We start from the raw sequence: 254,013 nt of genomic DNA on the forward strand, positions 1-254,013 counted from the left end.
TAAGGTTTGTCTAAGAATACGGGGGCTGTTTGTGTTTTTTTGGGGGGCTGTTTGTGTGTTTTGTTGTTTTGTTTTTTGTCCTCCTTTCCATGCAGGCTGACAAAGCCTGACTTAGTTTCACGGATGCAGAGCATGGCTGCTATATAAAAGGCACTCGTATATCCCTCAGTTTCCCTGGTGTTTTAACAACTAGGCACAGTTTGAGTCGCTTCTACGCTCATGACAGCGTTGACACAGAGATTGCAGTTTGTCGTTTGCCCTACTAGATGGCGCCCTTTGCTCAAATGTAAATGTTTAAACGCGTATCCAAAGTATAGGAGGCTTTTACAACGCACTTGCATATCAGTTTTGTCCCACAACTTTTTCACTTACACTTGCAACCAACACTCCCACATAGTTGCATAACACTGGAATTACGTTTACGTAACCCGTCTGTGCTACAGTCATATTGCCTAAATATTGCAAAGCACTGCTGTCTCAGATAATCATGGCTCAAAAGTGCAGATGTGTGTCATTTTCTGGTTTTAATTACTGCAGTTTGTCAGTTAACACTAACATGAGGTGGGGGGGCGTGGGCTGTCCAGTCAGTTAATCCACTCGATAAATCCAAGTCACGCCAACAGACTAATGTACAGACAAATGAAAGCTAACATGGTAAACCTTAGTAAGGCGATGCACCACCGCTTGCTGCAGTAAGAGTTTCATAGAACTGTTTAACACGTTAGTGCAAAATGTCTCACAGAGGTTCAATTGGGCTGAACTCTCGTGGCTGCGAGGGAGAGGAATCCCATCCATCTTGTACATACCAAGCTATCCGTGTGCCACATGGGTGCTGATAACAAGCACTCTTATCACTGCTGAATTTTTAACAATTGACAAGCTTTGTGTGGACTTGCGGTAATGGTGCAATAAGGACACAAGTGGAACCACAATGCACTGGGACACAGCCGCCAGATTGCTCACTGCAGACATTCAGTGCAGTCACCTGTCTGTATGTGCTTTGGCAGCCTGCCTAGGTGTATATAGGAAAGTGATGAGTAAGTTTATAGAGCTTTAACTTCACACATTTTCTGTCCGTAGCCAGACTATAAATAGACGGTGAACGGTGCTTACTTTGTGCTCTTTTTTCTGGGATTGGTGTCTTGAGTAAAAAAAACACAAAAACAATTCTTGTTATAATTGATGATAATGATAAATAATAAAATACAGTGAATGCCGCACATGGGTAAATGCTGTCCTAGGTGGACAAATGTGGCAAAGTCGGATGTTACTGTAAGTTTGTCATGGTAATGAACAACTTGTCTCTAACACACTTCTGAGTCTTTTCTCCCAGACATTACTCAGCTCACCTGTCGCCATGACAACCACCCCACCAGTGACAGTGACCCGCATAAGCAAAGCCTGGGTGTGGCCCTGACAACTAAGATCATCTAGCAAAACACAGTCTTGGTTAACAAGGGGTCATTTTATATTTCCAGTGAAGACACTTAATTGCTCGTTTATGGACAAGCAGTGGGGGAGCTTTGGTTTCACGCAGAACTCCCCAGCACTTTAAAAAAAAATCCCGTGTCAATTTTTTTCAAATGGTAGTTTGACCTTATCAGGTTATCAAATAAAACTTCAACTAATGTCCCTCCCACTTTCTTTTTTTGGCTCAAATACTTTGGAAGCTTATTTTAGTGGGTTACCGTTTTCCTCATAAACACATTCACATTCATTCAATACAAGCACATGACACACACTGCAAGAATGTACTGCAATTGCACTGTACAACTGAAGGGCGTGGTGGGAAAATGTTACCTGCAGAAACTTCGCCATAACAATCCGGTTATGCAGTGAGCATGTGCTCATATTATTACTCCCCCACCCCCCACTTCCTTTCCGTCCCTGTAGTTTTTCCATTATCTTAGAAGTCTGCTTCTGGGTATCTCTTTATTGACTCTTCCTTCTTATCCTTTCCCAATTATTTTTGCAGTGTTTTTTTTAAATGGTGCAATTAAATAAAACATTATTATTGAAAAAAATCCAAATTTAGCCCCACAACACCACCCTGTTTATTTATTTATTCATATGCTCCTCATTATCGCTGACCAACACTTCTTCTTCTTATTATTATTATTATTATTATTATTAACATCTGCAGTGGTTAATATTACTAACATCTGCACTACCACATGAAAAGCTATTAAAGAAGAAAAAGCCCTGCATGTGGCTACACAAAGCAAGGCCCTTTTCAGATAATGGATCATTTATTGCATAAATTGCACAAAATGTGTTAAAATTTACAATTACATGTGTGGACTCAAAAAGGTTTGTTTGTTACGATTCTATCATGTTTTGTGTGCAGAAAAGCCTGTTAATCAGAGAATAGCTATAACTATCAGATATAGTCCAGTAAAGAGGGTTTTCATCTGAAATGCAGTGCATCCAAATGTATGACAGCTGTAATATTTGCAGTCAGTTAGATTTGAACTTCGAAACAGGAATATTTCATTTTTGCCTCCACCGAAGAGGTTATGTTTTCAGTACTGTTTGCATGCATGCACGTCAATCTCAAGTTTTAGTATGCTGATTCTGATTATTACTTTCTGATAAAACTTCATGGGGATGTCGTGTTAACCATCTGCTGAAATTTGGCTTACATCCTGGTCAGCTTGATTTATTGATCGAAAACTTACAAAAAGCCTTATAACGTAGAAACTGTGACTCTGTGTGGTTTGGATTTTTAGCATACAAAGTACCATTTAAAGATATAAAATAATGGCACATCTGACCTCTGACCTTTCCTTCAAGGTAAATTTGTGTGTGTGTGAGAGAGAGAAAACTACTTAATAAAAACTGTTTAAACCTGATAGTTGTTACTAAACATTTAAACGAATTATACTACACAATGAAATTAAATAATACTCAAAATGATGTCAAGTGTATTTAAATAGCCTTTAACAGGGCAACACAATTCTGCACTTTACTAAAAACATGTTGAAGTACGTTTAAAAGCGACGTTGCTGTCTTGGAGGAGGTTTGCTTCTTGTTTGCTGTCATCAGACATGGAGAAAAATGAAAAACGTTTCAGGATGAAACACTAATGTTTTCGTGCTGGTGGAGACCGGCCAGACTCTCACGTCTCAGCCTGGTTATAAGCATTTCTTTTTCCAACAGGGTTTATCATAGTTCCTTGGCACGATGCAAGACTCGAGTGGCAGTTGCAACGCTAAACAGGCTGAACATGCTCCTGTGTGGTTGTTTGTTTGGTTTTTAATTCTCTATTTTCAATTTTAAGAAGAGCAACATTAGCGCTTCCCCCCCTCGCACGTATATCGAGTACTGCGCAGAGGAACTTCTGCCTTTCTCGGCTCCTCCTTGCACGCCACACCTTTCTGTGAACTCTCCCGGCCGGGCGCGGTTCCCAGGGTGGAGTTATACCGCCACTGCTCCGAGAACAACTACAACCAATCTGCATACTTAGTGCGGCCGTTACAGCTGTCGGTGCACTTTTTATTTTCCCTCCGGGCCTGCGCTTCTCTGGAAGCCCGTTCTGTCGATCCGTTCACAAGTTGGCGCCGAGTTGGGAAGATGATGGCTCCGGAGCCGCTGCGATCAGCGACAACCATCGGGGTCGCGGAGGATACTTCGCTCGCGCTGCCCTCCGACAACAAGTTGCGGTCTGGACAGCAGCGCGTGCTGGACCAGGTTCACAGCATTAAGAGGAGCAGGTCCAAACACAGCAAGAGTGTCAGAGCTCCTTCTCCTACAAGTATGGAAATAAGTTTCTACAACTATAATACCGCAAAAACAAAAACCCAATGTGTCTGTGGGGCACGTAAACTGAACGTTGTGTTACCTGGGAAAGATGCGTCACACAACTTCCATTGAAGTAGCACCGCTTAACGGGCTCGACGTGCTTTTTTTTCTTTCCTTTTCTTATTTCTGTATAACTTCACAGGCGCATCTAATTTGTAGGTTGAAAAGTAGGTGGTTCAAATATGTTTCGAGGCTTTTTGGTATCAAAGTGACAGTTTTGTTTAAAAAAAAAAAAGAAAAAAGAAAAAAAAGACCCGCGGGTGACACTAGCAAGTTCCAGCAGGCGTGAGAATGGCGGAACGACGATTGCTGACGTAAGAATTTCTTCTGAAAATGGGTTGAAACTGGGCTGTAGGAAGAAGGGCTTTAACAAACACTCGATTGTAAATGGGGAGAAATCAAAGCCGGAGTTGCGGACGCACCTCCGGTTATCAGGTTGCCTTCTTCAGTGTGCAGCTCCTTTGTAATTGAGTTACTTCTAGGTATCTAAATTACCTTCAGTTGTTGTTTGCTGTTATCTAAAAGGACGTGTTCAGTTGTAGCCTCCGTGTGACACTCAGTGATTGTGTGTGTGTGTGTGTGTGTGTGTGTGGGGGGGGGGGGGTGTTTCAAGTTTCTGCTTTTTGTCATTACATATGTATATATATATACAAATTATTATTATTTTGTAAAACTGTGTGTCTCTCATATCTTTCTTTTTTTTAAACAGGTCCACCTCTGCAGTCTTTCACAAAACAAACAGATTTCCCCTCATTCAGATATCCTCCATCCAAAGCAAATGGCACCTTCCACCGCAGCAAATGCTCTACGTCTGCTGGCACCATGAAGGAGGTAATTCCAGCAGCGCGTTTTGTTGTTCAGAGCACAAACCTTTCCCAGCAACAGACGAGGCACTTCACTGCTTATGCTCAACATGTTTATTTTGCTCATTATGTTCACACAGAAAGCTTAATTTGGCTGCTTCCCTGTTAGCAAGGTGGCTGCCACAACAGATGGATCTGCATATTTGATTGAGAGCTGATTTTATTTTATTTTTTAAACCAGATGCTCTTCCTGCAAAATGTGTGTCTCTTTCACTAGAGATCTTTGCTCATGCTTATCAGAGCCAATAATATGACTAAATCTGCATCATGTTAAAGATACACTGCTGAATTCTTGCTGAACTAAATGTCTTTTGGTTTCCAGCTTCTTTAAACAGATATATGCAAGATTGTTTTTGGTTATCTTGTAATTCTCGACAAGAAAAGCAAAAAACAAAATAGATGCTTCCCCAAATGTCTGGCCATTTCCAATGTGTGCGTTTACAAGTCAGGGTGTATTTGTGTGTGTGGCATTTCTGTGCCCCACCCTTCAAAATGAGGGGGTTTGTGTTTTGAAACTCAACTGTGAGAAATTTAGGGTTGATGGAGCAATTGGATGCAATCTTAAATTCAAGGAGGATGCCTATTAGTCCATATGTTAGTGTTGACACCAAACGGGAGGGCACGCTCAGTCACTGGTGATTTACGACATTGTTTTAGGAAATGATGATACTGGCTGACGACTCTGTAGCTACACGGGTCTCCTGGTGTTGCCTGAGGTCATCTCAATCCATACAATGTTCTCTTGTACCGAAAACCCTGAAAAAAATATGCACGTTTTCTGCACAGGCATCGTTTTTCTTCTCACAAACCGGAGTGTATTTTTGCGCAGCACAGCGCTGGTGTGAATTTGTTGTTTTTGAATGTCGTTCTGTGAGTCTTGCCAGGAGCAGTCGGGGTGAAACAACTCATTTACAATACCGAACTATTTGAAATTCCATAGCTAAGTGTAATGCTCATCGTTCTTGGTTTGTCGCTGTTTGTGTTGTGTGTGTGTGTGTGTGTGTGTGTTAATATTTGTTTGCTGCGTGTTGTCCTGATTTGACCTGACAGTGAGTTGAGGAATGCGGGGAGAGTGTGGTGATGTGCTCTTGCTGATGAAGACTCATAATCATCACATCATGAAACACTTATGTTGCAAGGTCGTTTCCAAATAATCCACAGAACAAAAGTAACACAAAGTTACGTAGTGAAGAAATTGTATCCAGCAGTTTGACTACAACGTGTTATCTAGTACAGCATTTACAAGCACTGCTTGAATGAGACGGTTTACGAATACAATTATTTATGTCTTTATAAAAAGAAAACCCAGAAGAAAGTATAACAAACGGAATTACTCACAGTTTTTGTGTTTGTGCAGTTCTCACATTTTTATTAGCTGAGTTTGTCATCTATGGATTACCATATTATCACGAAACAGTCCTGCCCATTAAGTTGCAACATTGCACGCAGTGGACGGACAGGCCCACAAAGATATACGCGTTAATGTCTTTGATGCAGATAACAACTTTTTTTATGTATCTCGGGAGCCACCTCGGTCTCAGTTTGATGGGACTTGGAACTGAGCTTTTACAGTTCTGTTGGTGGTTGTAGCCGCGTAGGAGCAAAATCTGCTCATTTTAAGGGTGCAGGTTCGATGCCTGACTGCTCCAGTTTTTAGTCTGCGTGGGGTTCAGTGTCTTGTTTGGCAGTATGGTGAACCCAAAGTTGCTCTCTGATGTGTTCATCAGAGTATGAATGTGTGTAAGTTTTAGATAGGTGTAGAATAAAGTCCTTGTATGAATGGGTGAAGGAGGTGTGTTATATAAAGCGCTTTGCGTGCTCCAGTAGAAAAGTCCTACATAAGAAGCAGCCATTTACCCTTTTTTTTCCAATTTCTTTTGCTGTTTTTTTCCAGGCGAGTTGGCTAACCTGTTATAACTCTGCACCACTCGACTATAATAATAATACCTGTGCTGTTTGATACGGCTTCTTTCTGGCAACACCACATACAGTAAATCTGTGTTAATCCCAGGTATAATCTCTCCTCGTAACAGAAAACAATAAAGCCATTTTTTTATTAGTCTAATGCCAGAATAGAAGCATTGTATTGTTTGTCTCTGTATTCTGGACGTGCTGAATTTGCATTTGTCCACATTGACCTGTGTATGAAAGGTTCTCGTGGCTCACTCAGGCGGTGCATGAAGGGAGCACTGTGAGAATAAACACACTATCTTCTCTTATCAAGTGTACTGTTGACATATCTTTCTTTCACCATGTTTTTTACTGCCTGCTATCATGGCTGACGTATGGATGGTAACTCAGCAACCAGTCCAGTTAGGAACAGGAACGAGCTAAAGACCAATAAGAAACTCATGTGTGTGTATCCGGAGCACCTGCTTCACCTGTAGCAGGTCCTCCTTCATAATAAACTCTGCGATTCAAAAGAGTGAGCTGAGACTGTTTGGTTTTGTGGTCGTGTAAAGGCGAGGTTTTCCATTCCCTCCTTTCTGTATTTTTTTTTCTTCAGTTTTTGAAACAAGCCAATAGGAGACGAGCATTTAATTTGGTGGATGACTAATCAGTAAAGCATTAGTGAGACATGTTGGGTCCTTACTTATGGGAAAGCTCGTCAAGTGTGTTTTATATGTGAACAAACGCACACACTGTCGTGCCCATGCACACACTTCATAGATTGCAAAATTAAAAGGATAATAAATGAACTCTTAAATGATGCACAATTATGAGATTAAGCTGGCAATTACATCAAGATCGTGAATACAGGTTTAGCAGGTGCTCAGTGTCACTTGTGCACACAAAGCTCCTCTGTTTGCTCCAATGTATCATCAGTCTTAGAACAGAAATGGCTTGGGTTAGTCTCAAATGACGGATATTTTGTTACATTGGCACGTATGGTCGTTTGCTTTATTCTACAGGTTTCCTCAGTGTAAACCGAGAAAAAGGAGGATAGGAAGTGGCATGCGGGCTTTGTGTCAGTTGAAATTTTCCTGTTTTGGGTTTCCGGGGATCTTTGAAAACTGTTCTTGTGGGAAACCAGGTTACTTACCTTACAGAGAAGCCTTGAAGTTAAGATGTCGTGGAGTTTTGCAATGTGTCATTTGTATCTCTGTACCTCTGGAAAACCAACGATGCAAATGTTGCTTGGACAGTAACTAATCTCTCTCTTTTGACAATGCAGACGAGTCATACTCTATCCACTAGAAATTCTGGAGGAAGATATATGAGTACCTCCGGTGTTTGGGAAGAGAAAATCAGTGCCTCCACCTGGCCAAAGGCTTACAATGGGATAAAACCCAGTAAGAGTGACCCTGCCTTGGCTCCACCACCTTTTTCTCCTGCCACTGGACCTGGCATGGTGATCATTTTGTGTTTTACATTTTTTCTGTTCTGCGTAGTTCACATAGAAGTACCAACAAAATGTTCTAAACTATTTTTTGTTGCTTTCTAGAGAATAAAAGGACAGATGGCACAGGGCCAAAGCACCTTTCAAACTCGAACAAACAGACACAGTGTTTCATCAGTGACTAACGGTAACGGCAGCCAGTCACGCATAATCCTGATTCCCTCCACCCAGTCTCAACATGAGGGCAAGATGGGTACCATCAAAATGAAGAGTAAATCAATGTAAGGTCACCTTTATTCTGGCATTAAAATGTAGCTTATTATATATTTTAAAACTTGAAATTAAATCCAGACTGTTTACTAAACTCAGAAGAGCGTATTTCTTTTCTAATTTCCTACCCTTGCCTACATTCCTGGGTGTGTTTCTCCAGGATGAACAATCCAGACCTGACCCTAAAGGAGGCTGTAGAGTTTTTGGGTAGCAGTAAGGAAAAGTACCAGCAGTGGGGAGCAACTTTCATCCAACACACCACCTACACCGACGAGTCTGCCAAATCAGAGGTCCGAGCAAGCACACAGAAGATTACTGTACATGCTTATTGTGAAGAGAAACACGCACATGCTCACCAAGCACAGTGCTTTTCTGCAGGGATTACCTTGTATAGTACAGAGTTATTATAGTTTTGTATTTTTTAATTAGCTATTATTTTTATTATATCTTGACTTTCTGTTTTTAATTCAGTTTAGTTTTAGTTAGTTTTGAGAGTAATGAGGCTTTTTAAGGAAAAAAATTCACATCAGTTTTTATTGGTTTCCATCATCAGGCCAGAAGTTATTAGAGAGAACATCCTGGTACTTTATTTACTTAAAACAAATATGATCCTCTCATGTTCCCATACGCAAAGCTTATGCACACGTGTGATGCACTTTAAATAAAAATGCATGAGCATCTATTAGTTTCTGAAAATAGGTGAATATAAGCAATGCTAATACATGATTTACATACTACTAATTAATAAGTAATGAGCTTGTAACTAATTTTGCTCTCATATCACATCAAAAAATTCTCTCCACCTGTCCGCTTTGTTTTTCTGTGTTGCAGGTTTTCCAACTCGGGGGTATTCCTACTCTGGTGGCCCTGCTGAGAAGCGCTAATCCTCAGGTGTGCCAGGTTGCTGCTGGAGCTCTGAGGAACCTGGTGTTCAAGAACCAAAATAACAAACTGGAGGTTCAGCACTGTGGTGGTATAGCGAAGGCCCTTCAGCTGCTAAAGGAAACAGATTCTACTGAGACCCAGAAACAAATTACCGGTAGGAACTTTTACTGAGATAGAAGACACTGACATATCTAACAAATCCCCCCCCGGATTTTATTTTATCTGAACTTTATTTTGAGAGTTTTTATTAAAATATATAGACAGGGTGACTAAAGGTAACATGTAGTTGTTAGTTTATTTCACATGGAATCAACTACACCTGAAGAGAACAGTGGGTATTCTCACTTAGTATTTTCTCTTGTCTTCAGGGATTTTTCTTCCTTGTTGTATTTTATTTGCTGTCATTCACTACATTTTAGGTCTTATGGACATAACTTCACCGCAGTTTCCTTAAGAAATTTGAGAAAATTTTCCTTTCAGAAGGTCCTTGTCATCGGCGGTGTATTAGACATACAGCTTGTGCATTTAGTAGAGAAACAGAAATGTAGTGATTCCAGTAATAATACAGACAAATGCAAAAAAAAATTGATGATGGATGAAATGCCCATAAAAACAAATGGACTGTCTGGCTTTAAACAAAACTAAACACCGGTTGCATGTATTCTCCCTTGGTTGCCATATTATAGGCCTGCTGTGGAACCTGTCCTCTGCCAACGAGCTGAAGGAAGAGCTTGCAGCTACAGCACTGCCCGCCCTAACTCAACATGTGGTGGTGCCTTACACAAGCTTGTCAGACACCGGTCCGAGTAGCTACATTGACCCCTCTGTCTTCAACTGTGCCACAGGGTGCCTGCGGTAAGAATAGGTCTTTGTCAAGGATTTGTAATGACAGTGATCAGTCAGTTAATATCTTTTATACAGTGGCTATAAAAGGGATTTATATATGTTATACCATCTGTTTTCACTTAATTTAAGGGATCACGTGCTTGCTCTTTTTATATGTATGTACACGCTGCAATGATGATTTCATGGTGGTTGCAGGAACTTGAGCTCTGGTCGGGGTGGACAGAGGCAGGCAATGAGAAGCTGTCCTGGCCTTATCGACTCCCTCATGAGTTACATGAAGTCCTGTGTGGCAGAGCAAAACCCTGATGACTCGGTAACCACTTAAACACACAGTTAACTCTTTTATCACCAACAATTCAACCTTTTCCCATCAGTTACAAGTATTCGTAACTTTTTCACTGGTAGTCTAATGATTCCCATATAACAGTACACAATCGGGCCGTGTGGCCAAAATGGAGAGTTTGTTTTGTCTGCTGTCGTCATCGCATCAGTAAAATCAGTAGAGCTGAAACAGTTAATTGATTTTTCAGAGACGTCAGTGACAGAAAGTTAACCACTAACCGATTAATGATAATTTAGCAAATTGGTTATTAGTCTTTGTTGATATATTGATTATATTGTTTTTGTCATTGTAAACTGTCTTTCAGTTCTGCTTGTAGAGCTAATCAGTATTGAAGATAAGAGATAAGATGAGATGAGATAAGATAAGACTTTATTGATCCCACAACAGGGAAATTTTTGCGTCACCTCAGCTCAGGTACAGATATCAGAAGAAAATACAAATAAGTACAATCAATGAAAAAAAAGTAAGATAATACACTATATACAGCACACACAGTATGTGATTATGGATATGGTTGGAAATATGCAAGACATAAACTATATAGCTTGACATAAGTATTGTACCACTACTATTCCTATTTATAGACACACACACACATGTACACACTAAATATACATATGTATACATATACATACATATATACCTGCACATGTCCATACACATGGAAGGTCCATTATGCATGAAGCGGTGACCGTGGATGTTCACAGTGTCCAGTGACTTATGACATCGTGATTGAGGAGTTATAGAGTCTAACTGCTGTTGGGATGAATGATCTGCCAAAGCGCTCCTTCCTGCAGCGAGGGTGTTTCAGTCTCTGACTAAAGGAGCTGCTCAGCCCACTCACATACTCATGCAGTGGGTGATGTGGGTTGTTCATGATGGATGTCAGCTTTACTAACATCCTCCCCTCACCAACCACCTCCACAGACTCCAGGGGACATCCCAGCACGGAGCTAGACCTCCAAACCAGTTTGTCAATCCTGCTCCTGTCCCTGTCCGTGCATCCACTCCCCCAGCAGGCCACTGCATAGAAAAGGGCAGATGCTACCACAGTGTCATAGAATGTCCTTAACAGAGTCCTGCAGACTCCGAAGGACCTCAGTCTCCTCAGCAGGTGGAGTCCACACTGGCCCCTCTTATACAGGACGTCTGTATATGTAGTAGAGCTGCCACAAACGATTATTTTGATAGTCGACTAGTCACCGATTATTTTTGCGATTAGTCGACTAATCAGATCATCATCCATTGAACGTATAACGTACAGCTTATTGCACCAGCAGCATCTGCTCTTATATAACTATTATTAGCTTACAGCTTTAAGTGTGTAAGGTATGTACTAACTAAAAATAAAGACAAGATGATAGTTTATTAAATTTTAATTAAATTTGCAGATTGTTTCGGTTAAGTTTAATAAACTCCTTGCTATCTAAAATATAACAGGACACCGGAGTATATTCTCGAGCATCTCACACTTCTGATAATCAGCTGTCTGCTTGATGTTTATTCAGCTGTGTAAAAACTATAACTTTAATCTCAGCCAAACCGATTTACTCAGGAACAAATAAAATACTGAAAAAAGCCAAACAATAACATTTTGAAGTTATCTAAGTGAGTTATATATCATGTTTAACCTGAGTAGTGAAAGACGGCGGTGGGTTTGAAAACGATTTGCCGGGAGTCCGGTGTTCTCACGGCTCTAGTGAGCCTTGAACCCCGGCTAGCTATCGAGCTAGTGGGTAACAGACGTCTCCGAAAACGTCGGAGCGCTTTTGAAAATATTTGGTGTCTTGATAAACTGAGCAGATATTTGAGGTTTACACAGCTACATTCTCGCCTGAAAATATGTTAAACGTTTATTTTGTGACCCAGAAAGAATAATAAGAGTAATATTAAAACTAACTAGCTGTCGCCATTGTTGATAACTGCGCCAGGCCGCGCTATGAATTATGGGACACAGCTTCTTCTTCGGGGTTTAACGGCAGCTGGCATCCTTGTACATGCAGTGCTGCCATCTTCTGTTTCAGTCCGTTATTACACTCTTAAATCCTACTACTTATTCCTGCGTCTTTTGGGATCTTACAAAGCTTCAAACAACGCGTCGACTATTAAATCAGTCGTCGACGATTTTAATAGTCGACGTAATCGTGATTAGTCGACTAATCGTGGCAGCCCTAATTTGTAGTCCAGTCCAGTTTATTGTTGAGGTGAACACCCAGGTACTTATAAGAGTCCACTATCTCAGTGTCTTTCAGACATCAGAAACAGATGCATCACCAGCCTCATAATCATTGGGGCCTTCTTTGTCTTTGTGGCTTTATTGTTTTTCTGGTTTACACCAGTGAGTGAGCAGTTTTCTGTTTTTGGAATCATATCTTGTGACGAATCCTTGTGTAGTCAAAGTCGTACAACATTTATCTTGCGTCTCCTACGGAATGTAGTCAGTCCAGATTCCAAATTTGTCTTTATGTTTGTTTTTTAAAAGCATACCCGTGTGAATGTACATATGCTCACTAAATTACACGCTTATTATGAATCTGTGCGTACCTGTAATTTGTGGACGTTTCAGGTGTGGGTGTGTCCTTAATTCTATGTTTATGTTAATGCAGAGTTTACACAGACTTCATTTCATGAACTAAAGCATAATTGGTGAAAGTGCAGGCAGAGATTATCTCATCGCACAAAGAACAGAGAAACATAGCGTTACCTTGAATAGAGCTTCCCATTTGATCCAGTTGTAAAACAGTGATCTCATAATAGTATATAAACACAGGTATGTAGTGTTTTTTATGAAACATGCAAACAAAAAGCACCTTTATATTTACTGTTAATTATGAATTGATGACTGTTATTAGCTATTTTTTTCTACTGCAGTCTAAATATGTTGTCAGCAGCCTGACTGTCTTTTAAGCCTTTCACTTTTCAAGCAAGTTGCTCCATGTGTTTTACTAGTTGTGTGTTGGCCTGTTGTCATTCTTTCATGGCTATACTGAAAAAGAGAACATTACATGAACCAAATGTTTGTCAGTTTACTATTTTTGCGCTCGATACAGAAAAGGTTGTAGCTGCTCAGACAAATGTAACCCTCGGTGCTAGTGTCAGTCTAGTGTCTGACACTAAAACTGTTGTCCAGTTCATCATCAGATAGGTCTGCTATGCTGTTTATGAGTCATAACAGACAAAAGTATGAAAATAAAACCTTCAATGTACTTTTTGTGAACTCTCTCCTGTTCTTTAGTCCTTGGAGAACTGTGCATGCATCCTCCATAACTTGTCCTACAAACTGGAGCAAGAGTCCCCCGTGAGTTTCATCAACTACAACCCAAGTAGAGATGCCCAACACGAGAAAAGCCCCACAATTGGATGCTTCAGCCCTAAGAGCAGCAAGGCCCAAAAGACGGTGGGCATTAAGCACAATGCCTGTAGACTATTTTGTTTGTTGGAGTCTTTCATTTAAACTTGCCTTCTCTGCTTCTCTCAGTTCTCCTTTGATACTGTGGATGCTAGCCCCCCATCAGGTGTTAAGTGGTTGTCCCATCCCAAAGCTATAGACACCTACCTGTCCCTCCTGGAATCGTCCGAGAACAAAGCCACTCTAGAGGCCTGCTGTGGTGCTCTGCAGAACCTCACTGCCAGCAAGGGAAACGTGAGTACGAAGAAGTTAATCATTAGGATTATGGTGTTACTCTGTAACTGGATTAGCTCAGGTTGATTTATGAAAGAGGAAAGAAAACAAGAAAACCTCTTGACTAAGTTTTGTGAGAAAGGGTGGAGTTGAATGAATTTCACTTGTTTTACAACACAAAACATCTACACGTTAGTTAACCGTGTAAGTCACAACATAATGTAATGAGCTATTGAGCATATTTATACATATATACATGCATGTTTTTCTGATCCTTTTAAAAGAAACTGTACATGCAACAAATGGCAAGTTGCCCTGTGTGACATTCATACCACAATCGATATAATTCTTTAACTCTTTTGAAAAGTGTTTTCAAGCCTCTTCAGGCACCAGGTGTAAGGATCTGTTTTCCCCTTTGTCCTGTGCAGAGCTCTTAAACCGTCTTATCATTTTCTTTGCTGCCTCACAGTTTAAAGGTGAATCTTGTTCAACCTCTTGCAGTTATTCTCCCATATACAGCGATGTGTGGTTTTGTTGTGTTAAAAGTGAAGAAAGCTATATTCCAGTTATTAGTCAAGATTAACTGGTGACAGCAGTGTTTAAGAACAGCTTCAGCTGGCTTAAACTTTCCTCTGCCAGCTCCTTAGTGCAGATTCTGTATAACGTATCAGTGTGGGAATATGTCTGGAGAATTCACAGTGAGTGGCGATCCAGCCTCCTCCACACTGGCCTTAACCAAACAGGATGTTTCCTCCAGAGGCAAAGAGCAGCTGAGGCCAGTGTCCCAAGCTGATTCTCCCAACACTGTCTAGAGTTCATGTGTGAAAATGGCACATGGTTACAGACACTACTAAACGTTTTGAAGTGGTGCTTTACAACAAAGAAAAGAGCCTGTTCTTTGACATAAATCTCATATTTCTAACCTCCTAAGACCTGAACTCTTCCACGGCTGCATTTTTAATTTCCCTTTGATATTTGGGCTGATTGGGACCTGATGAATGTAAAAACAAAGAATTACCAGATTTTTTTTTTTACCTAATTTTTGTTTCTAAGAAAAATGAGAGCCACATATGAGGATATTCGTTTAAAATTTCAATAGAACAGTAGCAGGATAATGTCCTCGTAAGTGGATATCAGGCCCATGTAGAGCAAAATTGAGTATTTTGGCCTAAATAACCCAAAATGTGATGTCCACATATGTGGACGCAGGTCCTAGGAGGTTAAGAAAGTTTTCAGCAAATTGCCTTTTCCTTAATTCCATTGTGGGTGTTGTTGATGTTTTTTCCCCTGTGTTAAATAAACACAAAAATTAAATAAATTCCTCTTTGTAACCATTTCAGGGGTCAGATGCTGTGAGCCAAATTTTGGTTAGTAAGTCCAGAGATCTGAGTCAATTTGGACCTCTGCTGAAGCCATCTAACCCGAAGCTTCAGAACACTGCCTTGTCCTTGTTGGGTAACATGTCTCGGACCGGCAGTTTGCAAGGCACCATGGGTAAGCAGTAGGATAATGATAGCGCACGAAAGACTTTGACTATCCAGTTTTCAGATATGCAAGTTTAGTCCACATAAAATTGATTTGCTGTTTTCTTTTAGCAAAGCAGATTTTGCCTCAGCTCGGAGAACTCCTGCAGGGTGGGCCCAGTCAGTTGGGAAATTCTGACGAGTCTATAGCAGCAGCTTGCAACACAGTGCTAAGACTGATGTCAGCAAACAGTGACACCAGCAAGAAGGTCATCAATAATGCCGTTATTCGGTCGCTAATTGACCTCAGTGAAGACAAGTGAGTGTTGTTGTTTTTTTAAATATCATTTGCAGAGGTGGCAAGCTTCAGCGTGTTTCTATGACCGATGATGACTTCTTTTCTTTTTAGGAAACTTACCAAGGGAAGCAGCGCAGCCTCGCTGCTGCTGTACAGCATATGGCAAGACAAGAATTTGCAAAGCGCTGTGAAAAAGGTAAATTAGAAAAGGGAGAAATGGGCTAAAGGTGCAGCTGAGGTGACATTTCAGTGATGTGCTTATTGTCGTTACATTTCATGCTAGTTCATGCTCAAACTTCCTTGCTGGGAGGGCCCAGCTTTGTTGGTGGACAAATGGATGGGTGTTTATCATGACTCCTCAGGCTCTTCACTTTCCCTTCCCTTCTGCCACACCCAAAACATCAGTGAATAAAGAAACATTAGACTGGAATCCTGGTAGACTTGTTTTCAGTGCTCACGGTTTCATACGGGTGGAGTAATCCGTGGAAAATTGGGGCTGTCGCCCCCACAATAAAAGCCTGAGGTGGAGGATCGAAGGAATATGAGACATTTTCTTTAGATTCATGCACGAGTAAAAAGCAAAGCAGCTATGTTCACCTTATTAACACTATCAGCACTATTTCTGTCAAAGATTAATGCGTCACTAGTAAAGAAAAAAATGTGACAGATGAGTAGAAAACATTTTTCACCTCGCCACTCTAAGTTCAGAGGGCTTCACAATTATTGCAGGGGTGTGTTGCAAACACCACGCGTGTTTGTGGACTATTGCATCTCTGCAACATCTTTAACTGATGGAATCTATTTAACCCACAGATGGGGTTGACCAAATCAGCCTTCATCAACGACAACATAACCCATGTGGTCTCGCAGCTGGAAGGACAGTGATCGGGCGGGATCGGCAGCAGTAACCGTAAAAGGTTTGAGTGGCTGTATTTGTTCACATTTTCAGACCAGTTGGGATCAAAGCAATCTGAAATCTGAAGATGTCTTTTCTTCTCTTTGCCACTCGCTTTTCTTTCTTTTCATTTCCCCTGTGTGCTTGTGCCCGTGCTTGCAGATAGAAACCGACGTGTTCAGACACTGCTGTTGCCACACCCTTTCAACGAAGACAACAAAAAAAGAGAGAAAAATGATGCTTTTTATTAATACCATCTGGATAGAGCCTGACAATTGCTGTTCATTGATTGATGCTTTGTACATATTATAAAGGAATGAGTGCTTTTAATTTTACAATTAATCCTGTGGTCTGTGTGTTTGGAAATGTTTGCCTGTATCTACGTAGGTAGGCTGAGAGTGCTTTTAAGACGTGTGTGTAGTGTGTGCTGAAACTGGCTTGTTTTAGGTTGCAAGTCCCCGTACACCAGACAGCGTGGATTGACAGTGTTACCTGCAGCAGAATGTTACTTGATTCACATCACTGTCAAACGTGTCTACACAACTACGACTACATAACTAAAAGTTATCTGCAGAGAGAGATCTGAGCAGCCAAATATGAAAGCTTTCTGACAAAAATCAAAGACAAAAATATGACTATTTGTGGTATAATTGCAGTATGTTGAGAAATATGATTCAAAGAAGGTTCTTTTTTTAAAGAATAATAATATATCCCCACCTCAGCCCCATTTCTTGATTTTCTTTAGTGAAGGTAATAGATTTTCATGTTGAATGTACTAAGAATACATAAAAAGGACCAAGCAAAGATTCACTTGAGCAGTACTTTGATTTTCAAGGTTAGCAAAGAAGCGCTATTTTTAATGTACATTTCTAAATGCACTTTTATTTTTTATCAACATTCTGTCACCCTAAAGAGTCAAGCACTAGTTCAACATTTAAATGTGTTGTCTTGCTTTCTTTGACATTAATATCATGCTTTTGTTTGTACATGAAATAGAAGCTACAACTGGCAGCTCGTTAGCCTAGCATGTAGACTGAAAACAAGCTCAGAGAATAACTCAGTAGTGTCTTCATTATTCACTAAACCACATAAAACAGAATTGTTGACAGTGGAGGTACATTACCTTCTCTTGTTTCCAGGGTTTGTGCTAAACTAAGCTAACTGACTGCTGGCAGTAGCTTCATTATATACAGGACAAAGGTTATCTAACTTTTTCAAGCAGCTATTAGCCGTGTATTCAGTTTTGGACTCTATCTTAGTACTGAGTGCTTGTCAATATTCACTTTTTTTAATGCTATATATATTTCTTTTTTAAGTATTGCTTTGTTTTCTTGTGGGGAACAGGGACATGGAAAGACTGGGATGTAGCACACAACATCTAGCACTCATGAACTATGTGTAGAAATTTGAACCAGCAGTAAATTATCAGTCAGCACTGTCAGCAGTTAGTTAGCTGGCTGACTCTGAGTGTTCTTTGACCAAATTCAGATAAATGTTGTGGAGACAATGAAGGGGTCGCGCCTTCTAACCAGCATTTTAATGATTATGAACTGTGCGCACCAGTTGAGGGAAGAGGAGCTGCTTTTACAAGTGTGTCATGTTTAATAGTTGTTTTTATTTAAAAAACAGCTTACAAAGAGGTTATTTACAGGATATCTGCCGTCATAACCGAACTGCCTGTTTATTGAACACAGATGTAAAATTTTTGTAAAACTGAAATGCTTTTGGAAAAACCACCATTACACATCATAAAACATGCCTGCCATGAAACACGGTGGTAGGCAGCTATGGGGCTTTCCCAGGGCCACAGGGTACAAGGCAGGGGGCTGTCTTTCTGCTTGGGAAATGGCTGTATTGGGGTTCATTTGATCAATGTCAGTATTTGCTTAGAATGTATATTTTTGAGAAATGTGTGTGTGTTTGTGAGGCGCATAAGTAGGAGGCTTGTCTTTCACTCAGAATAAATAAAACATGCCAAAAATATTGCGAGTTTTGTTTTTTGTTAATTTTCCAGCAACCTTTAAAATATGTGCTAAATCTATGCATGATTTTCAAAACCGTGAATAACTCTGAAGCGAATGCAATATTCAGAATTTACTGTTGTGAATGAGTAATAATATTTTTCTTTCTTACTGTGCCTTTGTTTTCTGCTGATCCTGGATCAGGCAGGTTTCAACAAGGCTCTTTTGGTCACTGAGTAAATCAGGCGTTTATTTTCTTTTCACCCTTTGAATCCCCAGAGGTTTGTGGGAAAACTGAGACACCAGACTGTTTGGTGGGGGGAGAGCTTGTTTTTTGTTATCAGTAACAACATGACAAACCATTGTTGCTTCGCTGAGGAGAAGCAGTTAAAAACATGACATGCATTTTCTGTGCTCCTGTGACCAGTTATAAACCACATGGCCATCACAAAGAAATCCTCAGTGTCTCATTTCAGCGTTTTTGTGTTCTTTCTTGTGCATATTTTGAGTATTTTCAGACTAAATAACTGGGCTTGTATCTGCCTATTTGCTGCAAAACAGCAGTTTTTCTCATATGAAACTTGGTGACACACTTGAGAAGTTACAGGACAATCTATTTCACAAGAAGGATTTTCCCACCTGCAATATGCATAATGGAAATTATTCATTCTTTTTCAATTTAGTGTGGGTGTGTTCATTGGTGAACTTTGGGTGGATGTCTGGGCGTCAGCTCAAAAAGCATCATGTCAGCTCCAGTCATGTTAGAGCCTGTCTTTCAGTAAGAGGATGTCTTTGCTTCAAGCTTTCTGTCATTGGGTCTTACATGTGTTTTTTTTCATTGCCAACAAAGCAACTCATGCACACTATGGAAGAGCAAAAAGCAAGTCATTAAAGTGAGACTGTTTATTTACACTTTTAAATCCCCATTATCCTGAAAAAGTAGAGCGAGAGATAAGGCTGGAAAACTGGCCCCAAGTTGTGCTTAAGGCAACAGTAAGAAGATAAGTGTGACTTGGGTGTGGCAGTAAAGCCAGGGCTTGGTTTGAGGCAGTGGCTGCATGACAGGGCGGATGATAATACTTGTCACTCAGCACATCAGCATCTATTTCCTCAGTCCTCTCTTGGTCCTCTTTGACCTGTTGAAAAACAGAAGCGTTCGTGATTCAGACACAACTGATGTGGCACAAATCGTAGCGAGGTTGCACGGTTACATTTTGAAATCTTCCTGCACCCTGTTCAAAAATAACAGTGACATCATGTTCTTTCACTTTATCCCTGACAGGTATGACAGATGGCCAAACCCAGCCAGCTCGCCGAGTTAGGACAAGGCGGCTGTGAGATTGTGAATACACAATATTTGGTGACACTACAGGGAACTGAAAAAAGAAGCTTTTCCACTTGGGCCTCAGAGACGGTCGTTTCTTAACAAAAAGCTTCCCCCACAAACACTGGCATGAATCACAGAAGACGGGATTCATGCAAAACTCTGTCAAGTCGCTGTAAGGGAGATGCACGACATATGCACTCATAGCTGCAACTAAAAGTCAGCCTCTCCTCACTCATCTCATTGGCCTCTCCTGTGGTGACCTGCTGCTTTGTCCACACTTGCTCTTTTCTTTTCTTGATCACTCATTTAATTATTATATATGATTTTTTTGATTTCTCACTCCCTCTCTCTTTCTTTTAACCCCTTCTCACTATAACTTTTAAATTCCCATGACTCTAATGCTCTCACACACACATAGCTTGACACTCTCCGATCAAGTTATTGTCCCAAACCTCACCTGTCTGTTGCATTTTGTTACACCTGTGTTACATTATATGTGCGCTCTATGGTAACTACATGTTTTTAAACTTTTAATTAAAATGACATTTTGAGTTTGTGCTCACGTTTTCTGATGGTCGCTCACACGGTTCCTCAGCACATTAATCTGGAACGAAGACAACATTTTGTTACACTCTGACCAGGTCTCACTGATGCTGTGTCTTTGTTTCTTCAATTTGTTGAGCGCACCTCATATTTCTGTCTGGTGAACTGGTACTGCAGATCAAACTTCTCTGCCTCCAACTGCTGGATCCACTCCCACAGCTCCTTAGCTTTCTCTCTGGAAAACAAATTATTATAACGAGAATTATTTTCATTGTTTTATTATTTTAATTTTGTGTGTCGTAAAGAAAAAATGCAATAGCTATTGTGTGATATAATGAAACATGCAGGGGGAGAAATAATTATTTGATGCCCTGCTGAATTTGTTTGCTTACTTACAAAGAAATGAAGAGTCTCTAATTTTACGGTAGTATTTCTTTTAATGGAGGGAGACAGAATATTAACTAAAAATCCAGAAATAAAACCTCCACATGACCAAAATGTTATCAGATGATTTGCATGTAATGGACACGTGTTCTTGATACACACAGGGAGTTGAGGCAGTGCATTGATTAATTTTTGGTTCATATTCGTCTCTCTCCATTAAAATGAAACTACATTTCTTTGTAAGTGAACAAACCTACAAATCAAAATCATGCTCTCTGCGTCTGAACCTACTTGAGTCTTTCCTGACTCATGTTCTCGATGTCCAGAGATTTGCGCCTTTCATTCAGGATCTTCTTCTTCTTTTCTCTCTCTGTCTGCCTCTTGCCACTCCGTTTGTCTGTCTTTAAAAATAAAATGATTTCTGTTATAAAAGTTACTAGTGGAGCTTTTTGGAAACCCCCACTGTTAAAACTCCACTGACTCACCAGCTTTTGCATGTAACCTCCAAAGTGGAGGCTGGTGAGGGTTTTCTTTTTCTTTGCATCATCCTCTGCCCTCTTCTTGGCCTCCTCCTCCTCCTTGCGAATCCTCTCATCCTAGAGGACCCCGAGAGAAAGACGATCCGAGGTGAAATGTGCACCACTTTATAGACTGTGTTAAAGCGCGTAGAACAGGACTCTACCTCAAGACGCTTCTGTCGCTCTTTATCTCGCTCGCTGCGAATTCTGTGCTGCTCTGCTCGCTCAGAGCGACGCTTCTCCTGAGCAACAGATCATCACATCTCATCAAAACAGATCCTAAAGCAGATCTGTCATGTCTGAAGTGGGAAGTGGTTTACATTTGCCTGGCTGTAGTGTGGTGCACTCACAATCCTTTCTTTGAGCTGAATGAGCTCTTCTTCTTCCTTCTTTCTGCTTTCGAAGTGAACCTCGATTAAAGTTTGAAGCTCCATCAGGTCCTTCTCCATTCTCTTACGATGTATATCCTGTTGGATTCAGTGGCCCAGTGCTATGTTATACTGATGCACATATTTGCTTTTGGTCCTAAATTAAAAGCAGGCTTAGAGAAAGCTAGAAAAATACAGAGTGAAAGCTGTGAAGACATGTCTACTCCACCCTGAGACCTGTACATATTTAACTCTACATAATACACCAGGATACAAACTGCCATGCACAGTAAGTACTGTATTGTGTCACTTACATCAAAATCCACCCTCTCGCCGTCTGGGATCTTAGGGGGAATAAGGTTTGGCATGATGAATGGCCTGAAAAAGCAGGAAAAGATATTAAGTTAACAAGCGTGGGTTAAATAAGAACAATTCAGTTAAAAAAAAAAAAAGATCAATAACAGGGAAATTGAGTCGTGATGACAGTTGGTGTCAAATGAGGATCAAAAACAATAAGCATGTGCCAAAAAAAATGTCCCCTCTGTGTTTCCACGTGTTGCTGCCTGTTGCTGCTCAGAAGTAGCTGCATATCTGTATTTTTCTACTATTGCTTCAGTATTTTCTACAAACTGCACTATATGTAGACAGAAATTGGGATTTTCTTTTCTTAGTGCCAGAGCAGAGAGGCACAGCCTAGAGATCTCTGGAAATGTACTTTTCTGCACACTGTTTTTATTAAATCAAAGTAATTAAATCTGAACAATCAAAACGGCCACTTATGGTCAAATCAACTCTCAACACAAATGTATTTGTAAAGCACATTTAAAAAACAACTTGTGCTGAGAAAAGGTGGAATGGACATTTCTAAAAAGCCACAGGATACACAATGAGGAATCACACAGACTCAAATGGCAGTGAGTTTTAATAGATTTAATGAAGGGAGCAAATTTGGCAGCGAGGGGAACGATGTTCCACAGTTTGAGTTTAAATCGAGGGGGGGCACTTCCTGGATTTAAAAACAAAGTAAAAACGAAATTACTTTGTGACTTTTGAGCTTAAGATGTTGATGTAGAAGGATCGTATCAAGCAACCTCATTGAGTTGTGAAAATTTAACTGGCTTGTTGCTGGTATGATACGTAACAAATGGATTACAGTGGTGTCAGTCCTCTCTTTGTTTGTTTATGCGTCGTATGTTTGTTATTCATAACCATGCGATCGTAAAACGTGTTTATCCGTGGGTTTTACTTACTTGAATTTTGGCTTGGCTTCCTCCTCTGTTAAACGAAAGAAAGTCAAGCAGAAAGTATGAATGAGTTAGTGCAGACCACACATTAATAATGAGACCGCACAAAATCACAAATTCTGCCAGTCTCCCCCCGCAAGTTATGGCACTGAAGTCTGTTTACACTATTTGTGCTGATATTAATAATAAAAGTAATGATGTGTGATTCATGTCAGAGCGGAGAACATCCAAGAACAACAGAGCCACAAAATGAGATTCCCATTCATTTACCTTCTCCCTCCTCTGCTTCGCCTTCTCCATCTGAAACCAAAATAATATGCTTGAGAGAGGGTTTGTGATAGCAAATCTCAAATGACTGAGCATTACGCCACAGTAAACGGCAGTCGTTTAGTGAGTGATGATGGCCACATGACAGAAGAGTGTAAGTGAGAAGACGGGAAAGACTGAAAGAGAGCACCGAGGAAGTCAGGCGCTCATCTGTGAAGTGTTGCTTCATGTGTCACATTGCATGAATGCACTCGGGACAAGCGAGACATTATCTAGAGACGCAAGCACTGATAGCAAATAGTTCCTTTCTCAAGAAGGTCTGGGATCAGTGACCTTTGAATGACCCAAATAATTATGAGTGAATGCCATAAAAAATTTAGTTTTAGTTTAGCTTTCTGCAAAAGAAGCAGCTGAGTTCTTTTTTTGTTTTCGTAATAAGACTAGAGGACAGCTAAAAGACCGTGCTTGAAACCTAAAACGTCGTCCAGTCAGCTGATAGACCCAGACTAGTTTCCTATGCTGCCAACTTGGTTAATTAAAACCTGAACTGCTAAAGGGAAGGGTGTAGTCGTGGGTTTTTTTGTTTGTTTTTTTGGCACATCAACAAGTCGCCTGCCTTTTGTCTTTGTGGAAAGTGACAGCTCACACGGTGTTTATCAGTATAAAGGAGCCAAAAGGTAAGAATAAGTCTAACATCCCTCCCATTTCAAATGATCTCAGTGGGAGCAGGTGTGACACCGAAACAGTGAAAAACACCTGGTTCTGACTAAGAAACAAAAGCCTTGGGGCTGGGAGGGGCTGGAGGACTACTCTCAGCCCAGCTGGCCCTTCTGGTGTGACTAAGAAAAACTGCATGCTTGATCCTCAAGTGCAGACTGTCACATACCAAAATGAAATGTGTCTGAGATAGCATGTTATCTCCCTGCCTGACTGTGAGTGATGGTTACTGGTAAACTGCATTACTCATCTTCACTGTGTTGTCAACACAGGCCCAAAGCTATCATTTCTCCCATTAATCAGTGGTTCCCAAACTTTTTTTGCTGGGCCCCCCTTTGTTTTACAAGAAAAATGTTCGCCCCCCCCCCCTCCCCCCATGCGCGCGCACACGCACACACTAACACGTCCTCCAACCACACGCACCCATATTTTGCTCCATTGCGGTTTATTTCACATCTCAAACATTTAGTAAACAATTAAGCAAATACAAGTAATCTGCAATAAATTACAGGTAGTAATAAACTACTAACTCTGTTACGCTACGTCCGCACCTACACGGGTGTTTTTGAACACGCAGCTGTTTCGTCCACGTAAACGGCGTTTCGAATCACCGAAAACGGAGATTTTTTAAAACTCCTTTTTTTTGCGTTTATTTGCATTTACAAAGGCAGAGGCGTCACGGTGTGATTATTTTACGTGTTGTTGTTTTGTTCCTGTGTAATAATATTCAACATTGCTGTCAATACATTTTTCAAAAAATGCCTCTCTGTGCAAAATGGGTTTAAAAACATAAACAGCTGTGGGATCCTGTTTGTCCATGACGTAAACAGCCCAGCGCTGCTCCCCACGCAGGGAAAACCAATCCTGCAGGGAGACCTACCTCAGCACTTGTGCAGGTGAAGCCAAAGGGAAGATTTGCTTCACCATATTTTCTAGTCTTTGGCTTAGAATGAAGTTGGTTTGGAAACATATTCAGTGATGCGTCATCTCCTGCTTTGCGTTTCTGTAGGCGCCCGTGCTAGCAGTGTCCAAGCGTTGCGTGCCCCCCCTGCAATGGCTCTGCGCCTCCCCCTCCCCCCCCTAGGGGGCGGGCCCCACACTTGGGGAAAGTCTGCATTAAGTAATCGCTGACATATTCCCTGACCCAGACTTTATTTTTAATAACGTCTACCTTGTTCTTCGTTGGCCTCCTCTTCTGCAGCAGGTTTGTCTTCCTCCTGTGGAGCCTCTGGTGGAGAAGGAAGCAAATAATGACTTATCACAGAAAGAATGTTAACTTTCACTAGGCCTGAATAATCACTCTCCCTGATCAATAACCTCTTTAGTACAGTCACAGGGAAAGAGACGAGATGAGTCATCCTGTAAACAGAACTGATATCTTCTGTCTTGTCTGATTCTGTTGAATGTTTTGCGTCCACATCGTTTTGTTTTGTTTTTCTTAAACTGAAACTGCTCTATAAACAAACAGGCAACGAGCAAACATAGTATATGGTTTCCACATCAACAAATTCACCCTCAGGTTGCTATCAATGCACTGTGCCGGGAAAAAAACATTACATCTGCCCAGTTATACCTTCCTCTTCCTCCTCCTCTTCCTCCTCCTCATCTACCCCTTGCTCCTCTGATGAGCAAAGCAGAAAAGTAGTTAGCAAAGCGATGAGAAGTAGGTGAAGTAAGTAAACAGAGTAAGTCAAGTAATTAATGTAAGGAGGTTAAATAAATAAGAAAATAGCTGAGCAAGCAAAGTAAGTAAGCAAATGCATCAAAGAATCTCTTTCAAAGTGAGATTAATCACAATCACTTTAAATGCGTTTATAAACGAAGCTCAGTCACAGCTCTGTTATTTATCCCAGAGACTCTCAGGATAACTGCTGTCGACCACTCCTGCACATCACCCTTGATGTGTGCTATTGAAACGTGACAAAAGCATTCATCGATGACCTTGACACTCATTTATAAATATCGGCGCCTAAGCCGTCAGTACCTTCAGTGGCCTCCTCTTCTGTGTCGTGCAGCCGGAGAAACCGCAGAGAGAAACATGTGAACAATCTTTTCACATAATCACAAGTTCAAACTCTACAAACTGTTGTTTCTAGCACACAAAGTCAAACCAATTAATGATACAAACTAATGAAACACTGACTTACGAGTAATCATAATATAAGCATTTGATTCGCTCATTTTTAATCCAAATTGTGATCTTTACCTAAACCACACCGAGCTGCAACAAAAAAGAATAGAAAAGAAAACTTTCTGGCAGGAAGTCCTTAAGGCAAACCTTTCCCACTAGCAATTCCTGACTTCACATGTAATTTGTGCTTTTGTGTTGCATTATAATTAAACTTACCATGAAAAACGTTTTACACGGTAATTCTGTAACTCTCACACATACATATAATAACCTCCTCCTACACCTGATTAGGAGTCGACAAACAGGCAGAACATTTACGTTTGATTTATGGACGATCTTGACATTTCATTCAAACTAGACACAATTAGCAACATGTCTTTACATTCCTCTTAAATCCTTATAAGAGCGCACTGAGTTTACAGTAAAGCAGTTTTACGTTTTTATATCACGCTCGTCGGATTAGCCAAGAGAAAGCATTTGCCTGCACAACAGGGTTTCAACCACAGAGTGACTGCGCTGTGTATGAGTCATGATGAGAGGTCTTACCTTCCACCTCCCTGTGAAAATGAATCACATAGGCGCGTTACTATTATGATCAAAAAGACAAATGCATGACAGTGTAAAATTATCATACAGTTGCTGCAAAGAAACCACGTGTCAGTGACAAACGGTGGATGTACTCTCGGGATACATTTAGAAGTATTTTAAGTAGAAAAAAAAATCCAACCTACTCCTCATACTCCTCCACCACTTCCTCGTTGTCTGACATGATAGGGCGCGTTCAGGTGCGCGGCAGCAAATCTGATTACTTAGGAAAAAAATGCCAATCATGAATTTTTCACTTTCTCTTCAAATCAATAAAAGCTACAATATTTTCCAGTTAAAACACTTTCTTTCGTGTGCACACGTTACGTTACAGTTAGTCAATCGTACCTGAGGATCAGATGAAGGGATGGAGACCCGGAGAGAGTGGATTTGCAGCACAAGACAGGTCCCACTTTCACTAACGGGAGCGTGGGGTGAGTGTCAGAGGGTGAAGGACGGACTGTGTTGTGCGGATGACGCTTTAGGACCCCTTGTTGTGTTATTAATAACTTTCTAGATAGCATGTACTCTCCATTATCACCATTTCCCAAAAAGGCCGCCGTGAGCATGACTGTGGGCTGCAGAGCCAAAAAGATCACAGACAGCTGATTCGCACACACACACACACACATTCTGGTTTCCTTGTATGGCACCTTGTTGTAGACGAAACACAGGCATGGAGCGCTTATCTATATGCATCCTGGTCTGAGATAAGGTAAAGTGCGTTTATTCATCCAGGACTATTTAAAAAGAAATAGTGACAGACAGTTATGGTGGTAAAACATTTTATTACTTAGAAAGACAGAATCTCGTCCACAAGTCCAGATGAAACCAAAAAAAAGAAAAAAAATTACATTGGCAAATTAAACAAGACACACACATATTACAACTCCAGCAATCCCAGCAGTGTAATTCAGTAAAAGATATAATCCTTAAAGCCTTCACCTGTTTAAAGTGCTTAAAGAAATTACACAACGTTAAGGTGAACAAATAAAACATCACTGACACGTCTTTTTGGGGGTATTTTAATGTTAAAAGTAGGCATACTTATTTTTTAAAGAAGCAAAGCAAAAGTGTAAGATAGAAGCTTTTTAACTTTAAAAGCAGTTTCCTCCTTTTCAGTCCTCTAAAGATACAACCCAACAGGCCATTTCTCTCTCTTCCTCCTGCCTGTTTTACATTTGTGCTTTGACGGCAAAGGGGGAAAAAAATCACTCAGTCATCAAATCCGTTAATCTTCCAAATCTCTGCCTCTCCCTTCGCCATCTTAAAATCCTGCAATCCTGCAAATACAGGCACAATAAGAGCAATTTATAATTGAAGGAGCGCCTTTAAAGTTCAGTGAAACATGTACGGCTTCCTCGTTTGCTTCATTTGTGGAGTTGGTAAATCTGCCTCCACAGCAGTGGCCAGACATGTAAGACTTACTCAGTAGCACTTTGTACAATATGGAGCTGTATCCTTACCTTTTGGACATTATAAATAAACTTCCTTCACTTCAGATTTTTCCAGGGCTGGTTTTTGAGACACTGTCTTCTCTGCTATTCTCAAACAGGCTCCTCTTACTAGAAATGTCCACATGTCTCAAATCCTACGAATCAGAAACAGAATCATTATCACAGTTCTTTTTACAGTGAAGAGAAAGAAAAAAAACACTCTTTAAATCTGGAGTTTTGAAATATTTCTGAAGCAGGGACCTCTTACGGGGCAAATAGTTTTGTAAACACACCCTAAAATGGTCTTTATGTCGTTTGACAATTTGGACTGACTTAAGCATTTCTTCATGCTCAATAGATAACTGCTAAAAAGCCAATGGCACCAAGCAGGAGGAACGGGTCACTCTACTCTGACAAAAGTGAGTGATGTTAGGACAGATTAGCACGAAGTCAGTCATGCCAGTATTTCTGTAGGCGCCACAGATAACAATTCAAGACATACTGAGAGAGACCCTCTGCTTTAAAGTGTGCTTATGAATTTCCCCAGATAGATATTGTTTTTGCTCAGATATAACAAAGATAAGATTTCTGCAGCCAAAAACATCTACTGCTAAATCTAACAGCAAGTTGGGTATGTCGTATGAAGCTTTTTGAACAGCTTAATTAAGTTAAACATCCAACTCTAAATTCTTAAGATCAAATTCTTTGAGCTACTTTTGAAATTAAATGAAACGTTCCCATTCATTTAATGCCTAAATGACTTTACTGAGTTTACCAGAGTAGAAAAAAAATCTATGTTTAAAAATAATTAATTGATCAGAACTTTCTTCATGATTAACGACAGTCATACGTTTTACATAGTTACCTACATAATAGCAAACTCTTTAATTTAATGTAGGCAACACAAACAACAAACTACGTCCTGCTCAACCAGGACTTACAGCTCAAAGAGTAATACTGCCCCCTGGCTTCCATATACTGCACTTACAGCAGGACTGTGCGAAGACCCAGCTTTGTTGCTCTTGTGGAGCCAGCGGTTGATCCGCTCTGACATTCCTGATGTCAAGCCTCTAATTTCCTGAAATCAACAACAGTTACAAAATCATTTGTTAATTAACGCACACATCTAATACTGAAAAGAGCTTTTCGGCAAATGATGACTGTACCTGTTTGGAAACTCCGGGGCTGGTGGGGCTCTGCACCTGCTGCTCCTTCTCAAAGATCCCTCTCTTCCTGGACACTTCTTCCAGCAGGACCAGAGTCCTCTGGGTGACATCTGGGAATCGCGTCAGCTCGGACTTCTGTGGATGAAGAGCCAAGAGAAGACCATTGGCGACTGACAGTTGATGTTTGCTACAGAACACAGGAACATAATTTCCCCTTTAGTACATGGAGGGCTGAGAGTCTGACCTGCGCTGCCTGAGCCAGTCTCTCCATCTTTTCCTGGATGGATCTAGATGAAATCCTCTGCCTAGAGCTTGGAAGACAGAATACATTAATGTACTCGTACATGTGTAATCAGTTACACTCAATAAAATGTAAGCAAATAAATAAAGATTAAAAAATTGTCAAACTCACTTTCTCTGGAAAGATGGCGCTTTGTTTTCATCCTCATTTTGGTCCTGCTTCAAAACAAAGACAATCAACACTGTAAATTATCCATAACATTGTGTGTAGTACTAGCAGGTCTACAGATCTCATAATCCTATAACTGTAAATATAATTGTGTTTTTGTAAAGTGCCAAACAAGAAAATAATGGATAACCGGTGAATGATTACTGATTATCAATCATATTAGGTGAAAGTAAATTAAAGTTATCTCACGGTGTTGGATTCAAACTTCTTGGAGGCCATCCTCACACTGGAGCTACAACAGAAGAAGCAAGTCAGCAAACAAACTAAGCGAGGCTGATACAAAATGAACACAAGGCTGTTTCCTTACCTCCTCTGGAGCGGCGAAGGATCCTCTTCTTTCTTTCTCATCATCTGTGGAAGACCAAGCCTGTGTGAGTGCGTGTTAGCGGCACTTACAGCAAGTGACCTGCTCAATAATCCTCTGCACTGGGATGTGTTTGGGTGTTAACAAAGCAACCAGTCAGCAGTAAAAGCTGGTCAATATTCATGTAGCTATTAACATGAACTGGAAGCTTGACTGGCACAAGCAAATTATCCTGAACTGATATTCTGAAAGCTGATGGCAGATAAAATCGTGTTTTAACAGTCAAATTGGCAAAAGTTCATGCTGACATTTGCCAGGAAGAATGCCTGAATGGTTTTGTGTCCTCGTGCATGTATTTGTGTGTCCGTGTGTGTCAGTGTTTACCCTGAAAGATACAGTCCTGGAGCTCTGTCTGATGAAGGCAGGTTTGTTTGCCTGTTCAAAGTTTCCACTGGTGGAGCGATTCACGCCGGTCTGAGAGAAATTAAAATAACTTAGGTTTGCTGTTTAGCTGAGCTGCAGGTACCTCTCTGGAGCCAAGATTGTTTTTACCGCCATAAAGAACCTTTACTCTTTATAACACCAGAGGGCGCTGGTGCCCAGACTGGATTGATAAGATGCAGCGTCAGTGCTTAGCGGGCCTTATACAGCATTTGACAAGCAAAACTTGAAGCTGAGACGAATATGTCAGTTTATTTGTGTTTGTGTTTATTTGTGCGTGTGTGTGTGGTGAACTACCTCCTCCGTGTGCCCATTTTGAACAGGGCTTTGAGCTCCCCGAGGAGAGGGACTCTGGCAGGGTGAAGTCCAGTGTTCGCGAGGTGACCAGGGGGCTGACGGAGAACCGGGGCTCATGGGAGTTGTGCGCCCGCTGACAGATGGACTCTTGTCAAGTGAGATGGAGACAGAACTGAAAGGCAAGAAAGAGAGGTGAGTTCAAGGAGAAGTTGAAGAGAAAGGAACTAGTGACCACTGAAAGTATAGTTTTCTCTGATCTGTTGCTTAAATTAAATCTTAGAGTACGTCTAACGTGAAAACTGAAGGCAGATTTTTTTACTCTTCCATCCAACACATATCTTATTCTCTGGATATCTTTATGTGGTTCACGATCTATACAAAACAATTTTATACATCCTGTTTTCTCTTTTATATTTCTACATTGTTCCGGTGCTTTCATTTCCATTTGTGGAATCAGTAACTTTTATCTTATCTAAATAAAATGCATTTGATCCTTTTAGGCGATCAGCCAACAAAGAACAAAAGAGCAACAAAAAAGAAATGTCATTGTTAACCTGACAAACTTGCGAGCTGGGCTGGAGGAGGGTTTTGGATCAGGGTCTTTGCCTGATGACTCTTCATTTTCATGCTGACAAAGGAAGAAACAGGCAGACAATCAGCATGAGCACATAGCACACAAGCTTTTGTACAGACGACACACCTTGCATTACATAACACGGCGCGGTTATGGCCTCATTTGCAGATACACAGAGCTAAAGCAGCCTGCGAAGGTAATAAAAGATAAAGTTCAAATTATGGCCTTAAGCACGTCTTATCAAAGCTTTAGAGATGATTTGCATGGTCACTTGACTCGCAGGGAGAGTTCAAGTCCGGAAACAAGACGGGGAGTAAAGGGTTGTCTTCTTTTCCTGAAACTGTAAGTTAAAAGTAGATTCTAACTTCTTGTGACCACAGGAGGAAAATGCCAACACCTGCGTTGGTCTTTAATAGCAAAAATGACATCATATGCTGCACTACAAAAAACGGTGTTAAGTTTGTTGTTGTAAAATCTAGAGAATAATTAACTCCCCCTCTGTGTGGGATAACAGTTAACTGTACAGGGTGCTGCTACTGGTGTCATGACTTAGTTGTGTGAGGGAAGATTGGTGCTTTCTTGTCAAAGGATTTGTCAGTTCATATTTTATCATTTGTAACGTTTCTCAGAGAATCAACAAAATCTCTCTGTTGATCATTTAATCAAAACTTTAGTTATGACCTTGTTTCTTCCACTCCAGGTGGACAAAAGTTCTAAATAATCATGTGAAAAATCTCGATTTACATCATTATTTGGCAGCTGAGTTACAGACTTTCACTGTTGCTGTCTTGTGATAACTCAAGCACATTTAAAAGATCTGTGAGATGTTTTTTTCTTTAGATTTTCTTCCAGAAAATTAAGGAGCAACTTCCTTCTTACTTTTTTGCTTGAGATGCTGGTTCTACTTTTGCTGCTGCTGGTGCTGGTGGGACTGTGAGAAGATGTTTTTACTGGTGGCTGTGGTTTGACAACACTTTCCTTCTCTTCATCCATGTCTCCCAGCAGCTCTACCCTGGCACCTCCTTCTTTGCTGACCTCAGCTTCATCCTCCCCTCCATCCTTCTGTTGTCTCAACGTTTCCACGTGCCGCATCCTTCGCCTTTCGTCACGCACTCGCAGCATCTCCACAAAGTCAAGCTGTACCTGCTCCATGCTGGCAATAAACAGTACATATGTGCACATTAATGACCAACACATGTGATGAATGGTCTCTAGAGAGACCTAAAAAGATTTGCCGGTCCTGCATCTGATCAGGTTTCTATTATAAAAGGCTCTTTGAAGACAGGTACTCAGCTGTCGGGGTTTCTGACAGCATTTCATACTTTCCCTGCGTGAGTATCAGGTGTTTTCATGGGTTTGAAATGTATACAGAAACACTCCCATGGGGCAAAGCTGTGAGAATCATCCTTTGCTAGTTTGAAACCACTAAAAAGGCCTTCAGAAACCAAAAGAACAAAACAGGCACACAGACAAAGTCCACAGTAGTAAAAAGAGGATTGTGTTTAGACAGCGTATGAGTCCAATGTGACATATTTGTTTTACTAAACTATGAGAACAACCTGTTGGAGCTTTGGGACATTTCACTTGAGGAGTCTGTCCCAAAGGCGCTCTCGCTGGCAGATGTGTTTTTAGGAGTGGGAGTGGGGCTGGAGTCATCATCTTGGTCAGCACTGGTGCTTGAGCTCTTCACCCTCCTCCTCTTCTCCCGCTCCACCTCCTCCTCGTCCTCCATTGTCCACTGTCGTGCAAGGCTGAATCAAAACAATCAGCGAATATGGAAAAACAAACAAACAAAAACAACAGAGAAGAGGCTGAGGCTCAGTGAGGATACGGGTGGTGGACATGTGTAAAACAGGGTGCTGTACATGAGAACTTGAAGAGTGGATCCTCCACACTATTTGTTTTTGGTTTGTACTTTAAAAGAAAAGATTAATAAGCGTTACAGGGAACCTGCTTTACTTGTTCATCAACCGCTTTTTGTGGCTGTATTTTGCATCCTGTTTAAAAAAAAAAATTATCAGTGGATTCAATCAACCAGCTGCAGAGCGAAAGGCTGGTGTTTCCTTTTTAACTGAGCTCAACAAGGGCCAAACAGAACAAAACTCTCCGTTATCTCTAGACTGTAACGGGCAAAAAAAGACAGAAGTGACTGTAGTAATAACAGTGACACCAACCGACACAGTTTGACTGCATGTTACACAGTTACTGTATGAATGTAATAAATCATTTCTTTCAAATTAGGATGCTTTGTTGCCAGAGTGAAAACCCTGCAATATGTTAATTATGCGCGTTCCTACACATCCAGCATCTATTAAAAAGCATAGGCGCGGGCATCGCTCTGAAACGCAGGTAACACAGGTAATTAGTCGCTTTAGAAACCCAGAAGTCCTTGAATCTTACCTGGACAAAGCCGACCAGTTTCTCCGACTTACAGACATATTGAAAAAATAAAATAGTTTCCAGCTACGATCACAGACGAAGTCGACTGGCACTCAGACGACGGCAGTCGAATTACAGTCACCGCGGCACAAAGCAGTCCACCTTTACCCCGGTGCAGCGCACAGACGCGTCACGTGACCACAAAGGTAAGCTCCCCACCTGACAGCCTGAGTGAGGGGTGGGGAGAGCGCGCGCCAGAGAGCACCTTGTATGGTGGAAGTGTGGAAAACGTAATACCTGTACCTGGCACTCCTTTCCCGCCCCTGGACACTTAGCTTATTCGGGCAATGGCAATAAAATATCCCAGAATAATTCATCTTACACTTATATTCATTTTGTTTGTGGGGATCTTACAGGCTGTAGCTAAAAGGAAAACCTGTACAAGTACAACAAGTAGTTAATAGCAATCAAACTCTTATTAAATGATAATAATAAAGCATACAAATATATATTATCCTTTCTTGTACTGGACTCTCACTACAGTCTGAGTCAGAGTGTTTGCTGTGTGAGTCCACACCTTTCTCTGGAGCCCATGTGTGTTGGACTCTGACCTACACTCTTTATATCACATCTGTGTCTGTTATACTCTGTGCAGTTCCTCAGTAAACAAAGTTAGATATTATCGTAACTGATAACTGAGGCATAGCATAAGATGCATATCAAGACTCTTTCAAGTTTCACCTGTGAAAACCAGAGTCTGCTTCGCTTTTATTTAAAGAAGAGGCCGTCTTATAGCATGCGTTGTTGGTCTATCATGCATCTGCTATCTTATGGAAATAGTTTGCATGCCCCTGCCTGCACCGGTGCTGTATCGTTTTAGGTCCTGTAATGAACTCTGTGTTTTTATGCATCAGTGTCCATTCAGTCTGTTCTAATGTTCCTGTGTCTAAAGTTAGCCTTACATTTTCAGGAAAGACCTGATCAAACAAACGGAAATAAAACAGAAAGACATTCCCAACAAAAGTTATATTTACAGACACAAGACGACTGCGGCTGCTTTGCATCCATTTGGATAAGGCGATTTTTAAAAGTACTGAAGCAGAGTGTGCTTTATGGACATGCAAAGCAGACAGAAGTGCTTTACATCTGGACAGCATGCACACAAAGCATATCAGTTAAAATGTACAAGTTGCTGCTTTGTTGCAGCAAACAGTAATCCTTCAAACTAACAAGTAACTGTAACCGATATTGAAAAGCTATTAGCAGTAGTGATGCTTGCCGTTTTTAAGTATATATTAGGTTGCAGAGCGGATTCATCGGATCAAAGTATGAACTTTCTTTTAGTGAGGTTGAGCACAGCAAGGTATTGTTCCCATTAATCCCCAGGTGTCCTGGGAGTCAATCCCAGTCCCGTATGATCTAGCAGTTAAATGTCTTAACCATATGGGAGTTGTTGGCAAGGTTGGCATCACAGACTGAACAAATTGTGTTCAGACTGGAGTAGAAATAAGCATTTTTTAGTAGTGGATAATATTTTAGCCATAAGAACACACACAAACCATTTAAACTGCATGTGTTCATCTGTGCATTTGCTCTATCTGCTGTCTGCAACCTGCAATAAAAAGCTAGTCCTACTGCAACAGGATCACAGAAACTAAAATTCTCAGAGTTTATAAAAGCATTTTATATATCTGAATACAGCAGTTGATCAAAGAACACACATGAAGGAGTATCACACAGAAAAATGTTTCGTGTAAAGTATACTTTTAATATTTTATTTGTTCTTTTTTCCTTTCAGTCCAGCCAATGAAGTGCACCTTTTTTACCACTATTATTTGATAATCTACATTACAAGGTTAAAGTTTATCCCCAAGCAAAACAATCACGCGTACAGTTTAATTTGGCACATTTGTCCACCATACAAATATCAGGCCGATTGTCTGAGGCTTTGGTGCAACATGGTGTGAAAAGTACAAATAATCTTACATAACAGACAGAGTCATTTTAACACCTTATCAAAAACAAAGCTGACAGAATAGTTGAAAGCCTTTCAGGGGTGTGGGGGCATACTGTCACCTCCATGGCAGGAGCATGCGCAGGGACATCAGCGTGAAACAACAACACAGACGCCACAATAGACCCAGGAAGACCAGGACAGATTCAGATGTAGGGGAGTGATGTCACTGATGTGACCCCAGCCCACCTCCTGGCTTCACTGCGCAGGACCTTTAGCAGCATCAAACATCTTCTTCCTTCCCTCCATCCCTGACATGGCTTCCACATTCTTCCTCCAGTCACTGTCCTCCACTGGCCTCTTCTGCAGATAAGGGACACAGTTGGATTGTGCAACAGAATATAAAAGACTAAAAACAGAGGCTGCAAAGTAGAGCAGGTTCAGAAAATGTTATTGTTGTATCTAAGCCTTTGAGACCTGTTCATTTCAATGGGAAGCCCTTTGGAGAATTGTTTATTACCATACTAGTATAACTGGTTTACCTCACACTTGGAGAGACACACATTCATTCACAGGTATACACACACCGGAACAAGCTAATCTGCACATGTGCATGCACTCAGGAGTTGGGAGACGTGGCCACAAAGGCTAATATTCTGTGTACAATGGGATCATTGTCTTGTGTTCGGTGCCTTCGCTCACAAACACACGGTCCCCGCCCTGCAGTGGCTTCCTACTCGGTGTCTTAAACACACTTTTCACACACACTGAAAACAGCGTTTTCAGGTGTTCCATGACATCTCAAGCGCTGACATCATGTCTGTATCTTACAGTACCTGAATGCATATCTGTGCTCTAAGGATGGCACAGACATTGCTCAGGCTGGTTTCATTGTATTTTGTGTGCATATGCATGATTGCATCTTCTCTTTTTTCCATTTTTCATGCACCTTTTCAGTGTCCTCTTTCTTGACAGACTTGAGATTGGCTCGCAGGTCCATGGAGACTTTGTGCTTGGATCCCAGCAGCGAGCGAAGGATGGCGTCAGCTGACACACGGACACGTCGAAGATTAGGCCTCTTGAATTTCCCCCTGAGGTCCAGTACCTTGATATTCAGGTCTTTAATCTGGTCGAGTGACACAGAGTGGAGGGAGCAGGATGTAGGAGTTTCTCATGGTGCTCATAGTGTTGCATAATATACGTAAAGTATAACTGATATGAAACATTTCAAATTCTACTTATTGAATCAGGAAATGCGCTGGGATAATAAAGTGTACCAACCTCGCGTGTGTTGAGCATGACCTTAGCTTCAATGTCATATCGCTCCTCGTCAACTACATCTATCTTAGCATGTAGCTCCCTGCAGAGATCCTACACATGCACAAAGGAAAACTTAGTATGAAATCATGTGCAGTCCTTTCTTTACTTGGTTTCTTGTCCTGATTTTCTTTATTGACATAATTTGGGAATGATCTAAGTTGTCGTTGCAAAGGATGGAAAGAGAAATGAGAGATTTGGGGGAATCTGTAGGGAACATACCTGAAGCTGGCCAAGGCTCAGGCCACTCATATTTAAAGGAGGCGCTCTCTCAGCCAGGTACCTATGTTTCTCCTCCTCTTTGTCTAAAATCTCCTGCTCCAATTCCTCCTTGGCCTTTGCCACCATCAGACTCTGTCAAATCAACATAAAATAATGTTTTCCATATGCGTTCGGATTCTTTCAAAACACCTCATCACATCATTTTTTCTCAAATGACAGGTGAAACATTCAGATGCTGGCTTTCTTTCAGTTGTCTGTATCTGCTGCCCTCCTGTGGGCTGAACACCTGTATTACACTAATAAATCAAATAAGTCTGCCGATGATTTCTCGTACCTTGAGCATCAGCTTCCTTGAGGCTGAGATCTTGGGTTTCCGCTGCATGGTTCAGATGATTCACAAGATTATCAGTAAATATGATGTATATGTAGTTTAGTAGCTTAACTTAGTTATAAAGATTGTTGAATATTGTATCAACAAGTTAGCGGCCAGATGGTCTTACCTCTTGGCTGTAAAAGAAGAGAAAAAGACATAATTTAAAATACTTGTTTTTGTGTTTTTTAATGTCTGTGTATCTATAATAAGAAAACACTCACACATGTTCAGGCATCCTGCTGTTGAGATCTCACTGGAAAAGAGACGGGAGAGATTAGAAACACACACAGAAACACACCCTGAACCATTGGCAGTATTTGTTTGTCAGCGGATCAGATAAAAAAAATATACAAATCCACGTGCTGATGGATTATAAAAGTCTAAAACCGAACGATATAGAAATGGAGCCAAACAATAGGTGGGGAAATTGTTAATAATGAATTGACAGAGGATAAGAGGTGTTAAGCGGTCTTCACCTGTTTGGACAAAAGGAATTTGCTGGTCTAGGCAACCTTAAATCCATTTTTAAGTCTGAGGTTGCTGAAGCTTTATTGTCTTTTTTTAAATGCATGTTTAAGAAAATGTGTTTGTTGTGCATGAAAATATCATACAGGCACAAAATGTTTGGGGAATCAGTGTCCTAGTTTTTCACAGAACTTACCGAGTGCAGTTTTGCTTAAGGAACCTTTTCTACCACATAAACATGCCATAAAACACAGTGACGCATCAACACCAATAAGATGTGTTTAAGATACTTAATTTATCTTCACATCTCATTGTTAGTGTTGTTTTCACTTTTGTTATTACCTGGTCTTACCTTTCCTCCCCTCAGTCTCGTGCCCTTTGTCCTTCATCAAATTTGCAAGTGATTTGCAGCACTCACCCTTTCACTCTTTCAATTTAGGCCAGCCTTTCTCCTCATACCTCCCCTCTCATTTCACTATGTGGTTCCATTTGAGAATGGCACCACATAAGACCACCTAGCACGATGGGGTTACAATCTGCTCCAGCGGATTAGGAAAATTCCAGACAGATAGCCGTCCCTCATCCATCTCTTCTGTCCCTTATCCCTGTCTTTCTCCTCAGGATTATCTTGCCAAGAGGAATTTAGAGTGGCCTGTCTCCCCAAATAGACCAGGGGACAACTGATAGACAGCTGTGGTGGGTGACTGTGCTCTGGGGTGCCCAGCCTGGATCAGGGATTTATTGCTAGTAACTCATGGATGCTTATGACCCTCTGTGGTGCGGCCAACTTGGCAATGAAAAAAAAACCCACCCAAAGTGCTTTGGAAAGTTTACGTCAACCTCAGATTTGAACATAGTTGCTTTGGCTGCAGATTTAAACTCCCCAGTTTGTATTATTTCAGCTGATCATCCCGCTGCTTTGGCTTTATGGTAGCACAGCTTTATAGTGTACACACAGTCTGTGCCCAAAGATGAGACTGGGCTGCTAGCAAAATAGCACTGAAACACTTATTATTGTCTATGTCTCTGCTATGCTATGTCCCCACTGTTCACCAGGTTGACTTATTGAATAAACTAACACTACTAGATCAATCTGTATTCTCACTGTACAGAGATGTCTCAATTTGAAATCTGCATGACACATTTTTGACAAATGCAAAGGTTAAAATATCAACACTACAGTCTAAATATCAGGAGAGCAAATCAAGAAAGCACAGATATAAAACTTGTGTCTAACTCTACACACAGAGCGTATTATGAAGGGAACTTACCAGAGTCAGAGGCAGGAGAAATGTGACCATGGATGGAGCTCGATGGACAGATCAGAGATGAGCCCTCTATTTAACTGCACCGCCCATTGTCCAGATCTCTCTTTCTTTTGTGTGTGGACGCTATTATTAGTCAGCCACGTCCTTCTTGGTACATAATCCTGCTCTGCTCATTTTTCATCTCACATGTTCATGTAAACAATGGCAATATAGTTGGAGCCTGAAGGCTGATGAGAGTAACTCAAATGACAAATTGTAGGTAAATATGTATATGAACTATAAGCTGGCCATAGACTGCTTGGAAAAGGAAATTATGTAAAAAATAAATAAATAAAGGGGAAAAAAAAACACTTGTAAGTACATTAAGTAGAAGTGGTGATGCTAGCTGTGCCGTACAGTGACAGGGGTCCTTTATGTGGTTACGCTGAAGGCTTCGTGACTTTGAAGCCATGCCAGTGGCAGCTGTATAAAGGGCAGCTATGGTTTGTCATTCCAGCACTTTAATCCACAGAGAATCACCTCAACTAATATTGGGTGGAATGTCATAATATTTTATGAGGAGATTTATGGTCAACAGGGAATTAATCCTTTTGATTGTATTGATCCCGTGCCGTGTCTTTGATCCATGATGACTTTGTCTCTTCTGTCTTTGAGTCAACTTAACAGGTGTGGTACAAAGTTTGGGGCAGATATTTAAGTTCCCTTTAGGGAATATGAACTTTTCCTCTTGCACCACGATTGGGTCGAAATGTAAACAAGCTTAATACTTTTATTCATGACTAGTTAGTCTCTTGATCTAAGGTGGAGTTTGGGCAGTGCTCTGGTTTGCTGTTCTGTCCGTGGGTGGGTCTACCTCGGCTCCTGAATGCTGCCTGCACGCCTGCTTTCCATTCGCTGATCACCTCTCAGGGATAAAAGGCCAGTGTACGTTCCTGCACTCTGGCTGGTTGTTGTTGCCCTTGTGGTGGTAATAAGACTCTCAAACTATGACTCATCTTATGTGTGCTCTGGTTATCTGACCTTTCTCTCTCAGTTGGAGTTATGTTACCTACAACCTGAATAAATTGTTCACTGTTTCCCTGTTCACCTGGAAAACTCATGTCCTCTAAAACCACTGCATGCTTCCCCTCAATTCCAGTAAATCCTCAATAAAAAATTGACTCTCAAGACTCACCTAAAAACACCACGAACCTGTTTTATCTTCTCCTGCAGTCTTCTGGTGCTCCACTGCTTAGTCCCTGCACCGCGCTCCATTACTAAATACTTCCCTGTATCTTGGCTTTGCACTTTATTCGTTGCTTGTGAAAATAAAGAGTTAAACTTCCATCTGGTTTTTGTGATTATGACACTAATATGACACTAGCAGACCAATGCACAAATGCAAACTGGTCAATCACCTCTTAGGAGTGTCAAAGAGGCATTATTAACAGACTGCAGATAGCTGTATAGTGCATACTGTAGAGGACCCTGCAAGCAATCAGTGCAATAAAATGCATGATGTCACACTGACAAATGGAAAAATATAAACTGGCATCAGTGTGCCAAGACGTCTGTCATCATATCGAATCTACCCCATATCAGATAAACGGTTCTGATTGTCCCAGCATGGACAAGGGGTAATCTGAACATGGCAGGGGTGAAGAGACCCTCTTCCAAGACAAAAGAAATATTCAATTCAATTTTCAATTCAATTTTATTTATATAGCGCCAAATCACAACAACAGTTGCCTCAAGGCGCTTTATTTGGGGAGATATTGGCTCTATTTATCTGGTTTCCAGGATCATCTATAACTGAATTCCTGCAAAACTGTAGACCAGCAAGTTAAACCATTAAATACACCAAAAAAAAAAAAGAGTTCTCACAATGCATATTAAGTGGAGATTTAATAAAGGACATTGCAGTCTGTCCCTTTCCTTCTGGATCGAGGCATGCATGTTGAGGAGGGATTAGTCCCAGACTTCTCTATGCAATCATTCTGGTGATAATAATAGGGCTTAGGCAGCAATGATAAACATTATGTTAACATTCTCATATTAACATCTTAGCACGCTCACGACATGCTTAAAATATTTAACTCATGATATTGCCATATTGAGTACAGCTACATGAACCTGGGGCATGGTTTTGTTTACTAACACCTGAACCTCGAAGGAGAGATTAAAATGCCAGACATGCATGTGAGGGCGTCTCTCAGACAAATCTTGATGGACAAAGTGAAACCTCGCCACACCGTCTGTAATCCAAATGAAGACAAAAGGGTGGCTGCACCCACACAGTCCCACCACAGAAATTCTAAACACATGTCTGCTATTACTTGTAAATAGGTTGCTTAAGTTTCCTACAGATATATACAAAGATATTCATATTGTCTAATAATTTGAGGTGCTGTCTGATGAGATGATTTTATGTGTAAAATGTGTAAACTGAGAGATAAATCTTAACTCAAGAGTCGGAATGAGCAATGCTCAGTGAAATTGCAAAAAACTTAAGAGCTGTGACTCAGACTCTACAAGCCTCAGTGAGAATGTTAAAGGTTAAAGTTCACGACAGTACAATTAGAAAAAGGCTAAGCAAATATGGCTTGTCTGAAAGGAGACGGCTTCTGCTCAGGTGTTGCGATGGCCCAGTTAAAGTCTAGACTTAAGTCTGATTAAAATGCTGAGGCAGGACCTTAAGAGAGCTGTGTACAAATAAATGCCTGGAAGCTGAAATGAAATGAACTGAAACAACATTTAAAGAAAGAGAGGGCCAAAACTTTCCAACAACAACTTCCAGAAACTGATAAAAGTCAACCACACACACACACACACACACACACACACACACACACACACACACACACACACACACACACACACACACACACACACACACACAGAGGCATTCTGTTTGCAGTCTTGCACAGTGTGTGTCAACAGATAATGGAGAATGTAAACCAATGGTAGAGGGAAAAAAACAGAAAAAAACTTTTTAAACACAGATTATCTGAGAACTTGGATAAGCCCGACACAGATTCATGCACAGACTGGTGTACACACACACACACACACACAGACATTTTCCTCACTTAAAAGTGGCGAGACAGACCTCTAGTGGTTTAATATTTACACAGCAGCTCCATCTCTTAGGAGCTGAGAAGCTGGAGGCTTGCCAACGATTTTTGAAGTGAGCTCTGGTCAGTGAAGAATGCACTCCAACATAAACTAATCAACAGACTGTCCCATTGGTGTCAACATCAGGAGAACATTGTGAGTCCACATCTGACACCACTCTAGTTCTTAATTAATTGTAGCTCAATTTTCCACGTTTGTCAGATTCCCTGGAAAGAAGTCATGATGTTTAAACAGAGAATTCCACTAAAAACTGTGATTTTACAGGCACTGGATTTAATGATATATATATATATATATATATATGACAGCAACATCAAGAAGAAGGAACACGAGAAGCTGGAGAAATACCAAGGGCTCAGAGAAGAGCTCGAGAGGATGTGGAGGGTGGAGGTGACAGTGGTCCCAGTGGTAATCGGAGCACTAGGTGCGGTGACCCCCAAACTAGGCGAGTGGCTCCAGCAGATCCCAGGAACAACAGCGTAGATCTCTGTCCAGAAGAGCGCAGTACTAGGAACAGCTAAGATACTGCGCAGGACCCTCAAGCTCCCATATAGAAATGAATAATTGCACTGAGACACGCTTAAAAGAAGTAGATGACACTTTGGTGTTGTGAGGGAGAAAAAGATGCAAGTTAATGTATGTCTTCATATAATACTGTAGATACATGTTTGCTATTAGCTGTTATGTTGTCACTTTCATAACTGTTCCATCACATTCTAGTCTACCCCCTCAAAACATCACTTTAAAATACTTATTTATTCTAGATATTGGCCCAATTACTTATTGTCAGAGGGTTATAAATGTAATCTTACCATCACCAACCAGCTGACAACTAGCTAGCTAAAAAAAACAATAACAGCTGGTTAAAAGCTACCTTTATGCAAGCTAATGTTAGTCTCAAGTGTCCTAAAAAACAAAGTTTCCCTCTGATAAACAGTTTAGTTACATTCTCACATCATATAAGCAGCTACAAGCAGCTAATGTCCAGAATATCCTTTAAAACTCACCTCAGTGCCTTCATCAGACAGAAGTTAGCTTCACTGACTCATCAACTTTACACTTTAAATTTTACAGCCTCCTCCACAGTAAACAGAGGTGGACACAGGTATATTGGCAGTTGAGGTAAACAGCAGACTAAAAGCCTAAACAGGGCTATCAAACTCATTTTACATCAGGGGACACATACACCTAGTTACTTTGGTGTAGTATTAATGACTGTGGGGAGGTCTTTTTCAGCAGTAAATGCTGTAAAACTAATAAAAATGCAGAAAATACACTCCACAATTTAAGTCTTCCCTTACATTTTTACAAAGCTATCCAGTAAACCAGATTAGAGTTCTTGCTGGGCCGATTCTGGCCCCCGGACCTCATTGTTTGACACCCCTGGATTACACTCACTACAGATGAACAGCCACTAAATTCTGTTGACTGCAATCTGCTGACCTCTAGTGGTGAGATTTTACACACTGTACCTTTAAAGGTGTAACCTCTCCACGGCTCTACTTCACATATTTTCTCTGTAAAACCTGCTCTCCATACAAATCCACACACGCAAACATACTGCTTAATACAATGATCCATCTCTACTTCTTGCAGCACTCCTTGTCCTTTGCTGACTCATGCGGTGTGGCAATGGGGGTTTTCCACAGGAACACGAGAAGTTGCTATACAACTAGCCCTTTATTCTAAAAGTGCACCGAGCCACACAGCTAAACATATCACACACAGACTGCTATATTCTTGATATACACACAAAAACATGCACAAGATGATTAAATGAACAATAAATTCTATGTCTCCTTGACAAGAATCTGCTGATGCTTAGGTCCGGATGAACTTCATGCTGGGTGTGCACACACGTTCCTGTAGGTGAATCTGTGTGGGTGGATGTTTGTGTGCACATGCCTCAGGCTCACTGTGCTTCTCATTAGTCCTCCAAACCGCTCAGAACAAAAGGTGCCCTGACTTCAGCACACACGCAATAGCAGGAAAACCATGCCACTGTGTGTGTGTGTGTGTCTATGTGTCTTGGGTGTGTGTGTTTTCCAGAGGCTATAACAGCAAGGTTAACGCACAACCGGAAACAGATGAGCTTAGCAATTAATGGTCTGAATCTAAAATAAACTGCGGCTGACAGTTCAGTGCTAAAAGACTTTAGACTTCCCAGTGAAATGAAGTGAAACACCATTTAAAAATAGAAGACCAATTAAAATATGTCAGAAAAATCTGGATTACAAAAATTTATTATTATTATTTTACAGTTCTAATACTGTACATGGTTTAAGCAAATATGTAGTATACAGAGTGCAATATATCAGAAACAAAATACTTCAATTCATCTTTAGAAAACCTCAAAGATCTGCTCATTCTGTAAGTTAAAGTTTTCAAAGTAAGTCATACCAATCCTTCAAAAACAAGCCTGCAGAACAAATCGACTCCTGTTTCAGCAGCGTCAAAAACTGTCGCAAAATGATGTTCAAAAATGAAGATGCTACTGAAACATCAAGGCACAAAAGGTAAACTGTTCCCAGAAAACAGCTTTTTTATGCAGGAGCCTCCAAATTGTCCTTAAGCAATGAGATCAGGACAGAAACAAAGTCTTTATCCACACTTTATCAGATTCCTATACTTTGAATGACTGCAAGTGAAGATGAGTTTCTGTGACACTTGTTCTCAGTCGTTTGTTCCATAGTCACTGATGACCTTTTTGTGCATCCTCTGGATCTGGTGAGTTGTACTACTTTCCCCTTCTTATTGATTCCCTCCGAGGAAGTAGGAAGGCTGAAGGAAGAAAAAAAGATTTTTATTTATTTTATTTTTTACCATTGAAAAAAGAAAAAAATCATTTAAAACACACACACACACACACACACACACACACACACACACACACACACACACACACACACACACACACACACACATGTCTACGTTCAGCAGCAGGGTCGCTCAAAAGTGCATTTGTAATGAGTTAAATTGCACTGTTACCACGGCTCCTAAGTTAATTTAGGCACTTGACTAGAGCAGCTCTCTTAAAGAACCATCGCTGCAGATTCCTAAACTGTGAGCTCATAGTTCAGACTCACACATTTGGGTCACGAGTTCATTTGAGATGACCGGTTTCATTAAATAACTCTGTTTCCATTAGATGGTGATGACTGTACCCTTGATCTCAAAAGTCACAACGACAGATTAACACCCTTAGTGTCCCACTGCTTCATGTCAACTAAACCCATAAGGAAAGTCAGTGTGTGTGTTTGTGCGTGTGTTTAAAAATACTCGACTGCTTGGTGAGGGAGGGGCAGGCAGATGTTATTTTGAAGGCTCACGTTGCATCTTAATTATGTCCTCAAGTGAAGCTGGTTTGTGTCTACTGAGGTGTAGTACAGGCAGATGACCATAGTAAGGAAAGACTCGGAGAGGACTCTAACTCGGTGGAACATGTAAACACTGAAGTGGTACTTGTAAATAACCTTCAGCACGAGCTTAACGTGAGTGCTTCTCAGCTCTGTGTCACCTCATTCCCAAGAGTCTCGATCTTTTCATTCCTTTCCATCCAGCTATTGCAACAACTTGTTTGGTGATTAGCACAAAAAGGAAATAACATGTTAAGTCAGGTGTTTTACTGCCGACACACATCTGTGCCTTTAGTTGCCAATTGCTTGAAAAACCAATAATAATAATAATAATAATTATGTTTGTTTAGCTGAGGTATTTGCTTGGGATTCACTGCCAGTCTCAGTTACTGGGAGTGAACGTGAGGATATTTGAGCAATGAGAGGGTGTGGTGCCACTCTCTCCAGAACCCAGACAAAATGATTTATACATAAATGAAATAAAAGCTTTCCCACGCCAATAAGTCACACTTTGACTTCTAGCTATTTCAGTCCAACCAGACAACAACTTAGGATACCTTCGAAAATCAGAGCTCCTCGTCCTCCCCAGTGCTGCCCAGGTGTCCCGTAGACAGGTGCCGGTTCCTCCCGGTCTGCACGGCTTGTAGGTTCTTATAGCGCACCAAAGCCAGAGCAATCTCTGCGTTCCACGCTGTGCCGTCCTGCGGACACCGAAAGTCAATTTCCTTGCCCGTAACCATGACCACAGTGAAGTACACCAGCCCTCGCTTATACTCCACGCAGTCCACCGTGACCATGCGCTCAAAGTGAAGCTCCTTGACTTTGGAGCTCGACGCCAAACCCGGAGCATCACCGCCGCCTCCTTTGCAGTTGTGCAGGCGCAGCCCGTCCTCAGTGAGGACGCAGCGCTTCTTCTTCCACAGCTGGAGAAGTCCGCTGCTGCGCTTCTCTAGCAGTCCGTCTCTCATCGCCTTGGCCGCGAACGACATTTCCACGCTGAAGGAACCTCTTCAGTACCAGACACTAGGCAACTTAATCCTCAGCAGCGACGTGTTTCAAGATGAATCTATTAAATACGCATCGCGTGTCTTGCCGTATCAACGTCCCTCGGGGAAACAGATTAGCTACAGTAAAGATGATGTTAAACACATTTGTCTATTACAACAAGGTTTGTGAATAAGTTCCGTCTGTGCGCAATGACAGGACACCGTGCGGGTTGGTAGGCTGCTCTGCCTGGATATGTTTGAACATGCCCGGCTCCTGTCTGGACCTTCTCCCCCTTTCAACGAGCACCCCGCCTCCTTCTCAGTGACGGCAGGAGAAGATCCGGGCTGTTTATGAAATTCCCATCTTGAGTGTGTGCGTCAGCGTGCAGTGCGCGCGAAAGGAAGACAGGCACAGAGTCAGTTAGTGCACGCTGACAGTTGTGTTTTACAGCGCTCTGCATAGCAGCCTTTTTATGTGTTGCAGTGGTGGAGAGAGTGCTCAGAACTTTAACATAGCAACACCAGGGTAAATATACTTCTTAGTCTTTACGAGTTAGCTCACTCAAGTAAAAAGAAAAAAGTATTAAATAAACAAAAGTAGTGCAGAATGGCCAATATCAGAATAATGGATTATAATTACGAGTACACCAGTATGTTCATCTTCATGTTTAATGCTGCCAGTGGTAATTATGGGCCTAACTTGATTATTGGTTACCATTTTCTTCTGTTTATGCTATTCATCTTCAAAGTAACTCGTCACGTAAGTTATCAACGTGAAAGCTGTGGAGGAAAGTGCAACATTTATTAAAAACTGAATTCCACAACAAAGGTAAACAAAAATACAGAATAGATGGGTTCAGGCTGCCACCTCCCTTTGAGGTCGCAGTGCACCTGTAGAAAAACCTGCTAACACACCTTTCTGTATAAATGAGTAAACTAAAATGCTAATATGCTTAAAGTGCAATAAGCGCTCATTTATAAGCCTTGAAACTCCTTATTAGAAACTATGTAATCTCGCCTCTCTGAGAGCTGGAATGTGAGTGGGTGGCATGGCGGATAAAGTTGGACAAAGAGTTCAAACTGCTGAATGACTAATCAGCCGGTTAGTGATCATCACCTTCTGGAAACAATGTCGTTACAAGGTAGGGCTACACGCAAAGATGTCCAATTTGCCTCATCTACAGATTTCACATTAAGGATGAAATATTTACAACTAGTGAAATAAAAATGTATATTTCATTTGATTAACAGATTATATTTTCAGAGCTTTAGAGCTCCGCTTTCACTTCTCTGTCGAACTTCTGTGGGAAACATCAGTGATGGAATTTGTTGGTAAATTCTTTCTGACATTCTTACGTGGGTGGAGCGTATCTGTGATTCCCCTAATTTTACAAGATACTGGACTTACCTGGTCCCAGTGTGTCGCGTGGTGTGAGAGGAATGGATACGATGTATCCTGCACGTGTCATTTCTTAAAACCAAAACAGAAACCACCACCTATGATACTCGCCTCAGACACAAACCGAGACAAGGAGGCCGAGGAGGCAGTTTCACTTCACTTTGTGCCAATAAAAACAATGACACCAAATACATTCTCTCTGTAGTTTATTTATCATCATGCTATTCAGAAAGCATACCGCAATTGTGGAAATGGCTGTATAGGTTATCTTGTGATGTTAAAAGGTGATCGTCTGACAAAAAGTGATTTCCGTTGATTGTATGTCTTTTTGTGTGTGTTTGTGTGCTGTTTTTTTAAATATCTCTGTTTGTATTGATAAATAGTCTGCAGTCAGCACCATTTACGAAGGTGTTATATATAAAATAAAAAAGTCATCTGTTTAGCAGGTTTCTTTTTGACATTATTGTACACACTCTATATTCTATAATATAATCAATCCACCTAAAACATCTTTGTATAACTGTTGTGTTATTTGGTGCAACCTCTGCTGCAGTGAGAGTTTTACATTCGTTATTAAAGGATGTATAAAAGTCTCTGATTGCAGCTTCTACCTCATGACAGAAATATATCTTCTGACTTCAAGTGGCTCGAGATCAACCAAGACAGATGTTTGACACACGTTTCACAGACCAACAAGTGATTTACAACCATTTAAGTACGAACAATAATTTCGGGCCAAATACCGGAAATCGTTTTTGGCAGGCGATCATTTTTTATCACAACACCAGGGGTTGCAAGTGTTGAGAGAAAAATTAATTCTTAATGAGAGGACGATAGTTATTTTTGAGTGCAAATCACCCATGCAGTTTTACATAGATATTCATGTTCATTAAATGTGCATATGTGGCAACAATAGTATTCACCTGTTTCTATGGGATTATGAAGGTGTCATCCTTTCGACTGTACAGTTTATAAAAGCAGCTTTCTATCAAGCGCGTCTGTGGATATAGGTCGTCTGCCCCCTGCAGGAAGAGCCAGGCAGTGCAGTAATCTGGAGCTGTGCTGCTGAAGATACGCGGTTCCTACTGAGTGTGCGCCAGCGCCCCGGCTCCCAGTCCATAGCCAAATCCTTTGGGACCAAAGTTTTTGCCGTAACAAGCTGTTGAGAACAAAGGTAATGCCATAAGACTCCACACTTTGCCTTCCTCCCATATTAGACAAAGCTCACTGTGGCCTGCTTGGATCAGCTTTGATTTGAGTGTTTGATTTCCATCTGGCAAACATGATATTCCTCGATTGAATTCCTCACAGGGACCAAAGTTTCTTCAGGGTTGTTGGCAGAAGGAGTTTTGACTTCCCCCTCAAATGCGTTTTTTAGGCCATGCTGTCTTCTGGATCTACAGACTCACAGATTGAGTTAGCATTAGCCCAAGCTGGTGTGCACCACTTAGCAATGGCCTTACCAAATAAATTTTACATATGAGCAAACTAAAAAATATATTGCACCACAGCTCCCATGGTGGTTCTTCTATATACAGACTATTTCATTTGTGCGCCCTCTAAATGCCCAGTGTTACTCTTGTGTACCGCTCAAGTGCAGATTCTGTGGCGTGTTTCGGCCCTGAAACATGATACCAGCGTTAGATTTACACCTTTGCAGCTGTTAGATTGCAGGAATGAGTAAACACTTTAATTCAGCAGTTTAATTCTGAACTTTGTTTGCTGGGTCTCATATTCCTCAGCTACATAGCCCATACTGAGTACCTGAAAAACGTGTTTCTCTGCTCTGTATCTGCCTATACATGGGGCTGGGTTGACCCAGACACAATAAAGGGGTTAATGTGCCCATATAACAGAATATTGAACTGAAAGGTGTTGGACCCTGGGAGCATTGATAAGCTCCGCTATTCATTACCAGTGGGTTCAATTTACAGTACACACCTACAAGGTATTGTGACAAAATAATAAAAATGAATATGAGCCTGTGATGTTGTGTTAACAACATTGTTGGATTATACACTTGCCGGCCACTTTATTAGGTACACATGTTTAACTGGTCGTTAATGCAAATGTCTAATAAGCCAATCACATGGCAGCAAGTCAGTGCATTTAAGCATGCAGATGTGATCAAGATGACCTGTTGAATTACTATGGGGAATTTCAGAAACTGCTGATCTACTGGGATTTTCACACAGCTATCTCTGCAGTTTACAGAGGATGCTCTGAAAAAGAGAAAATATCTAGTGGGTGGCATTTATCTGGAAGAAAATGCCTTCTTGATGCCAGACGTCAGAGGAGAATGGCCACACTGTTTCAAGCGGATAGCAAGGCAATAATAACTCAAATAACTACTTGTTACAACCAAGGACATCTTTCTCTGACTGACCTCTGTCTCCTCTGTCAGCTAATAACAGGCACTGAGTGTCGCGATCCTGGGTCTTTTGACCCAACATTTTGAGTTTTAGTTTATTTTGATGTTTATGGTTTATGTTTAAGTTCATTGGGTTTTCTAAGTTCACTTGTTTATTTTATTCCCCTTGTGTTTTCAACCCCTGTGTTAAGTCTCTCTTGTCCTTTATATGTTTCATGTCTTTTGTTGTCAAGTTCATGTTGTCACGTCTGCGTTTCATTATGTTTCCTGTTTTATTTTGAAGAGGTCCCGTGTTCCTGTGTTCAATGTATTCAGCTTCATGTTTCCCCTGTGATGTCGTTATGTTCATGTGTGTCAGCTGTTTCCCCCTGTGTTCCCACTTCCCTCATTAGCCTCCTGTGTGTATTTAGTCTGTGTTTTCTCACTCAGTCTTTGTCAGGTCATCTGTTGTTTCACCATGTTTACAGGTCTGTTACTATCAGGGTTTTTCATGTTGTAGTTTAGTTCACCTGTTTAGGTTAATGTTTAGTTTGTCTTTGCCCATTGTTGTCTTTTTATCAGCCTTGTTAAGCGGCTCGCCTTTTGTTAATATTCAAGTTTTGTTCCAAGTTCGTTCATGTCTGCATTTTGGGTCCACTCTTCACAACACATACAGTCTGCCTCAGCAAGACTGTGACACTGAGGCTACTATGTGCAAACATTCAAAATTGGATGATAGAAAATTGAAAACATGTTGTCTATTCTTAATTTCTGCTACAACGTTTGGATGGCAAGGTCAGAATTCGGTGTACATCCTGCCTTTTATCAACAGTTTAGACTGCTGATGGTGTAGTTGTGTACGAGGTAGTTTCTTGAAACACTTTGGGCCCCTTAGTACGGCTTGAGCACTGATTAAACACAAACAGCCTACCCAAGTACTACTGCCTGTCTTCAGATGGCTTCTTTCAGCAGAGTAATTCACCAGAGCATCTCAAAGTGGTTTCCTGGACATGACAGTGAATTCACTCAAAGGGTCTTTACATTCACCACATCCCAATCTAATAATTAAGTTCAGTTCAGTTTTGTTTATGTAGCACGTTATCACAAAAACAGTTACCTCAAGGCCCTTCTTACTATAAGTTAAAGACCCTACAAAATAGAGCACTTTTGGGATGTGGTAAAACAGGAGATCTGTGTCATGGATGTGCAGCGGACAAACCTGCAGCGACTGCGTGATGCTGTCATGTCAGCGTGGACCAAAATCTCTTTCCAGCACCTCGTCTAATCGGTGATGTGAAGAATTCAGGCAGTTTTCAAGGCAAAATTGGTTCAAGCCATTACTAGCAACGTGTACCCAATAAAGTGGCTGGTGAGTGTTTGCTAGTATTTATTGAAATGAGTCAGAGTAATAGATAAAGTTATTTTTTTCATTTAGCACATAACTTGATAGCTATACAGTGCATAGTTTGTGTAATTAATTTATAATAGGGTTACAGATTTTGATGAAGAGAACCTTCCTGAGTCATTGTTTAACTTGTTGCAGGCATGAACTTTGAATCCCAGGTTTGGAGTTCAACTGAAATCATAAAACTTCAATTTTTCTGGGTAACTGCACCCTCTGTTGTATTCTAGGGTTTATTACGACTCATTTGGCCATTCTTACAAAAAAGGAGTTCGTTTTTAACCACAAGCCTCATTTATAAAGACTTTTTTTTTCTTTCAGCCCAAGTTATATATATTTAGTGTTCCTATCACCTATATTATATCTCTTTCAGATCCTTCCTGGGCCTGAACGGGTTAGCTTTCCTAGCTTTGCGCCCATGGAAACACATCTTAATTGTGACAGTAAGTCATTGACCCATGGGAAATGTTTGAAGTTTGGACCCAATGTGGAGGTATGTTATACCTGCATTCTTTTTAAAGGCCAGCAGGTGGCAGTAAGTGCTGTTGTCTGGTTCTATAGAAGTCTTTGAAAGAGAGAGTTTTACCTTTGCAGTAGATTTCCCCATCCTTATCAGCTAGTGTGGTTGATTCAAGGCTCTTCCCACAAGTGGCGCATGTAAAACATCCAGACTTATGCCATGCCTGTAAATATATACCAGCCTCGTTTTAAAGTAGTTGTGTTTTTTCTTGCATGCACTCATATATGCTTGTGTTTTGCTTACACTCCCAGCTCCCATCACTTTCTCAGCAGCGTAGACAGACTTGCCACAGCGAGGGCATTTGTCTGATCCTCCAAACTTCTGAGCTAGCTTGGAGGGGTTTGGGTTGGTGGTAGGACGATGGGGACCAGGTCTGATGGGTAAAGAAGGCAACAAAATGTGGATAAGGAGCCTTAAAAACCATCGAAAGGTATGCTTGCCTGTGTGTTACTCACTCTTCAGGTTTAATTCCCAGGGACTCTCCTTTGTCCATGCTGAGGGTTCCTGCTCCTTGGCCATAACCATAGCCTTTTGGCCCATATTTCTTACCATAGCATGCCTTGCAGTAGACTTCATCCATATGAACAGCAACAGTTGTGCTGTCCAAATTCTTCCCACACACCACTGTACAAAGAGACACGTTATTATTGTTTTGCATACCTTTGTACTATAAAGGCTCCCAACTGTTTGCCTTATAAGGAACATTTTGTTTGAAGGAACATGTTCTCATCTAAATTCCATCACAGGAATGTTTGATTATGATGCAAGAACACAAATAACTCCTCCAAACCCCATGAACCCACATTTCTTTCAAGCTTCAAGATATCTAATTTATCATTATGAAGGATTTACAGTTCACAAGAGATGAATACTTGTATGTGGAGTGGTCAAAATGTTTTGTCTGATGTCTCCTTTTTGAATTGCTGTGAGCATTTTAGCAATCCTGCTAGATTGTATCACTTCCAGGAAATCCTGTTTCCATTACTCGCAGATGCATATTTGCAGTTTTACCAGACAGCTCAACAAACATCAACTTGTTGACCCAAGCTGACCTAAACTACATGTTGGGGATCATAACTGGTGAAGACAAACCCAGCCACAAGTCAGTGTACTCTTAGTTCTGGTCCCAAGCTCGGACAGATGGGGATGCATGCGTCAGGATGGGTATTTGGTATAAAGTCGTTGGCAGATGAAATATGCAGATTGTCAAGAATGATATTTTCTGGGTTAACAACTGCTATCGGTGCAGGGCCAGTAACTATAGTACTTTTAGCGAGGATAGGGTTTGCAAGGGAGAGGTGGAGGCAGATGATTGGCTATGGCAACACCTAAAGGGAAAAGCCAAAAGAAGAAGAACAACTAATGAAGAAAGCTCAAATAGACACTAAACAGTGGTCTTCAGTGTGAGAGCCATCAGTGTCCAAGCCAGAAAAAGCCAAAAACAGGAGCACCACTAGGAGCGCAACCTGAACCAAGATGGCGCCCGGGGTTTACTGGGTTCTCCACCTTAAATTCATCGCCGGTAGTTCTACCATCCTGATGCATATTAAGGAGAACATTCAGCATAAACAACCTGAAATGTGCTGCTATTTCTTCCTAGTTTTTGAAGTGGACTTCCAGGGAGTGACGCAGCGATAACAGGAATGGTCCCAGAGGTTTACAAAAAGCAGGAAACCAATCTAGAAGTCGATAGAGGCCAGAAATACACCAGCATCCTTTTGTTTTTCATCGGCCTAGTTGCAGACTGTTTTAATCACATTTTATAAAGACACAGGACTCCTCTAGGTTAGTAGACTTTTTGCTAGTGTGACTCCTTGGAAGATAAAAAGTTTTTGTAGTGCTAACACTTAGTCATAATAACTGGATTTTATAAAGACACAAGACTTTTATATGAAACTGGCTAATCCTGAAATGTGTTGATATTTTTTCTCTCTGCAGCTCATCTGAATAGACTCTGACAGGAAGTTAGAGCGAAAGGGGGAACTGATCAGCTTAAGGCTCAGTTTCTAGGAGACACACACACAAAAAATTAATAGACCAAGATGTAGTTCAAATATAGCTTAGCCACCCTTATACAGCATTTTCTCTTTGTCTGCACATACAGACGACTCATACACATTAGGTTAATGTTACATGTGCCTGTAATATGTGTCAAAAGTTCACTGGGCTCCACAATCACAGGAAACGGCAACCGGTTAACTCACTGCACAGGAAGCAGGATCTATGGAAGCTCCGCCCGTCACAGAGAACCTCTTCTGCAAAGTAAACCGTCTTTGAACAGCGGCCACACTTGTTTCCTCCTCCCAAAGGCATCCTTTAGTAATCCATGTTACACAGACAGAAAAACACACACATATTTTGATATGAAATGAAGCTTTTGGTAAAACAGACGGTAGAAACAGCTGGAAATACACCAAAAGGACCTTAAAGGTGCTTTAATTAATGAGTGGAAAGGGCCCTGAATAGAAAAACAGATGAATCAGTGGACTGTTAAATTCCTTTATAGAACCATCATGGAAACGCAAACAGTTATTGTTTTAGGAAACCCATTTAAACAGCCATATTTGGTTGCCTGTACATCTGGCTTTGTAAGGCTAGGCCCAAAGACTGTAATTTTGTTCCTGCCAGTTCTTTGTGGTTTCTGTAACGGACAATCAAGCCAGAACTGCAGTGGAAAATTCTAGAAGAGTTCTTTTCTGTAAAAGGGCCAAAAAACGAAAGGTCTCTTTCTTAAATAAAATAGAAGCAGTCATTGTGGAAGTTATGCGTAAGCATGATTTTCTGAGGAATGTTAAAGTCGATGGCATGTGAAAACCCTGCCATCCAGTCTGTTTCTATCCAATGTGCTATTAGCACAACCCTCCCTGTCCATTCTTGCATATCTACTTCCACATTCCTGACCGTGTAAACCCTCCTCCTCCTTTTTCATGGTCATGTCTCACATTCATCATCTACAGCCTTCTCTTCAGCCCGTCACCACACAGCACCTAATACCTGCAGGTGTGTTTTATACGGCACAAAATATGTCAAAAAAATTGACAACTTCATCAAGGTTAGCTTGTTTTTTCTAACTTAGATTACCTAAGACTTCTGGGCACAATATACAGTATGACTCACTCAGAAATAACGGGCGGTACCACATGGCCTCTGACTCTATTTAAAAATGTTAAAAACCCCAGTTAAAAATAACTCAGTACTTATACTTACTGTGAATATGAGCTCATTTCACTATGATACAGAATCATACAGGCGTGTCAGGCTGCTGGTGCACGCTGCCTTTTTTGTCATTGTAAACGCAGTTTCAGTTAAGGGAACTAATGCAGTTTTCTTGGGTGTAGCTGAGCCTTTAGAAAACTCTTATTCCAGTTTATAAATTATACGAGTTATTTATACATATCGTGTACAGTCACATGGGTTCTTCTGTGTTAAATTATTCTGCACCCTACATCTTTCATGTAGAAAAAAAATTAAAAAAAATAATTATAAAAACAGGGCTGTGTTGCTTTATAATCACTGATATTTGGCTTTGCTTTGCAGCTTTAAGTTGAAGCTCAGTCATATTGTCTTGTATTGAAATTGAAAAAGTTACAGCTACAACTCACAAAGAGACCACTGGCACAGCAACAGAATGAGAGTTTTGGATGCATAGCTCAGAAGAAAGTGAAAGGTCTGCATCGTAAATGTTTATATGAGGAAGATGGAGACTAGCTGGCATTTTCAGTATCCTCTCATAAAGGATGGCAGTTTGCGTAGTTTTACCGTCTTGGAACATTCCTCAGTTCCACTTAAAGCAGAAATGCCGGGAATGTTTTTGGACCAAGCAGTGACGGAAACATTTTAGAGTTTTCCAGCTGCCGACTTTGGAAACTATGACTTGAAATCTCAAATAAATGTCCAACTCTTCCATGTCATTTTGGAAGGGTGACAAGCAGCAGCAGCATCAGTGGTTAAAAGCTTTTGTTGTTAGCAATGAGCCCAGCTCCCAGCTTCAGGACCAAGTATGTAGAGGAGAAGGTGAGGAAAATGCTCGTGGATAATCAAGGCTATCAGTAATTGCTTAACTTTATGTGGTGCTGTTGTTGATGCTTGTTCACTGATAGAATGGGACTGATTTGACAGTCAGTTTCACCACAGGAAGGGAAATTCATAGAGAAGTGGGAGAATTCTCACTTGATGGATGAAAAGGTTACTGGAGACATTAGTTTTCCTTACATATATGTTACGTAAATATTGTATCTGCTAAATTATTTCCATCAGGATGAATTCCAGCTCATGCTGATTGTGGTGGCTTTGCATGTTTAGACCTGCAAGGACACGTAGCTCTGTATGAGAATGCTTTAGGGAAGGAGCAGTAAGGACTGGAAACTCCTACAAATCAGGAAGTCCACTAACAAATTTAATGTGACAGCATGTGATATCTGTGTGATTCAGGCAGAGCGTAATGTTGGTGAAAGTTAGTAGGAACTTGCTGTGCTGTATTTTCTTTATTGTGCATTACTATTCCTCTCTTGCGTTAATGTTTAGCTGCTCACTCTGAAACACTTTGCTGTAACGGAAACATAAAGGCACCCTGTGGTATTGTGGTATCATAAGTGTTGCAAGTGTCTTTCCCATCATGCATCAGCAAAATAAGAAATTAGACAGAAGCAAACAGAATCCATAAGAACTGAAAATAAAAAATCATTACTTACTTGCAGCAAGTAGGGGCTGTCAGTCAGGGATGATGGGCAGGAAGATCTTTCACAGGTCAGAGTAGCGTAAATGGAGCTGTGTGGTATGTTCAGGAAACCAGCTGTCCACAGTTAACTTTAAGTATGCAAGAAAAATAAAAAAGTCAGTCCTCTTAAAAACCTGATTTGAATAACTTTTACTGTGTTGCTATCCTTAAGGAGAGTGTTGGTACGCTCCTCTCCGCTTTAACACTGTTCCAGATGTGTCGAAAGGGAGGAGCTTCTGTTGTTGCTGCTTCAGCCTGTAAACTTAGTCTGTGTGGAGGATCAGGGGAGCTTACTCTCCAAGTGAGAGGCAGACGCAGTGAGAGCGAGAGGTGGGGTTGAACGGGGAGTGAGCCGGGATTCAAAAGCTGTGTACTGGCTCGCACAGCCGAGAGATTTTCTTGTTGATTGCACTCCGTGTTTTGCAACTCTCTTGCACAAGGGCTGCCCTTCAATTTGTCAGACAGCCGCCAACAAACACTGAACCGTGATACTAAACTATGTGAACTTCACATTGCTGAAAGACTTTTATCATGTATAAACATTAGTGGCCTTCTGTGTTCCAAACTGTGATCAGGGAGGATATTTTTTCTTGAAATGCAGACAGAACACAGGGCTTTTCCTAGATTTCCTTAAGTTGTAATAAGAATGTGTAAAAGTGACCTTCGAAATAAATGCACAGAGAATTCGCTTAAGCAACTGTGCCAGATTATTGTTAACGTTTTAATACGGTGCTTAGCATTTTTATTAGACCAGCACCCAATGTCAGGTTTACCCCACAGCTGCCCTAAATTAACAGTATTATTATTGGGATGTTAAGTTACAGTTATTTACGTGCATTTCTGAACAGAAAAGATTTAGTTTTATTGGTTGAATGTTATGCTTGTCAAATTTCTGACTTTGCTGAGAAATCCAGAGAGCTGGTTCAGATTTATGCTCAGATTTGAGCATAAAACCATGAATTCGTTTTGTCATTTGCCTCATAAATAACAATGTACGTTTTAGCTTCGTTTTTGACAGATTTCTAAAATATTTGTGTCTTCGTGTTTTTGTGACATCTCATCTTAACAAGCTTCACATCTTAACAATCAGTAGATTTCTTACTCTATTCTACTACCTGCTCACAGGTTAACCTTTAATAGCTAATCAGTTTGAATTCAGCTCTCAGCGTGATGTAATTTCAGAGTGATTCTATTTTATTACCAGAGCATTTAATGACCTTTAGGCACGAGCAGCAAAAGGTCACCCTGATATGCTTAATGGATGAGAAACAACAGAAACAGATGTGAAAATGTGTATATGAAGCATCCAGCTTTAACATGACTTCACGCTACTGCCATCATGTGGTTAAGATGGGTGATATCAGTAGGATGCATTCCTGGTTTTAATGTTAGATGCTTTTTGGAAATTTACTGGGTAACTTGTGCTGTCATTTTCTGGGAATAAGAAGAAAAGGAGAAAGTTTTCAAGGCTTTTTCAAAACTAATCGACTTGTTTATATGATACCCTTCAATGCCCGGGGTGGCACGGTGCCTGTGATGTTGTCATTGTTGCAATAAGTGTTTGAGTTAATTTAATAAAAGTTAAGTAGTACAACCAAGTGTTTTAGAGTACCACGGCTGACAAACCTAATGGTATTTTTCTTATTCATATGTGTAGAGGGATTTCTGATGGCTGCAGGTGTGAAAAGCTGCCTTTTAAGACAGTCACAGCATCGCTTGGAGTTTAGAAGTAACTGATGTAGATCTTCATGCTATTTTAATGGCTTCTTTTTTGCCTGTTTTTCACAGAGAGACAAACAAACTGCTCCAATTACATTACCTCTTCCTCAGCTTTCACCTGAGCACATTATTATTATTAATAATAATAATAATAATGTGGGCATTCCCTCTTAATTATGTGCTGAGATTATACATGGCCTAAAGCGAGAGTGTACTAATTTGCAGAAAGAAGCACAGCTCAAGTGGAAGCCACTTGACATTAAAGCGTGCAAGAGGAGCTCTTTAATGAGCCATTTTCTGTTGGTGGCATTTGGTGCTGGCAGATTCCATGTCAGGCAGTGTTGATGAATGCAGTCAGATTCTTTCAGTTCCCCTTTTCCATCAAGCTGAAGTGAAATGGGATTAGCTCATGCAGCATGCATAGAATAAATTAGACTAATTGCAGTTCAGGACATCAAGTGACAGATTCATTATTGTCTTGTTGTGTGCCGAGTCAGTGCTCACGTTTTCATAGTGCCACTGACTTCAGGGCAGCCTCGCATCACCACATGAGCAGCATTCTGCAGTTTTCTATATGTTATTTATTATTTGCTTCATCGTTTGGTCATTAACATGTAATACAAATAAGGGCAACTGCTGTCTGTATTGTCCCTTATGCTAAGTTTACCCTGACACAAGTAATTGATAAACAGCTAACGCCCTCAAGATGAACCCAACAGTATTCAGCGATCTGCAGAGCTGTGACTTCTGGAAAGTGTGTGCATGATGTTGTTGTATCTAACCTAAGACTTTGAAGGTTGCAGTAATGTTGCAACATCCACTGATCGTTGTCTGTCATGTAGTGAAAGAACAGCCTTCTTGTTTGTGTTGTGCAGCCTCCACACTTAGACTTTTTGACTTCTCGTTTCTGGCATTTAAATTTTTTTTAGTTTCACCAAGAATACAACAACACGTTGTTGACACTGTAAAAAGAATATAGAGAAAAGATTTTCATTTAACATGCACACCAACTGTGTTACTTTCTTCTGATTCCTCTTCTATGTACCGACGTGATCATAACATCCTGTTAGAAATTTCCCCTGATACATTAAACGAGCAGTGAGGAACATGCAAGATATGGAGAAAAGTCATGATCAGGTGACAGGTTTATGTCACAACAGCAGTCACTTCAAGGTTCCTTATATTGTAAGGGGAAGAATAACATAGAGACAAAAGCTATAACGCGCCGAATTTGTTCAGTGAGATCACAGATCGAGTGATCAGTAGAAACTTTCTCGTACAGATTTTGTGTAAAACCAAAAAAGTGGTTGGATATTAGAAAGGTTTTAGACACTTCTTGGTTTCATTTTGTAGACCCAGAGGGAAAGCCCAGTTTTTATATGCAGACTGTGTAACTGCAGTGATCCTCAAAGCTTATGTAATGATTTAGCTTTCATTTTTACAGCACCTCTTTTTTTATTTAAGTATTTCAGAGCTTCTTATTTTTTCTTGAGACATTAAATAAATAATAATAAAATATAGGTAATGCATGTCATATTTATTACCATATTTAACAATAAAACATAATATTAGCAGGTCTGCTTTGATTCAGTACCTTTACTAAACCTTCTGGCGTTGTGATTTACAGCTTTTCCACCGGTTAGACTTTGCTTGAACTTGCTGGTCTGAAACTAACATACTGTAATATGAAGATGATACTCTGCCACCATCTAGTGGCAATCATGCATTCAGACAAAGCAGAGTCATAAATACAGTAGGAACAAGCTCAGATGCTGAAACACTGTTCTAATTAGATGCTGTGTACACTTTCACAGAGAACTTTGAACTTCCCCTCAGCTGCAATAGCTCTGTTTTTCTGTTTGCGCTTCCTTCCTTCTTTTGTTTTTCTTAATTTCATTTGTCTCGGTCAAGCTGCCCATCTGAGGCTCCGTGTTCCAGACAGCACGGGGTCAACATGTTAGAGCGGGGCCCCCCTCCCACCCCACCATATGCCCCTCAGGGTGACAGTGACACAAGTGTCCCATTGTCATAACAGCGTCTGTCAGGGTCTGTCTCTCGGGGGGGAATACATGCCTTGGGGAACGTCAGAAGATTAGCCGTGACATTAACCCCCACCCAAACACCCATCACACACACATATGCACGCACACATGCATCAATGCAGATGGCTGCACACTCCTACCCATAATCCTCAGTCACAAGTCACTTCCCGTTTCATGATGAGACAAAGCAACAGATCATGTGTTTGTTTTTTTCTGCTTTTGACTGAATCTGTTGGAGAAGTTTCGCACACTTTAATCTTTTCTCTCTGTAGCTGGAAAGCAAAGGAGCAGCCGTGGCATTAAAGTGAGTATTTGGAGGTCAGCAGTAAAGTGATTGTGGTGATTGTGGTCTAAAGCATGAAGGGAATGCTGTAGTATGTGCCTGTAGTAGGAGGGAGGGGGGATGTGTGCAGTATGCATGTGTTCTAATAGCAAACATCCAGTTATTGTGCTTGGTTTTCATTATTTATGCATCTCTCTAGCATACAGAGCCAATTCTTGATCAATATGTGATCAGCCATAGAAGGCTCAGGTTGTATTTTCCTGCCAAAACAAGACTATAAACAACCTAACAGACCCCAAAGTCTCACCCATAGTTAGAAACTCTTAAGACGTAACCAATAACTGAAGCTGATCCATAAGCTATTTTGTAAAAGGGAAGGATGGGATTCTGAATTTGTTGCATGTCACAGTCTTCATTAAATATGCAGCACTGGCTCTTATAATAGTGGGTCGAACTCTTGGCCAGCACAGCAGAAATATGAGCAGAGATGCAGAGAAAGGCACAAATGTGGCCGATGATTACAAAAGGTAACAAACGTAGAATTATCACAATAAGAAGTGCCTTTTTTGATAAATTCATAAGAGTTTGTGAATAAATTGTAAAGATGACCAGAGAGATGTTGCCCAGCAGTAAAATGACGTAAACCAGCAGTGATTTAACCGCATTTGTCTCTCTGTTGATGTGATTGTTTAATTCAAGTAGACCTCCTACTGTCTGAGATTTTTATAGTCCTCATAGTTTGAGTATTGAAAAGTGTGGAAGACAAGCTCAAGGTCAGGTATCTGGGATGTTTTTGTAATGTTACTCCGAGTTTGTCACCTGGGAAAAGATACGAGGAAAGGGTTTTCTCTGCACATGCTTCTTTCTCCATCACACCTCCTCCTGCCCTTCTTTCCTCGCCTTCGTTCTCATCACTTATTTCTCGTTCTGTCTCGCCTCCCCTCTTTTCATTAGAAGCGTGGGACAAATTAGAGGAGTGATGGATGAGCTGCCCTCCTTCATGATGCCGGTTCATTCAGGCATGCACACTGATATATAAACAGATATAGAGGGCGGATGTGTGTCTATGTGTGTGCCCGTTTGTGTGATTATGTGTGTTTATGCTAGTGATGTGCACATTCTCATTTGTCGTCAGAAAATCTATCATTAAGGTGGCACTTTTTTTTTCTGTCATCCTGATTTCCATGACCACCAATTAGGTCTAGAAAGCGAGATGATGGGTTTAGGCTTCTCACATTTGTGGCTACATCTGCTTAATTACCATGTATTACTCACACTATAGAGGCAGCCGTGATTGCGCTCGCACAGACACACAAACCGCACTCATCCGGCTAATGGACCAGCCGGGTCTTTGCTAGCTGGGCTTATATTTCACCCAGGGAGAGGGAGGGAGGGAACGAAGCCAACAGGTCCATTATTGAGAGAGAGCATCATAGACAGACAGGGGGAGAGAGAGACTGGGATGAGGGGAGGAAAAAAAAAGGAGGTGGGGATACGGCTGCAGGCGTACTGCGGCAGCAGCAGAGCGGCATGACGTGATAGGGGAGTAGAATGACGGACACACAAACACACACACACATGCTTGCAGCTCAGAGGCCAGCCAGAAAAAGTAGAAAGAAGCTAAGGCAGGGATTGAGCCAGCCACGCTCTGCAGCATACAGATCGGACTCCAACTGGAGACTGAAGCAGGTGAGTGAAGGCTAGTGTTTACTTTAGCTAGTTAATATTTCAGATCCTTCTCTAATTCAAAGTATATTTTTGTCTTGTTTCCTGATGAATCTGTGTCTCTTGCTGAACATATTTCCTGTTGATTCTAAAAGCGCAGAGTTACTAAACTCTAATACGAGGACTATGTTCACGGTGCTGTGACAGTTAGAAAAATAAGAGAGAAAAGATGGGCCAGTGAAGACGAAAAGAAAGAGCGCAGGAGTATCTAAAGGATGAAATGATTGGCAGTTGACCTGAGTCAGCAGTTTGGATGTATGACTCAGTAAAGCATGTGTAGTATACATATTGTAGCGTGTGGTACATTTGGTTGATATTGAGAAGAATGGAGGCAAACTGCTTCTCCCATGGTGATATTTATATTGTCAGTAGTCGGGTTATATTTTGTCCTGTTTACTTTGTGGGTGCGTGTGTTTGTACCCTGGCTTCTATAATAAGAGCATGTGCAGAGGACGTGTGTTAGACAAAGATCTTTTTTTATTTAAAGGAGTACAGCAGCTATCCTCAGTACATTAAATACTCACAGCACCCATTTTATCACACCTGGTCCCAGCGAGGCTCATTTACTTTACTATGTCCCAGAGCAATTTGGCGATTTGAGGTTCAGAGATGACTTTGTGCTGCGTTGTGGGATTTCTGATGGTGACACATTATGTGTCATTTTGGGTAACTTCATGCCAAATACATTTCCATTTTGGTCAAATGAGTCATGATAACATAAACACTCTTCAGTTCTTGTGTGTATGTGCGTGTGGTCCAGGTAGTACTCACAGTGTGTGAGCTTAACTCTGTTTACGCCGTCACATAATGATCGTGTGTTTCTTTTGTTTTATAATGGGGACGAAAGCTGTTCCCCAGAGTGTAAAACACGATACTTTACAACGAGAGCGTGCTGTTTAGAGTAAGCCTCCAGAAAATGAATCTAGGTTAGTGTAATGTCCTCTGAGGTCGTAGATACATGACTGTGTTCGTTGAATCTATGTGCCAAATGACATTTTTTTTCCTTTTGGCGAAAGGTTAGAATCAAAGAAAGTCACTTTGAAAATGAGTCACCTCGAAAGAGAGGCCCCTGATTGGCTGAATGTGTCATTCCTGTTTGTTCAAGCTTCCTGTCTTGGTGAATGGTGAGGAGCTGTGAACCAATGGGAGAGCAGTGGTGAGGATGCAACTGTGATCCAGGAAAAAACAGCCCATTGTTCCTGGGACGTCAGAGAAGTGTGACCTGCTTCTGGCCGGCTCCGTCTGCTTAGCCCAACGGCGCACTGACAGGTAAGACTTTCGTGTGACACAGCAGAGCCTTGAAATTGAATCATATGTTCTTTTTGAGCTAAAAATATTGCCACGTTTATCTTATGATGACTTTCTTTTAAGAAAACTGCCTTCTCAGGAATTTGTTGTACCACTGGGTGTCACTAGCTTACTCTGCTCCACGGCAGGACTTTACTGCTGTTGTTCTGGCTGCTGTCATAGTGGAGGTGATTAATTCAATGTACTGTAGTTTCCAGGCTGTGTGACACACAGGCACTGCTGATGCCCTTCACAGACAGAGAGGCCTGTGTTACCAACTCATGTATTGATTTTGTGATGAGTCAGAGGGTGTTCATCACAAGGGTGAGTGTGCATGTCTGTGAGAGAGGATATACACGATTTTCTCATAAGATATAGAGTAACTCAGGTCAGCCACAGGCCGCCATGGGAAAGCTGAGCTAAATCAGTGTAATGTTATTAAATTACACTGTTAACATGCAGCATAATGCTGGCTGCAACGCTATCCTTGTTCTTCTGTCCTTCAGGAGAGCACAAACCTGATATGGCTGATGTTTCTGATAGGTGTAAAAGATGCTATTAATAAGCCTGCATAATACACCTCGCAGCTATAATTAATGATAATACGGGACTGTAATGAATGAGACGCTGTGCTCCTGCAGTTGCAGACAGTACCCAGTAGATGTCAGCACCACCCTAGCAGAGTGGAGGAGAGACCGTAGTCGGCCCATGCAGTAACCCACACAGTAACTACACTGATCTGTAGCAAAACCCCCAGTTTCTCTGTAGGCTTCTGTACTGTGTTTGCGTCAGTGTACAAACACGATGATATCCTTCAAAACCTTTTATTTATTTCAGCTGATTTAAGTATGAAAGCTAAATCATGATGTCAGCCCCGAGGCCGGGTCTGTAGAACTAAAGACACAGTGACTGATAGTGATGGCAGATTTTGTCACACAATAAGATATGTAATTATTGTTTTTAGCTATTAAAGTGCTGTTTCCAAATGCTGTGAATCTGGAAAAATATTAAACTAAGGTGAAGCTTTACAAATATGTACAATGAAGCTGATTGATGCTAATGAAACGCTAACTGTCAAACTAATCAGCAGCAATATAAACATCCTTAAAAGCTGGCTTCATGTTTTTGCGTTTGCACGTGCCTCAAACTGTAAAAATAAAAACGCTTCTTAAACCAAACTCAAAACTAATTCCTTTAGACACAGACATCACATGGAGTTAGACGTACAGTGAAAGGAGCCAACAGACGGTGTATTGTAAAGTTTTTTATGTGACAGGATGATACAGAACAATCTTTGAAGCCTGTAAGTCTGAACACATGACAAATACAATGTACCCAACACATGTAAGACGTTTGTGCTACAAAATATCCTATAATAACATAACTGAAAGAAATCAAACTAAACTAGATTATTTCCCCCTAACTTACAGCTGTTGGTTTCAGTCACCTTTTTTGTATTTCCTTCTTTTACGCGCACGCACACACACACACACACACACACACACACACACACACACACACACACACACACACACACACACACACACACACACACCTCAAGTATTCATATCCCCTTTATTGTAGCCCCTTACAATAAACCTAACACTGAAAAATGAATGCCTAACCCTTACTCTAAACCTAACCATAACCTTATTGTAACCCTGACACTAAAACCACATTTTGAGTGTAGAAAAATGCCTTCAAACTTGTTTGGTCCCTGTAAGGGCTGTTGGTCCCCACAAGTATAGTAAACTTCCCCTTTTTAAGTCCCCACAAAGATATTAATACACACACACACACACACACATCACCATCAGCAGCTGAGCCCCTGTATGTTCTTATACAGCCTGCAGAAGTGTTGGTGTGACCCCGGCATATCCCCAAGGGAAAATCTAATTTTCATACAGACAGACATCGAGTCAGCCCACACCTGTGCTCCTGGAAATCCTAGCAGGACCTATAGTAGACAGAAAGAAATTCTGATGCTCATTTTCTGTCTGGACCTCCCAAGAGATGGAGTGTGTGAGGAAGACATACAGAAACAGACAATGAGGAGGGGGAGGAATTTGTAGGGAGTATTAGGGGAAAAGGAGGATGGATGATCACATCTGTCTCTGTTTACCTACTGCTGCATCACTGCAGCTGTACGCTGCTGTGCAGGCCTACATTAGCATCAATCAAAATACCGCACAGCTCTTAGTTGCTTGTCTTAGTATGTCTGATTCTATAAGTAGGTGGAAGGAAGGCCTCCTGCAGAGAATCCGTCCTTTTTTTTCATCGGAGTTTCAAGCTGAAGCAGTCGCTCTTTCTCCTGCTTTTCTCAGACTGCTGGAAATGTGTGTCTGAGTGATCCACATGACACTGTGTGCAATGCTGTGATTAGATGCACTGTCAAATAATCCAGCACTTTATCCTTGTGACTTTGACGGCTTAATTTGATACATCAGTGCTTCAAAGACAGCTTCCCACAAAGTCTTCTGGCAGCAAAAGTTTTGCTGTTTAAGACGGGGCAAGTAGGGCTAAGCATTAAATCTCTAGTATATTTCTAAGTATGTCTGCGTTTGTGTGTGTGTGTAATTATAATACACACACTCAGACCTTTTTTTTTTTTTTTGTGTCCCGTTTGGATCTTTAGCCATCAGAATTGTTGTCTTAAGGCCAAGAAAGATGCCAAGCGGATTTATTTTACCAAGTGGATCATCATGGCCTTGCCATATTGGTCCATTTGATTGACCTTTATTATAATTATGAATTTATTTTATTTTCGGTTGCTACAAACGGGACAGACGTGACTGGGGGATAGGACAGGGAGAAAGAATGAAAGAAAGAGAGGGAGAGAAAGAAAACCAGAGGGGAGAAGAGACGGTGAGAAGGGGGGAAGAAAGAAAAACAAACAAACAAACAAACAAAACACCTGGATCACCTGTATGGAGAAAAAAAACAGAAGAGAAAGCAAACAACAAAGAGCAACATAATAAAAAAAAAACAGCACCATCACAATAAACTAGCTAGCAGTAGATAACAGTAGATACTAAATAATAAACGATATTGTGCAGCACGCAAGATAGACAGCGCACAATGTGCTTTGAGGCAGCAGCCAAGAAAGGTGTAGTCCGCGTCTGTGAACACCCGTGTGTACACCTGTGTGCACACCTGTGTGGATCAGCATGCTTGTATTCCAAAGGTTTCTCCATGTAACGATCTGCTAGGGAGTGTGGGGAGCCATAGCCCCGTCCACCAGGGTATGAAGCAGGTATGGAGGAGATCCAGGCCCCAGATATCCAGAGGCCCCAGAGTACAAGGACCCGAGGAGGACCACCAAAGGGGGGGGGAACCGTGCCACCCTCCTGGGAAGAGCTGAGTAGAGCCCCAAACAAGAGGTCACCCCGCAGCTACGGAGCAGAGGCCAGAGGGGGTTGCAGTGGCGTGCCCGCGGGCTCTGCCGGCAGCCAGCTGTGCCAGAGAGGACCGAGCTTCAGGCCCAGAGGCCTGAGGGCATCCCACCCCCCGGAAGGAGCCCAGCCGGGCCGCAGGCGCCCGGCCCCGCCAATCGGCCACCAGGAGTGAGCCGGTACATACATGAGCGCCCAGCCCCAGACGACAAGGACCACCAACACACCAACGTCTGAGGGCATCAGCCACCGGCAGGGAGTGTGGTGAGGGGAGATAGGCCTCCGTACTTTAGAGGGCCTCAGACCATTTTTTAAGTGCAACTAGGAAGAGAATCTAGAGTGAATTTGAACATTTCAATATATGCACTCACTGGACATTTTATTAGGTAAACCGTGCTAGTATTGAGTTGCTCCCCTTTGGCCTTAAGAACAATCTTCAGTCTTCCTCTTATAGATTCAACAATGTGCTGGAAACATTCGTCAGATATTTTGGTCCTTGTTGACATGATAGCATCAGGAAGTGGCTACACTGTGGTCCTAAAGCGTGGTCAGTAACAATACTCAGGTAGGCCATGGTTTTCAAAAGACGCTTAATTGGTATTAAGAGGCTCAAAGTATAACAAGAAATTTCCCCCACACCATTACACCACCGGCAGCCTGAACAGTTCAGACTAGGCAGAAGGATTCATGCTCTCATGTTGAGTATGCCAAATTCGGACTCTACCATCTGAATCTTGGAGACTTATCAGACTAGGCATCATATATTTAATCTTCTATACTCCAATCTTGGAATGTATGTGCAAATTGTTGCCTCACTTTCCTGTATGTAGCTGATGGGAGTGGCCACCAGTGTGGTCTTCTGCTGCGGCAGCCCACCTGCTTCAGGGTTTCACTAGCATCTCACATTCAAAGATGCTCTTCTGCTTACCTTAGTTGTAACGAGTGGTTGTTTCAGCTACTGTTGCCTTCCTACCAACTCAAAGCACTCTCTATGACCTCTGCTATTAACAAAGCTTTTTCCCCCTAAAACTGCTGCTCACTGTATATTTTTCTTTTTTTGGACAATTCTCTTGTAAACCGTAGAGATGATTGTGTGTCCTAGTTGAGCAGCAGTTTTGAAATGCTCAGACCGGCCCGGCTGGCACCAAGAATCACGCCACATTCACTTACAGCCGCTTAAATCACCTATCTAACTTCAGCAGGCCGTCTTGAGAATGTCTACATACTTAGAGGAATTGAGCTCCTGCCATGTTGTTGGCCGACACTTACGTTAAAAAGCAGCTGTACGTGCACTTGACGTTTTTTCCGCCTTTTTTGCCCTCCCTCCCTGCCTTTCTCCCAAACTCACTGCCTCCCTTTCCCCTCCCAGCAGAGCAGCACGAAGCAGTAAAATTATATGAAACGTTTCACTTGATCAGAATTAGCATAGGCGGGCTCACAAAGCTCAAGCAGGATTTCGTAGTTCTTGGAGGGTTTCTGTCATTCTGACACAGAAGAGAGTAAGAAAACCAAGGACTATCTGCAGTCAAAGCAAATAAGGTGAGCAATATCCTGTGCCTCCTCTGAAACTGTTATATGTATGCATTGTGCCGGGGTAAGTGTGATGTTGTATTGGAGTTCATTTTCAGTATTTGTTTTTCAAGAACATAATGCTCTACAAGCGTATAAAAAGCTGGCGTGTGTGTGTGTGCGCGCGCATGTGTAAAAAGCTGGTTTTGTGTTTTTAACTCCTAGCAGGCAAATCTGATTTCTTAGAAACTCCATGCTCCGCTGAAAATAAGTTCACCTCGTGGTTTACCATGACTCATTTTGTCATATGTACTTGGCTCACATTGCACAGCTCTGTGAAAGGAAAAGCAAATTCTCAGCCTGATTAGATTAGTAGAACTTTAACATTGACTCTTAATGTATAACCAAACCCTTTGGGAAGGCTTTATGGTTAATGATCTCATGCTATTGTGAACATGCACTCACCTAACTTTTTAACTGTTTGTTGTCTTCCCCCCTTTATGTCTTTTGATTTAGGTCACGATGAGTGGGGGGGTCAACGTGAAGTCAGTTCCCCGTGGGCCTCCCTCATCAGGAATACCCCTCCCTCGCAGTCTTCTGCCTTCCTCTCCTAAAACAGAACCACGCCGCCGGGCGAGTGACCTGCCCAGGCCCTCAAAACAGACCCCTAAGCACACGCCTGCGAACACACCTGCACACTCCCCGTCACTTTGTCCAAGAAACTCCAGTATCCCTGGGCCTTCCTCCACAGATGCCCTGAGAGATGCCTGCCTTAAAAGTCAGCTCTTCCAGCGAACCGGAGCTCTTCCAATTCCCCAGGTGTCAAGATCTGCCTACAGCAGCCCGCTGACCCAGCGACGAGTACATCCGCCACACTCAAAAGACACGCTAGACCTGGGAAAATCGCAAATCCTCTCCCAATTACCCCAGGATGGCAATCGCAACAGAAGCACCTTTGCAAATAAGAATCAAGCGTATGGAGCCGGCAACCTACGTCCACCGCTCAGTTTTAGCAGAGGAGACAATTCAAACATTGTAACCCAAGCAATGGCTGATGCGATACCAGGAAGGAAGGAAGAGCCTCCAAAAAACCATCCACCCAAATCCGTCATACTCAGCAACTGTAACATTCGGCCCACTCTTCTTTACTCAAACCATCACACCATCAGAGATCATAGTGACTCTGGCAGCCAATCAGATGAGGAAATGGGAACTCCTGAGGATAGCAGTCCAGCTTCCTCTCCTCTTCCCTTACCGTTGCCAGCTATCACATTTACCATGCCAGTAACATCCAAGGAGGTTGTTGATACACAGGATCAGGAGGCAACATCTGAAGAGACACACATACCCAGAGTCAACATGGCTGCTGTGGCTCCCTTCAGTCACAGGTAAGGGGTCCTTCATCACACAAGCACAACTGAAGCAAGAGTTATAAAGCCTTCCATTATGAGTCCTTTACCACTGACCCCCCTTGTAATTATCATGTGATCATTTTCTTTACACATAGAAGTCATCCTCAGGACACTAAAGACCTGCCACAGAGGCCTCAGTATCTTTTCCTGCAACACGCACACACACACAGAGCAGAGCTGATTGTTAAAGTGTCTTCTTGTAGCCCCTGGGCTGACACCGTATACTCCCATGCACACAGTTTTTTATGTTACTAAAAGCACACTGTACAAAATCTACATTTAATAAAACATTTTAAGTTTATTTTTTCTTTATTAATGACAGGATTATACACAGTTCTTTGCACATAACTGTTTCAGCATTTTTCTGTTTATATGATTTGCTTTTGTGGAAATAATTGAGATAGTCATCGCCTCTCTTCTTCTACTGTCATACACAGCAGGTTATGCATTTGATTGTAAAGGATATGATTTGCATGTTCAGTAACAGATGTGTGATGGCTGTGTTTGTGATGTGTTGACAGGCTGCAGGCACAAGTGAGTGAATTTTCTGTGGATGAACTGAGTGACTGCTCATCTGGATCCATAGAAGTCTGCTGTGATGACCTGACACCAGGTTAGACTCACACAGCAGTAACACACATCTCCTCTCCTTTCTCCCTTTCCTTAGCTAAACAAAACATGGTCCAGTTTTTTCTGCCCAGTTAATATTAGGGCACCAAGATGCCAAGAGCACTTCTGGCAGGTAGGAATGATGTGTACTTTCTGGCAGCCAGACGTTTACTGCGACAGAGTCATAAGTGGCGTCAGACACAACAAGCCAGTGGCTGACCTTTGGCTCTCATTGTAGAACCTGAATAGACTCAGTGAAAGGGACAACCAGTCTTTGTCCAAATGTATGTCTGTCACGCTGCAATTCATCAGTCGTCAGGAGCCATGTCTGAAGTTAGGTGGTGTAATTTTCTGTGTGCCTGGGGTTCTGCTGAGTACCGTAGTCCCTGGATGAAGAGATGGAAAAGAGAGATGTGCTCAGGATGTTAGGATGAAGGATGTTGACACTGGTGATGTGGGTCAGTAATGGGATGAAATGGGGCACTTCTTAACTTGCTGCCAGGCAGCATTATACGCACATTGATTTCATTTTCATCCAAGAGCTGTTGTAGAGTTCGAACCCATTCTTCCCTCTCACAGTTCCTCTTTTCAGATTTCACTGACCTAAAAAGCCACAGTCCCAGCATGACCCCATCCCTGTCCTGATCCTGTGGCTTTTGAGTAATGGTTTGCTCTGTACGCACGGCTATAGTTACGCATTGTAGTGGTCAGTCTGAGCCCAAGAATGTGAACGTGCTTCTGAGAAATGACTTTTTCAGTGGCTTAGTGAATCCTTTTGATGTGGTGTCAGTTAAACGGAAAGAAGATCAACTGCTTTTTAGTTATTATATGTATGTTAAAATATGTACAGTGTAGTCCGAAATAACTTTAAGTTATACTGGGTTTACATATGCATCACACTGTGCCATATATTAGGTGAATTACAGCCGTTTCTATATGTAATGTCTAAGTTCAGGGACAATATAGCACAGTGTCATTTAATTAATAACCTTTAAACAGGACTCTAGACTAACTTTTTGCCATGGGCGTACAGGTACGCCTAACTTTAAAAAGTTAGGCGTACCGGCACAAAAGTTAGGTGCACACAAATTTTATAATAATTTATATAATATAATGTGTTTTTCTGGATACACTGTGCTTTTTCAGCATTCAAAGATTGATGACAGCGTGTCAGAGCACTGGCTATGAATTTCAGAAGGATCAGGCCTTAACTTAACAGAAAAGTTAGCAATAGTTCTTTTCCTATTACAGCTACATCCACTTCTGTCGTGCCTAGGCTGCTCACTAGGGCTGGGTATCATCACTGATTTCTATAATCCATTCGATTCCGGTTTTCAAAGTCCCGTTCAAAGTTGATTCTGATGCGTCGGTTCCGCTCCGTGTTTACGTCTTTGTGTGGAATCCGTGTGCCTGCTCTCATTTGCTGTTTGGTTGTTGTTGAAATGGTTTTGTGAGCTTTAATCTGAGAATCTGGCATTTCTGGCAAAACACAGTTATATTTAAAAGTCGATTCAGGATTTAATGAATTGATATCGCTTTATTCAAGCTACTCACCTCCCTCTTCCACCTGCACTTTCAACTGGACCACAGCCAATCAGAGAGGTCCCGCCCCTGACTATCTCTGATTGGTTTAGTCCACGATAGGGGCATAATGTGTGTCTGTGTGTCTGTGTCTGTTGTTGACCACAGGGAAGGTTGCAGATTTTTTTTTTTTTTTTGCTACCCGAACAGTTGGTCGCACAGGTGCAACCAAATATTGTTTTTTAATCGCACCACTGAAAAATTTGGTCGCATTTGCGACCAAATTGGTCGCACTCTAGAGCCCTGTTTAAAGGTACAGTCAGTCATTTTTTGAGGTTAATTAGTGGAAAAAAGAATATTGAATTCATAAATCTGTGGCTTCTAACTACCTGATGCATTCTTATAAACTTAGAATTAATCCATAAAAAATGGACAGGAGTGGGTACTGGTTTGTGCAAACCGCCATGCTGACCCGCCATCTTGAACACAGTGGCTGACATGGAGATCGCTGTTCTCCTTAATCATGTTTTATTTATGCAGCTTGAGACTGGCCACATAGATAGTACAGCAAAGGCAGAGGAGAAGATAACTTGTAGGCGTTTGCGTGCTGTGGAGGCAAAATCTAATCAGTGTCTACACCTTCAGGCTCAAGATATGAAGGAAATGAAAATGCAAAGCAAAGATGCGACTGGTATCTCTCATCCTCTTCCTCCTTACCCCAAGCCTCATTAACTGAACTGAAGTTAGAGCTCTAATGCACAAAAAGTGCACAAACATGCTTATTTATTCCCAATATTTTTGCCTTGTCTGGACAGCTGACTAAATATTGGCTAAACAACAATAACAGCTGGTTGTAAGCTAACAATATGTCAATTAGCCTTAAGTGTCCTAAAAATCACAGTTTCCCTGTGAAAACAGTTTGATTACATTCTAAGTGTCGCAGTGATCCACCAAGAATATTTCACTAAGAGTGGCTAACAGCAGCTAACAGAGTCTAACGGTGGCTATCAGAGGCTAATAGCAACACTTAACAACAGAAAAGTCAACAAGTCACCTCAGTATTGCTGCCATCGAACAGAAGCGAGCTTCACTGACTCATCAACTTGGATTGGAGTCCTTTCACAAATATTTACGGCGTCCTCTAGACTCACCCAGAGTAAATACACATGGATACCTGGCAAGCAACAGACAGACAGCCTACACTAGCTAAATGCTGGATGCCTTCATTTCTTGCAGCGTATGCATCTCTACAGATAGCTGTAAAGTACAACTTGGCTGCTTGGCAGAGAACTACAAGCTCAAGGCAGTAGTTTGAGTTTGAACATACATTGTGTCACAAGAATAGAGTTATTTGCAAATGAAACCTTTATAAAACCTTTAACCATCTGGTTGTGGAAAAGGGGGATGGGAACTGGTGGTGGACCAGCCCTAGTCTTTAAGGGCCTCTGGCTGTCTTGGGGCTAGTTTTGGCCTTTTAATTGGTGCCTAGCAGGCGTTAGAAACAGAACCAAAGCATCTTTGACTCCTCTGAAGCTGCATTTACATGGATGGTGGGCTGGCACTGTAATAACTGTAATTTAGCAAGTGGAGGAAGGGAGGGAAACGGGGTGGAAACCAAAGTTTGTAGGGAAGGAAGGAGGGAGAGGAGTGAGAGATGAAAGGAGAAGACCAATGAGGTCAGTGGGTTGATGAATTTCATTTTGTGTAAGGAGGACAGAGAATAAACAAGTGTGTGCACTGAGATGAAAAGACAGATTATTAAATGTTGGTTAAATTTTTACAAACTCCTGGTGGTGAGCAAACACGATAAAGCCCAGTTATTTGATGTGGAACTGGCTGCTCTTTGTGGCGAGAGTCGATCTCCTTAAATGTAATATTCTCTATATGTGTTAGATTGAATCAGGGTAACGCGATCCGCTCTTACATCTTTTAACTGAGAACCTAATGAAGATCTGAACGTTTAATGTGATTGTAGGACCATGTGCTCTTTCAATTAGACCCCAGAACTCCTGACCCTATTACTCTCTAGAGAGGTGTAGCTGAGAATGGGTTTTTCTCCGAGACTGTGTGTGTATGTGTGCTGATGTATGCACAAGTGACAGTGCACAGATGGCTTTTGAAAGATAAATGTGATGTGGGTTGTGTATCATTTTTCATCCCTGCAATATTTTGTCCTAAAATTCCCAATGGACAAAATGTCGCAGTCTCAAGTGCGCACACACACACACACACACACACACACACACACACACACACTGTACAGACACCTACAAACACCATTCATATAGTGAAGGATATAAAACATCACACATCATCCCACACAGACATCAGTACAAAAAAAGAAATCGAGGTATGACTGGCTAATTTTAAAATACATGGCTAGAATTTAAGAATTATCAACATATAAGCTTGCATAAACAAATATGGTATATTAGGGCTGTTCGATATAACGATATATATCGGATGACGATATAAAAACGTCTATCGTTTCATTTTACGCTGTCGTTTGTTTCGTGGTGTCGCAAAATAAACTGTTTACGGCGATATTTTTTCATGGTTTTGATGTCACTGTAGTGGCTATATTCATTTATTAAAGTTCTCTCTTTCTCTTATATTTAATATAACCACACTACAGACGGACAAGCGCCTGTTTTTATGCGTTGTCGTTAGCAACAATGACGGTAACACCATCACGTGTCCGCTTGTTTATGTTCCACATAAACCTTTCACAATAAAGCTCAAGATCCTGTTGAGACTTTTCAAAATAAACTGAATCATATGAAAGAGCAGATTATTTACGGATGAGAAGTAAAAAAAGAGCCGCCAGGTGCTAAAAAATAAACCTTCGACTCAAACGTTAGAACAGGCTTTTCCCCGCAGCACGCCGTGTAATAAATACTCACAAAGGAAACAGCGGCCGTTACAACTTATGTCTAAAAATGTATCGTTTCATGCATCGGTTAAAACACTCGACTCCAGCTACACGATGCCCAGCTGGAAACACTTCACGCAAGTCGAGCTGCCCGAGATTCACAGAATTTACAGAAAATGTTACATTTTTATGATTTATATCGTTATCCGGACGATAGAATTCTTATATCGGGATATGAGATTCTGGTCATATCGCACAGCCCTATGGCATATCTTTATTTACCCTCCTGCAGGTCAGCGTTTTTCTTTTTTACCTCAGTTTGGGATTATCTCATTTAGCAAAGTAGATGTTAAAAACCCCTCAGTGCCTTTCATTTTAAGCTAGAAACAGGGAAATCTTTAGTAATGAAGGTTTGAAATCAACTTACTGTTTATAGATGTCATGCTTGCCATGCCTTTAATGCCCCTGGACAGTCAAGCGAATAGCATTTTGGTAAACCTGACTGCATCTACTAGACAGCGCGTAATCCTCTTTGGCCAATCTAATCGGGGAGACATATGCCGAGTTGGCGTTGGATAGTGATGAGTGGTTTAGTAGCTTTAGGAAGATGATCAGACATAAGAATGGACTAGATTATCTCCGTGCTCATCGCCTGGAGTGAGGCAGCAATCACTATTTATGGTTTAATGTCATGCCTTACTTTATATTTGACCCAAACCTTGAACTTTCAAGATGTCTGCTGTTCACTGTTGGGGTATAATGATAAAAGCCTTCAGTTTCAAAATATCTCTTGGAGTAGTTGTTGTGCAACATTTTTGACCAATAGGCAGTTGGTTTATCCCTCTCAGGCTCAAATTAAACTTTTTGTTGCTAGTGCACAACCAAGTCCTGCAGTGGTACTTCTGAGTAAAAAAAACCTCATAAAATATTTATGTGGGGTAATCAGGTTGTTAGTTTTTAACTGTTGCAAATCAGCAACGCCTGCCTGGAGAGGGTTAAGACGCTACGCTGAAGACTAAATGCCACTTCTCCTTGTTTTGACTTCGCACTAAGCACCACTACCATACAGTTCCCATTGATCTAAGAGGTCTTAAAGTGTTAAATTTCTTTAGCATAGCATTAACCTCCTAAGACCCGAACTCTTCCACAGCAGCATTTTTAATTTCTCTTTGATATTTGGGCACATTGGGGCCCGATGAATGTAAAAACAAAGAATTACCAGATTTTTTTTACCTTATTTTTGTTTTTAAGAAAAATAAGAGCCATGTATGAGGATATTCATTTAAAATTTTGATAGAAAAGTAGCAGCATAATGTCCTCGTAAGTGGATATCAGGCCCTTATAGAGCAAAATTGAGTATTTTGGTCTGAATAACCCAAAATGTGATGTCCACATATTTGGACGCCAGGTCCTAGGAGGTTAATATAATTAGGGAAAGCTCCATGTATGGTTTTGTAAGTAAGTCATAAAAATCTTAAAATGAATTTAGTGGCTTAGGGCAACAAATGTAGAGACATAAGAACTACAGTAATATGGTCCCTTTGGTTTTCAGCTCACGCTTTTTAAGGAGAAGTGCGAACTGTCTTTTAAGGGTGCCATCTATTACAATATTCAGTTTTACCAGAGATAAACCATTTTGTCAAAGAGGACTTAAGTCTGGTTGTGATTTTAAGATGATAAAATAATAAAATGTTGTTGTTTTTTTCTTGTAATAGTCAGTTAATACATGATGCAATGCTACATCTTCAAAAAATCAAAATGAACATCATCTGTCTTACATGAACAGGGTATGAAAATAATTTCCTTTAAAAATAGGAATCGAGCAAAGACCTGGCATAGGACCTTCAATAGACCCGTCTACTGTTCACTAAAACCTCACCAGAAATGGTCTCAGTGAAATGTGCCCAAGAGTTTGACTCAGAATCAGTAGCAACGGGTTATATGGAGTTAGGGTTTTTAAAAGATATGGCCAAGTGGAAGCATGTAGAGGTCAGCAGATAAGAAGCCAAGGACTGATCCCTGAGGGCCACTGCAGGTCAAAGGCATGTGTTTTGAGTTATCGTTGCCAATAGCAACAAAATAACTGGTCGCATTCAGTCAAGTTATATTTACAATATTTTTAAAATCCAGAAAAACAACCCAGTCTTCAGTTTATGTCAGAGTAGCCACCTCCTGTTGTCTGCTCCTGTTTTTGCTCCATTTCTCTCCTCCCAGGGTCATTTCCTCACAATGAAGAGGGAACACAATAATCACAGCTGCATTGCAGAGCTGGAGATGAAGGAGGAGAGAATGGAGGGAGAAGAGTGAATTGAGGAACGGGTGAATGAGTGCATACGCAAGATGCTTCTTGACCTGTGGGGTGACTCCTAGCCCAGGGAGTCAAGTTAAGTCATTCATGCGTGTAACCTCTCTATGTTGGAGCACACGCCCACGGACACAGGAATGAAGTCACAAGTACATCTAATTAATAACCCACGGGGAATCAAAAAGACACGCACATACCAGCATATAAACACATACTGTAGCTTTAGGAGGTTTCAAATGAATTTTATTTATTTATTTTTGGCAAATACTACTGTTCGTCTTCCTTCAGCTACATTTACACGCATGATGATCCACTATTGCTTGCACACCACGCTGTAGCTAGGCAACCACACTCAGGAGCAGAGCATTATGGGATACTCCTGGGAAATGGGCTGATAATGTCAACATTGGGGCATCTATGAGGGAGCGTCTACAAAGAGTTATACCTTTTAAAACACACAAATTCTCCCTTTTCACATTCTGCAAATATTCCCTGCATTTTAGTTGGTTTAGCAGGAGATATGACCAACGTCTGGCATTCACTCTGGTGGTGTTTTCGCTGGATTAGCTGACTGATGCACTCACATTATTGTCACTGATAGCTGAATTTCCCAAATGCTCAGGCCAGTGACTCATGCTGTGCATCATCAGCGCTCGATAAGACCACTAAAGAGTCATTGTGAAAAACTCGCTCCCTCATTCATGCAATTCCGCTAGGAAGCCACACACTGTATGTATCAGTCAATTGCCGTTTCAGTGTTTTGTGTGTAAACAGGACATTAATAGCCATGTCATTGTGTTTGCGCTGTACCAGCATGTGTATGAGTATGAGCTGTCCCTTGTGGAGAAGTGTGTCATGGTCTGGTATTCTTCTGTGTGTCCTGTGGACCCCACGCGTTGGTGTGTTAGCGGACATAAGCAAATGTAGCAGGAGTGGCGAGGCAGCGAAGCAGGATATCCCCTCTCTGTCTTACAGACTTCCTTTGCTTCTCTGGCAAACACACAGAGATCCTTCCTCACCCGTCCTCTTCCTCCTCTTCTCACTTTCTTCATTGACTTGCTTTCTGGGCTATAACTTGACTGTTTGTTTTTTTTTACTTTCCCCCCACTAATATCATCTGCTAGGCTTCTTTGATGCTATCGGGTCTCCCCTTGTTTTGACTTGCTCCGTTTTTCTGCATCTTCTATTCTCAATCACACTTCGTCATTTTCTTCTCACGTCCTCACTCCGTTGTTGTATGCCTCATCTTCATAGCAACTTTTATTTTTACTCGTGAAAACAAACTCAAAACAAGAGGAACCAAGAGGGAGTGGGTGAGAAGTGAGAACACATGCCATCTGCTTAGCCTGAATGGGAACTGTTCCTCTAAAAGTTTAGGGGCCCGTGTTACATGCAGTTGCACCTAGAACTGCAGATCTTTCCTCTTTGCAGTATTTTTCCTTTAAAGGTGGAAATTTTGTGCAAGTTTGTAAACATGAATATAATGTGGTACACGGTGTCTGTGAGTAAGCGTGTCCTACTGGCTGCTTCACATGACTCCTCCATCAGAGTATAGTGGCGGATCTGTTTAGAGATGCTAGGCCAAATATATTCATGCAAAGCACTGAGCCAGTTTCCTTCTGTCTGTGTCTATCTGCCTCTCTCCCTGCTTCTGTTTCACCCTGCTTTCAAACCATCCTTTCACTCTTCACACGTTATTCGTACTTGTCTCTCTTGCCTTTGCTTAACTTTGCTTAAAAGTCTCTTTATATTGGAATTAAACTGTTTGCCTGATGTCATAAGAAGTTTCCCAAGGGTTCAGACACTGTGGTCAGCCTCCGTCTGCCTGCCTCCACACACGCGACCACACACACACAAACACACACACACGTACACACACTTATGTATCATACTACGAGTCTGCTCCGTGCTGAATGTGTAGCCTACTGCTGAACACTGGCACTCATCACACTCTGAAACTGCCAGTGTCTTTGATGTCAGGCCAGATTGCTCAGGTCAGTTAGTCAGGGTGCACAGACAGTGTGCTGTGTGTGTGTGTGTGTGTGTGGATATAGAGGGAGAGAATATACAGCATGTTTACATCAGCCATATAAAGGTGATTAGACTGTGGAGCCAGAGAGACCAGCACTGGAACAAACAAGTGGCTGTGTGCTGCCAACACTTTACCTGTGCATATATATGCTTTCAAGAGCAATGACGCGTATCTGCACCACACGCATCTGTACACCACAGACCTGCCTTGTATGTGGTCACTCACTAACCTTAATCCCTCATCAGGGAGGTATAAGAGCTGACGTACAGCACCTATTAGCCTTAAATTACACTCCTCGTTCGCACTGCTGGCCTGCTACCTGCCCCCAGAGCCCCCATAACTGTCTCCAGGCACCTCTGGCTTCAGTGTGGCATAACCACCTCAACATTGGCCCTTTATTAAAGTTTGCTGCCTCTAATTGATGGCTATAGCTTTTTCACAATAAAACATCCATAGAGTGTCTGTATTTTTGTATGTACTCAGCTACTGTATTACACACACACACATTCAAGGCCAAATAGTTTTTAGGCTAAGGGCGAGCACGCACACTAAGAGCCTGTCATCGTCACTTTTAGGTTCGGCTGGCGCCAGTTTGGTTACTGATAAAAAACGAGCCGTTATTTAAAGCGCCTCTCTAATACTGAGTTTGGAAAGTGCGCAAACAGGACGTTGCTTGTTTCCATTCGGGTTTAGTGTCAACTGATTTATGCAAATGTAACAGAAAACGGCCTGCTTGTTTGAATACTGCTCCCAACAGTTTGAGGCCTGATAACGTCATAGCTGCAGGCACTACTGCCTGCATATTACAGAAAATCGACATACAGTAATGGTAATACGCCCAGACCCTAAACGCTCCACTCTGAGAACCAGTTTTCAGACAGGATGCATTACAACGCAAAAATAAATGATGGCGCAAACAGCTATATTGATTGTTAATGGGTTATGATGGACTTGAAGTTCATTTTATAACCTGCTGTCATTATTACCTGTAATGGGGAATTAAAACGAATGACATCACTGTGCTGTATTATCAGATCTCCAGCAAGTCCTGTGTGTTACGAGAAATCACGAGAATAGATTCTGCAGGTGTTTGAAGTGAACAGTGACAGGCATGGCGATGATAACTGCTAAACAATAAAATGATAAGGTGGATGAGGAAGAAGAAGCTCTTCTCGGTCCTTCTTTGATTGAAATGCCATGTCTACCGCAATCAAGTGACATAGCTAAACGTGCAAGAGCAACCCAAGGCCCAGGACCGGAGCTTCGGCTTCTCTGGGCCTGTCTCATCGATGTGACACACTCATAGAGAAAAGCCCACGCACACACTCACACACGCACGGGAAGACGGACAAAAACAAAGACGTCAACATCCATTCACTTTAGCCACGCAGGCTCATGTGCGCTCGCTTTAAACCACTGAGGTATCGTCGGATGGATTTCGAATGTGATGAATCTGTACCCTGAAAACTTAATTGCGTGTGCATCTGATTTAACGCAGGGAGGGGGTGATGCTGGAAACAAGGAAAGGAATAAAGGGAAATGAGGAAAGAGCGATGGAGTGGTGTGGTAATATGTGGGGAGGGGGCGTTTAGCTATATGATGACCATTTGGGGTCTTTTAGCTACTAATTGAAGCGTGTTTAGTGGCCTGTGCTGTTGTGTATTAAGCACTGACAAATGCATATCCTCTTCTCCTTGGCTGATCCTGCAGTCATGGCTTTTTTTCCCCAGATAATTTAAATCAGCTTAATCACGGGTGGGCCTCTGGTGATCAGGGCACGTGAGGAAATCTAAATATGAATGGATGAATAGAGCAGTTAATGTGATTATGAATAATTGCTGAGGGGTTGGAACAGTGTGTGTGTTTCTTTGGGGTGGTGGGGCATATTTTGATTCAAAATTATTTAATAACTTCAAAAACATTGAAGTTATTAAATAAATGGGCCTAAATATAAATGGATGGGGACATTCAGCGTTCTTTTTCAGAGCATCCCTCCCTCATGAAAAGAAATCTTTTATTACAAAACAGGAACAGCAAAAAGCTGAGTTTATGGGAAATGCTGGTAATTTGTCGTCAAGCCCTTGTGTTTGCACTCACTGGTGTGCAGCATAACACGGCGTATGCGGCGTGTGCTTGAGAGAGAGAGAGAGGCAGTGAATCAGCGAGTGGGAGGAGAGAGACAAGAAGGAAAGAAGGATGGAAAGGGGAGGAAGAAGGAGAGGGAGGGTGAATGAGGCAGCGGGGGTAGAGTGAGCAAGGCAGAGAGTGAAGGCGAGTTAGAGGGAGGAGAGAAAAAAGGAGGTGGGGGACGTCGCTGCTGCGACCGTTTCTCTTGTCAGTCGGCTGCTGCGTGCCTGGCGAACAGGAGGGAGCGCAGAGCAAGGGAGAGAGCAGCAGAGGGGGACACGGAGAGAGACGCTGGTCAGTGCTGTGCTTTATTCTGGCAGCACTATTGTCATCTGTGCGGCTCCGGGAGCTGCAGACATGCTGTGAGGGAGTGGATTTAGGCGCTGGACGCAGATCTGCAGATCCATGGATTACCAGCAGTGAGTAAGGCTGTCACTCTACTAACCCACTCATCATTTGCAATAGAGGGGTGAAGCCACAGTCTCTCACTACGGGGAGTCTGGCTGTCTTGACCCTGGAGTGAAGAGGGAGTGCAGACCAGACCGTCTTTGTCTTTTTTTTTGGCTTCCCCTTCCTTCCTCCATGTCTTTCAGTGTTTTTCGCTTGTGTCTGTGTCAGAGTGTATCATTGATGCTGTTGCTTGGGTCTCTGCAGGAGGGATGCTGGAGGCTAATGTGGCTAACATTAGCATGACGGCTAAGCCCAGAGAGCTGGACCTCAGGTCTGCTGCTGTCCCCTGCCAGGATACTTCATCCCAGGCCATGGCATCAAGGAAACCACCCGCCAAGCCCTCTGCTCTGCCCCAGGGGCCTGTGCGTCCCTCTGGGTCAGAGCTCAAGGTCTACCGGCCCACCTCCGGATCTATCCCCATTCCAATCCCCAGTCAGTCCGGGCTTCGCAAACAGCGTTCACTCAGCAACTTGTCTGTGCTCACCGATGCGGAGAAGAAGCTGCACTTGTACCAGTCTACCAGGTGGAATGATGACACAAGCCGTCCTGGCACTGCGACCAACAAAGCGGGGCAGAGTAAGGCAGGTCAAGCTGGTGGTGGGAGACCACCACTGTCCCGGACACTTTCAAAGTCAGAACAGTCTCTCTTTCAGGGGAAGCCAAAGTCTTTCTGCTCCCCTTCTGTGACTTCTAATATAGGCAAGCCAAGTCGAATCCCTGCACCTGGCAAACCACGGGGACCTTATGCTGAGGTCAAGCCAATTAGCAAGGCCTCTGAGACAGTCCAGAATGCAGATACAGACCCAGCTGATCACCCAACCAAAGCAAACTCCAATGGAGCTGGGACTACTGGAAGTAATGGCAAGAAACTAGGGGAGAAATCCAAACCTGCGGCTCTGTCAGCGGAGGAAAAGAAAGAGAGGAAGGGGATAGAGGGTGAGGACGATAAGAGCTTTTTAAAGGTGGATCCAGAGTTAGTGGTTACAGTCTTGGGAGACCTGGAACAACTGCTGTTCAGCCAAATGCTGGGTGAGTCTGTGATTTCTGTCCCAGTTTTTTGGTTACTTTGGGTTATTTGTTCTCACTTACAATTGGCTGCAAAGATGTGAGGTTAATTACTGTTTTAGTGGAAACTGAAATACAGAAACAAACAGTGAAGCATTGTGACTCTACACACTAAATATCTCTGCTCTTCTCTCCTTTCCACACCCAAACCTTTTCCTCCAGCTCTGGCTCTAGCACCAGCATCAACAGTGCATTTTAAATGAGTCCAGTCTCTATTGCAGCACACTACACTGTGTATGTGTATTTGTGTGTGTCTGTGGTGTTTTATTTTAGTGCTTTTCACTATATAATAGTGACAGCCCTTGGTCTGAAAGTGGTGAATTTCCCCCTGTTGACAACACTGTAAACAGTTACACATGCTTGGTTCGAATGTGCCAAATCAATTTTGTGCCGTATGCATTTGTGTCTGTACGTGTGTGCATATGTGCATGTGTACAAGCAGTGTGTGCTCCTACAAAGAAGCTGGAGTAAGCATTCCCAGGGCTGACGTTGTTGTGTTGTTGATAAATTAGTCAACATACGCTGCAGTGTCTCCTCCTCTCATTTGACCCACTGCCACAGTGTGCTAGATTTACGTTAATGTACCATTATTCCTTGATCTCTGTGTATGTTTACATCTCTATTGCAGCAACCTCGATAGCATGGGAGCGTATTCTAAAATTAGCAGCACGTTTTAACACCAGCAAGCGTATGTATTGGCTACTGCATCGCTGTATGTAAACGGCATCTTTCTGTCGGCCTGCCAAAATCGGTCAGTCGTTAATAAAGGCCGTGCGAGTGGGACTGGTGGGGAGTGTTGTCCTTCAGTCTGTAAATAAAACGGCCGCATATTGAGCCAGGCTCCGGTCACAGTGGGCCACCTATTTAGCCTCGCACCACTCCTTTGCTCCCTCGACCCCCTCACCCCCTCTAGTTTCATTGATCTCTGGGCCACTGACAGATGGTCACTATCCACCCACACCCCATCCCCCTGTTACCGGGGGCAACGTGCATGAGGAGTAAGGGGAAAGTGAGTGGGTGGCGGCATGGGCAGGTAGCGTTCAAGCATCCGCGCGGTCACACGTGTGCTCAGATTGTCCATGGGAGCGCTGGGACTCATTGTATATTCCAAGTTCTTGCTGCTGTGGGTGTGCCGTGACGATGGTGACTGAGTTTGTGATTAATAGGTCAAAACAGAGTTTGAATCTGCACCTTTCATCCATTATTCATTCACACACACACAAACACGAAAGTATTTCTCTATTGCTCCTTCTCTTTCCATCCCTCTAGGAGTACCAGATAGCATCAGAGAACGGGTGAGATGAGGAAAGAGGAGTGCAGTAGCTCGCTCGATGCAAGGAAGTCATTTTCTGCTCATCATCAAACCTTTATCTTTGCTCCACTCTCTTTCACTCTACACAAGCCTGCATCCTGCAGCACGGCCCCAAATCGCAGCATGTTTGACCTTGCCCCAGCGGCCCTGTGTGTGTATGTACTGTACATGGTGTGTGTGTAGTTTGTATCATCTGTGTGTGACCTTGTTCCTTGTTGTGATGTTGCTGGCCACACCTACACTGAGGCAGCCAGGTAGGGAGGAGGGAGATAAAAAGAGAAAAGGAAGACGACAGGAAAACCTGGTAATGATGGAGATTAGCGACAAAAAAAATGGAAAGGGTATAATTTGATTCATGGAGTGAGACAAATGAAAGAAAGAGACACCCTGAAGGAAAATAATAGTAATAGGCGATGACCTATATTTCTGTCTGAGATTGAAATGACTGAATGCAGTGTAGCTTTGGGTCATTACGGTCTCTTCTTACCTGCCAGAGGTTTATTACTGAAATGGGCAAGTATGTAGGGTAGCTTTGTGTGCATACTCATGGAAATGTCTGTGTGTGTGTGTGTGTGTGTGTGTGTGTGTGTGTGTGTGTGTGTGTGTGTGTGTGTGTGTGTGTGTGTGTGTGTGTTAGGGAGAGGTTAATTGTAACTTGCCCTGTAGCTTGCAGCTGTGGGCTCATCCTTTATCGTATCTGCTTCTCCATTTCCGATGGGACGCTTGGCTAATTGGTTTCTGCTCCGTGTGCTCTGTCATGGAAGATAGATTATGGATGTTCAGTGGATCATTCCCCGATATCCACTCTTCTTCCTATATACAGTCTCACCTTCTGCTTTTCCACGTCCTGAAGACACGAGCCTGATGGATCCCTGTAGTGTACCATATTACGAATTGATAAATGAACCTTAATGTGGTCAAGGCCTTGTCGTTATGGAAGCTATGTGCTAGCTTTGAGCTACTGGCAGTAAAATATGTGCTTGTGTCTTGTGCATGTCATTTTACATGACATCAGACCACATGCACTGAGACGCTGTCCTTTTGAGATGAGCCTACAGTAACAGATAAAGATAATGGAGATGCCATTGAACTATAATGAGGATGTGTAACCCAAGACCATCAGCTGTGTGCTTGAAAGGAGTAAACCCCTCCCACACACCAAAAGAAAGAGGGAAAAAACAATCCGGATATTTCAAGGTTTGGCTTTTATGTTTATCTTGTGAGGTGATTTAGGATTACTGTTTGCATCATCTGTTTTTCTGTAATCGGACATACATGTTTAACCACTGAGTGATGAAGCGCTTTACACTAATTGGATTTAGAGAATTACTTGACATGCGTGTCCACGGACAGCAGCTCTGGACTTGTAGAGTTAATTCCCCCCAAATGCAGCTTGTTAATAGCATTAAAATGAAAGTTTGACATGCAAGTTGAGAATTATAAACATTACTTTCAGTGAAATATATCGATCTGAGCGGCACTGAGCAGCATAGGTCGGCAGAGTAATCCAACGCACTGAACCTCAGATGTCTGCCACTAATGACACCTCCCGGTCCCATCCAGCACCCATAATGAGGTGTGTGTGAGAGGGTAAGCCCCCTAAAGCAGTGGTCCTTCCCAGCATGGGGTAGGCACAGCCACAGAGAACCCAGCCTAAGACAAGAACCAAGCATCCGGATTAAACCTCGCATAAAGATAATGAGAAGATTCAACCCCGTTCCACTAATCGCAGATCTATCACCCTAGAAAAGACCAGCTATAAAGACTAAAATGAATTAAAGATTAAAGCCCTCAGGGCATCTGTTTGGTTAGACATTTGGGGGAGTTTTACTTTTCGGATGGGATAGGGAATATAAATGTAGGTTAGAAGATGCTGTGTGGTCTTGATTTTGGCCGAGCACGAAGACTCAGCAGAAGAGAACTTAACGTGACTCGGTGACACATGGATGCTCATTAATGCGGCCTTAACTACTAGTGTGATTGTAATTTTAGTTTGGCATTCTCTTGTGTATGTGTGTGTGGGCAAGTTTGTGTGGTTGATGGTTCCTCTTTGTGTGCTCATCAGCTGTCTGAGGAACAATAAACCCTACAGAGAAGTCGACAAAGCCTGAAATGGAAGACACACAAACCAAACGAGCACACAAGCCTTCAAGAGAACTTAAAAGCGCTGCAGGAAAAAGTGTCAGAGCAAAGCTTGCACATGCTCACACATGCATATTCTCTGATACGCTCTCCTGTCTCCAAATAATTTCCCCCAGGGATTAATAAAGTATTCTGATTCTGATTCTGTCTATACTCTGCCGTATTCATCCGTTCGGCTGCGGCAGGGTATTTTTCATAATCAGTTCCTCCATTGTGATGGCAATGCTGAGTCTTTAATGTCATGCGGGTGCGGTTGGATCGCTGGTTACACCCCGGGCTTTGCTGACTGAAGGATTCAGGGCAGTAGTCCTCCCGTTGAGGAGGTGGCAACGAAGCAAACAAACACAAATGCCCAAGGAAAGTGAGGAATAAAGCATCTCTCCAAATGTCTCGCTTTCTCCTCCTCTTTTTCAACTCTGATGCGAGTTGACGGGCAGCAGTGTTCTGTCACAAGTCAGACAGCAGAGAGGATATTTCTGGTACCAGTGTTTGAGCAGGAGGACAGAGGACATCTTTTTAATGTGACAGGGAGTATTCACAGAGGAAAGGGATGTTTCTGCATATAGGTTCTTATATGATTATGCCTTTATTCTCATTTGGTGTGTGCGTGTGTTTACAGTGCTCTGTGGTTAGTGTCTAAAGACCTAATGCAGGAGCCATTGCATTAGTGCTGTCTGCTTCCTGCCGTCCTCCTCTAAATCATATTAGTACTCACTTTGTTTTTGTCTCATTTGCTGTAGCACAACAACACACAGACACACTGCCTATCACTTAAAAACAAGTAAGTTATTGCAGTGATGCCATTATATCATTTGTAATGTACCATGCTGACAGTGGCAGGGTTGTATTTTGTTTGACTTGTGTTGGTGTTTTAAAGATTTAAGTGCTCATTGATCAAATTGGAGCACTTGTGCTAAAACTTAATTTACCTCATACGAGTTTCTGTTCGAACAAGAACATCCAAATGTTTTAGTTTGTTTTTAACTGATCTTATGAGGTGTTTTAAAATATAGAATTATTTCATTTGTGTGTGTGTGTGTGTGTGTGTGTGTGTGTGTGTGTGTGTGTGAGGGAAAGACAGAGAGCAGAAGATAAAGACAGAGGGAGAGTTAATGCATTTTGCCTTGTGATGAGAAATACTTAGTACTCATCTATTTTTATTCTGTTTATGTTTTCCTCTTGTGAAAAGTCTCAGATAAAAGTGCCCATTGTTCCTGTCACAGCTCCTGGCATGTTCTAGCTGCTTTAAGGAAGTAGTGTCAGTTACACACACACACACGCACAGACATGCACACAGACACACACGCAGAGTGTTGCAACAGTATTGCATTTAGCTTGCACCAGTGAGTAATCTAGGCTAAAGCAAAACTAACAAGGGGAACCTCCACTATATTTGTTTAGCTGAATATGTCAGAGTTCATGTCAAACTAACCATAAATCATTAGTTGGTTAGTTTTTAAACACTTTAGCACTTCTAACACCCGGGTATGGTAACATTCAAAAAATCTAGTCTAGATTTATAGATCTCCGATTCCTCTGGGAGTTTGGACATCGACAGGCTTGAACTGGAAATTGGATTTTGTACGGTCTCGGCACAAACAGAGCTGAGAATACAAAAGAAAAACTGGGTGGGAGAGCGGAGAAAAAAAGCTTGAAGCCCCAAATGTCCTGTAAATACATGCAGTTAGAGCTGAGGAATACAAAGTTTGTCAGTTGTTGGATATTTTGCAGCGTTACACAAACTGCGGTCACCGTCCTCCATCTCTGGGGTTTATTTGGCTTTCGTTTGCTTCAAAACATCATTTGATTTGTGTGCATGTGTGCACTTCATGTGTTGCTTTTTGGAACATTTTATTGGAGATACTTACATGTCATCTGTTCTACTGTTTCAGCGATCGCCTCATTAACCGTGCGGGGGACTGCACACAGAGCGCTGACTGTCTGTGTCACATGTGCAGCAGCTGGCTTTAAGCACACTGTAAAAATAAAGTTTAACAGGAAACAACTCTGTCAAACAGAAATCCACCCAAACACTGCCATGCATTATGGGCCGCCCTGGCACGCTGCCTAGATTATTTAGCATGTGCATAAATATATTGTTGGGTGCTTGCTTGAATGTGTGCGACATAAAAGCAAAAGCTGAAGAGATCCTGCTAAGATAAGTTGGCTTCTTGTATGCTTCACACACAAATGCACACGTCGACCTAGATGATTGTAGTTCTCCAGGTGCTGATTTTTTTAGCCTCATCTGAACACTGTGTGTGTTTATATGTGAGGTGTGTGTTTCTACGTCACTTTTAAAGCACCTCACACACTCAGAGCAAGTCAGACATGTTTGCTCCCATCCAGTGCAGCTCAGCACAGAGGAGTACACACACAGTCCCTCGTCTTTGTGTTTTAAACCTTAATCAGAGGTGAGATTCTCTGAAGTTGCTTAGAGCTTCCTCATCTTCCTCTCTAAGCGGATAGGGTGGCGACTTTTTAAGCAGATAGTGCAGTGGTTAAGAAAATATGCCAAGTGTGTTTGTGTGTGTTTGGGTCAACATTACGAGAGCCAGGTTTTGGTGGACAGGATAGAAGACAGAAGTTTGGAGGGTTTAACATAAAATCCGTGGATTTTCAGCCATCATGTCCAAACTTTTCTGCCGTTGCAGGCGTGCGTTTTAATCATCCCCTCCGCCCTTCTTCTGGAAGCTTCACCTGCTTATGGATTTCTGACTTTTTTTTAAGTGGATTTCTCAGTCAGCTTATTGAACTGCTGCCGACTGACTCTCAGGATTTTCCCCGTTCTTTACACCAATGTGTACTGACACACTTGTTGTACTGTGGTGCATCAGTTACAACATTTGAGTGAGAGAGCTGCTCAAATTTTGTTCGCACAGATACCACATTGAGATTTGACAAACTCATTAACCATTCATGTCACATATCAGCCTTGATCTTCAAGGACTCTAATATCCTGTTGCAACATCCCGGTGAAGCAGATAAATGCTTGTGTGTGTGTGTGTGTGTGTGTGTGTGTGTATGAATGCATGAAAGCACATTTGGGTGATTTAGCATGTGTTTGTCCGTCCTGTCCAGATGTGCAGGAATGGCTGAATGTTGTAATGCTTCCTGTTTTGCAAACCGTCTGGGGTCAGCCGAGGGCTGTAACGTTAGGCTGAATGGAGTCGGAGCTCACAAAAAAATAAACAGGAGGGGAAACAAAATGCAAAATAAATGAACGTCTCATTAGATTGAAAAGTTCTTACACACCTGTTTCACATGTTTTGCAAGCATGCCCTAAATCTAAAAAAAAGAGAGAAAATTTCACAGGTTTTATTTGCATCCTGTTTGTCGTATTTCTGCATGTCACTTGTCAGGAATGCTATAATGATTGTCTTTGCAGCACACAAGTAGGCATAAAGCCACCACTGGAAGTACACACATTGCTGTAAGTACAGATATTTTATAGTGTAAAACCAGCAGTGTTGGGTAAGTTACTTTAAATTAGTAACTTAGTTACATTACTAGTTACTTCTATCAAAAGTAACTCAGTTACTTCAAGTTACTCGTTACTTTCAAAGTAACTTGTTACTAGGGAAAGTAACTTTGGTTTTACTCAGAATTCTCTTGTTAATGTGTTGCTTCCGTAACTGGATACCCAGCCAGACTGCCAGTCTTCTGGCTTGCTTACTTGCCACAAGTGCACTGTTCCACCTACCAATAGAAAGGAAAAAATAATGTGCACACTTCCACGAGAGAAATTCCCACGCCTGGACCGTCGTTGACCGCCGCATGATTCTAGCCTGCTTTTTACATCCAACACAAAAACTGCAGTCGTGGTGCTTTCGATTGTACTCAGAACTCGGAAATTCTGCCTTCTGAATAGGAAGATGTAGGTAACACCAGACTGCAGATGAGCTGCTTACAGGGCTGGACTGGGACAAAAAAAAAAAATCGTCCCGGGGAATTTGACTAGAGACCGGCCCACCATTATAGGAAAAATCATAAAGCCTTTGAATGAAAACAAACGCTGTTGTGACAGTGATGTACACTGTTCTGATGGTATATATGTATCAATCTATCAATCATTTGTTGTAAGATTCAGATAATTATTTATTAAAAGCTAGACATTTGAAATGAGAATAAGAAAGTATTTCTTTGTGCCCCCCTCTCCCTGTTAATGCCCTACCTGCCCCCCGGCAACACTTTGCTAGATCCGCCCCTGCACAGTTACCAGCCGTCAGCTACTTAGAAAAGGATCCTGGTGTTATTTGTCTCTCAGAAACAGTTCATAACTTCCCTTCAACTCAGTCATGTCACCTAAAAGGTAAACCTGTTTCTCCATCACAGCTCTGATGATTCAGTAAGGACATCTCCTGGTTTCATCTTCATGTTTCCCACTCACCAGATATACAAACCGATATCATGACCAGCAGCTTTACAGCTGTGGCTCCAGCAAACATCAGCTGATACTAGAAAGTAATATTAAATAAATTCTAACAACAGCTGATCAAACGTGCTGCTGTTGTTTAACGCGACATCCGGTGGTTTCCGGTGGACGATAAACAAACAAGAGGGAAAAGCCGATCAGCTGATCATTGATCAGTTTCATGATTAAAGTAGCAACAGGAGAGGGAGGGGAGAGGATGAGAGAAGAAGAGGCAGCTGTGCAGCAAAGACAGAATAACTCCAGCTTTGTGCCTTTTTCATTGTAGCTGAAGTCCCGGACAAACTGTTCCTTTTCACCTCAATACGAAACCCGTAATATTTTCTCTGAATACCAGACGATTCCGTTTTTTACGGGACGGTTGGCAACTCTAATAATTAACCTATGAACAAAATAAAGTTCAACATCAGTATCATAGCACCACCCAGCTGTATAGAAACCCCGTCATGCTAGCTAGCACGCAGTACGAAAAAGTCAGCACAACGAAAATAAACTCCACCTAAACTTGATTTATATGTGACTCAGATACACTGCAGGTCATAACTTCTTACCTGAAGTTCAGTTCACCTGATACTCGGACCAGCGGCTGCTTCGGGTCTCTCCTCCTGCCTCCCTTTTCCTTCATCCACCTGCTGCCTCCACCACTTGCTAATGTTATTGAATCTGTGGAAGCTCCGCGATAGCCACCACACGAAGTAACGGATAACGAGCCTATCTAAATCCCAGTAACGAGTAACGCGTTCCTGATTTTGGCATAATAACTAGTTACCGTGCTCGTTACCACAATTATAACGTAGTTACTGTAACGCGTTACTTAATAACGCGTTAGTCCCAACACTGAAAACCAGTGACGCTCAACCACACCAATATATCCCGGGACAAGCGTTTCGTGGCCTGAGGAAGGTTATCGTGGCTGTAACATATGTGCACACACGTGCACAGGACAGAGACAGATGAACTCCGGAGGGAAGGAGGAAAGAATAGAAATGGTAGTCATTACTCAAACCTTCATTCATATTCCACAAAAGTGAATCCCTTCACTGGTGAAGACACACACTCACACTCGTGTGCCAGCAGATACACAAACCCTCATTTTACAGCCACTACACAGAAGCACACTTTCAAAGAAGGATGGGATGTTGCCACACAAACATACTCACACACACACAGAAAATAGCAGAGCACTCCTGCAAGGACTGAGCCATTAGTGTATCTATGGGGAGTTTGTTTGTTTCTAATGGAGAAGGGGAGTCAAGTCACTCAAGAGAGAAAACCAAGTGGACGGCAGTTTTTTTCTTACTTTTCTCACCCACTGCATCTGCTACCCATCAAATAATCCTGCGGCACTCCTACCTCCTGCTCTTCTTTTCAAGCTAGCGACATTTTTTTTTTTCACCTTTGTGATTTTCATAAAATATAATCAAAAAGACAAAAAGTTAAAATGGATTCACCCACCAGCTCATTCCTCGTCCTCCGCTGCGGTTATAAATCTATTAAAGAAAACCCATAAATGAGTCACTGTTGCACTGAGTGTCGGTCTCTATGATTAGAAGTAAAGACAGGCACTGCGATTCATTTTGAGTCAGTCCTACGTACACGGCTCTACAGACCCACTGAATATTTGTGTGCAGCTGAAAGCAGCCTCCATCCAAACCACTTGAAGCCCTGAGGACCGTGTAAACATCTGGCTTTGCTGCTTTTAAGGGTCAGGAACGTGGCTCCTGAACAAATCTGACAAATCAAAGGGCAGAAATTAATTTTAACAAGCTTTGACCTGACCACACTCAACGGGACAAAAAAAACAAAAAAAAGGGGGCAGTGGGTTTTTTTTGCGTCTCGATGTACATTTGTGTTGCCTTACCATCTGTCCTCTTGCTGTGGTGCAGTAGGCAGAGTATGGCTTCCAAAAATAAAACGCCTGCTCACTTTCCTCCTTCGTACCAAAGCTGCTTTGAAGTCTGTCTTTCTGTCAGTTTGTTTTGTGTCTCTGACTGAGAGCAGAGTCACGTTAAGATGGAGATATTGGCCTGTGTGTGCACTTACAACAACAGTCTCGCTCAAACTTGCTGACTCTCATTTCAAGCGTCTGAGTGGGCCGTTATGAAAGGTGCCTCGGCCAGCTCTTCAGAGCAGGAGCGTGTTCGCGAGTGTGTCGAGAAGAGGCAGGTGGATCCGCACACACTCAGTTTAAACCAAATCAGTGTAACTCATCTGCACCCCTGGGGAGCAGCCAGCCCTGACAGGGATATTTGCATCCCTAATTCCCTTAACGCTACTGCCTCTACGTCCCCTCCACACGCCAGCTGGGACCACCGAGGCCAGGGTAGAGGCAGGACAGGAAGTCATACGCGCACACTCACACATACACACGATAACACAGACCGTATCCAATCAATTTGACGCCAATGTTAAACAAAGCTCCCATTTAAGGTAATTAAAATCGCCCAATTAAAGCCTGCAGTTGTGTGTTTGTGTCTGTGTGTGTGCGCACACGTGAGCCTTTCAGACTTTTTTGTTTGCATGCATTAAGGGTTCTTTGTTCCTGCTAAACCTTTTGTATGACCGCATTACGTAAAACGAACATTTTGAGGATAAAAAGTGTCTTCTTACAGCTCGGATTTCCTCACAGCTTTCACACGACTGCTCCCACATAACAAAGCCGGACTATTTTTGTGATTAAACATTCCCAGTGTGTCGGTGTGTGTATGTGAATGTGAGCCGCAAAGGTTTGCATCTCAATGACTTCATCAAATCCACATTGAGCTGCCCGTCCCCAGGGCCCTTCCAATCAATTGTCTATGTGGCCGTCCTGTATAGGAAAAAGAAAAATCAATCCAGCTTCATAAATCTGCTCTGACTTTTAAGTTTTCCTCACTGTGTCTCAGTGTGTTTGCACGTGACAAGACGCAACGTACAAATGTATGTGTTCATTCAGCAGCTGTTGTTGAGAGTGGCAGTTAATAATTAGCCCCCCTCACTCATTAGCATGACCTCTCCACCCCGTCACCTCCTCACTAACCAGCTGGACTGATTCCTAGGAGTGCCTGCTGTCTGTCTGTGTGTACGTGTGTGGCTATTTTCAACAGCTAGGCCCTGTTTGCTGTAAATTTTAATGCAACAGTCCAGCTGAAAAAGAAGCTACTACTACAGTAATATAAGCAACTTTAAATATATTGCAACAAAATGTATATATAAACATGAACATGTGAAGCGTAGATGTCACGTATTTGCTCGGCCTGAACAGCTCTGTGACAGTCATGGATGTACTGATCTGACGTTATCCCTCATGTGCTGTGCATGCTTAGGAGCCAGCTGGTCAGTTCTAATGGTCTATTGAACTGAACCTCGGGGGTGAACTGAGTGCCCCATATCTGCCACCATAACACTTTTATTACCTTCTCCTCATTCGACACAAAAACATGTCAGGGAGTTGGAGGGAGCAGGGGTCAAAGCCAGTGAGGCGTCTTTGTTTCTGGCTACATGGAGTAAAAGTGGAAGCAGTTTGACACATTTTGAGTAAAATTAGGTTCAATTAATTAGTAGTAAATTCCTAAGCATAAATATCTGCATTGATATATTAAGAATTTTCATCCAGTTTTATTTGCAATCACTCTCTCACATAAACACATACGGTACATGTACACATGTATAAAACAGCAGTGTAGCTACACCACTCAGCATGACGCCACGTGGCGTAATCTCAGTAGATTATAGCATATTAGGAAGGGGTGAGACAAATGTCAGTATGTCCCTTGATAGGTTGAAGTGTAAAAGGCTTTTGATTTATTCTGGCAGTGACAAAGTAGAGGGCAAGGAGGCACTATGAAATAAGCAAACACCAGGGCGTTGTGTTAGAGCTGTGTGGGTTTAAAGGCCGCCTCCTGTTGTTTCGTCTGTCTGCATCATATTTAATTTATTTTGCTCCACTACCATCTGGGGAAAAATAAACCTGCTTACTCTGCCTTGATTACCACTGCATTCTCTTATCTGGGAGTCCTTCTAGTTTCACCATTTAAGTCCATAGTTGTAGAGGTTTTTCTGGCTTTGTTTTCATTATTGCATGCAATCCTAGATATTACCACTGGGTGGATGAATTGAACATTGAATGATTATTAACCTATGTGGTCCACTGCAAGCATTTCTAATATAGAAAAACTTCACTGATTGGGTTTCAATTAATATTTTATTGTGCATCTGTATTCATTAAGCTCCTGTTCAAACGCACATGGACATTTTTAAGCTTGCAGCATGACAATTTTTTGTGGTTAAGATCACTCACGTGTGTGTACCCCCTGCAGACCCAGAGTCCCAGAGGAAAAGGACGGTGCAGAATGTTCTGGACCTTCGACAGAACCTGGAGGAAACCATGACCAGCCTGAGAGGGGTGCAGCTCAGCCACAGGTCAGCAGTGTTAGGGTTGTTTCTCCTCTCTTCACATGAACTGAAAATAACTGATAGCAGCACAGATGCCGGGAAAAGGCTCATTGTGCAGGTGAAGTAACGACATCATTTTTGATTACTGAGAAAAGTATTAATTTGGAACAAACTGCATGCAGACAAACCAGTTTCCAAAAGCAAAGCACAAGAAAAAAAGCAGGTCAGAGTAAAAAACAGTAACAGGTAGGATGGGCGGGTTGTTAGTGACTTTGTCGGCTGTGTTTTGGGGTGAGCTGGCTGCATGAAGGCTCTAAGATCAAGATCGGTATTGTGAGTAAGTTAGTGTGTAATTTCCCACCTCCTCTTTGCTCTCTTTGAGTTGGTTGATATGGGAGACAAGCAGGATTAGCTCAAAGCTGGCTTCAAAGCAAACCCAAACCCTCACATTTACACACACAAGAAGACCAGCAATGATGCGCTGATTAATTGCACGGGTGCTTCCTCTGTTTCCTGGGCTGGGTTCTAGTTGAGTTCGCCATATCCCCACACTTTGTCCTTGAGAGCTTCCCTTCCGTCCGCCTGTCCATGAGTCTCCTGCTATGTGTCCTATCTGTGTCCCTCAGTGGGAGTCTCCCTTCATGAAGAGTAAATCAGCAGATGCTTCCCTGCTGGAATACATTTCCTTTGCCATTCATATTTTTATTTCACAGTAATAACGTTGAATCACTCCCTGTTATCCCAAAAATGGAAGATTCACGTGTGAGCGTGATGTCGCATATCCGGTGAATAAAGGGTACTTAGGAGGGAACATTTATATGAATAAAACAAGCGGATTAGTGAGCAAGCAAATTGTTTTCTTTACACATATTTTACTTAATATACTGAATAAACATAACAAACAGAAAGCCTGTGAAAATCTGTGTGGGCACTGCTCCACTTCCTTTCTGCCTGTTTAACATTAGCACTTTTAAAACTGTCTTTATTATTGGCTGGTTCCGCTTTGTTCTGTATCATGCAGAGAGGATTAATTTTAATGTAGCAAGCAAATGCATGTGCTGTCACACAGTTTGAGAGCTAGCAACTTTTAATATGCTAATTCTCATCACTGTCAGTGCAGACACTAAGCGTCGATGTGCTGCACTAGCTTGGAACAGGACATTTATGCACTTTGTACACATTTATACAAATATATGCAGCATAAAGTAGGCACATATTTATGTGGAGCATAGAGCAACACAAAGGAATGTGAAACACATGCAACTCACATATAGCTTGCATGTGTGCATATATGCAAACATGCACATCTCAGCTCGTGCATGCTTTTTAAATCGTCATCTTCCACTGAGAGAGGGGGGTACAGGGTGGGGAGAGATTGATTGAAATCGAAGAGGAAATGAAATACAGATATTCATTTCCTGTCTGTTAAAAATGTAGCTGTGAATAATTATTTTCATCACCTAAAAACTGTCTCTTTCCACAGCTGTGCAGAGGCGACTATGTGCTACGACAGCGATGAAGCCGCTGCCTTCTCAGTTTCCAGTCTGTCAAATCGTTCCTCTCCGCTGTCATGGCGTCAGGGTCAAGCTAGCCCTCGTCTCCAAGCTGGTGATGCTCCGTCCACGGGTAACGCCCACTCAGAAGTGCCCCTCAGGATCAGCCACGCATCTCGTATCCACCTTATCGAATCCCTGGACGACTCCAACCCGACCCTCCTGAAGGGAGATTACCTCAGCGACAGTGACCTCGGCGGGAAGAGCCCAAATGAAGATGATGAAGAAGATGATGATATTGATGATCTGGGCAATGGGTAAGTTATTTTCTCTTTTATCTGGACAGCACATGGAAAGCTAACTAAGAAAACAGGACTCATTAATGGTCTTACCATTTCTTGTGAGGTGAATCCTGCCACCTGCCAGTTGTTACAATCCTAGAGCCACAGACAGAACTGGGGTTAGTGGTTTGCCAGCACAACAAAGTCTTGATGAGCCCATCTGCAATGAATCACAAGCCCTCTTTCATAATGCCTGCCATGACATTGTCAGCTGTAGCCCCCCTCGTGCAGATGGCTCTGCTATAGTCAGAAAGCAGCCCTGAGGCAAAGTGCGAAAATGATGTCAGCATTATGGAGCCCCTCACAGAGATCATCCTGTCATTCAGCTGCAGGCCCACTGGCTTCACCAGCAGGTTTCCATGTGGAGGACCCTTAACGACGCTGGCTCACCAGAACCTGCTGGCAAAGCTGGAATGCAAATGTCTTTGGAAAACTGGTCACTAAACCTGCCTAGCCAATGAGAGCGCAGCCAGAGCTTGTCATGGTCAGAATAGTTTTTGTTTTGAAGTAGCCATGGATTTCTTGGAACAAATGATTTAATTTTGTGGTGAGGTCACATCATAGAACAAAACACGAGCTTCAGAACTGTTCATCAGCATGTTTGTTGTGTCGTGTAGCAGCTTTAACCCGGGGAGGTCCATGCATTCGAAACTTTGTTTCTCTTTTCTAATTGAGCTCGACAAAAACAAGAGTATTTATGATGTGAGACAAAACCCCTTAGAGACCACAGCTGGCTGTTCCCCGTGTTTCTGTGGCAGCAAATACTGAGCAGTTTATAAGAGGACGGTCGCTATGTTCGTTTGTTATCTGCCAAACAATTAGACCAGAGTGAAATAATCCCAGTCAAATCGAGGTTAATGAGAGTACTTTCGGATTTTTGCGCTGATATAATTACTGACAAGATTGTTCCTCCATGAACTCGAGTAGTTCTTCGAATTAGATGGACGGGTCATAGGAGTGACCATCCTGGCAGCTGCTCTTTATGCTCAAATTTTTACCGATCGTTACCTGGTGACGCCATTACCAGTCGTGCAGAATTACAAGACGCCCAACAATTCACCAACAGAAGAAATTAAGTTTAGAGGATTTGCTAAAGAATGACCTAAGTTGTGTTCTCTGGACTTTCTCGGTTAGTTTTGGACAACTTGCAGCTCTTGCCCCACTATGAGCAGATATGACACAACAGTTTTAACTCAACTGTAGACGCGGCGTCGCATTTCACTGGCCAGCTCTAAGCACCGTGAACAAAAACACATTATCTTATAAACTGTGAGTCTGGCAGTGTGGGTGTAACCTGCAGAGCTTGTCCAACTAAACTTTTTTTTTTTTTAAAAAGAGCTTGTCCTGGCCACACTTTGACATCTCCATAGTAACTGCAAAAATGCACCCCCAGTCACCAGGAAATCAGTTGCGACACAGTTCACATCCCTTTATTGCGTTACTGGGGATCTGGTCATGGCTGATTAGTGGTTGTACAGGTTTATGTTATGTTTTGTGTTAGGAGGCTAAAAGAGGAGCAACAATAGTTGGCAGACTAAAGGAAAAAAGATTGAGAAACAGAGGTGACAGTGGTGGCAGAGTAGGCTCGCAAACTCATACTGAGGCAAACATAAAGGGAAAAACAGCCTTTTTGTTTGTGCCTTCTGTTTAACATAGAACTGTGAAAGACAGAAATACAATAGTAATGATTCAGGGTTGATCAGATGTCCTCTAAACTTTAAAGCTGGGCTAAACACTGGTTTCTAGCAAGGGGGTAAAGGTAGTGCTGACACATAGGCTCTAACTTAGGCTACGTTCACACAGCAGGCGAAAGTGCATGAAATCCGATTTTTTTGACCCTATGCGACCCATATCCGATCATGGTGTGACAGTGTGAATGGCACAAATGTATCGGATTCAGTACCACATACGAAAGTGACCCAGATCGGATTTGAAAATATCGGATTTGTGCCGTTCACACTGTCACACCATGATCGGATATGGGTCGCACAGGGTCAAAAAAATCGGATTTCATGCGCTTTCGCCTGCTGTGTGAACGTAGCCATATTGACCAAATGTAGATTAAAATTTGTGAGATTTCGGTTCTGGAGATTAACTAATCTTTATTTTATTTTTTACAATTGGTTAATTTGTATTGTCCTGAATTGGAATCCGATGGATGTTGGTAAGAGTCAAACTTAAAGAAAAAAGCTTCTTAAAACAAAAGTTATCAAAACGTTTCAGCAGTTTTTCTGTGTGCGATTCTGTACATGTATTGTGTCCTGGTGACCATGTTTAAATGTGTGCTTCTATAACTGCATAAATAAACACCCAGGGTTATTACCAAGAGTCCTACACAGGGGATGAAGCCCTGAAATGTTCATCTTTATCTTCTTTTTCAAATAACTTTTGCATGACCCAAGAAGTCTTGTTAACTCAACAGTCTAGTCGTGCCTAATGCTCCGTTATACTGTAACCTGTGTAATACACAGGTGTTTGCTTGCTGCGGTTTTAAACTACACACCTAATATATATATTTTACCACTAGAGGGCAGAATTGTCTTGTTCTGTGCTGGTCCCTCCACCCTTTGAGCTTTGAGAGCCCCAGTGCTCCATATCTCCCTCTTAGCCCATAAGTTATTACACATACTTATCCATTATACATGCAGACACCAGCCCTGTCATACAGAGGTCGCACTACATATCTCCTCCTGTATATAATACACAGGATTTCCCCTTATGCATTATGCATTGTTTGGATTTTGTATTTCTCATCTCTTTGTTCTTTAAAATGAAAGTGAAACAGAAGGAAACAAAATTCTTTCACATTCTCATTTTTGTCCTTAAACATGTACAGATGACCATGTGACTCACTGCTGGACTCATCATGGCTCACATGAGTCACATACACATACTAAGTTTACCGTGACTAGACGTGGCTGAGCACAGACCCCATGTACTCACGCACACACGCTGAGTCATGATCCCGTCACTCAGTTATCTGTTTCCTGTGCTTTTCAAGCCTGGGCCTCTACTTACATCTGGAGCCAAGTCCCCCTCCCCGTATTTCCCCTGGACTCCCACTCATGTACGCGTCATTCAGATTTGATTAATTGTTGCAGTGATTTACTTTGTGTAACCTGCACAATTTTCCTGCACAAATTTAAACGAAAATGCTTGTGCAAATAATGCAGATCAATAGCATGTTTGCATATATACAGCCACGGGAAGCATTAATTATTTGATTTTTACTTTAATTTATTTAAGTAACAATACAATTGGACAATAATATAAACTTGAGAGTTTGTGTCATTTTTAAATTAAAGTAAAAATAGCTTTTTGTTTTCTTCTCTCATAGATTTGATATTCAAAGGTAAGTTGCCATTTAAAGGCATAAAAAAATATCATTCCATATTCATCAAAGTGCAAACAGTCCGGTGTGCAGAGAGGCACCAACACCACAAAGAGCAATGGGGTCGATTCTGTACTAATTATTTGAAAATATTTGAGCGGAGCTAAGATATTGTGCTCAGAAACTAGTTCTAGTTTGTGTGTGCATGTGACTATACGTACATGACCAGTGTGACTGTAATGAGCGCACCTGTGTCTGAGCATCACATCGTTGAGATGGACGGCGTTAATTGTGGTGATAATTGGCCTACATGTGCAAATTCACGTGTTAACAACTGGGTGAGTGTGCGCTGTTTTCCACCCTGCTGGGTGCAGACACTTTAGCTTCTGGGTGGAAGCGACCTCCCATTAGTAAACGCATAGTCTCCATGGTTACACCACGAGACAGGCTGGCTCACTGCACTAAATGTCTGAATTATGAAAACATCGTGGAGCAGGACAGACGCACACACACACACACACACACACACTCTAAGCTCCCTGAAGCGTTTCTGTCTGAGTGCGCTGCTATAAGTGCTTTGATTTAGTGCCACGTGCTTTCTAAAGCAACAGCAGTGAGCTGGCGTCTCTGTCACTTCAGCGCAGTAAGAGAAGTGAAACACAAACAGGAATGTTTTAATAGAGAAGTAATGTGTTTTGGAAACCAGCGAGGCCTGGAATAGGCTTTGAGATCATCACTGGTTACTTTAGCCTTGTGACGGCGACTAAATGTTTGGTCTCACAGACACTTTAGAGGTAAAGTTAAATCTAAAGCATTATTAATTTAGTGTAATTCAATAGACCTTATCATTGCCTCTAATCCTTATCTCCTGTGTTACTGGGATGTACTCCAAACTCCTCTACATGTGTACTTTGAGTGGGTGTGAATGTTATTGCAGCTTAATTTTGTTGGTCACCAACTCCATCTACTGGCCAAAAACAAGTACGTGTCACATATACATGTATTTGCATGAAGATAGACACATCCTGAACCTTTTGATTCATGAATTCTTTTTCTTGCATCTGGTTTTGACCTGGTTACTAATTCACTCTCAGCCATGTAGGTCTTCCTTATGGCTGAGACCCCGAACTTTTACACTGTGACTCACACTGAGGTCCAATTACAGACCCCTCCCAAAATCAGCACAGCACTCGGCCCCACTCTAAATGTTGTTATAACTTCAACTGTGATTAAAATGAAATATAGTGGGAGAAACGTGGAGAGAACACATTAAATTCAATGGTTTTTTGAGGGGTTTTTCCCTTCTGGGCATGAGCAAGGTTGTGTTCACATCTCTCCCGTGTTAGGATGTTAAAGGTGAGACGCATGTATGGTCAGAAGAATCTAAAGAAAAGAGACCTGAATGGCTTTTAAGACAAGTTTTGAGGCCTTCTCTTGAGTTTTAAAGATGATGCAGTTGTAGTATTTATTGCAGTGAAGTTAAGTCACGTTTGCATAAATATAATATTATAATTACATGTTGATATTCTGTTAATTGTGCTGAAGTATGTGTGAAAACTTAAGACTGAAGGACTTTAAGCTGAACAGCCATGAGTCGATAGTGAAAGTGTCAAGAAATTATGAATGTCGACTTGATGCTTGTTGGAAATGTTGGAAGTGTCTCCCACAATTTTTCCTGCCTGTTTGCTTTTCATAGTTTACATAAATTATTGGCTAAGGAATTAGGAACTGGGGATGCAACATATTTAGGCTGATGCTGATGGACATTTTGACCGATAGCTGATGCCAACATTAATATTTCAGTCTGTTTTGTAAAAGAAAAAACCAGACTGGGGTTTTTTTTCCAGAGAAACAAAGAAATCTAAGCCTGTTTGCATATTTTATGAACATTTAGTCATCACAGAATTGACAAATATCACCTGCAGATCAGTAAATGCTGTCTTCTATTTGCCCATATCTGTCCATAACAGCAACATTTAGCCATTATATCAGTGTCTACTGAATTATAGTGATCCCAGTATAAGAACGTTACAGGGTACAGATGTGTGTATTTGTGCACCTATACTTTAGTATGGTGTTGTGTGTCGGAGGCAGATTCACATGAAAAGTTGATGAGAGGCAGATTGAGGTGTGTCTGAGGAGGTTGGCGGGGCGCTCTGTCTTACACCACCTACTTCTCTCTTGGCCTCTCTGCCTCTGTGCCTCTGTGCCATGCTCCTTTGGCTCTGTTTGCTCAGCGTGGCGTGTAATCAATTACTTTTTCTGTCATTATTGAGGGGACTTTCTTTTGTTCCAGCACGTGCGGCCAAACACTAGCGAGAACTCCCACGGAGAACACACACAGAGACGGCCAAAAACACCATTTATTAATTAATCGCAGCCATTTTGCTTTAGGATAGATCAACAGAGTCGTACGGAGATTTCTAACCACAACAGCTGCACTTTACTGTACAGGATAATTAGCTTTAACTCACATCTAGCTGAATTTGCATTTAGCTGCATTGTGCATCTGCCGGACTATTTTTCTAAGGGGTGATGTAACCACCTCCAGCTCTAACAGCAGGAGATTGCTGACCAACAATAATGACATTAATCTGTTTGTCTGTTAATATGGGACAGATAAGCATCCACCCACACATCTAATCATATGCACACATAGAAAGAGACAGACACCAACCCGCAAACACATTAAAAGAATTAGCAGAGAGTAACATATGGGGCTTCGTGAGGGATTTGCAGGCCTAGAAACCCCCCTGACTCCTCCTATTTCGATGCAAACAGTGCCCTTAACTTTTGTTGTACTCTTGTGTGTTTGCTGAGGCTGTGTGAGCCTCACGGTTTTATCATTAACCTTTTTATTGCCCTGCATTATGCGACATTGTTTCCTTTAAGACTAAACAAACAAAGCACAAACTGAATGAATGAGCATTTCTCTCAGTTCATCTGCCCTGAGTTTAACCGGTGCTCAAAGTATTTGCTTTGACCCTTTTTCTTTCACCTTTTCTGTTCTCACACATTTTACTCATATCCACGTACAATTACACACATATGCTGGTATTAATGTTCAGCTAGGCTGGACTCCTGCTGGTCTCTATGGATATGTTTAGTTTGACTACTTGCCATTTCATTATTGTGAAACATACTGTTGAGCAACAAGCACATGTTCTGGATTGGATCTTGGGAGCTACTCTTACATCGCCCAGACAGATTATTCTCACATTCTCCCTGAGAGAAAAAAAACTTTGGGAAAGTCAGTGACTCAAAGAAAAAACAAGGTGCATCTAGATACTTTTCAGCCATGCTGTGAAACTTCCCTTTTTCGACCCTCCACCCAAGCAAACTCCAAAAACCACTGTCAGAGCTACTGTTGCCTGGACCCCCCCACGCTGAGGCTTGGTAAACCCCTATGGAGATGCGATGGCAAAGTCCCTCCTAATCCTTGGCTTCCTCTTATTGCAGGGTTCAGAAAAGCAAAAGAGGAGTGAAGGACTTGGTCAGCAGACTGCAAGGATAAGGGGGTGTGGATAAGGGGGTGTGATGGCCTGTGTGAGTGTGTATGTGTGAGCGTGTAGGACCCCCGCATAGTTCAGAGGGATGCATTACCATGACAACAGTATAAGCGAATGACGAGAACAGAGTTTGTGCGTGAGTCATTCGGCTTCTTAACTTACAGAGGTCAAAGTGTCACGGCTTCACCCATTGACCAATTCCACTCCATTTCCTTTAAGGAAAGAGATGAATCCCACTCTTCCTGGAGGTGTTTGAAATTCACTTTTCCTTTTTTTTCTTGTGACATAGTCACACTCGGCCTACAGAAGAGATGAAAAGAGGCAAGTGACCTGAAAACAGTGAACATGATACTAAAACAACAGCAGCCGACTTTAAACCACTTAACCCGCCAATATATCTGACTTTTTGGCAACAATTTTAATAGAAAACATATTGCTCAACCCCAACACATTGGAGACGATGGTGCTCACTGCATTGAAATGTCGTGTTAAATGACCAGCAGTAATTATTCAGAATCATTTTTTCTTTGTATTATCACAATAATAACTAGCAGATGTTTCTTGTGTCTTTTTTTTAACATTTCTTTTTCTGAAGTCTTGTGATGAGTTCAACAGGAACATGTAAACTGATTTTTAGGATCAACAGCATGAAATTAGGAATCCCAGCTGCAAAATCTTGCCAGTTAAGCTTATAGTTAGTATAGCTGGTCCTGTAGACTTTCTGTTTTTCCTGCTGCTGTTTCCATTTTGCCCTCAGCTGTTGGTGGTATATTCTGTGGAACATCACAGTAAGAAGGAAGTAACAAGGATACTGTTTATGGAAACAGAAATAACAGCAGAATTTTGTTTTTGCTTGAAACTTGTTGGGTTTTTTTAATGCTGTAAGCAGCATATGGAAAAAAATCCATTCACTTTCATTAAATTTGGAATCACAGTAATAAACATGAGACATCGGAAACTTTAAACAGTTTGTTGTGAAATGTTGTTCCCCTTTCGTAACTTCCAAATGAGTGGTTTCTGTTATTTAAAATAAAAAATGTTTGAGGAAATTGTCAGGTTCATTCCTGAGAAGATTGGTTCCCACAGTAACCCCCCCAATCCCCTCCATTCACACACACACACACACACACACACACCCTCTTGCTAACCTTTATCTAACTCATTCATGTCCTCCCTTTACATCCACAGAGCCTGTAAAGAGCACGCTGGGCTCATCTATTGGGGGTAAATGAAAATGCACGGTTAAGCTTATTGAGAGCTTTTCGGTCTCAGACCTACGCTGCAAGTGCAGTCTCACTCTCACACGCATACTTGCGATATATGCAGTAAAGCCAAGTCTTGGAAGTGTAACAGCAGGGTGTGACGGGGGTTGGTAATGCGCATAAGAATTAGCCTTGCTTCCCTCCCATTGACTCCTACCGTGTTATTCTCTGGGGCTGTTTCGACGTTAGTCACACACTTTTCTTTTTGCCCTCCTGCCATCATTTTCCCTTCCTGTTCACTTCATTACACCGTATCTTAATCTCTTTTCAAGCACGCACCCCTTCTCCTGGTACTGAACATACCCTCATTAGCAGACTCGGGCTAAACTGGCGGCACAAAGGTTTCGAGCTGCGTTTGAATTCTTTTGGATATTTTTTTTCTTCCCAACCTCGTTTTCTTATTTTCTTTTTTTTTGTCTCTTAAGAGGGAAAGCATCTTTGAAGTTAGGAATAGCATCCTCTCCAAGCAGGTGCCTAATGAGGTTCTTTTGGTGGCCTTGACATGGAAGGTCCAAAAGTTAAGCACAAGAGTGCCTTTTCAGCCTGGGAAATGCACTCTGTGGTTAACTGTGAGTGCATCACAATAGAGTTCTAGCCAGTTTAGACTTTTTGCAGGTTGGTATAAAAAGTATTGGTTATTAATTTGTCTAATATGTCTAAATATAAATATTATATAGGACTTAGTCTATGACCATGTTGGAAAACACTGCAGACTGCAGGAATACTGCACCACTCTTAAGCTACATCCACACAAAGTAGCACGCAATCTCAGTACAAACTAAATGTTTCAGAGACCAGTTCAAATATCACATTTCACATTTCAGAGTCATTTTTACATATCTCACAGTCAACAAACTTTGTATATTGTTGTATTGTTTATAAAAGAGTTTAAAAATCAAGCTCTTAAACCGCTGCTCATGGACGTCGTGGTGAGATTGTATTTCAAACTGAAGGTTTCCCACTTCACATCTAACGCTATCTGAGCTTGTCTCATGTCAGGTCCCAGTGAGCATCCTGGTTACTTTCCAGGAAGAGTTGCTACAACAGTCTTGCTAGGTCAGATCTTGAAACTTTTTACATCACTTTCATCGCGGTACCAGTCTGTACTGCATGCATTACCTTAGTAGCGAGGCATGCACAGGCTTACAGTTGCACTCTGTCTCTCTTCCATCTTTCTTTAATCTCAACAAATCTTTTGCCAATTTGCCGTACGGTGCATTTTGAGCATGTAAGCTTACGTGCATGGGGTGGCAACAGGCAGCTGTACTTAACGTTATACGCCAGCCATGCAGCATAAACACACAAAATATCACAAAAAAATCACCACTCTTAGTAAAAATGGGAGAAACTAAACATTCAAATACAACAATGCCACAAGTATAACCAGTATTTTGTGCATATGGCAAAAATCATGACCATACAATGGACCTCTCCATCACTGTAGGTGTAAATGTGCCCCATGTCTAAATAAGAGCAGGAAGTCACTTTTAAGGGATGATGGAGCCAGTCTACTGTATGTCATGCTTGAAAGGGGCTTTAGGCCTCTTAGTTCATTGTAAGAAGTTCACTGAGAACAACTCAGTGCTGTTAAATTCCTTAAACGCATGCTAGAGATATTTAAAATGACACTCAGCATTTAAAAGAAAGCTGGCTAGGAAATAATTACATATAGATGTGTTTTTGAGTGCAGACAGGAAGAGAAACGTAAAGCCAGGCAGGAGTGAGAAAGCAGACAGCTGAAACTGAAACAAGGTAATAGAGAAAGCTCTGTGTAATATAAGAAAACTTAGTTTTTCAGTATGATCAAAGTATGTGAGGGATTTTAAAAAAAGTGTGTTTCTATTCATTACATTGCTTAGCAAGAGTTGTCTGTTTCCACATGGAAACATACAACAGCCCAGCACATGGATACACACAGTGTCCGTGTGTGTTCCTGCGCTGATAAGGGGGATGAGTTTTCCCAGGTCTGTTGTCTCTTTCATCAGGAGGGGAGTGACCAGTTCCCAGGGTCGTATGGATGACCCTGTCTGTACACTGTCATTACATAGTTGCATCACTACCTAATTATACAGGTTTTCCTGCACCAACACAGACACACAGGGTCTTGAAAACTTGAAAACAAGCACTGTGCTCTTAGGTGGTGGGTGAAACGGGGGGTAGCAGTAAGAAAAAAAAGGAAAAAAGAGACAGAGTGACTGTCTTTGATGAGTAAAGGCCAGTAAACACAGGGGGAGACAGAGGGCATGTCTGGACATGAGTCAGTGGTTGGAGTAAAAGCTGGCCAGACGGACACAGAGCTGTCCAAGTAACCCTTCTGAGAGCTGACATAAATAAAAGCTAATGCTAAATGTGGGAGTAGTGTTGTGCTTTTGTGTGTGTGTGTGTGTGTGTGTGTGTGTGTGTGTGTGCGCGCACATAGCAACTGTTTTCCTTTCTCTATATTAGTAACGCTAGGCAACGACGATGGCAGCGGCTTCACACACCTGCGGTCCAGCATGCCAATGTGCCAGTCACATTCTGCAACACACACCAGCGCTGTGTGCCCACCTGGCCCTGCATGGGACGGGCGAGCAGAGCCCTGAAGAATCCTGTCGTTGTTCCTGCTGCACTTAAAAACAGGGTGTTAATGAGCTCTTGCTTTCTCCCGCTCTCTCTTTATCCCTGTGTTGGGATTTTCCTCTTTATTTCTAACTCTCGCCTTTCTTTCTTTGCCTCACACATTTTCAGTGTCCTGATTTTACTGAAATGACACTGTTAATTGCCTTCATTTCCCCCTCCTCTGACTGTCTCTCTCCTTTTTGCCCTTCTTTCACTTATTGAACAGCAGACAGACAGATCTATTCACTGGGGTCCACTCAGTACTTAGTGTTTAAACGCCACTGGATGTTGTGAGGGGAGTGGATACACGATACAAGTCTATTGCTCTGAAAGTCTCCAATAGCAAAAACACACAGTGCTACAATAGAAACAGAGTCTTTGGCCTCAGAGCCAGAAAGTGTCTTTTTGAAAAAAGAAGAAAGAAAGAAAGAAAGCCAAAGAGCTGTCAAACCAAATTCTGCTGTAGAAGACACACATACCCCAGGCAACTGATGTTCTATAACGCATCAATAAAATATTTGTGTTACAGCTAAGTGGGTTGCCAAGAGGTACTAAGTCAATCCTACATTAGTGCATCAGGATTTAAAATACAATTCTGGGGTTTTCATTGGAAGTAGCCTACAAAATCATATCCCAAAGCATAAGACCATGTGCTTTCAGCTGGGAAGAAATCTGGTAAATACGTGTTAGAGAGTCCAGCTCAGTGCAGTGTAGTGGAAATTTTTATTTTGTGTCACCGGTACTGAAGGTAAAGACCTTTTCCACTGACATTTGCTGTTAGAAGACGAAAATAAATTCAGTTCAGTGGAGCAGAGACTTGCTGTTAGACCGGAGTCAGGGGTTTGTGTATTCTGCGCCGATTAGAGTTTTGAAGAGTGTGGAAACGTCTTCGACGTGTGGCTTCGGAGAATTTGATGGCTCCGTGGTTGTCCCACGGCTCAGTGCGTGTTTAAACCTCTGCGCTTTTTTGGAAAACGCGCAGCTGGTCGCGATCAGTGAAACGGGCCGGAGGAGGAGGAATTGGGTGTGTTGCCTGCCTTCCGTGCCTCCCTCCCTCCATGAGGGGGAGTGTGTGTGTGTGAGTGGAAGCACTGCGGGAGTGGGTCAGTCAGTCAACGCTGCTGACTCTTACAGGCGGTTCCCTGGTTATCAGAGCTGCGGAAAGCACCGGGTGGATTCTCTTTCTCTTTGGCCTCAGAGCTCTGGCAGCGGGATATGTTTAACGGGAACAAAGCGGCTTGAAAGCTGGACGGTTGTAGAATGAGCGGACGCGTGCTACACGGGAAAATGCTGCAGCTCCCGGCTCCGCAGCGCGCAGGGAGGACAATGCACTTTCTGTCAAGGTAATAAATGAGAATAGAACCTGCATGTGACTAGTGGGGATGCCGGATAAGAAGCTAATTGACACACACGTGTGCGGTTGTGTTTCTTCGTTAATGACACAAACTGGCGGTGCTCGGTCGTCGCAAATGTGCTGCAGAGGCTCCGGCGGAGCCTGTGCGTAAAAATCGGCAGCATGTCTCATTGATAAAAGTCCAACAGCTGCGTGGTGGCACCTTTCAGTGTGCTGAATAGATTGCGCCGGGGCTGTTCTGGGATGGTATGTATCAGTCTAGACACCTAGTAAAGAAAGGGCTTTGATCCCCGTATAGATGGAGCTGCCTCTTTACCATGCCGTTTATAGGCAGACCTCAATGCGCAAAGCCATATGTTGAATCAGCACTGCCTTTTATTGTTGCTGCTCGTAGACCAACTGATTTCAAGCAGCAGACTCTGCAGCCTGAATCCATATCTGAGGAGAACTTGCTGCAAATCATCTAATTAGAGCGCTGAAGAGTGGATGTGAATGCAGCATAACTGCGCGCGCGCGTGAAGTGCGCGTTGGCCTTAAGTGTCTGCATTTTGCGGTCTGTTGTTTCATTGTGGATGCGATGACATTTGCTTGATGGTGTTCTGTGGCTCAGTCACTCATCAGTGGCAGGTAGCCTGTGATGTGAGTGGGTGTGTTCATATTGATCCGCTGCGGGACTGGACCGCATTCTACAGAACAGCTGACCTACATTCTCAGCTGAAGCTTTCTCGGTGTATCTTCTGTGATTGGGTGAAAATCAGCAAGCCTCCTCCATATCATCTTTATGCCCACACCATGTGAGAATTCTTAGACTATGTCTGAATGTGTGGGCTAATATAGGCCACTTGATAGCTGCAGGCTGTTAACGGTGAAGAAAGAAATATGGAGAGAGATGCTCTTATTGAAAAAGCGACAACGACTCTGAAGTTGACTTGATTCACAGACGCATTTGCCAAGATGCTCTGATGGTATCGATTCTATTTGTGTGGCTGTGTGTGGTGGGGGGTAAATGGAGGTCGACTTTGCTCTTTTTGGTCAGTTGACCCCCAGAGCTTCTGTTGAACCTTTATGTAAACCCATTAGAGCATTAGAGTGACTTTAGTTGCACACATAACACACACACACACACACACACTGTCCCAGTGTGTTTGACTTGGGCATGCATGCTTAAACAGACTGGCTGTCAAAAGAATGATAAACCTACAAATACATAGAAACTGACAGGAACACACTTAAAGCTTTTAGGCAATCACCAAACTGTATGATCGATGCCAGAGACGGTGGTAGTGAGAGTGTGAGTCCAAGTATGTATATGCCAGGGTGTGGGCATCAGCGTGTGTGTGGACAAACATTAAACATGCTCCATTAGCCGACCACTTCTGGCCAACACAAAGATTTGCTCAACTCTGTTAGTCATATTGAAGTCAATCCAACATCAACTTAGTGTCACTTTGTGTGTTTTTGAATGTGGTGTCATCTGAAAACTATACAAATAGCCTTCTCAGCACGTCTCACCTGCTGGTTCTCAAACTCAGCCAAATAACTCATTTCCATACTAGTGATGTCACTCTTTAGTGTGCATCACTCTGAAATCTTCCCAGTTTCTTATAATCAAATAAAAATGGAACATATGTCACTGTGATGCAGATCGGGCTCTTGCCATAGCTGATGTCAGTTAGCTGCAGTGGGGTAGTCACTGGCAAAGCAGCACATATAACTGGTCTTTCAGAGTTAAGAGTCCCAACTGCTTCATTGACTCAGTGTTACACTTTCCACATCTGTGAGTGTTGGGATCTGACTGACATAAATACCTTCATCAGAGGTGCTATGTTCGGCTCTATGAAGTAAACCCCGTGTAGACTTGTACAGACAGCAACCACATAACAAGGGAACTGATTTGTGCTTGTTCCTCAATCTGCAGTCAAAGTACACTAAAAAGTAGTGTACTAAGAACAACCTCATGTCCCTGACGTCTGCTTCTGTCTCTATTTCTGAAACCAAGTATGATCTACACCTTAGAGGTACGATGTAGTAATTAAAAATGATATCTGTAAAGATTTCAATCACAGCCACAGGCAGGAAGAAAACTGCAAAGTTACCGTGCTAATGGAAATCCTGAATACCTTTATCGCTTTACACGTTTCTGCTGACATTGTTGGTGCCCTTCAACTTTCGTATTTCAAATTTATATAGAAGAGCCCAACTGATACAAGATTTTAAAGTCTAACAGTAATATTTGGTGAGTTTAAAAAGTCCCATATATTGGCCGACATCTTTATTTTATTTTATTTTTTTCAAGCATACGAAGCATAAATAAGTTAATCTAAAATTTGCTATGTGGAGCTGTTTATTTACTCATTTACGTTCTGCCTGACTTACTTGGGTCAGCTGTTGTTGTGTATGTGTCTAAACACATGCTGTCAACAGGAAAGTTGCTGAGAGCCTTGTGATGGACAGAGTGTGCAACGTCAGCACTCGTGACAATATTGTAAGGTGTTTTTTTCCTATTCTTCTTTATTTTTTCAGTTTTCATTTGTCTGCTGATATAAAAGCCGATACTGAAAGTCTGTAACTAGCTAATGCTGGACGATAATATTGGGACGGTGATAAATCGCTCAGGCTCTTACTTCATTTATGTTCCTATCAAGAGCATTTATGCTATATCACACACAACTATAGGAAGTTTGCGACTTTTGCTTTCAAACAGCCCCGTTTTCATTCCACACAAACAATTTCTTTGTGATTGTGCTGGATACGCAAGGTGGATTAAGTTGTTTTGGAAACGCGCTTTGCTGACTCAAAACTGGATGACTGGGATGCGACAGCTGCCTTACACCCTCGTGAATCATAGTGTATGAACAGAACTTAATACTGTTAAACACACAAACAGGTCCATCCATGTCAAACGTATTGTTTTCTTAGGGTGTCTCCATTTACAGAGTTTGTCAAAATATTTAAATCTCTCCTTCTGGGCACATATAGGCCTTCTTATTCAACCAGACAAACCAGTGGCACTTTAAACATCAAGTAACGTTTCTTCACTGTTCGCGGAGTCACCGGCCTAATTTGCAGTGGTTTCAAATCCTGGGGCACGGATGGAGGAGAAGAAAAACACATGACCCGAGTCTTTTCGTGCAACCACTGACTCGTGATGTGCAAATTAGTTTACTTTCCCTGCCTACCAGGTCATTAGAAAGATCTGTGAGCGAAACAACAGATGCTTGTAACCTGTGCTTGTAAGACATCCACATACGCTTTTTTTAATTATACACACGGGAGCCAGTGTTCACGACCAGACCTTGTATTTTCTCGAGGTGGTCCCTCCTGTGGTTTAGTGAGTTCCTCTGTTACTTCAAAGCCAAAGAAGAACCTATAGCCAGACAACACATGCACACATGCCGCTTCTGCCTGATAATGAAGAGTAAAAACCACAGTGTCTTATTTTGAAACTTCCAGGGGTTTTTCTGAGTTCAGTGGAAAGTTAGGTGGTTCCTCTGGCTTGCACTGGAACTTCAGGCTGCAAATTACAGTTTTAATGAAACCTCTGGAACTGTCATTTTATCCCTGTGTATGTCTGCACACTCGTGCTGTGGTATGCATATGTGCGTCTGCATATGTTGAATGATTAGGGAGTGGGACCCCAGAATACACTCGTTGGAATGTGAAGTGTGTGTTTTGAGTGGCCCGCGGGGCAAGGAATGCCTCCCAAATTCACTGTAACAACTTTAAGTGGCATGACTGGAGTGTGTGTGCTATAAGTTGACAGCAGGTGATAGGCGTGGGCTCCTGCAGGGTGTGCCCTTAGGCTCGCTGGTCACTACCACATGTGTTCACACATGCAAGAGCACTAGAAATGCACACACAAGCTAATTCTTAAAGAAGTTGTGACAGTCTAAAGTTTAAATACAGCAGGATGCTGCAAGTTTGTAGAAAGACCATATCGGTTGAAGCTGCACTGTATCCAAGTGTAATATAGACCTGTTGCCTAACAAATCTATCCAGAAAACATTAAAAACCCCTGTGACACCTCAATGCTAACCATCACACCACCATGCTCCCCCTAACAAGTCGAAATCTGCAATCATGTGTCAAACAACAATGAGGAAGTATTTTGTTACTGAAGAAGAAAAAGTTCAGCACACTGGTAAACATCACCTTTTTTTTTTTTTTTTTTTTTTTTGCTGGCATGAAGTTCAAAATAAGGTTTCAGTGCTAGACTTGTTGAATTGGTCTTATTTTCATTAAAGACGGGGTTAAATAATCTGTTAATCATAAAGTTTTGCTTCTTGACTTTTCACACAACGTCCCAACTTTTTTCCAGAGAGGTTTTACAATGACAGGTCTGTCCCCTTAACTGTGTGTGTGTGTGTGTGTGTGTGTGTGTGTGTGTGTGTGTGTGTGTTCTAATAGGTGTCTGTTTTATATCAGGCAGCAGAAGTGGAAAAAGCATCTCTCCTCGAGTCAATGGACCTTTCATTCTTTTCCTTTTTTGTTCAGGTGGTGTTTGCACGACCTCCAGCAGGTGCTCAGTGGTGTTCTGTTGGTTATGTAGTTTCTTTGTGTAGCTCACTGTGAACAGAAGTTATGAACCATATTTGATTCACTTTTTGCTCTTTCTTTCTCTCTGTCCATTTTCAGTCAGTGTTTCAGTTATCGAATTAACTGAAAAGCTTGAAGAGAGCTTCATCCTTTATCTGACGACACAGGACAATGTAGGCAGATGAGGAACAATATATTTTAAATAGGATAGTTTCTGGCTGAGGCATTGGGTAACCCTGTTGAGACACAATCCTTTTTCACTTGAACACAAGTAGTTGTGACATCGTAGTTCCTACATATGTGTGACTTTTCAAACATCTTGAACCCAGTCTCATTGCAGCAATAATTCTTCATGCTTGTTTAAGTTGTTTTCTTTGGACATTAGCTGCTTTGTCACTCATTTTCAGTCCAGTCCTTATACCAGACATTTTCAGAGGCATGTTGCTTTATTTGATAAGCAAGTTAAGACTGGCCTATGAATTGATCAGTCATAAATGATGCTCGTAACCCAAGAGATGAACCAGTTTTGTGTCTACACATCTCTACACAGACAGCTCAGCGAAGAACCAGTTTCAAACTGTATCTTTGCTACTTTTAGCATGCTACAAAAACATTATTTATTCACATTTCTTTACTTCAATCAACAGAAAATGCCATAAATTTGGCAAATCTTGGCATGGTATGTAGTGTGTGCATAAAACCTCTGAGGAAACTGGACAAGTGGAGGACAAAAGAAGAAATGGGAGGCTCCACAATATCTACAGTAGAAGAACCATATCGCAAAGTCGTGTCTTCTAAAAACAGGAAAAAATCCAGGAAAGACCTGTCACAGTACCTGATGAATGCATTTGAACATTCAGGTGATCGTCAAAGCCTCATTAGAAATGATCTCAGTGGAAGTGTGGCTGTCAAAAACCCATTCTTCAAGAAGGTCAACTGGGAGAAAAGGCTGAGGTGTGCCAAAGTACAAAAACTGGACTGAAAATCAGAGGTAACAGGACTTATAAAGTGATGAAACCAAATTTGATAGTTTTAGTTCATATCCACATCAGTATGCACGGAGGAGGTCAGGAGAGAGGTACAACAGTGAGTGTCTGTAGCTATCTATAAACCCCAGTGGAGATCTTGAATTGATACGACACCATCTGGAAAGAGGAACGCTATCAGTCATGGATTGAACTTCCCAGTGCTCACGCTGTTGAAGCAGTGTGGGATCATCTCGACAGAGAATGAAACAAAAGGCGGCCAATGTCCAAAGAAGAGCTTTGAATGTTCTTCAAGAAGCCTGGAGAACTGACAAGAAGGGACAAGAAAGCCTGCCTAAGAGATTTCATACTGTGTTGAAGAATAAACACTGGCTCTAAAGCTTGTTAGAAATGTACAAACGCTGCTGTTTCTCTATGCAAGTTTACACATTTCAGTAAATCACTACAGCCTTCTTCCATTTTTCCAGCACAATGTAAAGAAATGACGGGTGGCTCGAGACTTTTCCTCAGTACTGTAAATGACATTGCAGCAGGATAGTTTTTTTTTTTTTGAAAATATTTTTATTGAAAAAAGAAAACAACAGTACTTGCAGTTACCGAAATACAATCAACCTTTCTTCATTTTCCTAAGTAAATAAACTTATATATATATATATATGAAAAAAAACCAACGCCCCCCCCCCCCCCCCCCCCCCCCCCCAGTCCCACACAGATCAACACAACCATCAAACATATTAAAGGAATATAACAGTAACAGAAGTACATTTAAACAGGCAATACCTCTAGACTAGCAAAATAAGAGATAAAGGGTTGCCACTTGTGAAAAAATTTGGCTGTGCAACCTCTCAACGTATATTTAATTTTTTCAAGTTTTAAAAAAAACATGACATCTTTAAGCCACCGGGAAATAGTAGGATACTTAACAGACTTCCAATGCAACAATATTAGACGTCTCGCTAATAGGGATGTGAAGGCTATAATATCCTTTTGTGTGGAATCAAGTGTAAGTGAGCGAACAGGAATCCCAAATACAGCAATCAGAGGACAAGGATGAAGAGTTACCACAAGAACAGTTGACATAATAGCAAAATACCCAGTCCAGAAACCTTGTAGCTCAGGACACAGAAAAAACATGTGGCTAAGGTGACAAGGAGAACCATGGCATTTATCACATTTATTTTCCACTTCTGGATACAATTCAGAAAGTCTAGACTTAGAGAAATGCGCCCTGTGTATGACCTTAAATTGAATAAGTCCAAGACGAGCACAGGAGGTGGAAGATCGTACCCTCGCTATAGCCTGTTCCCAAGACTCCTCATGTATTCGAATTCCTAGTTCTCCTTCCCATGTACACTTAAGCTTAACATTAGAGTGGTTACTAAAAGACAGAATAGCATCATAGAGTTTCGAAATGGTTCCTCTGTGATGAGGAATAAATGATAACGTGGTTTCCCACTGCTGTTCTGGAGGTAAAGAGGGGAAATTTGGGAAACACTTGGCAACAAAATTTCGAATTTGAAAATAGCGAAACAAATGGGTAATAGGGAGATTATAACGAGAAGATAAGTCGGGAAAACTATCAAAATCACCATCCACATATAAATGTTTGAACTGTTTTATACCCTTGTCACACCACACTGAGAATGTCGAGTCCAAAAGTGAAGGGGGAAACAAATGGTTGTCGCTTAGAGGACCCGAGGAAGACGGCATTACAAAATTAAAGTGACGTCTAAACTGAAACCAGATTTTGAGTGTGTTAAGAACCACCTGATTATCAGTGTACAGAGAGGGTTTAGCAGGATAGTTTTAACACATTTAGGTAGCGCTGCAGACATTTGATCTTATCAACCTTTCTGTAAATGAATACCAAACTTTCACTATGCGGTTTCTCAGTTGCTATCACTGTTTGTGCAGTGTTGTCCCTTCCCAGAACCAACGGTTAGCAGTTAACGGTATCATATTTCAGTGTTTGTTGTCAGTGCTTTTGTTTTTGACAGGTTTGAATTGACGGTGTTTTAGTCCTTCTTCTTGTCTGTTGCCTGGTTTAAGTTCCTCCATGCTGTGTTACTTGACAATATTTTCCGTTGATCAGAGGGCAGTTGTCAGTGGAAATGCTTTTGCATGTATGTGTTTGTGCTTTCTGCTCATGTCTGTGGCACCATCTTTTGCACAGCTGCTTCAAGTTAAGAGCAACCTGTAGGAAGCGTGCTTCATTCAAAAGTAGTACCACCCTCTCCTTCTCTTCCTCCGTTGCCTTCCCTTCCGCTCTCTCACTAGTCCCCCTATTTCAAACCAAAACATCCCCGTGCGCCGTTATTTCACACAGCCGTTAAGTCAGCTGACATGTCTGGAGGGAGGCCAGAGGTAATTCTACCCCAGGATCCAACCCCTGTCCTGGGCCTCTGCGTGCTGGGGTTCCCCTTATGAGCTCCTCCCCGGTTCTCAGCCATTCAGTTGGGGCTGGGAAGTGCTCCACACTGCACCCCAGACTGAACTACTTATGAAGGTGATTTAAAAGGCCACCTTATCCCAGGAGTGCTGTCCCTCTTTTGCTTCCTGTTGTCTTGTGAAGAAGAGAAGGACTTTGGCGGTCAGAGGTTATTTGGTCAAAAGAAAGCTCGCGTTCAATATTCTTTTACTAAACACTCTCTGACCCGTTTTGTTCCGCTCTCTACATGAGGAACATAAGAACACTTTGGGGAGAAGTTGTTTAAACTTCCCCCCATTCTTGCTGAGCAGTTATATGAAATATGTTTCAATTAGTCAGTGCACTGTTTTTATCTGCACTGCATTCAAATCCCTAAAGCCACTTTTTTCAGACGCAGGTCCAGTAATGTTACTTTTTTAACCCTGTACAGGACGACTAAGGAGATGACAGACAATAGTTGATCTCTTGCCTTTCAAGGAATCATCTTCACACTTCTCCTAGCTCCTACTCTTTTCCTTTTTGGGGCTGATAGCACGAGGAGCTCAAGATGACCCTGTCGGTTTCAACACGATGAGCAGTCACACGATTTTTTTTTTTTTATTCTCACAGAAATTCTTCTTAGCCGTATATGAAGGTTGAAGCTATCCACTGTTTCAAATGTCCTGTTTCATTTCACCAGGGCTGAAAAAGTGCAGAGCCAGCTCAACTCTCAAATGCAGTGTGTTGAACTCTGAGAAAACTTTATCCATTCTGGGGAGGTCGTAAGGAGAGAAGAGATGCAGAGATAAATTTGCTGTCTGAGGAGAATTTTGCTGAAGCAATTCCCCCCTTTTTTAAACTGTTTCTGTCCATCCATCTCCACCTCCCTACACTCAGGAAAAAAAGAAAATAAAAATTCATGGGGCAGGATTTCTGATGCTTCCAATCGCCTTTTCCAAGCCTTTTCCATCCAGAGCATCCAAGCATTTGTAGAATGTGTCCCTCATTTTTGCAAGGGAAAAACAATAGCAGTCTGAGAGTCCCTGCCCTTGCCAAAGCTCAAAAATCTCTCCAAACCATCCATGAATTGAATCTCTGGATCAATTTGCTTTATATTAAAATGTTAAAGAATCCTTCCAAAAATAAACACATCGAGATTCAGATCTGGATCAAGTCCAGGGGTTACTTCTAAGTTGAGTCACACCCTTTAACATTCCACCTTCATAACTTTCTAATCCAAATGACAAAGAAACAAACTGAATAAATCCTGATAAAATCCTTTCTGACTGTAAAATATTGATGTAGCTCAATAATCTTTTATACACAGACACACCTTGAGACAGTAACACACACCCAGGCTGTCTTTGTTCAACCCTCAGTAGATCAGGGACTTTACTGGCTACCACCACACACATCTGACAGCTAATTCAAGCTCCAGTCAGGCAGTAGTGCCAGTTTAATGCATCTGGTGTGTGTGTGTGTGTGTGTGGTTGTGTGTGTGTGTGTGTGTGTGTGTCCTAACCCCTTTGGCAATTGCTGTCAGCTTTATGCCTGTCAAAGGCATAAAAGGATTCCTCTTCTGCATTGGCCATTTAGGGATGTGACCTCCTATTTCTTTCCATGGTCTCTCTCTCTCTCTCACACACACTCACACACACACACTCACACACACACACACACACACACACACACACACACACACACACATATATATATATATATATATATATATATATATATATATATATATATATATATAGTACCTTTAGTTGAGACCTCTGGCTTGCTCTGATCCTGGTGGTGCATGGAATTAGCAGTAATTATGAGCTCATTAACTCCAGCCTGTTCTGTAATCCCCTTTAAAGCCCAGATACTGCAGTTTCTTTGTCTATGTGGATGCGTGTGTCCAAGCAGCTATCACACACACAGTATGCCACTCCACATCATGAAAACAGGACAAAGAGGAAATAATAAATAATACTGGAGACTTACTTTCTCTATTCAGTATTTAGCCAAAGACGGGCTGCTTGCACAATCTAGTTTTTAATTGGGTCTTGTCAGTGATTTACTGTGAGTGTTTAACACTACAACACAACGGAGAACCTGCACTCAGCAGCTAATTAAAAGCCACTTTTAATGACAGATTTATTGTTAATTACTTTACAAGTGCCTCAACTCCCAGACAACAACATGACATTGTTAAATGTTAGAAGCGTTTTATTTATAGGTACGAGGTAATGTCAGGACATCACGTGGTATGTAGGGCTTCTTTTATAAGAACATAGCATGACTCAAGAATGCAGCAGATGGCTTATAATTAATAAAGGTAACTAGTGCAATAAACAGTAAGACTGCATCTTGAGTAGAATTATTGGTAATGTGAAGCTACAGCATGTCTGTAATGAGTGGATATTCACGCCATGCTAAATCTGTATGGCTTTATGTGTCAGAGGATCTTGAAGCTGTCAAGCTATAGTAAGAGCCTTGCCTGCAGAGCGAATTCTTTTATGGCCCTATATGGTGCTGCAGTGATGGATTATCCGATGGCAAACGCAGCATGTTAGGAACCTTTGTAGTCCGTCGAGTGTTTTAAAGGTTAAGCCAGCCAAGATGAATCTGTGCTCTCAGTCTGTCCTTTTTAAAGCTCTTTCTGTTGGAAAATTATTATTGTACTGCCGGGCTATGATATGCTTTGTTCCAACAAGGTACTTCACAGATCTGTGTGTGTGTGTGTGTGTGTGTGTGTGCTTGTTTCCTGGTGATAAGCTGCTGAAGTGGTCCAGGGACACATATTGTAGGCCATCTGTGCACAGCAACCACAGTCTTCCTTTTTTTTCTCTTATCAGGTAGATACCCAGCGTCACATCTTTGATGGCAGGTCATGCATGCAGTCAGCCTGATTTTTATTGCAAAATTTCTCACACTTGAATCGTCCATCCATCATTTAAGATTTTTTTTCCCACACGGTCAGAGCCACCGTAGCTACACTCGAGATATGAAACGCTGATACACTGGGTGGGGCCAGTCATGCTGGTTTTTCTGGAAGTGAGTCATTGTGTTTGGGTATGTGTTTATACTAGTTTGATTGTGGGTATTTGTGCGAAAACAGTCAGTTGGGTTTAACATGTCCTGTTTAACTTGTACAGACAAAAACCTGTACCGGATGTCACAGCAGACAGTGAGCTGCTAATGGTGAATAGCTTGTTCTCTTTTTTATGGTTGGCCTTCTGGGTTAATCCTTTTCTTTTTCTCATCAGCTTTTGTCTGTCTAACTTTATGAACCTACACCTGCTGCTCCTGCTCTTCAGGCTGATCTGACGTGTATCTTCCAACTCTGAGCTGCACAGAGGGAGACGCACGGGCAAAGCATCACGCCCAATTGCCATCGCTCATCAGTCATAGCCTCACATATTTAAACTTTAGAGAATTTAATGCCATCAACAGCCCTTTCATGCTTGCCCCCTCTGGTTTCTTAGCTGACTGCCCAGTGCCAGTCTGGCAGTGCCCCACTTTCCATTTGTCTGAAAATGCATCACTTTGACCAAGAACAGGTCTGATTTAGCCATTTTGGGTTCTGACATGTGACTCTGTTCATTTTTAATAGGAATGGAAAGTTCCAGTCCACCGAAGGACTGCAGAAACATTTTCCATGCATTTACACAAGCGGTGGAGACAGTGTGCAAATATCACCCTGGATAAGACGTGTTTAACCCCATGAGGGAACAAAAGGTTGAACCATTATATTCAAACTGCATCTGTGTTGTATTAGTCATAAGCCCTTGAGTCATTTTTGTGTTCTTTTCCCAAGCTGACACCTTCCAACTGATTCCTGTCTCCTTATCTTATCTGCTAAAATGTGGTCCGGCTGGTTTGTTAGACACTTCCCTCCAGCTCCCAATGGGCCTCGCTGCTTTTTTATTTATCGGCTACATTGACAGTACTAAGCATTCATAATAATTTCATGTTGCTTCTTCAGTGTAATGTCTGCTTTTGTTGCAGTGTAATTAGATAACACGAACGATAATGGCATTTTGTTATCGACTTGCTGTTTGCTTTGGTGCTGAGTGTAGCTGAACTACTGCAGACAAAGCAGCAAAGTCAAAAATTACCTGTTTGTTTTCAAGTTTAGCTGCTTCCGACACAGGATCGGCAAATATGTATCGAGATGAAAACCTTAACATCATACCATTTCTGTTGGCTCTGTCGGGACTTCAACTCCCAGCAAGCACTGCTCTTAAAAACAGCCAAAGCTGCTTTGTCTCTACAGGGTATTTTTCTTACCTGACCTGCTACATTTGTCTCACTGACTTTTTTTCCTCCTCCTTTCACTCAGGATAGAGGACAAATGAGTGGGACAGGAGATGAGACCAGGGGAAGAGAGTGCAAAGCTCTTATAAGGAGCAGCAAAAAAGACCATTCACATAGAGATGAGAGCAATTAGCTCCATAGTCTGAATAGAGGGGTTCAAGGGTGGGTGTGTGTGTGGGAGGGGGGATGCAGAAGCCTCTTAATAAAAGCTGGCTATTTAACTCAGCAGCAACTATTCAGCTATTCTCTTGATAGCTTGTGAGGCTTAGTGTTTGTGTGGGTGTGCCGGTCATCTATGCAGAATACGAGGCACAAAGAAATCATGTTTCTGTGAAAGGAGGATGTTGTTTATAGTGACCACCATGACTTTTATTTATGCAGCACATGACAGAGAAATATCCAAACCATTTAAATGACTGTAAATGCTTGAAAAGTTCTCGCTTTACAGAAGATAACATTTCTCTGGACAGACCACAGGCTGCAGAGTGCCTCACTGTGGCTTCTCCTGTCAGGGTGAGTACAGCAGGAAACCACAGCTGGCTCGAGAGGACGTGCACAGCGTGTCCATGTGATGTATTCTTTACTCTGCCCGTTGCTTTGGCTTGCACATGACACAAATTGTCAGGTGGAGGTGAAGAATGAGCTTAATCAAGCACAACTCAACTTAATAGACATTTATTGCAGCCTAATTAAATCAGCGTTGATATTCATTTTGCTCACAGTGTTACTGTTGCAGGATACCATTTTTCAATATCTTGACCTCTGTGCTTCCCACCAGCTGTGTTCTTGAAGCCTGGGATCAGTTTGGAAGTCACAAAAAGCCAAATTTCTGTAGCGTAATAGGCGAGACATTGCCATTTTTGCATTTTATGACACTGTGCATTCATTCGGTTTTATATAAGCATACTAAGAGTTATCATTTGTTACATATTGGTGGAAATTTTAACATTTCTAGTGTTACCTTGCTTGCGAGAGGAACATAGTTAACTGTAGTTAACAGATAATTAAAATAAAAAGAGCCGTTACAGGCAAGTGGCATGACTAAAGCAGCGCTTCCTGCTAAGCACTAATCTGTAAAAGTGTTGATGTAAATGAAGGGGGTGCTAATACTATCCCTCAGTCTCTGCAGCTGCTGATGGTGAATGTACAAAGATAAGGCGGAGGGAGGAAAGATTATGAGTGTGAGATGATCCTCTTCACTGAGTGCATCATGTCCTGAGAAGCTGAGGAAGTTTTAAGCATTAACAGCTCTTCTCTTTCCACTAAAGGCCCTGTCTTTTATACGTGTCCTTTCAGTTCTTTCTTCTCTCTGCACACGCCACTTTACCCACTTCTCTTGGAGTGTCTTTGTATTTCAGACCGCTCTTTTCAAGTTCAGGTTTCATTACATTGAACTTTTAAAAAGAGAGAGAGGTGTAGCTACTTAGTTTTGACTTGGAAATAAAAAAAATGTGTAAAGATAGAGATAGAGAGATGTGTGTGTGTGTGTGTGTGTCTTTTATTTTTGGCATCTTAAAGAAAAGCTTTCAGTAGAGAGTCTCTGTTAATACCCGTTATAGAGTTGAAAGTTTCATTTTTCAGAAGTTAACCTTTGCAGTGCACAGCTTGTAACTTTCCACAATCAAGATAAAACTTCTTCTTTTTTAAATTAAATCATCAGCTTCAGATTTTATTTACTTCTACACTGCATATAGTGCATTTAATGAATGCTTTTGGTAATGTTCAACCTCTGACCTTGCCTCGCTTTTCTGTGGGTTTGTATTTCCATATCTGTCAGCTGAGTGACACCAAAGCCAGCACTGGCTGTGTTTGTTCTGTTTTCTGGCACGTCTGAATTATTCACCATAGAGGTGTGTTATCTTTCAGTGAAGCGCTGGTGGACAAGCCGATAGCTCAGAAGCGAATAACGGGATATGAAGGACAGCCTAGCGTTTCCCGAGAGCTACAGATGGTTAACCACAGCTGTCTATCTAAAAATGTTTGCGTTTCAGCAGTGAGCTTTTTTTAATACCTTGATTTCCTGGAGGAACATTTTGCAGTTAATTGGCAACAAGTCAGTAACATGACTGGGTATAAAAAGACCATCTTAGAGGGGCAGAGTTCCTCAGAAGTAAAGATGGGCCAAGGGTCTACCATAAACTGTGTTCTTACAGAAGACTGAATATCTCATCTACGGTACATAATATCATTAACGAATCAGAGAATCTGGAGAAATCTCTGCAGGCAAGGGACAGGGCTGAAAATCAGTATTGGATGTCTGTGATCTTTGGGACCTCAGGCTGCACTGCATTAAAAACGGGAATGATTCTGTCACTGTATGGCCTCAGGAGCACTTCCAGGAATCACTGTGAATACAGTCTGCCGTGCAATCCACAAACGCCAAATCCACAAGCACCAAAGCTGTTTCAAAATGGACTGTGGCTAAGTGGAAAACTTTTCTGTTGTCAGATGAGTTGAAATTTGTACAACAGCGTGGCTTGGCCTGCGTGCAGTCCACAACTTTTTTTTTTTTTTTTAATTTTTATTTGTTACAAAGGGAAAAGACGAGGAGAGCGCAAAGGTCTGTGGCTAACATCTGGAAGACCATTCCACTTTTTTTTTTAAATGTTGTCTTGTTGTGCAAAGGGAAACCTAAATTTTTGTGCAAAAATTGGCAGTTTGATAGTCCAATAAGTTTTCTTTTTTTATTATTATTTTAAAAAAAGGAAGAATATATACAATCTCTGTACAAAGTCATCTCAAATAACATCTGAATCAAAATTAGACGTCCTGGGTGGCACAGGGTTGCCTGAGTTGCCTCACAGCAAGCAGATTCTCAGGCTGGTTTTCTGCCTGCATGCTTTCCCCCGGCCTCCTCCCACGTTCTGAGTTGTTAGATTATTTGGCGATTCTCAGTTGGCCGTGGGGGTGGATGCAATATAGATAAAGCACTTAAGTGCATAGAATGAAGTGCTGTTTGAATATGTGTGTGAACAGGTGAAGTGGAATACTTGGAGTTGTCACTAAAATTAGAAATACACCATATAAGTGCCATAAAATGCTTTTAAATGTGAAAATGCACCAAAACCCATCAGTGCATTGTTGTTTCTTTCTTTCTGTTTTCTTAACAGTAACATTTGCTTTGGTTTTGCTGCGTTTCCCATCGAGCCACAAAGTATCGGTCAGATCTCTGGATGTGTCCGACTCTTAAACTTGCCCTTAATCTTACAGTGGCATATAGAGAGCAGCATGACAGCCACTCTCATTGGAAAATCTGATCTGCTTTTCTTTGTATCCAAGATATCCACGGGCCAGACGGGGAGGGCTTTCCATTTTGCCCCACTCCCTCTCACCCCCACCACCATCTCCCTGAGGGTACAGTGTGACCCATACAGGCACCCAACTGGAAGGATCATACAGCTTCCTTTGCCTACACCACCCCCTGCACCCCATTATATCTGTCCTTGTTAGCCCATCACTGCCCACTTAACTTGTTTTACGTTATTACATGACATCAGTCTTACTTATTGACCTTAATAAGAGGAAAAATCGAACCCATATACTTCCTAAACATGGCCTACTTCATGTATACGAGCACATGAATTTATAAGCTGCCGATTCAATTGTATCTCACATACGTGAAACTCATAGAGTCAGCATTATCTGAAGTTGAAATAACTTTAAAGTTGGATGTTTGTGGATTTCATTATTTATTAGACCTAAATAAAGCAAGAACCACCCACAACCTCTCTATGTCACACAGGAAGGCTTTTCACTGGGAAAAGAGACAGCGAAGTAGATTTCTGACAGGGGACTTCATATTTCTGATGCAGTCCTGTATGCACTTGTGGGTGCATGCATGTTCTTCAGTACTATTTTTGTGTGTGGGGGTTGAGATGATGTGATGACGAGTGCTCCAGATTTCAGTTTGCCAAATGTTTCAGTGCAAAAGTTGGGTATTTAGAGCAGACAGTGCTCTAAATAAGGTTTCTGTCGCTCTGAATATTTAATCAAAAGACATATTATGAGACACAGAGCTGAATGAGCCCAACCTCAGGTGGTAACCAAGCTGATGGAGCTTTGGTAGTTGATGCGATAAATGGATTCAAGGCGATATCCAGTGAACTGACACAGATTGCTTTCTTTCTGTTGAAAGTATGATACATGATTGGCCCTACAGGGGCAGACAGTAAACCACCGCACAGACTTGGAATGGTTTGCTATCTTGATCAAGGACACTTTGATAAAAGTGGAGGCTTGATGCCTCGGGGACTTAAACTCTGGCTGACCAGGTGAAGGAGACCAGCCCACATTTGTGAAACAAAAATAGGAGCGCAGGGTTTAACCTAGTTATTGTAGCACAGTCACAGACTTGCACTTAATAAAGAAAAGCTTTTGTAACGATGATGAAATGATCACACCTTTGATCATAGATGATGGTGTTTTTAAATGATGTGCTCCTTTATCACACTGTTTGCCAACCAAGCACTTCTAAACTGACACAGCTTGCAGCTGTGCTCATTTAGAATGAAAGTCACCTAAGAATGTCAGGACAACTAGTGGTAAAAAAGAAAAGTGACGCATATTTTAAAGTGCAAGACAGTAGAAATGAACCACGTCTGTTTTAATATTACAAAATTGATGTTTATTTTATATATTTAGAAGATACAGGGTTCATTCTTCTCTCTTATTGCATATGGCTTCATAAGGTTATTTCATGTAAAAACTATTGAATCCTTTACTTGAGCTATTTTCAAAGTGTCTGTAAATATTGTCTTTAAAACAGTTTTAATATTACTTTTATGTTTACTATTGCTGTACGCTAGGAAATCCAGATCCTCTTCTCTTTTTATTTTAAGCATTTAAGAAGGGAATTACTTTACACATTAATGTTAGCTGACATATTTTCCTTGTCATGATCTCTTTTAGTTGGGATGAGAGCAGCTCCATCAGCAGTGGACTGAGTGACGGTTCAGACAACCTGAGCTCTGAAGAGTTCAACACAAGTCCCACTCTCAACTCTCTTCCTACCACTCCCATTGGCTCCCGCAGAAACTCAAGCATTGTGGTGAGTGACACACAAACACAGCACACAAAATAGAGACGCGCAACTGTTTGACACAGACGGATAAGAAGTGCGTGCATTGATTACAGTAGTATTGATTAAGCTGTTAATCCACAAAGGTATTGAATGCACACACTTTGTCAGTGTACAGAGGACACACACACACACACACACACACACACACACACACACACACACACACACACACACACACACACACACAGGCAGGCAGGCAGGCAGCAGGACCCTGGCATCACAGACAAAGCCTGATTAGTTATTCTGCACACGCCCATAATATCTGTCACATCTGCAGCAATCAAAGTTTGCTGCAAACACACTGCACTGCTCCATGGCGTGTCTCTCTTTTCATTATATATATATGTATGAAGATGTGTATATTTTCAGAAATGTTTGAGCTTAAGAAGTGCTCACTTGTTAAAAGCTGAATTTTTCAGATACATTAGGAACATGTTCAACTAGTGGAGGAGTGTCAAATTCAGTTTGGGTGGAAAAAGACAACCTATTAAATGTTTCCTTTCTTTTAGGTTAACCAACAACTAGCTAGTGTACTAATCTGTAATAATTTTAGGTATTCTAAAAATCTTAAATCCACTGGATTGAGCCGATTCTGTAGTTGTGGCTTAGTTCAGTGGTATATTCAGCTTGGAGGTAGAAGTAACTGTTGTGAGTGATCGTGGTTGTTCACACTATGCATTTATATGCTGTATGTATGCTGCAGTCCTTAGAATCTATTGCGGTGATGGAAGCATTTGGGACCAATGACCTCTGCTTAAAATCCTGTTTACAGCCTGGCTGAGTTCGTCAAGATCCATCTGTAGCTATATGGGTTCCAACTCTGTGTGTGTGTGTGTGTGTGTGTGTGTGTGTGTGTTCCCCGAGTGTCTGATTTAGGTCACACCTCCGCAGTGTGGTTTATGTGACTGAAGTGGTGGGTTTTTAGAGGGAGCGAGACAGCGAGTGAGACAGAGGGAATCAGTGTAACCATAGCAACCAAAGAGCAGGGATGCTGAGAGCAGAGGCTTTGTCTTTACCCATATACTGTAGGACAGGTCTAAAGCGAAGCCATCTGCACATACACACACATACAAGCAGGGCCATCTGCAGTCCTGCATCCGGGCCAGCGAGGCGGAAGAACCGGGGCGCCTCCCTCCACGCCTAATTGCAAGAGTCATAGCAACCATTACACCCCATGGCATCATTACCATGGCAACCAGCCATCACCCATCGTCATGCACCCCACATTGTATAATGCACATGCTCCGTGCCTTCTCTGCATTCTCAGCTGATGCGTTTCTCTTGGTCTTTGTGTCCCATTTCTCTGTCTCCCTGTCTCCTCTCCATCACTGCATCCTGTCCTTGTTTGTTGCTGTTCTTTTTAATTTCCTTAAAGACAAAGGCAAATCCATCCCTCATCTCCCTCCTACATATTGTATAACATCCTGGGCAGAGGCATGGGGGCGGTAGAGAAAGATAATCTAGGAAAGGGGGCACAAAGAGAGACGTTTTTGTGAGAGGACTGTGCAGAGTTAGGCTGTATTATATGTAGGTAGTAGAAAAACCTGGACTTGGAGGTGGAACAAGACCTCAAGTTAATACAGTTTTTCCTCATGCCTTTGTGTATTTGTGCATGCTCCTGTCTGCCTCACTGTCTGCCTGTTTGTCTGTTAATCATTTGGTCACAGCTATCTGACCAGATGTGTATCTCACCCCCACTACCCCATCTTTCAATAAACAAGGAATGTGTGTGAGGAAATGACAGTGTTTTATCAGCGAGGTCTTTCAAACAGGATACACACGTGTATATATACAACACACAGTCAGGCCGAGCTCCTCCTCGTGTCATGCAAACCTGCCCATGGGGTCTATTGGTTTTAATAAAAAATGGAATTCAGCATGAGTCCTCATGAGAATCAGGTGCAATGTCCCAAACACATTCTCTCTCACACAAACACACTTTCTAATCCGTTGTGCAACTGGCGACCTCCTGCAGCAGGAGAATAATCTGTAAAAAGTGCTGTTGTCATAAACCGTCACACACAATAGACCTTGGTTTTATAATGGCCTGATTTCCACGTGTTAGTTTGACATTTGACATTCTTATAGTTACGCAGTGTTGTCTGCTTTCTTTGTGTAGATATGTTTTGGGTTTTTGTTTTTTAGCAGTTTGTTTCAGCCGTCTCAGTTCACTTCTCCTTTTGAAGTTTTTAAACAGAGCTTACAACAGGATTTAGACCGAGGAGACGAGACATCCATATGTCGTTGGGTTGACGGAGTTGTGCACTGTCTGCTCAAAGGGCTTTAAGATGAGGCGGAGTGTGTGGATCTGTCTGAACGTCACATTTCTCCTTTTTGCAACCAGTAATGCACCTTTTAAGAGGTCCTTCACTCCAGTGTACCAAGCCTATTTTTCACAGTAGCTGCAAGAGGAAGTATATCATAGTTCTGAGGTTTAGTCTGAAGGACTAGGTAAAGGAGTAAGGTTCTTTAAAACTGGTGTCAACTTGGGTTTAATGTTTAACTTACTCTTCAGTTTTATTCATATTTATTACACAGCACCAAATCATAACAACAGTTGCCTCCAGGTGTTATATGTGTTACATTGTCCACCAAAACTACCTAAAAACATGTAACAACTGCCAAAATGCATATAATAGTTAAAATGTGAAAGTGTAGCTTGATATGATTCCACACACAGCAGATTTTTCTATCATCAGTTCTTTACACATAGGCTCAAACGAACACTACACAGGCTTTAGGGTAGAGAACCGTGTGAGTTTAATATCCAGTCTGACTGCTAGAAAGCTGCAGGGCTGTGGTACATATCTGAAAACTAAAAACATGACAGTTAGTTAGTTACATGTAAATACATGTAAAAAGCAAGACAGGCCATGCATTGGGCCAATTATCCATGTGCCATTTTCTGAATAGATTTAGCTTGTGAGGCATCTTTACTCTATTTTGTGGGATCTATTTTTTCATTTTACTGTCTTTACATTTAAAACCATGTTGTTGTCTCATTGGAAGAAAAAGTCTCTTATTTTTTTCATATTTAAAAGGTGACATGATGCATATGTGGGTTTTTTATATATATATTTCTTTTCCAAACCAGCTTTCAGACGATCAAAACACTCATAGATGAGCCTCAGAAGCGTAAAATTGGCAGAGCAAATGACTCAAACCTGCTAGATAGGGAAAGTAATTGCTGTGTACGTGTTCTGTTGGTCAGACTGCACGTGCTGGCTATCCAGACTTTTTTTGACGCAGTGTCTCAAAGCATGTGTCTGTCTCTTCTCTACTCTAGATGCGTACAGATGCAGAGAAGAGATCTCTAGTGGAGAGCGGTCTGTCCTGGGACTCCGACGATAACAAACCCAGCCGCAAGAGCCAGGGCAGCAGCATCTACGATACAGGAAGCCTCAAGTCCGAATCCGCTAATAAATGGAAAAAAACCCGGCCGCAAGGGGAGGGGCCGGAAGGTGGGAAGGGTGAGCTGAGAAAACCGCAAACCCTGGGTCAAGGAAATGTGTTGAAGAAAGGAAGAAACCCACCTGTGGGAGTCACTTCCCCAATCACACACACCTCGCAAACTGGGCTAAAAGTGGCAGGTGAGTGGCAAAACACAAATACTGTGTGTGAAAAGTATATATAGAACATATGAAATGGTTTCTTAACCTGACACGTCTCTCAGGCTGTCTTTAAATAGTCCTTTCTTTCTCTCACTCACACAGTCACAGACACACTCTGTTTCTGTCACACACTTTCATCCACAGCTGCAGCCCACCCTCTGGGCCTTTAGAAAGTGCTGCCATGTATCAAACACCCATCACCACCCACACCCTTACTGCCTGCCAGCCAGTGACTAACACACACACCACACACTGACCAACAGTGTTTTTCTTCCTATAGCCTCCTCCTAGCCAAGCGTTATTTTTGTGTTGAACAGAGATAATTTATAGTGCTAAAATAAGGGCCTTTATAAGAGCGTGTGTGCTTCTAATAATGTGTGCTGTGAGTGCAGCCATGACTGAGATTGTGCCAGCCTTAAAGACTGTCACCCATCACACTTAACACACACTCGCTGACACACAGAAAGAGCACAATGGTAGGGATTGTGCAGCTGCCTTTTGGGCACACCATCTGTGTGTTGTTTATGTATGCACACACAGACACACACACAGACTTGCACACATATAGACAACCGAAACAACAGGATATTAGTTGCAGTGTTATGTGCCAGTCCAGATAGCCAGGGGTCTGTGTAAACAGTCCTGTTTCTGTGGGACGGTGGTGCGTTTGCATTGCCAGCTGTTGAAATGACAGATATGCCAAACAAGTGTGTTGAACTCGCCTGTGATCTTTGTGCCAGGCTGTTATTGTTATCGATGTCAGCAGTATGAATCTGCTCGATGCGCCACCGAGTGTGAGGCTGTAATAAATCAGGCGGTGAAGTCGAACAAAAACAGATTTGGAAAAAAAAAGTTTGTTGTTGCTTGTCGGTGTGCGGAGAAGCTCCAGGGTTTAGTCACATGAGAAGCAATCATTCTTAGAGTTTCACAGAACGCAGTCTATCGCTGAGCTTAGGAGGGCGCTGTGCGTCACGGTGTGTGTGCCCCGTTTGTTATGCGTCTGCATTTTTGTGGAGTTGTAGGAGACGCAGAGTGTGTGACAGCATGTTGGGATGAGCAGTGTGATGCACTTCCATATTATCTCCATCTACTCCATGTGTCTGTGTACAGCACAGACCATACTTTTAGTAAGTGCAGAAGATAAAACGGCAGCTAATGATCATTTTGTCATTTCAGCTGCTGATTATTTTACCCAGAATTTTATGAGACAGTTGTAAGCAAATAGTTCAGAGAGGGTCTAATTTACAATTTGTCAGTGACCTACCCGTGTTATCCATAAAACTGACGTAATATCACACGTGCTCTGTTCGCTCCCGTTCTTTCATATTGCGCTTTTGCAGGAGCTACTTCTCAGAAAGTAAACATCTGCTTTACTGTGTCATCTCTAAAAATAAAACGGTGCGTTGAAACTGTGAAGCGCTCACAGATGAATTTGTGAATTGTCTCCGCATGACTGATATAGAAATGAAGACTTTATTAGGTGAGCTCATATTAGTGGAGCCCTGGAGCCTCGGTTCGCTCACAAAGGGCATCTTCTCTGTTATCCTTGTGAGTTATGGTGTACCAGGATCTCACAGTAAGCATGATGATTTTGTGAACTGTTTTTTGTCAGCTTTTTTTAAAAGTCTGAGCACACTGCATATTTTCAAGTGTTCATCATTATGTTATCGCTGAGCTGTGGACAGGTTGTATTTCTTTTTCCCTCTGTCACAGGAGACAAACTACAGCTAACGTTCGCCAGCCTCTTACGCACACACAAATAACTACTGATACTGTATCTTAACAACAACATATACATGGTCACACATGGTCTCGGTGTTATGATTGATGAGAGATGATTTCAGCAGATTTTTCAAGTCTTGCAAAAAAAAGTGGTGAGTCCCGGGAGACTGGTATTATTGACAAATAAGAGTATTAGGGTGGGTTTCCATACGTAACGAGCGCAGCATAGATACAATCTTTCCACTTTACCAAAGTGGCATTCAGCAGAAGAAGAGAAAGAGCATTTACACGTTTCCTTCCACTTTCCTTTAAGAGCCAGAGAAGCCAGTTTTTGATGATTTATTGAAAAAGGTTTCTCTGTCTGCCACTCGCTCTGAATTTGAGCGTTGTGCTCACATCTCCATATCTTCAGACATGTTGGCCTCTTGTGCTGAGAAACGTAGTGATTCATCACCTCTCCTACGCACTTACCGTGTGAAGCCGTGAGCTTCACTGTCTCTACAAGCCCGTGTCGGTAAATCAGGCTTCATTTGTGTCAAAATTAATACAATTGCCTGAGTTTTGTCAGTGTGTCTCAATGCCAACAGTGTGTGTTTCTTTAGCCCAGTGTTCATGGAACAGGCTACGATGAGGTGACACAAAGGATTGAGCTTTTGATTTGACATGTAAACCCAATTTTCACTTATATGAAATAACCCAGTGCTGTCAGTGTTCCCTTTCTGCAAGATCCAATCACTAAGAACTACAAGTGTGTGTGTGTGTGTGTGTCTGCTCCTATGTGTCTGTCTTTTGCGGGTTTATAAATACTCTTAAGTGTCTCCAGATGTCCCCAGGCAGCATGCCGGTAGGTCTCATTCAACAGCGGTTCTTTGACTCTGTTAATGCCTTGTATATAAACCTCACATAACTACTCCCATCAGATGCACATTAGGAGAGTGTTGGTAGTGTGGACTTGTGTGGGTGGTGCATGCAGTGCACATGTGTAATAGACTTTTATTCTCTTAATAACTTCCAAACAAGTCCATTTAATTTTCCAACTGGGACATGTTCAAATGGGGGACCCTGTTTCACTAAGTTGCCTCACCTTTCCCCAGTGAGCCTCCAACATGGGAGAAATGCAGTCATGTTGGCTGTTTGATGCAGTTTAGTGCCTACAGACATGCTTCATGAACGTGAACACCACTTTCCAGCACCCATGCTGCACATGTTAATTTTACCACTCTACAGCTGTGACTTCACTGTTCACTGACTGGAAAGCTTAAAAAAAACTTGCTGGAAGAAGGAAACTTTTTCAGTTCATCAGGATGGAAAAGAGGAGTAACTGCCTGATAACAGCACATGTGTGAGGGTTAAGCTGGCTGTGAGTCTGGTCTACAAACTGTCTCCTTGCTCAGACAGGGATTTATTTTTATCAGCTGACAGTCAGACATTGTAGGTGTGTAGATAAGATATTGTCTCCTAATATGGCGTGCTTAGTTTCAGTCATCATTTCACATTACTTTACTCTGTTCAAGCTGCTCATCAAGTTTTTTTCTTTTCTGCTTTAGGTACGGTGAAGTCTGATGGGAAGCCCATGGATAAGTCCCGTTTAGCAGTGAAGACTTCAAGTCTTCAGCGCTCCTCCTCTGATGCTGGTAAAGACCATCGAAATGGCACCGGAGCTGGTGAACAGCGTAAACCTCCATCCGGCCTGGTCAGGCCCTCCACTGGTGGAAACTTTGGCTTCAAGAAACCAACAGCAGCTACCAGTAATAGCACAAACAATTCAAGTCCGCCCAGTGTAACAAGTGCAGTTAGCAGTGGCATACCCAGTGGTTCTGCAACTGTAGGGAAAATTCCCAAAACGTCAGGTATTCCTGTGAAGCCAGGTGCTGGTGGTGGAGGACGAAAGACGAGTCTCGATGTTTCGAGCAGTGATCAGAGTGGTTTTCTGTCTCCAAATGCCAGAACGTCTCTGCAGTACCGCTCTCTGCCCCGCCCCGCAAAAACGAGCACCCTGACTTTAACACGGCCAAGCTCAGCTCGCCCAGTGAGCACCACCATGGACACTGGCTCTGGACTCATCAAACCCTCCGTCGCAGCATCACAGGGCTCAAGGCTCAAAGAGCCGGGCTCTGGACACAGTTCTGGAACAGGCCTGAGTAAATCAGGAGGACGTGGGATCCCCAGTCCCAGTCCTGTCAATCAAACAGACAGAGAGAAGGAGAAGGAGAGAGCCAAAGCTAAAGCTGTGGTTTCTGACTCCGAGTGTGGGGGAGGGTCTATGAAGGGAAGTCCTGCTCAGACCCCATCAGAGAACGGAGGGAAAGTACAAGGGCTGAGGCCCCCCAGCGGCGGCAAGAGCATGGATCTCCCATCTCCCAGCACACACAGGTATCAAAACTCATTAGCTACTATTTCCACATAAACAGACGGTCACATCTAAAATACACATTTGCTTCAACATTGTCTTTCTGTCCTTAGGTTGTCTGGAGTGCGTAGCCTGGCAAAGCCTCCATCGATGGCTCAGCTTGACAAGCTGAACTCAAACAGCCTGGACACTGAGGTTCGGGACACTTTGCCTCCTAAGATTCCTCCTTACTCTAAGCTTCAAGACCTCTCTGGTTCAGCAGGCAACTCCACTAGTTCTTGCCTGACCCCCAGCCCTGCCCCTGTACTAAATGTGAACTCTTCAGCCTGCTTTTCCAGTTCTGGCATAGGTTTGGGTCCCAGGCAGGTCACTTCCCTCGGGGTGGAAAGCAATGAAGGGAGAACCTCTCCCCTGCTCTACCCTCGGATGTCTGGGCTGCATCGTAGCTTGGAGTCTCTGCCACTTCAGATGAGCCTGGCCCCAGAGCCCCAGGAGAGAGAGGAGTATAAAGGGGGGGAGAATTTGACGAGAGGCTACACCACTTTAGAGTCCCGAGTCAAAGATAGACACGATGACAGCGGCCAGCCCTCTAGCTGGACATGCGGAAGTAAAGTCTCACTGACTCCCACAGACAGGTCAGTTCAGTTCTACTCAAATACGATCCATAATGCTGCACACACTGCATATTCAGCCAAGTCTATCCCAGGGTTTAAATAGAGGGCAACCGAGTAGCTCCACCTTTTGGTCAGTTGAGGAAGTGCACCAACTTTATTCACTGCTCAGGAAAGCAGAAGGGACGTGGAAGAGCTTTGATAGTCTGCAGTTTCCCCCCAGAATCGAGCAACCAGGTAGTTGTCATACAGACAAAGGGCATTTATAAAAACCAAGAACAACATGACGAGGAGATCCTTAAAAATATTGAAAATATTTAACAATGCTTGCTTAATCATCCTGGGTGACGAGTGCTGATGGTGATGATGAGTTTTAAACTAACCCTCTCTGCAGTAGCCCTGTGTGGATATGAGAATAACATCTTATCAAAACAAAGTTGGTGATTTAACTCTAAAACAAATCGTTCTGAATGTGATGTTGAATATGACAAATTTAGAGCCCTAAAGTCTGCGGGATAATTTGTCCCCTTTCTTAATGAGAAGGATAAAAATGTGTTTTTCTTAAACTCAGCCAACAAATAAAGTAAACAGTACACACACACACACACACACACACACTAAAGCAGAGAGAGATATGCTGAGGCTTGCTGGGCTGTTATTACTGCAGGGCTGTTATCAGTGTTGTACTAGCCCCACTGACTGAAGTCATAATTACTAGCTGACGCTGCCCATCTTCCAGTCTTACTGCGTTTCTTTGTGCCTGCTGTCTGTGCTTGAGAGTCTAATAACTCCCTGCACTAGTGATTAATTAATGACACTGTTTAATCTCCACAGCTCTCAGAGAGACAGAAACACGCTGCCAAAGAAAGGTTTAAGGTAAGTAGTTCCACACACAAACTTTAAATGTGTTTTTTGTTAAAATTGCACGCACAGGCACAGAGATTGATTGATAAGATGCCCTTTGTGTGGCAGATTATGTGGATCTTGCCCACAGCTCTATAAAACATCATTCCTGCTGCTCATTTCCCTCTCAATGAGCCCTGCTAGGAGCATTTTGTGCGTTTTGGTCGTCGAGATATTCAGCTGACTTTTACCATTGCCAACACTGACTTGGTCCATTAAACTGTAGTTTCAGCAGTGCCTCCCAGATCGAGGAGGATGGGAAGGAGAAAGGAGAGAGGAGGCACTCTCATACTATTCTCAGTATGACCGACTCGCTCACTCTTCCGCTGCTGTCGTCACCCACCTCCCTGCCCCGAACCTCAAAGACCAGCATGGGTGCGTAGATACACAAGCACACACACTATGATGGCAAATGATAAATACTGACACGCATACATTAGTTTGATGTGTATTGCAGAGCATTGGTAACTCTATTTCTTATAACAGTGCCGAGCCCGGTGGGCGGTCCGCCGAGGATGACTCGATCCAACAGCATCCCGACACACGATGCCTCTATGGAGCTGTACGGGGCATCACCTCTGGGCAGCACGGTGTCACTGGCTGAACGTCCCCGCAGCATGGGAATGGTTCGCTCCGGATCCTTCAGGGACAGGGAGAATGAAGATGGTGATTTTTCTGAACGTTTTTGTCATCTGATAAGTAGAATCTGTTTCACTTCATCTCAATTCTAATGGATTTGTTTTCCTTTGTGTGTGTGTTACTCTTATTTATGCTCAGTTCATGGCTCTGTACTCTCCTTGGCCTCCAACTCATCAAGCTACTCTTCGGTGAGTTTGGGCAGCATGCAGACTCAGGTAGCTACAGCTCAGCGTATGCTGTATGTGTGGATGTATGTTGGTGCAATGACGCTTTCCTCTTATTTCACTCTTTAAACACTTGAAACTGTAGCCTGTACCTTATTAGGCCCCGCTCCTCTCGTCTGTGTCTTTCCTAACATCTTTACTCTTATCCCCTATGCTGTCCAAGGCTGAGGAAAGGATTCAGGGAGAGGTAAGTGTTTTCTGTCCAGCTCTTTCTACTCAGCTGTTTTTTTCCCCCTTTCCCATCCACTCTCATCCTTGTTGTCTGTGGGAGAACAAGCCTGTCAGTCGTCATCTGCACCATCCACTCACTTGCATAATGTCCGGTTTAGTGGCCTCGGCTGTCTTATAATTGGAACATTCCTGCTTTTATTCACAGCAAATCCGCAAGCTGAGAAGAGAGCTGGAGTCATCGCAGGAGAAGGTTTCTAACTTAACGACACAGCTCACGTCAAACGTATGTACTTTCTGTCGATGCTGTTTTGCACAAAGCATGTTAAGCTTTTTTTTTTTTTTTTATTGCGAGACTTGCTTTTTGCATATCACACTACTCAAGTAATTGAACCTGTGTCATGTCGGTTATAGATCATCTCTCTGCACTTTCAGGATGTTTCTTATCTTTGCTGAGTCTAAGTAATGCTAATCTTCCCCTCTAAACGTAGCTTCACTACGCACACGTACACATGTGCCTCGCTCCTTCCTCCTCCCTTGTTTCAATTTAACTATCCAGTCAGCATTTTCAATGCGTCTGATTGCGGCAATAAAATGCAGGAATTATGCACCGCTTCATGCAGGAGACATCAATCAATCAGTGCGTGTGCACCCCCCCCCCCATTTTTTTCACATTGTTTGACCTTCTCATGTGAGGGCAGTGAATGTGCAGAACAGATGCGCGACACACAGCATGATTGTGTGCTGGATTAATGACTGGGCTGAATCCATTACTTTACTGTGTTAATACATTCTGTAAAGGAGAATAGAAAGTAATTTTCTCTCCCTCCTCTGGGCTAAATTGGGTGTGTGTGAGGAGATTAGCGAGGAGGGGAATTTTGCACAGACGACATCCTGTTCAGCCTTTGTGCCTCATTCAGCTTTTTAGCACTTCTTATGCAGGGATAAAGGGTCAGACAAAATCCATTCAATCTGTCCCTCTATGCGTAATGTCTGCTTTAAACGATGCTCTGTCGAATCGGCCATATAAATAAATACCAGTTCATCTACATGTTGTTGATATCCTGATATAGACAAATTTAAATGAAAAATTGAGTTTAATCTAAATTGTTGTTTTTGTCTCTCGTCTTTTCTAAACAGGCAAACCTGGTGGCCGCCTTTGAGCAAAGTTTGGCACTGATGACAGCGCGGCTGCAGAGCCTGTCGCTAAGCCACGAACAGAAGGTAACATCCCAGCCCCGCTTTCAAGCACAAACAAATAAAAACCTGAGCTCCAGCTGCGTTCCACCACCGCAAATTTCTCATGAGCACTCGGCTAAGAGCTAATACGGAGGTGACTTTGATCGAATCCTGCAGTGGGAGCTGAATCTAGGTTAGAGGCCCCTGGCTGCAGTCCTGCAGGGTGAAAGGAGGAGGATCAGTGTGTTAAAAATCTCTAAAGGCTGAATGATAAGAAAGACTCAAACAGTTTGCATGTGCACCTAAAGTAAACATCACATTCCTGCATTCTTCTGCCTTTGTGTGTTTTGGTGTAAAAGAATCGATCAGTGCCTGAGGTGTTTAGTGTGAGCGTGCGTGTGCAGAGTCTTTCTCAGTGCTTCATGCCTTGCTGCTCCCTCTGAAAGCCCTGTCTAGACCACTCCAGGAAAGGTCTTTGTTGTTTGTGCCAGTGCACTGACCTGTGCAGTTCAGCCCAAAGCACAGACTCTTTAACCTTGAGGAGATGGGCCGGGCGGCTCTAGTTAGAGTGGAGTGGCATCGATTTTAGCAGACAATAAGCGGCACTGTTGTTCTTGTCTTTTTGAACTTTTCACATTACATTGGTTTGAGTTGAAGTGCATTACTAAAAGCTCACTCCTACTACATAAATAACATATTCAAGTTATTTAATGAAAATATTCATGATTTTTAAATAAAAACCTTTTTCATGTATTACAGCACAAAGTCCCCAGTTATAAAAAATAGTAAAATGAAAATGCAGCATTTTTTGGATGATAACTTGATAACTAGACGAGTACAAGCTATCACTCGGCTCAATTTTCAAAGCAGACACAAACAAGTCTTCCTCAAACCATTTATTTAATGTTTGTGCAGGACTCTGAGCTGATGGAGCTCCGGGAGACCATTGATGCTCTGAAGACCAGGAATGAAGAAGCCCAGGCTGTCATACAAGGAGCCTTAAACAACCCAGATAACAGCAAAGGTCTGTAAACTATTCAGGTTATCTTCTTATCTCTCTCTCACTCCACAGCACTTTTATTCAATATTTTCTCTCTTTATTTTTTTCCAGATCTGTGTATCAGACGTCAGAACTCCTGTGAGAGCATCTCCAGCCTGAACAGTTTGACCAGCATGTCCAGCGTGGGCAGCTTGAAGGACCAAGATGCTAAGAAGAAGAAGAAAAAGAGCTGGGTAAGAGCTGTTTGCGAGGCTTTATGTTATTCTCACTGCATGGTCTGTGTCTGTTCTCCTTAATGAAAATGACAAAGCAGCGTGGATGAAGTATGACCAGTCTTTCCCTCCTTTGTGTTGTGCTATTCTGCTCTTTTAGGTCTTCGAGGTGAGTTCAGTCACTGTGTTTCTATAAAACCTCTATCGATTTCCTGTCATACAGCATGATGGACCATCTAAAAGTGCAACACAGTCCTCGAGTACCCTCCATCTCTGCTGATTGGCCTCCCACACTGCTGATTGGCTGCCTCTTATGTGACCATTTAATTTGAATAGATGGCCGTAATTCGGTTAGAGCGGCTAGCAGCAGAAATGATGTTCCGTAAGAAGCGAAGCGCTCAGGCTTAATCATCGAGTTTATTTAACGCATCTTTCAGTTATGTTTCTCCCCTGTTACATCATACTTTATCCTGTATTTTGTCCCTGTGTAAGAGAATACATGACTTTTTCTTTTACCATGTAACTCTCACTAAACCAGCTGCTAAATCTAAGTGCAGAAAACTGATTGTAACTTGGACTCAGTTGCAGAAAACGACTGAAAGTTCAAAGCGGTAGTTTGTCATTTTGGGGAAGGCTCTTTGTTTTTGATTAACACCAGCTGCTTGGTTTAAAACAAAGGTACAAATATTCTGCTCTGTGAGATTTACAAATGCACATGATGATATCTCGTTTATTCATTCTATATAAAATGAAACTATACTTGACAGATTGGGGGTTTTTTTGCTTTTATTTGCAGTGAAAAATGACAAACTATTCCTTTATTTTTTATACTCTTTGTACTTAGCATGTGTCACATTAACAGTTCTAACTATTCCCTCTTTTTTTCTTTCCAGTTATGAATGCAGTCATGTGAAGTCATTGTTTGACTGTTTTATATCAGTTTATCTCTTCTGTTTCTATGTAGCTGAGGAGCTCCTTCAACAAAGCATTCAGCATTAAGAAAGGCTCCAAAACATACTCTGACATCGAGGAAATTGCCACCCCCGACTCCTCAGCTCCTAACTCTCCCAAGATGCCTCATGAAGGGGGGGAAGGAGGAGACGGCATGCTGCCTTCCCTCAAAACCTCAGCTTCAGCCACCTCTGTGTGAGTACACAAACACCTACTCCACCGCACAGCTCAGCAGTGCAGTTTTCGTCTATGAAAATTTCTTATAAGGGCTCCTTGGCTTTTTCTAGGATCATGGAAAGTACAGAAGAGGGAGACGGCGAGGAAAGCGCCGTATCAGAGTTGCGCTCAGAGCTCTGGGTGAAAGAGAGGGAACTGACAGATATTCGACTTGAAGCCTTAGACTCTGCACATCAGCTTGAGCAGCTCCGAGAAGCCATGAAAAACATGCAGGTTTGTTTTGCCTACTGCACGTGTCTTTGTTCAGTTACCTGCAAAGCTGTTATTACAATTTAAAGCTTTATTCTGCTCATGTTTCAGTCGACGGTGGAGAACCTGAAGGCAGAAAATGTCAATTTAAAAACAGGAACCCAGCATCACCTCCCTGGCTCTGGCCCCACCTCCTCCACATCCCAGCCTTCAGGCCTGGCGTCCCTCCTGGGGCCCTCTCTGAGGCAGCCAATGAGCATGTCCCTCACCAAATCCTTCAGCCTTAGTCTGAATGATTGTAAAGATCCAGGTCAGAGACTAACAAAGCCTTAAAACAATGTTTACCTCATAAAGAAGTGCAGCGTGCATCTACTCTTCATTTCCTCCTCTCTTGCAGAAGCGTCTCAAGGTGACACGCTAAGCGTGTCTTCTCAGCGTGAAGAAGTGTGCGCACGTCTGCTGGTCCGTATTGGAGACCAAACAGAGGTAGACGTGGAACACTTTTATTACTCACAATGTCCGATAATGTCAAGAGCTTTAACTGGACAATCTGGAAATTAAGCGTCTGTTTCTTCTCTGTAGGACGGTAAACAGCAGCAGGAGTACTACCTTGGCTCAGTACTGATTAATGCGAGGACTGACTGGCCTTGTCTTGACTCCCTCATAGCCGAGACCTTCAAAGTAAGTCTTGTAAATCTGGTCTCCTTTTTTATTGAGTGGACATTTGTGGTTCAGTAGCCCGGCTGCGATTTGTTTGCTCAACCGTAAAATTTTAACTGTGATATATTTATTCTTTGTTTAGGATTATTTAACTCAAGTGGACCCGACAGCCAGCTTGGGTCTGACCAGTGACTCCCTGCACATGTACCAGTTTACCCAGGGCAGGCTGAGGGTGATTGGGGGGGACAAACCCCAAGGCTCACCTTATCGATGTCTTGGCAATGGTCCCGCTCGTATTTTTGTCACCTTGAAAGGTTAGCAGATATAAGTGCATTCAGTGCTTTTTCCCCATGTCCTGTCTCCCTCCCCTCTAACCAGCGGATGGCTGCCCCTCCCAGAGTTGGTTGGAGTGGAGTGGTCAAAGTTTTTCCTTGACTGTGCTCGTGCTTGCTTCATATGGAGTTTTTTGATTGTTTGGGTTTATTTGTATTGTTGTCTTTGAATACAAAGCAGCTCGAGCTAAAAGTTGTTGCAATATTTGCACTATATGAATAAAAATGGAGCTGAAAACAGTTTGTTTTGCTTTGAAACTCTGTATTCAAAACTCTTATTGACGTCTATTTTCTTAAATGAATTACATGCGGCTTTTTAACTTTTAAATGGTGCTAGTCTCTAGGAATCTTCCACATATTTTTAGTGTAATCTGAGGCCTATTTTGTAAATGAAAATGGTTGGCTTGAGGGTCGTGGATGCCACAGTGCTATTAAATAGCCACAAGACAAAAGTAGGACTTTGGGAATGTAATGAAAGCATGTGATGGTTTATCTGGACCAGGGTTTGGCAACCCAAACCTTCACTGTGGTTCCTGCTTTGACAGAAAAAAGCCCCTCTTCTATTGTTAGGTTGGAGGGGCTAAAATTTCTATTTTCATGTTGAAGGTTAAGCCCCCCGAGACCTAGACCAACTGATGTAATTTTTTTAAGTACTGGATCTAGTATAAAATTAGACAGTTTAGTTATTTATTTGTTTTTTTTAAATGGATGCAGTTTTATGTGTAGTAAATGCTACATGCATCGTCTTGCTCATCCTCCCCCCTGTGTCTGAAACTCTTCAGGTCTCCGGGAAAAATGTGTTGACTCACTGGTGTTTGAGACCCTGATTCCTAAGCCCATGATGCTGCACTATATCAGCCTGCTGATGAAGCACAGGCGCCTTGTTCTGTCTGGGCCCAGCGGGACAGGAAAGACTTACCTAGCTCAGCGTCTGGCCCACTACCTCCTGCAGCGCAGCCGCACTGACTCGACTGAAGCCGGCCACGAGCCCGGTCTCCTGGGTCGCAGCCCTGCTATCACCTTCAACATGCACCGTCAATCACAGAAGGTAAAACCTGATTAAGGAGTTTTGGTGGGTTTTTTGTTTCTTATTCTTTCACAAGCAAGTATGAAAATATGTATTCACCTTTTAACAGGAGCTGCAGTTGTATCTGTCAGATCTAGCAAATCAGATTGACAGAGAGTGTGGAGGGGAACTTCCCCTGGTTGTTATCATCGATGATATTAGCGATTCAGCGGCCATCACTGAGCTTGTTAATGGAGCGCTCACCTGCAAGTATCACAAATGGTAAATGACTTTGAGAATTACTCTGTTTCACCAAAGAATTCAATAAGATTTGTTTAATCAAAGAGTAACAAGATTTTCTCTGTTGCTGTTTCAGTCCGTACATAATTGGAACGACCAATCAACCTGTGAAAATGACGTCTAACCATGGGCTGCACCTGAGCTTCAGGTAGGCAGAGGACTGGATAAAGCATACTCCATTACCCTGTTTAACTCTTACGCAGAAAGTAAGTGTTTCTTGCATATGGCCACAGGATGGTGATGTTCTCCAACAACGTAGAACCAGCAAATGGGTTTCTGCTGAGGTACTTGCACCGTAAAGCTGTAGAGGCTTACCAGGACCAGGAGCAGGACTTGGCACGCCACCAGGAGCTCCTCCATGTTCTCGACTGGATCCCTCAGCTCTGGTACCATCTGCACGCCTTCCTGGAGAAACACAGCACTTCAGACTTCCTTATAGGTGAGATATTAGCAGACAGAGTGAGCAAAGTCCGACTTGGGTACTTGGGAGAGAGTTGTTATGATAAAGGTATTAGGAAAAAGACCTGTTAACAAAAAACACTGCCTCCTCCAGGTCCCTGCTTTTTCCTGTCATGCCCAGTGTCAGTGGCGGAGTTCAGGCAGTGGTTCATTGACTTGTGGAACCACTCGATCATACCGTACTTGCAGGAAGGAGCCAAAGATGGCATTAAGGTGAACATGCACACATTTCCAAAATATAACAGTAGTGGAACAAACAATAACCCCCTCTATAACAATACTGTTTTTACTGTGGACTTGTCTTCCTGTCAGGTCCATGGGCATAAATCAGTATGGGAGGATCCGGTCGAGTGGGTGAGAGGCACCCTCCCTTGGCCCAACGCACAGCAGGATCAGTCCAGGCTCTTTCACCTACCTCCTCCTAGCATAGGTCCACTCAGTGAGGAGAAGAAGCCTCCTAAAGACACACCTCCACCCAGCACACTGGAGTCAGATCCACTGGTGAGTGATTTCTTTTGTGCCTAGATGTGCTTTAGTCCAGTTTGATTTGCTGAGAGTGGAGAATATTGGCGGGAATACAAACAAATTGACATAGTTTCAATAAGACTGTGAATTAATTCAATTAACTGCAAAAAAAGTTCATGTTGCAAAAGGTGTGGAGAGTGTAGAGCAGGGGTCCCCAATCCCAGTCCACGAGGGCCGGTGTCCCTGCAGGTTTTAGATGTGTCTTTGATCCATCACAGCTGATTTAAATGGATAAATTACCTTCTCAACATGTCCTGAAGTTCTCCAGAGGCCTGGTAATGAACTAATCATGTGATTCAGGTGTGTTGACCCCGAGTGAGATCTAAAACCTGCAGGGACACCGGCCCTCGTGGACTGGGATTGGGGACCCCTGGTGTAGAGCCTGCAACACCTCATCTAGCAGCTCACTGTAACTGGGCCATCGTGCTCTATACTCACAGGAATGTTTAAAACTGTCTATCAGTACTAAATTCTCAATAAATGTACTGAATTTCCTGCGATTGTTTCCTCAACTGAGTCCTTTTATTCTGACACAGAAAATATGTCTTTAGCATTAGAAACACATAAGAAAAGAGAGCCTGATTACAAACACTCAGCTCTTTTCAAAAAGCCACCGTACACAATGCTGGCAGAGCAGTTATTGGATTAAAAGTTGAATAACTTAATCTCTATTTCCAGCCATATTTCATATATGCAAAGCCAAATCTAACCACAGGGGGAGAACACATGTCTAGCAATCTTCTCTGTGGCTAACTCTTCTTCTGTGTCTCCTCCTGCTCCACAGATGGCCATGCTGCTGAAGCTCCAGGAGTCGGCCAACTGCATAGAGTCTCCAGAGAGGGAAGGCAGTCTTGATCCCACTCTGCAGGCTACACTCTGAGTAGACTGTCGATAAAGCTAAGGAACTGTCGACTCTACAGCACGGCTCTCACAAATGCAGTTCAAATGAGAATTTAAAGACTCCAAGATGAACTTTAATGTGTGCTCAGTGAGCAGTTACAAAGCTAAATGTAAAGAATCTACAGAGAGAGAGGGAGTAGGAGGATTATGGACAGTGGACAATGGGTTTGCTCCTCCCGGATATCTGAACATGGGAAAGATGATGAAACCGCTTTGATAGGAAGCTGCGATGATCACGACGTGGAAAGATGGTGTCTTTTCTCCCTTCTGCTCTCAGCTGGTATCAGATGGGCTGTTGTTGAATCTGCAAGTGCATGGTGACCAAAATAGTATAAAACAAAATATTACCTATAACCCCGTTGAATATTTGTTCCCTTTGTTTTTTTGTTTTTTACTGCCGCAACCCTCACAACAACTATTGGTGCTTATAGGTTTATTTTGGAGGCACGTGCGTCATTTCAGGAATGCAGACTACAGAAAAACAGAGTCTGATCACTCCCCAAAAAGTAGGACCAGCACTTGACTACAGCCAAAATGCACTTTATTTTTTTACGTGTAATAATTGGATTTTAGGAGGCCGTGTCAGTGACTGTGTATCAAATGGGGGCATCAGCTTGGCCAAATCATGCAGTTCACTAGTAAATCCTCCAGGTGGCAGCATCTATAGATTCCTGCCTCTCTTCTCTTCATGGTGCGCTTTCAGTCTCACTAAAGGTGCTTGGTAGAATATAACACACACTCAAAAACACAACTATGAAAAAGGCCTTGAATGTTTTCTTCTTTTCAGTTCTGCTATTTTGTCATTTATCGAATAAACAGAACTGCGAAGCTGCAAAGAGCAACGTGCATGAGGTGAAAACTGAAATGAGTGATGATTTCATTTTGGGTTGAGTCTGTAAAGAGAATGTCATCATACGTGGACTCAGTAACCAGTGTTATGCTGATATTATAACCACAGGAAGTCAATGTACTGAATTATAAACACAGAGAGAGAAAAAAATTGAAGAAAAAAAACACCCACGACCTGCTTGTTTATTGAGCACCGTTTCTGGCTATGCTTGCGTATACTCTGCATTTAGATATCAGTTTTAAAACACAGACTTCTCTTGTAATAGCTGACGACACAGCTCTCAAAGTCTTGATTTTGTAGGATTTTTTGTACCGAGTCATCTTCAGTGATCGCCCGTATGCCGACATTTATCACCTGTGTCATCATCCCTGAAGCAGAAGCAGAAAACTTTAGCAAAAAATAGCCGTGACATTTTCTTTCCTCTTTCCTTTACTTCCATTTTTTGATTAAAACGTGACTTTCTGCTAATTGTCAGTTTCCTTTTCTCACATGGTTTGAGTTACCGTCAGAAAAGACTGATTAATATTTAAATGTGACTTCCTCCCGTTTTGTTTCTTCATTGGTTTGCACATGAAATATGCTAGAGGTAGTAGATGACAGTATTTATTGCTCACATCTTGACTGTTAACTGAGATAAAGTGAGAAAGTATAAAGAGCGGTGTAAGAGGAGGAAACTGTAGGTTGTTGGGATACTCTTAAACCCCTTAGCTTGACCCAGAAGTACCTCAGACTGCCATACTCTGCCCATATGTTCCTCTACTGCTGTAAAGTAGAGGCACGATGCCTAAGTCTATCTGTGCCTGAAACACAATTTGGCCTAAAAAGCTGCTTTGATCTACCACACAGAGGCCTCGATCTAGAGGGAACATAACTAGTTCCGCTGACCTACTCTGATGTCACTTCCATGTCATCACTTCAATGCCCAAATTTGGGTTTCGAGTGGGTTATCGATATATTTGGAGCCTTTGACAGGCAGTTATGTGATAAGCTGTAAGTTAAGATGTGTGTGTCAGTAAACTGCAGTTAATGCGAATGTGTATCATGACTAGGCTGCTTTGCACGATTTGACACCATCTTCAACTTAAGCTTGAAGGTCTCGTCGTCATTGGGGAGTTGCCTGAGAAATGGGAAGCTGCGTGAGAACAGATGCAAGCCTAGAGATGTAATGTTGATGCATGTATCCCTGGTGTGTTCCCAAAGTTTCCTTTCATTGGACCTACCGCACTTAAACCTTATCACGGGAGGGATTTTTAAATAACTGGATATCTTCCTCTTTTTCACATTGTTTTTAAGAGCAGACATGTGGGTTTTTTTGTGTTTTTCTTATGCAAATATTTGTAAAGATGTTTTGTTTTTCCTCTTTTGTACATTACATCACTATTGTAAACACTGTAAATAGTCACTGCGTCTGCGACAACAATCACTTAAAAGAGATCTAAGAGAAAGTTGGGCCCGCGTATGCAGAAAATGAGCGTCCTCTGTGGTTGTATTGTCTTCCTCCAGCAGGAAGGAGCACTTGGCTTAAAAGTGGGCTCGGTAAAGGTTGTATGGCATGTCTCTATAACCACATTAAATCCCATATGTCTAACATTGAGCAGTTGTTACAATAAAGTCATGCCATTCATCACATCACTACCTGTTTTCTACGTGTTGTTTCTTTATAATCCACTAGGGGGTGCTAATGGGCCACTACTCAATTAAGTTGAACGACCACTCTCTGATGTATTTGATGGTTTCTTAATTATCAGTTTAATTATCGACAGGTGTGTTACCTGAGTTAACGGTACACAACTTTTTTCTCCTTATATTTCTTTACCTTCACTCTTCCCATAGAAGAAGATGTGGCTTAAGTGGGTAGGCGGGTGTAGAAGTCATGGGAATGGGTGGAGCAGCCCACCAGCCCTCAGTATATATGTTACCTAAGACTCTTCCACCGCCTCATCCCGAGGAGTTCGCGTCTGCCAGCAAGATGCCGGCCAAACCTGCACCTATCAAGAAGTCACCAGTCAAGAAGGCTGCGGAGAAGGCACCTGAGCCCGTTCCACCTGCTGAGGCCGCACCTGCTGAAGCTCCTCCAGCCGAGGCAGCTCCCGCAGCCGAGGCAGAAGCAGCTGCCGCCCCTCCAGCAGAAGACACCCCCGCTGCTGAAGGAAGCGCTCCCGGTATCTCGATAGACTCTTGGGAACGGAGTAGAGTTGCAAGCTAATATTACTAACCGTGACTATGCGTGGGTAGCTCTCGTGTTTAACAGTGTTTGATTTAATTAAGAATATAAGCAGACATTGTCTCCCCCAAGTTATACGTAAGTTATACGCTTTTGTTGCATCAAACAGCTTTCAAGCATCCTAAAGCCAGTGATCAAAACTAAAGTGAATGCAATGCAACAAAGTGCTTCCTAATTGTATCAAGTGAGTAGTAACAGTACAATTGTCATTATTTTTTATAAGTACTTACTTTGAGCAAGGCTGCCATAATTTACAGCCTGGACTAGCAGTGGATCAGAATACACGTCCAAAGTGCAACACCCCCACTCTCCCCTTTCCACAAAGTTGGGATGTGAATTCCAGGAAAACTTAAAAAAAAAGAAAAACCTGAACGAGACCAAGCATACCGATTTAGAGCAGAAACCTTCCCTTTTAAGCAGCTCTCTCTAGAAGTGACAGGGAACTGAGAAGACCAGTTGCTCTAGTTTTAATGGTTTTACAAGCCATATGGTTTCCATTCTTACTTGCTGTAGGATTTCAGCTGTTCCACAGTTTAGGATTCCTTTGTCATATTTTTTCTTTCATATGTTTTAAGTAGGTGACAGGTGTGGACTGCTGGCATGGCCATTTGGGACCCTTTAATACCGAGCTATGCTGCTGTAATATGTGGAGAATGTGTTGCCGACATAAGCAAGGCTTTCCCTGAAAATGATGTCATCTGAATGGCAACATTTGTTGCTCTAAATCGGAGTAAATTTTAAAAATACTCATAATTTTAAAAACAAAAAAAACAACCCTCTAATCTCAGTTTGTCAGGTCACAGATAAAAGACCTAAATGTGTCTGAGCTAAGAAAACGCAGCTGAATTTCTAGATCTTGCATTTTGTTTTGCATGCGACTTGAATTTGTTGGCATGGTGACATTTTTGTGGAGAGCCTTATTAGTTGTTACAAGTTACACAAACTGTTTTTTCAAAAAGCAAAGGGATTTCTTTTTTTTTTTTTACATTTAATATGTTGTCTTTGTACTATTTTAAATATAATTTAGTGTTGAAAGGATTTGCAAAACATTGTGTAGTGTTTAAAATTTTACTTTACAATCTGAAACTTGAACACTGTAAACTACAGTGTGTGCTACATAAGCAAAGTACAACACATTTCTTTAAAAACAAATCTCTCATCCTTCTACTCCTGTTCTGTAATTTACCCCAAGTTGACCACACAGGAGTCACAATAGTACTGCCCTGTTAACTGTAAACACCAGCGCTTGAAGCCTTTTTGCAGACTGAAACGAAAGCTGGATCACAAGTTACCCTCTTGTATCAATACTCTAATAAAATGAAGAATTGGTTCAATGTGTTTTTTGGCTTTAAACCTCGACACATGACCCTTAACCTTAACTGATGGCAATATGACAGAAGACAGAGGAGATTCAACAGCTACTAAGAGTAAACTTACACCACAGGCTGTCCGCACACATATGCAAGCTGATATGCAACATGTGTTTGTGTTCCACTGTGCACTTGTGTTTCTGTCTGTAAATGTGTTTGTGTGTTCATCTTCCGCCTTTCTTAACTGATGAGGTTTTTGTTTGTGGACATTTGGTCACCTGTTTGTTCTAACACAGCTGTACCCACACTGCTCTTTCCTGCTGCTTGCTCAATAGAATATACAGTGATGTGGAAAAAAAGCTTTTGTGGGACTCTGTGCATTTGTTTGGAAAGAACAGTTTCCAAAGGAATGACGAGGGTAAAGAGCAGCCAGTTTCTGGTAATCAAATGCTGGTTAACTGATCATTCGCAAGTCTGAGCACCTCTATAAAAGCAGCAGTTTTGGCAGCTGACTGGTATGGAGCATTCAGATGCGTGTGTTAACACAATGCGAGAATCGTCTCACGAGTGGATGCCAAATTCACCCCAAGGTCAGACTGTGCAATTCTTAGATAAATTCCAAACAACACATTAACATATTAAATGTTAAAGTTCATGACAGTACAATTAGGCTTGTTTGGAAGGGTTGCCAAAAGAAAGCCTCTTCTCTCTTAAAAGAACTTGGCAGCTCATCTTAGGTTTGCTAAGTAGCATCTAAAAAAACCCACAAGACTTAGTGTAGAGATGCTTTGGCTTTTCCCAAATGTGGTGCTGTGCGTTATGACAAACACAGCATGCAAAAGAATCGAGATGTTGCAATGGTCCGCTCAAAGTCCTGACCTCGGCACGAATGAAATGCTGGACAGGAGCTTAAGAGAGCGGTGCATAAACAAAACCATGCAAGTCCCAGTGAACTGAAGCGGCGTAAAGAAGAGTGGGCAAAAAGTCCTCCACAAGACACTGATAGTCAAGGATTCCTTCAAGTTATCACTTCTAAAGGTGGTCCTGTAATATGACACATATTTAGTTTTCACAAAAAGTTCTGTGAAAACTTTCTTTTTCACATCACTGTAAGTTTATCAAAATGCCTAAAAACGTTCAATTACCTGCATTAATAATGTCAAATTGTACACATCTAACTGGCTTCCCTAACGGCGTTTTAATGCTAGCTACAGCTCCTGCCGCTGAAGATGCTGCTGCTGCTCCTGCTGCAGATGCTCCAGCAGACGGTAAACATTATTGTTATTAGAAATAAGTACTTCCCATCATGACTTTCCCAATCTGTGAGAAGGTAACTTCCTGATGCCTTTTTCTCTGCAGTAAAATGGTTAGTTTTGTTTAAAGGTTTGGACATTTGCATCGTTGAATGCTGCTGTATAGAAAAAATACTGTGGATAAGTACCAGCTTTTTTTTTCTTGTATTTGTTTATAAAAATGTAAATATTCTCCTTTTTCTTGCTAGCTGCTCCAGTAGAACCTGCTGTAGTCGAGGAGCCACCTAAGGCCCCCACACCACCACCTCCTGCAGGTAACACTAACATCTGATCCTGCTTTGTGTCAAATGTAGCATTAATCTCCTAAAACAATTATATTCACTTTTATCTTGTATGTAAAGAAATTAAAGAAAGAGATCCTCTTATTTAAAAAGCTGGAAATGATAAATGAATTTGGCTTTAAATCAGATCTTGTATCAACATATTGTTTGACTGTTTTTCTAATGATTCATTGTGAAAATGAGAAAAATCTTCCATAATAATTATCAATAAAAATAACTGTGAGTTGCAGCTCCACACATTTATGCATTAGAATGTAAAGCATCTTGCTAATTATCCCATTATGTGTGTATTTTTAACTGTTTTGTCTATATTAAGAATGCTTTATCAAATCTTCACTGCACTAAACCTCTCACAGTCCCCACCAGTGCTCCTTTGGACGTGTCTGTGGATGATGTTAACGACTCCAGTCTCACCATTAAGTGGAAGACACCAGAGACCATCGGAGACTCGGGCCTGGATGGATACGCCATCGAGTACTGCAAGGATGGGAGTAAGTCTGCATATGTGTGTCACATGTATGTGAGAGTGTTTGCTTGCACCTGTCCCCAGCGTGTCAGAGGGCAAATATACTCATTGCTGGGTCCGGGCCGTATACGGCAGGCATCAGTTTACCGGCTGTCGCTGTATCTCCCGACACCACTTTTAGAAGCACTCATTTGCTCAGATGACGGCATGCCTTCTGAGATTTTGTCATGGTAGCCAAAGTATACTTCTTATGGGCAGGTTGTTTGTAAACTGGTGTCAACAGGTGATAAACTACTTAAGTTTAATTGAGGGGTTTTTAACATTCAGGAAAATTGCAATAAATAAAAAAGCATCAGGAGAAAAAGCAGATAGTTTGCATTCTTTTCATAATATGGAATAATGACCCTGAAAGCCTCTCACTAACACAGATCCTTGGTTTCCCAACAGCAACAGACTGGGTTGTAGCTAACGAGGAGCTGACTGCAGCTAACCGATACTGCATCAAAAATCTGAAAGCAGGTGATTTGCTGCGTGTGCGTGTGGTGGCTGTAAACCCCGGTGGCCGCAGCGAACCTGGAACACTCGCTGACCCTGTGCCAATCCGCGAGGTTGTTGGTGAGTCATTATTGCACCTCACTATCAGGCAGCTTCCAGCAAAGTTGGCTTTTTTTGGACAGCTTTTTTTTTTTTTTTAAAAAAACAGTCTAAAATCACATAACACACTTACAAGTTAGTCTTCATAGAAAGTGTCAAACCAACTCTAAAAACATCTCATAATTCCTAAAACGTTTCTTCAAACCTTTGTTGCTAAGCTCCCGTGACATTATTCTGTTTGGAGAAGGAACCACGCAAATGCTAGCTTGCACAGTACAATGAGAATTTCTATTTCATAGCGAGAATTAACACAGAGAATATTAGGGCTGCCACGATTAGTCGACTAGTCACGACTACGTCGACTATCAAAATCGTCGACGATTGATTTAATAGTCGATGCGTCGTTTGAAGCTTTGTAAGATCCCAAAAGACGCAGGAATAAGTAGTAGGATTTAAGAGTGTAATAACGGACTGAAACAGAAGATGGCAGCACTGCATGTACAAGGATGCCAGCTGCCGTTAAACCCCGAAGAAGAAGAAGAAGAAGAAGCCGTGTCCCAGAATTCATAGCTCAGCGCAGCTCAGTTTCCAACAATGGCGGCAGCTAGTTAGTTTTAATATTACTGTTATTCTTTCTGGGTCACAAAATAAACGTTTAACATATTTTTAGGCGAGAATGTAGCTGTGTAAACCTCAAATATCTGCTCAGTTTATCAAGACACCACATATTTTCAAAAGCGCTCCGACGTTTTCGGTGACGTCTGTTACCCACTAGCTCGATAGCTAGCCGGGGGCAAGGCTCACTAGAGCCCGTGAGAACACCGGACACCCGGCAAATAGTTTTCAAACCCACCGCTGTCTTTCTCAGGTTAAATATATATAAGCCACTTAGATAACTTCAAAATGTTATTGTTTGGCTTTTTTTTTAGTATTTTATTTGTTCCTGAGTAAATCGGTTTGGCTGAGATTAAAGTTATAGTTTTTACACAGCTGAATAAACGTCAAGCAGACAGCTGATTATTAGAAGTGTGAGATGCTCGCGAATATACTCAGGTGTCCTGTTATATTTTAGATAGCAAGGAGTTTGTTAAACTTCACCGAAACAATCTGCAAATTTCATTAAAATTTAATAAACTATCATCTTGTCTTTATTTTTAGTTAGCACATACCGTAAACACTTAAAGCTGTAAGCTAATGATAGTTATATAAGAGCAGATGCTGCTGGTGCAATAAGCTGTACGTTTTACGTCCAATGGATGCATGATCTGATTAGTCGACTAATCGCAAAAATAATCGGTGACTAGTCGACTATCAAAATAATCGTTTGTGGCAGCCCTAGAGAATATGCTGTTCAACTCTGCACAAGACGTCCCCAAAACCTTACAACGAAGCTTTCCGTTGCTGTGCAGCCACCTGGTAAAATGACTGTCTCCAACTCTTTATCAGGACCTCTAACATAGTTGTAACTTATGACCTATCCTTAAAATACTCATGTTACAACCAGTGAGGTAGAGGTGGTATTAACTGCTGGTGCCTCAGATGGATTGCACAGATGCAAGCACATAAATCCCAAAGGTGCTGACAAGAGCTTTCATTAGCTGTAAGTCATGCTTTCATTTGCGTGTACGCACATCTTCAGTCAAGACTGCTGGTTGGTACACTTTCAATTTACAGAATGTTCCTGTAATTTTATACATCCATGAAAATATATAACTAAACTAAATATAACTAAATAAATATAAAACTAAACTGCACTAAATCACTTTGAATCAGTTTGCAGCTTTGGTCCAGACTATAATATCACTTAATATACAGTAATGTACAAAAGCCGCCCCTTGTTTCTTTGTAATTTGCTAGGAAAATGGGAAATAGTTGCATTTTACTGAAATATCCACACATACATGTAAATGCTGTATATAAAGCAAAAACAGAGTTTTCACAATTCTAACAAGGTTAAAAGTCAGTATTTGCTATGAGCACCTTTATTCTTCAACGCAGCCTAAACTCTGTTAGGCGAACTTTCTTGTAATTTCTGTGAGTACTATTCCGGACTCCAGGCTTCTTGAAGGACGTCCAGCTGTTCTTTGGATGTTGGCTGCCTTTTTTTCTGTTCTCAGTCAAGTTGATCACACACTGCTTCAGTCATGTTGAGGTTCAGTCCATGACTGAAAGTGTTCCAGGAATGCTTTTACATCTCTGGCAGTGCTGCCATTGAGATGTTTTACAGATACTAATGTGTGATGGATCAAAATCTTACTAAGGTATCTTAAGTGTTTGAGAGGTTGCGCTCCATAAATCACCTTATTGGTGCAAAAATACTATTTTATGTCTATCAAACTGTTATCTTTGACCTTTGTGTTACTTTTTGTGTCTTTCAAAAACTTTGAAAGCCTGGATAATTATTGCTCAAGAAAGCAAAATGAAGGCTGACTCCAGATTTTTGCACAGTACTGTATTTCCGATACAGTTTGGTACATTGATTCATGAACTGTGTCTGTGAAACAGTCTTTCATTTACTTATCACTGGGTCACAGTTTACTCAAAAAAAGGCCCAACACGGTTATAGCTAGAAGTAAGTAGGCGTATGCACCAGGCCCAAATAGGCTGTTATTAGTACTCATTAGCAAATATTAACATGCTTGCTCTAAGATTGTTATATCTGCTAAATATCAGCACATTAGCATGACTACCATGGGAAACATGTTAAAGCATTTGACTCCAAGCACAAAAAGAGACTGCCTAGTACAATGTAACTAATAATGGATGCAGCCTTTTTGCTTACGATTGCATCAACGACTATTCTTTCCCCTTTGACCAATGCATTCTTGTTAAAAATACAAAAATGTGGATGTTCTGGCTGATGGTTATTATGACCTTTGTAAAATTCCTTACGTTAACTGTTGCTTCACTATTGTGGTGTGCTGTGTACTGAGAAGTACAGCTCCAGAATACACAGAGACTCTCTTTTCACCACACTTCGCTCACAGTACTTTTTCTGTGGTTTAAACCACAGTTGGTTTATTTTCCGTAGTTCTGATTCTGAACCCACACACTGACGTAGTGCCGACCTGAGTTGACATGCCCCAGTTACCCACAGCTTACTGTCTCTAGGCGTATTTCCTGGTTGGTGAAACATGAGCCTAATTGTTGGATTCTGTATGGCTTGTTGAGGTTAATTTCAGCTGTGTGTCAGTCACAAGCTGTCCGGACCAGACACCCATCCACAGGTTTAAGCTTTAGAGGAAGACATGCTGTCCTACATATGCTGAAAGCCCCCTACAAAGACATTTTATCCAGAGACAATGGCAGATTATAGATTCCTTGCAGGGGGGACTTACAGGCTGCTGGATGCCACAATGCCTGCAACACTTCGGGGCATTGCTGGGAAGTGTGCTGATTAGCAAGGATTAGTGTTTGAGCCAAATCTGGAGGCAGCCCTGATCTACTTGGGAAATGGTTGTTCCAGAAGCAAGATCCCATCCTGAGAAGCAATGATACGGTGACAAATGTAAGAACAGGAAGGCAAGATATCAGGTTAGATTTAGTGCATCAGAAGGAGAAGATGTAAACACTCTTATAGCTAGAAGAAGATGGAAGTGGATGTGGTGCCCAATGGGAGGGTAGTTTGAGTGGATTAGGAGAAGCAGGCTGTAGGGGGGTGAATGAGGTGAGGGAGGGCAGGAGCCTGGTGGTTTTATTTATCCTCTAAGCCCAGAGAGCTTTTCAGACATTTGCTGCTTATGCAGAAACATGTGAGAGATGCTGTTCCTGATACTTAGCACTTGGCGTGAAGGAAACCATCCAACAGAGCCCAGCTAGATGTCTGCGATGCAAGTTCACCTGTTTGATTTTAATTCACATCAGGAGTTGCTGCAGTCGTCTGCAGATGTGATATCGCAACCACTGCTCAGCTGAAAGTGTTGACGTGTATTTGTGGTTTCTTTGGGCACGACATGAGGGCTGTGCTTTCAGGGTTCAGTCTTTCTTGTCACTAAAGCTATTTTTGGAGCTGCTGGTTTGAGGCTCTTACTTGTCCGGCTCTCCCTGCCTAGATACTGCACTTTTCTTTAAGCACACAGAACCTTTGTTTAGATTTCACCTCATTTTGTGTTTTGTTTTGTTTGGTCCTGCAAAAACTGGGTCATGAGGCATAAGCACTTAAATGGTGGCTTGAGTGTGATGATGTATCAGGTCTACTTGCATCGGTATGGAAAAGATTTTATGTTAGCTTGTTTTTTATGTTTTTAAGGAAATGTTTTACATTGAAAAACTGAAGTGAAAGTGCGACGAGCTGATGCTGACTTTTTAAAAAATCTTTGATGATCAAGTTAGTTTTTAATTGTATGCGTTTCGCACACATCGCTGTTTCAAATTAGTTTGTTTTGTCCTGCTAACAGTGCATTTTCCACTTTATAGTCATTACTCTTTCTAAAGTTAAATACATATTCAGACTGTCAGCTTCTCGGCTGTTATGACTATTTTTCTGTCATGAATTTGCATAGTTAAAACTGTTGTGGGTTAATTTTAGCCTGTTCAATCATGTTCTTGTAGACTTTGCAGCAGCAGTAGCTGCTCTATTTAGGTCTTGTTGACCTGCCATTCTATGCATGTGTGACCACACTTTAAAGAGTCTGACAGGATGTGTATACACCGTGCTTTATGCTGTTAGCATGTAATGTTAACTGTTAACAAAGTGAAGCAGTAAATCAGCAGCAAATCTGCTCAGTCAGACTGTAGAAGACGGACGAGGTGAAAAATAAACATGCTTGATTTGACTTTGCAGACCGTCCCAAGATCCGCTTGCCTCGGGCTCTCAGGTCCCGCTATGTCAAGAAAGTCGGAGAGCAGATCAACCTCGTCATCCCGTTTCTTGTAAGCTGGCTAGTGTGCACATTCGCTGTATTAGTGAGGAAACATAAAAGGCTGACAGATACAATTTTGAACACTTTGGTTTATTTTGCTTTTAACCGTTCTCGTTTAGGGAAAGCCTAAACCTGCAGTGTCCTGGCTTAAAGATGGTCAGCCTGTGGATACCAAGAAGGTCAATATCAGGAACAGTGACAAGGACAGCATCCTGTTCATCCGCGGCGCTCAGAGGGAGGACTCTGGTGTTTATGAGATGACCCTAAAAGTGGATAGCTTTGAAGATAAAGGCACAATTACCCTTCAGATTGTGGGTGAGTGACACATGAGACATAAAACAATCTCATTTACACAAAGGAATATGTGAGCGTGTCAAACTGTTGATTCACTTGAGGCCTTCCTGTTAAATCTGCTCAGCTGGCTTTGCAGCTGACGTGTTGACTTCCTTGTTTCTAGACTTGTGACTTTCTCTGGGTATTAGCCAACATAGATGACATCTCTGACAAAGATGCCAGAGTGCTTGAGCCTTGTGCCAGCTACTGTTGAGCTTAAAATACATACAGTTTAAATAGATGGTTTTCTTTTGACTTTTCATGAATTGGCGTAAACACATGAAATTGTTAAAGAAGCGGATTGTAATACCGTAATACTTACAGTAATGTGTTTCATCAGAGCACCCTGGTCCTCCTGCTAGTATAAAGCTGGTGGATGCCTGGGGCTTCAATGCTGCTCTGGAGTGGACTCCACCCAAGGATAATGGCAACACAGACATCACTGGATACACTGTCCAGAAAGCTGACAAGAAGACTGGGGTATAGTAGATATTTACTCGAATTGCACAAAACCCATCTGTTACACCAGATCAGTAATGTTGACATGAATCTCAGAAACCCAGAGCATCACTTTTTATTCATAGTTTGAGGTCGATTTGCCCCTCAGGTGCTGGCATCTTTAACACGACACAGAAAGATGCACATTTATGTGCATTTAACTCGGTTTTCAGTGTTTCATTCAATATGATGCAGTCAGAGTGAAGCCTTACTGCAGCATATTGGTCTGTTTTATAAAGGTTCTGTATTATTGGTGAATTTCAGATTAACTCTGAAGTCGGAATTAACAAGTTCCCAATATCAATTTCATCTGGATTGTCTCCTCAACTAGGATTTCCAACTCGGAAATTCGGAGCAGGAGTTAACAATCAAAAATGGCGGCAGTGAATGTAACCAGTAGTAGATATCTACATCTTTTCATTTGTACAGCCCCTGTTGTGCATTTGTGATTTGCTAATAAGACATTTGCAGAGCAGCCACTATTCGGGGATGTGCTGCAGCGGTGCTTTTCAGAGCAAAAGCACAGGTATTATGCTGTATTGGTAGTGATGCATGAAAGACTCAACCTTGCTAAAACCAAAACAAATGCTTTTTCAATTTCTGCAACAATTTCTGACATCCAGGTAGCTGGAACGAGGCATAAATGTCCTATTTACAGAAATGCACTAACAAGAATGTTTGTGAAAATGGTGAAAATGGTCTTTGTTGAAGTGTGTTAGTGAAACAAAGACATTTTTCAGCTGGAGTCGTATTCGCTTTACAATGAGCAGCATTAGAACTTACAGAACAAAGCAGCCACTGTGACCAGGTATGATTAAATAAATATTTAAATTGTGTGTGAGTGTAGGCAGGGCCTTGAAGGGACTTCACATATTACATGTGTAAGTATACTGAGTATACTTGAACTTTTTAAAAAAGAGAAGAAAATTGAAATAATCTACACGAAATGAATAGAGATGAATTCAGTCCAGTAAGGACACATCTTGCTATCATTTCACACGTCTGATCCGACTGTCTGCTGTCTCATGCAGGAATGGTTCACTGTGCTGGAGCACTATCACAGGTTAAGTGCCACCATCTCAGACCTTGTCATGGGCAACTCGTATTCCTTTAGAGTGTTTGCTGAAAACAAAGTGGGCATGAGCGAGAAGAGCACTGTCACAAAGGAAGTGGCCACCATCCAGAAGACAGGTGACCCCCTGAGTGCACGCAGTACTTTAATTTGTCTCACATCAGTTTGTTTCTGTTGCATAAAGTTTTAGTGGCACGGCTGCAGTACAGATGGATACTTAGATTTTATTGAGCTGTGGTTAGTTGCAAGAATCTGAAGTGGAGACTTGAGGAGTGGGAATGGCCTTGGCACTGCTTTAACATAAGTGGATAGCTCTCTTGGCAAGTGCTCTGCTATTACTGAAATAAATTTAAATAGGCTGTGAAATCATTAAGATGATTACCATAGTTGTGTTACAGTGTGTTTTATTCTTTAAGCAAATGTGTGTAGTAGTTCCACTTTTAAACATAATGCAGTAAAAAGAGGATCTGCACTATATCTGGCTCATAAAAGCTTAACGCTGCTTCCTTTACAGGTATTGTCTACAAACCTCCTGAGTACCCGGAGCATGACTTCAACGAGGCTCCAAAGTTCACCACGGCCCTCAACGACAGAGCCGCCACCGTGGGATACACCACCAAGCTGCTGTGTTCTGTTCGTGGAAGTCCTAAGGTTAGACGTGCATTACTCTCATTTACAAATGTCAAAAAGGTTTCATTCATATTTTTTTCTTGTCTGAATATTTGCTCAGTATTTTATGATAGTTTGTCTTCTTAAAACATTTGTAATTAGACGCCTTAGATTTTAGGGAACTATTATGACAGTGGTTTAATATTAGAGCTCACATTTGGAACAACAAAAACATCCAAAACACCAACATCTTATATAAACAACAGTGTCTATACAACAATTTATTGACACTAGATCTTATCAGTTGGTATCATGGTGGTATCCTAATAGTTGACTGGATATTTAGAGCTCATGCTCACACTAAAAGTACAAACCAAGGAGGACACAGGGAAGCATCTGCTGGTTATAAATAGAACTGGCCTATTGAGATTTGGGGGACTTTCCATATTACACAAACATAGCTAATGTTCCTTTTTGGACTGAAACGGTCTTATTCTCACCAGAAAACCTCACAAATGCACTTTAAATATGATATTAATGCCACAGTTAAAAAAGGATGCACTCTGGAGTTCAGGGAGGGCTTCCACTGGTATGTTTATGGGGATTTTCAGAATGTATCTCACTGTTTGGCAGCAACTGCTTGGGTTAAACTTATCTTTACAGTTGTCTGACAGATGCAGGCAGATTAAGTGGCAGTTCAGAATGGAAATGCAGTTGATTATTCGTCCTAGCTGTCCTTGGCTTTTCCCCAGGACAGCAGCAGTTAGTCGCCCTGTGCGTGCCGGTGTAGATGAGACAGAGCTAACAAATTTGGTACAGCACTCCACAAAAGCTGACGTTAGACAATGAAGAAAACGGGGATTGATGGGTAATTTGTTTGTAGCTTTATGTTTGTTCTTTTTTGCAGCGTTTAGTATTTATTAGTCATTTTATGACAGTATGCTACTGTTCGGGACAGTGAAACTTATCACAGGCATCTAAGACAAAGTCTGTAGCTGAGAATAATGAGAAAGCAATTTTCCTTCATGTTAGTATCTGTAGACTGAGAGCTGTCCTTGCCAAATAGGTCTTTCTTGCCTTTCCCTGTGGTGTAAAAAGATTTCTCCAAGTAGTTGTATCACCTGTATGTCTGCTTAACCATGCGTCCAACAATCTGTCATCCTCTGCTTATCCAGGAGAAGCCTATCCCACTGGGCATAGGGCGGGGGCAGGGTACACCTGGTCATCTACTTAACCGCTGTATGACCGATACTTTAACTTCACGTCTTTACATAATCACTGTAAATTGAAATCTCTCATACTCCTGTAAGTGGGCTTGAAGTGTTTTATAGCATGTGTTTATCGAGCCACCTCCTCTTCCCTGGCATGGAGTTCAGTGTTGAGAGGTCCAGTACAAAGGCATGCTCAGTAGTGTGATAGCTTGTCCTGTTGTCTCTGATAAAGAGTTGTCACATAGAGTAGGGGACTACATTAAGGGGGTGAGAGATGCGTGATAAGAAGGGCGGACAGAAAAAGAGACAGTGATAAGAAGTATAGATTGTTCTCCTTTCATGGCTGACTGAAGATGTGTTTGTAACACAGAAAGCACTATTTTTGCCGCCCAAACAGACCACAGCTGTAGAACAAGTTTAAATAGCTCACTCTGTACCAAGCAGACAGGAAAGAAAAACCACGACAGTTTAAAGTAAGAAATGTAAAACTGAAGTGGAAAAAAACACATCAGTGAAGCTACAGAGGCGGACCACAAATGTCAGTTTTGCCAGGGTTAAGAAATTTAAAGACCAGTTTGAAACGGTAACATTCACTGACTATTGGCAGGGGTTTATTAGGCTTTACTGAGACGCCAGTTGTGTTTTGTCACACAGGACACATTCAGTCAAAACAGAATTGGTCTGAAAATCAACCTTTAACCTGTAGAAATTAATGGATTTCTTTGCATTTTCCCCATTTCGCCATTTAACCATTTCTCTGGTGACCAAGTCTGTTGCCATGCCAACAGTTCTCTAAGGCTTTACATAGGTTAAAGAGCTAACATCGAAATCAGTATGTTCAGATATACACAATGACAATGTGACCAATGTGTATATTTGGGAGGTTAGTCTAGTCTTGGGGAAATCTGAAATAAACCGAGGTGCACAGAACCTGGTTGTCTTTAATTAACTTATTTAATTAACTTACAAACATAAACTGATTTTTTTTTTCCTGTCCCGTTTGGGACGGGCAAAAAAACCCAGATTTTGATATTTCGTGGCAATCTTTCAAATAGTTGTTGAGTATTCAGTTTGGAAGTGGTAGACCAACTGACTACCTTAACCATGCTTCATGGCCAAAACTGTCACACAGTTTTTCATGTGTCTCTATTAGTCATCGTGTCTTTACAGATTGGTTCCTGAATGTGTCCGATGAATATTCTCATGTTGCAGAAGAGATCAACCTTGTAGATCCCAGCTACTGTTATCATGATAATACATGCAAGATGTTGATTTTCATTAACATCAGTCTTGGTAATTTTGTGGTAAAGTTAATTTATTTTGTACATTTTTCTCTCATCTCAGCCTAAGATCGAGTGGTTGAAGAATCAAATGGTCATTGGTGACGACCCCAAGTATCGTCAGATCTCCAACCAGGGCATTTGCTCCCTCGAGATCCGAAAGCCCTGCAGCTTTGATGGTGGTGTGTACACCTGCAGAGCTAAAAATGCCCAGGGAGAGGCCACCGTCTCCTGCAAGCTCGAGGTCAAACGTATGTATCTACTGTTGATCAAATGGGGAAATATTTCTACATTTACTCTTCAATATTTTCTCCCTAAACTGTTGTGAATTATTGTAACTATAAAAATACATTTACATCAATTTGAAAAGCAGAAGTTTTTTAACCACAGCTACACTTTTGTTTCCTAAACAGAGGTCATTCTTCCAGATGCTGAGAAGGGGAAATAAACTATTATCTAAACTTCTAGAGGTAAGTTCATTAGCAAGGTAAGCAATGTATTAAGGGACTGGGTTGTCAGACAGTAATATGTTCCAGTAAATATACACATAACGCATAAAAATTGAGCAAATATATATTTATAATCCAGCTAAACACAATTCACCAGCTATATCATCCCCCAACATATTTATTAAATAATTATAATTTTCCAACTAGTCTTGTCTTTCTGACTATAGATTCTCAAGAGATCAAAATAGACTTTGCCTAAACCCTCACTATAAATACCTTAGTAACATAGGACACTGTGAACATTCATCTGTAAACAAGCAGACAGCTTTCCACCGTGCTTTGCATCTACCTGTACTGTTTTGTTTCAGTTTGTAGTCATTGCTTTGTTTACTCTTCGAGGTGAGTCTCCCTATTTCTCTGTAGGTGGCCTGTACTGTAAGTTCTTGTGGTACCACTTGGCCATAAAAATAAAACCACTGACAGATAAAATGGATGATTTTGATATATATCATCATGTTAGCTCATCATGTTCCAATCCAATATTCTGCTGCGAAAACTCTGTTCATGGCAGTCATGCTACTTAGACACATCCCACTCATGCTTGCGACTAGTGCAAAATGCCGCGGCACGATTTTTAACTGGCAGAAGGAAATTCGACCACATCACTCCGGTCTTGGCCTCTACATTGGCTTCCAATTGAATTTAGGATCAGTTTTAAAGTTCTTTTATTGGTTTTTAAATCTCTAAATGGTCTGGCACCTGTTTATTCGTCTGACTTGTTGAAGCCACATGTCCCCATTCCTGCGCTTCGGTCAGCAACTGTTGCTTTCTGTCCCAAAGTCACGGCTGAAACTTAGAGGAGACCGAGCGTTCTCTGTTGCGGCTCCGATGCTTTGGAAAAGCCTTCCTCTCCATATTAGACAGGCTACATCAGTGCCAGTTTTTAAGTCCAGATTAAAAACCTATTTTTATTCCCTGGCTTTTAACTCTGTGGATAACTGGCATTTTTATTAATTTATTGCTATGTCTGGTTTTTGCTATTTTATTCCTATATTTATATTTGTATTGTATATAAATATATTGTATTGTAGCACTTTGGTCTACCAGGTGTGTTTTAAAGTGCTATATAAAGAAACGATGATGATTATGATGATGATGATCACCTAAACACCCAAATCTTTTCAGGCACTGGCCTCTCCCTGTATGCTATGCAACATCACTATGACAAAGTATTTGTTATTAAAGCTTTCACTGGCAAACCCAGTTTCTGAGTTACTGGCACAGTTGTCATTGGAGATGAAATGGGACAGACTGATAATACCTGCAGAGCCACTGACCAGCCATGAGCTGAAGTGACAAACTCATCAGTTTAAAAGCAACACCGCTCTTGCTCTCCTCTTCCCTCCTCATGTCTCCTCTCAGCCTTTATCCTCTGTGCATTTTGTACATTGCAAGCCCTGCTTTTAGATGTGGTAATGTGGCGAGGATTAATGATGGCTAAATAGAAATACCAAATCTGATGTTTTCACTGCTTTTATTATGCTATTTATATCCTCACTCTTAGACTGCCACATTTGTGTTTTGGTGTTTTAATTACTCCAGTGGTGTAGAATTTCACAGGGAGTGCTCAAAATTTCCTTTTAACTATTAAGATCTGACACATCAGCAGATTCACATCAGTTGATGGCTCACTCTGCTATTATTTTTGTACACAGCCTGTTGTTAAATTTCAAACAGAACGCTCTATTTATGTTGCTTTAGCCTGCCTAAAGTTTCATGCTCACCTGCAAGCAGCTTTGCAACCCACTTTCTTTTTATGCTGCATCTGACTTAATCGGTGTCAAATCTCTTGATGCCTGCTGTGATGGTGTTGCTCTTTCTGCTATGTGCTTTCCATGGAGAGGTTCCAGAACACAGTCACAGCAAACAAAATCTTCTCAGAGTGTAGGGATCCTGACGAAATTCTAACTGATTCTAATTAAAAATAACCACTTGTGATTGAATGTTGCTGTTCAGCTCCAATTAAATTTTGTAATATGCAATATAGGAGAAAAACCATTGTGCATTATTTTTGCACTTTAAACAGTTAGAGGAGTAAAGTTTCAGTGTCCTTCTTAGTTGTTTGACTTGAGGGAATAAAATAGTTGCCATGATACATACACACTTCAAACTTGACCTTGAGTGTGGTCAGGGACACAAGTGTCTTCACATCATGCTGTTAGGTAAATGGGGTCACATACCTTTCTACTCCGAATGCAACTTCAGTGTGTTTGGATGGGTTCACACCTGTATTTATGTACAGCTGTCCTCTTGTGATCAGATTACTGAAAAAGCGTTTTCAGGCCAAGTGTAAACTGTGCCCTATAAATGACGTGATCCTGCTTATAAGTCTCTACAAGGTGTCAGTATGTGATCCCATACAGCTCAGCCATACATGGGATGGTCCCGCATGGGGAGAAAGAAGGATTAGGCAGGATTGGCCATTGGGCGAGAGATAGGGGTGATGTCAGTGCGGCACTCGACAGCTTCTATAAATGACTCCAGATGATCTGACACACAGCCAAACTCTTCACATTACCATGAGTCAACAGGCCGAGTGCTGTGAGAAGAGGGGAGAATGGGCTAAGAGAGCAGAAACTGAGGCAGATAATCCCTGATGGAAAATACGCACTTAAGCAATCTCACACATAAGGACACACCCAGACCTACAAGACACCAAGACCTTAAACGAACGGTCAAGCTTTCTATCAGAATATTTCTGATTAAAGTGATTACCAATATCTCATGATTCCATTTAATGTCTTCTTCCTTTAATTATCTTTCCACCTTTCTTTGGCTTTAGAGGACCAGCAGAAGTCCAGGTCTTATGTTTTAAGGTAAGAGTTTGTGTGTGTATGTACATCATTCAGTTAAAATAATTCATTAAATGAATGCACAATATGCCAATTTTATATCCTCTGTGGTGATGGAAATATGACTGCATGTGTGCAAATCTTATAAATCCCTCTCTTATTTCTTCCAGAGTGTTTGAGAATGTGCAAGTTGGCTGTGCGGCAGTGTGTACATAATGAAGAAATGGGCAGAACACCATACCAACATCTCCATATCTATTTCAAATCAAACACCCTGACTCTCCCACTCCCTCCAGCATGCATGGAAGATCCAGCCCATCCCCGTTTGCCAAATGTTGTATGTTATTTCAGTTGGTGACATGTATGTAAAGCTATATTTACCATGTTTTTTCTGTTTGTTATAGTAAGTATATATAAGGTACATATATGTACTGCTCAATGAAACAGTAAATCCTGGGAGATGCAATGCCTGTAGGGATGTTAAATAAAGGTTATATTTTATTATATGTTATGTGATTTTCTTTTTAAAAACATAAATTTAAAGATGCTTACAATACAGTGTCCCATATGGTATTAGAGTTATCTACAGTTATTAAGAGATTCATAGGATTTTAATAATGAGATTTCAAGTTGTTATCATTTAATGAAACAGCCTTTGTAGACTGGTTCTCTGGCATTTTGATGAAATTCTGGTTATTCTGATGGCATAGTGGTGAGTACTGTTGTTTCTCAATAAGACGTTTCTATCCTTCGTTAAGTTTCTGTTCCTGTGACTTAGTGGGTTTCCAGGCTTCCTCTCACAGTCCAAACGTACAGTTATGTCCATTAATATTTGGACAGAGACAACTTTTTCTAATTTTGCTTCTGTACAATACCACAATGAATTTTAAATGCAACAATTCAGATGCAGTTGAAGTGCAGACCTTCAGCTTTAATTCAGTGGGTTGAACAAAAAGATTGCATAAAAGAGTTTCGTCCTTTTAATGCTCTGCCAGGCCTTTACTGCAGCGGCTTTCAGTTGCTGTTTTTGTGGACCTTTCTGTCACAAGTTTAGTCTTCAGCAAGTTAAAAGCTCAGTTTGTTAAGATCAGGTGACTGATTTGGCAGTTCAAGAATATTCCACTTCTTTGCTTTAATAAACTGTGTTGCTTTGGCTGTATGTTTTGGGTCGTTGTCCATCTGTATTATGATGCTGCCCAATCACTCTGACTGCATTTAGCTCAATTTGAGCTCAATTTGTCTCTGAACACAGACAAACAAACAAACAAACAAACACTAGTGCCCCAGTGACACTGGTAGCCATGCATGGCCAAGCCATCACACCGCCCCCGCTGTGTTTTACAGATGACGTGGTATGCATTGGATCATGAGCTGTTCCATAATTTTGCCATCATTCTGATAGACGTCGATCTTGGTTTCATCTCGAAAGAATGTTTTACCAGAACTGTGCTGGCTTTTTTTAATGTTTTGTTTTTTTGTTTGTTTGTTTTTAGCAAAGTCCAATCTAGCTTTTCTATTCTTGGGGCTTATGAGTGGCTTGAACCTTGCAGTGAACTCTGTATTTACTTTCATGGTTGGTTACTGGTACGCCTACCTCCTGGAGAGTGTTGTTCACTTGGTTGGCTGATGTGATAGGATTTTTCATCACCATGGAAATGATTCTCCACCACTGTTATCTTCCTTGGACATCCAGATCTTTTTACGTTGCTGACCTCACCAATGCTTTCTTTCTCTAGATGTACCAAACTGTAGATTTTGCCACTCCTAATACTGCAGCAAATTCTCAGATGAGTTTTTTTTTTTTTCAGTTTTTGCAGCTTAAGGAGGCTCGTTTCACCTGCATGGAGAGCTGCTTTGACTGCATGTTGTCTGTTCATAGCAATATCTTCCAAATTCGAGCACCACAGCTCAAATCAACTCCAGTTATTTTATCTGCTTCATTAGTAATGACACAATGAGTCCATCAAATAGTCTTTAAATCAACTGTCCAATTACTTTTGGTCCTTTAAAAAGAGGGTGGTGCATGTTAAGGACCTGTACTCCTAAACACTTCATCCAATTTGAATGTCTGCATATTATGTCCATGTTTATTATGTAGCAATAAATGGAATATGTTTAAGTATACAGGTAAAAAGTGTCCAAATATATATGGACCTACCTGTACGTATGTCAGGTTAATTGGTGGTTCAATGTTGGCTGTAGGCACATGTGTCTGTTTCTCTCTGTTAGCCCCTCAACTTCTGCCACCAAACACAAGATTGTCTTTGCAGCTAATGTTGTACAACATTTATTGTTTTCTAAAAAACAATAAATGTTGATGTTACGGCCCTAGCAGGGCCTCCTCCTGAAGGTGCCTGTGTGGGCGTGTCCCACCACCCCTTCTGCCTGAGGTGCCACCTTTCCCTTTTACGCAGCTGACTCTCGTCAGTAATTAAGGAGATTTAAGCCCAGGGAAAGGTGAGCTCTGGGCCAGAGTGCCATTAGTGTGGTTACAGCTAGTGAGCTGAGTGTTTTGCAGTGTTTACAGCTAGTGAGCTGTGTTTTTGTGGTTACAGCTAGTGAGCTGCGTGTCTGTGTTTGTATCTAGTGAGCTGCTCTCTTTTTGACGTATTTTGTACTTTATTGACTAACGTTTGAGTTTTGTTTGTTTGTTTAAATGGTGATAGCGGCTTGTCTGTCTCTTTTAGTTGAGCTACTTTAATAAAACTATTTAATTTAACTTTTGCCTCCTTGACTCCTTTTCCTGACCCAGACACTTTTTGTTACTTCCCTCACCGCCTAGACCCCTCAGGGGAACGTAACAGTTAAAATGAAATAATATCTGCCGAGCTATCTTATTCAACTGTACACTCTTTGAAGAGTTCCCCACCATTGCCTCTGTGAACAAAACATTTAAGTTTGAAATGTTTTCTCGAAAAACCCCAGAAAGAAAAAAAGCACCACTTCATGATTCAGTTTTCAAACAGTTATTAGCGTTATTAGTATTAATATTTGTAATGTTAGTAATATTATTGACACTGCACCGGTGTTTCATCAGGAACAGTGAGTGACTGTACATTATCTTTTTATTAATAATGAAACAGTTTAACTGAACGGGACCTGAATATGAAGGTAACAAAGAAAAGAAAAGAAGTATGCAGTCCAGATGCACAGCACAGCTTCCAGGATTGGCGAGACATTTTAGGTAAGACAAACAAGGGAAATACCACGACTCTGCCCATTTTTGTCTTTGCCAGAATCACCTGAAGTCCTGTTGGGGAAAAATGTCAAGCGAAACTACATACATCTGGAAGCATCTTTTGTTTAGCCCGTTTACACATTGATAACAGGGACAGTCCAGTTACTCATCGCTGTTTGCACGATGTTTGCGATGTTGGAAGTAGTAAAGTTTGGGGGGAAAAAACTACAGAAATCCCAGTTTAGAAGACAGGAAGGAGACTGTGCGCTCTGGAAGTGAAACCGACCCGTGAATGCATCATTGGATGTGACAGTAACGTTAAGGACAACGTAAGTTTTACTTTGTCTAACTTAAAAAAAAGTGATGTTTGTTGACGTATGGAAAGATTAATGGTGTCAGAGCGAATGGCACTGGTAACTTTTGATGTCAACTACTCACTAACAACCGCTAAACTGCGGTTTTAAACAGAGCAGAGGTTGTTGTATGTAGTTCAAGCCACCGATAACAGTACCTGTACGTGCCTGTTTATTATTGTTTGTTATTATTGTTATTATTATTATTAGTAGTAGTAATAGCATCAATACCAAAATAAAACGACTCTAAAACATATGATTCAGTAAATACTACTTTAGACAAATCATGCAGTTTTTCCCCCTTTATAGCATTATAGAAACATATATACTCAGTAGCCACGTCACTGGCTACACCTGTTCAACTGCCCATCACATGGCTGCAACTCAGTGGATTATGGCAGCAGATATTATACAGACTACCTTCAAAGCAGAAGTTCAAACTCAGCATCAGAATGAAGCTCAATTAAGTATTTTTGAATGTGGCATAGTTGTTGGTGTCAGACAGGCTGGTCTGGCTATTTCAGAAACTGCTGTCTTCTGGGACTTTCCCACACAATCATCTCTAGGGTTTGATGGTATCGTCTGAAAAACAGAAAATATTGATGCCAGAAGTCAGGGGAGAATCGACAGAATGCTTTGAGCTGATATCAGAGCAACACTAACTCAAAGAACCGCTGATTACAACCAAGGTGTGCAGAAGAGCTCCTCTGAATGCACAACTTGATTCAGAAGCAGCAGAAGACCAGACTGGAAGTCAGTCATGTAGGGTGATAAGAGAACACTGAGGCTACACAAATGCAAACACCAAAACTGACACTGGAAGAGTGCAAAAAATGGTGGCAGGTGTGATTTATCTCAATTTCTGCGGCCACATTCAATTCAATCCAACTAAATTCTGTTCAGTTTTATTTATATAGTGCAACAACAACTGTTGCTTCAAGGTACTTTTTATAGGTAAAGACCCTACAATAATAAGTTCAGATGGTAGGGTCATAAACAACATAAAAGCAAGTGGACGTGTGGCATCTGAGGAATGTTCAGAGCATCTTATATAATCTGTATCATGAAGAACTGACGATGTTCTGCAAACAAAAGAGCAGTCCAAGTACTTTGTACTAGCAAGGTGTAACTAATGAAGTGGCCACCGAGTATACATGCCCTGGTGAAATCTAATCATTATAATCAGGCTTTAATAAACTGGATAAATCAAAAGACTGATATATACAAATGTTTTTTTTTTAAGATAGGTTATGGTTGTTATTCTCAGGTTTGATATGAACCGAGGTTTATTTTAGTTTGACATGACATAACGGGATTTTCTGTGTTATACAGACACCTTGTGGTGAGTAGAGTGAGTGAAGTCCTCGCCTACACAGGAACTGAAATGTGATGCATCTCGGCGCAAAACACCCAGCCTTACAGGAAGTCATCAGAGAGAGAAAGATTCATTCGACACGTAATAATTACTTAAAACAGATGTGCTTGTTAAGGCTGTTTTGAATATTACATATAATGTAGTTACATGTATGCTCTAAAAGGTGTTTTCAGTCAAAATGAAGCTGTTAAGAAATTTCCTTTCTTGTTTTTCAAGAGCAACTTTCAGCTGAAGACAAAAGGAAGTCACAGTTTGTGGTTAGACGCTAGTTTCATATAAGTTTAAAAAAAAGTATAATTTAAATAACCTGCAGTTTCCGTTCATCCCCTCAAATCACGCCTCAGCTACAGTTTCCAAATGGCCTACACCATAGTAAAATGATAACTTTGATTTTAGGAATGCATTTGTTGATGTTGGTAGTTTTTTTAATTATTTCTTTTGTTTAGTTTTTTTTCTGCACAATGAAATATCCCAGATACGATATACTGGCTAAGTCATAGACGACTTTAGGTCTAAAATCGTCAAATTGAGCACAATATCGAGCTTTGTCAACAGTTTAGCATCTTGCACGTTCTTTCAATTCCCTAAACCCTCCTTTTATTTCACACAAATCAGCAGTTTAACTTTGTATCAACAGCAAACACTGAGTGTGGTTCACCAACACATTTCCTGTTGCTTTAACAAAAAAAAGGCAGTTGTCTGAGAGCGACAGGAAAGCTGCTGTCCTGAGGTGAATTCAGAAATGAAGCTGTCACATACGCCCATTTATACTGCAACTGCACTATTTCCTTTACTGAATGTCACAGCGAAGCAGATATATGAGTCAACTGAGACACCCAGTCTCTACATGTGCTACACGTGCAGCTCAATGGAAAATGTGGCTGTTCAAGGTCTTCAGTGTAATATGTAAGTTTTTAAGCGTTTATGTTCAATTCTGTAGTTTATAAAGAATATTTTCACTTACATGCAAATCTTAATGCAACTGAACATTGTTTGGTTCTTTGACAGATGTGGTTGCTGTTTGTGCTTCTGAGGAAAACGATGGTAGGGAAAAACTGTCTTTCATACCGAGAGCAGATTTTCACACATTTGAGCAGATTGCACTGTTTTAGAAGTTGAAGATGATTTTTGGAAAAAGATTTTTTTTAAACATTTTCATGTTGAGCAAAAACACCAGATTCAGTACTGAAGTTAACTGTTAAGATCATAAACTGTCTCTTAAACCAACATTTATGCACTGAATGCCTACATGGCCTGGTCTGAGTCGAGCAAGAGCAATGTTTAGGAAGTAGAACTTGGGTAAATTTAACAAGAGGAACATGAAGTACTTTATTGTCATGAGTCTGAAAGTTCCCTACAACTAGATACACACTACTTTTAAACTCATGTGTCCGTATTACCTCACGCCAGCCTAGTCTCAATAGTCTCCTGTCATCATGCCGTAGGTTTCACTTGACAGTATTGAGAGTGGATGTATTGTGTAATTGTTTTGTATGTAGGACACAAAGGATTTTTTTCCTCCTTTTTCTACATGATAAGTGTTTTTAAGTCATTGTTTTGTCAAACTAAAAGTTCTTAAAAGTTGTGAAAAATGTATTCATTTCAATCATTCATGTCTACTAAAAAAAGAATTAGGCATCGCAGTTTGAGATTGGAGCTCAGATTTAACTGTTACCAGTGTTTTTATGAAGTCTCACCTTTACATTGTGGATATGACTCAAACCTTGGGTTCTTATTTAGTCTAAACTTTGCTCTCCACATCTTTTCTCTTCCTCATCCAGCAACCACCTACATTCTTAGAACAAGTGAACCGACAGCACCTCCTCCTTTTGGTGAGATTATGACCTCAGTTTTTTTGATCATATGTACTCATCAAACGCCACTTACACTGTGCCGCTAACATGTCGGGCTCGTTTTTGGCTTCAGAGCTACTTTAACTGGCATGACGAGCATCATGCACAGACTGCACATTAGTGGGCAGCAGTACCTGCATGATGGATTTGTTTTATTTAACCACATCCGATAGGTGACGTATTTCACTGACATCTAGTCAGATCTGAATTCAGTGAACACTTCGTTGTGTTCAAGAATACAGTGTGAGTGTTTGAGCTTTGGCATGCCGTCCTGTTGAATAGATGGGTACAATTTATCAGTAAAGGAATGAGCAGGTCCAGCAACAATGGGCTACTTGAGTAAGCTTTTTAGGTGACGTCTGATTGATGCTGTAGAGTATCTAAAGACTTCCTACTGACCCATAAAACACCCCATTCAATGCAACAATTCTGAGGTTATGTCATTACAGAAATCTAACCAATCAAAATGTTTTTTCCGGTCTTTAATTGTCAAGTTTTGGTAACTTTGGTTTCCTGTTCTTACCTGACAGGATTAGCATCTGGTGTTTTTGTGCTCCCATCTACTTCAGCTTTTACTGCGTTCTACATTCACAGATGCTCCTCTGTATACTTTGTTTGTGATTATTTTTTTAGATTTACTGATATTTTTATATTAAGTCAGTAGCCACTGCCATCATTAGGGGGGTTTTGCTCAGATTCTGGATATACGAATGGAATCTAAACTCTTTCTTTCTTTTAGGAGTGTAAACCCTCATTCATTCCCATTCTTTCACTTTTGTAATCAATTTTCAGTGCCTCCGGTACCAGTTCTGGAGCGAACTTCCTCCTGGTCAGACGTCTTCTCGTCTGAGAAAGTAGTGCTAAAATGTAAAGCCACTAGCAGCTCGGAGCTGATCTTCACATGGAAGAAAAATGGAAGCCCTCTAGGTTCTGGTCCAAATTTGTCTCCGTCCCCAGATAAGTCAGTGCTTACAATCACAGCAACATCACCACAAGATTCTGGAAGTTACACCTGTGTAGTTGAGGGCAAAAAGAAGCCCAGTCAAACTAAAGAAAGTGGACCTGTCGAAATTAAAGTTTATGGTAAGGTTCGTTGCAATATTTGTGCTGTATTTATAGAGAGAGTGTAGACTGCTGAAGCATACCCTTTTCTTTCTGTGTCCTGAGCAGCAAGCACACCCAAGCCCACACTTGCACGAGATTCAGACTTTGGCGAGATGTTCCCCGGCGAATCCATCACTTTCACCTGCAGTGTTGATGTGTCGTCTGGATGGGAGTACCTGTGGTACAATGGTCAACACCAGATTTCAGGAGTTAATACTAAGTCGTATACCATAAATTCTGTAACGACTCAAAACAGTGGACAGTATTATTGCAAAGGCAAAAGAGATCAGTTTCTTACAGATTCAAGTGAGAGCACAACTCTTAACGTTATTGGTAAGTATCCACTGCGCCACCAGTACATAAACGACATCATTCATGTTTATTTACATGAGGCTGTGTGTAACCTTTGGATGCATGTATAGTACTTGGATAATGTACATAGCAATTTGGTTTTCTTACTGATACTCTTTTAACCTGCAGTTAAAAGTTCTCTTTTGACTTTTTTTGTGTTACAGACCCACCAACACCAGGTCTGCAGCTTCAGACTGCCTGGAAAGATGTGTTTGAAGATGAGGCGGTGGAATTTCGCTGTCAAGTTGTCAGTAGCACCCCTGGCTGGACGTTTACATGGCACAGAAATAATCAGCAGCTCCAAAATAACCCAGTTGAGATCATTAATGGAGACGGATCATCATTGAAAATCACCCCGGTCCGTCAGACGCATAAAGGATCATATACCTGCAAAGCTCACCTTACATCTAGGGGAGTGAACTCTGGATTCAGCAACGAGGTTATGATCCAAGTTAGGGGTGAGTTTTCTTGCATGCGCATGGTATTACATTAACTTGCATTAACAGTTTAAGAAATAACAAAGTAATAAGAGTATGACAGGCTAATAGGGTGATTCTGTCACTGTGGACAGAGCCAAGCAGTCTGTTTTGGCCCTTTGCGTTGCTTCATATATACCTCACAGACAAACATGAGATTCTTATCAGTTTTCTCAAACCTCACCACAACAGTAGGTGAAAACAAGTAAAATTATTGTTGTAAATAAACAGTTGGTATTGTGAATATGCAAAATGCTAATCTTGTGTTATAAGCAGGTCATATTTTGTGTTGTCCATACTGTTATTAAAACCTCAAAACTTCTTTGTACTCCGTGAAACAGCATTTTGAGAGCATCTTCCTTCCGTTATTTTCTGCATCGTCTGTCGAAACAGGATGTTGTGGCGTAGCATAAAGCACAGAGGGATGCCTCAAAAGCCGTCAGGGTGTTAGAACATCGGTGGAGCTGTCAGGGAAAGAATAAGATCATTTGTGTAAAAGGACACATCCTGTTTTACACACTAAATAATAGAAATCATTGCTAGCTGCAACTGTAAAAGCATGTTATGTTAAATGGTTAATGCGTCTGCTTTCGTCAGAGATTCCAGTTCCAACTATAACAGACACACTCAAGTGGGCACATGTGTTCCCCACCGAGAGTGTGAAGTTCAAGTGTGGGATGGGGCAGGGCGCCTGTAACTGGATATATACATGGTAGAGAGATGGGACGCAGGTCCACGCTGATGGTACTGTGTCTTTAGATGCGAATGAGGCTCTGCTTCAGCTGGTCATATAGGAAAATATAAGTGTAGTGGAAAAATCCAGAACAGGGCTGTCACCAGCCAAACCAGTTCTGAAGTTTCTCTCCCAGTGTGTGGTGAGTGTTAGAAATTTACATAACATCACAAATGCTTTTGTGTATTTTTACAAGGGAATTTTTTCAAGTTCAGGTATAAAACATATCAAATATTATATTAAAATACAAGAGTATTTGTTTGAGGCACATCACTAGCTACACATTAGCTCCCACGTATTTTTTGATTGTCATGTTCATATCCCCTCAGCTGAGAAACCCACTCTCACACTGACACGAGATCCAGACTACGATCTGATGTTTGCTGGAGAAGCGGTCACCTTCAGCTGTGCCATCAGTGTCCAGTCTGAATGGACGTACCTGTGGTACAAAAATGGCAGTCAGGTTACTGGATCATCAGACAAACTTAAAGTTCAAATTCGTGAAACAGCAGATGGGGGATCGTATACATGCAAAGCAACAAGAGGTCAAAATCCAGCCTTCATCACTGATTCAAGTGGAGCTAAACAACTTAAAGTGCAAAGTAAGTTTCTACTGACTCTTCTTCAGAATATTTGTTTGTAGTCCAGCAGGTTTGTTTCTGCTTTGTAAAAACAGTTCTGAAGGTTTCTCTCACAGTATATGGTGAGTTTAAGAAATGTATATAACATCACAAATGGAAAATGTTCAGGTTCAGGTATAAAACATATCAAATATTATATTAAAATACAAGAGTATTTGTTTGAGGCACATCACTAGCTACACATTAGCTCCCACGTATTTTTTGATTGTCATGTTCATATCCCCTCAGCTGAGAAACCCACTCTCACACTGACACGAGATCCAAACTACGATCTGATGTTTGCTGGAGAAGCGGTCACCTTCAGCTGTGCCATCAGTGTCCAGTCTGAATGGACGTACCTGTGGTACAAAGATGGCCGTCAGCTTCCTGGATCATCAGACAAACTTAAAGTTCAAATTCGTGAAACAGCAGATGGGGGATCGTATACATGCAAAGCAACAAGAGGTCAAAATCCAGCCTTCATCACTGATTCAAGTGGAGCTAAACAACTTAAAGTGCAAAGTAAGTTTCTATTGACTCTTCTTCAGAATATTTGTTTGTAGTCCAGCAGGTTTGTTTCTGCTTTGTAAAAACAGTTCTGAAGGTTTCTCTCACAGTATATGGTGAGTTTAAGAAATGTATATAACATCACAAATGGAAAATGTTCAGGTTCAGGTATAAAACATATCAAATATTATATTAAAATACAAGAGTATTTGTTTGAGGCACATCACTAGCTACACATTGGGTACTGCATATTTTTTGATTGTCATGTTCATATCCCCTCAGCTGAGAAACCCACTCTCACACTGACACAAGATCCAGACTACAATCAGACGTTTGCTGGAGAAGCGGTCACCTTCAGCTGTGCCATCAGTGTCCAGTCTGAATGGACGTACCTGTGGTACAAAAATGGCAGTCAGGTTACTGGATCATCAGACAAACTTAAAGTTCAAATTAGGGGAACAGCAGATCAGGGACCGTATACATGCAAAGCAACAAGAGGTCAAAATCCAGCCTTCATCACTGATTCAAGTGGAGCTAAACAACTTAATGTGCAAAGTAAGTTTCTATTGACTCTTCTTCAGAATATTTGTTTGTAGTCCAGCAGGTTTGTTTCTGCTTTCATTTCAGAACCTTTTTCATGAACACTTCAGTTGCTTCTGTCTAAAATTAAACTCAAACACTACTTCTTCTTTGTCTGTTCAGAAAACAAGCCTAAGCCTACAATAACTCAACAGCCAGATGCTAAAAAGCTTTACGTTGGAGAAAACGTGTCCTTTGAATGCAAAGTTGAAAACTCAGATGAATGGAGCTATGACTGGTACAAAGATGAAGCATCAATTCCCAACAACAACAACAGTTTAAAAATGGAAGGACTCCTTTTGTTAAACAGGGGAGTTTATAAGTGCAAGGCCAAAAGAGACAAAACAGGATTCAACACAGAATTCAGTGACAAACGGACCGTACAAATCTCTGGTGAGCTAAACAAAGACACTTTGAATTAATGTGATTTGAGATACTTTGGGGTATTATTATGGTGAGAATCAAAACAGAAAATCTCTAATGATTTGTAAAATGATTAACAAGTCTCTTATATTTTATTTTGTAGAAATTCCTGTTCCAACTTTGAAGCTAGTAACCAAATGGCCAGATGTGTTCCCCACTGAGAGAGTAAATATGAGCTGTGAGATGCAGAACGACAGCGCTGACTGGACATACGCGTTTTACAGAGATGGCACAGAGGTCCAGCATTATAATTCAGATAAGGGCAGAAATTTTTCCATCACCTCTGCTTCAACCTCAGACAGGGGAAGCTACAGCTGCTCAGGAAAACTGAAGAGCAGGGACGTCTACAGCACCAAAAGTTCTCCACTAAATCTTCATGTCTATGGTGAGATTTGTTTTCTTCTTCTGATTTTTGACACGGTTCTTCATTAAAACTTGTCTTTTTTAATTTAGCTGTTTTAGCTGTAATTTTAAAGCAAGGGTTTAAAAGATTGCAAATGTAAGGCTGTTTACTCTCCTGCTAAGAGTTAGACTATGAGAGTGTTGACCCGTTTACAAATGCAATGTTCAGTATGAGATCACACCAGAGGGGGAAGGTTGGCTTGAAAATTAGAGAAGCCATAAAAACACAAACACCCATGTTAACCTCATTCAATGCAAAGGTGATAAAGTCTTCAGGAAGTCAGCGGTTAATTCACATGAAGTCCTATAAAGTCATTATTATATTTACACTTTAAAAAAATACATTAAGAAATGTTGTTGTGTTTACTGTAGCATCATAGGGATGGAGCAGCACCATTGTGTAACTCTGTAACTACCTCAAATAAAAAAGCTTTTTCATCCTGGCAGAGAAGTGTTCTCGTTATGAACATTGATATTTAAAGCAGTGCAGACTAGTTAATGGTCGTCTTACCTTTAGATCAGGCTACACAGTCTGCCTTGTATTTCAGTGCTATTGTACAACTCTTATTGTTGATTCTTATCAACCCTCAGATGCAAAACCGACAGTCACACTGGAGCAGAATCCGGCACATAATTTGATGCACTCTGAGGACTCAGTGTCCTTTAACTGTCACGTTAATGTTTCCTCTGGATGGACGTATCAGTTTGTGCTTCCAAATGACAGAGTGTTAGCCTTATCTGGAAGCAAACACAACATCACTTCTGTGACAACAAAAGACTCTGGTTTATATAAATGCAAAGTTAGCAGAGGAAAGGTCTTCGATTCAGACAGTAAAACAGTAGAGCTCAACGTTGAAGGTAAGGTTATTTGATTTCCTCCTTTCATTCTTCTGGTTTTGAATGTTTGTTATTCACTTCTTGGTTGCGTTTATTACAGAGCGCCCAAAGGCTTCTATAGTCCTGCTAACTGGCTGGTCAGACGTCTTCTCCACTGATAGCTTGAGTCTAAAATGTGAAGTAAAGGAGAGCACGCACAACTGGATGCATTACACATGGTAATATAACAATGTTTATAATTATTAGTGCCCTGTGTAGATTCTGCCCTTTAGGAAAATTCAGCAGTAATGCAGATTTTCAATAAACTGAATTTTAATAGGTTCAAAGAGGGGGGACAAATCGATTCATTCAACGTGACACATACAGTAACTCCCAGCAATGACCCCGACCAGAGTACTTACACCTGCTGTGCACATGCTGATGAGAGACCCTTATACTCAAAATCCAGTGACTCTTTCAAGACCAAGAACCTTCGTAAGTATAACTGAGCTCTGCTAGTTATGAATCTTCTATCAAAATAATATTCTGTCATTAATCTTGTGCTTTGTTTTGTTTTAATGTTTAGTGTTAAAGAGGAGGGTGCTTCTTTCCATCTCTGGCTGCATCGTCTTTGGTATCGCTGCGGTCTTGATAGGATGCGTGGCCCTGAGAGTCTTCCGCAAACCAAGTATGCTTTCTTATCTTTTTGACTGTGCAAATTCTAAAACTCTGTAAGAACCAACATCATAACTTTTAGAATGAATGAAAGTGGGCAAACTGAAGTGTCAGAGTGAAAAAAAAACCTTTAGAAAAACGATTTGCACCTAAATCTGCAGCTGCATTTGGTTGGACAGGTGCAGAAATGTTTATCTATCCAGCCTGCACTTTTACCCTCGCACTGCTCTCAAAGTGTCTTTCTTGGGCATCTCTCCCACTCGACATTATTAAACAGACTAAGTACCAGTAAGTTAGTGAATCATTTTGTAGCTAAAGATAAACTATTATCTCAAAGGGTTAATGGAATCCAAAATCAGCACAGTATTAAGGTGACACCCAACTTATATAAATGTCAAAATCAATACAAGTATCACAAAAACTTGAGCTGTTAATTTTCACACAGATGGTCGTGATGACAAAATGGAAGAGGTCAACCTGTTTCCAACAATGGCCGAGCTAAAGATAACTGGTAAGTTAGCACCATGTCAGTGACGTGGTTTTGGTCGCCCTTTCCAAGTATGCTGTAGATAGAGCCCACCACAAAAACGAAGCGCCTTGAGGCGACTTCTGTTGTGATTTGGCGCTATATAAATAAAAAAAAAAAAAAAAAAAAAAAAGAAAGGCTGGGAAACTACCGACTTGCACATAAAAGTTTGGGTGTGACTTCCTGTATTTAACTTCTTTATTCCTCTTACTGCAGATGTACCGTGTCCACTGGTTGAGTACATCACTGATGCCTCTCTGAATGCACCAGCTAAAGGTAAAAATAAACAAATCCCGTAATGAGTAAGCAAATAAGTCCTTTTTCGAAGAAGTCATTATCATGATTGATTCATCTGCTGCTTTTGTAACTATGTAATATGAGGAAACTGAGAAACACATCACTTCCTTGGGAGAAACAAAATACTTCCTTTAAATGTCATATTTTGTAGTAAGTCTGAAACTGAAAAGTAAGAAAATCGCTGTAAGCAGAGAAAATTTGATTGATATACTTAAATAAGCGCTCAGCTGTCGTAAAAGATGCTGATTCTTTTCTTTCTTAATCCGTCTGAACAGAAGAAGAGGAGGAGAATGGCACAGTCTGCAGTGAAACAACACCCTTACCAATAACCAAGCAGGAGGACCAAGGTAATAAAGTTTAAATCACAAATGCACTTTCCTAATGGGCTTATTTTTTGAATCTACAGTGATGATGATGATGATCCTGTGTCAGCGTTTCTAAAACATAAAACACAATTTCTCTGTTTTTCCACAAACCTTGTCTTTAGCTGCAACGACCTGCAACCAGGAAACAACAGAAACCAACGGTGGGCTGAGTTCTTTTCTAAAATGAGCCAATGAAGAAGTCTTTGCATCAACAACAGGCCTATCAATGAGTCAGCAGACTTACTTCAGCTCTGTGAGGCTTTAATGGTCAGTGCACACCAGAAAACAACATCTATGTGCGATCTAGTGATGTGGCAGTCACAGGACATCTGAAACTCAGCTGAAGATCATTACGATTGATGTGAAAGGTTTTCGTTTTAGACGTACTCTGTCATGACCCGACAGCTGGAAACTTTTCAGGGCGAGATAGAGTTTTAAAAAACCAGCTACTGAAAAAAATAAACATATCATAAAATATGCATGAACAGATATTTTATACACACATTACCAAAAAGCACAAAACTGTTGAGGATTTATGCATCGTTTAATTCACATTGTTTGAATGAATTTGGTTTTTAAGGCACTGTTAAATAGAAAAAACATTATTTATGAGCTGAACATCATTTATAATCACTGTTCATTTTGAGTTGCTGTATATATTTTACATGTACGATGACGTGGAGGAGAATTTCTTCGTTCTTCTTCAGTTAGATCTTCAGTTCTCTGAGCAAGCAGCAGATGTCAGCAGATGTAACACAGGCTGTGGTGTTCTCCAAACTTTATTTTTACCGTAACGATGAATGTCACTTTTGTTCTTTGCTTCTTGCTTCGTTTTCTAACCACTTGGATGTTGATTAGTTGATGTATTTATGTAAAAATTCAAGCATTTTAAGTTTCCACATGAATTGTGTTAATAAAAAGTATAAAATGTTGCCAAGAGTGCATAAACTAACAACATTCTGCACCGTTTACATGTGACTGCAAGAAACACGCATTCAGCCAGTGGGAATTTCACAAGTAGTGCGATTTGTGGATCAGTCGGTGGGGAGGTCCCGTGCATCTGTAGCAGTGACAAGAAAGAGGACAGAATCCACATGGAAAACCAAGTTACCATCTATAAATAAACCTGTGATGAACCAAAAACAGCATGGTGGCTCACTGCATGCACAACACACACACTGACTCACATCTACTTGAGGATATCTGCCAGTTTTTCCATATAGTAGTTGTAGTTCTCCTGACAATCCTCCCAGGGTGTAAAGCTCTGATCCTCCTTCTCCACGTACGTTTCCCACACATGCAGGAAGTCAGACGGCTTCATCATTCGCAGTTTGCAGCCGGCTCTCACCAGACCCTTAAGCCCTTCAACTATCTCTGGCTCCTCCCACTCGAAGAGACGGGAACAGAATATACAAAGACGCAGCTTTTTGCGCTGCTGGAGGATGCTGGCCAACTTGGCTGCACAGGCCACACAGGGACTAGATGATACATACCATGTGACATCACACTCTAGAGAGGCATTAGGGAGCACCTACAGATGTGGGAGTCGAGGTTTGAGTCTAGTTTGTATTATGAGGTTAGAAATGAAAAAACTAGAGTTCACATTTGGGCACAATGGCATTACCTGTTCAAAGAAGGCCACCTCAGCGTGAGCGGTGGCATGTTCGTCCTCCATGTAACCTTTCAGAGGCTCTGCGCTGCCTCCTGCTGTATCCACTCTGAAACACAGGAGGGTTTTGTTCCTCCCTGATGAGTACTCCACATTCCTGAACTGAAACTTGAAGTAGAATGGGCTCATCTGTTCCCTGGTAGAGTAAAAGTGTGAGTTTTAACAAAGACGCCCTTTTGCCTTGTGAGTGAATCTAAAAGGAAGTGGTTTACTGGCAGAAACTGCTCTCATTATTAGGGTCAAAAGGTTTGTCCTCTGTCACCTCTCATTGTGGTTCATGACAGTGCAATGTGAGAAAAAGTGACAAATGACTTTCCAGGTGGGCAGACGTGCACTTGCTTGCCTAAGCATGGGTTGCTCATTTTGTGATGATCCAAACTAAAGTAATAAATAAAATGAAAAATAAAGAGTCAACGACTGAACGTTATGGCCTAAAGAACCTATACCAGCCAGGCTCTTTTTCTTTATGGCTTGGCTAGTAAAGCACAAACTCCATCTGCCCGGACTTAATAATCTACTGTTATACTGCAGAAGGAGAGCCAGATGGATCACAAAAAATAGATCTCATATAATGTTGATGGCGCTTTGCTTTGACAGCACATAGTCATAGGACAGATACGGGAAACAGATGCTAGGCAGGGGGATATATCTGGGGCCGGCTTCAGTGTTCACTTCGTGACTCATCCCTATTCTTACCACTATGTTAATAACAGCATGTGCAAGTCACTAGTTTCCTGTCTCACTGAAATCAAGTAAAGAACATGCACTTTTGAACAATATGACTTATACATAGAAAGGACTTCATCTATAAGATAAAACATGCTTGTGTTAAAGACTAAAACAGGTTAGTGGGACACACAGTTTTGAAGTCCTTTATGGCATACGCAGTAAATTTTACCCACCCTGTGACGATCTCAAACGGAGGCAGTTCTATAGGCTGAAACTCCCCATTTTCATCACTGCTTTTTGCGTCTGCGCCTGCTGCCCCCTCACTTTCCCCATTCCTCTTCTCTTCATCTTTCTTTGGCTGCTCAGGGACCTTCTCTGGTTTCTTCTGGGGTTTTTCTGGCTTTTTTGCCATATTCTCGTTCACCTTTTCCTTTTCTTTGTCCTTCTCACTATTCGTTTTGCTTTCCGCCTTCTTTTCTTTCCTCTTGACGCTGAACCGGCTGTTTCTGTCCGCCATGATTCTGTGCAAGTAGGTGACGGTGTCAGATGAAGAGCAGGGGTGAAAAGGAGAGAGAGAGACAGATGGGGAGGGGTGGAGGGTATAAGTGGAGTCATGACCCTAGTGCATTACAGAAATAGCACCTATTGTGTGCTAAGGTTGGAGTCAAAACATGTGCATATCTGACCAGGGTAGGGGGTAGGTGGCTCAGTTAACTAAGTCCCCTGCCTACAGTGGCCTGGCTATTAAAAGGCCAAATGACAAAACATGACTGACTGCCAGTGTGTGAGTATGGTGAAAGGGACAAGACGAGCCTTAAATTTCTTCCATAATTTAGGCAATGTCCAAAAAATGAAAGACAAACCAAACAGCGTGCACAAATGTGCCGCCTCAAGCACGAGTGCTTTTCAATCCATCAGGCTTTCTAACTGTCAGCAGGCCAGCAACAGGCAGGTTATTAATAACACTGCTTGGCTGAGTGTGCGTGTCTGTGTGTACGGGGTAACCAGGGCTTTCAAGATACTAAACACCGCTTCTGTTTGTGCCAACTCTGATGTCCTGCAGCCCATTAGGCATTAGGAAGGCCAGCTAAAGGGCACCTCAAATAGGAGAGTATTTGGAGCAGAGCAGCACAAGCAAATGCAAACTCAGTGTGTAAAAGAGGGTTTGTCTCTGTGCTATGAATAAGAGTGCGAGAGTGTGCAGTGGCCTAGTGTGCATGTGCCCGTGAACAATCAATCTATGAAATCACCCTGCATCAATATGGTGCTTTGCTGAGGCCATCGTGCAGGGGAGAGGGAAGAATTGGTTTTGTAAGGGTGTGAGCATTTTGTGTGTCTGTGTGCGGATGGAAAATGTCCTTCTGCACTGCAGATGTAATAACTTGAGGTATAAGGACGAGGGAGGGAGTGAGGGGGCAGTTCAATTACAATTTCCTCCCCCCTCCCCCGGTCTCACTGTCTGCCAAGTAATTCATTTCAGAGGCAATTACCAACAGGGCTGCATCCCAGCCCAGTCGTCTAACTCAAATGGATGAGCTGTCACAGCTGGGGAGTGGAGGGGCAGGTGGGTGCCTCAAGCTGCTCCACATATACTAACAAAGAACAACAACAACACACCCATGGAAAGCTGGGAAAACGCGCGCTTCAAAGATGAACACAGTGGCACGTCCACACAGATATCTAGTTCCATATCTAAATCCAGAGACGTCCCGGGGTGATAATCATTAAGATCACAGCAATCTTTGATAATTATGATCTATGAGGGGGACCTCTTTGTATCGCCCACAGATTAGCACATTGATTTTCAAAAACAAAAACTGTTACACTGGGTTTTTTTTAATAATAATAAATAGATGTAAGCCTTGTGAGAGCACTATCAGGGGTTCATGATACTGTTGTTTATGGTTACCTTATTGATCATAGCTCCTTAATTGAGGCACTGAAGCGCTTCATCCCTTTAATGTGGTATTATAGAACAAATGTACAGTAGCTGCATGCAGTCCTGACATTTCTTTCTCAGTTCTTTAGAAATAAGATTTTGTGAGGCTTGTTGCCTGTGATAAGGGAAGAGGGAGGGGGTGCAGGATGTGACTGCTGCCTGCCTGCTGACTCAAATTTAACTGTAATGGAATTATTGCAATTACCCAGCCTCCCTGCAGGCCCAGCCCAGAGTAAGAAAGCAAAAAAAGGCTAACACACACTACTTTATTCCCTGTTTTCCTTCATAGGGATGCTCTGCAAAATTATTTCAAAATATCTATGTGAAGTTCAACGAAGAAAAATCTTTGTCATGGCACAAACAGTCATTCCTTGCTAGTCTTCTGTGACAGACACAGGGTCAAACCTATTTCACTTCCTCAAAGTTCACATGAAATTGAAAAAGGGAGGGGGGGGTGCTGATAATAAAAATGAAATGAAATTCACCTCTCCTCTGAAGGATTGACAGAGGACGATATAAATAAGGGTCAAAATGATACATATGAAGCACAATCCATGTCTTCTTCAAAATAAATACAAAAAATTTCGGCTTACGAAAGACCCTCTGGAACGGATTAATTTCGTAAGTCGGGGGTCCACTGTATATAACAAACAGCGTGTCACATGAGGACGTGTGCATTCACTGACATCTGCAAACTGCACACACCCGCAGCGTTAAAGTAAGTGAAACTAATTTATTATCATCTCCCAGTGATGAGGCACACACACACACACACATAGTTAAAACAAAGATTGAACAGCGCATTAACATACTGTTGAGCAGTTGATGTCTTCCTTTAAAAATAGCATCGAAATAATGAATCACAACCTAAGGCTAAAAAAAACATGAGTTGCTACAGTGTGCAAAACTTGACTATCTGGTTATTGTTGGTTTGTTAGTGTTGACTGATGGATACATGAGAAAGAGGGAGATCTGTGGTTGTCTGGAGACCCTGATCAGGCAAAATAATGTCAAAGTAAACGCTTTAGTATTGATCTGCTTCCAGCAAACTCAGTCCACAGCATGTGGTGCGATAGTCTGTAGGCTACGAGGGGAAGCAGACAGCCATCCACGCCCGCTGTAGCTGGGAAAACCGATCTTGAGGATTAAAATGAGTTGCAGCTCTGAAATTCTTCTTGGTGATTCATTCTATCTGATATGAAATCATGTGCAGTATGAGGATTATGTTATCGTGCTAGCTCAGTTTCCCTTAGAATGGTATGGAGGTTAGAATCCAAGAAGTTACTTTACTGCAAGTGTAAAGAGCTCTAAGTCCACAATAATCTGTAGTTGGCTTTGAGGTAGATGAGCGTCTCCAGGTTCTTTGGTAAGACACAGCCTCTCTCTGGCAGCAGAAAGCGTCCAGCTGTAGTGAAAATGCTCTCCACCACAGTACCACAAACAGGTATGGTAAAAGCTCTCTTGGCCACCTGGGCAAGCAGAGGGAAGTCAATAGCTTTACGTCGCCAGTAATGCAAAGCCTCCTCGTCTGTGGGTTCCTCACGTAGGTAGATAGCCAATTCCTGTTCTAGGCTCTTGGCCTGTGTTGTGGGTCTCTGCTTGATGAAAGAGAACAACTTGCAGGGCCGAGAAAGTGAGGAGATCGGTGATGGAGCTGGGGCAGGAGGCGTGTGGGACTGTGGATGAAGGTCTGTGTTGAGATTTACGGGGCTGGAGGCTGTGGAGTGTTTGGATACCTCCTCTATGATAACTTGTCTGTGCCAGTCAGGGTTACTGCTCCAAGTAAGTTTGAACTGGGGGTCCAGGGTGGTGGCAGTGATGTAGAGGGGGTTCTCCAGGATAGGCGCAAGGAGACGCTCTACAGCCTGGCTGAGGCCCACAACCAGGGAGGGGCAGTGGGGGGTGGATGTCTCGGACAGATGCTTGCGGAGGCCGAGAACACAAGGCAGAGCGAGACTGATAGACACATGTCTGTCCGTCTGTGCGTCTGCTTGTCTGTCTCCGTGCACCATATCCCAGGCCTCAGTGAAGGGCTCCAGAGTGTCCGTGAACTCCCTCAGCAGGGCTCTCTCTGTACCACCCAGCCCCAGTTCCCCTGGACCGCTCATCTCCTCCAGGAAATCCACAGAGTCCAGCAGCCGCCGAAGGACCTTTATCAAAGCAGACAAATACATAAAAACTATTAACGATGTCAACCAATACTGTGGATTTAATTCTTTTAGAAAGTGAAATCTCAGTGTCATAATGTAAACCTTGGATTAATGGTATTATGCATTTATTTTGCTAGCCACACTTTCTTTGTGCACCTTCTACTTAACATACTGCTCATGTTAAATGTTTGAAGCTGATGCAATCTGTTTATTTGGTGACATTACTGATGACAAGAAATTCAGTATAATATGTAACCCTAACTTTAACTTGCCTTAAGCTGAGCAGCCCAGTCTTGTGCTGCCTCTGGGAAATTTCCTTGTCCCCCCATCATCAACCCTGGACCATCGAACACTTGGCTGAGCTTCTCAGGTGGGACGGCAGAGGTAATGTAGTTGTAGAAACAGGCTGCTTTTGCCAGTGTGGACGAGAGCTGTGGACAAGAGCGCAGCCCTTCCCTGACACACTGTTCAAGAGAGCGAGAGAAACAGTCCACCCGAGAAACGCCCAAACCCTGCTCCCATGTGTATTCCCATTCTCCTTCTTCTCCAGCGTCGCCGTGGCCATTCCTGATCTCTTCTCGCTCCACATTGTTACTACTGTCCACGTCTTCTTCATCATTTCCATCTTGGCCGTTACCGAGAGGAGGTGAAAGCAGAAAACCGGGGAGGCAGCATGGCTTTCCGCTTGTTCTCGTCGGCAGGAGAGGGTCTGCCACAACACGAAATGCTCTGCCTGACACGCCATGAGAGTGACATACTTCATCAAATTCGGAAAGTATGCGATTCCCAGAGCTGCCACCAGTCAGTGGAAGGCACGCCAGGAGAGCTGAGCGCATTTGCCACTCAGATGTAAGAAAATGGCAGGTGACACCAAGGTACCTATAGAGAAAGAGAGAGAGAAGTGGAGTCTTCAGTAAAGGGATTCAAACCAAGTTTCCATTTTGTAGTTTCTGGCTTGTTTTACCTCCTTACCCTGAAGTGACTCCAGATAATCCTCCCCAGAGATCCAGGCTGAGGCTAAGGGCGTGTGCTGAGGCCAAGGCCTGACGGGTGGCCAGCTGGGCCTGGTAGGCGTAGGCTGGAAGAAGTTGGCTTTGGATGTAATGCTGGGGCTCAGGGGTGTAACGTGGCTCCAGGAGCTGAAGCAACTCTCTGAAGCCTTGATTTTCCACTATGGACACTGGCTGGAGATCACGCACGATCATCTTAGCTATAGCCTCAGAAATCAGAACCTGTAGTTTAAAAAGAAACACCACAAATTACACTTTTTAAAAATACTAATGATTCTACTGCAATGTCTCAATAAATCATCTGTTACATTTGCAACATTGCAAGCTCCAGCGCTAACGGGCTACAACACACCTGACGTGGATCATGTCTGTCAAATTTGGTCACCCCTCCTCCAGAGCCTCCTCCTCCTCCTCCCTCAAGAGTTCCCATTCCTCCAACAACTCCACTTGCTACTCCTCCACCTCCTCCTCCCACTCCAGCACTAATAGGGAGTGTGTAGCGGGTATTCCCTCCATTGGCGTTGAAACTGTGCAGGGAAGCAGAGGAGTAGCCCTCTCTCTTCATATCCTTCCTTTTGACAAAGTCATCATACATAGCCTGGTGCTTACGCTGAATGGAGAGAGACAGAGGAGCATGAGGTTATTATAGTTCATTTCTATACCTCTACACAGCATGCTGAGTACATTTCTGTGGGAGATGATAAGGTATAGGTAACCCCCACCCCTCCCCTCCACTCTGTTTCCCCTTGCAGAGAAGCAACAGACTGTCTGTACAGTCAGGTTTTTACAGCTAATCCTCCAGAGCTGTCGTAGAGCCAGCTGCTTCTGCTGATCCTGACAAGAACAAACAGCCACATGTACAATTTTATTCGGAAACCATTACCTTAAGGTGCGTTACGAAGTTGGACGTGACGCTCCGTTTCGCCTGGATCCTGGTGCCACAAGCCTTACAGTTGGACTCGATTTTCCCATTTTCCCCTTCGAACACAATGTTAAAGTAATCCAGAATAGAGACCTTGGAAACTGACGCCATTGGAGCAGACAGTTCCTCCGCTCCGGAGTGAAATCAACTTGCAATCAAGGGCAATCTGAGTCCGAGGTATCAATCTCACCTCGCCTCTGATCATGAGCGCAGGCCTGAGTGTTTACTTCTCAGTCCCTTATCACACATCACAAATGTTGCTCCCAGTTGCGCAGACAAAAGAAAAATTGTATTTCGAGCAGGAGTTGCGTCGCTCGCACGTCCAAAATCGGCCACGATCAGGCTGCACAGTCTGCTGCGGATGTCTGGACACATCAATAATAACACTCAGGCCACATCCGTTGTTTCTGCGCTCCCATCCGTCGTTCGGACGCAAAGCGCTGCGTTTCACGGAGGCATGTAGGGAGTATTATAATTGGACCAGGAAGTACACACAATAAACGGGACTTTCGGTTCCCATTTCGGTAGTTCCCGGTAATGTTCGGCTGTCCCCAGTGAAACTGCTGGCATCGGAGGGTGGTGGCGCTCGGTCAAATGTTTTCAATTATGCTCATGTCGGTATGATAACAGCCAGAGTTTCTCCGGATGTACAGCATCATTCCCCAAAAAATGTAAATTAGGTCTGCGTCTCTGGCTTGTTAATAATATAAATAGAAAACATATAAATAGAAAACACTCATTACTGACTTGCACATAGCATCGTGTCGTGTTTTACATATGAAACATGGTGGGTGTGAAAATTCTGAGCGCATTTTAATGACAAATAAATCACGGTGACTTTTACTTTCCATAATATTTAGTAAACACAACAAAACACATCTTTCAGCTTTTCGTGTGTTTTTAAACGGGGTTTTGCGGAGACGTGGGATGTAAGTGTGTGTTGACCTGTTGTTAGGCTATAAATACAAGAAGTAATAGTCAACACAAAGAGGTTCAGACATTTTAATAGTGCATGATTGAGGTATATTTTTTAATTTAATGTGACTTCGTTTTCAAAAATTGTTGGTTCATTTGTATATTTTATGTATATAATTACTCGGTATATTTTTACATTTTAGTATTCAGCATTTTTGGGCTCCACAAGCAATACGTCTGGAAAGAAAATGCAGAGAATATACTATTTCTAATCTATTTCACAAACAACATCTATGAAACATTTCCACAAGCTGCCAACCCTGAACTTTTTTTAATTAATGGATTGTGTTTGATAAAATAAAGAAGTTACACTTTTATTAACAATTAATAAAGTAATTAGTTACAGCACACACACAAAAACAGGCAGCCTTATGTCAAAGCACTGCTTGCCATTTATTGAAAACATTTAAACAGATGATTTTACAACATGTGTAATAAGACCATTTTCACAAACACATCCATCTCAATTAAAAGGAAAAAAAAGAGATCAAATAAATAAATTACCAATGATTTCCACAGAAAGAGCTTGAACTGCTGGGATCTGCTCGTCCAGCTCCACCAGGAAGCTCTCTTTTTAGTTAACGAGCCCCTGGAGCATCATCTCCTGACTGTCCTTGGCTGAAAGCTGTTTTTCAGCCTCCTCCTGCTTTGACTCAGCAGAAGTATTATGTCTGCTACCTTGTCCAGCTGAGTTGCTGAGCCTTTCCCCTGGAGTGTGCTTGCTTTGCAAGCTGTGTTTCAGCTCCTGTCTGGCGCTCAAAACTGCAGTCTGGAGTGCTGCGATCTCAGCAGACAGTTCTATTACTGTAATGACAGAAAACAACAATTAAATTGGTGAGTGGTGGAGCAGCTGAACAGTAGGAGCTTTCTCCTACCTTCAAGAAATATCTTTGCCCATATCCAAATTTACTTATGCAACAGAAGCTGTAGCCATCGTGCTGTGAGTATACACAGGACTCTGGAAACCTCTATTCATATCTAACAAGCTGTACAAAGCAAACCTTGATTCATATGCATATGAGTTAAGGTTTGCATATCTAGAGTCTTGCATTACATGGTAATAGACACAATAATAAAAAAGGCATTTTATGTGCTGCAGATTATATTGCACGTGTTCTCTTTATGTTTTTCAGTTTTCCTGTGTTTTATTTCTCTGTAGCATATTTTTTTTCCTAAAAGCTATACATGCATATCGTCAGTTTTGTAGATTTTTTGTGTTTGTGGTTGCGATCTCTCTAGCTGCATTGTTTTGAGATGGCAATACTGGCACATATGAATCAAATTCAAAGACTGGTTCATCTGATATATGTCCAGAAGTCGTCACATGTTAAGCCTTGATCATACTCCACATGGTTCCTGTTATACTTCTGTGAAGTCAACCAGCTGGGACACATGTGTAGTATAAGATAATTTCTCTGCATTCGCACGGACCCTCGTGCTCACCATCCGATCATGAAATTTCCATCTCAGATGACAGCAGACCCTAGCTTATTTGCAGACATTGAAAGTATAATCTCATCCATAGTTGAGGCAGAGTAGGTTTCACCTGAAACCATAACACTAAGATGTCCTTGGGCATGTAACATACCTTGCTTGAAAGATGATTGTGCATGTTTTAGAGACTGTGGCACCAAAACTCCAAACCACTTCAGTGGGTCTTGCTGAGGATTCTGGTCACGTTTTCCAGCTGGAGCTTTCTCGCTACCAGTGCTCTCGCTTTCCTCTTTTTCTCCGATCTCTCTTTTTGGTCTGTTTCTTCTCCTGACACCTTGTAAATCAAATACTGTCATCAATAACAGAGTTAATAGTAGACATCAACGACGCACATCTTTAATACTGCATCACCTTCTTCTTGAGGTCCTATATCCTCTATAGCTCTCTGATCTTTTCCAGACTCTTTACGACACGTTTGTGTACATCTTTCAGTGGTGAATTCCACCTCGCCATTGTCCAGTGTCCTGTTACATACAAATATACGTTTTAAAAGAGCATTTTAAACAAATTAAAGTGATCAACAGACTTTTCATTTTTCATAAAAATTACTGATTCCTCACCTAGTTTGAACACAGACTAGTGGCTCAATCTCACTTGCATACTGAAGTGCAGAGACTTGTTTGTTTCCCATCGTATATCGTGCCTTGCTCATAGAAAACCACCCCTGAGGGGAAAATGGTAATGTCAAATTATACAGGCAGAATGTAAAAAAAGAGCATTTTTATTACAAACCTTTTTTGCGTAAATTTATTTTGAAAATCCTTATATGGCTTTTTATGGAATTTAAACACAGTCAACATAGCCCTAAAGTCTGTTAATATATCACACTAAGATATTTCCCATTATATAACACCTACAGCCCAAAATGCCATATATACATTTTGATTTATTTTCTATATTTTTACCTACACATTCTTAGGGAGCAAAAATTGAACTTAAATGTCTGATGTTGGCTATTTATCAACAAGGACACTACAGGTACCTGCTCTATGAGAGAGTTGAAAGTGGCTCGCTTCTCCTCCAGTAACTCCAGCTGCTCCATGAAACGAAGCAGCTTTTCGTCCAGCAACAAAGAAGATTCCTCTGATTCTGACACACCCATACTCACTCTCTGCGCCAATTTAAGTCTCCTTCGCAGGTAGTCTTTACCGCTATTTTGATGTACAACGTTTGAGTAAACCGAACAGAATCTGTTGAGTGCTTCCGTGTACCGTCATGTGACACGTAACCACGTGGTATACACCACGTGTTCATATATCAAACATACAGAAAATACTAATACCAAACATATCGCTAATACACTTGTGAAGTGTGACTTTGAGTCATTTATGAGTCCTGGAATCCTATGTACTGTTATGGAAATGGACTCGAAGAAACGCTGTACGAAAGCAATAATATTGAGATATTGTTAAGATTACCCTTCCCATAAATTTTTGTTGCTGTTTTACAGTCAGTGATTTTCTAAGTCACTAAGTAAATTGTCGAATCTCATTAAAGTATGAATACAAAACATTTTGCTCCAAATTTGATAAAACCATAAAACCAAAATAAAACAAAAAAAACAAAGTTCCCATACCGGGAGTCGAACCCGGGCCGCCTGGGTGAAAACCAGGAATCCTAACCGCTAGACCATATGGGAGCGATAACGGCTGCGACTACATCTCTATAGATGAAGGATATATTTGAAACTGTGACTTATTTATACATATATTTAGTATTTAAGTGACATTTAATATTTACTACTGTTCCTCCTTTTTGCAGCTTTGACAGGTACCATCTGAAGAACTGATTAAAAAAACAGCTTAAAAAACTTTAGCTAAGATGAAAACGACTCTAAGTATTAAAAAAGAAACTATTTATGCAGGACTCACATTAGGATATCAATTAATTAAACTATTTTTTAAGGGAAAGCAGATCCGCACACGGTCACCACGACACTTTAAACAGCAGTCGTCTGCCGCGAGACGTCAAACCACTCTTCGACGACGCAGCTCACACAGTTACATATACGCTTCTGCTACACTGTTGAGCATGTCTCCCAGTAGCGCGCCGTGATCGTATAGTGGTTAGTACTCTGCGTTGTGGCCGCAGCAACCCCGGTTCGAATCCGGGTCACGGCAGGGATAAAACCCTGGCACGGCTTGGGACGACTCTTTTTCTTACTATGCCGTAAAGAGCAAATTTTGTTTCGTATACTTTAAAGTAAAAATGTAAGGTTTTTAGGGTAATTACAAGTCTTTTCCTTTAACCTATTTAGACCAAATGATCATCGGAAATCACATGGGTACACTCCACGTTAGGTTTGTATATTTAAGAGGGCTTTACTTCAGCTACATTTTGTTTCTCGTCATTTTCAGTCCATGCGAGTGAAAGGTTAACTGTAAATATTTCCTTACGAAATCATTATCAGCATCTTCCGATTGAAGGCCATTTTCTACCCTACCCTAAAATATTGTATGACTTTCGCCTTGAAAAAGAGGGCTGATCCCTTTTCATTGGTAGATGTCATAGACAACGTCCATGTTCCGAGAGGAAGAGCCAATCAGTGAGCCAGTAGATCTCATGTGCAATAGCTCTATGCTTAAAGATGTTTGATTGGCTGTTGTGATCCACAGGTAACGTCCCTCAGGCACGGAGTTCCTCGTTTGAGTTTATGTGCGCAGGTATGTTAGATAGCAGTGAATCTTTGACCTGCTGTGTATTAAGTCAAATTACCTGTGGAGCTGAACACGCATTTGGTGGCATCTACGGTAAGGATAAAAGCACACTGATGAACTTCTCACATAAAACGTTACACTTTTAACTCTGTGAATTAGCTAGAACAGAATGTAATATAATGTAATACAGAATGTTTAACTCTACACTTTTAAGTCCGGTGCTGATTATGTTTCTGTATTCAAACAGATAATGGACTCCTCTAAAGCATCTCATCACCCTTACTGGCCTCGGAACCTTTCAATTCCCAATTATGCGGCCAACGATCGGTCGATGTCAGAGATTCTGGTGTTTCTGTTTTCTGTGTCTGGGCTGTTTATGCTGGTGACCTGGCTGATCACCGGCCAGGCCACCAGCAGGCTGGGCGCATGGAGGCGCCTGGCTGTGTGCTGGTTTGCTGTTTGTGGCTTCATCCATTGTGTAATCGAGGGCTGGTTCTCGCTATATTATGATATAATTCCAGGAGATCAGCGCTTTCTGTCACAGCTGTGTGAGTACTAACGGAGAACATGTGTTTAGAAAAATGCATAACCTACCTGTCGTGTGTGTGTGTGCGTGTGTGTGCGTGTGTGTGTGTGTGTACAATCTGGTCAATGTGTTTTATGTTTTTCTCTCACAGGGAAAGAGTACTGCAAGGGAGACAGTCGATATGCAATGTAAGTTCATTTCTGCTCTCAATTTTGTGCATAAAAATGATTTAAAAAAGTTGCGATTGATGTTTCTTTTCTCTCTAGCGCTGATAACTTTACTGTTTGTATGGAGACTGTGACTGCTTGGTTGTGGGGTCCATTCAGCTTTTGGGCTGTTTATGCCTTTTTAACCAACAAGCCCTACAGATTTCTCCTGCAGCTCATCATTTCAGTAGGTAAGACGGGACAGAAGCTATCTTCATGTCAACCTCAGATGGAAATAAATTGTTGCTTAATTGTAGCTTTATTTTGTCTTCTCACGTAATCTGACTCAGGCCAGGCATATGGAGCGGTACTCTACTTCTTCACAGAGCACAGAGATGGCTACGCCCACAGCGAGCTGGGACATCCAATCTACTTCTGGTTCTACTTTGTGTTTATGAATATCCTGTGGATCGTCATACCGCTGGCGCTCATTTTGGATGCATGGAAACATCTGTCAGCAGCCCAGAGGCAAACGGACAGCACAAAGTCACAGAAGAATAAGAAGAACTGAGTGTGTGCGTGTATGGGGGGGGGGGCAGCTGCTACTACTGCACATTCACCCAATGTATATAAGTATATATATATAGATATATAATGTTCTTCCTCTACCCCCCCCCCCCCCATTTTTGCACATGTCCAGGAGCGTGTCAGGCTACATTTCACTGTGTGTTATACTTGTATAACTATGCATGTGACAAATAAAGAACCTTGAACCATTTAATACTGCAACATTACATCTGTCATTATGAGACTTTATCAATATGAATGTCAGCAAAGTAATAGTTTCTTGATTTTTCTCTTTTTTTTTACTTGGCAACTTCTTTTCTGAGAAGAGCAAAATAAACCACATGTGACCACTTTCATTTTTCTCTATATTTTTTATAATTTATATGATCAGACTGAACATTTCATTACGATGCAAATGAAGATAGATTTATCACCCCTCCCATTAAAACACAGCTTTTACAAACACATTTTATTTTGGATTACATTATTACATAATTTTACTTTTTGCACAGAAACAAAATGATTCAAGGAAGCTATATTGTCATTTGCATCACATGTTTACATGAGGTGGAACGAAACACGGTCCCGGAGCGAAAAGAAACAATAACGAAGAAACAGAATTTAAAAAGTGATAAATAAATAAAACATAATAGAAAAACGGCAACAACCTACCAGTATGGAGTATGGATGTAGAAATGTAGCAGCAAAAGGGCATGATGACCAGCACTGATAAAGTGGCGGTGTCAGTAAGTGTCAGTAGTGATTAAGGCGCTACAATAACAGTTCTTGTCCATTATGCATTGAGAAGTCTCACAGCTTCTGAAATGAAACTGTTTCTCAGTCTGGTGGCATTTAACGCTCCTCAGCCTCCTGCCTGAGGAGCATTTAACGCTCCTGCCTGAGGGGAGCGGGACAAAGCGTGAGTGTGCTGGGTGAGTGGGGTCCTTCATGTAGAGCTCAGTCCAAGAGTCAGTAATTTATTAACAAGTGTCTGTGAGATCATTGTGTTGAAAGCAGATGAGAAGTCCACGAAGAGCATACGGATGTAAGAATTTTTTTGCTCTATGTGGGTGAGAGTGGTGTGAACCACAGAAGAAGAAGAGATTTCACATGAACCAAAAATTACCAGTATGAAAATTACTAGCCTGCTCTGATGCTAACAGTGAACTGTGTATCCTTTTTGCTGGAGTCATTTCTTGTAGCCATCCCAACCTTCATATTTGATCGATTTGCAGTGTTTACAGTGTATTAGCTGGAGGAGTTGTACAGGGAGATGGCCACGGGCAGGAATCATTTCCTGTGTGGTTCAGTGGTGCTTTTTGGTAATCTCAGTCTCTCCATGAACATGCTCCTGTGACTAGCCAGCATGTCATGGACTGCGTGGGAGGTATCCAGCATTGTCTTTATCTTGGAGAGCATCCATCTGAGCTCCATCCACACAAATTACTCTCCTTGCGGATCAGTATTTAGTCTGTTGGCGCCTGCGACCCTCAACCTGCTGCCCAGCACTTGGAAACGCAGTGAACATGTTGTAAGCATCAACGATTGCTTTTCTCAAATTTAAACCGATGCTTTCTCAAGTGGCAGCTCAAAACCTTGCTTAGGTTTTTATAACGTATGTAAACTGGAAGATAACCCTCAGTTTTAACTTGATTTTACAAGCTTTGACGTTAACAAAGTTAAAGCGTATCATTGCTCAGCAGTGGTTTATGACTAGATGGGTAAAAAGGTTGATCCCAGTATTTTTTTTTTTCCTGAAATAATTATCTTTCTTAATGTAATTAGTATGTTTAGAAATGCTATTGTGGAGGTAAACACAGACGACACGAGCGCTCTCGATTCTCCTCCTGGTTTATTCCTCATCACAACAGAACTGACTACTTTTTGCTCCAAAACACAGCAGCAGACTTTCTTTACACTGGGTGTGAGTGGAGCCCTCTAGTGGTCCACCACACAATGTTGTCCTTGCGAACATTTTGACAAAAACTTTAAATTTCTAATTTTTTCACATGGAATTGACTGAATTATTTCTTTGTCACGTGTCCAACATTATAGACTTTAGTGGATTACACCATTTCCAGCTCATAATGAACATTTGGGGCTTATGCATGTTTGAACCAAACTGACTTCACATGTGACTGCAGCGATTTACTTATTTAAAGGCATTCGCCCTTGAACTCGGAAGATAATTAAAACCAAGCTGAAATAAGTCCACGTTTTACTTAACGAGAATGCATAATGTAGGTTTAAGTATATTCACGTGGGTGAAACGGAACCATACAACTGAGGGGCTAAATCACGTCACGTAGTAAACTCGACGAGTTAAGACAGGCTAAGCTCTTCTCAAACTAATCACGCATCAGAAATGAAAACATCTTTTTTTGCCTCGTAGCCAATTTACTAGTTTGTAGACCCTGATAACCTCACAATATCGTGTGCCGAAATAGCTCAGTTGGGAGAGCGTTAGACTGAAGATCTAAAGGTCCCTGGTTCGATCCCGGGTTTCGGCATTTTGATGCAACCGTGTATTTGGGTGTGTCGGCTTTCCACCCGGCGGGGGAGTAAAACGTACAAGAACGTTTTACTGTTTTAACCCTTCACACACGGTTTGTGTCAAATGTGACCTAATTTTACATTTGACAGCAGTAAAAATACCTTAAAAATGTGAATCTATTAGCCTGAAATGTGCTGCAAACTGTGTCGAGGCTGTTTAGGGTCAAAGTTCACACGGAAGTTTTTCTCTTACAAGAAAAAATAATAATTAGACCACCACCCAGTGTAGGGTTTCTGCCATAGCCTCCCTGGATCAACAGCACTGGTAACTACCAAAATCATTTCTTATGTTAGCGTGGTTAATCTACCGGCGTGAACGAGGATTTTTATCAAAATTATATTTATAACGCTAAAATATAATTATTGTTGTTATCCATGCATTTTAAAGGCATTTTTAAAGCTGAAAAAAAAAAAAAAAGGGGGAAATGAGGGAATTGACCATAATATAAAAGATGGGCTACAAAGAAATGTTGTCATGGTGTAATTTGTCTCTTTCTCCTGCAACTACAATTCCAAATAAACCTTCTGACGTGTGATTTCTACCTTCGTGCATCTCTCACAAGAAAGGAAGAACAGAGTTGGAGGAGAAACATGAATCTACATCACAGTGGCTTTATTTTAGATCGAGGCAGTGGTTGTTAATGCACTTACATTTAATGGGGAATCGTGAGAACACACATTTCTCTCTACTGACATTTTATCTTTAGCTGAACATTTTGCTTAGTCTCAGTCCCAGCTGTGCATTTGTTGCTTTCTCTCTACTTGCAATATCTTTAAGCGCTTTCAGAGCAGCAGGCATTTCTGGCTGCAGCTCCAGCAGTTTCCTAAATGCCTGTTTGGCCTCTTCCAATTCATTCACAATCTGGCATGCTTTCCCCAGCCGGTACCAGGCTTTGGCACAGCCGGGTTCCAGCTGAGTGGCTTTAGCAGCATTGGCCTTAGCCCGCTCTGGTTGGTTCAGTTTTAGCTGGCACAGGGACAAGTTGGAGTGGAGGTCAGCTTTCATTTTGTTGAGTTCTTCAGCTGAAGGATAAAGTGTTTCCAGAGTTGCTTCTCTCTGCTCCTCAGCTTCATACTCCCATCCCTTTTTCGCCACATCTCTAACGTGATTACAAAAAGTGATGACTAGTTTCATGGCCTTGCTGTAGCTGTCCGCAGCCCCCCACAAATCCTCGCTCCTGAATCTCACTCCGCCCGTGTCCTTGTGTGACTTGACCCATTCCCATTTTTCACCAGGAGACATCTCCCAGGCTTCCTTGCCTGGTGTGAAAGCTTGCAATTCCACTGTGGCAAAAAAGGGAAGGCTTTCATCTGAGGGGTGGGGAACAGCAGCATCTGGTCCAGTTTCCAAAGGAGAAAGTTGTATCTGGGTAGCAAAATACAATGTTAAGACAGAGCATCGGTCATTTAGCCATCGTGATTTCATCAAGAAAGATGAAGGGAAAGATCATTTAAACAAAACAGTATTTACACAGGTTGAGAGAAATGTGTGTTTTAGGATGAGCTAACAAATGATGGTCAGTCAGAAATTAGAGATCAATTTGAGAAATTGGAGATAAGATGGCGGGCGTAATCACAGCCGGATTGGCGTCCTCGCGGTGCTGCCGTGATGTTTGGTCTTAAACTCCAAATAATTCCAGTTATAGACCTTGTTTGGGCAAATAAATAAACTAAGACTGACGTTTACAAGACACAAAATGGCAAAGATGAAGAAAGTGGAAGAAGATTTGGAGGAGATTAAGCATTCACTTAACTCGCTGACGTCTGAAATTGTAAAAGTAAATAAGCAACAAGGAATATTAATGTCGATGATAAAAAATCTGATTAAGGAGAAAGACAAGACAATCCAGTTTTTGGAAAGGAAGGTGGACGATCTAGAACAGCAGGCTCGACTTGAGGAAGTGATTATTACGGGTCTGGAAACTAAACACAGGAGTTATGCAAGAGTCACCGAGTCTGACGAGCCCCCGACGGAGGAGCTACAGTCGCTGGAACGGCAGGTTGTGGAATTCTTTTCGAATAAAAAACTTCCCCTGCATAGTAATAATATATCTGCATGCTATTCCCTCCCTAGAAGGCACACTAATGCTCCTCCAGCAATTGTAGTGAGATTTGTAAACTGTAAACACAAAGTTGACTTGCTGAGGCGGTCCAGCCTTTTGAGAGGAAGCCGAGTATATTTGAATGAACATCTTACAAAAAGAAATGCAGATATTGCGAGACAAGCTCACATATTACGGGAAAAAAGATTCAAGCAACCTGGACGAGGAACTGTAAAGTGATGATTAAACTTAATGGAACACCAGAAGAAGCCAAGGTTATAACGATTAAGGATCTTGAGGAATTGGACATTTATACGAGATAACATTACCAAGATAGGCAGACGGTTACGACCAATCATGGCTATGAGCTTAAAAACAATTAGTTCATCCTTTACAAGAACAGATGCTACTTCGGGTGGAAAAGGACAAGAGGAAGTTGTAAAATGGACATGGAAGAAGATAAGATCAATGGACTTTAAAGTATGTTGATAAATAAATGTGCGATTGTTAAGGATCCCTTTCTTTTTTTGAGGTTAATAGATAGTTTTAGAATAATTATGCATAATGCTCAACGACTCAACAGTTTCCACTAAACTGTTGTACCAAGTGTGAAATAAATAAATAAATAAGAAACACTGTGGAGGTCAAGCAGCGGCAAAATTAAAGAAATTAAATACATCTATCAATAAGGGGGCAAATGTGTCACAAATTAATTAATGCTGAAATAATTAATTAAATTTCAATTTATTAAAACATCAATCAATTTTATTTTACACATTTAATTATTTGTCTATTTAATTAATTTTTTCATGGCTCCTTTGCTGCAGGGAATCAAGAAACAATTTAAATCATCACTGCGGCTCGTCAACTGACCCTGACGTCTGATTGGTTATCATTTACTGCAAGCTAAGACAGATTGATCCCAGACTTGATACAGTGGACTTGGAGACAGATATCCCAGAATACATATAGTACAGAATACAAACTGTAAAGAACGTTTTCAAATACTCCTGTTTCTGTGACACCAAATGCACTTTAAGCTTTTCTTATTTCTTGAAGTTCACGTGTCCATTTATTTTTTCTGCCTCATCCATCAAAAAACAGAATACCGAAACAAAGACTTCAATACTCAGTTAAATCTTACCTCACACTTCTCCCCAGCTCTCATTCCCTCCAAACACGCCTCTGTGATGTCACACTGACCATCCCCTAGCCTCAGTGTTGTCCAGTCACCCAGTGGGACCTGCAGCACAGAGTCTTTACACCTCACAAAGGGTGTGGTACCAGATTCAGTAAGTTCAGCGGTGAACGGATCAGGCTGGGCTGGCAGCTTCTCACCTGTTTTTTCACATGCTACATTCTCTGCTTCATCATTGTTAGCTTTGAGACGCACTCGGACTCTACACAGCGAACCCAACCTTGGACAATTATTTGATGAAATTGCTGTAAGATACAAAGAAATATTTGTTAGCTGGAGTACAAGACAACTCATTCATTATAACAAGGAACAAATGTTAGACAAGTATCATACGTGTTACATCTGCTGGATCAGAAGCTGTCTGCTGACTGTTTAGTCGCTTTTGGTGGACCTTCCAGAGGCCTCGGGGACACACAGAGACCCAGGAGGTGTTGTAAACGCTATCATGATCACTTTCAGTATGTAGTGTTTCTAGAGGGTAATCGGGCTCCATCACTGGATAAAATAATAAGAAATAAAAGTTTACCACATGTTATGTTCATACATTCATTTAAGACAATAAACAGCTTTGTAAGGTCACATGACACGACCATCTTTATTCTTCAACATAGCTCGAAGTCTGTTAGCCAAGCTTTTCTCATTTCTTTACTTTTTCAGGAATATTTGTCCAGGTTTCTTATAGGACATTTAAAGCTCTTCTCTGGATGTTGGCTGCTTTTTAGAATACTTGTGTGTTTTTCTATTCAGGTATGCTTTTAGTGCCTTGCAGTGTGTTTGGGATCATTGCAATTCAGAAAAATGAAGCTGTTGTGAATCAGATCCTTTCAAAATGATAGCGCACGATGGATCAAAATCTGACTGTACTTTTTTGCATTTATATTTCCTTCAATTTTGAGAAACTCACAACACATCTGTCTCAAATGCCGCACAAAACCATTACCGAACCCTCACCGTGTTTTATAGATGGATGTGGACACTTACTGCACCTCTCTCAGGCCCTGTGTCAGGGCTTTGCTGGATACAACCTTTGCATGATTCTTATTAAGGACACACTGCAGGTCCATTAGATTTAAGCAACCATATTATTATTACTGCGATGTTACAAAGCTGACTGTTGACAACAATCACCAACAGGTCAGGGATATTCAACTAAGCGTCGCCAATACTACTACTGATAGATAGCACTGTTTTAGCTAGCACGCACATTAACACGCCCCAGTAACGTTAGGACGATAACTAGCATCAGGTAGCTATCGTGCAAGTCCACAGGACCTGAATTTAACTATTCTACATTATACGAGCGATAGTCAATTGGTGCCTATAGCTCACAAACGTCCAACTTACCTTATATAAATGCATAAAAGTTGGTATCTGCTATTCCATTAATCGAAAAGATTACCAGTGATGACACGAAAACAAACACCTTACAGTGATCGCTTTCTTCTTCGCTTTCTTCTTCGCTTTCTGTTAGTGCGGCTTCTTCTTCTTCTTCTTCTTCTTCTTTGTGTGTAGTGGCGGATGAAAGGCAACTGCTATGTTCCGCCCCCTACTGCACTGAAGTATATTTATGTTGGCTGTTTCAGCGATAGCCGAAATATAGGTCCCTTTACGCGCCCTCGTGGGCTATGAAGGTATTGCAGGTGGGCAAAAACCCAAGCAATCATGTGTTACCTGCAAATATAACCTGCTCATATACTTCAAATGATTACAATGAAATACTTTATTTTATTACCTAAAAAAGTAATAAAATAATGTCAATATTACATGCTTCAGATCATCAGGCAAATTTTAACATTAGACAAAGATAACTGGAGTATTTACAGAATGGAGTTATCATAATTGGAAATGACTATGGCAAATATAAACATGCAAATAGATTTTTTTCACAGGACTGTATGTCTGGCACATTTCTGAAGTTCACATCTCAGAAAGTTTGTTTTTTTTCTTTGTTGTAAATGAACAGTTCATTTCTTTGCCATTGTGTAAACCACGGTGGTCAAAATAAAATGATGAATTATCTTACATAAATAGGCTGTTGTTTTTCTTCACTCATTTCAGTTATTACCAGCAAAATAGCTGCATGTTTAATTATCTGGAATTTATTATTTATTTATTTAGACTGAGATCTTGAGCCCCCCAATGTTCAGCACAAAGTTACGCCCATGCACTGGTGTCCCTGAGAGGACCAAAACATTTGAATTTTTAATACTACTAACTAATCGGTCAGAAATACAAAACAATAAGGTCATATCATTAAGGAAAAAGTTGATTGGTTAAGTCATAAAAAATTGGAATGATTACCCCCCAAATCATTGATATTTCACAATTGTCATAACAGTAGGATGATGCACAGAATTTGAAAATTGCACCAAAGCAACTCAGATTGTTTGAAAATTGTAAAGACATAACTTTCCAGTAGGGGTCGCTCTCTCACCAGCAATATAACACAGCTGTGATCAGTACAGTATGGACCACATTGTAGAACCCTGCCCTCTTTATTGACCAGCTGAATGTACTTTAGTTTCAGTTTGTTGCAATGTGATGTTTTTTAAATCATGCATACACTCTGTCCACATGAATTCAGAGTCAGAGAAAAGGGAAAAAATGCTTTGTTTCACTGAATACAAAAGGCCAGGCCATTTCATTGTGCTTATAGTACACATTTTTTTTTACTGTAGAGGTAAAAGTCATGGTGAAAGCATATAAAAGTTTTCAACAAAGACCAAAACATATGATCCTAACAGGAGACTCTTAATTATTTCCTCGCTGATTTTACTTCAAAACTCTTCACACAGCTTTTAGCCTACAACAGACTCAGTGATCACAGGGCACCACTGAATATCACGTCAGCATAGAGTCTTTCATCGTACATTAATTTTTATTTTCAGATGGAGGTCTGAACCGGACTACCACTGATGGATTGGGCAGCGAAACGATTCTTTCCTAGCACTCAGTGAAGAGAGGAAGACTCATTATTAATGAGGACTTGTGGTTAAATGTGCACATCTGTGTGCAGATTATGTTATTTTTGCAAACGTGGCAAAAACACCTACCGCTTAATGCCAGCTACCCCATGTTGGGGCACTTAGATGGTGGCGAGCATGTAAAGTCCACACTGAAGGGCTCCAGTGTGCCAGTGAATTTGAACCGAGGACCTTCTTGCTCAGAGGTGACACCCTGCCACCATCCCACCCCAGTGAGAGGAGATACATATGAAAAGTTTTGGTTGCATTCTGAAGTGAGCTGTTGTCCTGCTGACTGTTGCATGCTTATGAAATGGCTTAAAAACGTGAAAAAATGAAGCTGTCATTATACATTTATGACAACAAAATCAAAAGTGCGTCATCTAACTCATCTTTTCTGGTTTTCTCACACACAAACCAGAACCAGAAGCAGAGCCTCTTTAATCTTTCTCCATCCGTTACCCATTCCAATTCTTTCTCTTCACTCTCTTCGGATTCTGGTATTGACCCTCTCCTTCAACCCCCCTCACCTTCCTATTGGCTCCCACTGACTTCCCAGCTGGCCTCTTGTGAAACATCCCTGTGGGTAAGTTCAGAAGCATGTATCCCAGGCCGCTCCACGTTCCCTAGAAGGGCGGTAAAACCGGCTTCGAGTTGGGTTCCAGGGAACAGCTGCAAAATCAGGAGCCAGAGCTGAGCACTGCCAGGAGGGCTGGTACGACTTCGGCTCGCCTCTCCGAGGGGTTCAACATGCGTCATTCAGGGAAAAGGTGGAATATGACAGGTGAACAAAAAAAGACAAATCTGCCAGGAAAGAAGAGATAAAAGAGAAAATCAGAACAAAGGAAACAGGATAGATAGTCTCCAGAGAACAAGAGAACACCTGCATTATTTGTGTATGTGTGTTTATTTGTTAACCTATGATTATTAGCAACAACCCCCACAGTGGGTGTACACAGGCTACTTTTTGCCCCACATTTTATTTGTTCTGTCTGGTCATCCTAGACTGAAGCTCAACCACATATCTCATCAACACTGTGCATTGATGAGAGAATCAGTCTGCCAAGCTCCAAAACTTAATTTCCCAACCATAAACGCTATGCATTGAGCAGGTCTAGCATTCTGCTTGTGTTTGTTTTTTTCCTCATGAAAGCGACGGCTAGCTCGCCTGTAATCCCTCTATCACACATTCCCCAACACTCTCTCTCTCACACACACACACACACACACACACACACACACACACACACACACACACACACACACACACACACACACACACACACACACACACACACAAAACCTCTGCGACCCTGGCCGGCCAGAGGCGAACTCGTAAACAGATCGGGCCACACGACACAGTGTTTATCCCTCACAGGGAGAGGGACTGCTGCACACACTGCCGTCCCTGAGTGTTTAACCGGAGCTAGTTTTGCTCCCTCTGGCCTGTTTGTTGTTCCTATTGAGAAACATTGACAATAGGATCAGATTTTAAAATGTTAGCTCAGTGTGAAGACAGAACTTTATACTAAGTGGTTCCCATGCTTGTTCACGCATGGGAAAGTCTAGCTATGCTAAAGGAAATCTCATGACTCCTCCACACTGTTACTGTTCAAAAATGATAAGTCAAAAAAAAAAAAAAAAAAGATAAGCCACAAACTTATTGGGCCACTGGGAAAAAGTATAGTGTACAAATGTGGTGTCAATCAAAGAGTGCAATTTATTAAGGTTTCCAGGTCAAGTGGGGATCAAGGCTGATCCTATGGCTGATTAGAGCCACTGAAATTATAGGTTCAAGAGAGCTGGTGAAAGGGTGAAAGACATTGTTTTACCACTAACATGATGCATATCTGGTACGCTGTTTCTCTCGCTGTCTTAGATGTGCTGCTTTCGGACAGATCAATAGAAAGCAAAGGCGGTCTTGGTCCACAGCCTTGTAATTCAGACTGGCTGCCAGCAGAATTGCACAAGAAGTAAAATATTGCTTTTCTCTTCCATTAGCAGTTATGGAGCATAGTCTGCCAGGTCAGAGCCATCTATCTACATTATAACGTCATGATGAGATTGCTTCAACTGCAAGGGGAAAGACAGGCTCTCAGTCGAATTCCCATGTAAGACATAGTATTGCTTGTGTGGCAGATGCGAGTGAGGCTGCTCATTAAAGTCAGGCTCCTCTGAAAATGTTACCTATGCTACTTATTACCAACATTAATAATTGTGCCATCAGGAAGTGAATGGTTTATGGCAGTCTTTGGCAGCATAGAGGAAATGCTAATAATGATTCAACACTTTTATTTCTGCCCACAATGTCTTCAGGATGGGAAGTTCCTTTAACTGACTGATACCCCCCCCCCCCCTTTACTTAATGCAGCAAGATTAGTCTGTGTATAAAAAGGACTTGAATTTTCAGATTTGTGTTTCTCTAAGACCAGCTGAGTTACACCTTAATGTTTTATGAGAGACTCTTACACTCTGTTGTTTGAATGCACATAAATCCCTCTACTTGTCAATTTTTCTACCAAGTAAATATAATAAATCTACTTCCTGTCAGAGACACACGAGCACACAAAGTGTGCCACTGTGCTGCCATTACTAAACACATTTAAAACACAGCATGCCAATATATATGTGCCCACAAGCAACATGGGGAATCTGGCATTAAGTATGGGTAAATTTGCTTTATCTGGAGCTTAAAGAGGTTCCTTAACTCCATTATAGCGTTTCCCCCTGGGGGGTGCAGTTATAGACTTGGAGCTGCCCAGCTTGCAGCTTGAGTAGAAACCCAATGAGGGGAGGAGATGGCTATCGGGAGCCACAGGGCAGACTTTTTTTTTTCTAATCAATGCACACACTTTAATGGGGCCTTCCTGTGAGGGAGCCTGAGGAGATTCTTTTGACAGTACTTTTATGTGTTTGTTTGCTGGGCTGTGTGTGTGTGTGTGTGTGGGGGGGTGGGTGGGTGGTGTGTTCGCTAATCTGAGAGTCACTGAGGGCCATTAGCGTGCACACCAGCACACATCTGGATATACTTCTTCTCAAGCAGTTATACCTTCATAACGTCTGGCAGCCAGCGTGGCCTTTCAGTACCATCTAAGATAAAGCCAGTTAAGCCTCATAGCTCACCACCAGTGACTGACTGCCAAGATCTGACCACACACACAAACACACATACACCTGCCACCTGTTCTTGTCTTGCCATAGCTTTTATACATTATACTTCCACCATTCCCTGTAGATAAAACATTACTTAGTCAGATCAGTCGGTCTTTAAAAGGTGCACCATTCTTTTTCTTTTTTTTATTCCTGGACTCTATTAGAACAGCTCTGAATGATTCAGAGTTCACAGTAATTCCTATTCATCTTAAATTGGGACTTGGTAGAGGTCCTCAGTTGACCCACAATTTGAAAAACGCTCTTTAAGCCATCCTTCTTCTAATTGGCTGCCCTTCACAAACAGAAGGTTTAAACACCAAATGGGTGAGCAAGCTGTTAGCTCATAGTCAAAGCTGTGCGTCTTAGATGACCGTATTAGTGATATCCACTCCAAGTGGCATAAAACCTTTCTACTACTAAACTTTCTACTATACATCTCTTTGTTAGAAACGTTGGTCACAATTAATATGAGCAACCATTTAGCAGTCTTTAAGTGGGTTGAATGTTAAAAATTTATTTGACATATCCATAAAGATTTCGCAGATGTGTTCAGGAAAAGTCTTGTCTGCAGGCCCCCCAAGAGCTAACTCTGTACAGGTGGGATATGCCCATTTGCATCTCCTCTTAACTTAACTCAGTGATGAATATAAGAGAGCATAGAAGAGATAAAGAGCAGAGACCAGCTGACCAACAAGCCAATAAAAAGGCACCAATTCTGGGATTCAGAAATGACCAGTTGAGGTTTATCCAGGTGTTGGGGTTAAATCAGGGTATGCGGTCTGCAGAAGGGACGAGAGGATCTAATTCAGACCAGACCTGAGTCAAAGTAACAGTTAGGAGCTCTGCGGTGTGTTAACTTGTAGACTGGGCATGTTCTGTCATCTGTGTCTGTCAGTTACTCTCAGTGGTTTCATATACTGCTGTCCACAAGCTGCCTGTGGCGAGCCAGACCACATTAATAAGATCAGAGCTTTAAGTCTTCAAACCCAAGGGCTGTGATGCGACCAGCAGAATATCAGCAGGATATGTTGTGTGTGTGTGTGTGTGTTGATTAGACATGGAAAGTTATTGTTAGTGTTTCACAGTTGCTGGTGCTTTAATGCACCATTTAGGAGTTGCACTCCTAAATTTGTTGTATTTCGCAGAGCACAAGGACAGTAAAGGCTTTCTAGAGATCCAATCCAACACTAAGTAGTTGAGTATGTTTGCATGTTTGTGTGGTACTCAAGAGTTCTGATGCATCTGCTGTAGGTTGGAAATCCAAATATTTGGCCTGTTCAGCAAATGGAAAGTGTTGCTTTGAGAATGCCCAGTTTGGTTAATATTTTGCCTCTTAAACACTTTTTTTTGTGAGTTTTCCTTCAATGACTCAGTATTTCTTTAGTTTAAGCTGTGAAGAAACTTTAAAAATGAAAGGGGAAATGAGCTTGTTGCAGATGCTGGATAACTTTTGCCTTCCTGATGTTCAGGATCAGCCTTCAGAGTCTATAACTCTAACTAATTGAACAGGGTGCTTCTAATATCTTTGTCCCATATTATGCATTATTATACCTTTATTTCATCTGTTTTCATTTCAGAATCAAATTCAATAGGAAGTCATCATTAACTGATTTAAGTCATTTTTAAATCAGAAAAAAAGAATAAATACCCTCCTTGAAAAGACAGTTTCAGCTCTTACATTCTGGAGAAAGAAATAGGGCAGTGTGTGAGTAGAGGGCAGAAAAGGCAAAACTGGGCAGCCCACCCAGTGCTGTCCAACATGCGGAGGGCAGATGCACAGGCGGGCGCACAGGGCTCCAGAGTACAAAAGGCTGATCTAAATAAGACCCAGCTGAAGTTGCTGTTTTTGCCCCAGAGCCAGCCCTCTCATTCTCCGGGTTCTCCATCTCTTATCATCTTTGTAGGCATCTATTACTAATCCTATCACACCGTTTGACCTCTGACTCGGTGCACAAACTTTTTCACATCTCTCCCCCCTCTTTTGTTCTGTTCTGACCAGGTGTATGTGTGGCAGATCCCAGGGTAGCAGGTAAAGTATAAATCTGTAGCAGCGCTGACAACTCACAGTCTCTGGTTCCCATTTGGTTGTGTGCCCTGCAATCAGTCACTCCTCTGCTCTTTGCTTTCGATTTCTTTCTTGTTCACTCTTCTCTTAGCAGAGATGGTCCCAACACAGATCGCAAAACCAAAGAAATGCAAAACAATTTATATCATCTGTTTCCAAAACATCCACATCCCAACAAATTACATGTTGTCTGATCATTGCTAGTTACCTTCTTCATGAAAGCAGCATCACACATTGATAGTTTTAATGACAACATGAAAAGACTGAGTAAGTATAGTTCCTGACAGGTTGCAGCAGCACCTCTAGGAGGGGATAAGTTCCAGCTCGGTTCTCATAGCTCATATCAGCTTGATCAGTGAAACTGCTTAACGTGGACATGTGTTTCTCTCTGCTACAGCGTCTGTTTTAAATCCCATGCAGAGCAGACTTATAAGGCAGTCTGTTTGATTTAAAAGACCTTTAATTTAATGTTCATGCTACGTCATGCAAATTCTGTTGTAGTCTATCTCTATCAGCCTGCAAAAAACTATCTTGATGCTCAATCTTAGTAGATGAAGCAATGCCCCCTTTAAGAAGTTATCTGGTAGTTTCAGAACTGATATTCCAAGAAACACCTGTGCTTATAATTTGCAAAAGTGGTTTTACAGATGAACTCCTGTAAATACTGGGGTGAGTCAGAATGGACATTGATCAAAGTTTTCCATTCTCACATATAGCACATAAAATAAATGTCCATGTCAGCCTCATTCTAACGACATAAAACGTTTTGGTTTAGGTGCAGTTGGTGCCTCAGCAAAAGATCTGAGGCAAAAAAACAGATAACAGCCCACCGCCATAGACAGTATTAAAGATGAATGCAATTCTTCTGGTTCTAAAATGCCTTCTAGTTGTATAGAAGTCTATAGAAAAACAACCCTCAGCCCCAGCACCCTCTGGAGAGGAGGCAGAGTTTGCTCTCCAGTGATTTTGCCCCTTGGAATGATCAGATCCACCTAATCCTTTAAAGCTCTGGATGTTCTTGGGTTGACATGCATCTGCAACACTGCATGGACGTTGCGGACTGTGCCCTTCAAACTGGGGTGGGTGTCCCCCTATCCATAAATTGGCTTTTGGAGGTGTATTTCAGATTTAGGGATATCATACTCGGCTTCCTTGGGAAGTGCAGACTACTGGAGAGAAGAGTCCATCTTTGAGATCAACCTCAGATTCTGGACGAACAATGTGGTTTCCTTCTTGGTCATGGAACACCGGACCTCTCTTGAGGATATTTGAGGGTGCATGGGTGTTTACATAACTTTCTACATGTCTTTCTTGGACTTGTAGGGGGTGTTTGGGGATTATAAAGTATTGGGCAGTAAGTTACTTCGCCAGGGCTTTTGTTCATAAGTTTTTGGACTGCATAGGCTAATGTACAGAGTATATAATAGGGTACTGGTTTTGGTAGCCTGAGTCTTTGAATTTTGGAGTGATGTTGTTCTTCTGACAATGTGGTTCTTCACTGAACAATGACCTTCAGCTTGTACTAGGGCAATGTGCAGCCAAATGCAAAGCAGCTGGAGGAACATTTTGCACTTCCAAGTCTGACCTCATGGTTCACAGTTGGAAAGGAGCAGAGTTTTGAGTAATTCATGTATATCACAAGTGAGGGAAGAAGGGGGCAGAAGATTGGCAGATATTGTTGACAGATATTATTCAGATATTGTAGCAGACTGGCATGATTAAGAGAGACCTGAACCTGAAAGCAAAGCTGTTGATTTACTATAGTCTTCTGTTGGAAGACTCACTCACCTACGGTCACGAGCTGCTGATAGTGACTTAAAGAATGAGATGTTGGATACAAGTTGTGGAAACAATCATCCTCCAAATTGTGTTGGGGTTCTCCACTAGAGTGAGAAGGACTCTCATATTGAAAAGACCCAGTTGAGGTGGTTTAGGCATCTGATCAGGTAGACTCTGTGAGGTGTTGTAGGCATATCCAAATTAGTGGAGACCCTGGGAAAGAGCCGGGACACACCGGAGAGATCATGCATCTCAGCTAGCTTGGTAACACCTCACTCTCTGCCCAGAGGAACTGGTGGAGGTCGCTGGCAGGAGACAGCTCTGGGCATCTTGCTGTCCATGCAATCCAGACCTAGATAAGCAGCGGAAACAAACTGATGGATGGATCTATTGCTCTGTGATCTAATTGGACACTTTCTGGATTACCTTTTTTTTCTTCAGAAAGATGAATTTGTGTCAGGCACAAGTTTCATTGCCAAGTTAAGGACTTGGGGTGGAAAAACAAGAATGTTACAGTGAAGGAAACTCATTGGGAGAGCTAACTGATGAAACATTAGAGCGACAGATAACCAACAAAGAGGACCATGGAGTTGGCTTAGAAGCACAAGGTTACACAGTCATGCACAGAAACATTGATGAATGATGACCAGAGTTGGTAGTGGAGTTCAGATGTGAACTGGAAGAATCCCAGTGGATCAAGGGCTTAAGTATTTGCAGTGACAGCAGTTCATGCAAGGCTAAAGGCCTGCACTAAAACGACACACAAGGCTGCACTTGTGGCAGTATGCTGCTACAAGGAAAGAATAAAAAATCCCAGAAAACTCACTGCATAATTTTCTTCCTGAGGTTTCTTCCTGCTAAAATTGAGTTTTTCCTTCCCACTGTCACCAAGTGCTTGCTCATAGGTGGTCATTTGAATGTTGGTGTTTTCTCTGTATTATTGTCTTTACCTTACAATAGAAAGCACCTGTTATTGTGATTTGACACTATTTAAATAAAATTGAATTGAATTGAATAATGGTTGTTACACCAGCAACTTTCTTTGTTTCTTTCTCTGTTGTAATCACGAGGTTAATGTTGGAAATTCACATTGTAGCAGACTATTGACGTTATAGAACAATCTACCAGCTATTATCTGTATGTGATTGGCCAGCATCAGTCTAGGTTCGTTGAGGTTGTGTTGCGTTGAAACAAAAGTTGAGTTGGGTTCCACTTATTTTGCCAGATGACCAGTTTTTGTTGGAACTTTCTGAACTGACCCACCCGTTGGATGGACAGACTGACAGGATTCAAAGGAACAACAGTGCGGGACACAAGCCAGAATTCAGTCTAATTCCAAAATGTAAGTAAGCCAAGAACCAAAAGAAACCAACAACCTTCCAATCTTCACTGATGGAAAGTTTATTTACGTAAGCACCGCTATTTGTACTTTCATTTAATTTGTTTCTCAGTTTGAGTTTTGGCTTTATGGCCATTTCAAGAAAAAAAATTCAGGGCCCATGACATGTATCAGGGATAAAAACTGTTAGTAATGCATTAAAGTCATTCACATTTTTAAAAATATAAAGTCAACAAATAAAACCTTAGATTGGGAATCTCTGTAAACAATAGCTCCATCTCTACCACTCAGAGGCATAAAAAAGCCTCCCCCCCCCTCCAATAATACATAGGTGTTAATGCTAACCTAAAACTGTCACATTCCTCTTCTTAATTAGTACCCTTGCTTAAGTAGTACACCAAATAGCTACTTTTTCTCATGTAAAGATATGAGTATTTCTTCCACTGCTGCCTGAAGTACTTTTCAACCAGGCGTCAAACTCTCTGAACTTCACCATTTACTGAAACCTGGCAGCAAGAAGCCAGGAGATGCTTCCAGGATTTTAAAGCACTCCAGAGGCTGATCTAAGCCTCAGTGTATCTTACAGTGTGTTAGATCTCAGGAGACCACGAGAGGGCCCGTCCATCACAGTCAGAGTTTACTGAGAGCTGACACAAGGGCAACATTTCACTCTGACAGTCCAGGACAAATGCCAGCTTTTACTGGACTGCTTCAGGTAGCCACAACACATCTATCGTTAAAATATGGCGTGAAGGCCGGTGTTCTTTACCAAGAAGAAAAAAGTTTTGATTTTGATGCCGGTGGTCTCTTGCAGTTTGTTTACATCAGCTTGGCATGCACGAAGGCTAATTTATGAGGCTAGTACACTGTTGTCGCTATTCCTTGCAGGGCAGTGTGAGTTACAAAGTCTTTAGATAATGCCAGCAGCAGCAGGACGACTGTCAAGACCCAAAGATGTGCACACTTCTGATGATGACCAGTTCTCTTATTTAACAGCTTTGAACAGGTTTGTTTGTGTCAGAACATAGTGGTGACTAGGGATGGGTATCGTTTCGGTTTTATCCGATACAGGTGCCAAACCGGTACTTTTGAATCGGTGCCGGTGCTTAAAGAATGGAGAACACAAAATTGGTCCAAAAACCTCTCATGTTCAGCTGTTTTTTTGTAAAAAGATAACAATGTTAGCCTTTTCTGCAGCTATGGGGCATATATGGTATCACTCTTGGCTGGAAGCGGTGCTTAAACAATGAGAAAAACAAACTTTGTCCAAAAACCTCTCATGTTTAACTGTTTTCCACTTTTTCTTTGGTCATTTTAGCCTTTTTGGCCAGGGTGAAGGGAGCATCTGCCATCAAACAAGAAGACAGCCGCGTGTAGCTATGATGATGTTTGCTAGTTCACCTTACATGCATTAATGTAATAACGTGGTTAGCCTACTCAACGTAAATTACACACGAACAACATTAAGCTACTCACGCAGAGAAGAACGGCTGCTGCTGCATCATCATCCTCATCATTTCTGCTACACTGGCAGGGCTAGGGGCCAGGACTCTCCTCTTCGGGTTTTTGGGGGATGTTGCTAACTCCGGGTCCGATAACAGGCACCACACCCGCAGTAGATGTGCTCGGTGTGAGGTCTCGCAGCAAGCTATCAAATACGGTGCATTTCTCGGCTTTTAACAAAATGCTATACGTCGCCAGGTGTTTCATCAGATTCGAGGAGTTACCTCCTTTGACAGTATCACAGTATCAGCTTAAAGCACTTGTTGAAGGCTGCTGAGTTTGCATCTTTTGCTGTGAAGTACAGCCAGACTTTGACCGCTTCGCCTTGGGCATTTTTAATCTGTAGCTCTGCTCTAAAAGAACCTATGTACCTGGACCCGCCTACTATCCTCGGAAACGTAAAATGATTGGTTAGAATCTAAAGTGTATCACAGCTCAGGAAAAAAAGCACCGAAATAAAGCACCGAAATGTGCGCTGCTTTTCGGTCTGGTTACTACCGTTTATGTCAGAACCGATACCGGTACCCATCCCTAGTGGTGACATTACTCTGGCATCGAATTTCAATATCGTTAATGCAAAAGTTGTTAGGAGATGTCCAACCCACCTAATTTGAAATCACATCAATAGAACTGTTTTGTCCAGGATTTAAAGCAGTAGGAGGTTAAAGGATAGAGACAGACTCCCAGGGCTTCAGACAGGCCTGCTGGCTCAAGATTAGCTGGCTTTGACGTTAGTAACATTTAGAGACTACCAGAATACTTGTACTACACATAAAAATCAAAGTTCAGTCTCTAATGGGGCGAAAAGATGAAAAACCTTATAAACATCACCATTTTCCAGCTGCTTCTGAGTCTGACTTGTCAAGGGATAAGCATTTCTTGCTAATGATTTTGTCAACATTACACTTACACAATCAGATGCTCATTATACACCCCGGCACATGCTTCAAGTCTGTGTCAGTAGTTTCTCTATCAGCAGCTGTGATAACCAGGACTGATCAGTGAGTCACAATTGTACTGAAGCATCGCACGGCAATGTGTCACCAAGCGTACACAGACTTGTTTGGACTTCTGGGATGTAGAGGTAGTCTGTTTTGAGTTCACTTGCTTGTCTGTGACTGTATGTTTACATCTGTTACATCCTGTTGATCATCTTTGCATTCTTCTTTTGAATGGTGGCATGCTTTCATATTCATTCATTTTACGGGCTTGTAATCCAACAGAAAGTTCACCAGGCATGGGCGTCTAAGTAAAGTTATTATCATGATACTTGAGTATATGGTGAAACATTTTAGCTTCCTTTATCTGTTCAATAGTTAAGAATCAAAACCTTTTGGGGGTTTTGCAAAGGGAGCAGCTAAAAGTACATTTTTAATTCAAAATACAAACCCGTTAATTAACTGATGCTAATGTTACAAGCTAAGGAATGGCGACATGTCTAAGATGGACCCTGTCTCTCCCCCTATTGCAGCTGGGGTAAGCTCCAGCCTCTCTATGATCCTGATAGGATAAGCAGAAGAAATGGATGGATAGATGGATATGACAAAACCCTCACAGAGCAAAACCTGGAAACAGAGAAACTTGAAAAAGCTCGTATGCGATTGCAAACAAAACGGTGTCAAACCTGAGAACTTGCTGAGCGTGTTAGGAAAGCGTGCAAGACCTCTGTTGTCTGCTTTTCTCTGCCCGATGCGACATTAGCTGCGAGAAACACAGCACACAGGAAACTGAGACTGAACTGTTGGTGGTCAAATTGCATTGTGGGTAGGTGCTCGAGTTTTGGGAACACACACACAAACCCCCTCCCAAACAAACACAGCATAGAGCGCGACTGTGTCTTCCCACAAAGTCACTTTTGCATTCGAAATCTTTTGATGTGGTTTTGTCCATTATTGCTTCTACAGACAGAGCTGCGTTTTTCAATTATTGACACCGACTCTCATTCAGACATATCAGCACAAGCCGGCAGGTACAAATATATGGGGGTTTAATATTTCATACACAGGCTGTATATGGGTTATTGTTGCTGTTTGTGCCAGCAATACTAGTTTCTGTCTGAGCCCCTTTTTGTCTGCTGGGTTTGCATAGACTGGGAGTACTGGGGGTGACCACCATGCTGGACTCTTACCTCCCAGTGTGTGTCTGTAATACAGAATGCCTGGGACTTAACCGCATTTTTTTTATACGCTTGTGACTAACAGGAGCCAGATGTAGCTGCCTATAGGGAACTTACCATCGAAACAGCCATTTATTTCACTTTTTCACTCTTTGTAATGAGAGGGGCATGTAAGCATGTATGCTTGTTCGTGAAAACAGCTTATAAGCCACAACAGCATTTGCTATACTTTTCTTCTTAAGTAGCAGGGTTAGTATAGCTTTTTCCGTTTTGTAGAAGCACTAAATATGGGATGCATTTCATTTAGAAGACAGGGTGTGAGTTTGACCAGAGAAACATGATTTCATTGTATAAAGATGACTGAGGGTTCAGGGTGTCAGAGAACTCACAGTCCTCTGGACATCCAACCTGGCCCTGAGCTTCACGAGGTGAAGCAAGAGCCGAATGCACATAGGCAGATTACCGCCTTCATCAGCTCAGTAGGAATAAGTATTTACTTGAATCATGAACACGACCCCACCACAACTTTCATGCTCTTTTTTATTGAACATATATTAGGACAAAAAAATGTGCACAAAGCATAAAAAGCAGGGATTGGGAAAGAAGGGAGAGTGTTAATTGAAAGCGAATGTGTCTGTTCTGGCTGCTGGTCAGAGATGGGCTGGGGTCCCAGTTGGCTTCCACTTCAAAGGCCCAACCCGCCTGTCTTGAGCACACCTGCAGCCGGTTAAACCCTGCTCTCATCACTCAGGGCGTGGAGGGACCTCTCCTACAACTCAGAGCCCTCGCCACATATCCTTGTGCCAAAGGGCCATAATGGCCTCCACTCAAGAATTCAACCTAAAATACCAGGCAACCTGTACAACCTTCAACACAAAAATGAAAACCAATCACACATTTTGATGGATCACAGAAAATTCACAGAGACTCCATCACAGGTCACAAAGAGCTCATTAAGGAGTTAAATCCACAAAAAGTCACAGAGAAGGGAACACATTCATGTGTTTTATTCTGTTTAATTATCAATTTTAAAGAAATGAATGTCCAGAACATTCATATTGTGACTTTTTTCAACATGAGTATAAAAATACCTCACCGTCAAGAACGATTGAAAGGAGAAGAGGAAAACGCTAGCTTGCATGTACATATTCAAATATTTTGAAATACTACATATTACACGCATGGATTATGTACACATTCATGCTCTATTAAGAACATTGATTCCTGTATGTACTGTGGTGTGAGTTGAACGGTTCTTAATTCATCATGGAATCTGCTGGAATGACCTCGAAAAGCACAACCGATGTAGCACACACCAACTCCCCTCAGCTTACAGCTTTCTACGTGTAGAAGGAGTTTTTAAGGTAAGACTTATGAGACTAAAACACCAGGGAGGCTTAGTGAACCTAATCCAGATCAGAGTTACTTGTTATATACAGTAATCAAGGCAGAAATATGCACATGATTATTAAACCTCCATTCAGGTTTTTTCCCCCCTTTTCTCAGACGAAGCAACAGCTTTAAATATGACAGAGACGAGTAATGAAACTCATGCCATGAAGCTCCCTGTGCACAGTTTTTGTGCTGATGTTGATGCCACAGGAGGTTTGGGAATTTATACAGTCTGCCACTTTGTAGCTGAGCTGCTGTGGTTAATAACTGTTTCTATTCTCCAATAAGACCACTTACAGCTGATCATGGAATTTCTAGACTTGTATTACGTGGTATTCCACTACCACGCTCAAATCCAGCTCTTTAGAACAAATCTTTCCCCAGTGTTTGTAAAGGCAGAGTATCATTATTTCATGAAGCTCTTAAATTAAATGGCAGGAACAGAATGATATTAAATGTCACTTTCAGTCATGATTCTTTTCAACTTGTGAATTTACTGTAGGTCTAATACAGCTCTCATTTAATCTGTATTTTCACTTTATGCCAAAGTATGAGGCAAATAGTCATCTTAGACACCTATTAACCAGTGAATGGCTCTTTCTTTCAGTCTTAGCCAGAACTAGGAATGATATACACTTCAATCTACAATCACCCATTCAGAAATCATGCAAAATTTCCCAACATTGGTTATATCAAAGGCAGTGCAATAAGAAAAACGCTGCACACAAAACACAACGGAAATAGGAGAAACGACAACGGAAATACCAGAAACACTTCCCTTGTGCTTTTGGAAATTTGTTTTTTCCTATTTCCGTTGTGTTTTGTGTGCTTTTGCAGCGTTTTTCTTATTCCTGGTGTTTCCTTAAGTGGCCTCTCTGGGCCACCGTATATCCACCTGTTGCTGCTGAATACTGTCTTGAGACGGTGTAGTCCCAAAAGGACTTGACAGAACTTGAACAGCTTTATAGCTCGAGTTCAGGAAATAAAATAAAAAATGACAGGAAAAGCAAACTAAAGTGAAAACTAGAACTGATGACATAACAGAGCAAACAGGGCACAACTGAGGAGGCAATGACGACGAGATGACAACAGAGGAAAACTTAAATACACAGCATAATGAGAGGATGGACACGAACAGGGGAACAGACATGAAAGCAAGCAAGTTTTTAAAACTATATTATCATGAATGCATTACTGATAGTTTAGGGTGAAGTAATAGTTATCATCAATATCAGTTGTCATGATTCCACTAATAGATGTATTAGAAAATCAGAGGGGAATATTCAGAAAGTGTTATTGCAGAAACCTTGAAACTTTGTTTTATTAATTAATTAAACTTATATGAAATGCTTATGAAAAACTGATAATTTAGCTGTCATCTGCATATCCCTACAATCATCTACCTGTACACAACTATGCAAAAGCCTTATTACAGAACGTACCTGGGTTTTCCTTTTTTTTTGACCCAGAATGGCAGATTTCTTAAACTTCAAAATAATAAATGAAAATCACGAACTGCTACATTCTTCCTTCAGTAACAATATCCACTGCACAAGTGTTCAATTCACTGACTCACTCTTCATTGTGCTACCTCAGCCAGCCACCATGTGACCAGCTGCCTATGACCTGCAGCGTACGTCACGCAGACGGTTTCTCACTAAAACAGGAAACTACTCAGCACAAAGTCAGAGTCACTCAGATGGAACAAGGACTCTGTGTGTGCTGTAAAGCTGGCCAACATTTATTAAGGTAAATTTCAAATGAGATCATTTTCAAACATCTGACTCTTTAAAAAGTAAATGTTGCGAATAGAAACGCGGTATCCAGGCAGCAAGTTGATCGCTGTGTGTTTTTCTGTGCGTATCAGTCTTTGCATTGCCCGGGGCATACCTGTTTTTTCCAAAGAAGTGCCTGAGATGTATTAAACATCAAAGAGGCCATGCAGACCTGGGCATCTCTTTGATGTCATCTGTGTCACCTGCTCTCTTTTCTGTACATGTTTATGTGTGTGCATGCTTCGGACCTGTTTAGCATGACGGCATCCTCCAGCGACCCAGCAAACGTACTATTATAGAGTTATCACAAGCACATCTATGGACACTTACGAGTGTTCATGGCAGCTATAAAATCTATTAATGACAGGCTGTCCTGAGGATAAAGAAGGAAAAGCTCACAAGTATACAAGTATGCAGAGCTTAGGGGCCAACCATGATGTAACACGAGGGTGCACAGAGTAGCAGTTACGGATATGTGCGTGCATGCAAAGTTTTTACACCCGTGCAAACACAATTTTTCTCTCAATGGACATGTCTAATATTGCACAGTTTGCACCAAGGCGTGAAGTGGTTCAAAATAAGTTCTGACACCTTCTTTGAGCGCTGGCCAGACATTTCAGAAGCTTCTGGAGTTCCAGTGAAGCTGTGTTTGTTCAAGGTACTTCATCTTTGTCCACAGATCTAAATTTACAAGACACAGATCTAGTTCTCCGGGTGGCTTGCATGCATGTGTGCCAACGTGCACACACACTTTGTGATTTGTCCGTCCCTTTAGGACTGTATATTTTTAGAGTGTGGGTAGTATTCTGACCTTTCATTAGATCTATACATAATGCTAAAGGATTTCAGGATGATTGTTGTTTACTCAGGTAACTAGGCTAGTTCATCTTATCACCATGCCTACTTTACATTACTTTACAAGAAATTAAGACAAGTTCAAGTAAAATAATCTAAAATGATCAGTATTATGATTATAAACAGAAGCTTCGTGCACTCTGAGCTGAACAATATGGTCCATTTGAATAAAACTCAGCCTATAGAGCGACAATTCAGCCAATGGAGAGGCTACGATGTCCCGTTGACAGGATCCAATAACGAGTTGCGTGAGATGGTGATTGTTCAAAAGCTATGCTAGAACAGGAAAGAGGATCACTGTATAGTTCACGGTTCAATTGTCTGTAATAAATGAAACAACAGAAGTAAATGTTGAGATCCCCAAAGGTCATGGATATTCTTTTCTAACTCTTTTCTGTGAAGCATGGACGATGCTTTCTGGATGGGAAACCAGGTTATAACGTATTCAAAGTGCTTTATGAGAAGGCAAACAAGGAAATTGTCTTTAAACGCATCAGCGAGTGCCGTTATGCGTCTGTACAAATTTTACTGGGAGCAAAGGAGGAAGTGAGGTGACGTTCTTGTGTGGAGAAGAGGCTGGCGTGCGTGAATGGATCAACAAACAGAGAAGACTGCTGCTTGTTCCTCATTTCAATTTAACAGTCAACATGACGATGGTTAATCCCTAACTTTATCCAAGTATTTATTACCGTAACCATGAAGATAACGGCCTCCAAACCTTAGTCAAGTCGTCATTTTAACCCAAATCAGATGTCTTCAAAATCAAATTCAAACTATGCTCTTTTACAACACTTGATTAGGCTGCTTTTGAACCCTGAAAATCACAAAACTGATTCATTCCAAATACTATAACACGTGTGTAACACGCAGACAATAAAGATGTCTGATCAAAAAACGTATCTAGACATGCTAGATGATTAAAAAATTGGACTTGTAGCAAATGAGTCACTTCACTGTTTCGAATGGAGTTCTTGGTATCAGTCTGGAAGATGTCTCAGCTTTTCCGTTCAGTTCACGTACGTCTTTGTCTCTCTTCCACCTGTCCCATCAGAATGGGAACTCTGCCAAGCCTGACGACAGGCTGTTCTCCCTCCTGCAGCCTGCCAGGGGATGTGAATACACGCTGAGCTCATCCCTGGGCTGCCTGGCTGGTGGCATCCAACAACATAACTCTTCCAGCTTCACTGCATGCCTCTAGGTCTCCCATTCAGTCCTTTTTCCAGCAGCAACTTTTCCATCAGAAATTAATCCCAAGCAATTACAATTTATCAAAATATAATTTAACTAGATTAGTCCTAACCTTCAGCCTCTGTAAATCTCACCTTTATCCCCCTTTCACCTCAGCGTTTAAACAAAGCAACCCCCCTTCAGTACTTCTCTTCTGAGGAGATGGTTGCCAGATTGGACCCCGTACATCAGGGCAAACTTTTCTTCTAACTGACAAGGAGGCACTTGACTCTGTTATTGTTTATGAAGAGAAAGCTGGGGTCAAGTTCACAGGCTGGGAGAGGGAAAGAGAGGGAGAAAGTCTGTTCCTGCTCCAGCCCCAGGAGGGAAAGCATAACTCAGCCGTGTTTGTGCTTCCCTAATACCTTTTGATTTTGCAGAATATTGTGAGCTAAACTGCAGTGCACAAATATTGCCCAGAGCTTAGCTTCTTTGCCTCACCTCGCGGCCTCTCGCAAACCTGTACCCACTCTGCTCTGTCTGGTCGTGCATGTGCTTCTCTCTGAAAACAAAGACAGTAGCTGCCTGTCTGGCCAGCTCTAAGCAGAAATACAAATGTCTACAAAAGTAGCTTAGCTTTAACACCAGCTTTGGCATAAACACGGGGAACTGTTTTCTCAAGCTTTTGAAGAAGTAACACTTTGCAGCAGCTATTGCTAATTCTAATAGTTTCAATTCCGACAGGGATTTTTCCCGATTTGTTTACGCGTTTGCTAGAATTAATGGGGTCAGCTGAAGCAACTGCGGTATTCCTATTTTCCAACGTCAGAGGCCTACGAATGTTCAGCTCCGGGCTGATGAAAACTGAATTTGTGCATGTCAAAAAGTCAAGAAGTGGTTCTTGAGCTTGTGAAAGATCTCTGGATGCTTCTGAGGTCTTTTTATCTGTCAGGAGTGATTTGAGAGGATGACAGGACAACGGCCAAAACCTGAAGACAACACGAACGCACAAACAAACATGGGAATGAAGGTGAGAGTGGTAAACTCCAGACACAATCTGTGTGTGTGTGTGTGTGTGTGTGTGTGTGTGTGTGTGTGTGTGTGTGTGTGTGTGTGTGTGTATCCAGCGCTGCCTCAGCACTCTCTGACTTACACATGTGGTTCGTATTTAAGCCATAGTGCTGTTCCACTGGACGATTTGGCTCTGTTCTTCTAATCGCACATTCCCTGTTTTTTCTCCTTCTGCTCGGCTTTAAGTGGTGCAGGTTTCATAAATATTTAGGCGTAATATAATAATATGTATAATGACTTCTCTCACTGAACTACTTTATTTATTTATCAGCCTACAACTCATTGTAATTTATAACAATATCTGATAAACGTTTTTTCTGGGCTGGAGGTTTATTTTAGTCTCTTTTATGATCGATCTTTTAAAATGAAGTTTTTGAAAAGGGCAGGAACAGCATAATAAGCAACAGTATACAGAAGAAACAGCACAATACTGGGTCACTAAAATTATTAATGACTGGCACACAATATGTGTTTTTTTAAAGATATATACAAAACATCAAAAAAAATTAGTCTTTGAAGTCGCCTTGAATAAAAAGTAAAATATTTTTAGGATTGAATTATCTGATTTTACAGGGTTGTAAAACAAAGGCGCCATCATTAGTTATAATCATTTCTGTCTGTGGTTACGGATCAGCGGCGCACAATAGGACCCTCTCCACCTCAGCATCATCACCACCCCTCCACCCAACACGTACGCACACACACGCGCGCACCTTTCTCCATCCATCCTTTTTAATATCTCTTTCCTCGTCAAACTCTGTAACCCCTTCTTCTGCCCAATGAGCGAGAGGAGCTATCAGCGCGAACCCTCCCTCATGTCTCTCTCTCTTTCTCTCTCTCCCCCCTCTCTCCCAGCTCGGACACTGTCCACCGTGCACTAATAAAGGAGAGATCCGGTGCAAGCATCCGACCCAGCACACAGCCGACAGAACCGCAGTCTCTCGTCTGAAAACACTTGGCTCCAGCGCTGATGACCCTACTTTTGCCCCTGAACCAAGTTAAAAACAAAACAAACAAACAAAACGAAAACAAGGATAAGTGTTTGTGCGGGAACTAACTACCGACACTTGTTGCTCGCCTCTCCAGGTAAACCTCCAGTTGGCATCCAGAAGCTCTCAGTGGAGAGTCTGGTGCGCACATGGCACCGACAACGCGCTCCTCTCTTTGCTGACAGCCGCGCTACATGAAGCCAAACATTGGATAATGAGGCCTCCATGCTGTACGGCTACTCTCACACCTAACAATATCAAGTGAAGTTTGGAGTTTCTTCTGAGATTTGATTTTTTTGTGGTCTTTTTTGGTACATCTTGGGCTAAAAAAAGTGAGGAAAAGTCATGTTGGGGTTAAACAGGATTCCCAGTCTCCGTGCAGCTCAGATTCAGCGCTGTGGTTCGCCGGCGGGAGCTAGACTCTCACCCCGATCTTCTTCATGCCAGAACGCCGGTGCCAGTTCGAGGATTTATTGCGCGTGTCTGTTGTTGCTGCTGCTTGTGACGCCTCGGGTGGACTCCTCATGGTGGTGAGTCTGCATCCATCACACATACTGGCCTACCTACCTGCTACACTGATTTATTTACTAGAACATCATCATCATTATTACGCTAATGATAATTTAGCATAACAATTTTAAATAATACAATTTAAAATGCCCACAAAATATAACGGATTATTCTAACGAAACTGAAGCTTTAACCCAGCTCTATTTTCTTTCCCTAGAAAACTGTTCAGGGATCCAAAGCGAGACCAACTGTAACTTATGAAGATTATTTTAATCGCTTTTTTTCCGAAAGCAAAAGCAAAAAAGAAACAAAATAAAAAAAAAAAAAAAACTTCATTCCAGCTAATTTTCCAGCAGCGAACAGAAAAGGCGGTTATGAGGGTTTGGATCAGTTAATTTATTATCGCGGACGCACTGTACAGCTGACAGTGCTTCTCTCATCAGAACTGATGGCGACATTTTAATACTCTCTTTTTTCATTTCTTTTCTTTTCTTTTTTTGTTTAGAAAATTTTATGCAGAATCTAAATGTGCTGGGTTGTAATAGTCGCATATGATATCTGCCACCAAAGATTGCGCTTACGACTGATTTTACGAGGTAGTGAGTGTAAAGAAAAACTCTTAATGCGCTTTTCTGTCATCATCCAATTTAATTCCAACGGACTCGAAAATGAGCAAAGAGCACGACAGGACGTTAAAGTAAGAAAAAGAAAATCGTATGCGTTCATGAGTAAGATTCAAACTTCTAAAATGCCTTTTCTTCGTGTCGGTGTGCTGGCCTGCCATGTTGAGTAATAATAATAGAGCGATAAACGTAATTTATGTCGGCTCTGTTGGCTGAGCGCGTGTTCGGCTCAGCTGGAGCCCGCATTGGACAAGGCACAGCAGTCATTAATTCACCAGGTACCACTCACAAACACACATGACTTCACTAAAACACCACCCAAACCAGCCGCGCAGAGCGTAGGCGAACGGGTTAAAACATATCTCACTGCCTGCGCACTAACATAAGTGAAAATGTCCATGCCTGTGAGTGTGTTTACAGGAGAAGTGTCTGTGTGTGGGCAGGCATAGGGATGATGGAATGCCTAATAGTTTGTGTAGATTGAAAGCAGTTATGGGTAGAGGCTTTGACTTGGCATCACTGACTTTGGGTGGGATTCAGTGTGTAGGAGATATACTGCTTCCTCTAACTGTTCCTTATATTTATTCATAGATTTATTTATTTGTTTGTTTTTGGTGGATGGCTGCTGAGAGGTGACATGGACAGATCAGGAGCTGTGCCACCTTAGGGTGGGAGCAAAAATGTTACGGCTGTTGTAGCCACTTCAGAAATGAGCAAAATAATATGTCTAATTTAATAAAATTGCTGTATATGTTCATCCGAAATGAAGACTTTGCTGTATTAATTGGGAGGGGACAATAAAACAGAGATGGTGAGTGTGCGTTGCTGACATTCATCCTTTGTGTGTGCCTCTATCAGAAGTTTAACTTGGGTTCCTTATATGTAACAGAAAAGAAAAGTAATTTCATATTTACTTGTTCTGTTTTCTTTTTCTTTTGCATTAGTAACAAGTTCTGTGTGTGTCATTTAAAATCAGAGCACAGCTCGGTGTCACCATGTCTCCCAGTCGTCTTTCTCTGGTGACCCACAGTGCAGCAAGTTGTTTTAGACCTGTGGATAATGATTTACTATCCTATAAAATCCACAAGTCCTCCTTACGCTCAGAAAGAGGGCGAGAGCGAAGAGAGAAAATTAAGTGTGAATTGCTGCTCTGGCACTTTCCTTTGATGAGCACTCTGTTCTTTTTTTCCTCCCCTCTAATCCCTCTCTGGGGAGTGTAGAGTCTCCAGTCTCCATCCTCTTGCCCGGCCTCATAAAACATGACCACACAGCTACAGGCTCCCTGGCCTCTCCTCACTGAACCGCCAAAGCCTTGTGACTACGAAGCTGCAAGAGGTCTCGCGCTCACGCACACACACCGAGAGGCCTATCACAATTAGAGTTTATTCTGGGCAATCTCAATGCACCATTTATCTTGATAGGACACTGTAAAAGTCTGTTTTATTATGGCGAGGGAGAGAGACTGCAAGAGGCATGCAGGAGAACAGTGAGCAAGATGAGAGCAATCAGGCAGAGGACAGAGAGGAATAAAGTGAGTAAATGGGTTCTTAGTTTGACAGGGTTATTGGAGGCCCCAGACGTCCTGCTCTGATTTGTGACAGCATGATTTCAACTATGTCTTTGGGAAACATTTAAACACACGTACACACACAGGTCTTGTGGGGAGAGGTTAAGTGCTTATTTATTTGGAGAGCGGAGTAAATGGTTTCCACTCCCCTCCTACTCGCAAACCTTAAACTGTTAAGTGTAGTGAACTCTGACTTACAGAGGACTGGAACTGCAGCTCTCCTTTACGCCGCTCACCACCTATAGGTGCGTGTTTCCACTTGTGCCTACATGTTCTCATAAGGGCACCAGGGTTTAGCAATCAGTTACAATATATAATCAATCGCTCTTGCCTGCTGATTTCTGAGTACACATGGCCAAGGGATTGTGGATTCAGTTTGAAATAGCTCTAAATGTGTTTCCCCCCTTTTGTTTGTTTATCGTAGGTATATCGGCGCACTCGGTGCCCGTGTAATCTGTGACAACATCCCCGGCCTGGTGAACAAGCAGCGGCAGCTTTGCCAACGCCACCCTGACATCATGCAGGCAATTGGGGAGGGAACCAAAGAGTGGATCAGAGAGTGCCAGCACCAGTTCAGACACCATCGATGGAACTGCAGCACACTGGACCGTGACCACACTGTCTTTGGACGTGTCCTGCTGAGGAGTAAGTCTGCGTGTGTGTGGAAAGTAAATGTGATGCCAGAGGGAATGGAGGGTGAAGCCAAGCTCTGATTGCGACTATGGGAATCCTCATTTTCACCTTTCTCGTTCAGTTTTTCTTCCTTTTCTTTCACTTCTCTTTGTTGTCTCTTGCTTTTCCTACTTCACGTATGCTAGTACGCCGTGTTTACAGTCAGTAATGGACTGTTGTAATGCTTATGCCTCATCAATAAACACACACACACATCAAGACGTGGAATTGTTGTCATTTAGTTTTTCATCCCCTGCCAGAAATTTCAACTTTGCTGCACAGTCATGCATACACACAGGCACAGTCCCATACATATTTTGCTTCAGTCTTTAAAGGCAGCGGATGTATAATTCATCCTCTTGGAGACCTTTACAAGTGAGAACAATCACCTGGTGATTTAGCATTAAAGATTAAATGATACGTTATTCATAATGCTTTTCTTTTCCAAATGCTTTCTCAGCATTAAAGGACTATTGTTGCATTCTGAATGTAGCATGGGTGCAGCATTGTGTCTACGAGTCACTCGGGAAAGAGTGTCACTGTGATGCTAATCCTTCAAATTATATGCATGGATTATGCTTTTTGTTTCACTTTGTTGCATAGAAGGAAATCCTCCATTAGCAGCTGCTCACTGTTGTGTCGGGGCGCAGGTTGCACGAAAAGATGTTTGTCTCCGCGAACTTGGTTTCTGACATCACTGACTTTCCGTGGCCTGCTACTGCTATCCCAAGCATGTGTGGGGGCTGATGATGCATGGAACAAAAAGTAGCAGATATGGAGATAAAGGCTGCATGTGTGTGTGTGGGGTGGAGAGGAATAAACAGTAATGTAGATGTAAATATTTAGAGAGATATTCTCACTGTCAGACAAACATCGCAGGTTTGAAAGATGACCAGCAGTGCCCTCCTCAGCCCTCTCCCACATACAACCCCGCCCCACCCCCACTGCCCCCATCTCCTCACAGACGAAATGGGACACTCCAGTGAATACAGAGCATGCAGGTTGGATCGCACAAACGCTTAAGGAGCAGGGTGAATGTGAAGTGTCCCACCCTTAGTTAGCTAAAGTGCTGGTATTTTCATTTCGTGAAACTTAATCCTTTGACACATTTTGAGAAGAAGGTCTCGCTTCACTAATGCAGCTAGGTGCTAAAAGCTTGAAATGCAAAAACGCTTCTGATAAATGCAGTCAGCATTACTGTATCCTAGCTTCTTCCAGGTTATCAGACAAATGCAAACATCTTTAAAAGGAGGGCACACACGGTGGTTCAGCTAAAGGTATGAAGTGCAAATCAAACATGAACATGAGAAATAAACCTGAGCGCTTTTCTAGCCTGAGGACGTTGGATCAAAATGCAAATGTGTCAATTAAGGTTTACACTTTCGGGAGCTGAATGTTCTAAGAACAATATAATATATTATAATATCAATATAGGGTCAAAGATGATGCTCACTGAGTCCATCCAACTAATGATTTTTGGATTTTTGTTAAATGCCACTTGTTTTCTCAGGGCGAGATTGTGAAATCATTAGGGCCCTTATCTTTATCGACTTTCATGGCTAATTTCTGTTTAAATGTCCTGACCTGGGCAAACTGACAGACCAAATAGCCAAGTTATTGCTTGTGAAATTCACTAGCAGCCAATTTTAAAAATAGAGATTAACGACCTCATTTCAGTTTCATTTCAGTTTCCCCTGTTTGTTTTCAACTTTGAGCACAGAGACACCAAATAAAAATGGTTTTTATCCCGTCGATAAACTGTCTAAAAATGAAGAAGCTCTTTGCCTCTTGCTGCCATGTTTTTTGGATTATTCATTCCCGGAGGTGCTGCAAAAAGCAACTGTGACCAAACACTATATCTAATTCTCTCTGTGTCTTTGGCCAAACAAAAGATGAGTCATATTCTAAAGAACGAAAGAGACCAGAAAAGAACAGATGAGCAGAGCAATGGTAGATAATGCTGTCATGACATCACCCTGGCGCTGATTAATGGGGTATCACTGTGTCTGTATTCAAACAATTTATGTGAGCAGAGGAGAGCCCCACAGCTAGGATTATTTCCATGATAATATTTAAACAGAGCTGGTGTATACTCTACTTCAAGCCTGATATGCCCTGTCAGCTGCACCTTCAATGTCCTCATACCTAGGCCCTGTCATAGCATTATGTATATTTGTGTATGCATGATAACATGTGGGCTGCAAAGTCTTTGGAACTCAGAGAATCTATTGCATGGCATGATATGAGTAACTGCAGTTTCCGTATTCAGAAACGGATTATGTTATTCTAACCTCTACCCCCACCTAACCTCTGTTTCTCATTTGGCTTTTCTGCTTTTACTCTCAGGCAGCCGTGAAGCAGCATTCGTCTATGCCATCTCCTCAGCAGGAGTAGTCTACGCGCTCACTCGAGCCTGCAGCCAGGGGGAGCTGAGGACGTGCAACTGCGACCCACACAAACGCGGACGAGATAAAGACGACAGAGGAGAATTTGACTGGGGTGGCTGTAGCGATAACATCAACTACGGGATAAAATTTGCCAAAACCTTCATAGATGCCAAAGAGAGAACGGTCCGAGATGCTCGGGCACTCATGAACCTACACAACAACCGCTGTGGCAGAACAGTAAGTGTGTGACTGCTATGCATTAAGAAACATTGAACATAAGGAACCCCTGATGTGGATGTTTCAAGCGTACATTTAACAACATTTAAAAGCAAACAGACACTTTCAGTTTTATATTCCCGAACTGGATAATCATCAGTGGCTTTCACAATTACATTGTTACTGAATCTACATGTGAAAACTATGGTGGCCCTGAAAGGTTAAAACACTGCTGATTAAGAAAACAGGAGCAAAATAGAAAAATGCTGCAGAAGCACAAATAAACATATTAGAAGTTCAATAAAACACAATGGACAAAAAATCTCACAAAAACAACCCAAAGAGGTAACTCAGAACTCGCATGTCAGAATTCAGGAGTGACTTCACTCCCGAGTTAGCGCGTTACAGCGGTAAAGTCTTAAAAGCGAAAACAGGATTTGTTTTGGTTATTAGCAGGACAGAACCAGTCATGTACAGCCAGCAATGCAGCATATTTGCTCTTTTCCACTTAAAAGCACGGCTGCAGCACGTTCATGCATAGAGCCTGGTCAGTGCTCTGTGTGTGGCTTATTTAGCAACTCACAAATACACAACAGTTGCAAGTTTTAGAGTTTTAGTACTGTTTACATTCACTTGGACTGTTGGGACTTAGGGTTGGTGGGGGTGTTCCAGATTAAGATTGACATCTTATATAATCTGGAAGAGCACAACAACAAATCAATACTTGTATAACATTTACACACAGTCTTATTAGAGTCTAGTGAATAAAACACACGTTACCCTGCATTTCTTTTCCTCCCTCACTACTCCAAGCATTCTGTCTCAGTGCGATCCTTCACATGTTTTGGTTTTTGTGCAGCTTTTTCGTCACATTAATGTCTGTCAAAAACACTTCCATTGTGTTTTGTATGTTTTTGCTGCTTTTTTCTTAAATTGCAGTGTGGTTGACCTCTCAGGGCCACCGTAGAAACCATCTAGGCAGAGATGAAAAAGGTGTTGTCTTCATATGTTAATTCTAATCCGATGTGAATCGGATTCATTACAAAATTCAGTAGAACATCTCTTTCTGGAAATGGCATCCTGCCCCATGGTAATTTGCTGATGCAGTGACATTGGGAAATTCAATAAAAAATCCACATGTCACAAGCTAATTAACTCAAAACCTGAGCTGACAAAGCTAAAACTAGACATTGGGTGTAGTAAGAGGTGCATTTAATGAGGAAATATGTCATAATTTGCATAAAAGAAAATAAAAATAAAAAATCCTGCAGTGGTGCTGCATTCTGAGAATTTGCAAAATCTCCTTCACTTAGGCGGTGAAGCGCTTCATGAAGCTGGAGTGTAAATGTCACGGAGTGAGCGGCTCTTGTACGCTACGGACATGCTGGAATGCTATGTCAGACTTCAGGAAGACGGGTGACTACCTGAGGAGAAAATACAACGGGGCTATCGAGGTGATGATGAATCAAGATGGGACAGGTCTCACTGTAGCTAACAAGGACTTCAGGAAGCCTACCAAAAATGACCTGGTGTACTTTGAGAGCTCCCCGGATTACTGCCTGCAAGACAAAGCAGCAGGTAAGACGGCAGAACTGAAAGACAGGGAAGCATTTTCTCATGGATGTTGATGGATTGCCCCGACTGTGTTATGTTTTAGTGGTGTTATGTGTATGCTGTGTGTATACTCATGCATGACTAGTGTGTTTGTGTGTGTCCATGTGTGTGTGTGTGTAATGGTAGTCAGATAACACAGCCTGTGTGATGTCTGTGGAAGCTAATATCCTTGTACCCTGGGGAAACAGCCGTTGACGGCCGTGACCACCTGACCTCTGTCAGTCTCTGTCAACGCACACACACATATACACATGACCCCATGGTCCGGGGACGTCTTCATCAACCTTTGCACAATGCACCTGATCGTTTATGTTCGTTTCTGATTGGCTCTTTGATGGATGCATTACTATCAGACAGTTTTTGGGGCACTGACATCAATGCCCGCATCACTGAGAAGCTCTTCCCAGTTCTCCCTCACCCTTGCTCCCTTTGTCTGCCTTTTCCTTTGCCCCTCATCTGTCCTCCCCCTCTTTCTCACCTTCCCAGTGGAATCCACAGCCTAGGGACACAAGCAGCTAATTTAATTTCTGTCTGTCACAGTCTCTCTCCCTCTCTGTCTGTCTGAACTAAGCATAGCTGGAGGCCAAAGTGGGCCTCAGAGTGTGAGAGCCTGTCTGTCTGTCACGCTCCACTGTCCATTTAACCCGCACACACACACCCATACACACACATAGGGTGGCTTCAAAGGGAGCAGTGGCTTGGGAAAGGCAGTGTAACTATAGGCCACTCTACCAACACCGCATAGTTGTGTGTGTGGGTTTGTTGTTCTACGGGCAGCTTGTTGTGATAGGTAGCAGTTCAAACAGGGAGCTTCTCACACCAAACATGAGCGCTAATCTCGTTTGGGGTGACTTTCACATAAGACACAGACGATATGAAACGGCAATGGCCACACCGAGCGCTACGATACATTCACTATTGGTGGCCAACATGTTGCACTGATCAAACTTCTGACTTCTGTTGCAGAAATGTAAAAAAAGATTATTATTTGTATTACAGTGATTGCAAAGGCAAGGATAAACGTGTTTATGGGACGTACTTGAAGATGGTGAATTTTTAAAAAAAGTAAATCGTTGTACTTACATATTTCTGTTTTTAGCAGCCTTTCATTAACACCACAGAGTACCTATCTTCTGATCCTATATTCGTATATTATTGTATTTAATTTTTGTTTTATAATCCAGACATTCAGCTCTGCCTCTTTGTTGCGCAGCCACGTTTCTAATAAAGTTTTTGGTTGCTTGATAAACAAGACAAAGATATTTATCAGATGTTCAACACATTGGATCCAGGTGTGCTCCTGCAGGGCTGACGTTACCTGCTTGCCTCCATGTTTATCCTTGTGCCAGTTGTTGCCAATTTAGAATCACTTCATACCTTCTATGGCACAATTTTCATCTTCTTTATACTTCCCAAAGACAGTTTGCTTTGGCAGGTGATTGGTCAGCCATCGGGAGACGTGACCTAACTGCTGCATGCTCTTCCTAATGTTTTTCCCCGTTGTCTCTGGGTCTCGTTATGTCTTGCCACCTGATGCCAAGTATCTGGCGAGAGGGCTGCTGGGTGTGCTAAACTTTGTGTGCTTGAGAAATTTTTCTTTTAAAAAAAAAACAAAACAAGATGCTAAAGGTTTAATTTTATGTTTGCAATATATTTAAAAACAATCTGGATAAGAGTCATGTTTACCACTGTGTTATTTCACCTCTTCTTCTAGCAACACTGTAACTGTTTGGGAGCTAAGTAGACTGCTGCAGATCTAAAATGTTTTCCTATTCTTGTTAGATATAGGATTTCAGCCACTCAATGGTTAGGGGCCTCCTTTGCATCATTTTATAATGCGCTGAATGTTTTCTGCACTGCAGGCAGCCTGGTGGAGCCGTGCTGCAGTAATACATGCAGGATGTGGTTTGCTGTTGTCTTCCTGAAATAAGCAAGTCATTGCCTGAAAAAGACTTAATTTGGACAGCAGCCTATGTTACTCAAAAACCTGCATGCAATATTCTTTTATATATATATATTTTACAAGCTCTAAATTCTGTATTCATTAAAAAAACATACACAATGTCTTAACTTTTTAGGGAATTAGGTTTTACTTTTGCTGACAGCTACTAAGTTACTACTAACAAAAGGAGCCAATGCGTAAATGCAGCCATGTTGCGACCAGATGAATTTCAGATATGAAAATAGGAGGGGAAGGCCAAACAGTGTAGATAAGGATGACTGAGTCCGTTGAATTATGATCAATCTAAATAATTCAGAACACTTTTAGTGTACATTTTATGCACAAGTTTAGATCTGTAAATCATCAGTGTGACTCTGATCTATATCTGACTACAGCCTTGTGTTTAGAGCTGAGTAAGTAGCAGAGAAGTGAAACGGGACCAGTAAATTCTGCTTTGCCATTCTGCTGCAGGCTCCCTGGGCACAGCCGGACGGGTCTGCAATAAGACATCGCGCGGCACAGACGGCTGCGAGGTCATGTGCTGTGGGCGTGGCTACGACACCACGAGAGTCAAGCAAATCACCAAGTGCGAGTGCAAGTTCAAGTGGTGCTGCTCTGTGGAGTGTAAGGACTGTGAGGAAGCTGTAGACATACACACATGCAAGGCTCCCAAACGAGCTGAATGGCTGGACCAGACCTGAGGACACGCCCCCTACGCTCCCTGCAATGCAACCCCGCCCCTTTCCCCTGTGCAGGATATCCCGTGGAACACGGCATTCTGGGAAAGTTTGTCCAAAAGTGCTCTGCATCTCCGCCTTCCCCTTTCCCGCAACCTCGGCTCAATGCATGGCTTTTCTACCCGTCTCTGTGAAAGCACTAGAATTCAGTACCCGTCAATATGAATTAATACCCATTAGCCCCTGTTTGTGAACGGCCCTGTGACTGAACTGCTGGGATCAGATGAACAGTGATACCACCTTTGGGGTTCAGGTGGGTTAGGCTTTCACTGAAGACTCAGTTCTTGGGTTGAAATGGTTTGCTGCTTTCATGATGCTTTAAAGACTAATTTTGACATTAACTGAGCCTTCAGACATATCCAGTATTATTACAACAACATCATATACTCACATAACGTTGCTTCATTTTGGGGGAAACACACTTTTACCTAAAAAAGAAAACGAAAAAAAGAATACTAGGTTGGACTTGGTAAGTGCAATTTGAGTGGACATCTGAGTGTAAGTTTGGCTGTGTGCGGCCAAACAGTCCAAACAGAGGACTAATAGACGACAGAGAAACAGACATTGTGTTATTGGAACTTTGAATGCGACTGCAAAAACAAAAAAAAGAAGAAGAAGGAAAAAAAGCTGTTTAAAGCGATTTATTTAAGCTGTAAAGTGTTGTTTGGTTTCTCTTTCGAGGAAGACGCTGCACTACATTGGCTGACAAAAGGAGAGAGAAGAGCACTCCCATTACTGTGATTATCTGGTGTACTCCAGTTTTCAGCATGCTGCTGAGAAGAAGATGAAGAAAACCAAACCTTGATGGCTGTTCAGTCACACCAAACCATAACATCAGACAGATTTCACTTCTTTGCTCTTCATCTTGCTTGTATAACATTGTGTATATTGCCTTATCTAAGCAGATGTTCATATGAAATATATGGTGCATTAGTCTGACACTGGAATCCTGGTTTTTTGTTCAGATGAGCATATTGAGGCTGCAGAGCCAGTCTGTGTGACAGTGAGTAAACATTACATGCTGTCATAACGTGCCATGTTATTGCCATCACACGCACACAAGCACGCACGCACACGCACGCACGCACACACACACACGCACACACACACACACACACTTACTACCATGAGCTGAGAGACACTGGAGCACTAATAATACAATATATGCCAGTACAAAGGCTGATTCTGTGTGGGTTGGGGAGGGTGTGTGATATCAGTCAAGGGGAGGGAAGTGTTTGATTAAAGGCCCAGCTTAAACCCCAACCCCTGCTGGCCCTATCCCACCCTTCGCTATGTGGAATTCCAGGTGGGTCCCAGGCTAATGACTAGATGGCTGTAATTACCCGGGGCTGTTGATAGCTGGTGATTGGACATGGTTGTGCCACAGAGGACCTAGTGTGGGCTCCTGCTGGGACCACATTTAATCAAAGGCTTCTTGGCCGGCTTATCAAAGGGAATACTTTTCCAGCAATCTTCTTTGCTTCAGCCCCCTCAGCTCCCCAGACTCTCTGTCCAGTTCAGTCTCAGTTATATTAGAGAGTCCAGAGACTCCTGATAAGATGTACGGGATATCAAGAACAAAAAGTAGTGTGCATGTGTATGCTTTTGGAAGATCTGACAGATAAAGCTTTAAACTGCTGCTTCTTCACCACAGCTAAAATTTGTCTTATTACAATTTTTTGATGCAAGTTGTAATACTTGAAGCTGTTTCAGAAACCATCCGTTCTTCTCCTCAGCCTGGAGAGATCATCTCTGGGCTCTCTGCATCTGCAGGCTGTGGTCTGGAGACCACAGTGGTCTTTTAATAGCCATGGGAGGCCAATATCATTAGATAAGATAAGCTTTATTGTCCCTTAGGGTAATTTTATCAAGCCATTCCAGTCACTGAGACTATTCTAGTGCCAGCGTCCGGTGGCAGAGTCTATCTGTGTCCTGGATGCCAGGCTGAGAGCATTCCAGTTCAAGAGTATGACAGGCAAACCATTACTCTTTGCTGCTGGCAGGCAGCAGGAAGAGAAGAGGGAGGCTGTACTAACTGAGGGGACAAATAAAGCATCAAACAACACAGAGGGTTTAAAGCATACATCATTTTCTTGGTCAGCTTAGATCCTTTCCTGTTTGGTTATTGGCGCAGTAGGTTAGGATTACTCACTAAATTAATTGCTGCATTTAGGATTTTTTTTAATTGGGTAGCTTAACTAACACAAACAGATGCAGAATAGCCAAAGTAAACAAACCAAAAGTAGGACACAATTTTGTAAAGATCCGTCACATTTTAGAGACTGCACTGCTCATCTCGAGGAAAGTTTTTTGGAGGTGGTTGGTTTTCCAGTACAGCAAGGAATTATTTCATGATTACTGACATTACAGGTGTGCCAGCGTGTTCTGACTTCCAAATAAAGAAGCCCCTCCTTTCCCCCTGTTGTAGCAGCGCTTGCCATATTTCCAGTTCTCAGCAATTAACTTAGTGGGCTATTATCAAAATCAATACAAACAATGGCCAAAGCTGTAACATAAAATCTAGGCTGTAGTAAATCAAAGTTATCCGTTAATCCCGTAAGGCCAAGTAGCCTGACTTGGATCACTGCTTTGAGAGGAGCTTTGTGGTAAAGTCACAAGGTACAAGCGCTGCTCAGATGGAGCTAGATTTTCTGCATTTTCTCTTTAAAAAGTAGAGAGCTTTCAAACTGGTATAATGGAAAATGCTGCTGTAAGTGTCTTTGGATTTTTTCTCACATTTTCTAAATTTTGTAAGTGTTTTTTCATTTTAAACACTTGCTCTATATTTTCTCTGTCTTGCTCTCTAAACTCCTCCTGTGTCTCAGTACTGACAGTTAAAAAGATTTATAAACCTTATGCCCCGGCTGTAATGCGTGTCAGTCTGAGCTCTGGGAGCCAAATGACAACAACTCTGAGAATAGAGAATGAACTCCGGTTACATATATATCCGTGAACACTCATGCTAGAGGTACATAGGCAGAACTTAAGCTTACACTGGAAGAGAGATTTTAATGACAGTGGGGAGGAAGACGCTGACTTAAACTGGTAGATTTAGGAGAGAAAGAAATGTATAAGGTTACCCAGAGACCTGGCGGGCATGTTTATCAGCAGATCTTAATCTGAGCAAAACTATGTTCCTCACAATTCATCATCATTACCCGCCCTGTGTGGCACATCTCTTTGACCGCCCTCCATCCACCTCCCCCCTCCCTCGACCACCTCCGATACAGGCGTCCTGTTGGTGGGAATCTAGCCAGAGATGCACCTTGGGGGTGGTCTGGGTGTCGGCCATGCGATCTGTTTTGCACACATATTCACATGTACGTACCTGCACGCTTGTATAGCACCCCATCACTGCTCCCTGAACTACCCTATCACCTGTCTGGTAAAACCCTCAGCGTGTTGGCGGTCCTTCCTACTGTGTCACTCACCGATCATGACCAATGCATCGCAACATACAAGTGTTTGTGTATGTGTGCAGTGGGATGAGTTTACGCCTCAAGGCCAGAAGAACCTGTTTTCAGGTTTAATGTGAGTCTAGTAAGGTCGGGGGTCATAAAGTTTAGGCGTATTAACAGAAAAGCTCTGGCACTGTGAATGACCAGCAGCGATTTGCTGCCTGTTGACACCTCCTAAACATTAAGAGCTTGCTCATGTAGCTAAGCTCTCCTCAGGCTGGCCAGCAATGAGGTAAAGCTATTCAGGAGAACACCTGCTTTGCTGGATTTAAATCTGGCCTGCAGTGAGCTGCTCACTCTTGTCAACTCCTTCACTCATCTTTTATTCTTTTGCTCTGCCTCTATTTGATGTGGTGGGTGTCAGCCATTAGGTATTACATGGTGTAGCTTTGCAGAAACACTGTTGGATTGGAGGGCCTTTGGGAGCAGCAGGAGGTGCAGATTTGTTAGGGAGCTCCAACTAATATTTACGTGACCTCCTGAGACCTGCCTGAGGAGTGTAAAGACAGAAAGGGAGGAAAAAAGCACAAGTATGAATTGATGCGTGCTTTAAGTGGAAAAAGGGATTATGACATTAAAGATTTATCTGCTGAGATCCACTGCAACTGCCCTCCAACCCCCAAATTGTCCAATTTTTCACTAACTGCTGCCTTTGCTCAGCCGCTCATGTAGCTGAGTGACTGCAAGAGACAACTGCAGTTTTAGCAACACATTGGTCTGAGAGGCTTGCCAAATCAATTCTGGCAAAAAAAACTTTCCTCTAAACTTTTTCATTCACACACACTGTTGTAGATGCAATATTTCCCTTGCTTTTGCAATTTGCTCCAACAACTGACGCATACAAGCATATGTCAGTGGACCTAAAGGAATTTTCCAGAGCAGAAAGCTTGTTTGACCTGGTCCATCATCAATTTGTCATCACTAATATATTCGTGATTTAACTCCTGACTGCTGGGCCAGAAGTCAAGCTTAGTGTTGGCTTGAAGAATACACAGGCGAGAGTTCAGTGCTGAGCCGGAGTCAGACAGTTAGAGAGTTAGTCGCGGTGAATTCTTCACCGTACAAGGTGTGGGCCGCAATGTGACGAGGTTTGTATATTTGTGTGACAGTGAGAGTGTGTTTATCTCCCTCCCTGTGTGGGAATTTACAGACACACCTCGCAAGGCACAAACAACAGTGACCTGGAAAAATAGCCGAAATTCCACCAACATACCAGGAAATCTGGGGGTTTAGGCTGACAATACACACGCAAGACAGAGGTGTGGGAAATGGGAGAGATACAGGGTCAGGGTTAAACTGTGTAGGCCTCACAGATACAGATACCAATGAGTGATACCAGCTGACACACGCTGATGCTGACACTAACAGTGATACCATGGCTACCTGAGTGGCATTGACAGATAGATCCTGGAGCGCACACACAATCACGACTTCTAATTAGCATGTGATGTGCCAAAAAGCTGTCCTTGTTCCTCAGACTTCTGGAAGCGGGAACAATATCTAGTGTTACCAGTGTTACAAACCGTCCAATCTGATCTTAGTAAAAGTCCCTTTTTTGTTGAGGTAAAGTAGTTTAACTACACATTTAATCTCTGGGATATCTAATTTTCATAAAAAGAAGTGAAATTTCAATAATCCCAGCTTTTCTACATGATAAAGAAATGCTTTATCGTGCAATGTCGTGGCTGAGCTGAGAAACGTTTGTTAGTAGGACTGTGAAATTACTGTCCTGTGATTATAAAAAGTTTCTGTTAATTCACAGAAAAGTTCCTATTTATTTATTTATTTTACTGTGGAATTGTGAAAAACAAATTTATACAGGCAAAAGTGGAAAAACATGATTTTCCCCCTCATTTAATTTATTATATGTTACTTAATCACTTTGGTGTAATATGAATGTCCATGTGGGTGAGATTGGAGTTTTTGCTGGGCCGATTCTGGCCCCTGGGCCTTACGTTGGACACCTCTGTTTTAAAAGATCTCAACAACAATGTTAAGTGGCAAGAAAGTAAAAGCATCTACTGTGTATACCTGTACTCCAACACGTTCACAACTGTGTGTTTGTTGATGCTGAGAGTGGTGTAGATGTGTCGAGTCACTGGAGTCAACATCCCTCTGTCAGTCTCCAATCGTCCTCACCTTGAAAAACACAAACCACTGAAGATACACACAATTTCAGCCATGTGACGGATCCCAAACTCTGACCGCACAAACAAACACTCTCCATGTGGAATGTGGGAGGCTGTTGTTTGTGTTCTGAGGTGCACATTTATCCAGTGTTCTTTCCCCAAACACTCTGTAAATTTGCATTGGCACAGAAGTTGGTCCATACACACAATTACAGAAACCTGACATTATCTTTAGCTTTATGTCTGTTTTATTTTTCCATCTACAGCCATTTGCAGAAGCAGCAAGCCTCCCTGCTTCCCCTGTCGTGATTTCACCTTCTACCCACATTGAGACAGTTGATCAGGAGCAAGGACACGGTACAGTAGCCCCTATCGCTCAGTAAACAGTGGTAAACAGAGCAAGCGCTCGGCATGAAATGGAGGAATACTGCACACAAAACATTTACATAGAGCTGCCACAGGAACAATATCATTTCAGTTTTACAATAAAGTGCTGGTCTAACAAAAACAACTGACGGAAACTCATCTGTCCCTCTGCCTGTTCGGAGTGACTTGTTTATGCTCTGGCCTCCCACTCTGTGTAAGGAGATAATTCAATCAAGTATAATAGAGCTTTCACACGAGCTTAACCCAGCTTTAATCCTAATGCTGCCGGACCAAACCTGGAGCCTGATCTCATATATCTAGCATTTGGTCCTGAACCACATCAGCAGATGAGAGGTTTTAAAGTTACTGTTCATAATTTGACATTAATGAAAATCAGAGGATGTAGTTTTACTGCTAAACAGTGAATCAGTTTAATGTTGTTCTAAATTAACATTCATGGTTTATTTGGAAATTTTAAAAAAAACACAACTCAAAACTAAAGCAGTGTGGAAAAGATGACATCATAACGCAGTACAACAACCTGCATTATTGCAGATAAAGGTTTAGGTGGAAAATAGAAGCTTTGTATTGTGACTGGTGCCCCAGTGCCTGAAAGAGTGGTGGTATTTTAAATTGCACCAAGTCTGCCCCAGAGGCAGGGGCACACCACACCTTCTTTTGGCAATACTCCATTGTGTCTACATCTCTCTCCAGTAACTACAGCCAACTACTGACATTGTTTTGATCCATCTCAGAATGGAAAACTGTTCCTCTCGTGCAGAGAGTGTAGGGGTAGCCAGCAGCACTATAGTTAGTATACATTATGCATAACACATGGAACTTATGAATGTGTTGTATATACATTGTTCATGCACAGACCCATGCCCATAGTGTTACATGCAACTGATAAATTATCTAAAAGAACATTTCGTCTTATCCTCCATATATGTTTCACAGTTGCAAAACCTGTGCAGCAGCATGCAAGTTCACTAAATCACCAGATCCTCTATTCAAACACATGTGCTATATGCAAACACTAAAACTGGGTCATAGAATTGAATTTATGGCATCTGCATGATGGACGCCTCGATATTACGGTAAAGAAAGCTGCAAGCTGGAAAATTATTTGAGACATATCAGAAACGTTTTCCATTCTGGCAACATAGAGGCATAGATGTTAACTGCACATGACTTTTATGCATGCACGTGTTAAACACGAGAGGGTAGCGTGATTTTGTACAATGCTAGGATAAAGCGCACTCACATCTTCATTACTGGCTAAGAGATCCAAATCTATCAAGTGTTTGAACTGGGATAGTTTAGAGGAGAGTAAACAACAGTCTAATGTGTTTATCAGGCACTAAAGCACACACCAACAGCTGTTTACCACACAGAGAGCCAAAACGCATACAACAACAGCACCAAGAACATGCAGTCTGATGGCACTGCACAGTATAAGTGAAAGGTGATGTTGAAAGGGCTTTGCCTTTGAAATGTTTGGGAGAATGTGAAAGTATAATTACCCCCCATGTGAATATCCAGCTGCTGCAATATACCACTATCGTTTAAACAGAGAAAGGGAGAGTGAGACCTTAAAATTTCCTACTCTATAGTGCCAGTCAATCAACAAATTGCTTAATGCATTCTGACAAATAAATACAGTGCCAGACAATCAACCAGAAGGAAGAAAGTGAGACATGCAGCCATGCTTTAAAATAAAAACTGATAAATTAACTATGCATAGAGTAAATGCTTCTTACAACTGGATTTAATGAATAGAATGCCAGGTTACTTCAAAGACATAATTTAATTCAAGGCATAGTTTCTTTAAATTTAGATGTGGATGAAAATGACATAAAAACAATTTCCTAAAAGTATCATTCTGTATGTATCATAAAAACAAAACACCAACTTTTACGGCATGAAACCATGTTCATCCATTCTGAGTAATGACATGCTCCAACATACGATCTGAGCATTATTCAAAACCCCCCAAAACCAAACCAGTAAGCTGTTTTGGGAGCTATGCTAATTTGCTGTGAGCTGGATGAAAAAACAAAATGCTTAACGCCCGTATAATAAATATGCATTTTCTCCCAGAAGTCTCTTAGACTAACTGAGTTTAGTTTAATGGCTTAAAATAGCTTGCATGGCATAGTTTAAAACTCATAAAACCTCACCAACCAGCCACTTCAAAGTTACTAGTCTTAACATTAAAACTTGTTTTAAGACTGCGAGTGGAAAAACTGCATTCAGCAACACTACCAGACACTGTTTGCATAACCTGTGCAGCAAGCAAAGATTGAAAAGTTAGAACCAGCGCTGATGGGGAGTTAACGAAGCACCACACACCTGCAAAACTGCATATTGTGCAGCAAAGTTAGAACAGTTGTGTGGCGTAGGTGCAGCTCTTCCTGCTTCAGATGTTAGTGCTGATACCGATTTCATTAGGTGCCCGTCTTAAATGCAAATATCTAATGAGCCAACCGCATGGCAGCAACTTAGCGCATTTAGGCATTAAGACATGGTCAAGATGACAAGCTAAAGTTCAAACTCACTGTCAAAATTAGGAAGAAAAGTGATTTAAGTGACTTTGAATTGTTGTTGGTGCTAGATGTGCTGGTCTGAGTATTTCACAAAATGCTGATCTACTGGGATTTTCACATCTCTATCCATCTCTACAGGGTTTACAGAGAGGTCCAAAAAAAGTGAGCAGCAGTTCTCTGGGTGAGAAGTCTTTGTTGATGCCAGAGGTCAGAGGTGAATGGACTACTTTCAATTGATAAAAAGGCGAGAGTAACTCAAATAACCACTTGTTACAACCAAAGTATGGAAAAGAGCATCTCTGAATGAACAGCACATCGATCCTGGGCTAGACCACATGGGGTATATTCCATAAGGGGATGTTTTCTTGCCACAATTTGGCCCCATATTACCACCTGAACATTGTTTAAGCCCACCTGAGTAATGTTACCTGACTATGTCTATCCCTATATGACTACAGTGTACCTAATTCTAATGACTCCTTCTAGCAGGATAGAAGCTCAAATAATCTCACACTGGTTTGTTGAACATGTCAGTGAGTTCATGACACTGAGTTATTGAACTGAGAGCTGGTGACTGTCCAAAAGAGCACTTTTGAGATGAGGTTAAATGGGAGTTTGCATCATGGATGACCAGCTGACAAGTTTGCAGCAACTGCTTGATGCTGTTATGTCAATGTGGACCAAAATCAGCGCCCTGTTGAATCTATGCAAAGAAGAATCAAGACGGTTCTGAAGCCAAAAGGGTGTCCACCCTGAAGTTGTACCTAATGAAGAGGTCAGTCAGTGTATGGACGGATCAAATCTTCTTCAGTTCGACAACCTGTCTCAGCTTATTTATATTCTTAAGCAACATTTGACAGCAGACCACATTACTAACAATCCAATATTTAAATTTTTCTTTTTATTTTAACCAAATAATAAAATATTTTTTCATGTTTTGACAGCACTATCTTGTTTGTCTAAACTGTACACACACAACTTGCTTTGGTTACATGGAACCAGGCTGTTTTGTCTGGGCTGTGTAACTTCCTGACTCTCTTTAAAACCAGGTTAGCTTTTTCACATGTGGAGATTTACACAAATTAAGTCATGAGATTAAATATCATTTGTTATTAAATTTAGTTATTTTTATCTTCTTTGTTTAATTTGACATGTGAGGTTTAGTGTTTGTATATACTGTAGTATGTGTGCGTGTGGGGGGTGAGTGAAGGTGGACAGTTGCAGTATTTCAAACAGCTATTTTTGTCTGTCCTGTGAGCAAGGACCTCCCACACTGCTGTTTGTAAGAATATTTTTCATGCTTAGGTTAAATAACCAGATTGTTTAACACAATCTCTGAGTGAGAGGAAGCCTGAGAAACTTTTCCTGGAGGAAAAGTATACTGGTAGTTAGGGAGAGAGGTGACGGTGAATCAGACGATCGGTGTGTAGCAGTGTGGCTTCATGCTGAGAAATAGCACTGGAGATGTGATGCTTGCTTTGAGAGTGTTTATGGAGACGTACAAAGAAGGTAAGGAGGAGTTGCACTCTGTCTTTGTGGATCTAGAGAAAGCATATAATAGGGAGCCAAAAGAGGAGCTGTGGTACTGTCAGGAGTGGGACAGAAGTATGTGCAGGACATGTATGAGGACAGCGAGACAGGGGTGATGTATGCAGTAGGAGTGACAGATGGGTTTAAGGTGGGGGTGGGATTACATCAGTGATCTGATCAGAGCCCCACCTTGTTTGACATGGTGACAGATGAGGTCAGGCAAGAGCATCCTTGGACTATGATGTTTGCAGATGACATTATGAACTGTAGTCAGATTAGGGAGCAGGTGAAAGAGAGTGAAGACGGAAAGAACAGAGGAAGTGAAGGTGGATGAGTTTAATTTCCTGGGGTCAATGGACAGAGCGCAAGAAAGGTAAAAATGAGAGACAGACAGGGTGGAAAGAGTGGAGACAAGTATCAGAGGTGATTTGTGACAGAAGGACAGAAGGTACTGAGATCTTCAATTACGTACTTTGGAGATATTGGCACCAACAAAAGGACATGAGCCTGAGCTGAAAATGCTAAAATTTCTATTGAGAGTGACCCAAATGGAAAGGATTGAGCAGTTTGGAGACAAAGAGAGAAAGATAAAGCTGAGATGGTTCGGATATGGGCAGAACAGGGATAGTGGGTATATTAGTCAAGGATGTTGAAGATGGAACTGCTAGACAGGAAGAAAAGAGGGAGACCAAGTCAAGAGTGAGGAAGATTAAAAGGAAAGTACATTACAAGTCTTTATATGACCTCTATTTTTTTAAGATTGACGTTTTATTTTACAAATTAGAGATCAGAGGGATCCTGGATGGCATAAAGAGCATTTTTGTGGCATTTACTGTATGTTATCAAATCTGTTTCAGTCACATATTTTCTGTAGGATATGATGGTTTTAGAACTGACTGAATCTCTTTCCCTTTCTCTTTCTCAATATGTAAGAAGAAAGGGGCCAATAAAATCACAGACACAGCACATCCAAATCATATCATGTGATTAATATGAAAATCCAAAATGCAAAATTGGTGTAAATGAATCAATCCATGAATCTATTATCTATTATTATTGTGGGTGCAATATGTACCCTGTTTTGCAAATATGAGTGGAATCTGCATGCCATGTGTGCAATTACCCAAGAAGCAAGCACTGGAGGCGTGGTTGGGAATCTTAGAGCAGACCATGTTCAGATAGTCTGATAAATGCTCTCTGCTAAAGTCTGCATAGATTGCTAAGGCTGGTTTCTATAGCACCAAGGATCCTTCATGTCTCTTTCAGGCCCTGTGTGTATACTGTCATGTCAGAAAAAAAACAGTATCATCTGGCATCTCCAGACATCATTATCGCAACCATCGACTATCCAGTCCTCACACACACACACACGGTCATTACCTTTAGCGATATGCAGCACTCTGACAACTGTAAGGACGGTGGTAGGTTGAGGGGGTCTGAGTGTGGGACCGAGCCCAGAAGAAAGAGGCCTCTCTGGTGTGAGGAGGGCAGGATCAGTGTGGCACTCAGCCCTGTCTGGATCCAGTAGTGAGTGTGATGCGAGAGGGGATGGTAGGAGATAAGTCCACTTCACCAAACTCAATGGGACACTTCAGCAGAAGCACAGCTCTCACCCTGAGCACCGTCTGTCTGAGAGTATGAAGGACAGAGACTTTCATTTGATTACAACAAAATTCAAATGAAAAACTGCTTACTTGTGTTACTTTGTATAGTCATGTATGGTCTGAGTAGCACCATATAGTCCAGTGATGGTGCATCTAATAAAGGCAGCATCACTGCAGAGGATATTTCATTTGTATAGGTACGTACAAGCATTTAAGTGTGTGTGCACACAGTGACAGAGACAGATTAGGTGTCTGAGAGGGACAGATGGCCTTACAACCAACCTCCACTCACTCATTGAGTGAGATAAAGAGCCACATTCTCTCTCTCTCTCTCACACACACACACACACACACACACACACACACACACACACACACACACACACACTCCATTGCTGGCATCCAACCAATTGTGTGGAGAAATAACTCAACCCTTAACATGAACAAATAAGTGTGGATATTAGGCCTGTGCTGGGTCCGCTGAAAAATTGTAGATTCATCACAAGCTTCAAACAAACAGATTAGAAGACGACCGTCGTGGTATTCAAATGGACTTATAGGATTTGTCCGTGTATATACTCGGCCGAGCTGTGTGAGATTCGGGAGGGTTAGCAAGTATGAGTGTGTTTGTGTGTGTGTGTGTGTGTGTGTGCCAAAACAGTGACAGGACATTCTTCTACAAACAGGTTTTCAGCAAAGCTCTTATCTCTCTTCTGCTCTCTCCTCATCCATCCCCTTGTTTCGTCCTCTCGTCTGCTGGAAGAAACGCCTTTTGATTACATTTCCATCACAAATACGCTTGCAAAATGCAGCCTATTTCTCAGGAAGACAGCGTTATAATAGGTAGATGCTTAAACCAGATACAGAACAAATGACGGACAAAGTCAAGCAGCATTACTGGTTTGTGAGTGTTTGGGGAAGGTCTGTGTTTCCGGGTGACCCCAGTGGCCCAGTCTGCCTGTCTATTAGAGCCGGGGCTATTAGACCATCAGAAAGTGGGAGCATCCCCTCTTGCCATGGTGATAAGATCAAGGCATTCCGACAGCCAAAGCGGTCATTACCCTGCGCTCTAGCCCATAATGTTCCTCTATTAAAACACCCTGTTGCCATGGAAATGCAGCTGTGGCCATTTAAGTCATTTCTTGGCCCTGCTGTCTCTCTGGGTCATTGACACACACGCACACAAACACACAATGCACTGACATGTCGACTGATAAACATTTACACATGCACGCTGCTATCTGGGGCACTGTTTCCCTCCAACACGCACAGCAGAAACATGCACAAGTCCTGCTGTCTGGGCGTCTGGCTCATGCGGGGTCACGGCTGACCGGGCAGGAAGATGGTGAACATGGATGTCAGACGGTACAGTAAGACAGCCGGGAAGGCGGAGCCATTGTTACAGAATTTGGCTTCAAACACAGTCACAGACATAGTCAAGTAGACGGATAGGAGGCTGACAGAAACACACACGACAGATGCGTGCACAACACAAACACTGATCAGAGTAAACAAACACGTCGGGATGTTCAGAAGATTTTGTGTCAAACAAAGCCGACCCCCCCGTTCCACTAATCCTTCCGTGTCATCAGTAGACACCTCCTACGCTTGCACACACTTACAAACACACACACCAAATAATTCTTATAAACCACCAAACTCGACATCTTCCAGAAAAGCTTACCTAACCCTACCTAATGAGCATACTGTAAAGCTCGGGTTTATTGAACTCAGTTCATCTCTGTTCTGCTTTTTTCTAAATGCACCAACTTTCAGAGTTTTGCTCTTAGTTTAGTTGTTCTTAGCCCATCTTGGGGTAGGGAATAACATTATAGTCTGTGTGGTGAGGGTTCATCAATAGCCCTTCTTGTTCTGCTACCTTAGGCTCAAAATCCTGAAAAACAGAACCACAAGCTAAATCTAGAATAGTAATCATCGATCATCAGATCCTCCTTCTGCGTGTTTTAACATCCGACCTTAAGAGACATCTAAATGGATTTGACAGGTTTAACAATTTCCAATTCATGTGATATTTTCTGTGCCTTCAATCTCTTTTATCTTAATACAAAAGCACCTCATTCTACCAAACACATGGGTGATATGCTGAACAAAACTTGTAGTAAAAAATGCTTTGAATTCCATTTTTTAAAATGCCATATAAATACCAGTCCATTTGCCATAGTGGTCTCGAGCAGTAGTTCTCCAGGTTTCCTTCGGACATTTCAGACCTGACGATTTTCAAAGGAATTTGTTTGTTAAGCCACTTAACACTGACCAAGCATAAAAAACAAATTTAGCTCAAGGGACGAAGTAGAGTTGTGTCAACACATAATGAATAACCGCATATTTTTCCCCATTTCTACAGCTGAATTTAAGAAAAAGGACAAAAGAAGAAGACAAAAGAACAGGAACTTAAAAAACTATCTACAGCAGATGAACAGTGTCTGTAATTCATGTACTTAAGAAAACTAACTATTGTTTGCTGAAGCCTCATCAAGATGGTCTCAGTGGAAAGGCGGATGTCAAGAAGTCATTCTTAAGGAAGGGAAACAGGAAGAAAGGCTTAAGTATGCCAAGTTACACAAGAACTGGACTGAAAATCAGCACCAGGTCTTTTGAATTGATGAATCTAAATATTAAATTTTTGATTCAAATTGTTTTGAATATGGATGGAGGAGGTCAGGAGAGACAAGGTGGATGTCTACAGCCATCTGTAAAGCACGGTGGAGGTATTGTCATAGTTTGGGGCTACACTTCAGCCAGTTGTGTTTAGGATTTTGTCTGATCCAAATATGGTATTGCATGAATCAACCATCAGACACTATAAAGTGTGTCTGATGGTTGGCGATGATCCCAAACATGTTGCCAATGAAGTAAAAGTATACATAGATAGAAAAACACAGTGGAATGCAGTCAGTCATGGATTGGTCTTCCAAGAGCATGACAACAAAATTAATGAAGCAATGTATGAACATCGTGACAGAAGACACGATAAAAGTCAGCCAGTATCCAAAGAACAGCTTTGAATGTCCTTCTCCAAAAAACCTATAAACTATACCTGAAGTCTACTTCAAGCTGTATTAAAGAATAAAGGTGGTCACACCAAATATTCATTTTCAAAATAAATCACAGGATCGGTTTCCAATTTTCCCATAGAAGTATAAAGGAATGAGGGGTGGCTTGAGACTTTTGCACAGCACTGCAAGAAATCTAATAGCTTAAAAAATCGTTGAACTTAAAAAATACAATAAATATACCACAACAAAACATTTAAATTTGACATTTTACAAGACCCTCATTCTATGATCACTGAGCACTGCAGAAATACTCTACATGCAAGTACATGCAAGCTTAATACAACAACTTTAAACACTTCAAAAGATCAAAAACACATAAATAATCTACAGTTTGTTTTAATTGTATACTTACATTTATCAGAAATATGGATGCTGAATATTCGAGAAAGTCAACAGTGTCCCTTATACAGAGCAAAGTGGCCAAAGTTTGAATGTATGAAACTTATGAGCTCTGCCTTATCAAAGTCATTTACTACCAGCTGGGGGTCATAAAGGAATTGAACAATTCTTGCACAGTAGCCTGCATTACATTCACCAGTATAGTGATTTATGTGGGACTTTATGTGGGACTACTTCAGCAAAGGTGTTTTCTATAATCATTTTTCTCCTGGCTAATGTTCTGTAACATTAGCTTGTCTTGTATCACAGTTTAATTGCTAGCTTTTTTTACACAGCTGTAGAAAATACCAACATATAAAATACTGATAATCTGAACTCCTGTGGTTGAGCTAGGTGGTAGCTTAGCTAGCTGTTTTTATTAATTACTTTACCAGCTGTACAAGCTAACTATTGTCAGATTTATATAGCTTACCCAGGTTACAGCTAAGGTGCTAATAATAGCTAGCACTACTGCTAGAAATTTCATATAAAATAGAAATGCCAAATAACTTAACCGCTAACTTGCGCAATCATATTGGCATGCACTCACCTACATCTTTATCAGGTACATATGTTCAGCTACTCATCATGGAAAAAACTAATCAGCCAATCACAAAGCAGGACCCCAAGTCGCTTAAGACCAGTACACATCCTCAGGACAGCCCGCTGAAGTTAAACTGAGCATCAACTGAACAAAAGTCATTTTAAGTGACTTTGATTGTGGCATGGTTGTTGATGTCAGAAGGTCTGGTCAGAATATTTAAGAAACTGCTGATCTTTTGAGATTTCCCAACAGAACCATCTCTAGGGTTTATAGATAATGGTCCTAAAATATATATCCAATAAACAGCAGTTTTCTGTGTAAAAATGAGGTCTGAAGAGAACGGGCAGACTGCTTTGAGGTGATAGAATGGAAACAGTAAATTTAATAATCACTCTTTACAACTAAGGTATGCAGAAGAGCATCTCTGAATGTGCAACATGTAGAATCTTGAAGCTACAGCAGCGGAAGACCACACCAGGTGCCACTCCTGGAAATTAAGGCTATAGTTCACACAGGCTCACCAAAACAGGACAACAGAAGTGGATACATAAGATTAGAAATACGTTCTTGGCACACCTTTAGCCTCCCTGTGTCAACTGAGCATTGTTAAAATGTCACAGGCTACCTGAGTACTGTTGCTGATGATGTCTATCCTTTGATAATTACAGTCTACCCACGTCACAAAGCTCAAATCATTTCAAACTGGTTTCTTGAACATGACAGATTACTGTACTAAAGTGCCTTCCACAACTATATAACATCAAGAAGGGTTGATATTTGTTTTGTTTTTTGTTTTTCATATCAAAGCACAAAGAGAAAAGTTTTTTAATTAACAGCTGATTTATACAGGAAGAGCCAATAGCAAGTCAGCCTATACTGATATATACCATATGATATCTCACTGAAGGTCATGAAATAGTCAAGATATACTGGCACCACCAGGTTTGACATCTTTTCTGACATTTCTCATCAGTCTTTTTCTGTTTTTTGCTCTTCCTCACCCTCCAATTTTTTATGGTTTCCCATTTTTTCTTCTCTTCTTTCAGGTATTTATAGTTGTACCAAATTATTCTATTTTCTTTATTAAATTTAATTTTCTTTATTAGATTTTTGCTACATTCTCCTCGGGTTGATTCTATTTTTACTCCCTGTCTTTATGCTCATTCTGCAGTTCTTCATTTTGTGTTTGTCTTTTCAAATTCTTCTTTGTCAGAATTGGTCCCTTTGTACCAGAAATCATATCTCTGCACTGGATCATTTGGTGTGTGCGATCTCTCGGGGTACAGCTTTCCTTTCGACAGACTTCACATACCCTTTGGAGCCAAGGTGTACCTCAGACTTATTGCTGTGACTTAGTGCTCCAGTGAAGAGGTTTAAACAAATCCTTTGTATTTTGGATAGAGTCACAAACAAAAAACACAAACACACTTTGTCCACAGAGCAAACAGGATCAATTTAAAAAATCCATATCTTGAATGAAATCTATTAATTATAAGGCCTCATCTACTGTAAATATACCACTCACCTTTATCTTTTTATGGTATTCTTTCTCAACTGAATCATGAATCTAATACAAGGGGATCCACATATATGAAACACATGTATGTGTACTAGACTCTAGTCCTGGCCCAACTTCCTGTCCATTTTCAGCTTAAGAGTTTACTGATTGCTTTTAAGGCTCGTAATGGACAGACCCCAGTTCATATCACTAGTGTCATTTGTTTATGTTCAGCTCCCAGGTCTCTCAGATTTACTGGCAAAAATCTCTTACATGTCCTAAGGTCAGGCCTCAAACGAAACGGTGACAGACCTTTGCTGGTTCTGCACCACGTTTGTGAAATTGGCTACAGCTTAACACAAAAGGAGTACCCTTCATCTCTGCTTTTGAGACTATAGGCTCAAAACTCATCTTTATTCTCTGTCCTTTCCATCCCACTTATCTCCTGTTTGCTGTTACCTCTGTAACTCTGTCTCCTGCTGTCCTCTGGTGGTTGTTGTAGTTGTTATTCATTTGCTTATTGCCGATGGCCTCTTAATTCTGTGTCCATGTTTTACATAATTACATGCACATTTGTGTATATAGGTAGTCAGTGAAAGCTTTGTTTAAATGTTCTTTATAAATAAATTTGACTTAAATCTATTAATATCTAGATAAACAAACATAATTTTAAAACTTAAATAAAAATAAAATAGAAACGTTCAAATGGAAATTTGATTTATAGAAACAGCAAGAGAAAAAAAAAGGGGGGGGTGTTACTATTGAACTGTTGCTTCAGCATTTATTGGGTTAAATCATGATAAGAGTCTTAAATAAAGATGATATTCTGTTAACTTTCTGTGCTGTTTTTCACAAATGTGCAAATGTTCTCATCTCTCTCCTTCGAGGTTCATGTGTGTCAGCCAAACACCTCTAACACATCTACTTTATTTATTATGATTATTTGGATTTTATGTTGATGTAAATCTGACGTTTTGGTGTCAAAAAGGGAAATCTAAGTATTCTTCTATTTTCTACCACTTATGCGGGCATCCTATTGTCATTCTTATTTAATTGCTTAAGTTAATTACTTTAAACCTAAATCAGCAAAAAGTAAAAAAAAAAAAAAAAATGGTAATAGTAGTTTATTGTGGGTCTGCACTTCTGTGTGTATATAAGACCAAAGCAAACACACTTCAAGCCTGACACACATTGACCTCAGGGTTTCTGTGGGACCCTTGAGTACATGTGCTTTATTTTAGGTGAGCAAACTGCACCACCATGTGAACCCACAGCAGCACTACAACTAAAGTATTAACTGGTCATCTTTTTTTTGAAGACTAATTAGGTGTCATCGCTTTTTTTTTTTTTTTAAATCACATCACATAAACACATCTACCAGACAATAGCTCACTTAATTTAACTGTTTTATTGTAAGTTATTGTGTAAAGTTCATACGTAAATTGAATAAAAATGAATGAAAATGCTGAATAATCTAGAAGTGCACTGGTGCTGATTTTAATAGCAAAGGTTAAGTGCAGAGCTGTAGTAGCTACAGAGGGACAAAGCTGCTGAGCCATACCATGAAGTTATAGGAATGAGTTGATGAAGGTAGGTTAAGAAGAGAAGTGACAATCAGTGAGCAGCAGTTTGGCTTCATGCTAAGAGAAAACTCCACAGATGCAATGTGTGGAGTTGCAGTGTGTCTTTAAAGATCTATGGAAAACAGAGGATGGTGCCAAGAGAGTAGCTGTGGTTCTGTATGTGAGGGTGGTGCAGGACAAGCATGAGACAGTGAGACAGTAGTGATATGTGCAGTGGGAATGATAAATGGCTTTGAGGTGGGGGTTGTCCTGATTCAGTTTTGATGTGCTGAGAATAAACAACCAATACTCAGAGCAGGTCCAGCCAACAACAATGATTTATTAAGCACATGCATGTGGAGATGTACACAATACCACCTTCTGTGTCGATCTTAAAAAGGAAGCACACAGGCTCCACTGTTTTAAAGGGCAAAGTATATTATCCTGCAACAGTGACAGTTAAGTTCAACCCCTTCTAAGGCACTAATGTTTACACTTCACTTACAGTCTCACGGTCTCAATCTGTTTCCTCTTATTCTCTTTTAGCAACATAACAATAGGCAACTGTTCTGCACAGTTTCAGTCTGGGTAAAGAACCTAATGACCTCTGGCACAGTTTATAACTGAAAGGTGGCCTCGTTATTAAATGCATAAGACAAAATACACAGCAAATAAAACAGAAACTATATTTTCCTAACAGGGTGGTATTACATGAACGATCAGTGCCTCTTCTTGTTTGCAATGGTGATGGATGGGTTGACTCCTGAGGTCAGGCAAGTCTCAATAAACTGATGTTTGCTGACGACATTGTGAGCTATACTGAGAACAGGAAGGGGAGGGAAAAGAGCCTGGAGAAGTCGAGCAATGATTTGGAGAGAAGAGGGATGAAACTCGGTAGAAGCAAGACCACATACACTGTCACAGTGAAGACGCAAGGTGTAGAGATCAAGAATGGATGAGTTTAAATACCTGGGGTCAACTATTCAAAGCACTGGAGAATGCACAAGGGAGTGAAGAAGAGAGTGCAGGCAGGATGGAGACTAGCGTCAGGCTTGATATGTAACAAAAGGATGGCAACAAGAGTGAAAGGGAAGATTCACATGACGGTAGTAAGATCTGCTGTGAGTCATGGTGTGGAGAGAGTGACACTAACAAAGACAGGAGGTGAAGCTGAAGGTGGCAGAGTTGAAGATTCTAAGACTTGTTTGGAGTGAGCAGGGTGGGCAGGGTTAGAAATATATCAGAGAGAGTCAGGTTGAGCTGTGTGGAGATGAAGTTAGAAAGCCAAGGCTGATTGTGACATGCGCAGAGGAGGGATAGTGGATATAATAAACAAAGGATGGTGAATATGGAGCTGACAGGCAGGAGAAAAAAAGAAGAAGACAGAGAAAAGACTTGATGGAGTAAAGGTCTAATAGTAGAGGCCTATTCTGTTACATGCGTGAGACAGAGACATCTGCTGTAGCGACCCTAAAGGTAGCAGTCAAAAGAAGAATAAGTAGAAGCAGAACACTTTAAGCTCTGCATTTGAATTCATATGAAATATTCTTTAATTCCTAATCTCATGCATTTTGGGGTTTGCGGTTTCTATCAAGTCAAGTCAAGTCAAGTCAACTTTATTTGTCAATTCTGCCACATGTACAGGACATACAGAGAATAGAAATTTCGTTACTCTCAAACCCTAGGTGAAATAGCAAATGAACATTTAAAAAATGCAAATAAAATAATTAAAAATAAAAATTTAAATAAATACAATACAATTTTACGTATAACAAGAAAGCTATGCAATATACAATATACAATATTCAAGTAAGGATAAATGACATTGAGTGTAAACCAGGCAGAGTAGTGCAAATAAGCAAATAGTGCAAATGGAGATTTAATAATATACGGTAAGAGATAGTATAATTTGTTGTATTTTTTACATTTTTTTTATTATATTTGTATATATAATAGGGAAGCACCACACAGGGGAATGTGAAAATTGTATAACATAGAACATATTTTTTTACACTCTTAGAAATATAAGGAGCAGAAAAGGCGACTGATTGAAACCCTCAGTTAAAGTTATCAGGCCCTATTCCGTTTTCTAAAACATGCCGACTTGTTTGATAAGACTTGAGTTTGTTTCCTTTTTGGGGGGTAAGGGTATTTATAAAAAAGGGTTTACATATTTATCTAATATGTAAAATACTCCCAGTTTGAGGTTATGAGGATGCACAAATCCCTTGGAGGCTGTTTTAGCAGGAATCAAATGTGATACAACAAAGATTTGGTGCTACTTGCTCTGGTGACCCCATGTGAAGGAAGCAGCTGAAAGTAGCTTTTCTTTGGATTCTTTTTATGAACTGCAAACCAG

General features: G+C 41.7%; 15 protein-coding genes and 3 non-coding genes across 26 annotated transcripts; 8 read left to right on the top strand and 10 right to left on the bottom strand.

Annotated features, from left to right (window-relative positions):
* Nucleotides 1-3,366: 3,366 nt before the first annotated feature.
* Nucleotides 3,367-18,609, top strand: pkp1a (plakophilin 1a). Of its 2 annotated transcripts, none has more exons than XM_084916484.1 (15): nt 3,367-3,754; nt 4,511-4,632; nt 7,840-8,016; nt 8,110-8,285; nt 8,435-8,564; nt 9,106-9,313; nt 9,846-10,014; nt 10,201-10,318; nt 13,584-13,745; nt 13,827-13,991; nt 15,311-15,464; nt 15,566-15,752; nt 15,843-15,927; nt 16,545-16,648; nt 16,793-18,609. In XM_084916484.1, the coding sequence occupies exons 1-14, from the start codon at nt 3,574-3,576 to the stop codon at nt 16,614-16,616; spliced, it is 2,106 nt and encodes a 701-aa protein (XP_084772610.1). In that variant the 5' UTR covers nt 3,367-3,573; the 3' UTR covers nt 16,617-16,648; nt 16,793-18,609. The 2 variants fall into 2 exon arrangements, with proteins under 2 accessions (XP_084772610.1, XP_084772609.1); XM_084916483.1 differs by having other exon boundaries at nt 3,368-3,754; nt 16,789-18,609.
* A 345-nt stretch (nt 18,610-18,954) lies between these two features.
* Nucleotides 18,955-27,099, bottom strand: tnnt2a (troponin T type 2a (cardiac)). Of its 2 annotated transcripts, XM_084916490.1 has the most exons (16): nt 27,020-27,099; nt 26,818-26,894; nt 26,633-26,643; nt 25,923-25,957; nt 25,529-25,571; nt 25,127-25,183; nt 23,242-23,271; nt 22,978-23,002; nt 22,042-22,105; nt 21,710-21,826; nt 21,524-21,601; nt 21,327-21,437; nt 21,133-21,242; nt 20,602-20,692; nt 20,478-20,518; nt 18,955-19,723 (listed from the first exon to the last, which is right to left on the bottom strand). In XM_084916490.1, the coding sequence occupies exons 2-16, from the start codon at nt 26,853-26,855 to the stop codon at nt 19,690-19,692; spliced, it is 885 nt and encodes a 294-aa protein (XP_084772616.1). In that variant the 5' UTR covers nt 26,856-26,894; nt 27,020-27,099; the 3' UTR covers nt 18,955-19,689. The 2 variants fall into 2 exon arrangements, with proteins under 2 accessions (XP_084772616.1, XP_084772614.1); XM_084916488.1 differs by lacking the exons at nt 26,818-26,894; nt 27,020-27,099 and having other exon boundaries at nt 25,127-26,686.
* A 271-nt stretch (nt 27,100-27,370) lies between these two features.
* lad1 (ladinin) lies at nt 27,371-33,889 on the bottom strand. Of its 2 annotated transcripts, none has more exons than XM_084918393.1 (14): nt 33,759-33,889; nt 32,918-33,109; nt 32,238-32,511; nt 31,339-31,412; nt 30,785-30,956; nt 30,431-30,520; nt 30,050-30,093; nt 29,932-29,974; nt 29,686-29,732; nt 29,518-29,584; nt 29,274-29,408; nt 29,096-29,185; nt 28,138-28,262; nt 27,371-27,954 (listed from the first exon to the last, which is right to left on the bottom strand). In XM_084918393.1, the coding sequence occupies exons 1-13, from the start codon at nt 33,794-33,796 to the stop codon at nt 28,170-28,172; spliced, it is 1,359 nt and encodes a 452-aa protein (XP_084774519.1). In that variant the 5' UTR covers nt 33,797-33,889; the 3' UTR covers nt 27,371-27,954; nt 28,138-28,169. The 2 variants fall into 2 exon arrangements, with proteins under 2 accessions (XP_084774519.1, XP_084774520.1); XM_084918394.1 differs by having other exon boundaries at nt 27,372-27,954; nt 29,686-29,729.
* A 1,599-nt stretch (nt 33,890-35,488) lies between these two features.
* Nucleotides 35,489-37,627, bottom strand: tnni1a (troponin I type 1a (skeletal, slow)). The gene is made up of 5 exons (XM_084917982.1): nt 37,565-37,627; nt 37,231-37,362; nt 36,973-37,062; nt 36,641-36,817; nt 35,489-36,054 (listed from the first exon to the last, which is right to left on the bottom strand). Exons 1-5 carry the CDS (start codon nt 37,610-37,612, stop codon nt 35,950-35,952), a joined length of 552 nt encoding a protein of 183 aa, XP_084774108.1. The 5' UTR covers nt 37,613-37,627; the 3' UTR covers nt 35,489-35,949.
* A 7,048-nt stretch (nt 37,628-44,675) lies between these two features.
* On the bottom strand, nt 44,676-48,256 carry phlda3 (pleckstrin homology-like domain, family A, member 3). The gene is made up of 2 exons (XM_084917446.1): nt 46,364-48,256; nt 44,676-45,231 (listed from the first exon to the last, which is right to left on the bottom strand). Exon 1 carries the CDS (start codon nt 46,793-46,795, stop codon nt 46,373-46,375), a length of 423 nt encoding a protein of 140 aa, XP_084773572.1. The 5' UTR covers nt 46,796-48,256; the 3' UTR covers nt 44,676-45,231; nt 46,364-46,372.
* Nucleotides 48,257-48,380: 124 nt separating this feature from the next.
* On the bottom strand, nt 48,381-57,468 carry csrp1a (cysteine and glycine-rich protein 1a). The gene is made up of 6 exons (XM_084917445.1): nt 57,155-57,468; nt 54,668-54,777; nt 52,919-53,087; nt 52,707-52,836; nt 52,530-52,626; nt 48,381-49,350 (listed from the first exon to the last, which is right to left on the bottom strand). Exons 2-6 carry the CDS (start codon nt 54,774-54,776, stop codon nt 49,274-49,276), a joined length of 582 nt encoding a protein of 193 aa, XP_084773571.1. The 5' UTR covers nt 54,777; nt 57,155-57,468; the 3' UTR covers nt 48,381-49,273.
* Nucleotides 57,469-64,065: 6,597 nt separating this feature from the next.
* nav1a (neuron navigator 1a) lies at nt 64,066-147,655 on the top strand. 6 transcript variants are annotated; one of them, XM_084918199.1, is made up of 32 exons: nt 64,066-64,218; nt 69,654-70,525; nt 71,071-71,162; nt 82,670-83,494; nt 95,715-95,817; nt 97,274-97,600; nt 126,824-126,962; nt 130,282-130,585; nt 133,876-134,701; nt 134,792-135,313; nt 136,124-136,165; nt 136,419-136,567; nt 136,679-136,858; nt 136,970-137,046; nt 137,219-137,242; nt 137,432-137,509; nt 138,364-138,447; nt 139,318-139,426; nt 139,514-139,635; nt 140,579-140,760; nt 140,853-141,015; nt 141,103-141,301; nt 141,389-141,477; nt 141,574-141,672; nt 141,794-141,965; nt 142,766-143,031; nt 143,120-143,271; nt 143,366-143,437; nt 143,523-143,728; nt 143,843-143,961; nt 144,061-144,249; nt 145,058-147,655. In XM_084918199.1, exons 2-32 carry the CDS (start codon nt 69,660-69,662, stop codon nt 145,151-145,153), a joined length of 6,873 nt encoding a protein of 2,290 aa, XP_084774325.1. In that variant the 5' UTR covers nt 64,066-64,218; nt 69,654-69,659; the 3' UTR covers nt 145,154-147,655. The 6 variants fall into 6 exon arrangements, with proteins under 6 accessions (XP_084774325.1, XP_084774326.1, XP_084774327.1 ...); XM_084918201.1 differs by having other exon boundaries at nt 64,067-64,218; nt 136,970-137,019; XM_084918200.1 differs by lacking the exon at nt 137,219-137,242.
* An 87-nt stretch (nt 147,656-147,742) lies between these two features.
* mybpha (myosin binding protein Ha) lies at nt 147,743-168,096 on the top strand. The gene is made up of 13 exons (XM_084918205.1): nt 147,743-148,185; nt 151,059-151,124; nt 151,508-151,642; nt 152,065-152,232; nt 156,995-157,083; nt 157,193-157,388; nt 157,747-157,886; nt 158,936-159,095; nt 159,491-159,627; nt 162,141-162,327; nt 162,490-162,546; nt 165,368-165,401; nt 165,548-168,096. Exons 1-11 carry the CDS (start codon nt 147,897-147,899, stop codon nt 162,522-162,524), a joined length of 1,602 nt encoding a protein of 533 aa, XP_084774331.1. The 5' UTR covers nt 147,743-147,896; the 3' UTR covers nt 162,525-162,546; nt 165,368-165,401; nt 165,548-168,096.
* Nucleotides 168,097-171,040: 2,944 nt separating this feature from the next.
* Nucleotides 171,041-180,446, top strand: LOC146363715 (basement membrane-specific heparan sulfate proteoglycan core protein). The gene is made up of 19 exons (XM_084917215.1): nt 171,041-171,189; nt 171,292-171,327; nt 172,065-172,115; nt 172,929-173,219; nt 173,307-173,573; nt 173,756-174,049; nt 175,130-175,402; nt 175,670-175,942; nt 176,210-176,482; nt 176,630-176,899; nt 177,033-177,314; nt 177,923-178,189; nt 178,269-178,386; nt 178,488-178,642; nt 178,734-178,835; nt 179,268-179,333; nt 179,565-179,624; nt 179,921-179,992; nt 180,133-180,446. Exons 1-19 carry the CDS (start codon nt 171,081-171,083, stop codon nt 180,195-180,197), a joined length of 3,324 nt encoding a protein of 1,107 aa, XP_084773341.1. The 5' UTR covers nt 171,041-171,080; the 3' UTR covers nt 180,198-180,446.
* Nucleotides 180,447-180,535: 89 nt separating this feature from the next.
* apobec2b (apolipoprotein B mRNA editing enzyme, catalytic polypeptide-like 2b) lies at nt 180,536-184,436 on the bottom strand. Its single transcript, XM_084917217.1, has 4 exons — nt 182,582-184,436; nt 181,635-181,815; nt 181,198-181,541; nt 180,536-181,070 (listed from the first exon to the last, which is right to left on the bottom strand). The coding sequence occupies exons 1-3, from the start codon at nt 182,863-182,865 to the stop codon at nt 181,200-181,202; spliced, it is 807 nt and encodes a 268-aa protein (XP_084773343.1). The 5' UTR covers nt 182,866-184,436; the 3' UTR covers nt 180,536-181,070; nt 181,198-181,199.
* A 564-nt stretch (nt 184,437-185,000) lies between these two features.
* LOC146363717 (zinc finger BED domain-containing protein 4) lies at nt 185,001-188,989 on the bottom strand. Its single transcript, XM_084917216.1, has 5 exons — nt 188,331-188,989; nt 187,800-188,057; nt 187,410-187,669; nt 186,710-187,316; nt 185,001-186,437 (listed from the first exon to the last, which is right to left on the bottom strand). Exons 1-5 carry the CDS (start codon nt 188,478-188,480, stop codon nt 185,595-185,597), a joined length of 2,118 nt encoding a protein of 705 aa, XP_084773342.1. The 5' UTR covers nt 188,481-188,989; the 3' UTR covers nt 185,001-185,594.
* Nucleotides 188,990-189,357: 368 nt separating this feature from the next.
* On the bottom strand, nt 189,358-192,067 carry vma22 (vacuolar ATPase assembly factor VMA22). Its single transcript, XM_084917218.1, has 5 exons — nt 191,821-192,067; nt 191,399-191,502; nt 191,190-191,302; nt 190,933-191,112; nt 189,358-190,148 (listed from the first exon to the last, which is right to left on the bottom strand). Exons 1-5 carry the CDS (start codon nt 191,938-191,940, stop codon nt 189,919-189,921), a joined length of 747 nt encoding a protein of 248 aa, XP_084773344.1. The 5' UTR covers nt 191,941-192,067; the 3' UTR covers nt 189,358-189,918.
* Nucleotides 192,068-192,405: 338 nt separating this feature from the next.
* On the bottom strand, nt 192,406-192,477 carry trnae-uuc (transfer RNA glutamic acid (anticodon UUC)). Its single transcript has one exon. It is a non-coding gene; the product is annotated as a tRNA-Glu (tRNA).
* Nucleotides 192,478-192,886: 409 nt separating this feature from the next.
* On the top strand, nt 192,887-192,958 carry trnah-gug (transfer RNA histidin (anticodon GUG)). The gene has a single exon. It is a non-coding gene; the product is annotated as a tRNA-His (tRNA).
* Nucleotides 192,959-193,422: 464 nt separating this feature from the next.
* Nucleotides 193,423-195,090, top strand: ebp (EBP cholestenol delta-isomerase). The gene is made up of 5 exons (XM_084917463.1): nt 193,423-193,588; nt 193,743-194,043; nt 194,173-194,209; nt 194,288-194,418; nt 194,518-195,090. The coding sequence occupies exons 2-5, from the start codon at nt 193,746-193,748 to the stop codon at nt 194,736-194,738; spliced, it is 687 nt and encodes a 228-aa protein (XP_084773589.1). The 5' UTR covers nt 193,423-193,588; nt 193,743-193,745; the 3' UTR covers nt 194,739-195,090.
* Nucleotides 195,091-197,171: 2,081 nt separating this feature from the next.
* On the top strand, nt 197,172-197,244 carry trnaf-gaa (transfer RNA phenylalanine (anticodon GAA)). Its single transcript has one exon. It is a non-coding gene; the product is annotated as a tRNA-Phe (tRNA).
* Nucleotides 197,245-197,883: 639 nt separating this feature from the next.
* On the bottom strand, nt 197,884-202,017 carry fkbpl (FKBP prolyl isomerase like). The gene is made up of 4 exons (XM_084918072.1): nt 201,872-202,017; nt 200,861-201,022; nt 200,474-200,772; nt 197,884-198,653 (listed from the first exon to the last, which is right to left on the bottom strand). Exons 2-4 carry the CDS (start codon nt 201,018-201,020, stop codon nt 197,991-197,993), a joined length of 1,122 nt encoding a protein of 373 aa, XP_084774198.1. The 5' UTR covers nt 201,021-201,022; nt 201,872-202,017; the 3' UTR covers nt 197,884-197,990.
* Nucleotides 202,018-222,462: 20,445 nt separating this feature from the next.
* Nucleotides 222,463-233,901, top strand: LOC146363724 (protein Wnt-2b-A). The gene is made up of 5 exons (XM_084917553.1): nt 222,463-223,224; nt 225,819-226,039; nt 228,413-228,690; nt 229,983-230,247; nt 232,697-233,901. Exons 1-5 carry the CDS (start codon nt 223,040-223,042, stop codon nt 232,924-232,926), a joined length of 1,179 nt encoding a protein of 392 aa, XP_084773679.1. The 5' UTR covers nt 222,463-223,039; the 3' UTR covers nt 232,927-233,901.
* Nucleotides 233,902-254,013: the final 20,112 nt, after the last annotated feature.

The sequence above is a fragment of the Perissodus microlepis genome, chromosome 20 (assembly GCF_051167445.1).
Source record: "Perissodus microlepis isolate ML-2025 ecotype Zambia chromosome 20, ASM5116744v1, whole genome shotgun sequence".
In the NCBI taxonomy this organism is placed as follows: Eukaryota; Metazoa; Chordata; class Actinopteri; order Cichliformes; family Cichlidae; genus Perissodus; species Perissodus microlepis.

Bases quoted from the DNA above. Each gene is read 5' to 3' on its own strand.
- LOC146363715 (XM_084917215.1), top strand. From the start codon at position 171,081: ATGTCACAGCGAAGCAGATATATGAGTCAACTGAGACACCCAGTCTCT. The intron at 176,483-176,629 runs GTAAGTTTCTAT...TTGTCTGTTCAG, and splicing joins TAAACAACTTAATGTGCAAA to AAAACAAGCCTAAGCCTACA. The intron at 177,315-177,922 runs GTGAGATTTGTT...ATCAACCCTCAG, and splicing joins ACTAAATCTTCATGTCTATG to ATGCAAAACCGACAGTCACA.
- pkp1a (XM_084916484.1), top strand. From the start codon at position 3,574: ATGATGGCTCCGGAGCCGCTGCGATCAGCGACAACCATCGGGGTCGCG. The intron at 8,017-8,109 runs GTGATCATTTTG...GTTGCTTTCTAG, and splicing joins CTGCCACTGGACCTGGCATG to AGAATAAAAGGACAGATGGC. The intron at 10,319-13,583 runs GTAACCACTTAA...CCTGTTCTTTAG, and splicing joins AGCAAAACCCTGATGACTCG to TCCTTGGAGAACTGTGCATG.
- tnnt2a (XM_084916488.1), bottom strand. From the start codon at position 25,313: ATGACTCATCTCGTCTCTTTCCCTGTGACTGTACTAAAGAGGTTATTG. The intron at 23,272-25,126 runs GTAGACGTTATT...TTTTGGTTTCAG, and splicing joins GGAGGCCAACGAAGAACAAG to ATGGAGAAGGCGAAGCAGAG. The intron at 20,519-20,601 runs GTGCGCTCAACA...TCTTCGTTCCAG, and splicing joins TCACCAGACAGAAATATGAG to ATTAATGTGCTGAGGAACCG.
- nav1a (XM_084918199.1), top strand. From the start codon at position 69,660: ATGAGTGGGGGGGTCAACGTGAAGTCAGTTCCCCGTGGGCCTCCCTCA. The intron at 141,966-142,765 runs GTTAGCAGATAT...GAAACTCTTCAG, and splicing joins TATTTTTGTCACCTTGAAAG to GTCTCCGGGAAAAATGTGTT. The intron at 143,729-143,842 runs GTGAGATATTAG...TGCCTCCTCCAG, and splicing joins CACTTCAGACTTCCTTATAG to GTCCCTGCTTTTTCCTGTCA.
- csrp1a (XM_084917445.1), bottom strand. From the start codon at position 54,776: ATGCCTTTGGGAGGAGGAAACAAGTGTGGCCGCTGTTCAAAGACGGTT. The intron at 53,088-54,667 runs GTGAGTTAACCG...CTCTTTGTACAG, and splicing joins TAGATCCTGCTTCCTGTGCA to TGGTGTGTGGGAAGAATTTG. The intron at 52,837-52,918 runs GTGAGTAACACA...TTTACCCATCAG, and splicing joins CTGGGAATTAAACCTGAAGA to ACCTGGTCCCCATCGTCCTA.
- fkbpl (XM_084918072.1), bottom strand. From the start codon at position 201,020: ATGGAGCCCGATTACCCTCTAGAAACACTACATACTGAAAGTGATCAT. The intron at 200,773-200,860 runs GTATGATACTTG...TGTATCTTACAG, and splicing joins TGATCCAGCAGATGTAACAC to CAATTTCATCAAATAATTGT. The intron at 198,654-200,473 runs GTAAGATTTAAC...TTTGCTACCCAG, and splicing joins GAGCTGGGGAGAAGTGTGAG to ATACAACTTTCTCCTTTGGA.
- lad1 (XM_084918393.1), bottom strand. From the start codon at position 33,796: ATGTCTGTAAGTCGGAGAAACTGGTCGGCTTTGTCCAG. The intron at 30,957-31,338 runs GTTAACAATGAC...CTTGCCTTTCAG, and splicing joins CCAGCTCGCAAGTTTGTCAG to TTCTGTCTCCATCTCACTTG. The intron at 29,186-29,273 runs GTACAGTCATCA...TGTTGATTTCAG, and splicing joins GCCCCGGAGTTTCCAAACAG to GAAATTAGAGGCTTGACATC.
- LOC146363724 (XM_084917553.1), top strand. From the start codon at position 223,040: ATGTTGGGGTTAAACAGGATTCCCAGTCTCCGTGCAGCTCAGATTCAG. The intron at 223,225-225,818 runs GTGAGTCTGCAT...TGTTTATCGTAG, and splicing joins CGGGTGGACTCCTCATGGTG to GTATATCGGCGCACTCGGTG. The intron at 228,691-229,982 runs GTAAGTGTGTGA...TCCTTCACTTAG, and splicing joins ACAACCGCTGTGGCAGAACA to GCGGTGAAGCGCTTCATGAA.
- apobec2b (XM_084917217.1), bottom strand. From the start codon at position 182,865: ATGGCGGACAGAAACAGCCGGTTCAGCGTCAAGAGGAAAGAAAAGAAG. The intron at 181,816-182,581 runs GTGGGTAAAATT...TTACTCTACCAG, and splicing joins CCGTTTGAGATCGTCACAGG to GGAACAGATGAGCCCATTCT. The intron at 181,542-181,634 runs GTAATGCCATTG...CCACATCTGTAG, and splicing joins AGGTGGCCTTCTTTGAACAG to GTGCTCCCTAATGCCTCTCT.
- mybpha (XM_084918205.1), top strand. From the start codon at position 147,897: ATGGGAATGGGTGGAGCAGCCCACCAGCCCTCAGTATATATGTTACCT. The intron at 151,643-152,064 runs GTAAGTCTGCAT...GTTTCCCAACAG, and splicing joins CGAGTACTGCAAGGATGGGA to CAACAGACTGGGTTGTAGCT. The intron at 152,233-156,994 runs GTGAGTCATTAT...TTGACTTTGCAG, and splicing joins GCCAATCCGCGAGGTTGTTG to ACCGTCCCAAGATCCGCTTG.
- ebp (XM_084917463.1), top strand. From the start codon at position 193,746: ATGGACTCCTCTAAAGCATCTCATCACCCTTACTGGCCTCGGAACCTT. The intron at 194,044-194,172 runs GTGAGTACTAAC...TTTCTCTCACAG, and splicing joins GCGCTTTCTGTCACAGCTGT to GGAAAGAGTACTGCAAGGGA. The intron at 194,419-194,517 runs GTAAGACGGGAC...AATCTGACTCAG, and splicing joins GCAGCTCATCATTTCAGTAG to GCCAGGCATATGGAGCGGTA.
- vma22 (XM_084917218.1), bottom strand. From the start codon at position 191,940: ATGGGTGTGTCAGAATCAGAGGAATCTTCTTTGTTGCTGGACGAAAAG. The intron at 191,503-191,820 runs GTACCTGTAGTG...TTTTCCCCTCAG, and splicing joins TCAACTCTCTCATAGAGCAG to GGGTGGTTTTCTATGAGCAA. The intron at 191,303-191,398 runs GTGAGGAATCAG...TGTATGTAACAG, and splicing joins CTAGTCTGTGTTCAAACTAG to GACACTGGACAATGGCGAGG.
- phlda3 (XM_084917446.1), bottom strand. From the start codon at position 46,795: ATGTCGTTCGCGGCCAAGGCGATGAGAGACGGACTGCTAGAGAAGCGC.
- tnni1a (XM_084917982.1), bottom strand. From the start codon at position 37,612: ATGCAGCGGAAACCCAAGATCTCAGCCTCAAGGAAGCTGATGCTCAAG. The intron at 37,363-37,564 runs GTACGAGAAATC...TTGATTTGACAG, and splicing joins CAAGGAAGCTGATGCTCAAG to AGTCTGATGGTGGCAAAGGC. The intron at 36,055-36,640 runs GTGCATGAAAAA...CCTTATCTGCAG, and splicing joins AGAAAGAGGACACTGAAAAG to AAGAGGCCAGTGGAGGACAG.
- LOC146363717 (XM_084917216.1), bottom strand. From the start codon at position 188,480: ATGGCGTCAGTTTCCAAGGTCTCTATTCTGGATTACTTTAACATTGTG. The intron at 187,670-187,799 runs GTGTGTTGTAGC...TTTAAACTACAG, and splicing joins ACAGACATGATCCACGTCAG to GTTCTGATTTCTGAGGCTAT. The intron at 187,317-187,409 runs GTAAGGAGGTAA...CTTTCTCTATAG, and splicing joins TTATCTGGAGTCACTTCAGG to GTACCTTGGTGTCACCTGCC.